At 46.0% G+C, this 276,576-nt stretch overlaps 3 protein-coding genes, 2 non-coding genes and 2 pseudogenes across 8 annotated transcripts; 4 read left to right on the top strand and 3 right to left on the bottom strand.

Annotated features, from left to right (window-relative positions):
* The first annotated feature begins 31,499 nt into the window (after nucleotides 1-31,499).
* Nucleotides 31,500-33,798, top strand: LOC132435610 (BTB/POZ domain-containing protein 9-like; annotated as a pseudogene).
* A 45,317-nt stretch (nucleotides 33,799-79,115) lies between these two features.
* LOC132435665 (U6 spliceosomal RNA) lies at nucleotides 79,116-79,222 on the top strand. Its single transcript, XR_009521608.1, has one exon. It is a non-coding gene; the product is annotated as a U6 spliceosomal RNA (small nuclear RNA).
* A 19,546-nt stretch (nucleotides 79,223-98,768) lies between these two features.
* LOC132435609 (small ribosomal subunit protein eS19-like) lies at nucleotides 98,769-99,216 on the bottom strand (annotated as a pseudogene).
* Nucleotides 99,217-104,302: 5,086 nt separating this feature from the next.
* Nucleotides 104,303-181,219, bottom strand: POLR1A (RNA polymerase I subunit A). Its single transcript, XM_060027416.1, has 34 exons — nucleotides 181,068-181,219; nucleotides 173,881-174,085; nucleotides 172,387-172,536; nucleotides 170,856-170,963; nucleotides 169,210-169,295; nucleotides 168,714-168,817; nucleotides 163,438-163,524; nucleotides 162,037-162,142; nucleotides 161,590-161,752; nucleotides 158,620-158,790; nucleotides 158,357-158,479; nucleotides 155,456-155,686; nucleotides 148,658-148,912; nucleotides 143,832-144,023; nucleotides 131,684-131,833; nucleotides 130,481-130,664; nucleotides 127,837-127,919; nucleotides 127,574-127,732; nucleotides 125,659-125,757; nucleotides 124,493-124,645; nucleotides 122,907-122,989; nucleotides 120,925-121,090; nucleotides 119,861-120,082; nucleotides 118,763-118,977; nucleotides 117,547-117,714; nucleotides 116,545-116,680; nucleotides 115,875-116,032; nucleotides 110,927-111,053; nucleotides 109,512-109,622; nucleotides 108,645-108,938; nucleotides 107,696-107,896; nucleotides 106,355-106,472; nucleotides 105,703-105,867; nucleotides 104,303-105,319 (listed from the first exon to the last, which is right to left on the bottom strand). Exons 1-34 carry the CDS (start codon nucleotides 181,142-181,144, stop codon nucleotides 105,219-105,221), a joined length of 5,151 nt encoding a protein of 1,716 aa, XP_059883399.1. The 5' UTR covers nucleotides 181,145-181,219; the 3' UTR covers nucleotides 104,303-105,218.
* A 371-nt stretch (nucleotides 181,220-181,590) lies between these two features.
* PTCD3 (pentatricopeptide repeat domain 3) lies at nucleotides 181,591-213,066 on the top strand. Of its 2 annotated transcripts, XM_060027413.1 has the most exons (24): nucleotides 181,591-181,717; nucleotides 183,527-183,579; nucleotides 183,689-183,725; nucleotides 187,475-187,520; nucleotides 192,671-192,739; nucleotides 193,237-193,341; nucleotides 194,899-195,022; nucleotides 196,857-196,972; nucleotides 197,501-197,571; nucleotides 198,682-198,769; nucleotides 199,378-199,438; nucleotides 199,685-199,770; nucleotides 200,800-200,944; nucleotides 201,601-201,651; nucleotides 203,769-203,858; nucleotides 204,121-204,149; nucleotides 205,079-205,185; nucleotides 206,105-206,183; nucleotides 206,282-206,372; nucleotides 207,957-208,042; nucleotides 208,511-208,659; nucleotides 210,159-210,200; nucleotides 210,624-210,782; nucleotides 211,075-213,066. In XM_060027413.1, the coding sequence occupies exons 1-24, from the start codon at nucleotides 181,614-181,616 to the stop codon at nucleotides 211,163-211,165; spliced, it is 2,079 nt and encodes a 692-aa protein (XP_059883396.1). In that variant the 5' UTR covers nucleotides 181,591-181,613; the 3' UTR covers nucleotides 211,166-213,066. The 2 variants fall into 2 exon arrangements, with proteins under 2 accessions (XP_059883396.1, XP_059883397.1); XM_060027414.1 differs by lacking the exon at nucleotides 183,527-183,579.
* Nucleotides 209,582-209,717, top strand: LOC132435657 (small nucleolar RNA SNORD94). The gene has a single exon (XR_009521600.1). It is a non-coding gene; the product is annotated as a small nucleolar RNA SNORD94 (small nucleolar RNA).
* A 3,463-nt stretch (nucleotides 213,067-216,529) lies between the features above and the next one.
* IMMT (inner membrane mitochondrial protein) lies at nucleotides 216,530-264,985 on the bottom strand. 3 transcript variants are annotated; one of them, XM_060027408.1, is made up of 14 exons: nucleotides 264,813-264,976; nucleotides 250,323-250,396; nucleotides 249,280-249,469; nucleotides 244,103-244,214; nucleotides 242,069-242,206; nucleotides 240,968-241,075; nucleotides 236,392-236,528; nucleotides 232,149-232,252; nucleotides 229,109-229,244; nucleotides 228,446-228,575; nucleotides 222,461-222,684; nucleotides 219,610-219,741; nucleotides 218,503-218,632; nucleotides 216,530-217,471 (listed from the first exon to the last, which is right to left on the bottom strand). In XM_060027408.1, the coding sequence occupies exons 1-14, from the start codon at nucleotides 264,855-264,857 to the stop codon at nucleotides 216,858-216,860; spliced, it is 2,274 nt and encodes a 757-aa protein (XP_059883391.1). In that variant the 5' UTR covers nucleotides 264,858-264,976; the 3' UTR covers nucleotides 216,530-216,857. The 3 variants fall into 3 exon arrangements, with proteins under 3 accessions (XP_059883391.1, XP_059883393.1, XP_059883395.1); XM_060027410.1 differs by lacking the exons at nucleotides 216,530-217,471; nucleotides 218,503-218,632; nucleotides 219,610-219,741; nucleotides 222,461-222,684 and having other exon boundaries at nucleotides 228,417-228,575; nucleotides 242,069-242,170; nucleotides 264,813-264,981; XM_060027412.1 differs by lacking the exons at nucleotides 216,530-217,471; nucleotides 218,503-218,632; nucleotides 219,610-219,741; ... (3 more) ...; nucleotides 232,149-232,252; nucleotides 236,392-236,528 and having other exon boundaries at nucleotides 240,960-241,075; nucleotides 242,069-242,170; nucleotides 264,813-264,985.
* Nucleotides 264,986-276,576: the final 11,591 nt, after the last annotated feature.

Raw genomic sequence — 276,576 nt, 5'->3', positions numbered from 1 at the left:
CCTCCTTCTTGGGCTGCCTCACCTCCGATCCAGCAGTGAGAGGAAATTGGCACTTTCTTAAGGAGGAAACCTTCCAGTGAAAACATAAGTCCTTTAACTTTGTGGCGACCTATTAAAACGAGTTTACTGGCAAAGTTCACACGTTAAAAATCGTGTTGGGTAATATAGTTGTGCCTTGTATAATTCTGCGGGTTTCTGGTAACAAAGTCAAGTCATGTTCCTTCCAAGAAAACAACTCTGCTTGTCCTGTTGGGGCATCAAGGAGATAACCACATGGGCAGGGTGGCTGTCAAAATATGTAAGAATTGGGCTTCCCTGGTGGCGCAGTGGTTGAGAGTCCGCCTGCCGATGCAGGGGACACGGGTTCGTGCCCCGGTCTGGGAAGATCCCACATGCCGCGGAGCGGCTGGGCCCGTGAGCCATGGCCGCTGAGCCTGTGCGTCCGGAGCCTGTGCTCCGCAACGGGAGAGGCCACAGCAGTGAGAGGCCCGCGTACCGCAAAAAAAAAAAAAAAGTAAGAATTTGTAGGGTATCGGTATGTATTGGTGAGGATGCACTGAGTCATGCTGCAGTAACAATCAACCTTCCATTAGTATCTTTAAAACAGACTTATTTCTTGCTCATGCTCCCTGCTCCTCCTGCATTGGTGGGGAGGGGGTAAGCGGAGAAGTGTTCTGTCAACTACAATTCATCAGAAGGATGCTGGCCGTGCAACTGGGCGAGGTCCTGGTGGCCCCATCTGTGCCAGGATCAGCCCTTTCCTTAGATTGTGAGCAGGTGTGGAGGGGTCCTGGGCAGGGCTGGCTTCGTGGCTGTGTGACTTGGGCAGGTGTATAGATCCCCATGTGCTCAGAGGGTCTTGTGCTTGGTTTAATGCTCAGCTGACACTGTCTTGAAATTCTCAACAATTTTTTTTTTAACATCTTTATTGGGGTATAATTGCTTTACAATGGTGTGTTAGTTTCTGCTTTATAACAAAGTGAATCAGTTATACATATACATATGTTCCCATTCTCAACAATTTTTAAACAAGGAGTCTTGCCTTTTTATTTTGCACAGGGCTCTAAAAATTATTGTAGGTAGCCATCCTGGTCCCAGCGGAGGGTGGGTAGAAGTGCATTCTACCCACATGAATGGGGTAGAAAGTCAGAATGGTAGAAGTGCATTCCAGAAATAGGGAGCAGCAGTTTTTTTTAACCAACCTGCGTGAAGCGTTTCGATTAACTTAACAGCTGGTACGGCAACTAGTGCATATCGGCCCAGATGTGAGTTTACGTGATAGTCCCTAAAAGGACCCACATTCACTAGGACAGTCATTTGGGGTAGAAGTGATTCCTTAGCTTGGAAATCAGAATTCAGAGGCCAGGTGAGGCACTCCCATCTCTTTCTGAGTCTTCCTTTCATGAGTCTAGATTTTAAGGAGGAGAAATAAAAAGATATGACCTCCTGGCTGATGAGGGTTAAACATGGTACTTGCTACGTGGCATTAGGATGGGAACTAAAGTGGGATGGGTCTTACATGTTCTAATGAGCAGTCTTTGCAAACAGTATTATCATTTTTATTACTCTGAGGTTATTTCTTTTTTTAAATGTTTTAAAAAATTATTTTTGGCTACGTTGGGTCTTCATTGCTGCGCGCAGGCTTTCTCTAGTTGTGGTGGGCGGGGGCAACTCTTCATTGCAGTGCGTGGACTTCTCATTGTGGTGGCCTCTCTTGTTGTGGAGCACGGGCTCTAGGCGCGTGGGCTTCAGTACTTGTGGCACGTGGGCTCAGTAGTTGTGGCACACGGGCTTAGTTGCTCCACAGCATGTGGGATCTTCCCAGACCAGAGCTTGAACCCGTGTCCCTTGCATTGGCAGGTGGATTCTTAACCACTGTGCCACCAGGAAAGCCCTCCTTTTTTTCTTTTAATACATCTTTACTGGAGTATAATTGCTTCACAATGCTGTGTAGTTTCTGTTGTACAACAAAGTGAATCAGCCATATGCATATGTATATCCCTATGTCCCCTCCCTCTTGAGCCTCCCTCCCACCCTCCCTATCCCACCCCTCTAGGTCATCGCAAAACACTGAGCTGATCTCCCTGTGCTACGCTGCTGCTTCCCACTAGCTATCTACTTTACATTTTGTAGTGTATATATGTCGATGCTTCTCTCACTTCACCCCAGCTTCCCCCTCCTCCCACCGCGTCCTCAAGTCCATTCTCTACATCTGCATCTTTATTCCTGCCCTGCCACTATGTTCATCAGTACCATTTTTTTTTTAGATTCCATATATATGTGTTAGCATATGGTATTTGTTTTTCTCTTTCTGACTTACTTCACTCTGTATGACAGACTCTAGATCCATCCACCTCACTACAAATAACTCAGCTTCGTTTCTTTTTATGGCCGAGTAATATCCCATTGTATATACGTGCCACATCTTTATCCATTCGTCTGTCGATGGACATTTAGGTTGCTTCCGTGTCCTGGCTATGGTAAATAGTGCTGCAATGAACATTGAGGTACATGTCTCTTTTTAAATTATGGTTTTCTCAGGGTATATGCCCAGTAGTGGGATTGCTGGGTCATATGATAGTTATTCCTTTTTTAAAAACTTTATCCCTTAGCACAGGGTTAGTAAGTACCAAACATGCATGCTCTCACCCTCCCCTTCTAATCCTCTTCTACGCTAAGTCTGTCATGCCTGGTTAATCATATCACTCTTTCCAGTTGATCCTGGCTGTGGTCTCAGAATCTGCCCTCCCTCCACACCCAGCACTGTAGGCAGTCACTAAACTCATTGTAGGTTGGGACCCAAGGAAAATCCTAGCCATTCCAGTGTTCGCCCTTAGTCAGGTCCAACTTAAATATTTCAGCCTATGACAGCCATGTTATGGGATATTGTTGTATAATAATTTATTCAGTCTTTGTCCTGGATTCCCGGGATGGGTCTTCTAAACTCTTGGAATTTCCTGAATGTTAGGAGTGTCTTTATTATCCACAGTGGGCCCTGGGACCACACCTGAGCTCAGGTTAACGAGGTGACTCCTGGTGGGCCCTGGAATTTCAGGATGAGGGCTCGCCAAGCCAAAAAGACCAACCATGTGACTACAAAGTTGGGGTTTTGAGTCAGGTGATATTGGTCTGGAGGGGTGGGGGGGGCTGAAGATTGAGTTTAATCACACTTCTAGTGATTCAATGAATCAAGCCTGTATAATGAAACCCCAAGAAAATCTCTGGACCCTGAGGCTCGGGTGAACTTCCTGGCTAGTGAACCCATAAAAGTGCTGGGTGGATGATGCTCTAGGTTCCACATGGAGAGGACATGGAATCTCCGAGTTCACGACCCTCTCAGACGTTTCCCTATGAGCCTCTTCACTTGTCTGGTCCTGATTTGTATCCTTTATAATAAAATTGAAATTGTAAGTCTAGCACTTTGCTGAGTTCTGAGAGTCATTCTAGTGAATTACCAACCTGCGGGGGTAGTGGAAACCCCCAAGTTTGTAGCCAGTTGTAGAAGTCTGGGTGGCTCAGGGACCCCTGAACTTGTGGCTGGCATGTGGCCTTAGCCTGTGGAGTCTGCACTTGGCCTGAGTAGTTAGGTTCAGAATTGCATTGCAGGAATGCAGATGTGAAAGGCAAAGAGGAAGCCACGCTCCCCTGAGGCTGCCGTGGTAGCAAGTGCTGGAGATCAGGAGATCTCCAGGGGCAAAATGGACCTTTGCAGACCTAACCTGCCCTTGCAACTGGGGCATGTTCCTCCATTGACAACGTCAGAGGAGCTGGACTTCAGTAATGAAGTATGCAAATTTCCCCAGGCCCCATAGGTACAAATGAGGTCACATTCATGGCCTTGTTTCTCAAGTTCTTCCCTACATCCACCCCTGCGAAGTGCCTATGCCCCATGAGAATTTCTGGAGTACCTGGGGGTATTCTCATGAACACGCAGAGTCAGCTGTTTCTGAGGTCTGCTGCACACTGCTGCTTCCACTGGACCACACTGTGGTGGATATCTTCTACTCGCCCCTCCAGACTCCCTCCCCACGCTCCCTGCCATGCTCAGTGTCCTGCAAAGCTGACCTTTATGAATTGCCTCATCCAAGGCTACTTTGTCTTGGCCTCTGGTTAGGTTCAGCCAGTGGAAGGCACTGAGAGCAGGGTGCTCATTGCCTGTTCCTCCCTGCGGTGAGTTGACTGATTCCCTTAACAAAGGCTGCAGCTCTGACCAGGTGGCCACTTCCTTGCTTGTGCCCTCAGGTCTAGGAGAGGTAAAGCCTTCCTGCTGTTGTTAGCCCTGGGATGCTTTCCAACCCCTTATAGGTTTCCCTTCACTGCTCACATCTCTGTAAATGGTCTTCTTCAAACTCTCCTTAGTTTGAGGTGCCATTTGCTTCCCTTTAGGACCCTGATCACATAGACACCGCTGCTGTTTCCACTGTATATACATCCTTGGGGCCATCCCACCTCCCCTTGAGCATCACCGATATTTCTACTCTGTCCTATTAACGTAGAGCTGACACAGTGCCTATGGCAGTGTGGGAGGGAGCATCTCTCCCTGCTCTGTGTCACTCTGTTAGAGGGGTCTCAGCAATGTACTGTTTGTGCTCCAATGTCTTCTAGAATTTTAGAAATAGCTCTTTTTTGACCGGCATGAGGCTGAAGGAGCCTGAGAGGTCTGGGTCTGGGAGCTCGCTATGCCACTAAATGGCTGTGTGCCCTTGGACAAGTCATTCTCATTTTCAGGCCTCAGTTTCCTCACCTGTAGCACAGGGGTTGGACTTAGTGTTCTTCGTGTGTGTGTGTGTGTGTGTCGGTCATTTTCATTATCGTTTTTTCTTAAATTGAAATATAGTTGATTTATAATGTTATGTTAGCTTCAGGTGTACAGCAAAGTGATTCAGTTATATACATATTTTTTTTCATATTCTTTTTCATTATAGCTTATTACAAGATATTGAATATAGTTTCCTGTGCTCTACGGTAGGACCTGTTGCTTATCTGTTTTATATATAGTAGTTTGTATCTGCTGATCCCAAACTCCTAATTTATCCCTCCCACCTTTTTCCCCTTTGGTAACCATAAGTCTGTTTTCTATGTCTGTGTGGACTCAGTGATTCTTAAACTGCCCTGGGCCCCCAGTCTCACTTTAGCCAGAGTAGCTCCTGTTTGATCTGTTTTTAGAATTTGGGCTTTCGTGAAGATTTTCTTTAAAGCATGGATTCCATGGCTTTAAAAATGCTTGACAACAATTGGACTAGGTAATTCTAAAGTCCCTTCCAGTCTCAACATTTTTTTTTTTTTTTTTTTTTTTGGCTGTACCACACGGCTTGCAGGAACTTAATTCCCCAACCAGGGATTGAACCTGGGCCTTTGGTAGTGAAAGCACAGAGTCCTAACCACTGAACTACCAGTCCCAACATTTTTGAGCATAAAATCAACCTTGCCTTCCTAACCACTGTGCCAGGGAGGGTCTGGTTCCAAGAATTAATGGAAAACTGATGGTTGAAGCCTGTCTCCTGTCAGGCTCTGTCATGGCAAATCTACCATGACCCAGTAAATCACTTTGCTCCACCCCATCCATCTTCGGCATCTTCTCACTTATTTCTCATTTGCTTCTGCCACTCTTCCTAGGCAAGGAGAAAGAAGGAACTGATTTTAAACCAGTTGCATAAAATGCAAACCACCCCAGCAAACAAAACTGTGGAAAAGATGGCAGCTTTAAATGAACTGACTCCCGAGGTTTGCAAAGGCTTCGTCCACAATAATGGAAGCTGGCAGCCCCTCGGTGGTTTGTCCCAGACACTTGGTGCTGGAGAGAATTATAGAACGGTGATTAATAGTTTGTGTAGCATCTGAGCCTGCTTCCTGATTGTGGGGAATCTGCCCTTGCGTGAGCCCTGTCTGGGTCTGAAGGCTGAAAACTCCCCTTGATCTCTGGCAGCAAAAGCACAGACACATGAACTAAGTATAGCCAATCAGATTCTCACCTGAGAGTTTCAATACAGACTGAACAATATAATTGGAATTTCTTTTGACGGGGTTGATGGCTAAGGCATCCAGTGTCTGGTGGCATCCGTGGTACCCGGGCCAGCAGTGGCCACAGTGCAAGCACAGAGCCCAGCATCCAGCTACCTGCAATCCATTTTGAAAGAGGCAAGGTATCACAGATGACGTTACAGGATGTTAGTTTTGCCAGAGAGTCTCTGCGTCTTGCCAGCCTGTGCCTTTTCTAACATTCCCTTTCTTTCTGTAGTCGCCGAGTTTCCCTGACATCAATCTCCTTAAGCCTCTCCCAAGGGATTCCTCTCTCAGGCTGCCTACCCTCTATCTCCTCAGCAGATGTTTAGGCAGCGCTGGTTGCCTCTCAAAAGAGGAAGCCATACCTCTCCTGCCTTTCTCCCCACCCCCATCCTCCTTCTGCCCATTTTATGCCCCAAATGTGCCAATGCAGAGCAGTTGGTACTCTTCTCCTTTTGGAAATGAAAACCCCAGGGTGAGTCTTCCTGACACACGTGCGTGTGTGCTGGGGGTGAGGACTGATTCATAAATCTTGCTTGAAGAAGAAAGGCCTTTGAGCAACCTGGTAAAGGTTGGCTTTCATTCACTTCCTTGTCACCCCCTTTCTGAACACCTCTTCTGCTCCAGGCCTGCAGTAGACCCCATGGGGATACTGAGGAACAAATGCTTATATAAAATAAGGAAAAAGATGTGGGACTTCGAATTGGGAGACCTGGGTTGGGACCCTGCTTTGGTCACTCACTCTCTGCGAGAATTGGGTAGGTTCCCTAACCTCTCTGAGCGTCAGTTTCCTTATCTGTAAAATGGGCTCATGAACGCACATACTCTATGGATTGTGCGGAAATTCAAGTCAGAATGTATTTAAGCATTCATCCAAATCGCCGGTTCATAGGAGACCTCCCGTCAAGGTGTGTTGCTGTCAACTGAAAGCCCCGCAGATGACAGAGCCCCAAAGGAAAAGGTGCCCCCCCATCTACCCTGAGTGGTGGGGTAGGGGCACTTGGGAGTTGAGGTACCTGGCAAGGTGGGAAAAATTACTTGCAATTATGTCGTATGTTGATTGCTATCAGTCAAGTATCTTCTTACATTTCTTGACAAGAATGCTTGTAAAATAGAGCGGGCAGGGATGTTGAATCCCTAGGGCCATTGACATAAGAGAGGGTGGCTGGAGGGAAGAGGGTGCCAGAGGAGAAAGTGCTAAAAGGAAGAGCGGAAAATGAGCTTTATTCACAATTCAAGGTTGTCTAAATTGCCCCTGAGTTCGGTTTCCCTGTAGCCCTAAGGTGGGGGTGGGAACCACACCGGGGGGATTGAGGTGGGAGCTGCATGGGCGCTGGTGTCGGGAGACCTAAGTTCCAGTCTGGTCTCTGACATGTATGAGGTAGACGAACTGAGAGTCACTTCAGCTCTCTGAGACTTTGTTTCAGGTACCGAGACGTACGGGAAAATGATAGCACCTGCTTCACGAGGGTGCAAACAGTGAACAAGTGAGCGATTTTTTTTTTTAACAGATTATTGAGCTATAATTCACAGAGTGTAAAATTCACCCTTTGAAAGGATACATTTTCATTGTTTTTCATGTATTCAGAGTTGTGCAGCCATCATCACTATCTCATATTAGAACAATTTTATCACCCCTGAAGGGACCCACATCCATTATCAGTCACTCCCCATTCTCCCTCCCAAGAGACTTATTTTTAGACTGTTTAACGTTGTACCCATTTTGATTTCTAACAAACAGTTGGTTAGTAGGAACAGTTGTTGCTGCACAATAGTCTGCTTCTAAGTCATATCACAAGTATTTATCAGATTTAGTAAAAACTGTCTTGAGAACTGTGTCAGGAGTAAGCTCAGCAGGGGAATTTTAAAGAGAAAAAAGCTTAAAGACCACAGTTTATTTCTGTCTCATAGAATAGCCCAGGTAACTCCAGGAAGCTCACTGTCCATCTTCTCTAGGATACGGCCTTCTTCCTCAGGATCTGAAATGTCAGCTGGAGCTCCAGCCACCATATCCTTGTTCCAGATAGCAGGATGCAGAAAGGGATGAACATTGCATGCCGTTGGCCTTGAAGGAAGAGTCTCAGAAGTTCCACACAGCACTTCTACTAACATCTCATTGACCAGAACTCAGTTATATGGCCACACAGAGCTGCAAGGAAGGCTGGGGTATTTAGCCTTATTCCGAAGAGCCAATGAAAACTGGGATTTGCATTATTATGAAAGAAGAGGAGAACAGTATTGGTGTATGTATCAGTCAGCAAATGCTGTAATTATTGTGCATAACAAGTCACATAAAACTCAACGGCATACAACGAGTATAGACCTTTCTTGCTCTCAGGTCTGTAGTTGGGCTGGGAAAGCTCTGCTTGAGGCTACAAATCTCCTGGGTTAGGATGAAGGCTTCAAATTGGCTCTCATCTACATTCCTCCATATTTCCCTATGACCAGCCCTACTAGGGCATGTTCCTTTCATGGCAAATGGCAAGAGCCCAGGAAGTTGAGCAGAGACACATGATGCTTCCTGAGCCCTCTTTTTTTTTTTTTTTTTTTTTTTTTTGCAGTACGTGGGCCTCTCACTGTTGTGGCCTCTCCCGTTGCGGAGCACAGGCTCCGGACGCGCAGGCTCAGCGGCCATGGCTCACGGGCCCAGCCGCTCCGCGGCATATGGGATCTTCCCGGACCGGGGCACGAACCCGCGTCCCCTGCATTGGCAGGCGGACTCTCAACCACTGCACCACCAGGGAAGCCCCTGAGTCCTCTTGAGTCCCTCTTGTCCACACTCCATTGATTAAAGCAGGTCACGTGGCCATGCCAACATCAAAGGCAGAGGTATAGTCCATTCACACTAATGCGTACCACTGCAAAGTCACATGTCAAAGACTGTGAGAGTAAAATTCTAATTCAGGAAGGGTCTGAAAAATGGTAAACAATGATTCATCCTATGACAGAGACCAACCAACTTTGCCAGGAAATGCAGTATCCGTGATTCTGGTCCCCTAAGACTTCCCAGGAGCCTACCTATGCTGCTGTTTCTTTAACTGCAGTCTCCAGCTCTAGCTTCCCACTTCTGATGGCCCCATTTTCCAGGTGGGAGAACAAGGCTAGCCCAGCCTCCCATATAAGCTTTCTAGGCCACAATTCCTAGTGTCCGGACTCACCAGCCACCCTGTCACCATTTCCTCAGAGGTCTTGCCGAGAGAAGCAGGGTCTCCACGAGATTCAGGACTTCTCCATGTGGGACCAGCCTGTCATTTTCCATTACCGCAGTTCCCAGGGGTCCAGCCAAGGTAAGATCCGTTTCTCCTGTTCAGTCCCCCAAACACGAAAGCTTTCTCATGCTGCTTTCTCATAGAATAAGGGTTGCTGATACATCTGGCTGACAGTGAAGGCCCAGTTAGCCAGGTCCTCTAATCACAGAAAAGCCTGTTTATCTTTCCCGGGGTAAGACAGAGTCTACGGAAGTGAAAACTCAGAACTCAGATTAGCTTTTCAAAGGGTGACCTTTCCATAGTTTACATTCTCAATAAATCAACCTGCTAAATTGTAATTGGTTGAGGCAAAATTCCGAAAGGTTTGGTCAAACTTTTGGCATAAATAACCTTCTGTGTATTTCAGTATTGCCACTCTGCTTAGTCCATTTCCATTAGTAATGCAAACAGCATTTTCTGGTGTACAGCCCAAAGTTAGCATGTACTCAGAAGTTGATTAAAACAGCCATTTTCAATAAAGGCTGTGACCTCTCTGCTACCACCTTCTTCCTGTGGAGATTTTTTTGGTGTGGTCTTTGCAAGCTGATTTATAAACGTCCTTTCAGAAAGGTAATCTAAAAAACAAGCCACATGTTTCTTGTAAACTTAAATATCCACCTATTTTATGGCCCAGGAGTTCTACTCCTAGACACTTTTACCTTAGACAAATGAAACCGATATCCAACCCACACAAAGAAATCTACATAAAGGTTTATAGCAGCTTTATTCTTAGTAGCCAAGTGCTGGAAAAACCTAATGGTCCATCAGCAGATGAATGGATACACAAATTGTGGACTACACATACAACGGAAAACTCTTCTGCAATAAAAAGTAAAGGATTACCAATATGCAAAACAACACAGATGAATCTCACAGACATGCTGAGTGAAGGAAACCAGACACAGAAGACTACATACTGTATGATTCCATTTATATGACACAATCTTAGTTCATCTGGGCTGCTATCACAGAATACCATAGACTGCGTGACTTATAAACGACAGAAATTTATTTCTTACAGTTTGGAGGCTGGGCAGTCCAAGGTCAAGACACCAGCAGTTTTGGTGTCTGGTGAGGGCTTTCTTCTTGGTTCATAGAGTTCCCATCGTCTCGCTGTGTCTCACATAGTAGAAGGGGTGAGGGATCTCTCCAGGATTCCTTTTATAAGGGAACTTATAAGGGCTCCAGGCCTCCTCCTAATACCATCAGCATATGAATTTTGGAGGGACACAAACATTCAGCCCATAACAGACACTCGAGAAAAGACAACACCAGTCTACGTTGAAAGAAGAGTTGGGATTGATTGGAAAAGAACAAGAAGGAACTTTCCAGGTGATAGAAATGTTTTATGTCTTGATTGGAGTAGTGGTCCCACCTAGTAAATATTTGTCAAAACTCATCAAACTCTGTAGGTTAGAGCTGAGCATTTCACTGTGTGTAAATTATACCTCAATAAAAAATATTTTTTAAAAATCAGGCTATTTCCTCAAATGGTCTAAGAGCAAACTTAGGAGATCTGTGTCCTGAACATTAATGGAAACATCGATGACCTTCCAGCTGGAGAGGCAGTTGGGGGAACTTGTGGTCGGCAGCCAACTGGAAACAGTTTCATTTTGTATCATCAGTTAATCATTTATGAAAGCGTTTCTGAAAATGGAGAATGAGGTCCATTCAATTAGGTTCTTTTTTTAAAAAAAAAAAAAATTATTTATTTATTTGGTTGCTCCTGGTGTTAGTTGTGGCAGGTAGGCTCCTTAGTTGCTCCTTAGTTGTGGCATGCAAACTCTTAGTTGCAGCATGTATGTAGGGTCTAGTTCCCTGACCAGGGATTGAACCCGGGCCCTCTGCACTAGGAGTGCAGAATCTTATCCACTTTGCCACCAGGGAAGTCCCCCCAGTTAGGTTCTTAAAATAATTTTACAAGTGGCTCTCAGGTTCTGCTCAGTAAACTCAAAATGTCATTACTGGTGACTTTTATGTCAGGGTCCCATTATGCTCCCTTGCTGAGGAGCAGGGCTTGTCCAATCCCTCAGACCTGGGGACTGGAGAGATGGTGACATTTTGGTCACAGCCCCACGTGAATCATGAGAGTCTGAAGGTGCCACAGAATTGAAGCATCCTGTTAGCTGGGGGTCAGGGTGCCTGGAGTGAGATTTTGTTCTTCCAATAACCTACACTGACCAATAAGTCTGTCCCCAAAAGAATCTGAAAAAGAATAGATACATGTATACGTATAACGGAATCCCTTTGCTGTACATCTGAAACTAACAAGACATTGTTAATCAGCTATACTCCAATATAAAATAAAAAGTAAAGCACAAAACAAAACAAAGCAAAAAAATGAAAAATCCATCCCCAGCCATGCTGACACCCAGCCGGAAAGAAACAGTGCGGTGACCTTGGACAAGGAGTTTGTTACCTCTGCTCCAATCTACCCAGGGCCTCAGGTTCCTAGAACAGTTCGTTCATTATGACATTCCCTTGACGATAATCCTTTATAATCCCTATGCTACTGTCACTGCCAGGAAAGGCGGAAATCTCCCCTGGGCTGAAGGCTTTGCTTTGTTTGATGTGACCTGAGACTGACTCAGGCTGTAAATTTTCCCCAACAGGCTCGATAGGACAAGTTCTTCTGGCAAAGAGCTATACCGAAAAAAACAACATACCAACCAAAAACAGTGTAGAAGCTGCAAAGGAAGCTGGAAGGTCCTTTCTTTCCTTTTTTGTTAAATTGTCTTTGGAATGCGGTTCGCTTCCCACCCTGCAGAGGTGAGAAGAACCTCCCCATCAGGGGAGACCATTGCTGAGTGCTGCCGTTGCTGGTTGGTCCCAGCCAGTCTCCTGTTCTCCCTGCCTCCTGGGATGATGGCGTACAATGTACTTCAAGGGCTTGGCTAAGGGAGGGCCCCCTCCATTCTTTTTTCTCCCAGCCACCATCTTCTTGGTCTCATTCAGAACGCAGAGGCATGGACACACAACCACACCTCCACACCACATCCATGGTACACAACGCAGAAACACACACACCACACACCATTCTTATGCTACCCCCCACCCCACACACACATACAGACCACACATAAACACACATCACACACATATAGTGCACATCTAGACACCACACACACACGTTCACTCACTTGACTCTTGTCAACTCTTGTTCTGGGCAGGAACGGAGTTGGTACCAGCTTTTGTCCTTCCACAGCCTCCAGTGTGTTTCTCAATCCCCAGGTCACAGGGAAATGTCGCCAGGGGCGGATTGTCTGTCTCCCCATCTTGACCATGAATAATTTGCTGATATGCACTGATGATGCTATTTCAGGCAACGGCAGACAAGTTGCCTTTCCAGTCATTCAGCCCAATCACTCCAATTCCGTATCATAAACAACGCTAGAACACACCAAGGTGCTATTATCAGTTGTTAGGTATTGAAATAATTCTGTATCAGTTTGTACACACCTGCTGTCCCTAGGCCCCTGAAGCCCACACTCCCCAGATTCCGTAATAAAGGGTTACTGCTTTACATATCAAGGACCAGACCAGATTCTGGTCCCTTGGTTGTGATCAGCTGGGGTCCATGATATACCTGTTAACTGTATTTTGACTGTCATTCCTGTCCTCAGGGAATGGGTGAAAGGTAGCTTTGCCTGCTTTGAGGTCTTTTATGATGGTCAAACTTATGTTTTCTAAATATGGATTAAGCCTTCCCTGGTGGCGCAGTGGTTGAGAGTCCACCTGCCGATGCAGGGGACATGGGTTCGTGCCCCGGTCCAGGAAGATCCCCTATGCCGCAGAGCGGCTGGGCCCGTGAGCCATGGCCGCTGAGCCTGCGTGTCCGGAGCCTGTGCTCCGCAATGGGAGAGGCCACAGCAGTGAGGGGCCCGCGTACCGCAAAAAAATAATAATAAAAAATAACTATGGATTAAGCCCATCTCTGTGAATGGAGCCGTAGGTGGATACTCAGCAGGATATGGCCCAGTGGGTAGCAGTGGAAAGAGAGTCCCAGGAGAGACCTAGACCAGCCAGACCTGTTCTCCAGGTGGGGCAGACGTGGGGCACCACGAGGGCATCCAGTCCAGCAGACAAACAAGGGGTCTGGAGGGCGGGCTCTGGGCCAGCAGTCAGCACCGTGCAAGACAGGGCCCCACTGCCAGGCGAGCACATGCTGAGAAGGGCTCCCGGGAGCCCAGAGAGCGCGCACACGGTCCAAGGTGGAGACAGTGAGGGAAGCGGGGCCGAGCAGTCATTAGTTAATCGCTTCTCCATCAAGTATGTATGGGTGCCTATGTGCCAGGCACTCAGGATACTCAGGGAACAAGCTCAACCCTGGCGGGTGGGGGGAAACGAATGCAGCCCTTATGCTAACAGCTGCGTAGACAGAGACGTAAAAAGGCAATTCCAATCCAAAGCGATGAGCCCTACTATAGGGGAAGTTCTGTAGGAGCCCAGAGTTGGGCACTAATTCAGACCCAGGGCGCTCAGGAAGTGCTTTCCCCGAGGGCATGTGGTCTAAGCTGAGACCCTAACAACACGGAAAATTGTTCAAGTAAAGAAGGATGGAGAGGAATGAGCAGTAGGTGCAAAGACCCCGAGGCAAGAGAGAAATGGGTTTATTCAAAGAGTGGAAAGGAATTTCTCACATCTGGATGCTTGGAGCACACAGGGGAAGGGGTGGCCCACGGTGCTGGCATTGATCAGGAGGAAAGCACCCCGGTCAGGCAGGTTTCCAAGGGCAACAGAGTGAGTCAAGAGCAAGGGCTCCGGGATAAGCCTGCCTGGATTGAATCTTGACTCTGCCGCTTCCTAGCTGTGTGACCTTGGGAAGGTCCTTTGGCTTCCTCGACCTCAGTAGAATCGTTGTAATGCTCACTTCTGGAGGATGGAGACAGGTAATGTGTGTAACGCACCTAGAACTACGTGGCATGCGATGCGTCCATTCACATCAGCCATAACTGGGCCCCTAAACCCCAAGTCAGGAGTGGGTCCAGAAAAGGGGGCAGGCTGGGCCTGCAGGCGTGGACTTACATCTAATCAACTGGCTACTACCTTAAAACAAATGCTCAATGTCAAAAAAAAAAAAAAAAAAACATTCAGTGTTATAATCACCAGGGTAGCCACAGTTCTCTTCCAAATAGCATTTTAAATGTTGCAATGTAATTTCCACACATTGGCTTCTTGAAGTCTTCAAACTTATCCTGGGAAGGAAGCAAAGTGTCCTTCTTTTTAGAGAAAATGAGATGGAGGCTTTTCACCTGGAGAGTCCAGGGTCTGGAGTGGACCAGGTCCTCTGACCCCTCCATCCCACCCGGGCTGGTAAGCTCGATGCCTTCTCCCACTCCCCCTGCCTCTGTGCAAAGCCCAAAACAAGGACAACAATTCACCCCTTTCAAAGGACAGCTTGTAGGGCAACGCTACTGTGGGCACACCTACTGGCCCTTAGGGCTGTTCTCCAGAGGGCATATCAGCCTCCTGGGAGGTCCCCAGTTTGCCGGGACATGGCTGTGTGGTGGCTGGACGCACGAAGGATAGTCCCTCCAACTACAGCCTGACGTCTCCTCTTTAGAGCTGCCCCTCGTGCCTTCCAGCTGTGTCTGGTACATGTCAATCTGATCTCAGCAGTCTTCTCAAGGAAAGACATTCTTGGCCCAGCCCTTAGGATAAATGGGGGTGTAATTCTTTCATATATTAGTTTTATCTCCCACCTTAACTCCTTGGAGTGAGGAATTATGTCCTCTACTTTTCTGGTGTGTACATGGCCCCCAGCATAGCGCCAGACACACGAGGTTACTCAGTAACCCCTTTGTAATTACTCATTTATAATGGGCAAACATACACGGACAGGTGCGTTTTCCTATATCGTGTTGTCAAGGGCAGTTCTCAGAAGGTTGTTTGGGAACTGTGAAAAATGAGCAAACAGAGTTGGACTTATGCAATAATTTCATAGCCTTGGTCAAGGATCGGTTAGTAAAAGGAGAATTTATTGTAAGGATACAAGGTAACCTCAGGGAACACACCTGCAGAAGCCAGGACTCACAGGATCTGGTGGCTTTTTTCTCCACCCTCTCTCTCTCTCTCTCAATCCCTCCCTCCCTGAGTTCCTTCATCTCTTCTTCTCTTAACTTTTGCTTCAGGCTTTGAATATCTCCTGCTTTGTAATAATAATTCATTGTTTTGAGTTACCATTCTACCCCAAACAGCTTCAGCTCTCCATGACCTTACAACTCCAGTGGCCCACAATACAACACAATAGATTGGTTTCTGTGTCTCTTACTTTGAATGCCCGAGAATCTAATTGGCTCAGCTTGGGTCAGTTCTTCCCTGTGGTCCAATCGGTTATGACCAAGGGTGAGTCTCCCAAGAAAATATGGCCACTCAGGCTGCCCCCTTTTCTGGAGGGGTGCAGAGCACTTCCCAAGTGAAGGGTCTTTGGGAGATGTGCATCCCAAATCTGCTGACCACACCCAATTCCCAACCATTCAGGAGCCAACATTCCACTCTTCCTCTACGTGGACATTGGCCTAAATCCACTCATTTCAGCAAGCATTTTTGGGGCTATCCTGTACCCTCCCAAAATACTTAAGGCCCTGGAAAAGGAAATCAAATTTTGAGATATAAGAATCCTGACCTCCAAGATCTGTTTCTAGTGGTAGAGACCCAACCACTGGGCCCAAGGGCTAGGTAAAAGTTAGACTATGGAGTAATTACAGTAATTTTAGGGGCAGAAATGTAAGAACACAAGATTGAAAGGTGAGCCAACAAGAGTGGATCAAAATCAGCAGCTATCTTCAACTGTCAGATTGGCAAATATTGAGAAGAATGATGACACCCAAATTTGGCAGGATGTGAGGAAACAGGCACTATCATCTACTGCTGATGGGAACAAAAAAAATGGAGCGATACTGCTGTAGGGTAGCTGGCAATCTCTACCAAGACAGTAAATGTGCATCCGCTGTAACCCACCAATTCTAGGTCCAGGAAAGATGAGAGCCAGAAATTGTTATAAGACAAGGGGGAAGCTTGGGTGAATTTGATGACATGAGCCTACACTCAGCTGGATTTGTACCCTGTCTACCGTGCATGCTAATAAGGGTGGGATGACCCTGCTCCTAACCCCAGATAAATGGCATAATTGAGACAGCCCATAACTTTTCCTGATGGATCATGCTTTTCTCAAACGAAAGCAGGACATTAGAGCAGACATTGCAAATATGGCATAAACCCATTATCATGAGTTGATGACTGTGCTCTTTCCCATTGCATTTGGACACTGCCTCAGGCTCACTCTCAGCACCCTACACTGTCCTTCCTAATCAAGAGAAAACCTTTATTCCATTTTTTATTTATAGCTGCTTGGTCCATCCCTGTCCATTGCCCCGATCCCTGGACAATCCTGTGGGATTTTGCAAGTCAAATGGCACTATATTTGTGAGAATATTTGTTACCTTTTTTTTTCTTTCTAACCAGTCAAGTGGGCTTGATGCTGCTGATCAAGTTTTCAAGTCATTAATCAGTTCCCCCTTCCCTGAAAGGGAGGCCCTGCAAGGAAGACCACACAGGCTGATACAGGTAGGGTCATGGAGGCCAGGGAAGTGATTCTAGGAGCGTTTCTTACCTGCAGACTGACTCCCAGTGCTGCTAAGTCAGGCTTGTTTCTGTGTCTCTAACTTTTCCAAAAGTCAGAGGAAAGTTATTGTGGTCACATCAATCACACTATGATACGTTGACCTAAGAAAATTTCACTTCAAAATGCCACATGTTTTTATACCTAGAAACTCAACTGAAATTGTTTCTGCTTTGAATTGCATAATTTACTTGAAAATTGCAGACTACCTATCATTTGCTCTGAAAGCTTTATATCAACCTTTGACCCAAAGCACCAAAGTTCTGGAGAAAATGATGAAATGAATGGTACCATCTTCATTAACACAGCACCATGCCTGAAGCAGAAAAGGTGCTCCATCGATGGTAGCAATGTTCGCCCTCCTTCATCTATTTTTGACAAGTAAATATTTTCAACTTTTATATCTAAGCCAAAGGAGTTAGAAGAGACAGTTAACAGTCACACTTGCACTCAAGATTCCTGTAGGAAGATTTTTAAAAGATTTTGATTACTGTCCAAAGTTTCTCAATCATGGAACTTTTGACATTTGGGGGGAGATCATCTTTGTTACAGGGGAGCTATCCTGTGTATTGTAGGTTGTTTAGCAACATCCTGGCCTCTACCCACTAGATGCCAGTAGCACCCCCTTCTCAATTGTGACAACCAAAAAGGTCTTCAGATACTGCAAAATGTCTCCTGTGGGGAAGGAAGGTGCAAAATTGCCCCCAGTTGAGAGCAACTGATCATTTCCAAATCATCTGTATGAACTGTAACAGAAAGGAACAAATTCTATGATCAACTACAACTGCCTTATATAGAAGAAAATCTGTTATGCAATAGGCCTTTTGTTTCAGCTCCGGTTGCCTGATAGGTTTGGACATGCTCAGGTCAACCTGGAGCTGAATTTGTCAGCAGGCAGCCATCCAGACTTGATCATTCCCAGCAAAGGTGCCAGAGAAACCCTGCCAATGTAGACTACTCAGAAATGCTGGATACTATGTGTATATATATATATATATATATATATATTTTTTTTTTTTTTTTTGTGGTACGCGGGCCTCTCACTGCTGTGGCCTCTCCTGTTGCAGAGCACAGGCTCCGGATGCACAGGCTCAGCGGCCATGGCTCATGGGACCAGCTGCTCCGTGGCATGTGGGATCTTCCCAGACTGGGGCACGAACCCATGTCCCCTGCATCGGCAGGCGGACTCCCAACCACTGCGCCACCAGGGAAGGCCTGGATACAGTATTTTTTAAAATATCTTTTAAAATATAGGGTTAAAGTAGAGGGAAAGTAAGAGAACTCTGTAGAGGTCCAAGATGAGCAAACCCAAATACAGAGGCAAGCAAATGCTGAAGTTAGAACTCACCCAGAAGATACTTGCCAATCCCTGGGGGCCTAGAGCTTGTGTACTGTGCTAGGTCTTGTGTACTGGCAACAGGAACAAACTCTGGGATGTATGTGGGCTGGGAAGTAGGATTAGAGGCTCTTTCATCAAGCCAGTACCTCTGAAAGGTAACAGTCTCGGTTGGTGAACTAGAAAAAAAGCCTCAACCCTCAAAGTGTTGTCTAGGCCTTGGCTCTGAGTGAAATGGAAAAACGATCTCTTCTAATAATCCCTAATCATAAGCCTATTTACATTTGTTTTAGGAGCTGGAATTCATAATCCTTATGTAACACCAAACTTAAAACTCCAGCACAGGGCTTCCCTGGTGGCGCAGTGGTTGAGAATCTGCCTGCCAATGCAGGGGACACGGGTTCGAGCCCGGGTCTGGGAAGATTCCACATGCCATGGAGCAACTGGGCCCGTGAGCCACAACTACTGAGCCTGCACATCTGGATCCTGTGCTCCGCCACAAGAGAGGCCGTGACAGTAAGAGGCCCGTGCACCGCGATGAAGAGTGGCCCCCGCTCGCCAAAACTAGAGAAAGCCCTCGCACAGAAACGAAGACCCAACACAGCCAAAAATAAATTAATTAATTAATTTTTTAAAAAAACAACAAAAAAAAAACCCTCCAGCACATTGGCACCAACCCCAAGCCCCATGGGGCTGTGCGACCAGCATGCAGGGACCTGGCCCTGCCCTGCAGCAGGTTGTCATCAGCCCCTCGACCCCCTGGGCACAGTCAACTGGGTGAGAGGCCTACCCCCCCCTCACCTTCAGTAGGACTGCAGCCACTGCTCGAGGCAGGGCCTCACAGCCAGTTGGGCTGGGGCCAGCCCCGCCTACCAGCACACCCACAGTACTAAGCCCTGTCACAAGAGAAGGGCTCATGCACGCCACATAAGAGGCATCCCTAGAGCATATATCTCAGGTCACCAGAGGGTAGCATGCTTCTGGGCCCCATACAACATCTCCTACATAAGGTCAATTCTCCAAGACTGGGAAACATAACCAAATTACCTAATACATAGAAATAAACACAGAGAATTGGGCACAATGAGGAGACAGAGGAATATATTCCAAACAAAGGAAAAATATATGACCTCAGAGAAGAAGAACTAAATGACATGGAGATAAGCAATCTACCCAATAAAGAGTTCAAGGTAACAATCATAAAGATGCTCACTGAACTTGGGAGAAGAATGGATGAACAGAGGGAGTATTTCAACAAAGAGTTAGAAAATATAAAGAAGAACCAAACAGAGCTGAAGAATACAATAACTGAAATGAAACATACATCAGAAGTAATGAAGAGTCGATTAAATGATACAGAGGAACAGATCAGTGATTTGGAAGATAGAGTGGTGGAAATCACTCAAGCCAAACAGAAAAAAAAGAAGTTTTAAAAAGTGAGGATAGTTTAAGAGACCTCTGAAACAACATCAAGCCTACTAACACTCACATTACAGGGGTCCCAGAAGGAGATGAGAGAGAGAGAGAGACAGAGAGAGAGAGAGACAGAGAGAGGCAGATTACTTATTTCAAGAAATAATAGTTGAAAACTTTCCTATCCTGGGGAAAGAAACAGACCTCACATCCAAGAATTACAGAGAGTCCCAAACAACAAACATCATGAACCCAAAGAGGTCCATACCAAGATACATTATAATTAAAATGGCAAAAAATAAAGACAAAGAGGGAATCCTAAAAGCAGCAGGAGAAAAGCAACTAGTTACATACAAGGGAACTCCCATAAGACTCAGCTGACTTTTCAGCAGAAACTCTGCAGGCCAGAAGGGAGTGGCATGATGTATTCAAAGTGATAAAAGGAGAAAACCTACAGGTAAGAACATTTTGCCCAGCAAGGTTATCATTCAGATTTGAAGGAGAGATAGTCTTACAGACAAGCAAAAGCTAAAAGAGTTCAGCACCACTAAACCAGCTTTATAAGAAATGTTAAAGAGACTTCTCTACATGGAAAAGAAAAGGCCACAACTAGAAATATGAAAATTATGAAGGGAAAAATTATCACTGGTAAAGGAAAATATACAGTAAAGGTAGTAGATCAATTGCTTATAAAGCTAGTAGGAAGGTTAAAAGACAAAGGTAGTAAAATCACCTATATTCACAATAAGTAGTTAAGGGGTACACGGAACAAAAAGGTGTAAAATATGACGTCAGAAACATTAAACAGGGCTTCCCTGGTGGCGCAGTGGTTGAGAGTCCACCTGCCAATGCAGGGGACACGGGTTTGTGCCTCAGTTTGGGAAGATCCCACATGCTGCAGAGCAGCTGGGCCCATGAGCCATGGCCGCTGAGCCTGCGCGTCCGGAGCCTGTGCTCCGCGACAGGAGAGGTCACGACAGTGAGAGGCCCGCGTACCGCAAAAAAAAAAAAAAAAAAAAAAAAAATTTAGAGGATATATGCTGAGTGCGGCAGGAAATTGCTACAAACAAATAGATAAATAAAGGTTGATCTCAGAAGCATTAGAGTAAACATTGAAACATATATATGGAACCTAAGGGAAAAAAAAAGGTCATGAAGAACCTAGGGGTAAGATGGGAATAAAGACAAAAACATACTAGAGAATGGACTTGAGGATATGGGGAGGGGGAAGGATAAGCTGTGACAAAGTGAGAGAGTGGCATGGACATATATACACTACCAAACGTAAAATAGCTAGCTAGTGGGAAGCAGCCGCATAGCACAGGGAGATCAGCCTGTTGCTTTGCGACCACCTAGAGGGGTGGGATAGGGATGGTGGGAGGGAGGGAGACGAAAGAGGGAAGAGATATGGGAACATATGTATATGTATAACTGATTCACTTTGTTATAAAGCAGAAACTAACACACCATTGTAAAGCAATTATACCCCAAAAAAGATGTTAAAAAAAAAATAATAAACTTAAGAGATCATTAACTTGGACTTCCCCAGTGGCACAGTGGTTAAGAATCCACCTGCCAATTCAGGGGACATGGGTTTGAGCCCTGGTCTGGGAAGATCGCACATGCCGTGGAGCAACTAAGCCCGTGCGCCACAACTACTGAGCCTGCGCTCTAAAGCCCATGAGCTACAACTACTGAGCCTGAGTGCCACAACTACTAAAGCCTGCACACTGAGAGCCCATGCTCCGCAACAAGAGAAGCCACTGCAATGAGAAACCTGCACACCACAACGAAGAGTAGCTCCTCTCGCGGCAACTAGAGAAAGCCCGTGTGCAGTAACGAAGACCCAATGCAGCCAAAAAAAATTAAAATATAAATAAATAAATAAATAAATTTATTAAAAAAAGAGATCATCAACTTAAAATAATAACATATATATGATTTTATATATATATATATATATATACACACACATATACACACATGTTGTTATTTATAAAGCTCATTGTAACCACGAACCAAAAACCTATAATAGATACACACACGACAAAGTGAAAGGTATCCAAACATAACACTAAAGATGCAGGGGACACGGGTTCATGCCCCGTTCCGGGAAGATCCCACATACCGTGGAGCGGCTGGGCCTGTGAGCCATGGCCGCTGACCCTGCGCGTCCGGAGCCTGTGCTCTGCAGCGGGAGAGGCCACAGCAGGGAGAGGCCCATGTACTGCAAAAAAAAAAAAATATATATATATATATATATATATGTATATATATATATATATATATATATATATATACATATATATATATATATATAAATGGACCAAACACTCCAATCACATACAGTGGCTGAATGGATACAAAAACAAGACCCATATATATGCTGCCTACAAGAGACTCACTTCAGATCTAAAGACACACACAGACTGAAAGGGGATGAAAAAAGGTATTTCATGCAAACAGAAACAAAAAGAAACCTGGTAAGGAGTTCTCTAATGACCTAGAGATTAGGATCCTGGGCTTTCACTGCCAGGGCCAGGTTCAGTCCCTGGTCAGGGCACTGAGATCCTGCAAGCTGGTTGGCACAACCAAAAAAAGAAAAATAAAGCTGAGGGAACAATACTTATATCAGAGAAAATAGAGTTTAAAACAAACACTGTAACAAGAGACAAAGAAAAACATTACATAATGATAAAGGGATTAATCCGACAAGAAGATATAATGATTAGAAATAAACATGGACCCCAAATAGGATCACTTAAATACATAAAGCAAATTTAACAAACATAAAGGGAGAAATTGAAAGTAATGCAATAATGGTAGGGGACTTAACACCTCACATCAATGGATATCCAGACAGAAAACCAATAAGGAAACACTAGCTTTAATGACAAATTAGACCCATGGAAATTAATATATATATAGAACATTCCATCAAAACCAGCAGAATACACATTCTTTTCAAGTGTGCATGGAACATTCTCCAGGATAGCTCACATGCTAGGCCACAAAACAAGTCTCATATTTTAAAAGATTGAAATGATATCAAGCGTATTCTCTGACCACAACTGTATGAGACTAGAGATCAACTACAAGATAAAAACTGCAAAAAAAACACAAGCGTGTGGAATCTAATATGCTACTAAACAACCAATGCGTCATTGAAAAAATCAAAAAGAAAAACATTTAAATACCTGGAGACAAATGAAAATAGAGACAGACAATCCAAAATCTATGGGATACAGCAAAAGTGTTTCTAAGAGGGAGGTTTATAACGATACAAGCCTACCTCCGGAAACAAGAAAAACCTCAAATAGCAACCTAATCTTACAGCTTAAGGAATTAGGAAAAGAAGAACAAACAAAACACAAAGTTAGTAGAAGAAAAGAAATAATAGAGTGGAAATAAATAAAATAGAGACTGAAAAACAATAGAAAACATCAATGAAACTAAGAGCTGCTTCTTTGAAAAAAAAAAAAGATAAACCTTTAGCCAGACTCATCAAGAAAAAAGAGAGGGTCCAAATAAATAAAATCAGAAATGAGAGCAAAGACTGTCGCTGTGTCCTGTCCACTGTCTGCTGCACATGGTGGGGTTTTGCTCCAGGACCTTGCTTCAGATGTGTAAGCTCCCCCATCCATTAAACCACTGATGTCTCTGAAAAAAAAAAAAAAAAAAGAAAGAAAGAAATGAAAGAGGAGAAGTTACAACTGACACCATAGAAATACAAAATATAATAAGAGATGACTATGAACCATTATATGCCAATAAAATGGACAAACTAGAAGAAATGGATAAATTCTTATAAATGTACAATCTCCCAAGACTGAATCTGGAAGAAATAAAAAATATGAACAGACAGATTACCAGTAATTAAATTGAATCAGTAATTTAAAAATCTCCAAGTGGGCTTCCCTGGTGGTGCAGTGGTTAAGAATCTGCCTGCCAATGCAGGGAACATGGGTTCGAGCCCTGGTCTGGGAAGATCTCACATGCCATGGAGCAACTAAGCTTGTGCGCCACAACTACTGATCCTGCGCTCTAGAGCCCGTGAGCCACAACTACTGAGTCTGCATGCCACAACTACTGAAGCCTGTGTGCCTAGAGCCCATGCTCCGCAACAAGAGAAGCCACCGCAATGAGAAGTCTGCACACTGCAACGAAGAGTAGCCCCCACTCGCTGCAATTAGAGAAAGCCTGCACACAGCAACAAAGACCCAACACAGCCTTAATTAATTAATTAATTAATTAATTAAATTAAAAAATCTCAAGCAAACAAAAGTCCAGGACCAGATGACCTCACGGGTGAATTCAACAAAACATTCAAAGAAGAATTAACCCCTATGCTTCTCAAATTATTTCAGAAAATTGTACAGGAAAGAATGCTTCTGAACTCATTCTATGAGGCCAGCACCACCCTGATACCAAGACCAGAAAAAACAGCACAAAAAGAAAATTACAAACCAATGTCACTGATGAACATAGATGCAAAAATCCTCAACAAAATAATGGAAAACTGAATTGAACAATACGTTAAAAGGTTCATACACCATGATCAAGTGGGATTTATCCTGGGGATGCAAGGATGGTTTAATATCCACAAATCAGTCATTGTGATACATCATATTAACAAACTGAAGAATAAAAATTAAATGATCATCTCAATAAATGCAGAAAAGGCTTTTGACAAAGTCAACGTTTATTTATGATAAAAACTCTCGACAAAGTGGGTATAGAGGGAACATACCTGAACAAAATAAAGGCCATATATGACAAATCCACAGCCAACATCATGTTCAATGATGAAAAGTTGAAAGCATTTCCTTTAAGATCAGGAATAAGACGAAGATACCCACTAGCACTACTTTTATTGAACATAATATCAGAAGTCCTAGCGACAGCAATCAGACAAGAAAAAGAAATAAAAGGAATCCAAATTGGAAAGGAAGAAGTAAAACTGCCACTGTCTGCAGATGACATGATACTATATATAGAAAATTCTAAAGATGCTACCAGAAAACTACTAGATATCATCAATGAATTTAGTAAAGTTTCAGGATACAAAATTAATATGCAGAAATCTATTGCATTTCTATACACTAACGACAAACTATCAGAAAGAGAAATTGAGAAAACAATTCTATTTATAATTGCATCAAAAAGAATAAAATACCTAGGAATAAATCTAACCAAATAGGTAAAAGGCTTGTACTCTGAAAACTATAAGGCATTGATGACTTTCTTCAGTTGAAAATGACACAAACAAATGGAAAAATATACCAAGCTCATGGATTAGAATAATTAATATTGTTAAAATGACCATACTACCTAAAGCAATCTACAGATTCAACTCAATCCCTATCAAAATAACAAAGGTATTTTTCACAGAACTAGAACAAGTAATTCTAAAAGACCCCAAATAGCCAAAGTAGTCTTGAGAAAGAAGAACAAAGCTGGAGGTATTATGCTGCCTGATTTCAAACTATACTACAAAGCTATGGGAATCAAAACAGTACGATACCAGCATAAAAACAGACACATAGATCAATGGAACAGAATAGAGAGCTTAGAAATAAACACACACTTATATAATCAATTAATCTATGACAAAAGAAGCAAGAATAGGGATTTCCCTGGCAGTCCAGCAGTTAAGACTCCATGCTTCCACTGCAGGGCATGTGGGTTTCATCCCTGGTTGAGCCCATGCCACATGGTGCAGCCCCTCCTCAAAAAAGAAGCAAGAATATAAAATGTGGAAAAGAGAGTCTCTTCACTAAATGGTGTCTTTTCAAAAAATGGGAAAATTGGACATCTACATGCAAAAGAATCAAACTGGACTACTTTCTCACACTATATACACAATAACTCAAAATGGATTAAAGACTTAAATGTAAGACATGAAACCATAAAACTTTTAGAAGAAAATATAGACAATATGCTCTTTGACATCAGTCTTAGCAACATTTTTTTGGATCTGTCTCCTCACTGAAGGGAAATAAAAGCAAAATTAAACAAATGGGACTACATCAAACTAAAAACCTTTTGCACAGTGAAGGAAGCTATCAACAAAGTGAAAAGGCAACCTATTGAATGAGAGAAGATATTTGCAAATGATATACTAAATAAGGGGCTAATACCCAAAATATACAAAGAACTCATACAACTCAACATCAAAAAAACAAACAACCCAATTTAAAAATGGGCAGAGGACCTGAATAGACATTTTTCTAAAGAAGACATACAGATGGCCAACAGACACATGAAAAGATGCTCAACATTACTAATCATTAGGAAAATGCAAATAACAACCGGAATGATATACCATCTCACACTTGTCAGAATGGCTATCATCCAAAAGACAACAAGTAACAAGTGTTGGCAAGGATGTGGGGAATCCTTATGCACTGTTGGTGGGAGTGTAAATTGGTGCAGCCACTATGGAAAATAGTATGGAGGTTCCTCAAAAACTTCAAAATAGAACCACCATATGATCCAGCAATTTCACTTTTGTGTATTTACCCAAAGAAAACAAAAACACTAATTTGAGAAGGTATATGTACACCAAAGTTCATTGCAGCATTATTTACAAAGCCAAGATATGAAAGCAACTTAAGTGTCTATCAATAGATGAATGGATAAAGAAGATATGGTGTATATATACAGTGAAATATCACTCAGCCATGAAAAAAATAAATCTTGTTATTTATGGCAACATCGGTGGACCTAGAGGATATTACACTAGGTGAAATAAGTCATATAGAGAAAGAGAAATACCATATGATCTCCTTTATTTCTGGAATCTAAAAAACAAAACAAAACGAACAAACAATACAAACTGAAACAGACTCATAGATACAGAAAACGAATGAGTGGTTGCTGGGGGTGGGGGGGTGACATAGGTGAAGGGGGTTAAGAAATACAAACCTCCAGTTATAAACTAAATAATCCACTGGATGTAATATACAGCATAAAGAATATGGTCAATAACATTGTAATAACTTTATGTGGGGACCAATGGTTACTCGAATTATCATGGTGATCCTTTCATAATGTATACAAATGTCAAGTCACTATACAGTACACCTGAAACTAACATAATATTGTACATCAACTATATTTCAATTTTAAAAATCTTACTACAAAGCTAAAGTAATCAAGGCTGTGTGGTACTGGCATAAGGACAGACATATATATCAATGGAATAGAATTTAAAGCCTAGAAATAAACTCTCACATTTAGAGTCAATTGATTTTCAACCAGAGTGCCAAAGCAGTTCAATGGGGAATAGAAAAATCTTTTCAGCAAATGGTGTTGGGACAACTGGATATTCACATACAAAAGAATCAGTCTAGACCCCTATCTCACACCATATACAAAACATAACTCAAAATTCTCAAAGACTGAAATATTAGAGCCTAAACTATAAAGCTCTTAGAAGAAAAGATAGGTGTAAATCTTCCTGATCTTGAATTAGATATGACACTAAAAACACAGGTACAAAAAAAGAGAGAAAAATTAGACTTTATCAAAATTTAAAACTTTTGTACCTCAAAGGACATGATCAAGAAAGTAAGAAGACAATGACACAATGGGAGAAAATTTTTACCAAGAATATATTTGGTAAATGACTTGTGTCTAGAATATATAAAGAGATCCTACAAACCCAATAATAATATGATAAAAAACCCAATTTTTTAAATGGGCAAAGAACCTGAATAGACATTTCTCCAAAGAAGATATACAAATGGTCAATAAGCACATGAAAAGATGCTCAACATCATTAGTCATAAGGGAAATGCAAATCAACATATATGTTCACCTGATTGATGACAAAGGCAACACCTGCAATAGTACAGTGGGGAAAAGGGGAAAAGATGTTCTTTTCTAAGGCAATTGAATAGCCCAAGAGACAAAATAAATCTTGACTCCCTACCTCACATTCATGAAAATCAGTTCTAGGTAAATTATAGGTCTAAATGTGAAAGGTTAAAAAACTAATCTTTTAGGATAAAACTTGAGGTAGGCAAATGTTTCTCACCATGACACAAAATAACGAGTTATAAAGGAAAAAAAAAGATACATTGGACTACGTTCAGATCAAAGACTTCTGTTCATCAAAGGACACCATTAAAAGTGTGAAAAGGCAAGCACAGAGTGGGAGAAGATATTTACAATAAAGGACTCACATGGCAGGCTGGGATGCACAATTCAGATACCTCTTCAAGAGAGGACTCACTGCAGACCTGTGAGGAGTGTGGTTAACTCACAACCTCCTGCTGTTAGCTCCTTCAGGTCCACATCAGCTTTTGGGCCCAGGTCATGTTCTTGTGGTGGCTCTTGACCAAAGATTGAGAAAGGCACTGATAACCAACCATGTTCTTTGCAGGGTGTTCCTCAACCAGAGATAAACAAGGCATTCGTACAAGGTCCTAGCTGTTTCCATCCCACCATGGGACTCCTCTAATGGGCAGCCTTTGCTCCAGAGCTCCCTGTTGGGCTGTCAGAGAGCTTCAGGTCTACACTGTAGTCTGATGGCCCCCTCCCAATCCTGCTTTCTCTCCTTTTCTTTCATTGGTGCTACTCCACCATAAGCTTTTCATACTACTTACTCCACCTCGGTCTCTGCTTCCCAGAGAACTCAAATCAGTTCAATTTATATCCAGAATACATTAAAAGAACCACTTCACATCAATAAATAAAATGTCAGACAACCCCCCAAAAAACAGGCAACATATATGAATAGGCACTTCATAAAAGAGAATATCCTAATGGCCAATAAATAAATGAAAATGTTCTTATATTAGTTTCCTGGGATTGCTGTAACAAGTTCCCATAACCTTGGTGGTTTAAAACTACAGACATTTATTTTCTTACAATTCTGGGGGCTAAAAGTCTGAAATCAAGATACTGGCACGGTCACACTCCTTCTGGAAGCTCTGAGGGAAAATCCATCCCTTGCCTTTTCTGGTCTCTGGTGGTTGCTGGCATTCCTTGGCTTCAGGCTGCATCATTCCAATCTCTACCTCCACCTCCCCCTCTGTGCCTCTCTCTTATGAAGATACCTGTTATAGCACTTAGGGCCCACTAGATAATCCAAGATAATCTCTTCATCTCATCCTTAATTTAATCACATCTGCAAACACTTTACTATATAAGATAATATTTACAGCTTCCAGGAATTAGGACCTGATGTCTTTTGAGTGCACCATTCAGCCCACTCAATCTTGCATCATTAGTTGTCAGGCAAATGCAAATTAAGATCACAACGTGCTGTTACTTTACAACCACCAGAGTAGCTAAAATGAAAAAGGTGACATCAAGCGTTGGCAGAAGTGTGGAGCAACCAGAACTCTCATACATTGCTCATGTAATAAATTGACACACCTATGCCACATAACTGGGTGGCAGTACTAAAAGCTAAGCATAGGCGTATCCTAAGACCCCAAAATTCTAGTCCGAGGTATGTGGCTGTTTTAAAACACAGCTGCAAACTCTTTGACACTCCTTTTATCAAAAAACAGATGTCTATATCCACTGCCTTTGAATCACGGAGGGTTTATGACTGTTTTGACCAATAAAGTGTGGTGTTGGTGACACTGTGACTTTTTAAAAAAATATTTATTTATTTAGGCTGCACCGGATCTTAGTTGCGGCAAGTGGGATTTTTGTTGTGGCGTGCGGGATCTTTAGTTGCGTCACTTGGACTTCTTAGTTGCGGCATGCATGTGAGATCTAGTTCCCCAACCAGGGATCGAACCCGGGCTCCCTGCATTGGGAGCACAGAGTCTTACCCACTGGACCACCAGGGAAGTCCTGACACTGTGTGACTTTTGAAGCCAGATCATAAAAGGTCTTACAGCTTCCATTTCAATTGCTGGAATACTTTCTCTTAGAGCTCCCAGTCTCCAGGTAAGAAGTCTGACTACATGAGGCCCCCATGCTGTAAGGAAGCCTCAGCCACATGGAAAGACTGTGGACAAGTACCCTGAAGTCTAGTTCCAGTTTAGCCCAGTCTTTGAGTTATCCCAGCCCAGACACCAGATAAGTGAGGGAAGAAGTCCCCACAAGATTCCAGCCCCTGGCCATTGAATCACCCCCAGCCATTTGTGTTTTCCTAGCTGAGGCCCCAGACAAGGTAGATTAGAGTACAAATTGTACCTTCTGTATCTTATCCAAATTCCTTACCCACAGAATCAATGAGTATACTAAAATGAGACTGTCATGCAGCCATAGGTAACTGAGACAATACCTAACAGACACATGTATATAAATTCACTGAAATATAAATACAAGGATATTCATAGCAGCACTATTTGTACTAGCTCCAAACTGGTGACTACCTCAAAATGCCTATCAGTAGTGGAATAGATTAATAACCTGGTATATTCATACAGTGGAATACTACACAACAATAAGAATAAACAAATTATGGCCACACAAAATAATATGGTTGATACCCACATTTAGGGCTTTGAACAACACAATCCAGACACAAAATCATATATTGATTATTTCATTTATATATAATTTTTATAAATTTAAAAGTAGGCAAAACAAAGCAAATCTATGATGTTAGAAGTCAGGATAGTGGTTACCCTTGAGGCAAGTAGTAGCTAGAAGGTTTATACTCCGGGTAGTGTTCTGTTTTTTGAGCTGAGTGTCGGTCACATAGGGTTGATCAGTTTGTGAAAATTTGTCAAGCTGTATACTGTAAATTGCACCCTTTTATGTAAATATGTTACATTTCAATAAAACTGAAAAGAAAGAAATTTGTGCCTTGGAAGCCATGAAATAGAGTATTTCAAAGGGAGAAGGATGGACAGCACAGAGACAGTAACTGAAAGATGATGGTCTTCAGGCTTAAAAGAAACAATCTTGGTTCCAAGTGAAAGCAAAAAAGTCTGGAAGCCTACTAAGTTTTCAATGGAACTTTACTGCCAAAAAAATCCCAAGACTGGCCTGATATAACCTGTGAGAGTTAATTCAACCCACTCCAAAGTACACTGTGAACCCCAAGCCTGCACCAGCAGAAGCAGACTGAAGACAGTGAGGCTCCGAGAAGCAGACCTTCCAGTGCCCACAGAGATGCAGCCATGGAGGATGAGAGACAGGGAAGAAACTGAGCCACAGCCACAAAGGACCTTTATGTCCTATAGCGTCTCTCCCTTCCTTGTACCATCCAACTGACTGGTACATAGGTGTGAGGGCTGGAGCTCCAGAAGCCACCTTGGACCTTGAGAAAGGAAACCATGGGCTATAAAGCAGTGGGGTGATGAGATAAAAGACCCAGAGAACTTGGCAGTGAACCAGGCAGCGGACCCTACTGCCAGGGCTGGAGGTCTCCGCTATCCTACTCAACTGCACTTGGTGATTGCTACAGACAAGTGACGGCTGCATGCTGCCCATTCCCCCCTTTTTTTGAATGAGAGTTTTAACCACTAAAACCTATTCTCAATCGTTGTTTAGCAGATGGGTTGTCATTTAGTTTATAGGTCACTGGAACATGAAGAGTCACATCTGAGCCTGAAAAGAAGGACTTCGAGCTAGATGTCAGAGGGTGAGACATCTGAGGTTTCTCTTTTGGAAGATGAGTGTGTTCTAGATGTGGGAAGGGAGTATAAAACGGATGTTTAACAGCCAAAAGACAGACTGTGATAGAGATTTGCTACTTGCCTATGCCAGGAGCCGTTGTCCTCCTTTTCCTTATGTCAGAACCACAAATTTAAATGGGAAGGTAGGCAGGGGCGGCGAGGACGGTGGAGGAGGGGGCCGTGGCTACGATGGGGGTGCGGAATGGGTGGAAGAGGCGTCTGTGAGGGCGGTGAGGTCTCAGAGGAACATTGTGGGGATCCACGACTATCAACTGTTCTACAAGATGAGTAACAGCCACCCTCTTTGCCGCTTTGCTGAAGTGGGGGAAATTGACCATGTGCACATATTTCTGAAAATATTTGTGCCCTGTTGATTGGGGAAGAATATGGCCATGTCACATTTGTTGTGGAAAAGAAATGTTTTCTTGCCCACAGGGTAATTTTAGCAGTCAGGTGCCAATATTTTGGAGCATTACTATATGGTGGAATGTGACAATCTCAGCCTGAAGTCAAAATCCCTCTCCAGGACACCACTGCAGAAGTCGCAATGCTACTTCCACATATCTATTCAATACACTAGGCAGGCGAGGCTGACAGATAAGAAGGAAGAGGTGGGCTTCCCTGGTGGCGCAGTGGTTGAGAGTCCGCCTGCCGATGCAGGGGACACGGGTTCGTGCCCCGGTCTGGGAAGATCCCACATGCCGCGGAGCGGCTGGGCCCGTGAGCCATGGCTGCTGAGCCTGTGCATCCGGAGCCTGTGCTCCGCAACGGGAAAGGCCACAACAGTGAGAGGCCCGCGTACAGCAAAAAAAAAAAAAAAAAAAAAAGAAGGAGGAGGTGCTGCTAGACTTTTTGAGCCTGGCTATAATATGGATTTCCAGAGCTGGAGGACTCTACCTCTGAGTACCTCTGCACCATACTTAACATGCAGAATGTCTGTATGACTTTTGATGTTTCCAGTCTCTACTCACTTCCCAAGTTAACTTGCATGTGCAGCATATTTGTGGACAGAAATGTTCAGGAGGTGTTCTCAAGCCAAGCCTTCCTCTCCCTTTCTAAAACAGCACTTTTAAACGTCGTATTAAAAGATTCATTTGGGGCTTCCCTGGTGGCACAGTGGTTGAGAGTCCGCCTGCCGATGCAGGGGACACGGGTTCGTGCCCCGGTCCGGGAGGATCCCACATGCCGCAGAGAGGCTGGGCCCGTGAGCCATGGCCGCTGGGCCTGCGCGTCCGGAGCCTGTGCTCCGCAACGGGAGAGGCCACAACAGCGAGGGGCACGCGTATCGCAAAAAAAAAAAAAAAAAAAAAAAAAAAAAAAGATTCATTTGCAGCTCCCGAAAAAGATATTTTCCTAGCCTTGTTAAACTTGTGTAAGCATAATTCAAAGGAGAATCATGCTGAAATCATGCAGGCTGTGTGTTTGCCTTTGATGAGCCTCACTGAACTTCTGAATGATGTGAGGCCTTTGGGACTGTTGTCCCCTGATGCCGTTCCAGATACTATTAAAGTTCAATCAGAGAGCCGGGACATGGACCTCAATTATAGAGGCATGCTCATACCAGAAGAGGACATTGCAACTATGAAGTATGCAGCCCAGATGGAAAAAGGGCAGATGAAGTCTGTCTTATCAGATGGTGACACCCAAGATTATGATTTGGATCATGGATTTTCTAGGCATCTGACTGATAATGACGGCCGTTCTGGCTTCGAGATTAAGCCGTGTCAGCCATCCATTAGCAATCATATTCGGATATTCCTGTTGGACCGAGATAGCCGGTCTCATTCATATTCCATTGAAGTGTCAATGGATGAACTTGATTGGATCAGGGTAATTGATCGTTCACAATATCTGGGTCGTTCTTGGCAAAAGTTATATCTTCCAGCCCACGTCAACAGGTATATTCAGATAGTTGGGACTCACAACACAGTGAATAAGAGTTTTCACATTGTGGCTCTTGAACGTATGTTTACAAACAAAACCTTCACTCTGGAGGAGGGGCTAATAGTGCCCATGGAGAACGTTGCAACAATTGCTGATTGTGCCAGTGTGATTGAAGGGGTCAGTAGGGGCCAAAATACCTTGCTGAACGAGGACACCAAGAGCTCTGATTGGGATTCTGGCTATACATGTCATCAGCTGGGAAGTGGTACAATCGGGGTTCAACTGTCACAGCCATACATGATCGGGTCAATGTGGTTATTACTGTGGGACTGTGAAGATCAGAGCTACAGCTATTATGTTGAGGTTTCCACCAACCAGCAGCAGTGGACCACGGTAGCCGAAAGAACTAAAGTCACCTGCAAATCCTGGCAATCAGTAACTTTTGAAAGACAGCCAACTTCCTTCATCCGAATCGTTGGAACACACAACACCGCAAACAAGGTGTTCCGCTATGTCCACTTTGAGTGTCCTGAGCAGCAGAGCAGCCAGAAGGAGGAAAACAGTGAGGAATTGGGGACAGGGGACACCAGCCTGGCCAGTCAACAGCTCAACCTGCACGTCCTGTAGGCCCCCAGCGGCAACTCACTGCCTTCCAGCCCAGGCTCCAACTCCTACTCAGCCATCCAGCAGCACCGATGAAGGTGGTGCACGTGTGGAGTGACTCGGGTGGGCCCAGATGGCGCAGGAACCGTGTCCTCCCCGAGCCGGGATCCCTGTGGACGACCCCCCATCCCTCCCTGGGAGGAGCAGACCTGGCTGCAGAAACGGACACAGAACAGGTTTCCTTCCAAGGACACAGAAGGGCTGCTTTGTTCTCCTCGATTTGTTCAAATCAGGCTGGTCTCCAGGGGGAGAAAGTGGGTCTTCAATCTTCATCAAGTCCCCTATTAACACCCTACCTCTCTAATCTAACCCCACAAAGGGCATGGAAAGAAGTAGTAGACAGGCCCGAGTCGGAATATAAAAATGGCATATGAACACGGGAATGGAAGAGCATATATTAAACCTTCATTACCTGGAGGTACCCTTTAGGAAATGGGTTTCCATAGAGTGTTTCCTTTTATGGAGCACATTGCCCTGGCAACTAAATGATTTTTTATTTCTTAAAGTTATTCTCCATTTGCTGAATCATAGGTGTTCCAGATCTTTTTGAAAGGCTCCAACAGCAAATCGCTTGTTTTAATCCCTTTTGATGCTGTAATTTTCCTTCCTTAGTTCTGAACGGTTGAGCGTGGGGTAGAGCTGAGAAATATGGTGCGCGTCTCCTAAATGAGGCACAGATGCCGTTAATCATGGCACCTGGTCTGACAAGGAAAATCCTTTGAGGAAGTTCAACAAAATACACAATAAGCGGGCTTCCCTGGTGGCGCAGTGGTTGAGAGTCCGCCTGCCGAGGCGGGGGACGCGGGTTCGTGCCCCGGTCTGGGAGGGTCCCGCATGCTGCGGAGCGGCTGGGCCCGTGAGCCATGGCCGCTGAGCCTGCGCGTCCGGAGCCTCTGCTCCGCAACGGGAGAGGCCACAAAACAAAACAAAACAAAACACAATAAGCAAATCAATCTGTGGACACTGGAGTTAATAATCACTTGAACTGCCAAGTTATTAACCTGTCATTCCTGAAATGTATCCAGCCTTTAAATTTGGGAGGTTGACAGGAAATAGTGATTATTCCACCAGCTAATTTAATGTTCAGAAGTACAGATAGATGAATGTATACCAAATTCTGGTTGGGCTGGACTTGTCCTTGACTTGCCACAGGTTAGTGGAGCCCTGTGGAGTCAGCCTTCCTGCCAGTTGGTGTCAGGAATGCAAAAGTGGGCCTTTCCCACACGCACGGTGGTGATCAGTGGTTGCTGTTTTCTCCCCAGACCATAATACTCAGCCAGGGATTGGAAAAAAAAAATCAGTTCTAAGAAGCTTACCTCTTAATCCTCACTGAAACGATCTCATCTGACAGTTGTCACTTGATCTGGCTCTGTGTGTCTGAGTAATTTCCAACCCAGTGCTAACCACCCTGTGTTAACTTGATGAGATTGTGTCCGGTTTTTGCTAATTCCCAGAGTTCTCCCCTTGGCTGGCTGTTGTGATCAGGTCCTCTGCACACACTGCTTGGAGGAGGGGGTGGGGCCGACTGGGGGTCCTTTCTGTCTTAAAGACACATTCATCTTGGGTGTACAAAGAGCCAGTGGGTCAGCTGTTTCCTCCTAGTGTGACATAGCTGTGAGTGATTTATCAGTATTGGAATAGTAGGATATCTTCAAACTGCATGATTAAACAGGAAGGTTGTCTTTCTGCTAGTCAAACAAACAAACAAACAAAAAAGCAAATAAATAAATAAATGGGAAGGTAATTCAACCTACTAAAGTTCTGTAATTCCCAGCCTCACTTATAGCTAGGTGTGGTCATGTGACTAAATTCAAGAATGACAAACTGAATTGGGAATTCAGTTCTCTTCTCAATACACAAACAGAGGCCAATAAACAGTTCAATGATATCTTCAAAACATGAAGAGAAAATAACTGTCAGTGTAGAATTTTATATCCGGGGAAATTCTCATTTGAAAACAAGAGCAAAATAAAGACATTTCAGACAGGACTTATACCCACAGACCCTTGACTGATAGAAGTTCAGAAGATATACTTCAGGAAAAATAAAAACGACCTCAGAAGAACAATCAAAGGTGTTAGAAATGAAAAATGAGCAATAAAAATTATAACCATATGGAGAAATCTAAATACACACTCGACCATGTAAAATCATCATCATCGTCATCTCTAATTTGTGTGGTTAAAAAGAACTAAAATTCTGGACAGCGATAGCATATAATTTGGGAGAGAGTAGTTTGAGTTAAAGCATTCTAAGGCCTTTGTATTTTGGGAAGGAAGGTAAAGATAGTAACTGTGCAGGTGCTATCAATGTCTTGCCTGTATAGCCTTGGGCTTTACCATTTCTGGACTCTAGCTTAACTTATAACTGGAAACATTTAAACCTTTTCCTGAGGGCTTCTTCTGGACATTACAGCTCCCCTGTACATGGGCAGGACAAGCTGGAAGTGCTGAGGAATTAATGTCTCCAAAAGAAGCCCTCAACTAGGAACTGATAGGAGTTAGCTGATAAATACTCCAGCTCCTGCATTCCTTGGCACACATTCTACACTGTCTCCTTGAGCTTCCTATTGGGGTTTAGCTCTAGTTGGCCACGTTGGTAACAAAAATAGAGACCCTTGATTAGTGTCCTTCCCTTCCCTGTCTCATCTCCCTTTTCCTTTATCAGTGTTTACTCAAGCCATCTCCCCAATAAACTATTTTACCCAAATTCTTACCTCAAGTTCTGCTTCTGAGGCAACCCAAACTAGCATGCATACTAACTTTGGACTTTGTTAAATATTTGTGTTAAAATTTCTCAAATAGCCATTTAAAAAATAGTAAGAAAAACAAATGGAAAGAGAGGGAAAAATCCAATCAGTTAAAGTGGAGTCAAGAAAGGATGGAGAGATATACCATGTTCTTGGATTGGAAGAATCAACATTGTGAAAATGACTCTACTACCCAAAGCAATCTACAGATTCAATGCAATCCCTATCAAACTACCACTGGCATTTTTCACAGAACTAGAACAAAATATTTCACAATTTGTATGGAAACACAAAAGACCCCAAATAGCCAAAGCAATCTTGAGAACGAAAAACAGAGCTGGAGGAATCAGACTCCCTGACTTCAGACTATACTACAAAGCTACAGTAATCAAGACAGTATGGTACTGGCACAAAAACAGAAAGATAGATCAATGGAACAGGATAGAAAGCCCAGAGATAAACCCACGCACATATGGTCACCTTATCTTTGATAAAGGAGGCAGGAATGTACAGTGGAGAAAGGACAGCCTCTTCAATAAGTGGTGCTGGGAAAACTGGACTGGTACATGTAAAAGTATGAGATTAGATCACTCCCTAACACCATACACAAAAATAAGCTCAAAATGGATTAAAGACCTAAATGTAAGGCAAGACACTATCAAACTCCTAGAGGAAAACATAGGCAGAACACTCTATGACATAAATCACAGCAAGATCCTTTTTGACCCACCTCCTAGAGAAATAGAAATTAAAAACAAAAATAAACAAATGGGACCTAATGAAACTTCAAAGCTTTTGCACAGCAAAGGAAACCATAAACAAGACCAAAAGACAACTCTCAGAATGGGAGAAAATACTTGCAAATGAAGCAACTGACAAAGGATTAATCTCCAAAATTTATAAGCAGCTCATGCAGCTCAATATCAAAAAAACAAACAACCCAGTCCAAAAATGGGCAGAAGACCTAAATAGACATTTCTCCAAAGAAGATATACGGACTGCCAACAAACACATGAAAGAATGCTCAACATCATTAATCATTAGAGAAATGCAAATCAAAACTACAATGAGATATCATCTCACACCAGTCAGAATGGCCATCTTCAAAAAATCTAGAAACAGGGGCTTCCCTGGTGGTGCAGTGGTTGAGAGTCCGCCTGCCGATGCAGGAGACATGGGTTCGTGACCCGGTCCGGGAAGATCCCACATGTTGTGGAGCGGCTGGGTCCGTGAGCCATCGCTGAGCCTGTGCGTCCGGAGCCTGTGCTCCGCAACGGAAGAGGCCGCAGCAGTGAGAGGCCCGTGTACCGCAAAAAAGAAAAAAAAAAAATCTAGAAACAATAAATGCTGGAGAGGGTGTGGAGAAAAGGGAACACTCTTGCACTGCTGGTGGGAATGTGAATTGGTACAGCCACTATGGAGAACAGTATGGAGGTTCCTTAAAAAACTACAAATAGAACTACCAGATGACCCAGCAATCCCACTACTGGGCATATACCCTGAGAAAACCATAATTCAAAAAGAGTCATGTACCAAAATGTTCATTGCAGCTCTATTTACAATAGCCAGGACATGGAAACAACCTAAGTGTCCATCATCGGATGAATGGATAAAGAAGATGTGGCACATATATACAATGGAATATTACCCAGCCATAAAAAGAAACAAAATTGAGCTATTTGTAATGAGGTGGATGGACCTAGAGTCTGTCATACAGAGTGAAGTAAGTCAGAAAGAGAAAGACAAATACCGTATGCTAACACATATATATGGAATTTAAGAAAAAAAATGTCATGAAGAACCTAGGGGTAAGACAGGAATAAAGACAGAGACCTACTAGAGAATGGACTTGAGGATATGGGGAGGGGGAAGAGTAAGCTGTGACAAAGCGAGAGAGAGGCATGGACATATATACACTACCAAATGTAAGGTAGATAGCTAGTGGGAAGCAGCTGCATAGTACAGGGAGATCAGCTCATTGCTTTCTGACCACCTAGAGGGGTGGGATAGGGAGGGTGGGAGGGAGGGAGACACAAGAGGGAAGAGATATGGGAACATATGTATATGTATAACTGATTCACTTTGTTATAAAGCAGAAACTAACACACCATTGTAAAGCAATTATAATCCAATAAAGATGTAAAAAAGAAAAGGATGGAAAATAAGAAAAAATAAAAGTAACATAAATAGCATAAAAGGAGAAAAGAAAATTCATTCAAATATATCTGTAATAAGGACTTCCCTGGCAGTCCAGTGGTTAAGACTCCACACTTCCACTGCAGGGAGTGCTGGTTCGATCCCTGGTTGGGAACTAAGATCCCACATGCCATGCAAGATGGCCAAAAAAAAATTTTTTTAATCTGTAATAAATGTAAATGGGCAAAAATCTCCAGTTGAAAGACAAAGATTAACAGCTTGATTCTTTTTATATTACAGCTATATGTTGTCTTTAAGCTCAAGGGTAAAACATAAGAATAATAAAGGTTGAAATTAAAAGCATGGAAAATGATATATCAGGCAAATTCTATTGAAAGAAAGCTGGGGCAGCTAGACTGATCATAAATGAAATAGACTTTAAGGTTTAAAATATTACTAGTTATGAAGAGTTACACATATTGATACAAAATTTATTTCACAGGAAGATTTAATAATTCCAGACTTGCAAATATCTACTAACACATCTTCCAAATATAGAGAGCGATTTCCAGTTTCTGCATATAAGGAGCTTGGAAGTCACCACTCCATCCTAACAGCAAGTAAAAAGCTGGACAAACTGAAAAATTAACAATTCTTTTTAGATCTGTGAGAGAAGTAAGGTCACAGGAGAAACTTCTGGTCCCCAAGTTGGAGAAACAGATAAGTGGTTAAAGAGAATCACAACATACCAGAGCAGAAGTCTATGCAGGAAGCAGCGTGGGACAGGGCAAACTTATAATTGATGAATTGCTGGACAAATTTGAGAGTTAAAAATTATGGGTGGAGGGGCAAGAGTGTGCTTTGTGAGTTTTATCTCTAGGAGCCCTACCCTGTTCTCACAGTAAATATCAAGAAAAAAAAATCCCCTTGTGCTCTGAGCAGGGTGTGGGACGGGGGAGGAACTACTTTTAAATATACAAGACACTCTGTTCTTCTTAACAAGGTCTGCCCTTAGAAGAAACTAGTTAACCAAAGCCTAACCTGCTGGGTTTTATCAGAAATCTAACTGACCTGGAGGAAGGGAAATACCCAATTCCAGCCCACTCTACTCTTCCTGTCCCACCTAAGGGGCAGAAAAAAACTGAAAACACTGTGAAGTTCATAGTCCAGAGACGTAGGCTCACCAAAAGACTGAGATCTAATCATAGGACTATATAGAATGCTGCCCCTTTCCTTATACTTGTCAGCACATCACTAAAGTCCTGTTTACAACTGATCCATTTACCCATTACATCATGCCCAGCTATCAAGAAAAAATTACAAGGAGGGCTTCCCTGGTGGCACAGTGGTTGAGGATCTGCCTGCCAATGCAGGGGACATGGGTTCGAGCCCTGGTCTGGAAAGATCCCACATGCCACGGAGCAACTAGGCCCGTGAGCCACAACTACTGAGCCTGCGCGTCTGGAGCCTGTGCTCCGCAACAAGAGAGGCCGCGACAGTGAGAGGCGCGCGCACCGCGATGAAGAGTGGCCCCCGCTCGCCGCAACTAGAGAAAGCCCTCGCAGAGAAACGAAGACCCAACACAGCTAAAAATAAGTAAATAAATAATTAAATAATTTCTTTAAAAAAAGAAAAAATTGCAAGGAAAAAGAAACAGTTTGAAGAGATAGATCAAGCATTCGAACCAGACTTTGGATGTTGGAATTATCAGACAGGGAACTTAAAATAACTATGATTAATATGCTAAGGTCTCTAAGGATAAAATATCCTGCATGCAAGAACAGATGAGCACTGTAAGAAGAGAGATGAAAACACATCATTACAGATCCTTTGGACGTTAAAAAGATAATAAAGGAATCCTATGAACAACTCTATGCCCACAAATTTGATAACACAGATGAACCGGACCAGTTCCTTGAAAGACACAATATGCTCATTTAAAATAACAAAAGGCAGAAGAAGAAATAGACAATCTAAATAGGCCTATATTTATAAAGAAATTGAATTGATAATTAGTAACCTTCCAAAACAGAAGGCACCAGACCCAGAGGGTTCACTGGTGAATTCCATCAAACATTTAAGGAAGAAATTTTTATCAATTCTATATACAATCTCTTTCAGAAGATACAAACAGAGGGAATACTTCCTAACTCATTCTGTAAGGCCAGTATCACCCTAATACCAAAGTCAGACAAAAACATTACAAGAAAAGTAAACTATAGACTAATATCTCTCATGAATACAGATGCAAAAATCTTCAACAAAACATTAGCAAATTGAATCCAACAATGTATAAAAACAATTATACACTATAACCAAGTGAGATTTATCCCAGCTATGCAAGGCTGGTTCAGCATTTGAAAATCAATTAATGTAACCCATCACATCAACAGGCTAAAGAAGAAAAATCATATCAATAGATGCAGAAAAAGCATTTGACAAAATCCAACACGCACTCATGATAAAAACTCTGAGTGAACTAGAAATACAGGCAAATTCCTCACCCTGAGAAAAAAATATCATGTCTTACTTAATGGTGAGAAATTAGAATCTTTCCCCCTAGAATCAGAAACAAGGTAGGATGTCCTCTTTCACTGCCCTTTTTCAGCATCATGCTAGAAATTCTAGCTAATGCAATAAGATAATAAAAGGAAATGAAAGGTATACTGTTTGAGAGGAAGAAATAAAACTGTTTTTGTTCAAAGATGACATGATTATCTATGTAGAATATTCAAAAGCATAAAAAAAAAAAACCTCCTGGAACTATAGGAGATTACAGCAAGTTTGCAAGATACAAGGTTAATATACAAAAGTTAATTGCTTTCCCATATACCAAAAATGAACAAGTAAAATGTGAAATTAAAAATATAATACCATTTACATTATCATTTTCCGAAATGAAATACTTAGGTATAAATTTAACAAAATATGTACAAGAACATATGTACAAGGAAAACTACAAAACTCTGTTGAAAGAAATCACAGAAGAACTAAAGAAGAGGTTATTCCATGTTCGTGGATAGGAAGACTCAAGATTGTCAAGATGTTAGTCCTTCCCAATTTAATCTACAGTTTCAGTGCAATCTCGGTCAAAATCCCAGAAAGTTATTTTGTAGATATTGACAAGTTGATTCTAACGTTTTTACGGAAAGGCAAAAGAATAGCCAACATAATATTGAAAGAGAACAAAGTTGGAGAACTGATACTACCCAACTTTGAGTCTTACTATGAAGCTACAATAATCAAGACAATGTTGTATTGGCCAAAGAACAGACAAATAGATCAACGGAACAGAATAGAGAGCCCAAAAATAGACCACATAAATATAGTCAACTGGTCTTCGACAAGGAGCAAAGGCAATACAGTGGAGAAAAAAACAGTCTCTTCATCAAATGGTGCTGGAACAATTGGACATGCACATGCAAAAAAAAAAAAAAAATGAATGTAGACATAGCCCTTACACTTTTTACAAAAATTAACCCAAAATTATATCATAGACCTAAATGTTAAATGCAAAACTATGAAACTTCTAGAAAATACCATAGGAGAAAATCTAGATGACCCTGGATTTGGTGGTGACGTTTTAGATATGACAGCAAAGGCATGACACACATGAAAGAAAAAATTGTTAAGCTGGACTTCATTAAAGGTAAAACTTTCTGCTCTTGGAAAGTCACTGTCAAGAGAATGAAAAGACAACTCACAGACTGAAAGTACCTATTTGCAAAAGACACATCTGATAAGGGACTATTATTCAAAATATACAAAGAGCTCTTAAAACTCAACAGTAAGAAAATAACCTGATTTTAAAATGGGTCAGAGAGTACAGCAGAAACTAACACAACATTGTAAAGTAACTATACTCCAATAAAAATTAATTTAAAAAAATGGGTCAAAGACCTTAACAGACACCTCACCAAAGAAGAAATACAGATGTCAAATAAAAATATGAAAAGATGCTTCACATCATAAGTCATCAGGGAAATGCAAATTAAAACAACAACGAGATACTCCTAGACATACATTAAAATGTTCAAAATCCAGAACACTGACAACACTAAATGCTGGCAAGGTTGTTGGGCAACAGAAACTCTTCATACACTGCTGGTGAGAATTCCAAATACAGCTGCCACTTTGGAAAAGAGCTAGGTGGTTTCTTACAAAATGTAAACATAGTTTTACCACGGGATCCAGCAGTTGTGTTCCTTGGTACTTACCCAAAGGAGTGGAAGATTTACGTTCACACATGGAGCAACCTTAAGTGTACATTACTAAGTGAAAGAAGCCAATCTGAAAAGGTTACATACTGTATGATTCCAAATTTATGACATTCTGGAAAAGGCAAAACTATGGAGCCAGTAAGAAGATCAGTGGCTGGACTTTGCTGGTGGTTAAGAATCCGCCTGCCAGTGCAGGGGACATGGGTTTGAGCCCTGGTCCAGGAAGATCCCACATGCTGCGGAGCAACTAAGCCTGTGCACCACAGCTACTGAGCCTGAGCGCTAGAGCCCGTGAGCCACAACTACTGAGGCCTGCACACCCTACAGCCCATGCTCCGCAACGAGAGAAGCCACCACAGTGAGAAGTCCGCGCACCACAACAAAGAGTAGCCCCCGCTCGCCGCAACTAGAGAAAGCCCACGCACATCAACGAAGACCCAATGCAGCCAATAATTAATTAATTAATAAAAAATCAGTGGTTGCCAGGGATTAGCATTGATGGAGGTATGAACAGGTAGAGAACAGAGGATTTTCAGGGCAGTGAAACAATCCTGTATGATACTATAACGGTGGGTACATATCATTATACATTTGTCCAAACCCATAGAACATACAACACCAAGTGTGCACTAATGTAAACTATGGACCTTGAGTGATGATGTGTCAATGTAAATTCATCAGTTGTAACAAATGTACTACTCTGGTGGGGGATATTGATAGTGGAGGAGGCTATGCATGTATGGGGACAGTGGGTAGACAGGAAATCTCTGTACCTTCTGCTCAATTTATCTGTGAACTTAAAACTGCTCTAAAAAAGTTGTTGTTTTTAAAAAAAAATAGCAAACAAAAATTAGAATAACAAGGAGAAATTGACTTCTCTGTCATCATAATAGGAGATTTTAATACACCTCTTTGTAATTTACAGACTAAGTAGATAAAAATACCAAATAAAAATCAGTAGGAATATTGATGATTTGCACAACACAAAAATCCTTGACTTACATAGAACTCTGCACTAATCAATTTAGGAAAACGTTTTTTCCAAGCACCCAAGATATGTTTTACAAAACTTGACCACACACTAGTACATAAAGCAAGTCTAAATAAAGTTCAAAGAACTGAACACACTTATCACATACAGATTCATACAGATCTCATTCTCTAACAAAAACAATGAATTCAGTCAGTAGCAACAAAAAATCTATAGATTTGTAAATTAAAACATATCAACTAAATAACTCATGTCATGGGTCAAAGAAAAACTGATGGTCTGTGGTTCCAAACTTTTACAAGGTGAAACTGCTAGGGAAAAACCTCTGATGGTAGAATGACTGGAGAACCTTTCAGAAAATGCTGACTTTGAAGCTGCTTTTACTTCCTCAGCTTTCTCTGGGTAAAGAGGACCTCTCTTATCTAATGCTCATCTGTCAATCATGATTGGCCTTGCTTAGGTCATGTGTCCATAATTGAACCAATCGCTATAGATAGACAGATGGGGTTCTCTGATTGACCAGCCTGGGCTAGGTTCCGTCTTTGTGGAGATGGAAATAGGGATGGGAGTGTCTTGACTCCTAGACCCTTCAAGACCATGTGGGGTCAGAAAAATGGCCCTTCCTGGGAAGGCAGCTTGACAAACAAAATCATCCTTCTTCCCATAAATACCCCTCTATAAACAAACACTAAAAACCAAGATCAGGTTTAGTTGCCACATTCAGTCTCAAGACCAGAATTTCTGGTTGATGGGTTTTCCTCTCCCATCAGGTTCCAAAGCGGCCTTTCATGGATTAGCCTATAGCTAAAAGATAAGTGTAACCACCATCACCACCACCTCCAATATGCCCAGCACCCAGTGACAAAGAGACAACGGAAACACTGCAATAAGTCTCCCATTTGGTAACAGAGAGAAGGAAAAACCATGCAGAGCCCTCCTAGGGTGCTCCACGCTCTGCAGGGCAGAAAGAGGGACAGCCCAGGCAACGCAGTCAGTGTCTGGTCCAGCCAAACCAACTGCTCCCTTTCCTACTAATTGCAAGGACCCCCTTGTCTAGGGGTTTCTAAGGCCACTGCTCAGTAGGGTGTAGGGGAAGACTCCCCATAGGGAGCTATGATTGGCAGCTTTGAAGGGACTATATGGAAGGGAGTGAAATGCTTCAAAGGAAGGGATGCAGGGTAGACAAAGACAAGAAAGGTTCACCATAGAGGGGCAAGAGAAAATGAAGGCCAAGTAGTAGGATACGCCTTGGAGAGTGACTCTGTATAAGTTCCCGAACATTTCTTATAAGGGACCTCCAATATGACTCTGAGTTTCCTGACGATGAAAGCCGAGAAGGAAACATGATCAGTGATACAAATCAGATGCTAGCTGAGGTCTCCAGGCCCCGGGGAGGTCCAAAGAATGTCCCAAGTTTCCTTCTGTTTCCCTGGAGGCTTCCTTTCTCACAGTTCTTGATCCCACAAGGGGTACCTCTCTTCCACACCACATGGCTCCCAGATGTGAGGCTTACCTTTACTTTGACCTCTACAAAAGATTCCGCTCACACAAAGCAGCTAGTGAAGATTTACACAGGAGGACATGGTTGGGAGGATGGGGGGTGGTCTTCAAATGTCCTTTGGCTCCTATTATAGGTTGAATTTTGCTCCCCCGCAAAACTTATATGTTGAAGTCCTAACCCCCAGTCCCTCAGAATGTGACTGTTTAGAGATAGGGTATTTATTTATTTAGGCTGCTTCAGGTCTTAGTTGCGGCATGCGGAATCTAATTCCCGGACCAGGGATCGAACCAAGACCCCCTGCATTGGGAGCGTGAAGTCTTAACCACTGGACTGCCAGGGAAGTCCCTAGAGATAGGGTCATTAAAGATGAAGTTAGGGCTTCCCTGGTGGCGCAGTGGTTGAGAGTCCGCCTGACGATGCAGGGGACACGGGTTCGTGCCCCGGTCCGGGAAGATCCCACATACCACAGAGCGGCTGGGCCCGTGAGCCATGGCCACTGAGCCTGCGTGTCTGGAGCCTGTGCTCCGCAACGGGAGAGGCCACAACAGTGAGAGGCCCGCGTACCGTCCCCCACCCCCCCACCAAAAAAAAAAAAGATGAAGTTAAAAATGATGTCATTAGGATGGGCCCTAATCCAATATGACTGGTGTCCTTATGAGAAGAGGAGATTAGGACACAGACATGTACAGAGGCAAGACCATGTGAGGACACAGGGAGAAGGCAGCCACCCACAGGACAAGGAAATCAACCCTGCTGACAGCTTGATCTCAGACTTCTAGCCTCCAGAACTGTGAAAAAATTAAATTTCTGTTGTTTAAGCCACCCAGCCTGCAGTACTTTATTGTGGCAGCCCTAGAAATTAATATAGCACCTCTGCCACTGGCCTTCACCACACCCACCATCTCACAGGGGTCCCTTCCCACTTCTCACCTGGCTTCCCTGAATTTCCTCTCCTCCTTCTCAGGGGTCAACTTCCTCTCCTTATCTCAGGTAGAGCAGTCTGTGACTCATCTTGAGTTGCTTGACTTAAGGGAACACACAGATCTTGGGTCCCTACTCCCATGCCTCGCAGCTTATCAAAATCTTTTCCCAAACAAGCACTATTTCCTGCCTAAGAAATAACAGCAATTAAAGATCAAAACAGTTCCCCTCCTTTTAGCATTGTGCCTGTGATGAAGACAATACGTGTGTTAGAGGAGTGTCCCTATGACCCTCATGTAAGGGACACTGAATCACATTCAGGGTGTCCACCACCAACGCTCACAAGAAACCCAATCATCTCAGGTACACAGTGAGGGCCCCACACCCAAGGGCAATGATCATGGAAGCAAGTAGGATAGTTTGAGGGAAAGTCAGTGTCCAAGAAAAGGAGTTCAAGTGCACAGCCTTTGATAATCTGGCTCCACCAAAGCTAAAGGAGATACCCTACATATTCTCCAGGAAATTCTCTGTGAGCGTTGAGATTATCGAGTTGGCGGCAGTAATTCAAATCTAAAAGCCTCACAAGGCCACCACGCTCCTGCAGTGCAGTTGTAGATTATAGCAGATATGTATAGTTTTAAAATCAACCCAACAGTAGATAGGGCAAAATACTATTCTTGTGCTCATTTTACATTTGAGGAAATTGAGGTTCAGCCTGGTTGAGCAAGGTCAAGGTCAGAGCCAAAGTCTGTATCCTGGTCCATTTGATGCTCTAAACTTCTAAAACTGAGTTCTTGACCATTCTTACTTAGTTTGAAAAGCATTACAAGTTAGTGGTTAAGAGTGGAAACTGTGGGTTCAAATCCTGGCTTTATTATTTAGTAGCTGAGAGATTTTGTGTACGTTACTTAACCATTCTTTGCTTCTTTAACGGTAAAGTAAGGACTGTCATAGTACTTGTCCCATAGGGTTGTTGTGAGTATTAACTGAGCTTAAATAATGTCTGGCACGTAGTACGTACTCAATGCACTTTTATTCCTCTCCAATTAGAGCTTCTGGCATCTGTCTTATCTGCAGCAGTAGATAAGTAATAAGCACCTATCAAATGCTAAGCTCAGCCCCTGCCTTCAAGCTGCCCTGGTAGAGGGGGTGGGGGCAGATGCTAAACAGCTGAGGTACCATTATCCCATGTGGGTGGCACAGCCAGCTTCTGAGAACAGAATGACAGCATGCCTGTGGGAGGAGAAGGTGCACAGTGCAGCCATGTCTGCTCTGGACGTAGGAGAATGGGGACTGATTTTCCGGGAGAGGCATGTGTGCGCACACAGAGCGTTATCAGGAGCTGGTGGTGAGCGGTGGGTACTGGCAGGAGTCGGGGGTAGAGTCGTTCTGAGCAGTTTATTGGGGCAGAATAAAGGGCGGCGATTGGGCTGCAGATGTAATGATGAAGACCAGAGATGCTTTTCACCTGGCACCTGGAGGGATGGCTCAGACTGGCATTTTAAATAATTCTGGCCAGCCTGGGGGTGGTCTGGGGGATAAGGGAGACTGTTAGGCAACTGTCATCTAGAAAGATTCCATTCAGATCTCAACATGCTGGGGCATGTGTTCCACGGAAACTAGATGGCCTGAGTGTGCCCGTGGTGGAAAGAGGGAAGGTTCCACCCGGGGCGGCCAAGCACAAGCTCTAGGCATGTTCCATCCACTTCAGTTCACCCTGTGAGGGTGTGATGGCCCAAGAAAGAGCCTACATGCTAAGAGAGGCCCAAGGCCTGAATACGTGCGGGAAGGATCAATCCACGTGGCCCTGAGCTTCAGAGCAACACTCCAGAGAGTTGGATAAAGTATGTGACCTTCTGAGGAAATGATCCACCTGAGAGATGGCTGTGTATTGCTGATGAGACAAGGGGTTTCCTGCAGCAGAATGTGTTCTCCCAGAGTTTCACCAGACCCTGGGCTAGAAGTTAACTGACAAAACATCTACATAAGGGACTTCCCTGGTGGTGCAGCGGTTAAGAATCCGCCTGCCAATACTAGGGGAAACGGGTTCAATCCCTGGTCAGAGAACTAGATCCCACATGTCACAGAGCAACTAAGCCAGTGTACCACAACTACTGAGCCTGCGCTCTAGAACCTGAGAGCCGCAACTACTGAGCCTGAGTGCCACAACTACTGAAGCCCGCGTGCCTAGAGCCCGTGCTGGGCAACGAGAAGCCACTGCAATGAGAAGCCCCTGCACCGCAACGAAGAGCAGCCCCCGCTCGCAGCAACTAGAGAAAGCCCGCACGCAGCAACGAAGACCCAACACAGCCATAAATAAATACATAAATTTATTTTTTGAAAAATCTGCATAAGCCTGGCAGGTGCAGCTACTCCTTCCCCTCAGAAGAAATGTTTTTGGACAACTAAGGAATACTGAAGGGCTGGAACCATCAGGGCAGCTTTCAGATTCTCAGTGGCCGTGAGAGCAGTAAAATCTCCAAGACTTCCAGCTGTTTGGGAAAGAATCAAGTCAAAAGCTGCTGAATCAAAGGAAAGAAGGAAAAGGGGGAGGAGAAGGGCGGGGGGAGGGAAAGAAGAGGGCTGCGTCCTCACGAGCAGGGCCCCGCCCCTCATCACCTAAGCACACCTGGCCTGTCTGCCGCTCGTGTTCCTGAAAGAGCTTCTGCCACACCCTTTGACAGTGCAACCTTCCTTCTGCTGGATTTGCCCTGCCCTGATCTGGTGTGTTCTCTCAAGCCAAGTAACCTGACCTAACCTCCAGGGGGGCCCTTCCATGTTGGCCGGGGGCCATATGACACTCCAGCGAACCCCACCCTCTTGTCCCTCAGGCCGTCCCTCTGGACACCGGACACCAGTGACCAGTGATGTGCCTGAAGGTGAGCCTACTGGCACCTATGTTACTTGGTGGCCTAGGGAAGTCCCTCTTCAGGGATGATTGCACAAAAACAGCTGTTTGTTGTGAGCATCTTGTGGCAGCAGGTCCTTTCGTGTCTTTGGTTTCTTCCCAAAGCGCCAAGCGGAGGACGGGCGTGTAGGAATTGTCTCACGCGTGCTGTTTGGAATGCCATGTTTGCCTCAGAGCGCTACCATCTGTTTTGGTGGCGCCCCTACCTCACCTCTAGGGAGAGCCCACCGCTTGGTGGTGGGATGAGGCCATTTGGCGGTGGCTGGGCTCTGATGCCAGGGCTGGTTAAGCCCCGGGACGTGTGATGAGGTGCCCAGGAAGGGAGAGAAAGTTCGCTTCTGCTTCCTTCCTTGTTTCCTGTTCTGTTCCCTGCTCCTCGCCACGGGCACACACTTCTGTGTGTGCAACGGAGTTGCTTCCGTCCTGATCCACAAACAGCTCTGAGAGCTCCTGGCCACCACATCGGTTCTCCCTCTGGACACAGGCAAGGAACTCCCGGTGTCCATGGCAACAGCACTGCTTTGGATCCCACACAAAAACCCAAGACAGGCTCTCAGAAGTGACTGCTGATTTTTGGCTTTGATTTTGTGCCTGGTAATCTGACCCAGATGGACCACCCACTTCTCACCCTGGGACGTAGACCACAGCTCCGACGCCCTGTAAACCCCGTGAGACGTGGAAGGGTGATAATAACAGGCACCTGCTCAGGGCCCCGCTGTTCACGAGGCTCTGTCATCGCAGGGTTTCTCCCATACCCCACGGCTGTCCTCTGAGTTGGCGTTGCCACCATTTTAAGGGTGAAGAAAGGGGTTTGGAGGGGTGGGATGAATCGGGAGATTGGGACTGACATATATACACCCTTGATATTGTGTATAAAATAGATAACTAATGAGAACCTACTGTAGAGCACAGGGAGCCCTACTCAGTGCTCTGTGGTGACCTAAATGGAAGGAAATCCAAAGAAGAGGGGCTATATGTATACGTATAGCTGATTCACTTTGCTGTACAGTAGAAACCAACACAACATTGTAAAGCAAGTAGACTCCAATTAAAACATTTTTTTAAATAAAATAAAATATTTCCTGGAGGGGAAGAAAAAAAGAAAGGGTCTTGGAGAGGCCGGGCCTTGTCCAGTACCACACAGAGTGGCCTCTGGGCTCCAGGTTCAAGGCTCTTTGCACGCAGACGGGACCACTTTGGAGTCAGGAGTGGTGGGAGCGTCTGGGCTCTCTCCCCACTCACTCCTTCCCAGGGGCGTGCCCTCTCCTTCCTTCCTGGACAGGGCAACACACACTCACCACCCTGTTGGCACAAGACTCACTGGTTCTGAGCTTGAGGTAAAGGATATTCAAGGCAGCCTCTGTATGAGTGAGTGGTCCATCCTCCATCCTGAGAAGAGGCACGTGAGGCAGAAGCAAAGCCCGAGGTACCCTGGGCACAGGGCAAAGTGGAGGAACAGGGTGGTGGGGCTTGGGTGCCTCGGGGAGTTTAAGTAGCTCCTGTTCTCAAGTGTTTCCTCAGCCTGCAAAAGTACACATGAAAAGTAAAAACGTAAAAATAAACAGTTGTTGCATTTGTACACGGTTAAGAGCTTGCAGAAGGGCAAGTTCTGGTTTTTCAACATAGTTTCGGGTTACAAGTAGAACTGTAACCCTCATTACTGTCCCCAAGTTAAACTCCAGGGCTCCCTTTGCCTTAGAACAAAGCTCTGGCTTTCAGACTGCCTGGGGCCACCGTAATTAACACCTTCCATGCAAAGTGTTTTCTTTTTGTTTAAATTTGAGGGTTCCTTCTGGCCTGCCCTGCTCCTTAGATTCAACTCACATTGTGGTAGGGGTTTTCACCTACACAGTCTCATGAAATTCTCCCAGGCAGCCCATGAGGTTGGTTTCTTCTTTCAGTTTTAGAGGTAAGGAAACCGAGGTTTCGAGTGATTAAGCCATCTGTCCAATGTCCCCAGACAGTTCTGGCCAATGTTACCCTGACATATGTGGACATGACATGGACCCATCCAGGGTCAGAACCTTTCCTGATCCCGCTCATAGCATTCTCAACTGTCCTGTTTATGTTTTGCTTAAAACTTCCCCCTCCCCCAGTCTCAATCACATCTTTCAAGTTATTCAGTTATTCATGTGTCTGGATTTACCAATCTGGCTCTCCTTCCAAAGGGCTGACCTTCCCCAATGTCCCTTCTCATCCTCTCAGGACAAGGAGCCTCATCACAGGCTATAAAGGCTCCCTGAGGATCTGTTAAGAATAATCTATTCTCTGTGCATGAAACATCCCTCCCTCTGCCCCAGCTACTCCTGCTATAGTGGATGGAAGCAGGTATAGATTTTGTTTACTCAATAGTCATTCTCATCCTCAGTCTACCGGTAACAGTGCTCTTCTTTTTTTCCCTTTGGGCAACTTCCCTTCCCCTGGACCTAATCCTTGCCTGTCCATCATGGTTCCCCTCCATACCCTGGCAACACAGGAGAGATGCATGACTAAATTTCAGCCAATCAGAGGACCTGATCCCTCTGGCCATTGTGATTCGTTCAAGGATGAGCATGTGACCCAATCCAATGCCTACAATTTTCCCCTCTTCAAGTAATGACGCAATGAATATGCTATACTGACAGTGACATCTTTTTTCATTTGTCCATTCATTTGTCCAGGATAAATGCCTGTTTGGAATAGCTGAGTCATATGTCGGTGCGATTTAAACATGGACACATTTTGTGAGGTTGCCCTGCAGAAAGGTTGACCCAAATTTACACCATCCCAGCAATATGTGTGAGTCGGCTCTGCACACCCCAGCAGCACCTGGTGTTGTCAATCTTTCAGTGTTTGCCAGTCTGAAAAGCAAAGACAGCTGTTGAAATCTGTTCCATTCTGGGCCTCTTTCTGGGTCATGTTCCCACATGCCTGCCCCTAAAGTTACCTACCCCCAACCTTGCTTCTAAATTGCTTGCCTGGTCCTTTGTCCAACTTTATTGGTCTGCTCTGTCCTGGTCTCACTCTACTAGACTGGAAAAGGAGTCTTTATCTCCCTTTTCTCTTTAAGCTCCTTGCTGGTGCTACGAACAGTTTAGAACCCTGTAATTATCTGTTGAATGAAAGAACGAATGGAGTGAATGAAAGCCCTTCTATGATCCACCCTTCCTCTGTTCAGTTCTGAGCAGTGCCATGGAGCAGTGCTAACCTGCGTCGATAAATGCCCAAGAACATCACATTTCAAGGATCCAGAGAACCTAACCGTTATATTGTGGGTTTAGGATCGGAACACAACTATCCCATTCCAGTAATGCCACTCCCCACGGAATGTCCTTGATTAACACATTTTTACTGATATCTGCTTTATTTTTTTTTATTTTTTTTTATTTTTTGGTGCGGTACGCGGACCTCCCACTGTTGTGGCCTCTCCCGTTGCAGAGCACAGGCTCTGGACGCGCAGGCTCAGCGGCCATGGCTCACGGGCCCAGCCACTCCGCGGCATGTGGGATCTTCCTGGACCGGGGCACGAACCCTTGTCCCCTGCATCAGCAGGCTTACTCTCAACCACTGCGCCACCAGGGAAGCCCCTATCTGCATATCTTTGGTGTGGAATCAAAAGACACAGTCCCTGATCTCCAGTAACTTAATCTGTGTGAGAGGCAAAACTAACAAGGGAAGGATTTGAATTGAAGTGGGAGCTCTGTCATGTGGCATTTAGGAAATGCAATCCCTTGGGGGAAAGTGGAGCCTAATTTGAGCTGGTAACATTTGAGAATGTTTTATAACAGAGGTGGTTGTTAAGGGGACATTAATGAGGATTAGAGAGCCGCCCTGGGCTCCCCACTTACATTTGGGGGAATCTGAAGTCATAGCTCTTCTAATATGAAGCATGAATAAGACTCTAGCCTCTTTTCTGTGTCTCTTATGCTGAGTTATTCACCTTCTTGGTGGTTGGATTTGGCTACTCACTGGCCAAGAATCCACAGTGCTTTGAGGAGGAATGTCACAAATTGCTAAAAGCTCACCAGGAGAGGAAACAAACAATTCTGAATTAGGAGTAAGTGCTGCGTGGTCAGAATTGCCCTCAGGTTTCCCAGGTAATAAAAATTCCCAAACTACTTCAAAGCAATCTGTTTTTTGTCTTCCGTTCAGTGGTGCCAGGACCCCAAAGGGCTACAGTTGCTAGAATAGGGGACTCTGGAAGTCTTCACAAGGAATTAGACCCAGCCTCTGAATGGGGGATAGAAACTAAATAAAGGCAGGGGACGGCAGCGCGTTCCAGGTAGGTGAGTGAAGAGCATTTCCAGGGGGCTTTGTCATTTATTAGGGCCTTTAACAAACAACCTTCTGTATAATTCCAAATAACCCTGAAGGGGTTGTTATTATCATCACTGTTTTAGATTAAAGAAAACTGAGGTTCAGAGAGGTTAAAAATCTTGTTGAAAGTCTCTCAGTTCCGATTTAAGCCGAGCCTCAGATCCACGTCCTCTGACCGGGGTCGCCATCCGAAATAGTTAACCACGAAGGTGGCACAGGTACAGTGGCCGAGACTGCTTAGCTGCTTACCTAACGAGTTTCCTTTTCTCCTTGGGTCGGCAGCTAGACCAGCTTCCCCAGCCTCCTTGTAATTAGAAGCGATGTGTGCCATTTCCCGGCCCAGCCCCCACATCTTTCAGGAACAGTGACTCTGGAAGACATGCGCTCAGAGGGCAAAGTGCAGAGAGAAGGAGCCTGGGCCCCAGATGCCCACTTAGAGGAGACCCACCCAGAAATCAAGAACACCCATTTTAGACGTTATCTGAAAGATAAGCTGTGTTCATCCTTGAGTCACTCTACATTTTGTGTTACAGAAGCTCAATTTACCCTGATGAATTCAGGCCCCCAACCTATTAGAACAGAGGTCAGCTGTAGCCCCCTATTAATTGTTGGGGGAAAGTAAATTCCCAGGCGGTCCCTCTCTCTGTAGCCTCAGGGTAGCCCTTTGAGAATGAGCGGCAGGTGCCGGCTGTTGGGTTTGGGGCTGGGGTGGGGAGTTTGGGGATAAGGGAGCCCCACTGTCTCATGATCTGGTCACCACAAGTAAGACAGCTCTCCCCACCCCCAAACACAAACACTGAGTGAGTCAGGTCTGTGAACTATGATTCATCTTCCTAGGAGCTCTTGTATCCAGTCAGGTCCCCTCATCTCAGGGGCATATTTTGTTCAAAGAAACGTCACGCTCCTTCCTGAGCATTTCTACCATCCCAGCCAATCCGCCAACACCACTGAATCAAGTTCAGTTTTCCATTTCTGTGATCCTGAGTTCTAGCTGTACATGGAATCTGGAAAAATAATTAACATTTGTAGAATGCTCACTCTTCACCAGACTTTGTGCCAGGCGTTTAATATGGTTCATAAATCACATTCTTCATGGTCCCTGTGATGTCCAGAGGCACTTCTGAAAAGAACTTCCCCCCAGCCATTCCTGCATGGGGGGCTGGGGCACAGGAAATGCTTTATACCAGTTTGTTTCCAGCAGTAAAAAATTGTATTGTTTTTAAATTTAAGTCTTCCACATTTCTTATTAGGTCTATTCTTAGCTTTGTGTATAGTCAATAGGATTCTTTTTCTGTCATGTTTTGAAATTGTCTACGGTTTGTTTATTAGAACATGATTTTTGTATGTTGACTGTACTTGGTCACCTTTCTAAACTCTCAGTTTTACTAGTTTTTAAGTGTGTTCTCTTTCATTTTCTAAATAGACAAGTAGCTTCTAAATAGTAAAATCTTGTAATAGAGAAGATAATGATTTTTCTAACAGCCTTTGGAGGTATAATTTAGATACCATACCATTTTCCTATTTAAAGGGTACAATTCAACGTTTCTTTAGTATATTCACAGAATGTGCAGTCACCTCCAAAATCGACTTCAAAACAATGAATGGCAATTTAAAAAAAATTTTTTTTTCCCTTATTGAATGGGTTAGTGTCACCAGTAGACTGTTACGTAGTGCTGGTGGTTATGGTCACTCTTGTCTACTTCCTGATTTTTCTGGAATGTCTGATTTTTCACCATTGAATAGGATATTTACTAACGGTTTTTGGTAGTTAGACTTCATCAGGGTAAGAAAGATTCCTTCCACCTCAGCTTGCCAAGAATTTTATGTTCTTATTTAGAAATAAGCATCTGTTGATAAGTTATCGAATTCATTCATCCAAGCATTTATTGTGGGCTTCCCTGGTGGCGCAGTGGTTGACAGTCCGCCTGACGATGCAGGGGACATGGGTTCGTGCCCCAGTCCGGGAAGATCCCACATGCCACAGAGCGGCTGGGCCCGTGAGCCATGGCCGCTGAGCCCGCGCGTCCGGAGCCTGTGCTCCGCAACGGGAGAGGCCACAACAGTGAGAGGCCCGTGTACCGCAAAAAAAAAAAAAAAAAAAAAAAAAAAAAAAAGCATTTATCGTAATGGGAATATCTTCTCTCCCTTTTAATCTAGTCCTGTAGCAAATTAATAGATTCTCTGCTGAAAACCATCTTTGGATTCTTTACATATAATCCTTTTTCTTTAACATTTATTTATTTATTTTGGTTGCACCGGGTCTTCCTTGCGGCATGCGGGATCTTTAGTTGCGGCATGCATGTGGGATCTAGTTCCCTGACCAGGGATCGAACCCGGGCCCGCTGCATTGGGAGCTCAGAGTCTTACTGATTGAACCACCAGGGAAGTCCCTACATATAATCCTTTTAAAATACCATTGGATTTCATTTGCTAATAGTCTATTTAGAACTTTTGCCTTTAAGTTTTTAGTGCAGTTAACCTATAGTTTCCTTCCTCCCTCCCTTCCTTCCTTCCTCCCTTCCATCCTTCTTTCTTTCCTTCTATCCTTCCTTAATGAGATATGGTGAGCCAAGGTCACGCCTTTCTCAGGAGGCTTCCAGGTAATGACTAAAAGACTAGAAAGAAGGTACAAGTGCCTGCCCATTTCTGTAGGATCCTGTAATGCAGTCTTCGCTCTGGAGCTTCTTGTTGGGCTGGCAAAGACTTGGTCAGACCCGCATCCTGGTCTGACAGCTTTCCCTGCCCAGTCTGGATCCTGCCCTTTCCCTTTCACGGTTTTACTCCACAATAAACTGTCTGTATGCCCAACTCCAACCAGCATGTGCTTCCCAGAGCCCGCAGTTGACACACATGCTACCCTTTCCAGCTTGATATAAAGCTTTGTTCATTTCCTACACTCTGGAAGAATTTATGTATCCTAGAAACGATCAGGTCCTTGAAAATTAGATGTAGTTCACCAATAAGACCATCTGAGCCTGTGGTTTGGTTTTGTTTTGTTTTAAGGGAAAGGACTTTGACAATAGTTCTAATTTCTTCTGTGCTTATTGGTGTATTCAGGTTTTCTATGTCCTCTTGTATAAATTTTGGTAATTTGTATTTTCCTAGAAAATTCTGTATTTTGATCTAGATTTAAAATTTTTTAATTAACTTAGAGGCCCCTTCTCTAACAAGCTGGGGAGAATTACAGGCATCTAAGTTGTCTCCTGGGGCCTGGTTTATTGCTGGAAACCTGGAGGTTCCAGGGCAACGTGAGAAAGTTCTGGAACCCAACTTGGTTCCCAAGCCCTAACAAAAAAGTAGTAGAGTGCAGACATGTTAGCACTGGAAGGGGCCTTAGACACTACCTTACAGGTAAGGAAACAGATCCAGACAGGGGAAGTGACTTGCCCATGCCCACACAGCTCTCTGATAGCAGAGTCAGTACTGTGCCCCAAGTCTCCCCGCTCCCAGCCCTGTTTGGGCTGCAACCAATCTGATAGTTTATTGAGAGGCACGGATGGGAAGATTCCTGGGATTCGTGAGGTGGTAACAGCCTCATTGTGGGTGGGTCCTGGGTTCCAGCCCTCGCTCTGTGACTGTGGGCAAGTTACGTCATCTCTCAGCTTGGGCTTCCTCAGGGGTACGGTAAGAATAATAATATCTTGCTCCTTGGGGCACTGTGGGACTTAAATGGAAAATTGTCTATGGAGCAATTCGTACATTGCCTGCACCCTACTGAGCACTCGCTCCATGGGAACCACTAATACCGTTGTTACTGATACGTGCACTCTTCTGAGAAACCAGATTTTGGCTCTGGTGCAACAGTTATTTTTTGTGACTTTAATCATAACAATCCCCAAGGTAGTAGTATTTTCTGTATTTTACAAATAAGGAAACTGATATGCATGTCCAACCTCAAGTCTCCAGATCTGGATCAAACACAGCTATGTTTTCTAATAAACGTCTTCGCAGGTATGGTCTCAGCAAAATGACCACCCAGCAAAGTTTACTTTACCACCTGCTCCACTTCTTTCCAAGACTCTCCCCACCAAGCTGGTGTGAGGAAGAGAAAGTTGGGCACAGTCTGATATTCCTGGGTAAGAGTAACACCCTAAGGAACCACATTTCCCAGGAGCCTTCAGGGCAATCTAGAAAGTTCTCCATTCTCCCAGCACTGGCAGACAAATCCAGCCAGGACATGAGAAGATCCACTTGTGTCATCCTTGAAGCAGTGCCACTCAGTGCATTTGCTGACTAAGAGCCTATGTGCAGGGGAGGAAAAAGTTCTCCTCAACCCTCTTAGGGTCCCAGGCTGGATCTGAAAATTAAACTGACAAAGACAGAGTAACAGGAGAAAAGCCTACACGTTTTATTGAATTTTTACATGTACGTGGAGATCTCACAAAAGCATGAAGAGCCAAAGAAGTGACCAGAACAGGAAGCTTTTATAACTTTAGACAAAGAAAGAATCCATTTTTGAAGGGTTGTCAAAACAAAGGGGTTGGGACTAAGGGCAAGTGGTGAAGAATTAACTAGGAAGAAAAGGGTTAGTTTAACAATGTTTGTTTGTACAGATTTCTTGGCCCCACTTCCCTGTCTCTGGTGATGAGAATGTATTCCTTCTTCCTGGTACAGGGAGGGCACCTTTCACATGGGAATTTCATGACTTGTTTCAGGGAAGAAACAGGCAGTGATCAGAATGACCTTCCTGCTTCTGCCATTTTCTCAAACTCCTTCAGCTCAAGACATTTGATATGTTAAAGTGCCGTATTTTGGGGTATCATCTACAACATCTGGGAGCTCATCAGAAATGATGATTGTGGGGATTCCCTGGTGGTCCAGTGGTTAGGACTCCGCGCATCCAACACAGAGAGCATGGGTTCGATCCTTGGTCGGCGAATTAAAACCCCGCATGCCGTGCAGTGCGGCCAAAAGAAAAAAAGAAGAAAAAAAAGAAATGATGATTCTGTCCCAGCCCCACCCAGACCTACTGAAACGTCAGTCTCTGGAGGTGGGGGGCGGCAATGTGTTTAAGCAATCTCTGCAAGTGCTACTTCAGCACAACAAGGTTTGAGAACGTCTATGCTAGGGGACCAATAAGAAGACATAGGCGTGGACAGTCTCTGTAATCTTGCCTTTCCCCAAGACGGGAGCGCTGACCTGTGCCGAGCGCCTTTCCCAAGGAGGAAATAGGACTGAAAAGAAGAAATTGCATCAAGAACGTGGTTCCTCCTTTTTGTTACTCTCCCAGCTTTCGTCCAACACATTTTTTTTCACCTTCAACAAAATACCAAAATGAACGTGATGGGTGTGGTATGTTGGGCAGCCTGGGACAAGTCAGAGAAGGATGTGAAATGGGTTCACACCAGATAGGACCGAACCAGGCAGGATAGCAGCTCAACTGGAGGACCTTGGCAGGTGTGACGGGGTTTCGGACTGGAGGTGGGCCTCAGTGTGTGCTTTAAAAAGAAAAAAAAAAGGGAAGTCCTTGGTAGTCCGGTGGTTAGGATTCCGAGCCCTCACTGCTGAGGGCCCAGGTTCAATCCCTGGCGGGGGAACCAACTAAAATCCCACAAGCTACGCAGAACAGCGCCCCCCCCCTCAAAAAAAAAAAAGAGAGAGAGAAAGAAAGAAGAAAAAGCCTGCTCATTTGTGATGCACATATCAGCCTTCAGCTCTACCCTATTCTCACTCACTCGGGAGTGTGGGACCTTGCACAGGGGACGTGGCTTCTCTCAGCTGAGGGCACTATGTGTGTTAAAGTAACAGGTACATAGGAGGCGCTCAGCACAGGTCACAGTAACCACGCCTCAAGCCCTTGCTGTGATAGAGGGGCAGTACAGGACTCGAGACAAGCCATCTTTCCAGCCCTCCAGCACACGGGGGGGCGCCCAGGGTCCCCTGCTTCAGGTCTCTCCCAGGGAAGCCACAGAGTCGGGGTTTGTTGACTCCTCCAAACCACTGAATGGATCTCTATGGCTGTGGCCCAGCATGGAAACCTCAGGGCACTTGACGTGACCGCCATCTTGATGAGCAAAGACCACCCGTCCTGCCCCTGGAGCCTCTCCTTCTTGCTCTCCCCGCCTCTCTAGCCCCTTGGTGTTTTTTATGTGCTACCCCTGCGCCTGCCCTCCAGTATGGATGGCAGGTCCTTCTCAGCTTTGTTTGTTTCCATGGCTGGTGAACGGGCAGGGGGAGGTAAGAGGTGGAATGGGGGGTTTGATTAGAACTGTGATGATCAGCTTTGGGGCACTGCATCTATAGCGTTAGAAGAATAAACCTCCTGCTAGTGTTTCTGCTCTACCTTTTTATGTTAAAATTATATTTGTGTCCTTCCTAGCCTTGAGTTGCATGGTGACGGTCTCAGAAATTTCCGGCCTCCAGGATGCAGAGGTGGGAAGAACACGTGCTCTCCATGCCATTACGAGTGACTGACGTTTCACCTGGAGCATCCTCAAAGGTATGTGCAGAGCCTCACTCTGGAAGCCTTTCCTTTTCATCTCACTGGAGCGCATGAGGACTTGGGTCATCAAATGAGGACTCTGTCTTGAGGACTCAAGAGCTAAGTGGATGGTTTGTGAGGACTCTTCCCCGAACCACGGCCCTGTGCTCTTGTGGCTGAAATAGTGCTTGGTGGAACGAAACAAAGCTACCTGACCCCACAAGAGACTGCGAAATGAACTATGCATTTCCTCGAAGACATCTCCATAGGCTTTGGTCTAGAAACTCACCATGTGTTATCAAAATGTCCACTCTCAGAACTCTCAAAGCCAACTCTGGTCCAGACAATGACTTGATGAAATAAAACTGATACTTTAAGGCAAACCAAGAAAAAATTAAACATAAAATTCTGTGTGTGTGTGTTTGCTTGGGCCTCCTTCCTCCCTAATGTGCAGTGTGCAACTGCATTACCCATTAACCGGAGCTCCTCAAAGATGGGAACGCCTGCTCGACCATAAAGATCAATTTTTCCTTTCTTGTGATGTTAGCAATGCAACTTCTTGAAAGAATAGTATTCTTTTTTTAAAAAAATATGTATTTATTTATTTGGTTGCACTGGGTCTTAGTTGTGGCAGGAGGGCTCCTTAGTTGCAGCATGTGAGCTCCTTAGTTGTGGCATGCATGTGGGATCTAGTTCCCTGACCGGGGATCGAACCTAGGCCCCCTGCACTAGGAGTGTGGAGTCCTAACCACTGCGCCACCAGGGAAGTCCCCAGAAGAATAGTGTTCTTTCCCAGTTCTGCAGAGGGTCATGAGCAGCAAGGTGATTTGCTGCTCGCTTTGTAAGTGCTTACTTGGACTAGGTATCCCGGATGCACTTTATGTAAAATATCAATATGTCACTTTGATGTATGATCCTTTGTCCCAAAAACGTGTATGACCGTGGCTTTGAATTCTAACAGGCGGAACATCTCTCAGACCTTTCTGAGAATCTGCTTTCTGGGTGATAATCCTCAGTTTGGCTCAAATAAAATTCCCTTTTTTTCTTCTTAACGTGATAGTTAATTTAATTTTCATCGACAGGTTACCTGGACAGAGATGGGGTTAGGGGTGTCAAAGATTGGAGAGGCTCATAGCAACATAGTTTATTTTCTCCTTCAGGCCAGACCCAGCTCCCCCTACTGCCCTCACCTCTGTTTTATTGACATCTTTCTGTTATAGCTCCTGCCTCACAACACTCGCAGTTCAGAGTACCTCTAAACTCCGTCACCAGAGTCCTCAGTGCAGATGGAAAAACATTCTGGAGTTTTTGCATCTGGCAGTGAATATCCCACCTCTTAACCAAACTTGATCACTGGCGGGGAGAACTTTGTTCCAAATCTGGCCCCCTACCCGGCCGGGTCCAGTGCCAGGGTGTGGCTGGCACAAGATTATGTTCTGTAATATATTAGCAGTACAGTTGCATTTAATAAAAGCCAAGAGCTTCTGAACACACATGTTGGAGGAGAAAAGAAGCAAGTTAGAGCTCAGTAGCTGAGCAAACCTAGAGCATGGGGTGGGCGTAGGAGGGGAAGATGTTTTTCTTAAGACCACAGGCCCACGGTCCTAAAGGCCAAGAAGGAATCCTTGCTAGGACTAGGAGGCAATAGCGATCAGTTAATTCATTCCACAAATATTTCTTGGCCCTGCTTTTCTCTGAAAATGATCCCCCAGAAAAGACTAACTCCAAGTAGTCTTACATGGGAGTCCTTGCTTTCTTGCTTCCTTCCTCCCCACCCCTTTCTTCATTCCCTCTTCCCTCCCTCCCTCCCTCCCTCCCTCCCTTCCTTCCTTCCTTCCTCTTAAGTTATGACAACTGTCTGGGGAGGATGCTTTAGCCTGAAATGACCTCAACCAGTGCTTGTTTGTATGTTTATAAAGGTCATCTGATGACACTGGTGAAAAACATAGGCAAAAAACTTTAAATACAAATTTAGTAAGTCTCCCTGGAGATAAGACCTCACAACGAAAAGAGTTGCATGTTTTCGTAAACAGGGATTTTAAAGGTCATTTAAAAATACCTTGGGCTTCCCTGGTGGCGCAGTGGTTGAGAGTCCGCCTGCCGATGCAGGGGACACGGGTTCGTGCCCCGGTCCGGGAAGATCCCACATGCCGCGGAGCGGCTGCGCCCATGAGCCATGGCCGCTGAGCCTGCGCGTCCGGAGCCTGTGCTCCGAAACGGGAGAGGCCACAACAGCGAGAGGCCCGCGTACCACAAAAAAAAAAAAAAAATACCTTTAAAAAGCTCTGAAGATGACAGATATATATACCTACAGAGTACATGGAGGAGAAAAACTGTCCTAATGTTAAGTGAATGGGTAATTGTGGTTTGGGTTAAAATTTCCAGTGTCAGCATCACGTGTGGGTTCAGAAAGTCCTGTCTTTCAAGCACTTTAGGTGATGTGAAAATGATATGTAGAGCCTTTCAGCGGCTCAGAAAGTGCTCCTATGAAGCTGTTACTTTCCTGCAGCCAATAGTGGGGCTGCTGGCCTTCCGGCTCTCAGATCTCAGGTCCCAGGGGAGGGAGGGTCAGTATCATCTTTGCTCCTCGGTGCTGCTGCCAAACCCTTCTCCCTCCTCCTTCCTTCCTAAAAAACCACCCGGTTGAATCTCCCTTTGAATCTCATCAAACTATACAGCTGACCCCTTGCTTGTTGCCAGCATCCGCTCACCCCGGGCTCCTTGAGGATTTGGGGTTCACACTCACTCTCTCCAGCACTACTTTTGTTTTATCTCATGGGGATTTCAATATCCACATAGAAGATCCTCCCCATGTCTCAGTGTCTTAGTCCATTTGGGCTGCTGTAACAGAGGATCACAGACAGGGTGGCTTATGAACGACAGAAATTTATTTCTCACAGTTCTGGAGACTGGGAAGTCCAAGATCACCAAGGCATCCATAGACCGGGTGTCTGGTAAGAACCAACTTCCTGGTTCTTAAATGACAATCTTTTTGCTGTGTCCTCACCTGGTGGAAGGGGCAAGGGAATGCTATGGGGTCTCTTTTATATGGACGCTAATCTCATTCATGAGGGCTCCACCCTCATGACCTAATCACCTCCCAAAGGCTCCACCTCCTAATACCATCACATTGGGGATTAAGTTTCACATAAGAATTTGAGGGGGACACAAGCATTCTGTCTATAGCACCCAGCCTTGCAGTTCATGACCTACTCTCCACTCATGACCTTGACACCTCCACCCCGACCACTCCCTCCCATGGTCATACCCTGGGACCTGTCACCATCACCGACTACAGTTGTTCGTTATCTCCGTTTCTAGTGGTCCACTCTCCAGCCACTCTGCTCTGTCTCTCCAGCTCACTCCTTCTCAGACTGCAATAATTCTTCTTCCAGTCGGGACTTACAATCTATGACTCAACCACGTTTTCACTGATAATTAGCCCCTTCATTGCCTCATTCCCTTCCTGACCCAACATAGAGTTCACAGCTTATCGTTAGGGGACTTCTTGCGCACACCCACATCCTCCGTTGTATTTGCCTGGCAGAACCTCAGCACAGTTGGCCTGATCAATGACAAGACGGAGAAGCAAAGTGACAACAGATGTCTCCCCCTTTACCTCTCATCCCACTTCAGACATTGTTTCCCCTCTCTGCTCCCCTTGGACAGAACTCCTTATGAGTTGTCCAATTCCTATCACAAATTCCTCTTCTTCCCTTCTTTCTGGTTCCACCCTCACTGGCCCTGTCACCTCACTCCACTGAAACAGTTTGTGTCAAGACCTCTGAGGACCTTTTGTTGCCAAATCTAACGGGCGATTCTTTGACCTCATCTTGTTTGACCCTTTGACGGAGCAGCTCACTCCACCTTCCTGACACATTCCTGGTGTGAACATGCACTCCCCTTGGATCTCCTTTGACTTCATTGTCTACTTGTTCACATCTCTCTGACCCTAAATGTTGGGGGGCACCAGGATTCAGACCTTGGACCTTCCCTCTACCACTCCTCACTGACCTCATCCAGTCTCAAGGACTGAATGACTCCCGGAGTTAGATCTCCAGCCCAGATCTTTCCCCCAAACTCCAAGCTTCTATCTGCAACTTACAACTTGAGCTCTCTACTTGGACGTCTAAGGACATCCCAAACTTACCATCTCCTATCCCTCCAAAGTGTTGCTCCTGGTCTTATTCATCCCAGAAAATGACAATTCCAGTTGCTCAGGCAAAAAAATAAATCTTGGAAGTCATCCTTGATTCCTTTCTTCCTCTCATGCCCTACATGCAATAATTAGTAAATCATGTTGGTTTACCTTCAAAATATAACACATCAGAACCCAGTGCTTCTTTCCACTGCTTCTAACATGGTCCAAGCCACCATCATCTCTCGCCGGAATTATTGCTGTAACCTCCTAAGTGGTCTCCCTGCCTCTGCCTTCATCCTTACTTCTACATAAGCAACTGGAGTAAACCTTTTAAAACTCAAGTCAGATCAAATTGCTCCTTTGCTCAAAACTGTTCTGTGACTTCTCATCTCATACAGAGCAAAAACCCAAGTCCTTACAATGGCCCAAACACCTTATATTATCTGTTTTCCGCCATCCCACTCACCTGATCTCCTACTTCCTCCCCACGTCACTCTGCTTCAGCTTCACTGGCCCCTGTTGGATGCACTGAGCACATTCTTACCTTAGGACTTTTGCACTTTCCTGCTCCTTCTTCCTGGGACAATTTCCCCTGGATAGTCACATGCTCATTTACTTTTTTAAAAAATCAATTCATTTATTTGGCTGCGCCGGGTCTTAGTTGCGGCACGCGGGTCTCCGTTAACACGTGCGGGATCATCTTTGTGGCATGCGGGATCTTTAGTTGTGGCATGCGGGCTCTTAGTTGTGGCACGCAGGATCTAGTCCCCTGACCAGGTATTGAACCCAGGCCCCCTGCATTGGAAGCATGGAGTCTTAACCACTGGGCCAGCAGGGAAGTCCCACATGCTCCTTTATTTTGATGTCATCTTATCAAAGAGGACTTCTCTGATCACCCTGTATCAAGTGTCAAACCTACCCCCACCCCCGTCTCCCTGTCCCCTTCAAGTCCTTCCTTATTCTTTCTTCTCAGAGAGGCAACTCCCAGACACTAGACAGAGAGAGGACAGGGAATGGCAGGGACTTTGATGTTCTATCAGTGATGCTGGAACAAAAGCCAAACCCTGGCCCCTTTCCAGCCTCACCTTTTGTCTTATGTTCCAAGCCACCCAGCTTCCCCACACCTCTCCAGATGACTTCCCACTCAGGTATCCTTGTCACTCTCTTCCCCACGCCCGGAATCCCTACTCCCCCTCCTCTGCCTGACAAGCTCAGGCCCATCACTCCAGTGCCAGGGTCTCCTCGGGACGCTCCCCCAGCTCCCGGCAGATCAGACACGCTCCCTCAGCTGTGCCTCCGCTCTGCTCTATGCACCGTCTCCTAACATTTGTCGATGGCGGGGACCAGTCTGTCTTCCTCCTCTGGTCTGTGTGCAAGCTCCTGAAAGACGCCATGGTGTCTCATCTCTCACCTCCATGTCTGATCCCCAGTGCTTGGCACTGGGTTAGTGCTAGGTATCCATTGGTTTTCCTAAGAATGGTTGACTCAGAAATCTCATCGCTCACATAGTTCCGGGGTTAGGTGGGACAACAGAGGCTTCATGAGCAATTGTCAGCAATGGGGAACTAATTACCGCCGCTTATTGGGTGGGAGTTTCTACATGGAATATTTCATTTCCATGTCACAAGAATCCCTTGTGAGTGAAATGTAACCATCACCATTTACAGATATGGACACTGAGGCAGTAAACACGTACCCCCTCCGGGGTACCCACTCATCTCAGGGCAGGCCTCACGGTGAGAGCTCTCCCAGGCTCTCTCTCACATTTCATTTAATCCCACATCTACTCTAGGAGGAAGAGGGTGGTGTTCTCACTTTATAGAAGAGGTAAAACCAAGACTTCCCTAAAGGTAAAGCCAGGACTTTAAACACCATCATCTCGGACTAGGAGTCAGATGGAAGACCAGATGGGAGGGAGCTGGGGGGACATTACCTAGAGGAACTGGTGCAGCCCAGATGAGAAGGAACTTGGTTTTTCTGGGAGCCTAGGGCCTTCCTGTCCCTCAGCCCTCGGGGACACCCAGCTTGAGCCTTCTGTCACCCTTCCAGGAGGTGTTGAAATAATGTGTCTTAAATGGGGCATGCAGGGAAAGATTTCTTGTCCTTAAAAAGGCAAAAGCTGGGTCTGCCCAGAGCTGGGTTGTTGGGACGGATCAGCCGCGGGGCAGGAGGGGACCCTGAGCAAAAGCTTCCAGGGTAAACTTCTGGCTTCTGGAGAATGCCAGCAGCTTCTCCCAGGAGTCTCGCCCACCCAAGTGCATATCCCAAGCACAGGAAATTACAAGAGAAACAGGGCGTCTTACAACCTGTGCTGAATGCAAATAAATTCAAATTGTATGGAAATGCAGAAGCCTGACACCTTAGTTTAAGAAATAGTTTTAAAAGAAAAAAAAAAGTTGTAGCAGTTCCCAGAAATGTTAAAGATGCAGAGAAAAAGCATGCAAATGTGCTGGGTGTTTCAATAACACACTCCAGAGAGGAAGCAGTGCTCTGTTCCCAAGGCCTAGATATTGCCACCTTCCAAAGAAGGAAGCCCGACTCAAAGACCTAACTGAGGCCCATGGCTCAGAAATGACACCCCCTTGACGCTGCCCTTCTCTGGCACCCCAGTCTCGCTGGAGGTTTGGCCCAGACACAACAACAATCAGGGTCTCCAAATTAAAATAACCAGGGCACGTAGTCTGACAAATGATTTCAGATTTGCAATTGTATTTACATACATATTATAATATATCGGTAATCTGTATTATATAGAAGTGTGGCAAAGGCTGGCTCTACCCTTCCTGGCTTGAACGCTGGAATGAAAAGAGTAAAGGGCTGTGAGAGCCAGACCGCCTTGGACAAACTGGGATGTCCGTTCGCCACGTGCATGATGGCGAATAATAACGAGCTGCTCGATTGGGGGCTGAATTGGGAGGCCCTGTGCTGTGTGCGGGGCGGCACAGGGTGGGAAGAACACAGATCTTACCAGCAACAGGCCCTGCACTTGCACCTGCTGCCTAGTGAGGCCTGGGTCGCAGATGAAGGTTAGCAGTGAGGTTATAAAGGGTGCAGGTACTTGATAAATGGCACTAGCTTTACCTCTGACTGTATTCTCCGTTCCTATGCTTGCTGGGACTTGTCACCAAAGCTGTATGGGGAGGGGTGCTCTGTGGTAGGGGAGAAGCCCCCTCTCTCCACTTCACCCCCTCCCTTCTGCTCACCTGGTGGTGGGTTTTCTTTGCACTAAGGACTGGAAGCAAAGGGGTATATTCCCCTGTGGTGACCCCCACTCAGGCTCCGTCTCTGGCAAGCAGATTCCAACTCACTCGTCAATTCCAACCGATTGTTAATAGTGTCCTGAGATGCCCCGTGGAGAGATCTGGGCTTATAGAGAGGAAGGGCATGATTGATTGGTGATGTCTGCCAAGGCCTAGGCATAGGAAATGGGACAGGCAAGTTATATCCCCTGAGACAAGGCTCCTTCCCGATGGGCCTGCTGAGATTGGCTTCCTCAGAAGCAGACTCCAGACAAGGACTCTTGTGCAAGCAGTTTGTTCAAGAATCGATACCAGGGGACTTCCCTGACGGTCCAGTCAGTGATAAAGACTCCGTGCTGCCACTGCAGGGGGCACAGGTTCGATAACTGGTTGGGGAATTAAGATCCCACATGCCGTGTGGCTCGGTGCAAAAAAAAAAAAAAAAAAAGAAAGGAAGAAAGGAAAGGAAAGAAATGATACCAGGAACAGGGATTGAAACAGGGAAGGGATGGAAGGGAAGGGGAGGGAGCCCAAGCAGGGTGCCTTACTAGGTAGGTCGCCTCTAAGAGCATCTGAGGCACGGCTGGGGCTCCTCTGGGAGAGAGTGGGGACCACCCCTCAGAGTTGTCCCACCTGAGAGGAGACGGAGGGGGGAGATTTCCTCCAATGCCCCTCAGCTTCCAGTGTACCTCAGGACACAACCCTGGGATGGGGATCCCAGCCTGCAGGTGGACGCCCTTGGCAAGTGTGGGCAGGGTGCTGGCAGGGCCTTCTGCAGTGGCCTTCCCCTTCCAACAACCAGCCCTGCTCTGGCGATGGAGCAAAACCCAACAGCTTACTCCTCCCCAGAAACACAGACCCGACCCGAAGTTGACCAGAGGAGGTGGTGCAGCCCAGTGGGGCAGACACGGGCTCCGGAGTCAGCCAAACCTGGCTCTGAATCCTGGCCACGCTGTGTGACTAGTAACCTAGAGGCAACAGTTTCTGCCCAGGGGGTGCTATGAGGATCCCCCGAGGCTTCTCCGCCCAGGAATTTCCCAGACACTCGGCGGCATCTGCTGCCCCAATGCCCGACTCTTCTGCGCAACTCTGTACACAACTCTCTCCACACACATGTACGATGCAAACTGCCCAGAAGCCCAGCCGCCTTTTACTTGACAAGATCTGGGAGGACAGTCTTGAACTGCCACTGGGGACACAGAACCGGGCAAGAGGCCTCCAGGCAAAATACCAGGCTCCAGAGCTCCAGCGCGGACAAGATGGCAGCCCCCTGCGGGGTGAAAGAGGACATCAGGACGTCTTTTTATCCTCATTTTTAGTTATCCTTTTATTTTATTTTATTTTTGGTCGCACCTCGTGGCTTTCAGGATCTTAGTTCCCCGACCGGGGATCAAACCTGGATCCCCGGCAGTGAAAGCCCGGAATCCTAACCACTGGACCGCCAGGGAATTCCCTAGTTATCCTTTTAAAAGTTGGTTTTGCTTTTGTTTCATAACAACCATAATAGAATTGTGCACGTGCATAATTTATGCATAAATAAGATATATATCTTAGGGTGTGTGCTCAAAAAAATACCTTATGGGTGTGTGAGCCAAAAAGTTTGGAGACACTTGCGATAGATCTTTTCTTCTTGGCCTGGATAACACACATCTAGCCTCTTTCCTCTCTGGACTCTCCCCATGCCCCACCCTGACTTTAGTCTCATTCTCTCCTCACAGAGTTACCTCTTGCTGCAATTCAGCTCCTCACCTCTCAAGGTTTATAAAGAAAAGGGTGGGGGCTTCCCTGGTAGCGCAGTGGTTGAGAATCTGCCTGCCAATGCAGGGGACGCGTGTTCGAGCCCTGGTCTGGGAAGATCCCACATGCCGCGGAGCAACTGGGCCCGTGAGCCACAACTACTGAGCCTGCGCATCTGGAGCCTGTGCTCCGCAACAAGAGAGGCCACGACAGTGAGAGGCCCGCGCACCACGATGAAGAGTGGGCCCCGCTTGCCACAACTAGAGAAAGCCCTCACACAGAAACGAAGACCCAACACAGCCAAAAATAAATAAATAAAATAAAAATTTAAAAAAAAAAAAGAAAAGGGTGACTTGCTACTTGTATAATCACCTCAAGGGGCCCAATCTCACCCCTTTCCCAGACTTGGATTTCCTTTCCTAGGCCTTTTGCCATCACCACTATCATAGTCTCACAGCTGTTGCTTCCCTGATTAGCAGCTATCAGGGTCGTCCTGTCTGTGGTCCCGGACTACAACCAGTTTCCTGCATCAGTTGACCTGAGTCAACCCACTTTCTGAGTCATTTCCCACAGTTCCTGTTCCCTGACCTGTGCTCACCTTTGCAGTCCCCCGGGCAGACCCTGAGTTCCCACCTCTGTTCCTTTTCTCGAAGTGTGCCTTGCCTCAGCCCTGCAGGTCCAAATCCCATCTGACTCCCAAAGCAGGGGCTCCATCTACCGCGGCGCTTCCCTAGAGCCTCCGGCCACCAGGAAACGTCCTCCAGTGCCCCCTGGAAACTACCTGCACAGCCCCAGCGAGACTTCCCACGTGCTGCTTTGGGTCAGGAGTGGCTACTTCCTTCGTGCTGCTTTGGGTCAGGAGCGGCTGCTTCCTTCGTGAGCTCAGTACAAAAGGAAAATACAGGGGCCTCTGTTCGAAAAACAAGAAAAGGTACCATTAAAGGTACTAAAATATAAAGCTTTTTCCTTTCTTCCGAAAGCTCTCTCTTGACCTGTCATGGTGTTTTTGTTTTCTGTTTAGTGTTGGTGGTCCCTCAGGCATGGCGATACTGATGGCAGACTCTCACAGGCATCCAGCCACCTCTGGTCTCCGCAACTGGGCGCTCACCCGTCACTGGTTGACTGATTCCCCTCCCACCACAGCTGCTGGATCAGCGCAGAGCCAGGCATCTCCCTTCCCGTGGGCCTGTGCCCCAACCCATGGCAGACGGGCAATCCCCAAGGGGGATGCACTAGGTACCTGGATCAGGGGAGACCAAGAGGTCTGCCCCTGCTGAGTACCAGCCCAGGGCAGAGACGGCTGCCACCATACCCTGTCCCAAGACACAGCAGGGCCCGTGTGCCCAGGCCCCTCCAGCCAGGGCTAAGAGGGGCAGTGGTTTCTGGGCAGCAGCAAGGAGGGGAGCTGGGAGACCTTGGGACACTGTGGGTCAGGGGAGTGGGCAGCCAAGACCACATCCCAGGGAAGTGAAGGAAGACAGCATGGTGTGTGAACCAAGGCTCCAAGCCACCAGGACATGCTTCACTGTCCCATCGGACTTCACTTACGAAATACAAACTCAAAGGGATTTCCCTGGCCGTCCAGCGGTTAAGACTCTGTGAGCTTCAAGAGCAGGGGACTGGGCTTCCCTGGTGGTGCTGTGGTTGAGAGTCCGCCTGCCGATGCAGGGGACACGGGTTCGTGCCCCGGTCCAGGAAGATCCCACATGCCGCAGAGCAGCTGGGCCCGTGAGCCATGGCCGCCGAGCCTGCGCGTCCGGAGCCTGTGCTCCGCAGCGGGAGAGGCCACGACAGTGAGAGGCCTGCGTACCGTACCGCAAAATAAAAAAAAAGAAAAAAAAAGCAGGGGGTTCAGACCCAACGCCTGGTCAGGGAACTAAGATCCCATTTTTAAAAATTAAAAATGAAAAAAATAAAAGAAAATACGAACTCAAAGATAAGATTATTAAAAGCTTCATGCACCCTCATGTTCATTGCAGCATTATTCACAATAGCCAAGAAATGAAAACAAGCTAAGTGTCCATCAACAGATGAATAGATAAAGAAAATATGGTATCTATCTATCTATCCATCTATCCAACCAGATATATACACAATGGAATATTATTAAGCCATAAAATAGAATGAAATCTTGCCATTTACAACAACATGGATGGACCTTGAGGGCATTTGGCCAAGTGAAATGAGTCGGATAGAGAAAGACAAACACTATATGATCTTACTTACATGTGGCATCTAAACCAAAAACAAAAACCCGACAAAACTGAGTTCATAGATACAGAGAACAGACTAGAAGTAGCCAGAGGTAGGGTGGTGAAGGGGTGGATTGGGGATGTGGATGGGAGGAATGGGTAAAGGTGGTCAAAAGTTATAAACTTCCAGTTATAAAATAAATATGTCATGGGGAGGTAATATACAGCACAGTGACTATAGTTAATAATACTGTATTGCATATTTGAAAGTTGTTAAGTGAGTAGATCTTAAGATTCTCATCGCAAGAAAAAAAACTTTGTAACTATGAATGGTGACTGATGTTAACTAGACCTATTGTGGTGATCATTCTGCAATATATACAAATATAGAATCATTATGAAACTAACGTGAATCACCTGAAACTAATATAATGTTATATGTCAACTATATCTCAATTTAAAAAGTAATCAAAAACTTGATGACAGGGCTTCCCTGGTGGTGCAGTGGTTAAGAATCCACCTGCCAATGCAGGGGACATGGATTCAAGCCCTGTTCCGGGAAGATCCCACATGCCGTGGAGCAACTAAGTCTGCGTGCTACAGCAACTGAGCCTGCGAGCCACAACTACTGAAGCCCATGCACCTAGAGCCCGTGCTCTGCAACAAGAGAAGCCACCACAATGAGAAGCCCACGCACCACAATGAAGACCCAACGCAGCCAAAAGTAAATAAATAAAATAAATTTATTTAAAAAAAAACAACAAAACTTCAAGACAATGCCCACAGAGCGTTAAACCCCCAATGCAGGGCCTTTCTGACCATGGGGCCTGTGTGACTGCCCTGGTCTCACACCCATGAATTGGGCCCTGTTTTAGGTTATGATTATTAATGCCTATTGTGTATGTCCAATCTCCTCTACAAAGTCAATGTTTCCCTGACTGCTGCTCACTCTGTGGGTGATAATCAAGATGTCTTTAGGTGATATGTGAGCAGGTATTTAAAACATTTTAGGGACTTCCCTGGTGGTCTAGTGGCTAAGACTCTGCAGTTCCACTGCAAGGGGTGTAGGTTCAGTCCCTTGTTGAGGAACTAAGATCCCACATGCCATCCTGCCATTTTAATAGTTTATATTTATTTTAATGTACATTAGAAAAATTATGACTATCACATTCAATCTATATTTCACAGTGGTACTCTCTTAGTTCAGGCTGCTATAACAAAACACCATAAACTGGGTGGCTTACCAACAGCAGAAATTTATTACTCACAGTTCTGGAAGCTGGAAGTATGAGATCAGGGTTCTGGTGAGAGCCCTCTTCCAGGTTGCCAATGGCCACCTTCTCAGTATATCCTCACTTGGTGAGAAAGAGAGTTCTCTGGGGTCCCTTTTATGAGGGCACTAATCCCATCCATGAGGGCTCCACCCTCATGACCTAGTTATCTCCCAAAAGTCCCACCTCCTAATACCATCACATGGGGGTTAGGTTTTTAACATAAGAATTTTGGAGGGACACAAAGAGTCCATAATAGATACATAGACTCCCTTAGAAACAAATTTACTAAAGGAAAAAATATCAGTTGCTCTAAAGAAAAATCTTAAGTAAACGATAGTACACGTGGTACTCAGATACAGCAAAAAATGCAACCATGGTGCTCAGAGTTTGGGAAATACCAGACTGTGAGTTCTTTACCATCATATATGGCTTGTCTACATGTTCACTCTACTTGCTGCATCAGCCTCCCTCAGCCCTTCCTTTAGGGGCAGCCAACGCTGAATGAATGAATAAGCAAATCAACCAATGGAAACTTGGACACCCAGAGCTGGAGCCTCTCCTTTGAAATTTTCATTTGCAGGACTAATTCTGATTAGTCAACTTGCACAGTATTCATTTCTACACATTTTAGAAAAAATTGCTAAAGAAATTAATTCCTTTAAAATATACAGAGTTTGTTTTGGGATAACCTGCCTGCCTTCCTTTTTTGGGTCTTCTCCATGACCACCAAGTTCAGAAACTTGGCAACATTCACAGCATGACGCAAAGTGCCATGGGCTCCCAGTTACCCTGGAAGCTGTGTCCTGTGTGTGATCTGAGATGACACTTTGTGACATGTATTTCCCCGAGAGTTTACCTTGTAGGGATATCAGGACAGAAAATGTCAGCTGATACCCTTGGGAGATCCTCGATGAACAAGTGGCGAAAACGTTATCACCAAAAAGTTGTCAGCCCTTAGAGAAATGGTCTCCAGCTTCACCTTGCAACCAAATTTCACCTTATCAAACAGCTACACAATTTTTTAAAGGACAAAGACTGAAACGTCGCTCACAGCAAACATTTTGGAAGCAAGGTTTTCAAAAACAGAGAAAAAGGAGAAACACATTCTTAATGGTTATAGGCCAAAGCCACCACCGGCAGCTTCACTGCTGCAGGTGCCCTCTTTGGCAGGTGGCCTTTTTTTTTCTTGAATAATCATTAATATATGTTTATTTGGGTAATCTTCTGCCTATGTTTAATGAATGACAAGAAACGACACTCCTGGCATGCTGCTTTCAACCTACTGGAATATATCACTAGTGTTCTTGATTTCTTTATTTTGAAGCTTTGAGGTAAGCATCTTGAATGAACTGACATATTTCAGGACTTATCACATAAATCAAGAGACGGATTTACATGTTCATCGTGAAAATTCAAACATCACAGATATGGGTGACTTAGAAAGTGAAAGTTCCCCATAATTATGCTTTCTAGATATAATCAGTGTTTCTAGTCCCTGGTGCATTCTTCCAGATTTGTCTGTGCTTGTGTGTACACACACACACACACACACACACACACACACACACTGCAGGATGCTACTACTCACTGTGCTAAGATTTGCCTCTTCCACTTGACTTGCCTTGGACATCTTTTCACATCAGCTCATAAAGATCTACCATGCGAGAGGACTTATTTTAATGATTCATCAGGGGACTTCCCTGGTGGTCCAGTGGTTGGGACTCTGCACTTCCACAGCAGGGGGCGAGGGTTCGATCCCTGGTCAGGGAACTAGGACCCCGCATGCCGCAAGCCTCGGTTATATAAATAAATAAATAAATAAATAAAATGATTCATCAGACTCATATTTCTGGTCAGACTCAATAGAACGCCATGATTCCGAGGATCTGCTAAGTTTGGCTTTCTCACCATCACCACAGGACAGAAAAGACGACTTTCACCAACTCTTGGGAAATGGCCGACTCTTCTCTGAGACCATCCCATGCTCACTGCCCACAACCCACAACCTGTCTGCCCACCCCAGCTGTGGGGTCTGCTGTTGATCTCCATGCGCCTGACCAGGTCCACCCAGCTGGCCCAAAAGGTAAGCCCAGGCAGACCCAGTTTATCCACTGACGGCTATCCACACAGGAAAAGTTTGAGTTCCAGGGAAAAAATTAATTTGCTCCAAAATGTACAAAGAAAAACTGCATAATCAAAATGAATACATGTTTAATTTAATGTCTACAAAGTGGACCATTATGTCAGCTACATTAATTGGTAAATTTAGTATTTATAATAATTTTGTTACATTTGAAAAATGAATTGAAAGTAACATTTTCTCTGCAAGAGTGCGTGGAGATCGCCTAGAAATAACATGTTGTTTGTTCATATCCTATTATTTTTAAAAAGCAAAATTATTAAAGCCAGTTAAAAATACTTGGCAATAAAAAAAATATACACACACATGTATGTGATTATGTTATATGTATATATACATACATCTATCATAGTGCAGGTTGTGTTTAACGTGTTTGATATGTTGTTGGAATAGAGTCTTTAAAAGTAAGCAGAGGGCCCAGGGGCCGCCCAGTTTTTCAGGAGGCCCAGACCACCCCAAGGAGCCCTGCACTCAGCCAGCATCCCCTTCTGCAGGCATGAGATAGGAGTCGTGCTGAGTCCAGAGGAAGTTTTTCTTCAATCATCTCTAAAAATAGTCCCTATCATGTGGGGCAGGATATTAGTGGCCTGGGAACCAGGAGATTCTGAGGCAGAATTTAGAGAGCTGACGAAAATGGAATCCCACAGCCTAGAAGGTATCTTCAAGGTTCCATTGGCCCTCCAGAAAAACGTAACGTTCTATCATTAGAGCCAATGTCTTTTTTGGCCTAGATCCCCACTGAACTTCAGTGCAAATAACTTCATGAGAAAATTGCTCTTTTTTATTTATTTTATTTTTATTTTTTTAAATTTTTATTGGAGTATAGTTGCTTTACAATGTTATGTTAGTTTCTACGGTACAGCAAAGTGATTCAGTTATATATATACATATATGTACTCTTCTTTAGATTTCCTTTCCCTTTAGGTCACCACAAATCATTGAGTAGGGTTCCCTGGGCTAAACAGTAGGTTCTCATTAGTTATCCATTTTATGCACAGTAGTTTATACAAGTCAATCCCAATCACCCAGTTCATCCCACCCTCCCTTCCCCCCTTGGTAGCCCTAAGTCTGTTCTCTACATCTGTGACTCTATTTCTGCTTTGCCAATAAGTTCATCTGTACCATTTTTCTAGATTCCACATATGTGATATTATACGATATTTGTTTTTCTCTTTCTGACTTACTTCACTCTGTTTGACAGTCTCTAGGTCCATCCACGTCTCTGCAAATGGCACTATTTTGTTTCTTTTTATGGCTGAGTAGAAAATTGCTCTTTTATTGTTTTTTCAAAAAGTTCCAACGTAACGTGTGCAATAAAGATCACACATCTTAAGAGTATGGCCTAATGACTTATTACATAGATAGATGATGTTAGATAGATAGATAGATAGATAGACAGATCTCCCAGGTTAACACCGTCCAGATCACCACAGACTACTTCTGTCTCCCCAGAAGTCTCCCTCTGTTCCCTCCCAGGTCAAATCCTCCCCTCCAAGGTAAGCGCCATTCTGCTTTCCGTCACCATAGATTAGTTTTGCCTGCTTTTGAATTTCATAGCAATGGAATCATGCCGGATGTACTCTCTGGGCATCTCTTACTCAACATAGCATCTGCAGGATTCCTCTCTCTGGCTGAGACTGAGCATAGGGCTTTTGGGTGTTCGCAGTCATAGGTTTGCATGTGGCCGTGCAAGCCTGTTCCAGCTTGTCCCTTCCTAGATCGTGCAGTTATCTCACCTTCCTCCCTCACAGCACACAGCTGTATAAATGCACAAATAAAAGTCCTTTTTTTTTTTTTTTTTTTTTTTTGTGGTACGCGGGCCTCTCACTGTTGTGGCCTCTCTCCCGTTGCGGAGCACAGGCTCCGGACGCGCAGGCTCAGCGGGCCCAGCCGCTCCGCGGCATGGGGGATCTTCCCGGACCGGGGCACGAACCCGCGTCCCCCGCATCGGCAGGCGGACTCTCAACCACTGCACCACCAGGGAAGCCCCCCAAAAGTCCATTTTTTACAATGTAAATGTATTTTTTTTCCTGACTACAAAACTTACACATACTCATTTCTTTTTAACAGATCTTTATTGGAGTATAATTGCTTCACAATACTGTGTTAGTTCCTGTTGTACATACTTGTTTTTAAAAAAAGAAAGAAAGGAATTCTAGTTTTGAGAAGCTTGCATGGCTTACCCAAACACAGCCAGTCCATGGGCTGGTCAGTGGCCTTTGACCTGTGTATCCTGGCTCCGAAAAACAAACTGGGTCAGTCACATTCTCTGTCTCAGGAATGTGACCTCTCGAACTCAGAGGGAAGTTGCATTTGCTGGAGACATTGGTCCCACTTGGACTGTGTGTAGTGCTCCTCAGACCTTCCTCCAGGACCAAGGGGGCTATTTCCCCAGCTGCCAGCCTTCTTGTTCCAACTCAGGACAGCTCTCAGAGGCCATCCCAGCTCCAGAGCGCCTTGTGGCTTGGGCTGAGGCCCTTGCTGAGACCTCTTGGCTGCCCAGTTTCTCCTATTGCTTGCTTCTGCTTCTCCCCACCATGCCTCCACCTCCCCATCCCAGGGGCATTAACCCCAGGGAACAGCACAATAAACTTCCTGCCCACTAATCTCCACCTCAGAGTCTGTTTCCTGGGGGACCACTCTGCCACCGGTGGAAAGAAAGGATGATGCAGAAGAATCAAGTGTGCCCCCCAGGTCTTTCCCTTCTGACCTGGTGAGCCCTGTATCTTCTTCCGTGGGGTTGGGGTGGGGGGAAAAGAAGCTCGCCCACCTCTCATACATGCCCCCCACCGCCATGCTCCTGCACATCTGTCCTCCTGGAGAATTGCTCACCTGACACTCAGGGTCTCCAAAGGAAAAAGACAAGTTTTGCAGACAGGCAAGGCCAGATCTAGGATTACCTATCTGAGCTTTAGTTTCTTCGTTTGTAAAATAGGCCTTTGCCAAGGTCACTGCACCCCCTGTGTCTTTCCTATCACCCTCCATTTCCTTCCACGGTTCCTACTTCCACCGTCCCTTATTTGGTCTCCCCTCCCCAATCTGTTACCGAGTCCAAGCTCACTCTGCTCGCCACACGACAGGACAATAAATCAGATGAGGTGTTGAGACAAGGAATAGTGACTTTATTCAGAAAGCCAGCAGACCGAGAATATGGCGGACTAAGGTCCCCAAATAACTGTCTTATGGGGTCTAGATGCCAGATTCTTTTATAGAACCGGGGGAGGGGGAGGGGAGGAAGTAAAGTAAAACGGCCATCAGTCTTACAAAGCATCTCGCATGGCCTGCATGGGGGAGGGGATGTGTTAATTTCTTCTTTCCTGCAGCCATTCACACGTGGGCAGGGTCAGAATGCCTCCCTGTGAGCTGAACAAAGGCCCTTTAGTTTAACATTCAGGCAGAGGGGCAGGGTTCTCTGTGGCAGGCCATTATGTATGATTATAATAAGAAAAGCAACGAAAAGCAAATGTTAACCTATAAGAAACAGATCCAATATGGGGTCAGATTTGTCTCTTCCCTGTTACAAATCCACCCTCTACACTTCACCCAACAGCACTCACCAGTGCTGTGGAGGTGGTACAGCAGGGCACGGGTTCATATGGGATGGACATTTTACTGGGGAAAATGGGATTGATGACCGCTTTCACAATTAGCCATTTCATGGCAGTTATGTGAGAGCATTGTTCCTGATCAGAGCTCTTTAGCAGAGTGGGCTTTCAGAAGCCCCATTAAAAAAATTTTTTTAAATTTTATATTGGAGCATAGTTGATTAGAAATGTTGGGTTAGGGGACTTCCCTGACAGTCAGTCCAGTGGTTAAGACTCCATGCTTCCCCTGCAGGGGACGTGGTTTCAATCCCTGGTCAGGAAACTAAGATCCTGCATGCCACGTAGCCAAAAAAGATAAAAAAGAAATGTGTTAGTTTCAGGTGTACAGCAAAGTGATTCAGTTATACATATACAGATATCTATTCTTTTTCAAACTCTTTTCCCATTTAGGTTATTACAGAGTATTGAGTAGAGTTCCCTGTGCTATACAGTAGGTCCTTGTTGGTTCCCTATTTTAAATATAGCCGTGTGTACATGTCAATGCCAAACTCCCAATCTATCCCTCCCCGCCACACACACCCTTCCCCGCCCTGGTAATCATAAGTTTGTAACCAAGCTGGACCTTATGGGGCCTTCCAGTGACAGGCCTTCCCCCATATCCTCTGCTTTAGCTCCTCTCTGAAGAACATAGATAACAGTATTTGATGCACATTTCCTGAGTTGTTTTACAGATGTGGAAACCCCTTACCAAATGGAAGATGTAACTACTTGTTGGCCATGAGCTCGGAGCCCCAGGCCTCCTGGAGCCTATAGGTTGATAATGTTAACCCCTGTGACACCACCCTGTTACCTCACCATCAGCCAATCAGAGAATTGTGCACGAGCTGATCACATACCCTGCAACCTGCCGCCCCAAACCTGGCTTTTAAAAATGCTTTGCCAGTGCTCACTTCGGCAGCACATATACTAAAATCGGAACGATACAGAGAAGGTTAGCATGGCCCCTGCACAAGGATGACACGCAAATTTGTGAAGCGTTCCATATTTTTTGAAAAAAAAAAAAAAGAATATCAATGCTTATACAATCAGAATAAAAGTAAATATCAAGTACAAAAAAATAAATAAATAAATGCTTTGCCAAAACCCTTCAGGGAGCTTGGGGATTTCAGAGCATGAGCCACCCATCTCCTTGCATGGCCCTGCAATAAACCTTTCTCTGTTCCAGACTCCGATGTTTTGGCTTGTTTGGCCTCACTGTGTATCAGGCATGTGAATTTGTGCTAACAAGTTCATTCTCTAAGTTTGTGAGTCTGTTTCTGTTTTGTAAATAAGTTAATTTATATCATTTTTTTAGATTCCACATATAAGCGATATCATATGATATTTGTCATTCTCTGTCTGACTTACTTCACTTAGTATGCTGATCTCCAGGTCCATCCATGTTGCTGCAAATGGCATTATTTCATTCTTTTTAATGGCTGAGTAATATTCCATTGTAAATATGTACCACGTGTTCTTTATCCATTCATCTGTCAATGGACATTTAGGTTGCTTCTAGGTCTTGGCTATTGTAAACAGTGCTGCAATGAACATTTGATTGCACGTATCCTTTCAAACCATGGTTTTCTCCCGATACATGACCAGGAGGGGGATTGCTGGATCATATGATAGCTCTATTTTTAGTTTTTGGTTTTTTTAAATATTTATTTACTTATTATTTATTTTGGCTGAGCTGGGTCTTAGTTGTGGCATGCAGGATCTTCATTGCGGCATGCGGACTTCTGAGCTGCGCACGTGGACTCTTAGTTGTGGCGTGCATGTGCAATCTAGTTCCCCGACCAGGGATAGAACCTGGGTCCCGTGAATTGGGAGTGTGAAGTATTACCCACCAACAGGGAAGTCCCTCTGTTTTTAGATTTTAACGAACCTCCATACCGTTCTCCATAGTGGCTGCACCAATTTACATTCCCACCAACAGTGCAAGAGGGTTCCCTTTTCTCCACATCCTCTCCAGCACTTATTGTTTGTAGATTTTTTGATGATGGCCTTTCTGACCAGTGTGAGGTGATACCTCATTGTAGTTTTAATTTGTATTTCTCTAGTAATTAGTGATGTTGAGAATCCTTTCATGTGCCTCTTGGCCATCTGTATGTCTTCTTTGGAGAAATGTCTGTTTAGGTCTTCTGCCCATTTTTTGATTGGGTTGTTTGGGGTTTTTTTGATATTGAGCCGCATGAGCTGTTTGTAAATTTTGGAGACTAATCTCTTGTCAGTCACATCGTTTGCAAATATTTTCTCCCATTCTGTGGGCTGTCTTTTCATTTTGTTGCTGGTTTCCTTTGCTGTGCAAAAGCTTTTGAGTTTAATTAGGTCCCATTTGTTTATTTTTGTTTTTATTTCCATTACGCTAGGAGACAGCTCAAAAAAGATATTGCTGCAATTTATGTCAAAGTGTGCTCTGCCTATGATTTCCTCTAAGAGTTTTATAGTATCTGGTCTGACAGTTAGGTCTTTAATCCATTTTGAGTTTATTTTTATGTATGATATTAAAAATGTTCTAATTTCATTTTTTTACATGTAGCTGTCCAGTTTTCCCAGCACCATTTATTGAAGAGACTGTCTTTCCTCCATTGTATAGTCTTGCCTCCTTTGTCGTAGATTAATTGACCACAGGTGCATGGGTTTATTTCTGTGAAGACCCATTTTAATTAAATAGTGTCTCCCCAACCTGCCCAATAAAGTCTAGATTGTGAGCCCAATCCAGGGTCATGTGATCTGTGGGAACCTTATCTCCCATTACCTGGTACCATGTGCCTGTCGACTAAAAAAATATATGCACAACCTAAAAGTTGAGAGTTATGTTTTATTTGGTGGGAATTTTTAGGACTTCAAGCCCAGGAGGCAGTATCTCAAGTAACCCTGAGAGAACTGCTCCGAGGAGACTAGGTGGGGAGCTAGGATATATAGCAGTTTTGCAACAAAGGGCAGGTAGTAGGAAGAAAAGATTACTGTTAAGAAAACTAAATATCTCGGTTAAGGAATTTCGTGCTTTTCTATGTATGGAAAGATGCAAGAATCTGGGCTCACCTAAATCATTCTTTTGATTTGCACCTCAGCTATCTGTGGCCAGTATCCTGTGTTTTCGCACCCTGAGTTTCCTCAGGGCTCACAGTGGGGAGTGGCTGCAGTCTGATGGCTGCTACATGGCAGGTACTCTCTTCTTTCCTGAGTTCCCTCAGGGCTCACCAGCTCACCAGTGGTGGCTGCAATGGCTGATGACTGTGACATCCTTTGTTGACTGAAATGGCAGGCCATATTCCATTATTCACTCCCATGCCCCGAGATTCCCTAAACGTTCCCACCTCTTCACCTTTGCTCCTACTGACTGTACCTGCTGAGGCCCAGCTCCTATACCAGCTCTTCTACAAACCCCTCCTGGAACCCCCAGGCCACTGTTGCAGCATTTTGTTTGTACATTAATGATAGCATTTGCCATTAGCTGCCTTGTACTAAGGCTTAACTAGGTTAACTAGCTACAATGCTTCTTTCTTTAAAAAAAAAAAAAAGTGAGTGGCATGTCCTCATGGCTTGGTAATTTGTAAAATGCCTCCCGTTTTGCCAAACTTGGCACCAAAATTTATCATTCCTACAGATGAGTCAGTAGAAGGGAGAGTTCATTTATTAGCTTAGGTTTGGGAAAAATGCACAAGAAGGATAAGTGTCACCTGGCTGCCCCCCTCCCGGGATGAGCAGGCCTCAATGGAGACCTCACACAGGCCCCTCCCAGGAAAACCCCCAACATCTTCCCCGTTTTCCTGGGTGGGAGAGACTGTCCCTCCGCATGGAGCTAGGGGCCATTTGCAGGCCTAGGGTGGGTTTTCCCCACCATTCCCACCCCCCAGAGAGGGACTGGGAGTCAAGGACTCCCACACAATGTCTCCATTGACACTTGTGTCCAAGTCCGGTCTGGGTGCCATGGAAACCTCTCTTGGGAGCAGAGAGGGAAAGCAACAGCCCAGGCCTCCCACACTAAGCCCATTGTCCCCTGAGCCGGCCGCCCTCAGAAGGCTCTTATCACTGTCCGCCTGCCAGGCCTCAGCTCCAGGCTCCCCACCCCACCAGAGGCACCCGCTTTCCCCCTGCTGGCCCTGCCTAGCTGCAGGAATCTGTTTGCCTGGCAAACAGAGGCCCGAGACATCTGAGCCCCGTGCCCATCCCCCTCTCCATCCCCAATTACCATTTTACAGAGAGGAAGCTGAGGCTGGAGAGAGGCCGGGCCCTGCCCATGCTCGTTTCACCGCGTGGGCCTCTTAGCCCTGCTGGGAGCCAGGGGTTCAACAGATCCCGGAAGCAGCAAAACCCCCAGGGGCTGGAAGACCCCAAGCCAACCCAATCCAAAGTGAGGGTGTCAAAACCAGAAGGCGGGGCTTGTGATGACAGCACCGCCTCTCACCAGCTGTCACGCAGATGTCCCCAGGGCACTCCCTTCACAACAATATAACCAACAAGGACACCGCCCCCCAGGCTGGGGGAGGGGTGGGATGACCAGATGGGCAGTAAGAGGAACCTGGGCTTCGGACCAGCGCTGGGGGGGGGGGGGCTTCAGTCCCAGCTGGGTGACCTGGGAGAAGTTAGGTAACCTCCCCGAGCCTCAGCTTTACCATCTGTAAAATGGGAGCAGTAAACACTTTCGACACACCTTCCTGGGATGTGGTTAAGGACTGGACAGTTCAGTAAACGACGCCTTTAGCAGGGCACGGAGAGAGCAGTGGATGAACGGATCAGGTGCTCCTATTACCCATTTGACGACCTCTCCCCACAGCTCTGGGCACCAAGTCAGGCTCTCGGGGATAAAGGAGCCACAGGGAGCAAAGGGAGAGCCCTCAAGTGACCCCCAGAGAGGCCCGACCCCGCCTGAGGGAGAACGAGGCAGCAAATGCTTGAGTTGCAAGGGGCCCCCCTAACATTCCTGTTGGGGTTTTACACGGGGTGGCCAGTTAGTTCCTGGAATGTCCAAGAAAAACAAACTGGTTATTCTGAGTGGAATTGCAGCCTGGCTAAGGCAGGTGGGTCTGCTTTAAATTTAACACAGTGTTTCTGAGATTCTTTTCATCTCCTGGCCACCGCTGGTCTGTGGAGACATTACCTCACTTCACCTTCCTGCTCTGAGGCAGGGCAGCTGACAGGGAGTGGGCCTGGGGGTGGGATGAGAGGGGGTGCTGAGAGAGCCCCACCCCGGGCTCCTGGGGGCCGGAGCGAGCAGGCCGCCTTCCTCCAACAGCTCGGTCTACCTCTGGGGCTGGGGGGTCTGGAATTGGGGGATGCGGGGATGTTCCCACACGCAGTCAACCCCATCCTTGGTATTTAGCTGAGGAATCACGGCATTTGCAAATACGCTGCTTTCCCAGGAGCACTTGAAAAAGAACTTGGCGGCAGTTTCCCAAGTCCAAGGTTGGTCCCTTTCAAACATTTAGGAGCTGGGTGGCCGTGCCTGCTGGCTCCTCCCAGCATTCCAGTTGCTTTAGCTGGCAAACTGACAGGAGAGGCCAGCGTCCCCACGGGGTGCCTTAGGCAAAGGCGGAGTTCCCTTCTGGTTTTGGAAATTGCTTTTGGCCCGGCTTGCCAGCTTGCGGAGTCCTTGAAAATTCCAGAGCGTTGGAGGCAGACCCGAGTGTGTGAGTCCCAGACACCTAGACAAAGATTGCCTGATCTGACTCAGACCTTGAATGGCCTCATCTTTAAAATGGGGATAAGGGAGGACTTCCCTGGCGGTCCAGTGGTTAGGACTCCGCGCTTTCACTGCCGGGGCCCGGGTTCAGTCCCTGGTCTGGGAACTAAGATCCCGCAAGCCGCGTGGCCAAAAAAGTAGTAATAATAAAAATAAAATAAAATAGAATGGAGATAAGGGGACCTACCTCCCATCAGGGCTGTTACATGGATTAAATGAAGTCGTGTGCTCAAGGTTCCTTTGTTTCAGATGAAGCGGACCTCAAGTTCTTTGGTTGTAACACACAGAAACTTCCTCAAGCTGTTCTTTGTAAAAGGGGAATTTTTTCTATGGAATTAAGGGACTTTCATGAAAACAGGCCAGCAGTCCTCTCAGAAAACTGAAACCAGGACCCTGAAAAGGGATTAGCAGTGTCCCTCATCCCGTCCTGTCTCCACGTGCTCTTGGGTGCCTGCTTCTTGGGGCCTCAGCTCATCTCCTCTCCCTGCAGACCAGCTTCCAAAGAGAAAGACTCCTTCACTCACCAAGTAAAGCCTTGGCTTTCCATCATTTCCTCAAGCTGGGTCCATAGTTTGTGCTCCGTGAAAGATAGGCCAGTTTCTACTGTGTTGCTTTGTTGTGTATGTCAGTATTAACTTGCTGAATATTCCGTTCGTCCCTCCAGATCTGCACCCCTTTCTCCTCCACCTTGCTCTGTCCCCAGGCGCCGACCTGTGTGAACTGTTCCTGGAGCTCCCTCCCCTTCTGGGTTCTGGCTGACTTCAGCCCATAATAGACACCAGCAGGAAATAGGAGGGCAGGAGGAAAGAGCCTGCAGGGCGTTGATTGTTCTAGCGCCTTGCCAGTGGGGTTGGGCTGGCAGCTGTGTGTCTGGTTCCTACACTGAAGGCCACAGCAGCTTTCCAGCGACCCCATCCTTCAGCTACAGGCCTCTCTGGGTTCTCGTAACCACTTCCTCTCCCGGTCCCTTCAAACTGGCCGTGCTGATGGCTCTCCACGTTACTATCCTGGAGGTGCTCTACCATCTTGGTTGGTTTCCTTTCATCTTGTCCACATCTCTGTAAAAGTCTCTACACATCGTGCATTTATTATGTTCTCTCTGGGAATGAGGCTGTAACTTTGTTGCCATCTCTCTCCTGCTGGGACTCTGGTGATTCAATGAGATCAAGGGAGAAGTTTGTCTCTCTGCTCCACGTCCCACTCTGGCTCCCGCAGGAAGTGGATAAAGAGCTAGAAGGCCTTTGAGATAAATTATAAATAAGATACCCAGAACCAAGAAGATAGCCGGGATTCTTTTGGCAGGAAAAAATAATACATGTGCACTGGTGGGGGGGAGTTACTTCTTTTGAAAGAAACTCTCCATTTTCCTGGGAGAGTGTGACCCACATAAAAGAGTTGGAAATAGGAATATGCCACCAATTCAGTTAGGGTCCTCGCTCTTTCCTAGGACACAGCTGTCTAGAAACGAGCATAATACAGGTTTTGAACAGAGGGTATTTTTAAATTGTCAACTTCTCTGTATTTTTCACTCCCAAGTTCATTGGCTTTGTCACCAGAATCTCTGTCTTTTCCTTTCCTTTTCCAGTTTGGCCCATGCACATCTCACTTGGGGCTTTGACTATGACCGTAGCCTAGGTCAGACCTTCCTGTCTCCAGTCTCTCTTGCCCAGTCTGTTCCACAGCTCACTGTCAGCTTTGTCTTGGCTTCACACGGGCCTGTGCATGTCGAGTCCCACATCAGAAGCATTCCACGGCTTCCTGGTGAAACATCTGAAAGCTTCAGCCCGACGACATTCAAGACCTCTGCCGTTGGTCCCCAACTCAACTTTCTGGCCTAACTCCCCTTCCAGGAACTTCCCTCTCCTGATGAATCAGGTTCCACACTGACCTGCCAATCCTCGTTCCCCACCCGCTCCATCTTTTCATCAGTGTGCAGTCCAGGGACTTCCCTGCTGGTCCGGTGGTAAAGAATCCACCTTACAGTGCAGGGGACGCCAATTGGATCCCTGGTCGGGGAACTAAGATCCCACATGCCGCGGGGCAACTAAGCCCGTGCGTGCCACTACAGAGCCCACGCACTCTGGAGACTGCGCGCCACAACTAGAGAGAGAATAAAAAAAAAACCTGCACGCCACAACGAGAGAGACGCCCGTGCTCCACAAAGAAGGGCCCACGTGCCGCAACTAAAGACCCGATGCAGCCAAAGATGATAATAATAATGATAAACGTGCAGTCCAATTCCCACTTCCAGGTAAGGCCTGCCCTGCCCTCTCAGCCACAGGGGGCCGCTCACGTTAAACTCCTACGTTCCGAAGAGGACTGCTGAGAGTCCAGGAGGAAGGGTTGGGGGAAGGATAGCTGAGTTCGGGCCAGTTAAAGAGTCCGTGCTTGCCCCCCTGGATATCACTCGTGGTCACTCAGGGGACCTTGTGCATGCCTCCCCTTGAGCTAACTCCATCCCAGAGGAGCTGAGGGGACGACCCTTTGGTGTCATCTCCTCTTCAGGCCTCCCCATGCTCTGATTTCACTCTGGTTTCATCACATGGTGGTGCTAGTTGCCTCTCTCTTCACAGACAGGCCTGGGACCCCTGGTTGTCTCATTTAAATGCTTGGGTCAAAGGTTACATCAGAGTCTTGTGGACTCCTGGACACTGGGCTGCTCTTAGCTCACTGGGACTCTTAAGCAAGTACCAGGAAGGGCTTCCCCGGGAGGTGCATTCACGGTACATTCTACTTATCTTCAGATGGGGTGTCCCAACCTGGCCTGTCAACGCCAGGACACCCCATGTCTTCTTAGAAAACCCAAGTCTTCTGTTGCATTTGAGGTTAAGCCTCGGTTGGTTTCAACCATCTTTGGTTACACACACACAGAGCTTCGAGTATCCATAATACTTTTGATCATTCATTCCAGACTTTGTAATTGCCTTGACTATATAAAAAAAGGCCTTTACAACACTGTAACAATGAATATCATGCAATTACTTTTTCGGCAATTGATTATGCATGACTTAAGAAACCATAGATTTGTAAGTTTCGTTTATCCCTGAGTGAATGCCAGAACAATTAGCTACACATTAGATTGTCATCACTTAGAACAGGGTCTGCAGCCTGTTCGGAACTGGGCTGCACGGCAGGAGGTGAGTGGCGGGAGAGCGAGCGAAGCTTCATCTGCCGCTCCCCGTGGCTCCCCGTCGCTCGCATTACTGCCTGAACCTACTTCCACCACCCCATCCGTGGAAATATTGTCTTCCACGCAACCAGTCCCTGGTGCCAGAAAAGCTGGGGATGGCTGACTTAGAATGTAGATTGGAAACAAAAAGAATTTAAGTATCACCACTACTCGCCTATTAGAATGGCCAAAATACAGAACAAGACATTGCCAAATGCTGGTGAGGATGTGGAGCAGCAGCAGTTCTCATTCATCACTGGGGGGAATGCAAAACGTACAACACTTTGGAAGACAAGTTGACAGTTTCTGGATTTTCGTTACAGGGAATTGCTCCACGTGTAGCTGTATATTCGGCATGTCCATGAGAGCAGGGAAATTCAGGAGCCGCCTATGTCCTTATCCTGGTGACATTGTGCATTAGCTTTTTTTAAGAGCATTATGCTCATTCATTAGTGGTCTCGTGTCATCACCAGGCATTACCAATCCTAGATCTGTGATCTTCAAAACAACATATTCAGGATAAAGATGAAAATTAAGCAGGAATAAATAATTTATATCATCCAAAAAAAAAAGAATTTAAATTGGAATTTTTTTTTTTTAATTTTTTTTTTTTTTTTGCGGTACGCGGGCCTCTCACTGTTGTGGCCTCTCCCGTTGCAGAGCACAGGCTCCGGACGCGCAGGCTCAGCGGCCATGGCTCACGGGCCTAGCTGCTCCACGGCACGCGGGATCCTCCCGGACCGGGGCACGAACCCGTGTCCCCTGCATTGGCAGGTGGACTCTCAACCACTGCGCCACCAGGGAAGCCCCAAAATTGGAATATTTTTTAAGTTTAAAAAAAAAAGGTAGAGAAAATACTGGTCCTTGGAGCCAGTGTGAGCTTTTCTTCTTTTTTTTTTTCGCCACGCACCATGTGGGATCTTTGTTCCCCAACCGGGGTTTGAACCTGCACCCCCTGCATTGGAAGCACGGCATCTTAACTACTGGACCACCAGGGAAGTCCCATAAGCCAGTGTAAATTTACTAGGAATAAGTCGTGCCAAACTAATTTCATATTCTTTCTTTGTAGAGTCACTAGACTGATAGGTGAGAGAACTCCTAAAGAGATGAGTCAAAGAAGGCTAGGTGAACTGCATTGGTTTCCACGGGCAAATAATGAAGCCCCTCATAGCAGCTGGGATAGTCATTAGCGCTGTGCACAAAGATTCTATGTCTCCTCCTCTCACTCACATAGTGGAGCCGAATCCGGCCTCTGTATCCCGACACCGAATTAAATCTTGGAGACAGAGTTTTGGGTGAAGTAGAAAAGAATAGTTTTATTGCTTTGCCAGGCAAAGGGGGCCACAGAGGGCTAGGGCCCCATTCTTTTGATTGGTTGGTGGTGAGGTAAGTGGGAGTCAGCATCATCAACCTTCTGGTTCCAACTGGTCTGGTGTCTAGTGCTTGTGGGCAGCGTAATATCATTAACCTTTAACTTCTCCCACCTGGTGAGGTTCAGTATCTGCAAAACAGCTCAAAGATATTGTTGTCTGTATCCCTTGATGGGGAACCAGGACGTTGCCCCAAGGCTGCACTATTGTTCCTCCCCTGTCTCTGCATCCCCTCCCTTCCCTAATTAGCAACTATTTGAACCTGCTCAAGAAACTCAGGGAGGGTATGGAGGCTGAATGAAGCCTATTTCCTGTAATCAAGAAATGGTGAGGGGGGCGGGCTTCCCTGGTGGCACAGTGGTTGAGAGTCCGCCTGCCAATGCAGGGGACATGGGTTCGTGCACCGGTCCGGGAGGATCCCACATGCTGCGGAGCAGCTAGGCCCGTGAGCCATGGCCACTGAGCCTGCGCGTCCAGAGCCTGTGCTCCACAACAGGAGAAGCCACAACAGTGAGAGGCCCGCGTACCACAAAAAAAAAAAAAGAAAGAAAAAGAAAATATTTAAATACCTATTACCATACAATGTAAGTTAAAACTATACTTTTTTGGTATAGTTTCATCATAAAATTCAGTTTCTGCCTATTCACTTCTTAATAAAAAGGACAAAGAGTTTTCCTGAAATAGTGAAAGTTTGCTATCGTAGTTCTAAGAGTCATTGATTTACAAAACCTTGAGACCAGGGACTTCCCTGGTGGTCCAGTGGTTAAGAATCCGCCTTCCAACACAGGGGACGCAGGTTCAATCCCTGGTAGGGGAACTAAGATCCCACATGCCGCGGGGCAGCTATGCCCATGTGCTGCAACTACTGAGCCCGCTCGGGCCACAGGTTGAGAGCCCACGCTCCGCAACAAAAGCTCCCGTGTGCTGCAACTAAGACCCGACCAGGCAAATTAATTAATTAAAATTAAAAAACAAAAAAACCTTGAGACCAGAATATGTCTGTTCCAGTAACATTTACCAGGATGTTTGTTGTAGAAAACTGAGTTTGTTCACATATAGTTGCAAATTCTATTTGAATAGGCCTTTGATCTTATCCACTGGTCCAGGTGACAGTGAACTTCCCTTGACCTCATTGATCTCATTCTCATTTACTCAACTTACATAGGAAGACTGTTCAGATTTTCTTAAAATTAGGAAAACAGTGAAAGGCATGGTCCTCTTTGTAAAATGTAAGACTGATGACAATAGATGAAATTTAAAATACAATGCAGAATTGAAATTGGTCACAGTGTTACTGAACCAAACTTGGGTCCACTCGCCCTCATGTAGTAAAGTCAATCTACTGACACCAGGTTGTGGTGAAGGAAAGTGTAGCGTTTATTGTAAGGTGTCAAGCAAGGAGAATGGGTGGCTCATGCTCAAAAACCCTAAACTCCCTGAAGGGTTTCAGCAAAGCATTTGTAAAGGCCAGGTGAGGGAGGGGCCTCCCAGGGTCTGTGATCAGCTCGTGCACAACTCTCTGATTGGTTGATGGTGAGGTAACAGGGTGGTGTCACAGGGGTTGACATTATCAAACCTTAGGCACCAGTAGGTCCGGGCCTACGTGCTCATGGTCATCAATTAGTTAATTTCTTCCATTTGATTGGGGTTTTAGTATCTGTAAAGCAACTCTGAAAATGTGCATCAGATACTATTATCTAGGAACTTCAGAGAGGAGCTACAGTAGAGGATATGGGGGAGGGGTCTGTCCCAGGAAGGCCCAATAGGGTCCTGCTTGGTCACGACAACAGACTCTGCCACGTCAGCCGGAAGTGGCCCTCTGGCCACTTCCCAGGGGTTCCCTGGTCTTCCCAGTGGCAGCAGAACATCTGCCTCAGCTCTGCACCCTGGCAGGACCGTGCACAGCAGGAAGGGAAGGACGAGGACAGCCCTCCTCCGTCTATGGAAAACATGGATCTTCCCAGAAGCCACTTACTTGTCATTGTCGGCCAGGGTCAAGAGCAAAGGGAGTGGGGTTACTCTTGGCTTAGACTAATCAGAGGCTGGGTGTACTGCAGCCTGGTCGAAAGTGGGGCTCTCTTAGTAAGGGAAGCAGGGGCCGAGGGTACACAGCCCTGGCCCCCTTCTGGGGGTCCACAGTAGAAGACACAAAACGCGCAGAAAATGGCTGTGAAAAGATTCCATTTTTACGATGCAATAGACATCAGACAACTTTGCTGGGGAGTCAGGAGCCTCGTAGAGAGTGAACCACCCGGGATTCTTGTCATGAGACGGGTTTGTCCACAGGCGGGCTTCGAACAGAGACCTTCTCAAAGCGCTTCTGAGGGCGCCGAGCACTTAGCAGGGAGGTCGCTCCCCCAGAGCACAGAGGCCTCACCTTCTCCCTGTGACTCCACCCCCAGGGACTCAACTGCCTTCTTGGCTGGACTCGTGGGACCTCCAGGAAGATGCTGAGGAAGTGGAAAGGCCAGTGCCCTCTGGGTGGGTCTCCTGGGAAGGCCTGTGAGGGGCCTGGGAAATGATCACAGTCTTTATCCAGCCTTGGGAAACTCACTGGAGGCCAGGTCCTGGTTGAGAGCTGGGTCCTGGGCCCCCCTTGGGCTCTAAGAAGAGCTGGGCTCGGCTTCCTTCTCTCCCAGCAGTAACTACATGAGACAGTGGCCACGGTGAGGAGACAGAACCCAGAGTGAACCAGCTGCAGGAAGTCCTGGCTTTGTTCTCGAGGCTGTGAGGCCCAGAGAGCAGGCACTGGTGCTAGCTCTTTGCTGTCTGGTGTGGCTCCAGCAGTCCCTCCTGATGTGGTCTCTTCTCCTCAGCCCCGTGCCCCCCCCCAATTCGACTGCAGGCAAACAGGGGGATGCACTGGCCTAAACACGCCCACCCCGCCCTACGCCGGCTCACCTGCCTTCCCCAGCCAATGAGATCGGGGCACGGCCTCTGGCCTTCCCAACACATGGCCCAGGGTGGTCCTGCCGCTGACGCAGGCCACGAGCTCCTCATGGGCTGGAGCACGTTTCACAGGGCTAAGCACGGTGCTAGCTGAGAACTAATGCTCAGTGGGGAGAGGCCACAGCGGACAGAGCAGGAGCAGGGCCAGGGCAGTGGGTCCATCTGCAGCCCTCAAGGGGCTCAAGCACGTGGCACATGGGACAGCACAGCTGAGCCTGGGAACAGGGGTGACAGGCAGGGGAGAGGCAGCCCACCAACACACACACACTGACACACGCTCACAATTACATGAGCTGCGTTCTAACAGGTATACTGGAGACTTGAATCCATTTCCCCTTTAACCGTGGCACCCTCTCCCCATCACATACACCCTTACCTGCTCTCGATTTCCTGTGTCACAGCAATGTGGCTAACATTGCTAACATGCTAACACATGCCCCTTGTCTCCCATCAGAAGACAAATCAATCCCTCCCTTGCTCTGCCGGGCTTGGAGGCCACAGAATGTATTTGCCTCTCATTGATAGTGACGTCAGCCAGAGGATGGGGTTGGCAGTGCTGGGATAAGTAGAGGTGCAGGGGTGGTGGGGCAGCAGGAAGGGCAAAGGCCTCAGCAGCTCCAGGAGCCACCTTGGCAGCAAGAGCCACCTTGTGATCTGGACAGACCCTGGTCCAGGCATCCAAGTAGCCTCTGGGAAAAATGCAGCATCTCCAGTAGAGATGTAGCGTCTCCAGTACGGGGTAAGAGAGAGAAGGGTGAACACTTTCAAGGAGATTCCCAAGCATCTTTGATCGTTCCGACCCCCCCTCACAGTTGGCTGTGAAACTTCAATGAGATCATGGATGTGAAATGCGCTTTGAGACAACTACTCACTCGTTGACTCATTCATCGAAAATGTGTTGAGAGCCTAGAATGTGTCAGGCATTGTGCTTGAGCCAAGAGAGAGCGTAGAAAAGATAAACACATAAAACAGAGAAAGAAAATAAACAGTACATGAGCCACCACAATCCCTCCTTGCTAAGCCGCAGGCAGACATGACTAATCAAGCATAGCTCTCTTTATCACAGCACCTGGAAAGGACCTCAGAATTCTTCTCAATACAGTTCTCTAGGCAGCTACTCCTAATTGAATGTTATGGATTGAATATTTGTTTCCCTCCCAAATTCATATGTTGAAGCCCTAACCTCCAAGGTGGCTGTATTTAGAGATTAGGCCCCTACGGAACAATTATGATTCAATGCAGTCTTAAAGGTGGGGTCCTGATCTTATAGGATTAGTGTCCTTATAGGAAGAGATGCCAGAGAGCTCACTCCCTCTCTCCCTGTCCTCACACATCATGTGAGCACATAGCAAGATGGCAGCTGCCTGCAAGCCAAGAAAGGAAGCCTCAGGATGAAACCTACCTTGCAGGCACCTTGATCTTGGACTTCCAGCCTCCAGAACTGTGAAAATGAATTTCTGTTGTTCAAACTACCCAGTCTGTGTTATTCTGTTATAGCCTGAGCAGACCAAGACACTGAGTCAACATGAAGGATGATGTTTGTCATTCCTGGGGCAAAGACATGGAGGTACTGATAGGCGAAGTTGGTATCAGAAACAGGGAGCAGCATGGTATGTCCAGGGCCCATGATGTTTAGAGAGGGGAGTGGACAGAGATGGGACTGGAGAGCGAGGCAGCCACCGTAGTACATGTGGATGTGTAGGCCATGCCAGGGCCTTGGGACTTACTCTAAAAGCATTGGGGAAGGATCTTCAGGTCCACATTTAGAAAGATCAATCTGGGACTTCCCTGGTGGCGCAGTGGTTGGGAATCCGCCTGCCAATGCAGGGGACACGAGTTCGTTCCCTAGTCTGGGGGGGGTTCCACGTGCCACGGAGTAGCTAAGCCTGCGAGCCACAACTACTGAGCCTGCATGCTGCAACTACTGAAACCCGTGTGCCTAGAGCCCGTGCTCTGCAACAAGAGAAGCGACCGCAATGAGAAGCCTGTGCACCGCAACAAAGAGTAGCCCCTGCTCGCCGCAACTAGAGAAAGCCCGCACGTAGCAACGAAGACCCAACACAGCCAAAAATTAATTAATTAATTTAAAAAAAAAAGAAATCAATGTGACAACAACCCGTTTATGTTCAGGCTTGACAGCAGGCAGGCGGGGATAGAGGCAGGAGGTCAGTAGGTAGCTGCCCCGCGGATCAAGCCTGGGATGGACCTGAGCCACGTGAGAGGACAGGCTTGGTGACCAACTGGCTGCAGATTAAGAGGAAGAGGTGAGGTGAGTCCTGGGTTTCAGGTTTGGACAATGGGTTGGATGGATGTCCCTCCCTTTGACAGGAATGTGATCTCCTGTGGGGAGATCTCCTGTAGGCAGGCCGCAGGTTGAGAGCAGAAGTCACTGCAGCCACATGCTATTGGTCAGAGTCAGGCTCAGGCCAACCCACATTCAATGTGGGTGGGGATTGCCCAAGAGTGTGAATACAGGGAGGTGTGATCCCTCAGAGCCACTGGGTAACAATCTTCTACCACATCCAAGTAACAGGCAGGAAGGAAGGGGAAGGACAAGGCCCAAAGCCAGAGGCACCTGCCACCTGGGCCTGTGGCCTTTGACAAGCTCTCCCTGAAGTCCTGCTCTGACTTCCTCTGGGCCAGAAAAGAACCAGGTCACGTAAACACCCTTAGCTGCAAGGGAGTCTGGGAAACTGAATGTTCTCACCTGCGCACATTGTCATCCCCTCAAAAACCTGAATTCTCAGGTAGGGAGAAGGGGAGCACGGCTTTGAGTAGGCCACTAGCAGAGTCTTCTGTGGAAGTCTCAGGGGGGTGGGGATGGGGGGAATAACAACCACTGAACACCTTTATGGGAGAGAAGCCATGCTTAGTGCTTTACACAGAATTTGGTTCAGTAGGTCGAGGGTGGGGCCCAAGAATTTGCATCTCTAACCAGCGCCCAGGGGATGCCAAGGCTGCGGATGCGAAACCACGCTTTGAGTGGCCCTGAGCTGGGTTACACTGAGGAAACAGGCAACTCCCAAATCTCAGAAGCTTAAGTGACAAAGTCTTGTTTCTTACTCACGTGACCTGTCCACTGTGAGTTGCTGGGGCTTTGCTCCCAGGAACCAGGTGGCCAGAGCAGAGGGAGAGAAGTCACCGCAAACACCTTCTGGCTCCTTTGAGTTGCATGGCTGTGCCCGATATCAGATGTCAGACAGGGAGGAAGAGCTGTTTTGGTGAATGATCCTTTGGGCTACCCCAGGCTTCATAGAAGCAGTGGGATTTGAGCTGGCTGGGCTTTGAAGGATGAACAGGAGCTGACCCTGCAGAGAAGGGGGAGAACATTCCAAGCTGAGGAAACACCATCAATTAACTACCATTGATGGAGCACTGATTACGTGCTAGAAGCTTTCAGATCGCTTCCTTCTGAGTCCTCACAAGACCACCGAGATAGTATTGGTCCCTTTCATGAAAGAGGAGACTGCGAGTTTGAGATCAGGTCACAGCGCCAGAACATGGGAGCCCGGGAACTTGAACCCAATGTCCAGGGCTTTCTTACCCTTGTCACTGTGGTGTCAGGGAGGTTGTATGGCCGTGTGGGAGATTTGCAGAATGATCTGCGTGCTGCTGTTTCCTGGAAATTGGTTCCAACCTCCAGAGGATTTGGGGAGTGGGGGCAGTGGGACTCATTAACGGATAGCAATTTTTATTGTGGTTAAATATACATGACATGAAATTTACCACTTTTAAGTGTACAGTTCAGTGGCCTTAAGTACGTTCACATTGTTGGGCACCATCACCACCGTCCATCTCCAGAGATTTCTCATCTTGCAAAACCGAAACTCTGTACCCATTCAACAGAAACTCCCCAATACCCCTCCCACCAGCCTCTGGCAACCACCGTGCTACTTTCTGTCTCTCTGACGCTGACGACTCTATTCCATATAAGTGGAATCATACGGTATTTGTCCTTGTGTGTCTGGCTTATTTCACTTAGCCTAATGTCTTCACTGTTCATCCATGTTGTACCATGTATTGAAACATCATTCCTTTTTATAGCTCAATAAAATTCCATTGCATGCACGGACCCCATTTTGTTTATTCATTCATCCATTGATGGAACTTTGGGTTGTCTCCACCTTTTGGCTATTGTGACTAATGCTGCTATGAACATGGGTATGCAAATATCTCTTGGAATCCCTGCTCTGAATTCTTTTGTGTATATACCCAGAAGTGGGACTGCTGTGTCCGGAGGAATTTTTAACATAAAGGACTTTATGTGGGTCAGAGGTGCTGGTGGGCTTCGTTGGGGTCCAGGGGAAAATGCTGCCCACCAGCACTGTAGGAGGAGGCCCAAGACCCCCCAGGTTCCTCACTGCTCCCCGCTCCCCCCCCAGGATGTCCTGGTTAGGCACCCCTCACCTGCTGCGGGGGGAGGTGGGGCTGCGGGAGCCCGGACCCACCACCCAGGTGCAGCAAGTCTCTCTGCCCGGTTATTTAACTGTTTATCAGGCATAGATCTTGCCCCCCTGGAGTTGGGAATTTCTCCAGGGAGAACAGCCCTTCTCCTCTCTAAGCCTCTCTTTTCCTGGCTATAAAACTGAGGTGCTGGTATTGGCCCGCCTACCTCACAGATTGTCGGGAGGTTCAAATAAACTAATGGACGTGAGGGACACGGAGATGCTGCTTCCTGCTGGAGACCCACCCCCCGCTCCCGGGCTGCCTTCCACGCACCCCTCTTGGTGGGTCACACAGGCGCACTGCTGGGGTGACGGTCTGCAAAGGCTGAGGCTGCTTCCACAAGGCCGGAAGAGCCCCCGGGGCTGAAATAGCTAAAAAGAGGACAGCTCAGTAAGATCACTTCCTCAAGACAGTTCTGGGGCAGTGGTTTGCAAATTAGAACAGGACTGAGAATCCCCCAGAGGGCTTGTTAACACAGAGAACGGACCCACCCCAGAGCTTCTGACTCGGGGAGGCTAGGGTGGGCCCCAGGAATCTGCTCTCCTCCAAGTTCTGAGGCAGCTGATCTGGGGACCGCATTCCGAGAATCACGGCTCTAGAAAATGGAGGAAAAAAGATGCTTATTTTGAAGACCACGGACACATGAGTTCCCTCCATCCCTCCTTTCCTCTCCCCTCCCTTTCTTGTTTCTTTCCTTCCTCTTTTGTCCAACATTTATTATTAGAGCACAGAGTCTGGCCTGGGTTGACCAGATGGTCCTTGGCTGCCCAGGGCCCGAGGCCTGTGCTTGTGACCGGATGCAGAGGAGTCTGCGTAAGTCAGGCTGCTGGGGGGAGGGAAAATACCATGTTCTGGGCGAGGGGCCAGGCAGCCTTCCAGGCCCTGCAAGAGCCCAGGGCACTGTGCAAGGCCGGGGCAGCCTTCCTCCGGGGTCAGGTGGTACCCACACAGCAGGACACTGGGTGGGGAGCTGGTCTTGGGAGAGGCACCTGATATGGTGCCGTGCCAGGCCCCACAGCCCAGCCCTAAGGCGCTTGCCAGGCTAGGCCTTCCGAGGCAGAGCTGGAGGAATTCCCTGGCGGTCCAGTGGTTAGGAGTCCATGCTTCCACTGCAGGGGCACAGGTTCAATCCCTGGTTGGGGAACTAAGATCCCGCAGATTGAGGGCTGGCAGGCAGGCTGAGAGGTTCAGTGAGTAGGGGCAGAGCTCCACGGGCACTGGGGCAGCCAGGCCTTGGCCCTTAGATGGCCAGCTTGTGACATTTTTCTTTGAAGGCTCCAGCGTCCTTGTGTCCCACCCCGTGACCCATGGTGGACCCTGCAGTCCACCTTCCCAGAGACTCATCCATCAGGCTTCCCTGGACCTTCCCTCTCCTCCCTCACGGACCAGGGTCCCATTCCTCAGGGCCCCCTTTTCTATTTTCAAATGAGATCACAAACCAATCCGATCAATGGAACCTAATATGGTCCCCTGTGTCCATCATCAGAACCCAACAAAAGCGCCAGGAGATGAACTGCAGAGGCTCAGCTCCAAAAGGGACACCAAACCTGGGCGTCTTCCCTGGAATTTGATCTGACCCCAGGGCATTGCTTTCACCTTCTCCAGACCTATTCCTTCAATCCAGAAATGGGGCCAATAGGACGAGTGCCGAAGGGCTGTGGGGATCGTACCAGCTAGTATCACGGGAATCCTGGGTAACTGGTACCTCTCTCCTCTGCAGCCAAAGGCTGGCCCCCAGGTTCTGAGGTTCCTTCTGGTAACACACATGACATATTTCTCAAACTCTTCAAAATTTACCTCCGCTTTGATTGGGGCCATAGGTTGGGGTTCTTAGTTCCTTAAGGTGTCTGCTTGCTGTTCATTTGTTCCAGTTTCATCTCGTGAGCTGCCAACTCCCCAGCCAGGCAAAGCACAGGACCCCCTCCCCGCACTTGGCTGTCCCATCTGTACCTCTGCAAGGCGCACTCAGAAGGGGTGCTCTCCGGCCGGGGGAGGCATCTGATACCCTCCTGTCTGCCAGCCACACTCCATGTAGACAGCTTCTGATGCGAAAACCCCTTCCTTGGGGTCTGAGCGGAGGGGGTGGGCACAGTGCGGAGACTGGGAGCCCAGGCTCTGGAGCCCACAGTCGGGCTGCAGATCCTCAGTGGCCCCACATGTTGACTGTGTCCACGTGTTCCCAGGGAAGGAGGAGCGTAACCGTATCCCTCACTGCCCTGGGTGAGCGGCAGGGGAGGGTGGGTGTCCGCACCTGGGACCCGGCTAAGAACAGCCATGCAGGAGCGGAGGACTCCTCTCCGTGCTCTGCTCCTGACTTCGGGAACTTTCTGCTGTTAGCACGGTCCCTCCATCACTGTGGAGATGCTGTGTGCAGACCTCCTGTTGGTCCCTCACAGGGGGGAGCTTGCTTTGTCAATCAATCTCCGTACCTCTGAAGATGCCCAGTGTGAGCTCTGCACTGAATTTTTGGCCTGTATTATCTCATTTGATTTGAGAAGGGGTGGAAGTATTTAATGCAGATGACAAAAGGTTATCTATATCTGTAAGAAATAAGAGTTCTTCGAAATTGACAGTAAAGGTCAATAGAAACCAACCAATAGAAAATGGGTAAAGGATACAAGTAGACAATTCTCGTTTAAGTGCAAATCAGACCAGCCAATACATGTCTGAAAAGAGGCTCAGAATTATGAATAGGGAATTGCAAATTAAAGTAACAATGAGAGGCGTTGTTTATCTCTCAGAGTGGCTAAAATTTCAATGATTCCATTTTGTAAAAGAGACAATGTTCCTCCCCCCTCCCCACCCCCACCCCCCACCCCCCCACCCCGGCCCCCATAGATGTGTATGTGGCAGGGTTTTCTCAACTCCGGCGCAACTGACATTTCGGGCCAGATGATTCTTTTTTTTTTTTTCTTAATGAATAAGGCAGCTTATTAACCCAGCGTCATTTGTTGTAATGCTTCTTGTTGGCAGCCGCCACCTGTCCAGCGATTCTGTCCAGATCTCTCTGTCCCGAACATGTGAGTTTGCAGCCCCCATCTTGGTCCTTTCCCACCACCTTCAGCCCCTCTGGGGCTCAGCGGACCCGGCGGGCCCCGCTTTTGGAGCCTGTGCTGAAATGGCTGGGCAGGACACTTTCTCTGCCGTCCCCCCCAGAGATCTCGGTCCTGGAGCTGTCCCAGCGCCACACCGGAGGTACAGGTGCAGTGCTGTGGGAGCAGCTCGCGTGTAGGATCACAGGGCGTGAGCTCTTTGTGTTTGGCCAGCTTGACAGCGTCCACCCATTCAGGGCCTTTCAAGCTTCCCGGACTTGCTGAGGAAGGCTGCCAGGGCTCTGACGAACTCCCGCTGGTTCACGTCTTTTACAGTAACTCCAGGCATCGTGGGGCCTCCGCACTGCCAGCCAGGGGAAAGGAGGGGGCAATTCTTGATCGCAGGGGCTGTCCTTGTATTGTAGGGTCTGTAGCAGCATCTCTGGCCTCTACCCACTAGATGACAGTAGCACACCCCCCGCTCCCCAGTGTGATGACCAAGGATGACACTGCCAAATGTTCAGGGGGCAAAACTGTCCCCCACCTCTGCTTGAAAACCACTCGGTATATAGCTAAACATTGACAGCTGCGTATGCTGTAATGAACACTTACTTAATTTTAATCACTATTTTACAGATAAGGAAACTGAGGCACACAGAGGCCAAGTAGCTGTCAGCTGAGGACCCGAGATTCCAAGAGGAGTCTGATTTCATAGCTCAGTTTCTTAGCTGAAATGCAGCCACACTGCTCAATTACATTTTTGAGGTTTGACTGGTTGAATGTACCGGGACTTCAGATTCACGTTTCCAGGCAAGAACCACGGGCCAGGGAAGGGGAGCCCAGGCCTGTGGTGTCTGAAACTGTCACGTATGAGGCCACAGCCCCAGGGCTGGCTTGGCTCCCTGAGATGACAGTGCTGGGCGGCCAGTCCAAAAAGCATCAGCCAGCAGGGCCGCCTGACCTCTGAGCAGGGCTGATCACCATTTGCAAAGAAAGGCCTAGAGGCTGAACCACGGGGTGGGGGCGGGGGGGGGGGGGAGGTGGAGGCGCTTGGATGGGGGCAGGTGCATGAGGAGGGTGGTGATGACTGGACTCCTGATTCTTTCTCATTTCCCTCCCTCCTGGCCTCTGGGCCCCCAAGTGCCTCCCTCCCCACTCACTGTCGCACTCACTGTCCCCACACTGCCCTCTCCCCAAAGCCCCGCTACAGCCAGCTGGGTGGGTAACAGCCCTACCCGGAACGGCAGGGGAGGTGGGCGGGCGTATGTTCACGTGATGCCTGGTGGCTTCCTCAACCTTTGGCCAGGTCACAATGGGCTGAATTTCCTGTTGGCTCATCTGTTTGGGGTCCTAGACCGTGAGCTCTGTGAAGGCAGAGCCTGGTGGGCATCAAGATTGGGTGGGTGCAGGATGAGGGAAGGAGGTGGGAGAGGGGCAGTTGCTCAAGGGCTGAGCAGCTCCAGTGACACCCAAGCCCAGCCCTGGTGAGCTGAGGTGCTCAGCTCTGTCCCCTGGGACTAGGTTCTGGCCTTTCGCTGGATCTGTGAACAAAGCATGGCTGTGAGTTTTCAACTGAACAGAGCTCCTGATTACCTCTCCTGGGAGGAGAGAAGAGCTGCTTAAAGAACTTGAGGCATGATCCTCATTCAATAATTCAAGCTTAGCTTTTTAAACGGAAACTTCTCTTGGAGCTGCTTCTAGAAACACTTGCTGGTTGTGTCCCCTCCTCCTGTCCCTGCAGGTCCCCTGCTGGTAGGAACGTGTAAGTTGAAAAAGCAGTTGCCCTGATGTGCTGGGCTGGGAAGCAGCATCACCACCTCTTTCTTTGCTGAGCCCCCAGGTAGAGCTGATCAAGGCATCCTTTGAACCCCACTGTATTCTTGGCACCATGAGAACTTTATCACACACATGCACTCCTGCTTTCTGAAGACAGGGATCAGACCTTAAGAGCTTTGTGGAGAAACCTGGTGTCCATGACTCACTTGTCGAGAAGTCAACACACTAATAGGAGGGGACGGTGGGTGGCTGTGACTCGGCACAGCTTATTCTAAGGGCTTATTCTAAGTCGGCGATTCTCAACCCTGCTCACATTAGACTCACGCCGCAGGCTCATTAAATCAGAATCTCTGGGACAGTGGCCCTGTAATCACAGGTTTTATAAGCTCTCCAGGTGTTTCCAATGCACAGAGTTGAGGACCTCTGTTCTAAGTGGACTTTGGCAAAAGGGGGCTTGACGGTGTAGAAATATTGAAAATTTAGACTGTAGCTATTTCGGCGCTTGTGACCGAACTAAGAGCCCTATGTAAGCGAGGCAGGAGAAGGAAAATCACACCAGGTTTGGGATACCTGCAGAGTCCAGCAAATCCATCACCTGAACTGCACGGCCCCGAACACGAGCGGCAGCTGGTTCGCTCATGCTGCGGTCCAGTGCCACCCACTCACGAGTGGGTGAAGTCACAGAGAAGTCGCTGATGGATGACTTGTCACCTAGCCAGCTTTTGAGGACCGGTCTTTCCTATTTCAAGAGCATTCTTTGGACTCCTACAGCCCCCAAATCAATCGTAAACTCAAAATTTTAGGGTTGGCAAGCAACAAAGAGACACTTCTTAAGTGGTTCCTAACTCTCTGTAGGTGCAGACCCCCTAAGGGCCCCAGCATCTGATTGGGTCCCACAACCCAAATCAAATCCACGATGAAATGCCACCTCACACCCATCGGGATGGCCAATATATATATATATATATATATATATACACGGTATTTCATCATGGATTTTATTATGTATATAAGACATATAAAACAACAGGAAATAACAAGTATTGGCAAGGGTGTGGAGAACCCTTGTGCACTGTTGGTAGGAATGTGAAATGGTTCAGTCACTGTGGAAAATAGTATGGCAGCTCTCAAAACATTAGAATAGAATTGCTGTGTGATTCAGCAATTCTACTTCTGGGTCTAAACCCAAAATAATTGAAAGCAGGTACTTTAACAGATATTTGTACACCTATGTTCATAGCAGCATCGTTCATAAGAGCCAAAAGGTGGAGGCAACCCCAAAGTCCACCGACAGGTAAATGGATAAACAAAATATGGTACATACACACAATGGAGTATTAGTCAGCCTTAAAAAGAGGGAAATTCTGACACATGCTACAACGTAGATGAACATTGTGGCTATTATGTTAAGTAAGCCAATCACAGAAGGACAAATACTCTTATCATGCCACCTATAGCAGGCAGTAGTCAAATTCAGAGACAGAAAGTAGGATGGCGGTTATCAAGGGCTGGTGGGAGGAAGGAATGGGGAGTTATCACTGAATGGGTACAGTTTTAGTTTTGCGATGAAGGTAACTGTGATGATTACGCAACAATGAAACTACTTAATGTCACTGCACTGCACACTTAAAAATGGTTAAGATGGTAAATTTTATGTTATTTTTTACCAAAGTTAAAACACAAAAACAAAACCCCACAGCCTAGTTCTGGGGTGGGCACACATGAAGGAACCCACATTTTCACCAGAAGTGGTTTATCAGAGTAATGGCCTGTAACAGCCCTGAAAGGACCAGGGAGGCCCAGGGGAACCTACATATGTTGTGTCTCCTGTATTTTGGGGGAAGGGGACAGACTGGGAATGGGACAGGGCGCTTTATCCATTCCTTGGTTTTCTTCTCGATTCAGGTAGAAAATGTCTCAAAGACTCACTGGGGTACCTGTGGGAATGCTGGTAGTGTTTTTGATGAGAACCTAGAGAGGGGAGATTTTTTAAAAATTTAAGTGTTGTTAGAAGCAAGCAAGTAGGTAGGAACTGATACGCGAAGGGACAGGGTGGGGGGAGTGTACATCCAGGAGCAGTGTCTGGTCCAGCACCTTGGGGTTCTGCGAGAACTCGTAGCTTCTGTGAAGTTTGGGAACCCCACCAATCACAATCCATTCCACTTTGATTAAAAAAAAAAAAAGATCATTCAGGGGAATTCCTTGGCAGGCCAGTGGTTAGGACTCTGTGCTTTCACCGCTGAAGGTGTGGGTGCAATCCCTGGGCGTGAAACTAAGATCCCATAAGACGCGTGGCACAGTCAAAATAATAAAAAAAATTAAAAAAATAATAAAAATAAAGAAATGAAGTTGGTAAATATTAAAAAAAAAAAAATCATGCAGCTTGACCTATTCTCTTCATCAGATTTGACTTGGACTTACTTGTGGCTCTCTCCAAAAATCAACTTTGCCCTCAGAGAGGAGCTTTTACAATACTGAGAATATTCCAAAGGACATGCCATCTTAAGCGGCAAAGGAGGCACCCCCCGCCCCCAGAGGCTGCTGAACAAAGAGTGGCGCTGAAGGGAGCGTGTAAATCCCATAGGGGAGACAGGGAGTCCTGGTCGGCCAAGATGTGCAAGCCTGGAACGTCTGCTTACAAACCAGGAGTAGGTCTCCAGGAGAGAAACACGCATAGAATGGAGCTGCCCAGGACACGCATGGATGGTCGGGCAGGAAGGGCAGGGGGCCATCACCCCCCTCCCAACGCAGGTCAGGGGTCTGATTTCAGCAAGCACGTCGGCCCTGCCCACGTCTGGGGCTCGCTTCTTCACCTCCGCACCCTCAGTTCCCAGGTGGGGCTGAGCCATGACACTCAAGTGCTTACGCCGAGCCCTAGGGCCAGGTAACCACATGCTTATTTGTCCAATGGGCACCTTGTGACCTCCTCTGAAGACCCTCTCCCACAGTCCAGTAGGAGTGGAGATTATCAGGTTATAAATTGGTCCTTTAACACCCAGAGAGCACATCTTCACCTGCGGTGTGGATTCCATCCTGACCCTTCTTCCTGCGCCCCTCAGAACTGTCCATAATCCTCTGTACCCAAGTCCTGGTTGAACCCTATTTCTTCTTTTTGTTTTGTTTTTTTTTTGGCCGCGCTGTGCAGCATTCAGACTCTTAGTTCTCCAACCAGGGAGCGAACCTGCGCCCCCTGCAGTGGAAGCGCGGAGTCCTAACCACTGGCCCGCTAGGGAAGTCCCAGGTGAACCCTGTTTCTGCCAGGTTTTCTCCAGTGTGGGCACAGGACACACAGGCTGGGTTCTGTCATCACGTACCTTGGAGGGAGCAGCATGGTGACTCTCCCCAGGCGAGGCCTCCCTTTCCAGCCCAGACACACATAGCTACCTCCTTCCCACTGGCTTCTGCTCTCCTGGCCTCAGGGCCAGAAGCTGGCTGTGGAAGGGGGACACCACAGGGCCAGGCAGGGGTCAGAGTGGGAGGCTGCCAGGGCTGAGCTCTCCCTCCACGTCCTCTGCCAAAAAAACAGGAAGAGGAATCCGAGATGTGACTGCGCTGAGTAATTCCAGTCCCAGGCTCTCAAGTCACAGATGTAGAAACCACAAACCAAAGAGCAAAGAACAAAATCAAAAAGCCCGCAGTCTTTTAGACTTCTTTCCTCCCAACAGCTAGTTCCAGTGATGTTTATTACTCAGCCTGAGTTGGAATAACATTAGACAAAAATAGAAACAGCGTCTGGTTTTACAAAGCCTCGGCACAAGTCCTCTGATTTCTCTGTCCATGTCAGGGCCGCCTGCTGCTGGTACCAAAGGTCAAGGGAGCCCGGATGACCCCGGATGGAGCAGAGCCTGCACAGGGACGCAGGCCTCAGTGCTGGCTTGAGAGCAGAGCTAGGGAAAGACAGCCGGGCAACTTGCTCAAGCGGTACAGCCTGGCTGGGGATCCAGGGTTTTATGTCTGGGGGTGAGCTGCTGGGGCCCCGAAGAGACCAGCCCCGGACTCAGGGCTGATCTGGTTCAGAAGGACACGTAACCACATGCCAGCAGGGCCAGGGCTCTGCCCCAGGCACGGAAGCTGGCTGGGTAGAGGTCTCCACCATCCTGTGCTTGTTCCAGAGAAAGAGCCTTAGCGGGGGCCTCTTTGGGAACTCTGTCCCCAGGGGCTGGCGCGGCCAGAAGGGGCAGGCCACGCAGCAGCAGGGCCCCCGCTCGTCGTGAGCCCGCAGGAAGCCTGCCTGCAGTCACTGGCTGCTCACAGCACTGAGACCTCGCGCCCCTACCCTGGGGGCGGCCAGGGGTTCCACCTCCAAGGCCTCCTGCAGCACAGGGGGAGGTCCGGCCGCTTCGGAGGGGTTCGGGGGACTCGGTGGACCTCGTGTGCATCGTGAGATGGGGAGGGGCAGGGATGAGCAATGTAGCCACTTTCCAGGTGAAGCCAGTCCAGCCCAGAGGCCGGCTGCTTTTTGGACCCCCCGAAGTCACTGCCGGGCTCTGCACCGTCACCATGAACTGCCCGGGACTCCGGTCTCCCGGTCCTCTCCTGTGACGGGCAGGCCAGGCGGCCAGTGCGCAGGGGCTGCTATCTCAGGGGCTGCTTGAGCTCGAAGAGGCCTGTCCCGCCCTTGACGACCTTCCCAACCACGAGGCAGGCTGACGGCGACCTCAGCTCATCGTGGGATCCTGGGAGAGACACAAGAGTGCTCGTTAGTTGGCTGAGGGAGAAGTCAGGGGTGGTGGAAGGCGATGGGGGGCGGCACTCAGCACTGAGGCTGGGCGGGTGGGGCACCTCCGAGGCCACGAGGGGTGGTGCTGAGGCTCAGGGTCTGACGGGAACGAGGCCGCACTGCTCCTGCGTTTCAAAGAGAGGAAGACCCTCTCCCTCTTCTCCAAAAGGCAGAAGCAGCTCTCCCATCTGCTGCCCGCCCCTGCCAGCTGCTTCCCGCAGTGAGATGCCAAGATGTCCCCTGCATGTGAGGCGTGTGGAGAGGTGCCCGAGGGACGAGCCCATCTGCCCAGAGCAGACTCAGGAGAGGGGAGGCCAAGGGCCCCTGCCCACGACTGACCCATCATGGTGGCCTGCTTCAGAAACTGGAAGCTGGTCTCAAACGTCATCTGCTGCAGTGGGGAGGAGTTCGACCGGATCCCAAAGCGGTTCAGCGGCTTGTAGACACCCTCGAAGCACATGTAGTCAGCGACCAGGGAGAGGTGGCGGGGGTCAACGGCGATGCCTGTCACACGGGCGGCAACCGAAGGGAGGGTTAAGCAGTGATGAGGAGGCGATGGCAGCCGCATCAGCTGACACGAGGGCGCCCCCCTCCAGCTCCGTCACCTACTCACTCAGCTCCCTAACCCCCGACCTCGGCAGGCAGCCCTCCCTCCCCAGTCGCCATTACTACATCTCTCTCCACTTCCATCCAGCAGCACGGGAAGCAGCCGTGCAGGACACAAGACCCTAAATCACTGTTTGCACTTGGGAACTGAAACCCTGAAGGCAGGATGAGGAAGCAGACTCTCCCTCAGAGGCCAGCAGACGAGAAACACGCTAGGAGGCCTCGGGGACGGGACTGACAGGACTGACCCACAAGGGACTCCCTCTCCACGGTGGTTCTGAGGATCCCCTACGGGCTCCATGCTCACCGTGCCCCTATTTCGGTTCCCTGCGGAGCTGGATTGACACCCCAGGACCTCCCGAGCGCCGCCCGCAGCCCCTCTTACCGTACACGGCGAACACATCCTTGATCTCCTTCTCGATCACCCGCAGAGCGGCCTCGATGCCGTACGTGCTGGCCATGGCATGGATGTCATTGGAATAGAGGCGACGCAAATCCAGAACCTGGGGGAGGAGGGAGGGATTGGTTTGGAGGGCCTGGCCTTCTGCCCCTTCCTGCGGACACACCCCACCCAGGCCGACCCCCCCGCTTGGCTGGCACTCAAGCACAGCTGATGACAACGTGGTTGCGAGGTGGCCCAGGACTAGCGAAAGGAAACAGTGTAGGCAGAGCTGCCAACAGCACGCTGGCCGGGCCCCAAGGTCTGTCTCATCATCACCAGGGCTAGAGGATGACTTGGTACCTGCTTTACAGTCAACAGGAAGAAAGGTGTTTGTCTCTTTAATGGAGAGACCTGTTTCCTAGGACAGAGGCTTCCCCTGGTAGGCGAGGCAAGTTCCTCAGCAGAGACCCAAACGCCTCCCCCAGGCATGGGGAGCAGGGCTGGGCCGGCTGCATGGGGGTCAGCCGGGCCCTATCAGGGGCCTGGGGCTCCAGGTCGGCTGCCCCAGGGGGCCCACGGTGGCTCTGCACTGTGGCAGGTCACCCCCAGAGGCAACAGCAGAGACCCTGGTGGCCTGCCGGGCCTCGTCTGGACAAATCCCACGAGCACGACGCGGAGCTTGGCCTGTCAGTGGCCGGCTCTCAGGAGGCATGAGCTCTGCCTGCTGCGTCCTCCGGGAAAGCAGCCTGTGAGAGGCTCCGGGGCAGAAGGGGCCTTAGTGGGGCAGTGCTGTGCGGGGCGGGGGGGTGCATGTGAGGCCGGAGAGCCTCGCCAGCTTGGTGCGCACGGACCAGGGAAGAGTGAGCTGGTCCCAGCAACTCAGAATTCTGTGGGGAAAACTCGCGCCCGCGGGTCGAGAGCACCTCGGAAGGTTCTGGGAGGCTCCGTGAAGCTGGGGGGAAGCAGGAGAGAGCCCAGAGGAAAGGGTGGGGGAGCAGGCGGAACAGGGCGCACAGGCCTCTGCCGGGCGTGGGGGGCGGGGCGGGGCCCCTCTGCACCCAGGGCCTCCTTCACCCGGTAAAGTGAGCAGCCCCCAGGCCAGCGACTCAGAAAACTACTTCTTACGAGTGTACTTCAGGAAGGTTTTAATTTCAAGGAGAAGAAACTGTACTCAAAGCGATTTGGGAAACTCAGTTCCGTAAAGTTAAGCCGGTTCCGTACTGCAAGCCTTACCAGGCTCATGTGCATCAGGGATCCCCGGGAGGTGGGCCGGGAGGTGCAGACTCGGTTCGGGGACCCTGGGCTGGGAGCGCGAACAGCCCAGGAGGGAGTGGGGCCACGCACCTCGGCGTACTTGAACAGCTCCGGGAGGTTGATGCCTTCTGTGTTTAAGACGAGCTCCTTCTCGTTCTTACTGTTGGTGGTTTCGTTCAGGAGGCACCTCGTGATGCCCTTGGTTGCGTAGACGACAGCGCCTTGGGCCAGGGACACTACCAGGGAGCTCATGTCAAAGTTGACCTTGATGAGAGGGAGTTTCACCATCACCTGCAAGAGGAGGGAGAGCTGGGGCCGGGGAGAGGGCCGCCCCAGACCCACTGCCCGGGCTCCCCAGGAGACGCCTCCGGAGCCCCACTAGGGAACACCGCGGCCCTGCTGGGGTGAGCGGGTGGCGGGCCGGGCCTGTGAATGCTAGGTGCTTTTGCGGCCACACGGCAGTCACCTCCAGTCCGCTGAGGAGGATACAGCAGAGCAATGTTTTCACAGATGTCGGTGAGAACGGTGAAAATCACATCCACTCACACCACCCTTGATATCCTTTCAATCACCACAAAGCACAACACGCGTCCTTTCACGGGTGCAATCCCGGTCAAGGCTCCGTACCCACGCTACCACTTAGGAACCAATGAATCGGATCGAAGGAAAGGACTAGAACGCCAGTCTGCGTGTAGAGACATCCAGGCATCCAAGCCACCGAGTCTCTCAGGCAACACTGCAGTGCTGAAGCTGGGGACCAGGAACAAAGGCGGTGTGAGGAGTGAAGTGTCTCTGCCCGTCTCTATGACAACCGATACACGTCAACACACGTGTTGTGCTGAGGCCTGAAGTACAACGTGAAAGCACCCGTAGAGTCTGGTGGCTCAGATCCCCGTGCAGAGAGAGGACTGGCCCACGAGGGTGTGAAAGTCGAACGTGCGAGGCCATGACCGGGGGTAGCAGGTGCACAGCTGTCACCAGCCTCTTTAAGGGACCCGGGGTGGAGACGAGAGCAGCCGGTGGCCGCCCCGGCACTGACCTGGCACCACAGGCCGTCCTGGGTGTCGTACTGGTAGTCCTCGATGAACGGGTGGCACTCGCGCACGGCCCGCACCCGGCGCTCCACCGCCTCGGCGTCCTGGGGCTCCCGGCTGCGGGTGGGCTTCCACGGCTGCACCAGTGGGGCAGCGGGGAGCGAGTCCTCCTCGGGGCCTGAGCCCCCCTCCTCCTCCTGCGCCTGGGCCTGGGGAGTGCCTTCCCCGAGGACGGTCCCTTCCTCCTGCAGGTCCTCGCTGTCCTCGCCATCCTCCTCGTCCTCACTCTCGTAGTCGACCTGGCGGGGAGCGGAGCACAGGCCGCGTCACTAGGGCCCCACCAGCCGTTTGGACTTGGCCTGCCCAACAGGTGCCCCTGCAGAAGCCTCAGCTGCTGGCTGACCCCGGCCCTGCCTGCTCCGTCGGCCCGGCCGCTGTCCTCCTTGCTTCCCCTGGGGATGCCAGCCCCTCAGCCCCTGGGCCCCCTCCTCTGAGCTGAACCCCGCCCCGCGCCTCTAGCTCTCGCACCCGTGGAGCCGCTCAGCCCTGCCACACCGCCCTCTGTCCTGGCAGCAACCATGGCAGTGGAGGACCAGTAACGGGCAGGAGAAGGAAGAATTTTCATGGCAAAGACAGGAGGCGGCCCGACTTCCTCCCCCTCCCAAAGGCCTCTGGGTCCTCGAATCTGATTCAGACGCAGGGACGGCCAGCCCTTGCCCACCCGCCACCCCATGAGCACCGCCTTCTCAGTCCACTGGTGCGCTGGGCAGCCCGCCTTGCTGCAAGGCTCCTGATGGTTCCAGCATGACGCACAGGCGTGGCCTCATGCACCAGGGGGCGAGCCCTCATCTGTGACAAAGGGGTCCCCTCACCTCCTCCTCTTGTTTCTCCTTGCGTTTGGCGTCCGAGGCATCAGCGTCTCCCTCCTCAGCTTCGGCGTCCACGATGTGCCCCTCCTCTTCCTCGTCGCCTTCCTGCTCTCCCTGGGGTGTGGGGACAAGAAAGAGAATGATGAGCTCTAATACCCTGGTGAATCCATCTCTCCACCCACCACACTCACCCAGCCACCCACCCGCCCACCCACCCATCCGCTCATCATCGTTCAGCCACCTATCACCTTGCCAACTATCCATCTACCTACCTTCCACCCCCCTACCCACCCCTGGACCCCACGCTTCCTTCTCCACACCCTACATCTCTACACGCACCACTCGCAAAATCCTGCATTTACAAAAAAGAAACCAAAGAAAGGAAGTGCCAAGGCTTTTCAAGTCATGAAAAGAAGGTGTTACTCCAAGTATTTTTGTTATGGGTGGAGATGAAGGGAAAGAGTTGTCTTGGTATTTTAAAAGCCAAATATTTATACCTTTCTCCTGGCCTTGGTTCCTAGTTCCCTGTAGTCTCCTTCTGGGTGATCTGAGGATTAAGACCGGGCAGCCTTTCAAAGACATCCCATGCCCATCTGTGCTTGAGCTAGCCAACTGGTAGACCCCGGGGCAGGAGACCTGGCACTCTCTCTCTCTAGGTAGGCCACGCCCTCATTTTAGGGATGACGAGACAGGCCCAGAGAGAGGAGGTGACATAGCTGAGGTCACCGAGCCGGGAAGGGACAGGACCGGTCTTCATTGTGGCCCTGTCCAAGCACAGCACAGCCCTACCGACCGCCGGCTCAGATGACACCCAGGGACCTGCCCCACGCCGCTCCTGGGCCTCTTGGCGGATGAGGTACCATCAGTCCTGGACTGTTTTGCCTCCACGGGCTTTTCCCTGGCTCTATCCTTTTTCGTCACTGTAGCCCAACTTCCCGGCTTCAAAATGCCTCTCTGGTCCTTGCCTAGTACTCCGTGGGCCTCAATTCATCTGCCCTAGGTAAGGCAAAGGCAGAGTGAACGAAACCAGAAAAAGAACTTCCAAGACCTCAGTGGGTACCATTACTTTGAGTCTAACCTCAGGAGGAAAAAAACCACTGACAGAGGGGTCCCTGAGAGCAGAGAGATGGATGACCTGGGGCCCTCACCCAGGGCCCTCACCCAGGGCCAGGCAGACTATGCTGCCCGACGTGACCCGCCACACTCAAGAAGAAAGTGTTGCTTTCCGGCTCTCTCAGAACAGTGGATAAACGCCAAGGTAAGTGGAGAGATGGGCCGACAGCAGGAAGGGGCTCAAGGGGTACCGAGGATGGTCACAGAGCCGTCCTAGGAGAACTGACTCCGTGAGCCGCCATCCGATGTGCTTCCCAGCCCTGGACCCTCCCCCTCCCCAAGGGGCCCTCAGGGGACTCGCTCACCCGACTCCTCTCCGACTCGCCTTCGTTGTCTAGATCCCGCTGGGTAGCTCTCCGCGTGTTTACGCTTCTGAAAGCCGATGCTTTACTATTCTTCTTTCTGATGGATTCCATCAGAATTTTAAAGAATCTGAAACGAGAAGAAAGCCACGCAGCCCCGTTCAGTACCAGCACCTCCATTCTCCCCTCACTGTGGGGACAGGACGCTCTAAGGATCTCACACCCGCCTAAGGTGGACTTCTACAGGAGACGGAGACCCTGCCTCTCCCTTCAGCTCACTTCTCCCCCTCCTGCTGTTTCTGGGTGGTATATGGCGCATCGGAAGGAACACTGCTCCACACCCAACAGGCCTGGACTGAATACGTGCCCTGCCACTCCCAGGGTGCGTGGCCTCGATCACCACAGATGGCCTCCTGAGCTTTACCTCTCTCGTCTGGAAAACGCGGGTATTAATAGATACCATGCAGTCTTGCTTTAGGGATTAGAAACAACCCCACATCCGATACCTGTCATGGGGCCTGGCAGGCTGGCTGCTCAGCAAGTGACAGTTCTTGGTGCTGTGTGGTGGCCGTCTAACTAGGGTGGCAGGGCCTGCAGCGGGAGAGGGGCGTCCAGGCCGGGACGAGGGCCGCCCCCAGCCCGCCGCCTACCGCATCGCCAGGAAGTGGCACTGCTCAGGGCTGGCAACTCCCGTCTCCTTGGTGTGGGACCCCCGACAATTTGATGAGAGAACTAAGATGTGGAAGAGCTTATCGGGATCTCCAAGGCGGTGATAACTTACTTTGTGGCAGTAAATCATGTCGACAGGTTAGAAAGAAACCAATTTAAAAGGACCAACTTGAGGCACAGCCCAGAGGACCTTTCCTGGCCCCTGGGTCCTTCCCTCCTGAGTTATCTATTTCTTGCTTCCTCTGGGCCTCACCCTGTCTCCCGCCCCCTGCTCCTTTCCTCATATAACCTCTTGCCCGTCTTCTGCATCAGGCCATAGCAGCACATCAAACAGCCTTCTTTTAATTATATAAAGTATCAGTTCCTCATCTGCCCAGCCAGCCTTCCTGTGTTCTCCGAGCGCCTATGATGGGCCCACCATGTACCAGCCCTGAGGGCAAAGGAAGGATGAAAAGACAGGCACTTAGAGCTTTAACTGGAGAAGCAGGCAGGTCAGATGTTTACTATTTTGTTCATTAAAAACAAAAGACTGGGTCTTCCCTGGTGGCGCAGTGGTTGAGAGTCCGTCTGCCGATGCAGGGGACACGGGTTCGTGCCCCGGTCCGGGAAGATCCCACATGCCACGGAGCGGCTGGGCCCGTGAGCCATGGCTGCTGGGCCTGCACATCGGAGCCTGTGCTCCGCAACGGGAGAGGCCACAACAGTGAGAGGCCTGCATACCGCTAAAAAAAAAAAAAAAAAAAAAATCCCCAACGTTTTAAAGCTGTACAGGGTTTTGGCTGAGCTTCTACCCTTGGCAGAAAAAAGCCTCCTCACCACCGATCCAAGGAAGAGCCTGGTCACCAGGTGCTGTGGACAGAGACCAGAGGGCCAGACAGGGGAGAAGCCCGGCTTGACTTTAGAAAGATACGGGCCACCCGGGAGGAAGGGGCGGAAGAGATGTTTCCGGAAGGACAGGCTCTGGTTCAAGTCTCTGTTCTGCCAGAGCCTGGAGACAGAGACAGACGAGGGCCTTGACCCCATCTTTAAGTGTTGGGACCGCCCCTGCCCCACGCCTGAGCCTGCAGCGCAGACTGCAGGGCGTGAAATGACACGGACGGGGTGTGAAGCTGGGCTGCCTCCGCACACAGAAGCTGCTTGTCGCCTCCCTCTGCTGTGGGGCTGCCGCCCTGGCCTGTCCCTTCAGGTGACATCACCCCTCTGAGGCTCCCTTGCCAGCACTTCAATCCCCGCAACTGGCCTCAACCCCAATCCCCCACCTGCTCCCACCCCCTGCACGTGCATCGTTGGGCTTCTGTGCGGGCCATGTGCGCCGCCATCAATTTCCCCAGCCTCCCATCGACCTGCTGGAGCCGCGCCCAGGCCCACGGTGGGGTCTAAGCACAGATGGAGCCCCCCAAGAGACCTTCCCTAACCCCCCCCGGTGCAAATCCTCTCTACCCTGCCTGCCTCTTCTGGTGAACAGGACCAGTGCAGAACGTGACAGAAGGTGAGAAAGGAGAATAACCCCCTGAACGGTAAGTGGCAGGCATGTCACCTGTGTGCCAGAAGTTCTCCCGGGGGTACAGAGAGTCTGCCCTTCTGTGATTCTGCCCAGAGCCGGGAAACCGGAGGCCCACAGTGACTGCTCTGTGAAGGTCGTGCTGTTTGTCAGAATGTGGCAACCGAGGGGGAACCGGAGGGGGGCAGCTGCACAGAAACCTCCGTCCCACATAAATAATTACCAGCAGGGAACATGACCCTCGGCTGTTTCCGAAAGTGCCTGCCAACAGCTCCACCACCTGCTGTTTGCAGAGTCAGACCCACAGAAGCTCTCGCCGCAGACTGCCGGCTCTGTGTTACACGGCTGGGGACCGCAGGCCGTGGAACTCACACACCCCTGCCACCTAGCTCGGTACTCCTGCCACCTCACCACCCCGGCCCACCTTCCAGATCATTTACACACGTCCAAAGGGGTGGGCGCCAGGACAGATACTGAGGGGAGCTTCACGGCTTCTATACCTCCATCTAGGGAAGCGCCTCTGTGTCTCTATTTTTTTTTCTCCAATCTGTGTCAAAAGAGTCTCAAGATCCCACAGCTGGGACAGAAGGAGGGAAGAGAGAGAAGAGGAAGGGAGAAAGGAAAAAGAAAATGCTCCCGGCGGGGGGGGGGGGGGGGGGGGGGCTTTTCTGAAGGCACACCCCCATCCCCGTGTGGTCTCCAGGGGGCCTGCATGAGGCTGCTTCACTGCCCAGGCCTGGCAAAGGCAGCCCAACCACAGCCCCTTCCACGTGCTGCTCCCTCTGGCTCCCCTGCCCAAGTCACAGGGCAGCTCCACCAGGCGACTGCACATGGCTTTGTTCATCACAGCCTTGCAAGCGCACGGGCCCAATACAAAGAAGGAGCTGACTGAGTCTGTCACCACTGGGAAGAAGCCAGGGCTCCTCCTCACCAAGAAGAACTTTTAAAAAAGCGATGAATTTTCAATTCCCCAAGGCAACGTAAAGAGAAAGAACTCTGAGCACAGCCTGGGGCACGCCTCCTGTGACCTACCTGCTTGGCAGGTCCACACCTGAGATGCAGAGAAATGGGGCAGATCGCAGACTCCGCCTGCTCCTGGTAATTCTCAGGAGGCCACGTGATCCGAATTCCGATTTCTCAGGGAAGGGCCGCCTGGCCGGCACAGACAGCGGCACGCCTGGGAGTGGTGTTCCTCCCAGTTAATTAATGAGCCGGCAGCTGGGGCACAGACAGGTCTCCTGCGCCGTGACCCAGCACCCCGAGAGCACTGGGCCTGCCTGATAAGATGAGCCTCCTCCACCCAGGCGAAGAGCGACATAGGTGCTTCCGAGGCCCAGCAAGCTCCCCCGTAAAAAGGGCGGAGTTCACATCCAAGCTCATCTACCACAACACCCGCCATCCTACGTGCCACCTGCTTCGGGGGCCAGGCTGCAGCCAGTCCACATCTTCAGGTGAGGGCAGAACAGGGCCCATGGCAGGACAGTCACTCCCTCCCAGCCACACTGCCCTGGGGCCTAGCCTGTGAGCGGGCATCACTCAGTAAATATTTGTGGGATGACTGAGTGCACAGACGTCCTGCCTCAAGTCTGCCATCAGTTCTCTACTTCCAAGCAGCTCCGGAAAACCTGAGGGCTGTTCTAGACTCAAGACAGTGGTTAGTGGTCCGTGGCCAAATCCTGCTGACATATGGGATCTATTTCAGCCTCACCAGGCTTTTTTTTTTTTTTTAATTAATTAATTTAGTTAGTTAGTTAGTTTTTTGGCTGTGCTGCGTGGCATGTGGGATCTTAGTTCCCTGACCAGGGATCGAACCTGTGTCCCCTGCATTGGAAGCGGAGAGTCTTAACCACTGGACCACCAGGAAGTCCCCTCACCAGGCTTTTAAAAAGATATGAATTAGTTGCCAATGCTTACAAATTAGAGAAGATTTATCTAGAAAAAGTAAAAGCAAGCAAACAGCCAAAGAAAGAAAAAGGAGAGGCGGTTTTCTTCTTATTTTTCTGCATCAGAAGGTCTGGCCACCCTGGCCCACATCCCTGCCCGCTTGAGGCCGGTGACGCGCTCTCCAGCCGGACGGAGGCCCCCAACCTGCCTCACCGGCCTTCTCACCTGCCGGCCCCGCAGCCATCTGAGTCTGCACACTGCAATCCAGGGTCAGGTGGCCAGTCGGAAGTGCTTCGCTGGCTCTTCCTGGCTCCCCCAGCCCCAGTATGACCCCCATCCTACTCCTGCGCACTCAGCACTGTGGCCCGTGCTTTCCAATGGCCAACAGTGACTTGAACCGGACAGAAAATGGATGTTCCTTCTCCCCACCAGAAGGGAACCAGAATTGCTCTAAGAAGCTGAAGGTAACCCCAGTTATAGACCTGCGTTCAAGAGCAGCATGCCGTCAGCACACTGCTCCTTCCTAGCAGAATATAAGTGTATCAGGAACCGCATCATGACAGAAATTAACACCACGTGCTGGTCTGACGTCACAGCAGCACCACTGCGACGGGGCTCTGCTCTCTTTATGGTACATGACCTCCTCCATCTTAAAGCCTACAAAACCCGAGTACCCGAGACTCATGGGCCAGAGAGAAAAACAGGGGGCAGAGATGGGAATGCGGTTAATGCAGTCATACCCACAAGCCACATGAGGCTGCAGGACCTGTTCCTTTTCTAAACACCTCCTTTGAAGGAATCATTTGCGCAAAAGCACCCGGTCTCTGGGAGTCCTGTGGCCAGAAGCCCTCAAGGTCCATGACAAAGTCAAGCAATAAGCACGGCCTGAGTCCTGACCTTGTTTCCATGAAATGCAGGATGTCCCCGGGTCTCAGGCACTTTTCCTGCTGGTAGTACGCGTGTGGCAGGAACTGAAACCGCAGCTCGTACACCCGGAACTTGTTCTGTTTCTCCCCCATAGAGAAGGACTCCTGGACATCAATTTTCTCCAACACCTAGAACCAGATTGACAGACAGAAACCAATTTGCTCAAAGCCTGGGACTGAGCATTACAAGTGGGTTATGGGAAAACTGAGAGTTTGCAGGGACAGGGGCTGGGACCACAGGCCAAAATCCCAGAGAAACTCCAACAAGCTCTGCTGGTGTAGATCCCTCGGGGGGTGGGGAGAGAGACCCCCCCACACCCTGTAGGCACACCTCCAGAGAACGGCCTGGCTGGAGGGGGCAGGCTCCAGCGGGGCTGGTGAGCTGACCCAGAAGATGTCCTGATTCTTAAGGCACGAAGAATGCTGCAGACCAGTGATTACCTTTAAAGCTTCCTGATCCATCCCTGCTTAGCACCTGGCAGAGAAAGCCTCCCTCTCACTGGGTGGAGTCTAAGCCAGCGTCTGAACAGCTGGCAAAGGCTGTTCTGCCCGGATGGGAGAAGAGTTGGGAGGACGGATGGGAGGATGCAGGAAAACGCCTGCAGCCAGCCTGCAGCCCTGGGTCCCAGGGAGACAATTACCTCCCCGAGGCACACCCTGGTGAGCTGCTTCTTCAGGCTTTTCACTTTCTTCAGCGCTTTCTTGGTGTTGAACACAGGCACGCGCATCATGGGCGTCTTGATGTTGGCGCTGGCCACCATGAGAATCTCCCTCAACCTGTCACAGAACAAGGGCACATCTGGCCGTAAGAGGTACCCCGATTCTTTACTTTTGCGAGGCCTTTCTCATAAAGATGTCACAGTTCTTTGAGGATCTGCGAGAGACCACAGGATCTCGTGGGGGAGATATGCTGATCAGGGAGTCCCAGCTCTGGCCCCGCGTGTGACAGCAAGGGACTCTTCTGTCAGCTTCCTCCGCTGGAGCACGAGCTCCTCAAGGACAGGGCTGTGTCTTCTTCCTGTTTCCTATCACCTGTGCCTCGCAATACAGCATGGGTGCTTACTGAACGAATAAGAGATGCAGGGAAGGGAAGCAGCGTCTGCAGCGCTCCCACTGGGCACAGGGACCACGGCTAGACCTCGGCCATGGCTCAGTCAGCCTGCACGGCCCGACTGCATGGTGCACCCCGCCCTCCTCCCTCCCACAGGAAGCCGGGGAGCCTGTGTCACTCTGCTAAAAAGTAGCCGGGCCAGGCAGGCGAGCCTGATCTCTTTTCTTTCCTCTCACCCAGCGGCCACCAGCCTGCCAGGTGTGTACTTTTACCTGAAGGGCCAGGGCCCCTTTGGGTCATGTTCTAGGTGAGTGGCGCCCCCGAAGTTGGGCAACCAGACGGCCTGACCCCGGGAGTATGTAGTTTCACAAGCATCTCAGGTAACTTGGATACAGGAGTTGGTGGAGAGATAAATGGAGATGCTAAGAGGCCTGGGCATGGATCCAACCACACAAGCCCATTGGGCTCTGGAAATTCCAACCCTGACCCCTGCTTTGATGACACCCTCTCTCTCTCTCTCTCTAATGAAATGACTTCCTCCCCAGGAGTGGGCTAGGACAGACCCAGCCCCTGCACCCTCGCAGTCCCCCACCTGGGAATGCCCAGGGTGACATTCATCTCGCCTCTGCCGGCAAAGTGGAAGGTGTTCAGGGTCATCTGCGTGGAGGGCTCCCCGATGCTCTGTGCGGCCAACAGGCCCACGGCCTCTCCCGGGTCACACAGCGAGCGCTGCCACTTCAGCTGCAGAAGAGTCCTCAACCTGGAGGTGGGGCAGGGGACAGCAGGAGTCAGGGGCACAGACACTACCTGCCTGTCAGGAGCTGTCAATGCCACCCACAAGCAGGGCACATGGACCTGTTACCTCTCCCTCTTTCTGGGCTTGTTTTTTCCTAAGCAAATGGTCCTTCTAAGCCTTAAATTCCGGCCAGTGACCCTGAAATGTCCTAAATGACACAGCACAGAGCCCAGCTGGGTAGCTGAAGCTCTAGATGTCCAGGCTCGGACTGTTCACGTTCACCCTGAGAACGTCCCGGAACTAGTGAGCTCACTATTCACGTGTCCCTTTGTTAATTCTTTTTTTGCCCAGTAGTTGTGATGGCTTGGAGAGGGCTTAAACCTCCCTCTGTACAAACCAGGAAGAGGTTCACTGAGCAATTATGGGGATACGGGGGGGAGGCGGGAAGGGGGTGCTTATTTTCTTAATTAGTGCAAATGGCTACAGGCCACATCGGAAGTGTGCGCGCTCCACAATTTTGTAATTCACTAACCCTTCTTCCTACGGATGCCGGCCCTTTTAGAACAGCCAAGGAACACTGTATTACCCCGGAACGTAGGACAAGGAAGCGGCTCAACAAACAGCGACTAAACGGGACATTACGTCTGAACACAGAGGAAGGTAACAGAACTACGTTTCTACGCAAGTTCTTTTCAAAAGTCCGACTTTCTGCTGACCTGATGTGTCTTCTCTCCCTGCTACTTCAAACCAGTGAAGGGTTGGCAGCTTCTGACCAGATTCCCTGATTCTCACATAACCGTGCCCACCACACGACACTCAAGAGAGGGGCCACCTGTGCAGGGCTCTGTCCCCAAAGAGCGCTCTTCTCCGTCGTGGCCCAGATGGGGGGTGCACTCCTGCCTACCTGCTCTCATCCGTCCCACAGGCCTCAGGGCCTGCAAGGCGCCCTCTGTTTCACTTCCCTCCTTCTTGCTGGGGCCTTGAACCCAGGAGGCCGCCAGAGTGGGCGGGGAAGGGCCTGAGAAGCAGATTCTCCCTGTGTGTGTGCTGTGCGATAAATCAATGTCATTACCGGTCCAGAGAGAGCTCCGATTTCTCGTAACTCCTCTCTGCTTGAGCTGCCCACTCGCGACTGTAGTCATCCACCTTCTTTTCAAATGTTTCCGACACTGACGCAAAGTAGATGTCTGGGCGCCAGACAGACAGACTGGGGTCAGGACAAGGAGACGCCTTCTTCTGGTATTTCCTCCGGCTTTGCTCATCTAACTCAGCCCACATCCTCAACATCTGAAAGGAAGGATGGGCCTCAGCTATGCTGGAGGGCACCAGGAATAGGCTTCTCTTCCTGGGACGCCCAGTAAGATAAGGCGTATCAGAGGCACTGGCTTCAAATGAGAACAGGGGAAAGAGACAGAAACCTGACGGCAATGAGAAGGCCATCTTGACATCTGAAACGCGGAGAAACCGAATCCATCCCAGGGCGCACTGCTTTACCACGACTCTACAAGCGATTCGTCCTGGCCCTTCAAGCACAGGCAGGGTGACCACGTTAAGTTACTGTCCAAACTGAGTGTCTTGTAGCGTAAAACGGGGCACTATTAATAATAATACTGGGATGAGAGGCAAAGCCAGGGCTGTCTCAGGTCAACAAGGACACAGTCACCACAAGCCAGGTGACTGTGCTGGATCCCTGTCTGTCCCCCACCCAGGCTTTCCCACGCTCGGTGCCCCAAAGCGCTCCCCTGCCTCCTGGCTCCCAGCTGTGCTTGGCTGACGGGAGGTCCCAGAAGCAGAAAGGCATGTGGGAGGAGAGCGAGGCTGGGCATTCATCCCCCGCCCTCTCTAATGGATCTCGGAGCCCAGAACTCTACTGAGGGCTCCTGTCAGGTGGCCTCTGCCCACGGCCACCCTCTCCACTCCTGGTGACTGTTCCTGCCTGTGGGGGGCGGGTGGGAACCCAACTTACCAGCCCTAGTTTCCTGGAACCCTGTCCACACCTCTGTAAAGATTCCCTTCCTTAAATCCCTATTTGAGTGCCATGTTTCCTGACCAGCACTGAATGAAGCCAGATTTCATGACTGTACCTTCCACCGGGAAAACAACTCCTTCCTCATCCCCTCAACCCCTGACTGATCGCCCACCCCCGCCCCCCACCGAACCCCAGCATTACCTGGTGAGTCTCGGGGCTGCGGCCGTTCTGGTTTGCGCCCTCGAGGTTCAAGGCTTTCACAGCTGCTTGAATTTTCTGGGAATAATTCAAGAAGGCGCCTTTTCTCAGCAGGGTGTTGGAATGCTTGCTTTGCCATTTTTTGATGGCTTTGAAGTGGCGGAGAGCTTTCTGGGGATCTGCTCTGGATAAAACTTCATGGAGGTGCTTCGATTTCATTATCACCTAAACAAACAGACCACACAGACAAAACCAAAGAGATGAGGGCGTAACACAAGGGCCACGTCACACAACTTCACAGGACGGAGGTGGCCCGTGTGGAGCCCTCACGATGCCCCTGGGGGGGTCTGAGCACCCACTGCTAACCAGGGCCCTCACTCTGTGCCAGTCAGACTTGGGAGCTGGCGGTCTCAGGAGCTGAGGTCACGGGGGAGAGACCGTGACACTCAGAGTCCCTCCAGAACATGGCGCCAGGATGGGAAGGAGCCAACCCCGGAGTACAACCTTCAATTCGACCACCTGCTTCATGACCTTGGACAGGCCATGTCAGTTTCAGTTTCCCAAACTGTAAAACAGGGTGACTGCTGGGCCAACGGTGACGATCGCTCTCGGGGCGGTAAGGTGTGGTAGGAAAACCGCGGGCTTGTGCGTCAGAGGGCCTGGGTGCAGACACAAGCCCTGCCACTCACCAGCTCGTCCCTGAAACCCTGCCACTCAGCTACCTTGGCTGTAAAATGGGCAGAGGGCCACCTGCGTCCCCAGGCCGCAGGGAGGAGGAAGGGAGACAGCAGCCACGGTGCGCTCTAGTTTAGGGCCTGGCACAAGGCAAATGCCCCACACGGTGCAGTTTTTCTAGACGTGTGCGTGCCTCTCTGCCGTCTCACGGGATGAGGCACGCAGAGGGAGGGGCTCTGACAAGGCCAGGCGTTCCAAGGCATCGCCTGGTGCTTTTGAACTCTTCCCACCCTAGTTTTCAGCGGCCACTCTGAGTGGCAAGGCTCAGGGCGGGAGGCCCACCGCACGGCCCCCGCCCCACGACCCACAGGCGCGGGGGACCGGCACACTACCTCACAGTTGCTGGCGAGGAAGGGGAACTGCTTGGGCTGCAGGAACTGTGTCTTGGGGATGTCCAGGCCGTCCTCCCCATACAGGAACTGCACCACGCTGCCGTCGCTGTCGCGGACTGTCAGGTCGTACTGGACGACCAGCCCCTCCAGGTGCTTGATGATGCACCTGTACAGGGACCACTGGCTCAGCGCCCACCGGGCCACCTCCCAGGGCAGCCTCTGATGGAGCGGATGGAGGGCAGAAAAGGGGACTGCTGTCCTGCAGCCAGGCAAGCCCCCAGGACAGGCTGGCTCCCGTGCCCCAGGCTCTGAGCTACAGCACCTCGCGGCCAGGGGCTGCAGCCACGTGTCCTGAGGAGGTTGGCTGCCCCGCTCGACCCCGACTCCCAGCTCCAGCCCCAGCTGCTGGGACCACTGCCTGCTCCGTCGCTCCCTGACATGGCAGGGCTCCCCAGGGACCAGTGTCCTTAGACCCAGGAGGCAGGCAAAGCAGCGGGGCTGTCGCCCCATCCAATGCTTCTCTCACGCCATTAGTCCAGAGACTGTCAGGGACAAAGGGGACCTTAGGAACTAAATGCTGACGTGACAGCCCTAACCCGGTGCCTTTTTTCCTCAGTGCTCCCAGCGGTCAGCTGCCGCCCTCAACCTGCCCCCCTCTGCTGCCCTGGTGCTGGCCTTAGCTTACTTCTCTGGCCACCCTGCCTTGGTTTCTCCTCCTGCCACCTTCAGAGGGGGTCTCCTAGGAGCCACTGTTCCCCTGAGCTCCAAGGCACTGTCTTCTCGGCACTGTCTTCTCGGCACCCGGCCCGGGGCCTGGCAAGGTTGGAGCTGAGCATCCGTGTCCCCTTTGCTGCAGATGCTGAGGTACCAGGCACCTCGCAGGGCTGCAGCTCTCGGCAGCAGCCACAGCCCTGGAGGCTGCATCTCCAGGCCTCTCCCGAGCTTCAGCGCCCCCCCGGAACGTGTCCCCTTGCTTATCCTGCCGCTGCCCCCTCACGCCAGCCACAACTTTCTCTCTCCCCTCTGCAGCGTCTTGCTTTCTGTCCACCGTGCCACTGTGCTGCCACTCAGGCCTGACGCCTCCTGCCTCTTGTTCATTTCAGCCGGTTGCCCCACGTCTTCGCCGCGTCGGATTCTCCCTTTCCATCGCCACCCACAAGAGGCAGCCTTCCAACCTACGGCCCCTCCTGTCTGAAGGAAGGCACTCGCCCTTCCTGCCGTGACCCTCCACCGGCAGAGGGGTCCTGCGGACCGCTGTGCCCTTTGCCCCAGTGGCTGCCGCTCTTCATGCCAGCCCGGATCCCCAACACCCTCCTCTTCCCTGCTCTGCATTCAGATGGCCCCCGACACAGATCCCCCACCCCCAGACTCAGGCGATCACTCGATTCCTAGCTTTTTCTACACTCCACAGGTATCCCTGAATGATTTAAGAGGATGGAGGTGGGGCGTAACCCCTGCTCACAGGTGGATCTGGCCCTGTAATCCACACCGGATGCAGGAACTCAGGGCGCACCAGCCCAGACCTGCTTGTTTAACCTCCTCTCTGGGAGGAAAGGGAACACGGAGCTTCTCTGGCTGGCCTGTTTGGGCAGGTGGGAGGTTGAAGCTTAAAACTGAGACCGGCCTGGCTCCGAGTGCCGGACCCAAGGGGCCTGGAATCCTCTCTGCCCCAACCGCACAGCCCTCCCGGGGGGCAGGACCAGTGCATCACCACCCAGGACCTTCCTCCCAGGGAAAGGCGCACACGCTGACGCACGGGCCCTTCCTATAAACCTCTGAGCTCACACTTTACCGATCCTCTAGGAGGGGAAGGATATCGGCTATTTTCTGTCTTGGGCCACCCGTGGACATTTTTTTCTAGAAGTTTTTTCATCCAAAGGGATCTTAAGTGAATTGTCAATGAAAATGTGAAAAAAATGACAGAGGTGAATGGACCTGCGACGCTGATGCCACCTAAAGGTGGCAGAGCAGGTGCTCTTTACCTTTGGAGGTAGCCGGAGCGGCTGGTCTTCACAGCCGTGTCCACCAGACCCTCTCGCCCGGCCATGCAGTGGAAGAAGAACTCCTGTGGGAGAAGCGGGGACCCAGGTCCCAGGGGTGGCAGTGAGGACGGTGTGCTTCCTAAGGGTGGCTCAAGCCAGTGCCCCTGGCAGCTCTGACGTCTCCCACGGCCCCAGGGACTCCTGCCCTCCCCTGGGGTTGCCTCTGTCTCATTCTGCCCGAGCACAGAGGGACAAATGTTCCAGCTCCCGTTCCCAGGAGTCCGTCCTCAGTGCCATGTCCCACACCCCACACGCACCCCATTTTCCAAACAGAAACGGCACTGGTGCCTCATCATGCAGGGTTTTCCAAAATTCCACAACGAGACATGGGTTTATAACAGTAATCAGCAAACACGTACATACATACACACACACACATGCCGATAAAAGATAACATGACTCGAGCTAAAACTCTATGAAATGACCCCATTCCCCACTCTGATGCTGCCTTTACCACTCTACTCTGTTTCATTCCATGAAGTCAATCGTTTCATGATGCACGAAGGGGTCGCAACCAGAGTTCAGAACTCTCTGGTCTGCGTCAGCTCTCCACCACCCTTCGCCAGGGGCCACGGATGGCCACTGGAGAGTCCGTGTGGGACTGAGGGAGGAGCCCTGGGAGCAGCTGGTGGCCCTGACACAAAGGGTCGGTCCCGTTCACAACCTGCACTTAGCTGTCTGACAAGAGGCGTCCTTGCAGAGACACGCTAGACCAGGGAACAGAAGGTACTCACAGTCGAAAAGCCATTTCTGCCAAGTGTGAGGAGAAAACCTTTCTCTTAAGGGAGAGTTTTGTTGCTGACTGAGGAAAAACTAGACATTTGCTACCGCTGGTCAATTTTCCCAAGGTCAAGGAGGAGCCAGGGAGGTTCTCTTAGGGAAGCTTTGTGAAATAAGTCTCTGTGATGCTCCTTTTGGCCACAGAGAGCACCCTGGTGAGGGGCCTCGCCGTCCCCAGCTGCCCTCAGATGCAGGGAAGAACCGGTGGAGAAAGGGCGCAGAGCAGGAAGAGGCAGAGCTGGGATTGGTCTTATTCATCTTCCCATTCATCAGCAATCCCTCCCGAGCACCCACGATGCGCTAGGCACCGTGCTGGGCTCTGGCATTATGATGGTGAACACGACAGGGCTGCGTCCTCTTGGTCCTTGCAGGCCCCAGGGTCTAGTGGGTAAGCAGGGATAGCCTGGCACTTATTACTTGGCTGTCTTTTTTTTTTTTTTTTTTTTTTTTGCGGTACGTGGGCCTCTCACTGCTGTGGCCTCTCCCTTTGCGGAGCACAGGCTCCGGACGCGCAGGCTCAGCGGCCATGGCTCACGGGCCCAGCCGCTCCGCGGCATGTGGGATCTTCCCGGACCGGGGCACGAACCCGTGTCCCCTGCATCGACAGATGGACGCTCAACCACTGCGCCACCAGGGAAGCCCACTTGGCTGTCTTTGCTTAAAGCTGCTGGTGAAAGTCACAGGCCTCTTACTGTTGAGCTTAAGAGATGAGGAGAACAGCCCAAAGGAAAACCCAAACTACATACAGGAGGCTTGATGCCAGTGAGGAATCTGCCAGTGACGAAGCCGCCAGCCCTGGGGGTGAACTCATACGGCTCGAAGCAGGGCAGTGACTTGCCAGATGCCATCAGCGGGGGTCTCCGGCCTTCCAGTTCGATCTGGCCCAGCAGGCACGAGATCTGGGAGAAAGGAAACCCAAAGGCAGCTGAAGACCCACATGCTCGTTAAATGATGCTCCGTCCCAGCAGGGGATGGGGGGGGGGGGCTGCTCTTCCAGAAACACTGCATGGGATCCAAGCTCCTGAAGGCCAGCCTAGATTGCTAAACGAGCCCAGAAAGCTGACCTTCCAGGAAGATAACTATGTCTTCCTTTCCATGACGGCAATTTTCGCATTTGGACTCAGTTGAAACGGACGGTGTTTGTAAAGGCAGCCATGTTTCAGAAGCATCGCGTGTTATACTTGGACAGGACCCCCAGGTCCTAACGGGGAAACTGAGACTAGCAGAAAGAGTAGTTTAACTGTGATCTTTAACATTCTCAGGTCAAAAGAGAATAAAACTGCCTATTCATGTTCTTGGGGGGGAGAAGAGCAGCAGGTCTGGATTTTATTTAGTCGAAAGGGCTTCCCGATGGCCTCCAGCCTTTTAAGCCCATTCCTATTGCTCTCTACTCACCAGATGATGAGATGGTCCTTGAGACCCTCTCAAGGTCATCAAGGTATTTTTTAAAAGTTGCTAAAATGTGTGAAAATGCTGTGGTAGCACTGCAGTAATTGGTCCTCCACAACGAGCCAAAAATTAAAGGTTAAGAAACCTCTCGGACAATGCCTATAATGTAACACTGAATGAAGAACGCAGATCGTGCAACGTTTCAGGATCTCAGCTAAGATTATAAATACACACACGCCGTGTTTATATATAACGTGACTATGTATAATAATACAGTGTGTAAGTTTACAACATGGATCTGTTTGGTACACGTCAGTATCTGGATATTTGTGTCGGTATCTGTCTATGACACTTAACAGTGGTTAGCGCCTGCACTGATTTTGACATACTTTTGTATTTTTCAGTACTTGCCACATTTCGAACGGAATGTGGATCCTTTTAAAAATAGAAACAAATCTGAAAAGGGCCTCCTGCAACTACCCCACCCTTCTGCAAACCAGCCAGCACCCGCCTCGGCTCACACCTGCATGGTATTCACAGTTGAACCTTTGGCTCCAGACTGCACCATCATCTGCAAGTTGTTCTCTGGGAACTGTCTGTGCAGGCCGAAAGGCATGCATGCCTGCAGATGGAACACACGCACTGGTCAGTGACTCACCCTCTTGGGAATCCCAGGTTCAGAAGGTAAATCCAGGATGCAGAAGCCAACACAGACTACTTATCTAAGAGAGAAGCGCCAGGTCCCACCCGAGGTAAGAAGTCTCACCCGGCATCAACCCTTTGGCTAGAAGCCCTGGAGAGAAGTCTACAGGATGGCCCAGCACAGCAGAAACTTACACAGCATTTTAAATCAACTATACTCCAATAACAACTAAAAAAAAGAAAAAAAAAAGAGGATGGCCCAGGGTGCTGCGTTCTCTTGACACCTCTGCCAGGAAGCCCGAAAGGAGATGCAGAGGGGCCAGCATCTCCAGTTCATGATTCTGAAAAGCAGCTGGTTAAAAATAAAACCTAAGGTGGTGCCCTTGGGAACCTGTCCAGCAGAGCATGGCCTGGCCCTGGACAGTAGCAATGATGACCAATGTCTGTGTCACACTCACGTTTCCCAACATGCTGCCCAAATACCAAGCAGGAGGCTCACCTTGGCTCCTGGGCCAGCGGAAGCTAGCAAAGCCCCCAGGGGGACCAGGGAGATGCTGAGGTGGGGGGAGCTCTGAGTCTATCTAAGCTTCTGCCTAGGGTTGCAGAGACCCAGCCCCACACAGGAGAGGCAGAGTGGATGGAAAGAGATGGAGGAACAAGAAATAATCCTAAGATGCTTCTGAGACAACGCCCCACCTGCAGCGTCCCCAGTCAGCCCTGGAAGCTGAGCCTCCTGGTTTTCACGCGGTACTGGAGGGCTCCTCTGAACCACGACTCTCAAGGACGGAACTGTACCAAAAGGTCTGCATTCTTGGCCGCTGAGGGGATGCTGACAGCCAGTCAGAGGACTCCACGGGCAAACACTGACTTCTGCTGGGCACTGGCCACGCCTCCCTCCCTCCTCCTCAGGTGGGGCCTCAAGGCCCAGGAGGCAGGGTGAGGGCCAGGTGGGCTCCTTCAAGCCGCAGGACTGGGAGCCCCAGCTCTGGGCTGAGAAGGCGAGAGAACGGGGTCTGCCATCCTGGCCTGTGCGGGGACGTCCCTCTCCTTTCTCAGCTGCGCAGGAAGGGGCTCTGGAGGACTGGCAGGGCGCTCACCTCACCCAGGGCACCGTGCAGATTAGCTCCTAAATCCTCCCTGCAAGCCCACGAGGCAGGTGCTCTTCCCATCCCCAACCCCCTGGGGGAGGACACCTGGCTCAGACCGCTCACATCACACAAGGCCCGAGATCTCACAGCAAGTCCGCGGCAGAGCCAGGATTCGAACCCAGGCCTTCACTCCTGGGTCCCCCATATAAGCAGCACTGGTGGTTTTGATCCTTCATTCTGCCCCTCCACCCTGCAGTGGCCCCTGGGAAAGATTTCCTTCCGTCCCCTTTAATGCAGTTACCCTAAAATACAAACATTTAAAATGAAAAATAGTGGGGAATTCCCTGGTGGTCCAGTAGTTAGGACTCGGTGTTTTCACTGCCAAGGACCTGGGTTCAATCCCTGGTCGGGTAACGAAGATCCTACAAGCTGTGCGTGGTCAAAAAAAAAAAAGGAAAAAAGAAAAACAGTGCAATGTCTTCTTTCTCAGCATTCATCAAAGACCTTTCCAGACCCCAACGGGGTGAGGGAATGAAGCCCTTGGCTTTTCAAAACGATCAATTCTACTCGCCCCACCTCACGTCTCACCTCGTCAGCTATTAAACAGCCAAGTTGCTCCAAAGAGCCCAGAGCGAGAATCAAAATGTAATTTTTTAAAACACCAGCATTCAAAATGGTGGTGGTAAGTGCACACATTGCTGGACTAACCTTGTTAATTTCATTGCTGTAATGATTCACTTCCTCCTTGAACTTCAGATCAATCATGTTAAAATCCCTCTGGTCTTTGCCCAGATGGGCATCCTGCCACTTCCCTCGGACCTCATCGCACGATGCCACTTCTGGAAGGTTTAACGCAGCCCTGACAGCCTAGAATGAGAAAAGGACAACGTCGAAGGCTGCAGCCAGGTGAGGAGGGTGTGGAGCCCAGCCAACCCTCTGCGGCAGGCAGTAGCCACCCAGGCCCTCCTCACCCGGGGCCCACAGTGGGTGGACTCCTCAATGATCCTGTGTCTCCTGACATCTGCCTTCGGCTTGACCAGAATGTCTTCCACGCCTGTGAAGTGAAACAGACAAGCTTGGATGAGACCGGGCCTGACTTCTCACCAGGCTGTGAACTTGGTGAGGTCAGGGCACGGAGCATGGTGCCACGCATGCAGGGAACACTTGGACAATGATGGTGACATTCATATCACCATTAAGAGACTGCTACCGTCTCTTACGGGCTTACCATTTTACAAAGGACAAAACCTAAGGCTCGAACTTGAGCCCAGAGTTACAGTGGCAGAGAGTAAATCCAAGCCCACGTCCCAAACTTGTGCCTTAGCCACCAGCTATACTCCCTCCATTCAATAAAAACATGTTGGATGGATGGGCTAGAAGTGAAGATGACGTTTTGGGTGAAAAACTGAATTTGAGGAAAGAAGAGAGGGAGGGAGAGGACATCCTAGTTTTGACTCCCAGGAGTCACACTGCGTAGGGCCCAGCCTACGTGGTTGTGAGAACGCGTGTGCAGGCACACACACAGACATGCTCGAGCCTGGGGGACAGGGACCACCACCGCAGGGTCCCCGTCATTGCACTGGAAGGAGGAAAGCCTGGGTCACTTCAGTTAAGCCTGTCCTTCTGGCTTAAAAGGGCTGAGGAATTCCTCACCTTGGGCAAGAAGTCTTCCCACTTTCTCTTTCAATGAACTACTTTCTGTCTACATCTGAGAGCTACTGGACTCCAAAGTCCCTCGGCCAAGGTCTGAGTGGGAAGGGAGACAAAGGCTGCACTGTTCCAAAGCGGGGCTAAGGTGGCTGGGACTTCCACATGCAAAGTCCTGGAAGCTTGAGAGCCTTTAAAGAACTTGTGTGAGCAGGAGGGGAAAGAAACTGTCCCTCTGCGAGGAAGCCACAACCATGAAAGTGGGCCCTTCCATGGGGTCAGCTCCAGACCGCCTTGCCGTCCCTCCAGCGGCCTCCGGCTGCGAGGGCTAGAAGGCACCACGGCTAGCCTGGCCTCCCCTCCGAGCTCGACGCCCAGCTTGGCCCTGCGCCCTCCCAGTCTCTCGGCACCAGATGGTCTTTGCACCTTGGCCAACTTCTCCTCGTACCATGTGCTGAGCAGAGCTGCCTGTTAGGTTTGATCCTCGTCACTGTCTGGGTGTGGGATCTTCCTCTACTTTTCGCTTTGAAAGATATTTGCTCAAGGGTGTTCATCCCAGCAATATCGTGACAACCAGGAAAGAGCTTAAACGTCTAATAACAGGAACTGGTTAAATAAGCTACGGTACATCTACACAAGTAGAAGAGTCTGTAGCCGCAGACCTGAGGATGTCGGTTTATATTTGCTCACCCAAGAGGACATTTATAAAACACATCTGCGGGCTTCCCTGGTGGCACAGTGGTTGAGAGTCTGCCTGCCGATGCAGGGGACGCGGGTTCGTGCCCTGGTCCGGGAAGATTCCACATGCGGTGGAGCAGCTGGGCCCGAGAGCCATGGCCGCTGAGCCTGCGCGTCCGGAGCCTGTGCTCCGCAACGGGAGAGGCCACAACAGTGAGAAGCCCGCATACCGCAAAAAAAAAAAAAAAAAAAAACACATCTGCACCTGGAGGGAGGGGAGCAGATTACAAAACACTAGGTCGTGTAGGATCCCCTTTTTTCTGAATGTGTTTGCACTTGGCAAGTCTAGAAAGACACACATCAAATCGACATTGGTGGTTATCCCTGGCAGTTGAATGCTGGGTGATTTTAAATTATTTTCACACCTGTACTACATTATTTTGACTTGTCCACGATTAATATAAATTATACAATTACGCAGGCCCCGCTGCAGGCCGACGAGCCAACTCCAGCTGCGGCAGGCCCACCGGCCCCACGTCTACACGGACACGGGGTCTCAGTCCCACCGCTGCTGGTCTTGTCGGCTGGACGATTCCCACGCTCACTGGGGCTCCTGTTCAGCATGCAGCCCGTCACCCACTCCTCACAGGAAACTGCCGGAGGGCTCGGACTCCGCTCTGCGCACCTGGAGACACGCTGCCCTGAATGAGCTCGGGGCACAGAAGGTATCTGCACACGTGTTTTCTTTACAAAGCCAACTTCCTGAACAGCGGGCTCTCATTTCCAGGGAGGAAACCAGAGAGTTCCTCTTCCTATCTTAGGATCACCTGACAGGTCTGCCCCAACGTGGTGTTTCCAACCTCACCTGCTGCGTCGGGAGGTGTAGGCAGCTCTGACAACAGGGAGGGCCCTAGATGGAGTGCGGAGGATTCTGCACTGGAGGATTCTGGAAGGGCACTTGCAAGAGAGAATGGAGGTGAGTGTGAGTGAAAACATCGGTCTCAGGGACCGAAAACCAGAAAGGGTGGGGTTGAGAAAGGGACAGAATGGAAATAGAGATGAGGGTACAGGGGCGTGTCATTCTGTGCTATGTGAAGAAACATGGGATTGGGGGGCAGGGGAAGCACTGAGAAGGAGCAAGGCTGTGAAGTGTGGCTGGTGGCCAAGTGAGGATGCCTTTGTCGAAGGAGCCCGGCTGTTCCCCTGGAGGCTGCCAGGAGAGCCGGGGAGACATGCTGGTGTGCGTGCTGGCCAGGGGAGGGGGCCCCAGGGCCACCTGCCCACACTCACCCAAAGTGAAGCCTCTGTAGAGCTGCAGGTAGGCGGTGAAGAGGCGGGCCAGGCAGGTGAGAACCTTGCCGCTGGTCTCCCCGCCATAGATCTCGTAGCAGCAGTGGACCAGGCCGTAGGCGGAGCTCCCGTAATGTGCCTTGTCCAACACCCCGCAGAGCAGCTCCCCTTCCCTGATGATCACCTGCAGAGGGACGGCCACCAACGCTGGGTTGGAGGCAGCGCCTCCTGTGTGAGGTCCCCAACCCCACCCCATCTCGTGTCTTGTTAACCTTATTGTAACCTGCCTCAAGCCCTTGATGCAAAGAAGACTACACACACACACACACACACACACAGATATTTCAGTGTGTTCTTATGCCCCGTGCTCCCTCCACCCATCCGTACTGACTTAAAGTCAAGGATCCTTGACAAAAACCTTGTGACTGGAAATGAGAACACCTAGCGTCTAAACTTCATAACCGTGACCTTGGCCTAGGTACTTCCTTCCTTGTACCCTGGTAATAAGAAAAACACAACCTTTTTGATATCATTTAAGACCTGAGTTTGTACTTCCATAAAGTTGGTTTCAAGCATTAGCAGCTAATTCAAGGAAGGACTTCTAGTTGCACGGTGCCACACACATTAAGTATATAATCTAGGAAGGGAAAGAAGAGGGGCAGCTTGGGTTCCAAATGCGATGTGTGTTAGACCCTGTGACAAAGCACTTGTGAGCTGGGGCCGTGGGGATACTCCCCCACCAAGAGCACACAGAGGCCTTGGCAGTCTTTAGTGTGTCGCTCTCCTGCAGCAGCACCGTGCCCCCGGGTTTGGCTGCCCTGGGGCTGCCCCCAACGCCTGGTTCCTGAGCACAGAGCTGGGAGGTGTGAAACCTCACAGCAGCGTAATGATCTTCAGCCTCTCAGGGGTCTCAGGGGAAAACACAGGGTCTGCATTTCCAAGCTTTGCTGAGTCAAGTTCAGAGGCCTTCTGCCAGAGAAGCCTTTCCGTGCTGGTTATGAGTTTTATACTGAGAGTCAAATGCTAATGGTCAACTCTTACTCTTTCCAAAACCGAAGTCGACACAGTTTGGGTACAACTTCTTCCCTTCAGGCACGACTCCTCTTTCTATGCACGTGCCTCCATTTCTCTGTCTTGATTTTAAATCAAGCTGCCTAAACCCAGGACTGGAAGTCTCCAACCCACACAGCTGGGCAGCCATACCTGGGACTCGCACATGGAGTCGGGGTTAAAGCCAGGAACGGGCCGAGGAGACTCCTTCACCCAGGCCTTCCCGCCAATCTTCGCCTTTCCTGACAAGTTCAGTGGGACGTGATCCTCTGGGATTATGTTGATGAGCAGCGTGGACACAACCTGGAAAGAAAAAGAAGACAAAGCTGATGGAGGGAAGAAAAGCTGAGACATTCCCTTTTAGGGCCCCCTGTCCCTCTTCATCCTGAAAGGCAGACAGCTCCATTCTGATGAGCTGCAGGTGAAGCAGAAAACAACAAACAAAAAAACACCACCAACAAAAAAGGGACAGTTTCTTGTCTGTGGGACAAGATCTCAGTTTTTACTTTCCTGCTTACATGACTTAGGAGGGAGGGAGTTTAGGATTGGAAACAAACACATACCACTAAGAACTTCACTTCTTCTTAGAGTGAAGAATCCCCTAGACTTGAAATCAACTTCTTGAATAGACCAAAGGAAGAAAAGGAAAATAAACTGCTGTGGGATCACAGTAGAGAAAGATTTAAATTTGTATGTGGTTAAAAACAAAAACAAAAAAAAGGAAAACAGACAGCAGGGTTGAGAGAGATGGTGGGGCTCGTAACACCGCCCTCTGCCAGGGAAAGGCAGCTCTGACACGTGAGCCCCAGGACTGAGGCAGAGGTCCAAGAACCCCGTCAGAGGCATCCTTCTCTCATTTTCAGGCCACATCAAAAGAGATGACAATTATCACATACAGTTAGTAATGTCCTCCCACAGAACAGTGCTGACTTTCTGGGGGGCACCAAGGAGGAAAGGATATACAGACTAAGAATCCAGAGTCTTCCCTCTGAAGAGCTTCACAGAGGAGGCCCGAGGTATGTGACTGAGAAGCAGGCTGCGGTGGAGCTTCGGGGATAACGGGGTGTCCCAGGGTCCACTCCATCACTGACTGGTCGTGGGCTGGGGGGCAAAGGGTTACGTTCTCTTAGCCTTAGCATTGCTCATGTGTAGCATAGAGATGAGATCCGTTGATTCATTCAGCAATTATACATCGAGTGCTTACTCTGAGCCAGGCGCTGGGGGAGTCATGAATAAAACAGTCTGCCTTCAGTGGAGCCTCCAATCCCGAGGGGATCCACGCTTCGGAGGAAAATAAAGTGGGGAAGGAGGACTCAGAGTAGGGCAGGCGGAGAGAGTACCTGGGATTTTCCACAAGACAGGCAGGGAAAGCCTCACCACGAAGGAGAAGGGAGCCCTGCAGAGGTCAGAGCATGCGTTCTGGGCAGAAGGCTTTTCGTTTGAGTGAGAAGGAAAGGTAATCGGAAAGTTGTGATCAAAGGAGCGACGTGCTCGGATTTAACTTTGAGCAGGATCACCTGTTCCACATACATTCCTGGTCTGGACTTTGAAGCTAAATAAATGCTGCAAAGAATAAGCCTCCCAAGTGACACTGACAAGAAGGACTGGCACTTTGGAAGCAGTTATTGAGGCGTCCTGAGTGGGGAGCACGTGGGACGCTGTCTCTGTGTGAGGTCTGTCACAGGGCGCGCTGGTGATGTGACTGCTGGGCCACCCCATGGCTCCCACACAATTCACTTCTACGTAGCTAATACCAGAAATAAATTTATTTGACCGGGATTAATCATGGCTACTGAAAGGCCGGGGAGTCCTTCCTCTGCCCAATTGGGCCCATCGGTATGGCCATCCACTCAATACACGACTGCCAGCAGGAGGCCAAGAGAGGCGATTTCACAAACAGCTGCTCCACAGAGAAGCCACATGGGGGCAGCCGTTCCTGGGGATGACCACGGGTCAGCTCCACAGAGGCCAAGGGCACGCATTCCCAAAGACACAGCAGGCTGGGGGCAGGCAGACCGGTCAGACAGGCCCAGGGCTGCGGAGGGGCTGGGAGCCGCCGGCTGGCATCAACGGCTCTCTGTGTGCCTGTGCCCTACAAGGAAGTATCTATATGTGCACAATGGGGTCGCGGCAGCTACGGGAGCAGCTGTCTTTTCACGCATGGGCTCCGGGAACCAGCGACAGCTGGCAACAGCATCGTGAAAGAAAGCAGACAACAGCCCTTGTTATCCCTCAGAAAATGACCAGGAAGTTCATGGCCCCCGTGCTTCACAAGGCTGGCACCGCCAGGAGAGGGGGTGAGGAGTAAAGGCAGGAGGGTGACTTCCCTGGGATGCTGACCACAAGCTGCACTTCAACCGCAGTGTCACATGCCCAGTTGGGACCGCCAGCTGGGCACAGTCAGGATGGAAAGTCTGAGAGAAAGGTAACATATGTATCCAACCATCTAAGGACAGGGAGATGTGACCTGCCACCTCATCTGTAAAATCAAGGGGGCAGTAAAAGCATTTCACAATCTCAACACCCTTTCATGATAAAAACACTCAACAGACTAGGAATAGGAAGGAGCATCATCGACCTAATAAAGGGGAGGCGTCAATGAAAACCCTACAGCTACCATTCTCAGCGAGCAAAGACGACGCTTTCTGCCTAAGATCAGGAACAAGAAAAGAACGTGTGCTCCCGCCACTCTATTCAACAGAGGTTCTAGCCAGGGCAATCAGGCATGGAAAGAATAAAGCTGCTTTCAGATTGGAGAGTAAGAATGAAAACTACCTCTACTTGCAGATGACATAACCTTATGTAGAGAGAACCCAAAGGAATCCACAAAAAATTATTAGAGCTACTAAATGACTCAGCAAAGCTAAAGGATTTAAGATCAACATTCAAAAATCAACCGTAGGGCTTCTCTGGCGGTGCAGTGGTTAAGAATCCGCCTGCCAATGCAGGGGACATGGGTTCGAGCCCTGGTCTGGGAAGATCCCACATGCCACAGAGCATCTAAGCCCGTGTGCCACAACTACTGAGCCTGTGCTCTAGAACCCGCGAGCCACAACTACTGAGCCTGCGTGCCACAACTACTGAAGCCTGCATGCCTAGAGCCCATGCTCTGCAACAAGAGAAGCCACTGCAATGTGAAGCCCGCGCACCGCAACGAAGAGTAGCCCCCGCTCGCTGCAACTAGAGGAAGCCTGTGCGCAGCAACAAAGACCCAACTCAGCCATAAATAAATAAACAAATAAATTTGTTTTTAAAAAAATCAACCATATTTCTACACACTAACAATGAACAATATGAAAATGAAATTAGGAAAAGAATTCCATGTACAATAACCTCACGAAGAATAAAATACTCAGGAATAAATTTAACCAAAGAAATCCAAAACTTGTAAGTGGAAAACAATATTTTTTAAATTATTTAAAGAAATTATTTAAAGAAATTATTAAAAGAAAAAAATTATTAAAAATTATAAAAAAAATTATTAAAAAAATTATAAAAAAAATTATTTAAAGAAATTAAAGAAGATCTAAGTAAATGGAAACATCATGGATTGGAAGACTTCATATTGTTAAGATGGCAACACTCCCCAAATTGATCTACAGATCAATGCAATCCCTATTAAAATTCCAACTGCCAGTTTTACACAAGTGACAAGCTGACCCTACAATTCATATGGAAATGCAAGGCACCCCAAATAGCTAAAACAATCTCGAAAAAGAACAAAGCTGGAGGACTCACATTTCCAGATTTTAAAACTTATTTCAAAGCTACAGTCATCAGGACATGATATTGGCATAAAAATAGACATATTGATTAATAGACTAGAATTGAGAGTCTAAAAATAAACCCATACACCTGTGGTTAACTGATTTTTAACAAGGGTGCTAAGAACATTCAATGGAGAAAGAATAGTCTTGTCAACAAATGGTGCCGAGACAACTGTGTTACCTACTGGCAAAAGAATGAAGCTGGACCCCTGCCTCACACCACATAGAAAAATTAACGCAAAATGGATCAAAGACCTACATGTAAGGGCTAAAACCATAAAACTCTTAGATGGAAACACAGCTGTAAATCTGTGTACCCTTGGATCAGGCAACAGATTCTCAGATGTGACACCAAAAGCACAGGCAACAAAAGAAAAAGTCAATAAATAGGACTTCATCAAAATTAGTATTTGTGTGTTGAAGGGCACTATCAAGAAAGTGAAAAAACAACCCATATAATGGTACAAAATATTTGTGTCACATATGTGATACAGATCTAAGAGCCACAATATATAAAGAACTGTTAGAACTCAACAATTAAAAAGACGAACAACCCAATTAATAAATGGGCAGAGAGCTTGAATAGACATGTCTCCAAAGAAGATATTATAAATGGCCAGTAAGCATATGAAAAGATGCTCAATATTTTTAATCATTAGGGAAAGGTAAATGAAAACCACAACGAAACACCACTTTGCACCCACTAAGATGGCCATTGAAAAAACAAAAGACAAATAAGTGCTAGTGTGGATGTGGAGAAATTGGAACCTTCATATATTGCTGGTGGAAATGTAAAATTGTATAGCTGCTTTGGAAAAACGTTTGGTAGTTCCTCAAAAATGTTAAACATAGAATTACCATATGACCCAGAAATTTCACTCATAGCTATATATTCAAGAGAATTGAAAGTACACATTCATAAAAAACTGGTGCACGAATACTCAATGCAGCCTTATTTATAACAGCCGAAAAGTGGAAACGAGCCAAATATTCCATTTATCAACTGACAAATGAATAAACAAAATGTGGTATAACCATACAATGGAATACTATTCAGCCATGAAAAGGAATGAGGTACTGTTCATGCTATGACATGGATGAATCTTGAAGACATTATGTTAAGTAAAAGTAACAAGCCACAAAAGCATACGTAACTTGTATGATACCATGTATATGAAATGTCCAAAACAGGCAAATCAACAGAGACAGAAAGTGATTACCAGGGAATGGGGGAAGGAGGAATCAGGGCTGACTGCCAATAGGTACTGAGTTTCTTTTGGGGGTTATGGAATTGTTCTGGAATTAGTGGTGATGATTGTACAACATAAAGAATACACTGAAAAAAAAATCACTGAATTATATTATATATACTGAATTATATACCCAAAATGGTAACTTTTCTGGTAAGTATGAATTACATTTCAATAAAACAAACAAGGATTCCGGACAAGATGATTCGAGGTCCTTACCTACACTAATATTCTAGAAGTGCATAATTTACTTTCTGGTCATAAACTATGCTAGGGAGGAAAGATCATACCTGCAACATTCTTTTAAACTGTGAAGGGAGGCAAAATCTACAAGAATTATAATTATTTATTATTTAAATTATTTATATGAAGCCTCTATTGAACTTTAAAAAATGTTCTAAAAATTAAATGGACTTCTTTTTAAAAAATGTTTTGAAATGTGTATACCCTTTAAGCCAGCAATCACAATTCTAGGAATTCATTTAAAATATATACCAACGAAAAGTACACTAGTATAGCTATAAGTGGGTGTCCACCACAGCACTGTTCAGAATAGTAAAAAACCAGGCGACGATCTACATGTCTGCCAATAGGAAATTCCCTGGCGGTCCAGAGGTTAGGACTCAGCACTTTCACTGCCAGGGCCCTGGATTCGATCCCTGGTCAGGGAACTAAGATCCCACAAGCCACTCAGCGTGGCCAAAAACAAAACAAAACAAAAAAACCACCACAACAAAAAAACTGGACACTCATTAAATGTCTGCCAATAGAGAGACAGTTAAATCAATTATATATATCCATATTGTTGGGTACAACACAGAATGGGTTAAGAAGAATGAAGTCAGTCTACACGTACAGACATAGAATGAACCCCATGATACATCATTAAGTGAACTAAATATGTCACAAAGCAATTACAAGAAAGGTTCTGTCAACCTAGCACATGAAAACAGTTAAATAAACTTCATGCTATATTTGGAGTGTGTTAGGGTGGTTCAAATTAAAAATACAAACTGCCTGAAATAATGAGATTCCCTTTGGAGGACCTGGTGGCTCAATTAAAGTAAGCTCTCTTACAGACCAGTTAAAATTGAGGTCGACGTGCCTGAGGATGAGGTAAGTGCATGCCTCAGGCACCAGAATATCATGGATAAAGAAGTGGTCTTAAATACAAGCTCAAAATTGAATGTCAGATTTAATCATGGTTCATGGTTCTCCTGAGTAGGTATAACATGATTCCATTTTTATTTCTTTTCTATGAGAGTATGCACATACATGAAGAATGGGATTGGACAAAGAGGAAATTTTTCCTTTTTCCTTTCATATTACTGTCTCTTTATTTATTTTTATAAATTTATTTATTTTATTTATTTATTATTTTTGGTTACATTGGGTCTTCGTTGCTGCCGCGGGCTTTCTCTGGTTGTGGAGAGCGGGGGCTACCCTTTGTTGTGGCGTGCGGGCTTCTCATTGCAGTGGCTTCTCTTGCTGTGGAGCACGGGCTCTAGGCGCGTGGGCTTCAGTAGCTATGGCTCGCCGGCTCTAGAGCACAGGCTCAGTAGTTGTGGCGCACGGGCTTAGTTGCTCCATGGCATGTGGGATCTTCCCGGACCAGGGCTCGAAGCCGTGTCCCCTGCATTGGCAGGTGGATTCTTAACCACTGCTCCACCAAGCAAGCCCTACTGTCTCTTTATTTAACGAAAAACTTACGTTACTTCTATAGTTAAAAAGAATTTAAAGGGCAGAGATCTAATAAATGAAATCAGCAAGGTTGCTGAATCAAGGACAATATACAAAAATTAACTGTATTTCTATACACCAACCATAAACAATTAGGAAATTTAAAACATAATATTGGGCTTCCCTGGTGGCGCGGTGGTTAAGAGTCCACCTGCCGATGCAGGAAACACGGGTTCGTGCCTCGGTCCAGGAAGATCCCACATGCTGCAGAGCGGCCTAGGCCCATGAGCCATGGCCACTGAGCCTGTGCGTCCAGAGCCTGTGCTCCGCAACCGGAGAGGCCACAACAGTGAGAGGCCCGCGTACCGCAAAAAAAAAAACCCCACAAAAAACCCCACAAAAAACCCCCCATAATATCATCTACAATAGCAAAACCTAGGAATGAATCTAATGAAAGATGAACAAGACTTTTATGTCACTGAAATACATACTGTGTTCATAATTTGGAAGATTCAACACTGGAATGTAATCTCAAAAGAACTCCTGGCAGGTACTTTTTTGCAGAAATATACAAGATGACTTTGAAATTTATATGGAAATTCACAGGGCCAAGAATATTCAAGATAGTCATGAAGAAGAACAAAGCTGGAAACTTTTACTATCGAAAATCAAAACTTACTATAAAGCTACAATAATTAAGACAGTGTGGTATTGGTGCAATGGGATCAAACTAATCGATGGAACTGAAATGAGTCCAGGAGTAGACCTACACATATACAATTAGTTGATTTACAACACAGGAGATACTAAAGAGCAGAGGAAAAACAATGGTCTTTTCATCAACGATGTTGTATCAACTGGATAGTCCTATGGGAAGGAAATGAATCCTGACCCCTTACTCACATCAACAACATCCACAAAATTCAACTCCAGGCAGACAGTAGACATAAGCATGAATGGGCAAACAATAGAGCTGCTTACCAATGATACAAGGAAATACCTTAATGACCCTGGGGCAGCCAAGTAGTTTTTATACAGGACTAGCCATAAAAGGCAAAGCCTGGTGAATTATATTACATAAAGAACTTCTGATCATTAGAAAACAGCATTAAGTGAAAGGGCAAAAAGGCCAGCCATCAAGCAGAAGGAATACACATATCTGGCAATGGACTTACACTAGAATATATTTCTAAAACTCTTACCTAGTAATAAGAGAATGGCATAGACTAAAAAAAAGGCAAAAGACTTGAACAGGCACTTCACAAAAGATGAGATCCCAGTGGCCATAAGCATATGAAGAGGTGCTCAACCTCACTTGTCATTAAGGAAATGTAAATTAAAAGCACAATAAGACACCACTACACACCCATTTCAAGGGCTAAATTTACAGATGGGGGAAAAAACAAAAAATAAAAGACACCCAAACGAAATGGGACAATAATATGACGTTCTGCTGAGAATAAGGAGTAACTGGAACTCTCATGCCCTGCTGGTAGAGGTGTAAATTGCTACAAGCACTTTGGAAACCTGTTTATTAAACTCTTTATTAAAGTTGAAGGTAGATCTTATGACTCAGCAATTTGATTCCTTGGCATTTAGTCATCAGAATGCATATATATGCTCAGCAAAAGACATGTACAAGAATGTCATTGTAGCCCTATTTGTAATAGCCAAATGAAGACGATCGAAGACAACCCAAATGTCCATCAACGGTAAAATGGACAAATGTATAATGGTATATTCATATAATATAATACCACACATCAACAAAAGTGAATAAACTACCACCATATGTGACGACATGAGTGACTCACACAAAGAAATGATTTACTCTATGATCCCATTTTTGTAAAGTTCAAGAAAAGACAAAACTTACCTATAGTGTTAGAAGTCAGGTGAGTGGCTACCTTTGGGGAGGGGCAGAAATTGAGAGGGGCCTGGAAGGGTCTTCTGGGGGTGTTGGTGCTATTCTACTTTCTGATCTAGGTGACGACTTATGTATTCACTTTGGGAACACTCATTGAGCTATATATGCTCGAGATCTGCAGTGACGGGCAAATCTTCTTCCTTTACATGCTCTCTCATTTTCAACACATGGTGAGAGACCTCCGGTTCTTAGGTGGAAAGAAAACCACTCGAGAGGCTGTATAAAATGCCCTGGAGAAATAGCCTAACACTTAATTTGCTAGGGCAGTACAAATAAACTTCCCAAGCTAAGTTGCTTATTTCCTGATTCAAAACATGGCTTTTCTCTGTAGAATCAGACTGAGTCACTAACAAATTCTTGTGCAGTGCCGTCACTCTTCCCCTTTTCATCTCTTTGCAAAGAAATAACAGCCTGTACCAACCTCTCAAAAAACACTGAAAAATCTCAACTGCAACAGAAATAAAACCTGGGCCTATTTTCCAATTCGATTTCATTATAAAATAAGCATAGGCCAGACATGGTAAACAGTGAAAAAGAAATTATTCCTAACACAAACCAAATTACTCTATCACTTTGATCTTTTTTATGTCAAAGGTTTTGCTCATATACATTTTTAACACGTTCCAACTGTGATTACACATAGAACTGTGTAGTCTATTTCTTCTTTCAACATTATGTCAGAGAATTTTCCAGACGGTTACATAACTTTTTAAAACCACTATTTTAAACAACTACATAATATCTTAACAAATGGATGTCCCACAATTTACTTAGCCCCAGTGCTGGGTATCTAGGTTTTTCTAATTTCCACCACTATAAACCACAATGTCATGGACTGCATTTTTCAAGTTATTTTACTATACTTCAGATGATTTCCTTAGGCTGGATTCTCAGATTGAAGGGAATGAACATATTCGTAGCTCTAGATATACAGTCTTTGTCAACTATTTGGTTCTATTTTGAACTCACTGCTTATGTTTAAACAAAATCCTAATAAATTCTGGACACTTACTTAAGAATTAAAATCCCTTTAGGTCCAAGATAACTTGAGATGACTTACAAAATAAAGACACCTAAAAAAGAAATAATAAAAAGAATATAAGTGGACAAATACATATAACCAGCTGAACTGGGGGCTAGCAAACTACAGCCTATAGGCCAAATCTGGCCCACCATCTGTTTTTGTAAATAAAGTTATATTGAATCGCAGTCATGCTCATTCATTTAAGCCTTGTCTATGTCTGCTTTCACGTGACAATGGCAGAGCTGAGTAGTTGTAACTCAGAGACTGGATGACCAACAAAGCCTAAAATATTTTCTCTCTGGATTTTACAGAAAAAGCTCACCAATCCCTGAACTAAACTTAACTGCAAAATTCCCCATCTATTCTGTTAAATCAACTTCTGTTTCTGGCCAGGATAGAACAATGGTGACCTGATTTCACATCCACTAGAAACAAAAACAGTAACAACAAAAGCAGACATGAACATGAAACATGAATATAAAACAAAGGTTTTCGATACAGTGACCTTAGGAAGTGAAGGACAGGGATCAGCAAGGATATAGTACACTTGAACTATCTATCACCTGAACCTGACTGACATTTGCAGAGCACGCCATCCAACAACAGCGGAATACATATTATTTTTAAGGACACACGGATCATTTACCAAGACAGACTGTATTTGAAGTCATAAAACAAATCTCAATAAATTGAAAAGGATTCAAGTTATCCAAGGTATGTTCTCTGGCCACAGTGGAATTAAATTTGCAATCAGTAATACAGACATCTGGAAAAACCCCTAAATATTTGGAAACTAAATCATATACTTCTAAATAACTCAGGGGTCAAAAAAAGAGAAATTAGCAAGTATTCTGAAGTGAATGTAAATGAAAATACAACATGCTTAGGGGAAATTTTATATATAAAATGCCAATATTAAAAAAAGGAAAAAAGTTTCAAATCAGTGACTTCTGTTTCAACCTTAAGTAACTAAAAAAGAAAAGCAAATCAAACCCAAAGTAAACAGAAGAAAGGAAATAAAGATCAAAGTGAAATCAATGAAACAGAAAAATAGAGAAAGTCAATAATAGCTGGTTCTCTGTGAACAATAAAACTGACAGACCTCTAAGCAAACTGAGCAGGAAAAAGAGAGAAGACACAAATTACCACTATCAGAAATGAGACAGGAGACCCACCTTCAGACTCTACAAATAGAAAACGAAAGTAAAGGAATATGATGAGTAACTTTACGCCTATAAATTCAATAACTTAGATGAAATTCCTTGAAAAAACAAAGCAGTAAAGTTCCTCCAAGAAGAAAGAGATAAACTAAATAGCCCTATATGTATTAGAGAAATAGAAATTTTAGTTAAACAAATCTTCCTAAAGAGAAAACTCCAGGTCCACATGGCTCCACTGGTGAATTCCACCAAACATTTAACAAAAAAATAATATCAATACTACACAAACTCTGGGGACTTCCCTGGTGGCGCAGTAGTTAAGAATCCGCCTGCCAATGTAGGGCACACGGGTTCGAGCCCTGGTCCGGGAAGGTCCCACATGCCGTGAAGCAACTAAGCCCGCAAGCCACAACTACTGGGCCTGCACTCTAGAGCCCGCGAGCCACAACTACTGAGCCTACGTGCCACAGCTACCGAAGCCCACGTGCCTAGAGCCTGTGCTCCGCAGCAAGAGAAGCCACTGCAATGAGAAGCCCACTCACCGCAACGAAGAGTAGCCCTCAATAGCCGCAACTAGAGAAAGCCCATGCGCAGCAGTGAAGACCCAACGCGGTCAAAAATAAATAAATAAATTTATTTTTAAAAAAAATACTATACAAACTCTTACAGAAAACGGAAGAAGAGTAAATACTTCCCAACTCATCCTATGAAGCCAATGTTACCCTGATACCAAAACCAGGCAAACATATGACAAGAAAACCACCTATCAAAATCCCTCATGTACACAGAGGCAGAAAATTCTACACGAAAGTTTAGCAAACACTACCTCATAACCAAGTAAGGTTTATCTCAGGAATACAAGTTGGCTCAGTAACTAAAAAGCAGTCAAGTCCCAGGTCCACAGATTTAAAGAACTGCAGAGCTAGGAGAGACCTTAGGGCTCGTCAACCTGAACCCTTTTGTTTTATAAATGAAGAGCTGAGGCTGACAGAGCCAAGGTCACGTAACTGATTAAGTATAGTATGATGGCCTGGGTGTTAGAAAGTCCTGGGTTTGAATCCCAACTCTGGCTCCTATGGACTTGGGCATGTAACAGCTTCTCCAAACTTCGTTATCCTCATCTGCTAAATGGTGATAATGATGGCTTCTGCATCGCAGGTTGGTTGTGAGGGTTAAGTAAGATAACATATTTGAAGCACTCCCAACAAACCTCAACTACTGCTACCATCAGCACCACTGCCTATTACCACCATATCTGGATTCTGAGGACACGGAGTTTAAGTTAGAGGCAAAGGACAGAGACTATGCAGCTTACGCTTAGCAGACACTCCCTTGAAACCATCTACACCCAAAAACCCCATCAAAGAGAGAGTCAGACTATTGTTTGATTTGTCATTTCTGTTTCTGGCCTGGGCTCTCCTGGGAACCAAAACCTCTTTACCGACTGGCCTGTTTCCTTGTTTTATAGCCACCGTTTGTTTTCTCCCAATTACCTGCTTTCCTGTCCACAGCGGACAGGGCTTCAGGATGGCAGGAGGAAAGAGCTTCACACGCCCCACTCTGTCTGTGAGTCCTCGGTACACCAGCTCCATATACTGCTCCCGGCTGAAAAAGCAGCCTCGAATGGTCATGTTTGCACCCGAAACCATGTGATCTTGGATCAGCCCTGCCAATGGTTGGCCATCCTATAAACCAAAACAGATAAGAGGAGAACAAAGAAAAAACTGAAGTCGCATTCTAATGCCTAATCCTGTGCTTGGGAGTTGCCCGCTAGCAACAGCCCTCCTTCACATCCCCGTACTGTCCCGTCTCTGAGCCGCACCAGGCCGGTGCTTGGGCTTCCCATCTTGAGAGCAAACTGCCTACCATAAGCACATGACCAGGGCTTCCTGACCAGCTCCCACCTTTGCCTTTTGCCCACTGTTCTGTATCAAAACTGCTGCAAATTCATCCAGGCCCCCAGCCTTCTCTCCATAATCCTATCTGTTTCTAGTTACTCCAGCATATTTCTGGCATTTATGCATACATTTGGTCTGGCTGCTGTTAGCTGTGTCCTTGTTTTTATATTTTGGTTTTACGCTTTGGTATTTTTCACACATTTCTGGCCTGGTTCTCCTCTAAATCAGTCATCCATTCAACAAATATTTACTGAGAGCCTACTGTATGCCTAGGCACTGGGTCAGACCTTTAATCTACTCCAGTGGCCCAAGCAGACACGATCCTTCCTGATGAGAAAGAGCTAGACAGTAAACAAATGACTGGACAGATACGTTATCACAAAGAGTTTTAAATATGGGAGGAAAATAACAGGATGGGTCATCACATAGATTTGGGGTGAGGAGGCTGGTCAGGAATGGTCTCTCTGAGGGGCAGTATTGCAGCTTGGCCTGAGGAGTGACTTGGAGTGGGCCAGCGCAGGGAGGGTGGGGTTCGGGCAGAGGTTCCTCAAGAGGGTTGTGGAGAGCTTTGACGTGTGTGACTACAGAAGGAAAGAATGCCTGCTGTCAGCGTCTCTTCATACTGCAGCACGTATTCATGGCAGGCTGTTATTTACCAGATGTCAAAACAAGGGCCTTTATAAAAGCCCCAGTTGGGTGGGTACGTTCATCTTTGCACAGCCTTTCTGATCCCCAGCCTCCTGCACCCTATCTGCAGGTGTGCATTCATGGCAACATAAGGCACACTAAAGTAAACATAGCTGTGCCCACTGACATGCTCTAAGAAGCAGTTTCTGCAACCTTTTCAATGTTTATGGGAACTTGAGAAATATCTGTGCCTTGGATCTACAGATTGTTATCATTTGCTTATTGGTTAAATACTGTCCAATATTATGTCCATGTTTCATAACTAAGGAACTCACAAGTGCAGCCATGGAGAAGCGCCAGGAATTTAACCACATGCACTAATTCAAAGGCTAAAAAGGATGCTTGTTAAACAGTCTCAATACTGTGGCAACGGGCTTTACGTAAACTCAAAGATAATTATTACAGATGAGCTGAATAGGTGGTGCAGACGGAAGGCAAGATCAGACGGGGCACGTGGCCCTTCTTACGAAGGCTCTGAGTCATGAACATGAATAAAAAACTACACTCTGTGTCTTGTTCCAAAGACAAGGTCTTATTTTGCTTGGAGGAAAAACCCAAGACAGTATTAGGCATTTGACTCATCCCACAGTCTTTGGGGGCAGATATAGATTTTCCCTTTTGCTTTTTTCCTTTAAAGAACATAATTATAAGTTATGGGATCTAGTCAGTGCCTTCTCTCTCCATCCAGACTTTTCCATGACTAAAAAATTACCTTAATGGCTAAATTGCTTTCAATGCAATAATCATGAATTCTAGGGAGGAATACTGATTAAAGCAATTTACTAAGGGTCTACTTATAATTCTGAATTTCCTAAATCTGCTTAGGATCAGAAAGACCATCTCTGAATCAAAAACCCAGGTAATTGTCAGCTATCCTATTCCACCTAATATCACAGGAAAATGAGATGTCTTTGGTCAGGATGCTTTGAGAATTAGGGTATTCTGTGACTTGAATTTCGTAGCTAAGTGAAAGTCTGGAAACTATGTCTCAAGCCTTGTTAAAAAAACTTCCATGAAGCATTGGCCCTCAATAGAGACAACAAACAGAAGAAAAAAACAGAATCCACACAGAAACATGTAAATGAAAAGTGTAACTGTTTTCTTGAACAGAAACAGCTAAAGTTCCATTCCTCTCCTATTTTAAGTAAGAAGACAAACTCCAACCCTGTTAAACACATATAACCAACAATAAAATGAACTTAAATCGGGGACTATGGTTAGTCAAGGAAGAGAACCTAGAAATAGAGAAGAAACAGAATAATGAACAAAGAGAAACAGAAACAAAGGGAAATAAAGACACGCCAAGAAAAATTACCCAAAAATGGCTTAGGAAAACCAGCTCTTGTCCTTTTAGGACTTTGCCAACAAAGTACATGTTTCATTTTTATAACCATTAGCAAAAAAATAACAATTCCACCTCGGCATTCACACTGAGGACTAAACAAAATTTATCAAGAATCAAAAGCTCTTTACCTCTGACAAAAGAAATTGTCTGAGGGAATTCCCTGGCGGTCCAGTGGTTAGGACTCTGCATTTTCACTGCTGAGGACACGGGTTCAATCCCTGGTTGGGGAACTAAGATCCCAGCACACCGCACAGAATGGCCAAAAAAAAAAAATTTATCTGAAAGTAAAGTGAACCCTCAGGTCATCCCCTAGAAGTGTTGTTTTTTGTTTTTACTCTTTAAGAATTTAGTTTACTGATGTAAGCGTATTGATCTGTGTTCTCCCTGTCTCCTGACCTAAAACTCATAGGCAGGTGAGCATATGAGGAGGCACATCTGGATTTTACATAGTCCAGCCCTGCGCAGGACATGCCGTGAGCAATGAGGTCGCCTATTCTACCTTATTCAATCAAAATCAAGTATAGCACATCCAAATTCATTGGCCTGAGAACTTCGGAGCACCCCAACTCCCCATGCGGCTAAAGTCCAGAGGTCACTCTGCCGGCAAAAAAATGAACCATCTGCTGCTCGCTGGTAGTATCCCCTGTGGTGAAATGTGACACTCCCTTTAGAGAGCCAGACAGCCGGTTCAGTCCTGGGAACCACTCACGGCCACGTGCCCTCAGCCAGGCCCAGCCTCGCCTGTCAGCGGGGCTAATCACACACGAGGCTGAGCACACAGGCTTGGGAGGTCAACGGTGCTGGGTTCAAGTCCCAGCTTCGTCACTGGCTGGCAAGCCACTCACCGGTGTTTCCTCATCTGAAAATTGCACCCACCTCCTAAGGCTGTCGTGAGGACTAAGTGAGAATGTTTGCCAACTGCTCAGAGCAGTGCCTGAGGCACAGGGAGCGCTCAGCGGACGGTGGCAAAGCCACCACCGTCATAGCTACCATGGATATGATTTACATAAAAAGACAAAAAGCCAATTTTCAAATTACTCAAATTATTTCCTTCTAATTATTTCTTCTTTTTCTTCTAATTATTAGTAAAATCATTACTAATTGCTAGTAAAATTATTAGTAAAAATTAACCAAATTATTTCTTCTAATTTCTGGGGGACCTGAGTGGGCCCCTAAACCCCTCCTGCCTATTGTCAGCCCCTTCACTCACCAACAGCCAGCTAAGGTGGGTGGAGAAGGGAAAGAAAGTTATATTCAAATAACTGAGTCCAGGATGAAGCCACAGTGGTGTGTCTGGTAGGCAGCGAGGCTGGGACGCTCGGACCCTGGCCACCTGCCTGATTCCCCAGGTGGGACTTGACGGGGGAAGAGAAGTTCCCAGGAGGAGAGGTTACTAATCGATGAGGGACATCTCCGAGCAGCCTCTGGTGCCTCCTGGGTGCAGAGGTCTCCCTCTCTTCTGTGGAAGGGCAGCAGGGCCCACACAGCCAAAAAGAACAAGCCACAAGGATCTGGGAGTTCCTGGCCCTTCCTCCTCCTCAGCTCTGTGCCCTTCGGTAAGTTATACCATTTTTTTTTTTTTTTTTTTGCTGCGCCGCGCTGCATGTGGGATCTTAGTTCCCCGACCAGAGATGCAAGCTGCGCCTCTTGCAATGCAAGCAAGGAGTCTTAACCACTGGACCAACAGGGAAGTCCCTACACCGTTTCTTCATGTGTAAATGTGGACGTTAGCAGTACCTACCCCAAGGAGTGCGGGGAGGAAGAAAGGAGAGGCCTCCAACGTGCTTTGTAGTGTCTGACACTGAAAAAGTGTTTGGCAAACGGTAGCCATAGTTCTTGATTATTATTACTACTCCACACTGCAGCCCAAATGAACGATGTATCATTGTGAATCACTGTGACGCAAACGGCTCATAAAGGAAGGGATTCACAGAGGAGATTCCTCATGGGCTGGAGGGGAATTTCATCTGGACCCTTGTGGTTACATTGTCTCTTAAAACTCCTGCTTGTCCAGACTCAAAGGATCAGAGTCATCTGTGGACCTCGGGGACCCTCACAGCTGGGATGCTAATGCTTGCCAGAGGCTAATAAGTTGTCGAATCCAAACAGACTGGAAGACAAGACCTATTATGCAGCTACTAACCTCAGCGTTCTGGGATGACTGTTACAACTTCTTTCCTGCCACCTTAAGGGGCAGCAAGAGAGAACCCTTCCCCTGCCTCTAGCCACTAGAGAGCTGAAGACCCCACCCGGAAGAAGCCAAGACCTTCTGTTCCACATGCCCCTGCCCTAGAGCCACCCACTGACTCCAGGAGCTGGCAAGGGCCCAGACCTGGACTGCCAAGTTGTGCTGGCGATGACCATGGAACCGCCTCAAGGTCAGACCTACCTTGGGAACGAGGTACTGCTGATCCGTGCAGGCCAGGACGTAGGCCTCGGCCCGGCCCAGTTCACTCTGAGGGAAGTGGGCGTTCATCTCGTCTCCATCAAAGTCGGCGTTGTAGGCCTTGCAGTTGGCATAGTGGAGCCGCAGGACTTTCTCCTCGGGCAGGATGCGGGCGCGATGCGCCTGGATGGAGGGCCTGTGCAGGGTGGGCTGTCGGTTCAGGAGGAGAATGTCCCCATTCTTCACGTGCCGGCATACCTGGGGGCACAGGAGAGAACAGGGTGAGCAGCAGTGACTTCGGCAACATCGCCACTATTCCAAGGGCTCACCTTGGCCTGGGCTGAGTGTGCCTTCTGTCTGTCTCAGGTTTTATTCAACTAAATAAAAGGAGAACTTTTAGTCTGGACTGAAACCCTAGAAATCTTTGAGAAATAGCTACTAAGCCCCATCTGGTACTATGAGAAATAGCTGCTAGCCCAGCAGAGTCCTGTCCTGGCTCTGGGCACAGAGGCATATGCCAATGAGGCTACAGGCTCCTGTCCAGTAATCTCTGTCTTCTTCAGAGATGCATAACCTTTCCGGAGTTTGAATTCCTCTGCGAATTAATCTGAAGAAAGAAAGAGACACATCTGAAGACAGCATATCTACATATAACCATAAAACTCCTGGTCTGCCAGATCTAGAAGGATCTGGCAGACCTCTAGAATCCCCGCCAGGGCCACATCTGAGTACGTTATTCGAAACGTGAATTCCACGTTTTAGAAATACTTGCCCAACAGAGCAAGTCCAGCAGAGCCAGGACTGAAACACAGGGTTCCTGATCCCCAGTTCAATGCTCTCTGCAAATGTTTTATTGCACTTAAAAATTAATAAGAAGTTTAAATTGCATGGTCTTCTGGGAAAGCAATTTCACAATAGATTTTAAAACATTTAAAACTTATTTCCTTTTGTCAACGCAAGGTTCTAAGAATGTGCATGTTTATGCAGCAGTGTTAACAGTGGCAAGAACTGGGAAAAACCTGGCTGCCCCACAGAATGGGCATTGGTGGCTAAATCATGGTATGTACTATGGAATATTATATAATGATGAAAAAGGATGACTTAACCCTATAATAGTCCTAAAGCGATGGCAATAATGTATTCCGGTAAAAGAAAAACAATCCAGGTGCCATCTAAGGTGATAGGATGAGGCAATTTAAAACTCAACCCAGGGGTCTCCCCTGGCAGTCCAGTGGTTAAAAGACTCCAGGCTTTCGGCGCAGGGTGCGTGGGTTCTTAGCGAACTAAGATCCCACATGCCACGTAGCACGGCGAAAAAATAAATACATAAAACCCAACCCAACTCTACGGGTTTATATACACGAGGGAAAAGGGCACTTAGATCCTCACTGAGCTGTTGCTATGCTCTCCTTGAGGCAGGGACACACGGGAGGAAGAGTAAGGCACAGATGATCACCTTTACCTTTATACGTCTTAGTGATGTTCGTGTTACAACGAGCGTGTACTACTTCTATGCAATTTCTTTAAAAGATCTTCAACTATTTCTAAAGAAAGCAAGAAAAACTGCACAAGTGATGCTTACTGTGGGGGAAAGCACAGAAAATACAGACAAACTTAAAGAAGAGAATGAAAACCACAAGTAACTTTACTCCTTAAAGACAACCAACGCTCACGCTTTTTTGTTCCTTACCAATATCAATATGCCACTGGTCACGTCCTCCTGACAGAACACCTCCTCCCACAAAGCTGACTTTAGTATAAGGCCCTTAATCTTACGCTATATTAATTACTGGGCTTCCCAAATGATGAACAGAGACGCCACTTTAAAAAACAAATGCAGGGTTCCCTGGTGGCACAGTGGCTGAGAGTCCGCCTGCCGATGCAGGAGACACGGGTTCGTGCCCCGGTCCGGGAAAATCCCACATGCCGCAGAGCAGCTGGGCCCGTGAGCCATGGCCGCTGAGCCTGCGTGTCCGGAGTCTGTGCTCCGCAACGGGAGAGGCCACAACAGTGAGAGGCCCGCATACCGCAAAAAAAAACCCCAAAAAACAAACAAAAAAACAAATGCATTGGAATTCCCTGGCGGTCCAGTGGTTAGGACTCCACGCTCTCACTGCGGGGGTCTGGGTTCAAGCCCTGGTTGGGGAACTAAGACCCCACAAGCCTTGCGGCACGGCCAAAAAATTTTTTTAAATAATAAAATAAAAATAAAAAAACAAATGCATGAGGCAACTGCTACCCCAATCATTCTGCAGGCTGCCCTTAGCAGCCCAGAGGAATTGTGGAGACTCAGTGAGGCCTCCCCCCATCCCAAGTCTCCCCTAAATTATCCAGCAGATAACCGGTTGGGGGGAAACAAATTACTCCAAGTCTGGTTTCTTCTTATGTCATCCACATTATGAAGTTGTATCAGAAAGCTGGCTGCAGAAAGAGGCTAGAGGTCAACAAGAGATGCTCCCCACCCACCTCCCCGCATCCGTTTGGCTGGGCTGACAGTGTCCCCCAACTCAGGGAAGCAGGGAGCACACCCCTCAAATTCTAAAAGGCAGTCCTAAAAGCAGCTAGCGGGGAGGCAGTCTCTCTGCTCCCAAGGAATTCAAACCCGTCCTCCCCCCACCCCCATGTCCGTGTTTCCAAGGAGACCTGGATTCTGAGGATTCCCAGAAGTGGCTGCCTAGGGCACGTCAGGGAGCCTGAACTGACTTTCAAGGTCTATTTCTTTAGCTTCTCAAGGAAGAAACTGCCGGGACCTGTGGCTTGCGTCCCAAACCCCGGGCTCGCCTCGGATCTGAGTCTCTAAAATTCGAGACATCCTCCAGCGTAAGCAAACCCCACAGCTGGGAAGGCTCGCAGGCCCGGCCAGCAGGCACCAGCCAATCCAAACAGAAGCCCTGGAGCACAGGGTGCTCCCCTCGCCAACCCAAACCTGAGGCCCTTCCTTTCTCTTGTCTCTAAATAAATACCGCAGCGAAAATTAGTGTGCCCCAGTGCCCGGGTCAGAGTTCCCAGGGGCAGAGCCGGAGCCAAAGAGCTGCTCCTGGCTGACTGCTGGGCCGGGAAATGAGGCTTGGCCGCCCTGGCCACTTTCTACTCCATTTACCAGGCCCAGGAGAAGGGGCAGAGACTTCACCCCTCCCAGGGGAAATGGCTTCTTCCACTCCCCCCTCCCCCTTCTCATCTAACCTGCAGTTTGTCCTTTCCTGGACCTGGGTCTGTCCCCCCCAGTCACGTCACCTGGCCATTTGGCCCAGGTCCTGATCTAATGTGTTCCACAGGAACACAGTAACCAAAAAATTACTTTACAAATGACAAATGAATTGTAAATGCACACATATCTGACTACATATATAAACCTTACATGTGACATCATTGAGATTCTTGGAAACTAAAGATAATCACCTTTAGACCCCAGGTCCCAATATAAGGACCACTTTTGTTTCCTAAGTTCCCTTCCTGTCTTTGCCCCAGGGCCACATCCTCAGGTCAAATGTGGCCCTCACACCTCAGAGCCTCCTGCATCTCATCCTGGACCCGTCCAGTCCACAGGGGTTTCCCAAGTGCCTCCTACATGCTGGGTGCTGGGGACAGTGGAGGGCCGAACACCCTGCCCTGTCCTCACGGGGTTTAGGAACTCGAGGTCAGTCAGATGGGGGTACCTGGAGTGACAACATAACGCAATGAGGGTTGGGGGGGGTGAGGTGGGACACACCGTGGGGGGGGGACCCCATTCATGTTGTAAAAGTGGCAAACTGCAGGCCACCTGCTTTTGCAACTAGAGTTTTTTGGAACACAGCCGTACCCACTGACTTTGTACTGCCGTGGCGGCTTTCACGCTACATAGGCGGGGCTGAGCAGCTGCAACAGAGACCGTGTGGCCCGCAAAGCCTAAGATATTTACTATCTGGCCCTTGGTTGAAAAAGGCTGTGGACCCCTGCCCTAGAGGAACGAAGGCTTTGCAGAAGGACGAGTGGGCCACGGCTGGGGAGTGTCGGGGAGGACAGAGTATTCCTGGCAGGGACAGCAAGTTCAAGGCCTGAAGGGGAGAAAGAGGTCCACATCGATGGGACGCCGAGAGGTGGGGCTGGGAGACAAGGCAGGGACAGTGTGCTTGGGATGTGAACTTAGGCTGGGGGACAGGCCACTGGGCCAACCTCACTCAATCTCCCGGCTGCTGAGAACTCGCTTCCCACGAGCTGACCTGAGTGTGCAGTGAGGCCAACCTGCCCTCTCCTAAGCCCACCCCCAGCCCCACAGACGTAACAAGGCCACGGGAAGGAAGCTCCCCTGCGCGTCTGCCCATCCTCACTCCCCACTAATGTCAGAAACCCCCGTATCCTTTTGCTTTTGCTCCAGTCATAGATGAAGCTACTGCTTCGCTGCCTCATCACAAAGGCCCTGAAGCCCAGCTCCCCCCACTTTGTTCCAACGGCTCTCCTGGGTCACACGTGACCTTCATGTGGACAAATCTGCATCTTCCTTCCGTTTCCTCACTCTTCTTAAACTTCATATTTAACTCCACAAACACCTAGTAAGTGCCTCTGGGAGATGCAAACATACTCTGGGGCTGGTCTTGACCGGGAAGAACCCCCCCAGCGCAGGTGGGAGACAGATGCAGATACCGAGAGCGAGCCCTCTCTCCCTCGGCGTCCTCCCCTACCTTCCTCCTGCTTCCACAGGTGCCCCCACTGCATTTTCTCTCTGTTGTACTTTGTGCTCAAAGAGTTTAACTCGGATAATTTCATTTTTTTTTTTTTTGACTGCCCCACGTGACTTGCGGGATCTTAGTTTCCCGACTAGGGATGGAACCCGTGTCCCCCTGCAGTAGAAGCTCGGAGTCCTAACCCCTGGACTGGCAGGGAATTCCTGATGATTTCATTTCTTAACTCTATGCCCCCCTAACCTAAGTGCCACATTTCTACCTTTTACGGGAGACTAGCTGGCCCTTAAGATTCTCCACCATGGCCTCAGTTCAGAAGGACCCAGACACACCTCCTTCCAGGGCACTGGAAACCACGCTTCCTTCTCACCTTCTCTCTTTTACAGCCCTGACATCCAGCCTACAGCTAAGCCCCCCTACTTCAAGGTCCCCTTGAAACACACCCTGCTTTCACCCTCGGTTCCCCTGCAGCCCCCGGGCTGGCCCTCAACTGCCCCCTGGTGACTCCAAACTCGCCCTGCATGCCCACCCTGCCCACAGCCCTCTTTGCTTCTCCAGCTTCATGCGGGTAAAGTCACCGTCCCCCGTCGCTGTTCCCTTGTGTCCACCATGCCACTCAGTAGCGGTGACACATTTATGGTCTCATTCCCTGGGGGTGCCCCTACCAGGCCGTCCACCCCGAGAGAGCAGGATCTCATCCACGGTGCCTGGCAGAGTACCTGACCCCACTCTGCTCTCTTCTCTCAATTTTTTTCTCAAAATGTCCTACTGAGAGACTGTTTCACATGCTCGACTTGAATTAGTAGGAAGATTACCAGTGTTTGCCTTGCTTCACCATGAATTATGAAAAACACACCTTGATTTCTCCTGCATCTTTCTCACAGCTCCTAGCAAAACAGTAGGCACTTAAAAATGGCAGAATAGTCCCGTGAGCCTGAACACAAACCTCACTTAATGCACGAGAAAAAAACCAAAACAGGTGATTAGATTTGCGTCTGCATGTGCCCCCTGCCACCAAACCAGAAAACGCATGGTCTGTTCCTGCTTGACCGCAGGACAGCGGTGAGATGGAGAGGAAGCAAGAGGACAGGACGCGGTGAAGAGCAGCGGGGACCAATGGTCACCGTGACGAGGCTTCCTCTCCCCCTCTGTCCTCCAACCAAAGTTCCTTCAAGGACCAGTGGTCCTCTGTAGAGCTCAAACCCACTAAAGAGAAGACCTAGTCGGCCACTGGGTCTGGATGTGTCAGAAGGCAAGAGGAGGTCTAACAAGCGTGCAAGTGGGTGTGGGAGACACACTCAGTCATCCCCTGATTCTGGGCAGTCACCATAAATTAATCCCAAATCCAGTCCATTTCACTCTAGCAACTTCCACCACTGTTGCCTGGTTAGCCGTTATTTGCTATACCCCTCCCAGCAGGAATGGTTATTATTTGACACAGACACAAGTGATGTCACCCACCCATCTGTCCTCAGCAGACATTGCTAATCCATCATATACTCTTTCCGGTGAAGCCCAGATAAAGCCTCAGGATCCCTTAACCCAGTACTACAGGCAAGAACTAGCAGTCCCCCGGAAGTGAAGTATCAGATGAAACCTGTCAGTTTTCAGTTATCAGACACAGAACGTTCCCTTCCTTTAGGGCAGTTCTCAAACTTTAGCATGCAGAGGAACCCTCTGCAGAGCTGCTTAATATACAGATTCCTAGGTTCCATTCCCAGAGAGACTAATTCAGGGGTGGGGGGGAGGGAGAGGGGAAGGAACGAATGTGCAGTTCCTACCAGCCCCGGGGATGCTACGGCTCTGAGGACCACCCTTTGAGCAGCCCTGTTCAAGGGCAGCAAATCACAACAGAGTTATAATTCAAGAGCGTTTTTCAAGCCCCGACATGTACCCAGAATTGCGCTGCATGCATGGGATGGCCAAATGGAGTTTTATTCATGGTGTTCAGGCCCTAGGGAACACCCACGTCTGGGGGCAGCTTCCCCTGGGGGTGGGGGGGCGGGGAGAGGGAAGGGGAGGCAGGAACTGCTCTCACAGCATTCCTGTATCTGCAGTCATTGAGGCCACAGCTGACAGCCAGCAGTCATGGGGAGCCAACAGCAGGTGGCCGAGCCCCTGACCAAATCTGCCCATTACTCACAATTTTTGTCCCCTGGGGCTTAGGTGCCCCCATGGCTGGTGTCAGGAGCTGTTTGGCCACGGCCTCCCGCTGCGTTAGGTTCGAGGCGCTCAGGGCCGTGCGGCTGCCATCCTCGTTGATGACCATGGAGGCTCCTGGGTGCACACTGGGGCCGTTGATGACCGCCTGCCTCAGTTCCTGAACGTTCCAGGGGGTGACTGGCTGAGGGTAGGTCAGCTTTGTGGCAAACACCTGGAAACAAGGAGTGGATGTGAAAATTCAGGGTGGGCAGGAAGGTTACATGGACCCCCAGATCCAACTCAACAGGCTGTGTTACTTTTTCCCTAAGATGCAAAGGTACTCTCTGAGCCAAGAAGGTTGTCCTTCAGCAAGTAAAGCAGCATCCTCCCTGTCTTTTCCACATCTTTCCAGACCCGCTCCCTTAAGGAAAGAGATTGGGTCTCCTTTTCTAGCAGAGTCTGCTCGAAGACAGTAATCTGAGTGTTGCAGTTTACGCAGAATTTTTTTTAACCCATTTAAAAATTTCACCATTTCCTGGTCTGCCAATAACACTCATTTAGTCCCAAAAGAGAGAAAAGAGCATGGAACGCTAGCTTGAGAGAGACAGCAGATACCCACCCTCAAGTACCATTTTCTCCCGCCAACACTTCCCCCACGCCTCCAGCAGCCATCTCTAACTGAAGGTGGCCCATGCCCGGAGCCCAGACATGCCATTCAAATCTCTTTACTTGCCCTGAGATGAAACTGATTTGGTCTCCTGATACATGAGAAAACTCAGTGCTCCATTTGACACACCGGACCTGCACCACACTCCAAGAAAAATGAATTCCCTGGTTAAGCGAGTTCTGAGCTACTGAATATTAAAACCCTTCGGTGCTTCAAAAGGCACGTATAAGTACATGGGCAACTCTGAGAAGTCCCAGGTAAAGGAACTTGCTAAATGCTGGCCAGGTCTCGAGGTGAGTGGCTCTGTGTGAGAGGCCCTCCCCGCCCCGTGGCCCACTCCACTTCTGCCAATGCACTGACCACTGCCTGACAGAGCGTACATGTACAGACTGTGCCCGACTTAGGATTCTGGGGGCTTTGCAATGGTGCAAAAGCAACACGCGTTCAGTGGAAATTGTACTCCCCATTTTGAACTTAGGTCTCTTCCTGGGCTACTGACACGTTGTATGATACTCTCCTGAAGCAGGGCGGGGCAGCAGGCGGCAGCTGGCAGTCAGCCCCGTGATCACGAGGGTGAATAACCCACACACTCAGAGCCGTCCTGCTGTTCACTTTCAGGACGGTATTCAATAACTTAACGAGGGACATTCAACACTTTATTGAACATTATAAAATAGGCTTTGCATTAGATGATTTTGCCCAACTGTAGGCTAACATAAGTGTTCTGAGCACATTTAAGGTAGGTTAGACCTAAGCTATGCTGTTCAGTAGGTTAGGTCCGTTAAATGCATTTTCGACCCATGGCATTTTCAACTTACGATGGGGTTTACAGGGATATAACCCCATCATAAGTTGAGGAAGATCTATACTTGTGTATCTGTTGATGCGTCTCCACTGCTGTAATGTAAGCCTCACGGGGGACATGCTAAGTCTGCCTGGTTCCCTGCTGGGTCTCTAGCTTACTTCCCAGACTTTGCCTCCTCTGCTTCTGTTAACACCTGTCCACAATGCTAGATGAGAAGGGCGTGCCACAAGGAACCAAGAGGCAGTTCACACACTCTGCTCCTCGCGGCTATCCTGCGAGTAATACCCCAGGCCACCATGGCCCTGAGGCTTGGGGCAGGCTGGAGATAGGCAGAGGGGGAAATTCAGAGTCCCTCCATTACCAAATGAACCCGGATCCAAGAAAGAGAGGACCTTTGAAGGTGGAAAATGGAGCAACACTAAAGGTCCCTCCCACAGCCGGGGACCCTGAAGGCACCATGAGGCCAAAGCCAAAAGGGGCAGCCCCTGCCCTCTGTCCAAAGAGAGCAGCGAACAGGTCTCCTCCCAGGGCCTCGGACTCAGGAACTTCCCAATGCCTCTCCCTGCCACCTGACCCAGCTTCCAGATGCAAAGACCCCTGGGTTCCCAGGAGGCCATGGGCACCAGACTGGGCGTTCTCTGACTCTTGTCCCCCCCCACAAGAACCCTTGCCCCGTCCCACAAGAGCCCTTGCCCAGGAAGCCCATGTGTGCCCGAGGGAGGAGGCGGCAGCAGGTGGGAGTCCATCGGAACACTTGAGCTCTGCTCTCTGCTGCTCACCAGTCCTCCCAGGAGAGCGGCAGGGGGACCATGCACAAGGAAGTGAGCCTCTCCGTGGAGGGAATTAAACCATCTTCTATTACTGACATCAAGGCCCATTAAGGAGGAAGCCGATTAAGGGGCCGCTGCTAACGAGCACCACAGCTTGTCGTGGTGGGGGAGTGAGAAAAGGAGGCTGGCTCCTTGAGGAAACACTAATGGGTGGATGGGGCAAACCGCCTACCCCTGCGGATCTGGGAGGATGGGCGATGCCTGCTCTCTGGGGCTCCTCCGCTTCCTGACTCCTGATGCCGGCAAGTACACGGGACGGAGACACCCCTCCCTTCCCCCCCCTCATCTCTGTCATGTATTCAATCTCACTAGGAAGGCTTAAAGATTAGGCCAAGACAGGCAGGAAGAAGCTAGGCGGGAGGGATGTGCACCCTGCCGTCTGCTTCCTGGTGGCCCGGGAGGTGGGTCTTCCTCGTGGGTAGAGGGTATTTGGAGACCAGGCAGGGATTGAGAGCAACGCTACCCCATGGCCTCAGGGTCCCCTCCGAACAGCTCGTCGGGGAAGAGGCAGAGGCTGTCCCCACCCAAGCCACTGCAGTCGGCCACGTGCCTTCTCCCCAGCCCTCCTCGCCACTCCCATCGCCACCTAACAGCACATACCATGGGAATTCCAATTTCATTGGTGTTGATGTACATGTCCGGGCAGATGACTGAGCGGGCTGCATAGTCTACTCGCTTTCCCATCATGTGCTTCCGGAATAAACCATCTTTCTTCTCCAGGATCTTTATGGGGGAAAAAGTCCACAGAAAGCATTAAAAAAAAAAAAAAAAATCAAATATGTTTATCATTTTCTTCCTTCAAGACAAACATGTTTACTATTTAGCCCCTTTGGCTAGCAATGGGGATCCAACTCACGGCTCACCTGTCTAATGCCAGGGTACTTTTCCATCATTAATTTGTCCATCTCACTATCAAACACGATATTGACGTGGCTCTGAAGGCGAATCCAAATGTTGTAAAGCTTGTCTGTGAGGGACTGGCCTGGAAGTAGACTCAGAAAGGACCGGTCCATAGCGATCGAAGAGTCTTTTTCCTGGCCAAGACACAACCAAGAAAACAGGCGTGATGGAAGAACCTCAAAAAGGCCAGGCCTGGTTCCATTTTTCTTTCTTACTAGAGCTCTGACAAATGATGAGCTCTGGAGTTTGCCTTTATGTCTTTTGAACTTGACAGATCAGTGGCAAAAGTAGTCCTAAATCTCTCTTGTCCACATGCATCAACAAAACATCAGCCCCACTACCTATTTACCAGCCTGTCTCTTTCTGGGAGTAAAATGAACTCAAATTTCTAAGAAGTCCTTCCTTTCCTTTTAAATTGACACAAAATTATTATCTCACAGTTTCTGAGAGTCAGAAATCTGGGCACAGTTTAACTGGGTTCTCTGCTTCAGAGTCTCCCCCAGGCCACAATAAAGGAGTCAGCCAGGGCTAGGGTCTCATCTGAAGGTTCAACTGGGGGAGGACCCACTTCTAAGCTGACACGGCTGTTAGCAGCATTCAGTTCCTTGAGGACTACTGGACCAAGGGCCTCAGTTTCTAGTTGGTTGTTGGCCAGAAGCCACCTTCAATTATTTGCTGCATGGGCTTCTCCAACATGGTAGCTTATTCCCTCAAAGTGTGCAGGCCAAGAAGATAATGGATGTATCTGCTAGCAGCAGCTGAAGTCCCTTGGTATCTCATTCTTAAGGCAACGCTAGAAATTCTTCCCATGTCAATACTCTTCTTATGTAGCTCTGTTATCCTGCGAGATAACTGATTCTCGTATAGAGCTTCAGCTTTATTTATGGTTTTGGAAAAACTTAATCCAAAGCACTCATGAAGATGCAGGTGAAGTAATTTCTTAAAAGGAAAAGTGCTTGCCTTATGATTTCCTGCGCCATCAACTGAGATAAAGGCTATGTCAAGTTACTGGCTGATCTCCAGGCCTCAGTGAAGTATTTAACCAATCCTTTCAATATTTCTGTCCCTGGCTCTGCCTCTTCCTCTTCTCCCACACCCGCCCAGGTGACAGGCCTCAAGGCAGTAAGCGGCCCTAGAGCACCACCTACTGACACTGTCTGGTCTCATGGGGCTGGGTACGGCACAGGAGAGAGACACATGGTCCTTTGTCCCAGGGTGGGTCAGATGAGAGAAGAAAGGTGCCAGCACTGAGGAGGGAAAGCGGAGGGTGGGGAAGACCCAGTAAATGAGGATGTCTTGGAACCCATTAGTGATAAAATGGGCTTGTCCTCAATCCTGAGGAACAGCAGGGTCTTCTCAGTTACAGGGAGGACAGGCCTATTTTCTGTTCTGGCAGAAGGAGCCTCACAGGGAGAGATGGTCACCTACGTGATGACAGAGGCCCTGTCAGACTAACTCACTTCTTATGACGTCACCTGACTCAGGGCCATGTGACTAATTGGGAAATGAGTGAGACCCTGTCTCACCTTGTATATTCTCGGTGCCTGGAGCGGCGCTAGCCCACCCACACAAGGCATTCACGATTCGTGAGAGGGCCGCCATGGGAATGGGATGTTGGGCGCAAGCGTGGGAAGAAACAACACACCCTGTTAATCAGATGGCAGGAGGGCACTGGGACTTCAGGTAGCAAAAGGACCTCAGGAATCACAGAGGACACGGTTCATTTCTGCAGAGATTTAGCTTTTTCTCGTGGACAAAAGGCTGCCCTAGTTTCAAGGGATGTCAACGCAAAATCCTTAGCCCTAGTCACTGGAGCCGGCCATCCTAAGGCCTTCCCTCTGAAACTGAACTAGGACCTGCAGATGGCAGATTTCTCTAATACTGAGGATTTTTAAAAGCACATTTGCCCCAGCAGATCAGAAAACTTAAGCAAAACCAAAGAAACCCCAAGCAGAAGGGCTGAGTAACCCAGAGCATGGGCGTCCGGGACAGACAGTGGCGCCACCTGGCGACAGGCCTGTCCCAGCAGGGGAAGGGAGCCTGGAAGCCCTGACTATCTACTCAAGGCTGAGATGGTCCTTCCCATTTGCATCCAGAGAGCATCTTAGAGATGAGAAGGATGTCAGTGATCTCAGCAAACTTCCTGAGCACCTGACTCATCTTTTTTTTTTTTTTTTTTGCGGTATGCGGGCCTCTCACTGTTGTGGCCTCTCCCGTTGCGGAGCACAGGCTCCAGACGCGCAGGCTCAGCGGCCATGGCTCACGGGCCCAGCCACTCCGCAGCATGTGGGATCTTCCCGGACCGGGGCACGAACCCATGTCCCCTGCATCGGCAGGCGGACTCTCAACCACTGCGCAACCAGGGAAGCCCCTGACTCATCTTTATACCCACCGAGGACCTGGCCCACTGAAGGGGCTTGGGAAATGTCTGCTGAAACAGGAATTCAGCTCCACCGTTTACTGGAGAGGAAGCTGAGGCCCCAAATCTGACAGTCCTATTCTGGGAAATTCCTACAAATGACAACACTGCCTTCCTGACCCCAGTGCTGGAGACCTGCCTGAGCCAAAACCGGAGCTGGGTGGCATGGGCTCTGGTACCATAATGCAGGAGGGACGTTCTTGGAGCTGAGGGCAGCAGACTGGTCTTTCTAGAGCTGCCAGGGAGAGCAGGCGGCCCAGAACACACCACATATAAAATCCCACCCCAGACCACACGCGTTTTATAGTGGAGACAAGACCAAGAAGTTAAAGCAACTCAACCAAGGTCACCCCGGGCGTGATCGCTGGGGCCACGCTCAGACCCATGCTTTCCCCCAGACCTCGCCTGGTCCTCCCAAACCCACGGCTCACACACAGCTGTACAGAACTGCTAACAGGCATCTCCCAGGACCCAGAGCGTAGGGAGTCAGAACTACGACATCAGCTCCCCTGACCTCATCTGCGGCGGGTGCTGCCACCTCTCTTGGCAGCTCCTGTTCTTGGGCCATCAAGGCCAGAAGCTTTCGGATCAGAACCACATCCTTCATGACAGCCTGCAGGTTCACCGTCTGGCCGTTGGTGAACATCTGGTCCCCGAGGCGGCTGACAGGGCGATACCTGTAGGAGGACGCATGGCATCGGTGGGTGCTCAGCATGAAGGGCGTGTTCCTCAGCCTCTCACCCACCCCTACTTCACCACCACACTCAGAAAGACACCCACATTCTTCCTGCACTCAGGAAGAATGGAAAGGAAAATGCTCCTACCACCTGCCACCTGGGAGTGGAACAGATGCGCTAGTTCTCAGTGCCCGTGACCCTTCCATCATCCTCTCCCAGAGGTCATTATTCAATTGTCCCAGAAGCCTTTGTCAGGTGAAATAAAGCCAACGAAAGGGCATTACCTTGAGGGTGGCACCACCAAGAAATCCAGAAAGAACATACTGGGATTGAATCCGGACTCCATGCCAACATCTTCCAGTCCCAGAAAAAGGTAATTCAGAAAGAATCCTGTGTTTGAAATAAACCAAAAGGATCATTTAAATCTATATGTAAGAGCATGGAAGGATGACCACGGAAATTTTACTGAGTGGAAAAAAAAAAAATCCCAGAATGTAGGACAATATGTAGAGTAAGATCACACTTGTCTTTATAAAAACTAATGAGCAAAAAAACAGTCTCTGGGTGCTGTGAGCCTACACACAGGGGAGATGATGGGTTTAAAGACGGGTGCTACAGGGATGACAGTGCTTAGCCCAGGGGCTGCGATGGACAAGGATGGGAAACAAAAACTTTCACGTCCTTCGGGTTACGTTCCTGGATCATTAGACTCACGCGCACGCGTGCACACGACACGCTTATTACTTTGCTATTTATAAGAAAATGTATTTGAAATAAACAAACAAAAATCAAATCAAAAAATAGTTAGTCTTCTTAAGATGGGTGGGATGGGGGGGTAGGTCCAAGAGGGAGGGGATATATGTACACATATAGCTGTTTCAATTCATTGTACAGCAGAAACTAACACAACATTGTAAAGCAACTATACCCCAATTAAAAAAATAATAACAACAAAAAGAAACAAAATAAAAAACCCTCCACGTAGATACTACCAAGATCGTCTATGGATCAAAGCTGTGTTTCAGGTGTCTGGTAACCCAAAAAAAAGCTACAGAGAGAATGAATAGGACATGTCAGGGCCAACAACACTCATACTAACTTGAGTGCTATCTTTTTTCTGACATCACTTATCCCCTTAGCAAGATTTTCATTTTTAAGTGCTTGTCATTACACAGCAGCTACATTCAGTGTTCCAGAACACACTCTCAGAGGGTGGGGGATATGTGGGCTTTGCTTATAAATTCAAAGACTAATGGAAGACTTTCCTACTTGTAGGGAATTAAAATGTATGAGAATCCTAATTTAATAAAAACAGAGTTCATTTTTTTGATTCACAGAAGGAATTCCCATAGAAACCTTAAAAAAAAAAAAACCAACTTTTATTTATGGGCATTTAAAATAAAGTGAGTCACACTGAACCTTCGAGACACATGTCAAACTGTATTAGGCGACGCCCACCTGCAGCTGTCATTTAATGACCAGGCTCAGTTACAGTCACTGTCAAGTTCATGCCTTCCCCACACTATAAGGCATCAACAACAATGTACCCTGAAGCCTGCCCCAAATCTACTGTTCGATTTCAGGAGAGAGCCACAAGAATCACAATTGTGAAAGCATAAAAATAGAAAGGCAGGGTAAATGAGTCCAGGAAAGCAAAGGGCTATTTCTTTAGGCTGGTAGAGCACCTTCATTATTCCAAAGAGCCGTGAGATGTTCTTGAGCGCTGGTGGGTGTCAAGTATCCTCGTTTTCCCATCTGAGCTTCCTCAATTCCTGGAGCCGAAGAGGGGAATCAGAGCACAGTAAGTTAATTACAGGCACTCCCTCCTTAATGGGATTTATCAAGTCTTTTCCCCACCCTGCCAAGCCTGCAATCTAACCACAAAAATCAATCTCTAGGACAGCATACTCTCTGCTCTGAATTTTTTCCCCTTTAATCTAATTTCTAAAGTAATGAAAACCATATAACTAGTGTATGAAATCTAAAAAAGTAGAGCCAAAGGGGAAAAAAAAATCACCCACGATTTCATCATGTTAACACGATTACCACTTTTATATATTCTTTTCTGGTCCTTTGGTTTATACAGTTTTAGATCATTATAATCTCAGGTGTGGATTTATTTTGCACTACTTTGTTCATTTACTGTCATCTTGTGAGCATTTCTGCATGTTGCCCTATAGCTTTTGCCCTATAGTCTCACCATTTTTTTTTTTTTAACCCAGACTGAAACCTAGTCCTTTGTCTCTATTTTGTCTATTTTCCCAAGAGATGTCACTGTTCCAGAAAATAACTTAAATATCCTTGGAGTGGAGGTAGTCTCTCTCTTCCTACTGGGATGTCTTCTTGGCTCCTTTCCCAAACTTGGCATTGAGACCGAGACCCAAGAACACGAGCACAGTGCCCACCCACGGCATGGGGCTGATGGGGTTGGCGAAGAGGATAACAGAGGCCAAAATGGTGAAGAACTTTCGAGTTGTGGTGATCATGGAGCAGGTCAGGGGACCAAAATACACAACTGTCATGAAGATGAAGCTCTGGCCCAGGGCACTAGTCAGGCCAATCACCATCATCTTTAATGGCTGCATGATATCCCTCGGAAAGGATGTTTCCCGAGTGACTGAACCACACTGCGATAGTTGGATATCTGAGTTGATCCCAATCTTTTTACTACTATAAGTTACACTGTGATAAATAGCTTTATGCACATGGCTTTTACCAGAAAGCTTCACAGCAGAATTATGGATAAATGAGGATGAATATTTTTATGGGTAAACGTATACTCAATTTCTTCTTACAAATATCTTGCTGGTGCGTAAGAAGTAGTTTCATTTTGGTCTCTCAGATTAAGCAAGATCACTCTGGGATAATGTTTATCAGCTATACCCAGAGTAAGACAGAAAAATCACACTTGGGGCTGCCATTCAGGAGGTGTGGCCCCAAGCACTGAGATGATTAACAAAGATAAGTAAGTAATGTGACAGTCTAGGTTCAAAACTATCAACTTCTTTTGGAATACATTCACTGAAATTAAATATTGCTTGGGAATTCCCTGGAGGTCCAGTGGTTAGGACTCCGCACTCTCACTGCTGAGGGCCCAGGTTTGATCCCTGGTCAGGGAACTAAGATCCCACAACCTGCACAGGGTGGCCAAAAAAATTTTTTTTAATTGCTCAGTATTCTTTTTTTATGTACTTATCAGGGCAGGAACTGTGACTTGTCTGTGTTCCTAACACCTAACAGTATCTAGGACCCAGCAGATACTAAATTTTCACTGGCTTGAATACACATGTTCGAAATATCGTAAGATAAACTATATTTAAAAAACCCTACTCTTCTGCTTTTTTCCACGTTTGTAAAATCCAGCTTCATTCCACCTCCAATTCTCTACTTGGTTTCTTTACCAACTGCAGAAGACACGTCACTGAAAGTTTTTAGAGAAATCTGTAACTTGGAGAACAATTAATAGATGTACCATAATTTAATTACTCTCCATTAAGAGGCACTGAAGTCATTTCCAATTTTAAACGACTTAATACTGTGGGCATGCCTAATTCTTAGGATAAAATCATTAAAGTGGAATTGCTAGGTCAAGAGTTTACACGTCTAAAATTTTGATTCCTATAAAAGCAAAACACTTCAACTCATTAATGCAACTGAAGGAAATGTGGGGAATGCAATGAAGAGAGGCTCTGACCTTCAGGGATAAACCACAGACTTAGAAAGCTATGTGCGTTCAGTGGAGAGAAAAGACCCCATTAACCTAAAGAACCATTTTGCAGGCACTTTTTTTTTTTTTTTAAGATTATGAATGTTTATTTTTTTATTTTATTTTTTTGCTGTACGCGGGCCTCTCACTGTTGTGGCCTCTCCCGTTGGCGGAGCACAGGCTCCGGACGCGCAGGCTCAGTGGCCATGGCTCACGGGCCCAGCCTTTGCACAGCATGTGGGATCTTCCCGGACCGGGGCGCGAACCCGTGTCCCCCGCATCGGTAGGCGGACTCTCAACCACTGCGCCACCAGGGAAGCCCTTGCGGGCACTTCTGGAAAGAACCCCGCTCTTACTAAACTGGCTTGATGAGCTGAGGAAGATGAGCTGCATCTGGCAGTGCTCTCCAGCTCCTGACCCAGAGCTGCCAGTGCAGGAAGTGACCCCACCAGTTCAGTCACAGACTAGAGCAGACTGGCGTTTTTCCCTCATTGGGTTGGAGTCAGAAGAGACCTGTGGGATGCCACCTCCTCACACGGACCGCACCCTTCCTAACGGGACACTTTTGCAGCCTGCAAAACATGAAATCTGCCTCGATGGGACCTCAGAACGCCCTAATGTGTGTTTCGTTTAGCTCTAAGAGCTGCCATGTCAAAAACAAATGTCGGGAAGTCAAATAACTTGGGGAAGACAAGATCACAGTGGGTGGAGTACCTGGCTTTAAGAATTCTCATTTGAAAATGCTATCATCTTGGGGCTTGAGGAACACTCTGGAGTGAACGTGAATTTCACAAGCTTATGGCGCCCCTCATGGGATCACCAGTGCGTGGAGATCACTGAGGCACAGGCCTCGCTGCTTGGCCCCCTTCGATACCAGGAACGTGGCCAGACCCCTGTCCTAATGCTCACCTGCCTCCACATCACCTCCCCCTGGGGTTACTGACCTGCGTCACCCACAGCCTCCCCCAAGAGCACAGGCCACAAGGTCAGGTCTCCACTTTGGCACTGGACTCGGCCAGAGGCTGGGTCCTGGGCACGAGGCTGAGCGCCCAACAGGTAAATGTCTGCTAAATACTAAAAACCCAATCCAAAAACTATCGAAGACTAGGGCTGACTTGTTTCTAATGCACAGAATTTTGGGTGGCACGATCATATTCTCATAGCTGCAGTGAAGATTACTTCAAAGAATGGATTTGCCAAAGGCTACCTAACTTTTAGATATTTGCCCCAAAGAAACAGGTATCCTCTAGATTTCTGACCATCTTTGTCCTCAATCTGTGAACATTTTCTAAGGTGCCCTAAGGGCTAGAGCAGCAGTTTCCAACCTTAAAAATTAGTTTAAGGGCTATATATAGTGTAGAAAAATCCACCCTCGTGGTTTACGGTTAACCATTGAACAGGCTTTCTAAATGCATTGTGGTATACTGGATTGGATCCTGGAACATAAAAAGGGCATTACTGGATAAACTGGTGAAATTCAGATAAAGTCTGTAGTTCAGTTAATAGTGACCAATGTTAATTTCTTAGTTTTGGCAAATGCACCATGGTCATCTAAGATGTTACATTAGGGCAAACTGAGTAAAGAGTACACAGTAACTCTCTGTACCATGTCTGCAACCCTTCTATATGTCTAAAATTAGTCTAAAGTAGAAGGTTTATTTAAAAAGTAATAATAGGGCTTCCCTGGTGGCGCAGTGGTTTAGAGTCCGCCTGCTGATGCAGGGGACACGGGTTTGTGCCCCGGTCCGGGAGGATCCCACATGCTGCGGAGCGGCTGGGCCCGTGAGCCATGGCCGCTGAGCCTGCGCGTCCGGAGCCTGTGCTCCGCGACGGGAGAGGCCACAACAGTGAGAGGCCCACGTACCGCAAAAAAAAGAAAAAGTAATAATAAACACATTTGCTATTGCTATGGTCTCAATGTTTGTATTCCCTCAAGTTTCCTCAAGTTTGAAATCCTAACCCCCCAAATGGTGGTGTGTTAGGAGGTCGGACCTTTGGGAGGTGATTAGGTCATGAAGGTGGAACTCTCGTGACTGGGACTGGTGCCCTTATGAAAAGACCCCAGCAGAGCTCCCCTTCCTCTCTCCACCATGTGAGGTTACAGGGAGTAGTTGGCTGTCATTGAGGAAGTGGGCCCTCACCAGACACCGAATGTGCCAGCACCACAACCCTGGACTTCCCAGCCTCCAGAACTGTGAGAAATACACGTCTGTTGTTTATAAACACCACTCGGTTTATGGTACTTTTGTTACAGCGGCCCAAATGGGTAAGGCAGTTACTTACTCCAGGCCTTGCCACAGTCCTCAATGCAAAAGACAGATCATGCAACTCCAGGAAGAGAACTTACTTCCTTGCCTACTCTGTGTTCTTGAACTCTGGAATAAGGTTTAGAAACAATATGCTACAGACTTTCGCACATGAAATTTCCTCAACTCTGGGCAAGAAGTTCTGTCGCTGCCACTACATAAGAGTTGGAAACCCAAGGTCCAAGAAGAGACCTTCTCTAAGCCCCTCAGAATAAGCAGCAGAGTGAGGTGTCCATCACAGGTGATGCTTTTCCTGCCCTGGCACATTGACTGTATAACAAAAAACAAACGGTCAATATCTACAGAGCACGTAAGACATAGCAGGCACTGGTCTCAGTACTTCAAACGGAACACCTTATTTAACCTTCACTTCAAGAGAAAAGCATCTTTAAACAAACTTACAACTACAAAAATGAAAAAGCAGGAGTACCAAGTCTCTCAAGTTTCTTCCCAGGTACCCCCAAGGGCAGAGCAGAGCTACTCCAGCGATCTGACAGGACAGTCAGAAGCAGCCTGCAGGAGGCGCTAACATTCTTTGGCTGCTCACAGCTTTTCTTTAAAATTCACCAACACTTTACTTCAAAATAAATCCACACTTGTTTGACAACAAAATGGCGTGAAATATTTGCCAGGTAAATATCTTAAACTTCTTCCTCAAAAATCTTTCAAAAAACCAACCACCTGTGGCAAGAGGTGCGTCATTCAGCCTGTGAGGAGCTGCCTCGCCCTGCAGCCCAGCCGTCAGTTCTGCGCGAGAGGCCAGGGCTGGGAGCTCGCCAGGATGCCCACTGGCCCTAGGGCCTGGACACCTACCATCTGCTGGCCCACCACAAACGCGCAGCTGAGAAACACGTGGTGCGGAGGACCAGGGATCCCCAAGGCTCGGGACACGTCTGATGGTCACATGTGAAAGACATGCCGAGGGCCTCCTGGGGCCCGGCCTGCTTACCCGGGGGCTCAGTGTCCTTCTGGTCAGCTTTCCTGTGCACCATGGCCGGATACGTGATTGTCAGTTTGCTGTTGTGCTCCTTTCGGACAACTGACCGCCCGGTTCTGGACATGAGGACAGTTTTGAGGAGAGAAAAAAAACCAAACAATGTGAAATTTAAAATACGACACAAATGAACGTATCTGTGAAACAGAAGCAGACTCACAGATATAGAGAACAGGCTGGTGGTTGCCAAGGGGAATGGCAGGTGGGGGAAGGAAGGATTGGGAGTTTGGGATTAGCAGATGCAAACTATTATGTATAGGACGGGTAAACAGCACAGGGAACTATATTCAATAACCTGTGATAAACCAAAATGGACAAAATATGAAAAGGAATATATATATATATATGTATACATATATATATATAACTGAATCACTTTGCTCTATAGCAGAAGTTTATACAACTATACTTTAATAAAATTTAAAAAAACAACAGAGGGGAAGGTACTCACTTGCAGTGGGGACATCGCTTAGCAGTCATATGTGCCTTCCAGAAGAAAGCAATAAGTTTGCTTCTGCTCTCACAGACATTTTTTACCTATTAAAAAAAAGCAAGGAAACTCAGAGTGCCATTCTGAAGACAATCCAGTAGGTATTCATTTTGTGGTTTTCACCTTTTTTTGAAAAACCAGAGGAAGCCACCCCTTTCTTAAAATTTCCCACAGAACCCTAATATAGACAAACGCTACCAATCACTGAGCGACTTCTTTCCTTAAGTTTCCTCATTCATAATATGGGAATGAGAATAATAACCACCTTACCAAGCTGTTACTAAGATAAAGACATCATGAATGCAGTGGCGGGGGGGGGGGGCTTGGAATACAGCAAGGATCAATAAATGCTACTTTAATTTAAAACAAGCCTGGACTTCCCTGGTGAGACAGTGGTTGGGAATCTGCCTGCCAGTGCAGGGGACACAGGTTTGAGCCCTGGTCCGGGAGGATCCCACATGCTGCGGAGCAACTAAGCCCGTGCGCCACAACTGCTGAGCCTGCGCTCTAGAGCCCGCGTGCCTGGAGCCCCTGCTCCACAGCAGGAGAAGCCACCGCAATGAGAAGCCCACGCACCGCAACGAAGAGTGGCCCTCACTCGCCGCAACTGGAGGGGGCCCACGTGCAGCAACGAAGACCCAACACAGCCAAAAGTAAAAAATAAATAAATTAAAAATAAATAAATAAATAAAACAAACCTCTCTGGGGACTTCCCTGGTGGTCCAGTGGCTAAGGTTCCGTGCTCCCAATGCAGGGGGCCCGGGTTCGATTCCTGGCCAGGGATCTAGATCCCACGTGCCGCGACTAAGAGTTTGCATGCCACAACTAAGACTCTGCATGCCGCAACTAAAGATAATGCATGCCACAACTAAAGATCCCACATGCCACTACGATGATCCCGCATGCCTCAACTAAGACCCGGCACAGCCAAATAAATACATAAATGTTAAAAAGAAAAAAAGAAACCCCTCTGGATGCAGCTGCTGCCTCCCTTGAATGGACCTCAAAGTTCCGAGGGAAGGCACATCCACAGCTAAGCTACACTAGTGGTTCTGAACTGGCTGCAAATGAGACCCACCCGGGGGGCTTTTGTACCCTCCCCTGGGGCCGTACCCTAGACCAATTAAATCAGAATCTCTGGTGTGAAATTTGGGCATGAGGTGAATCAGATCTCAAGATGAGCCCTGCAGGTTGATTACCTAGACAACTCATTCCCTGAACAAATTAACACTTACACAGGTGTGATGGGGGGACAGGGAGGCAGCAGTCATTTAGCAGTGTTGGAAGGAGAAAGCAGCACAGGGCGTGGGCCTTATTCTCCAGGTGAGACCGTAAGCCAGAGCATAAGCCTCACTGGATGCTGTACCCAAGCCACTAATTCCACCTAACCTTCTCCTGCAGGCAGGCATCAAAGATGAGGACCCAGTGGCTCAGGGACGGTTATGTAACTTACAAGGTCAGAGGCCTCACGAGAGGCAGAGCTCGGATTCAAACTTTCAAACTTTGGGAAGCTAAAGGATATGCAAAAGACAGTGCAGTGCGGAGGCAACTGGGATAATTATGCTAAAAACCGAGTGTTTGGGAAACAGAGAGATAGGATAACTCACACGTGCGCCGTGGGCTCCCAGGAGGTTGTTCTGTAGGATTTTGGTTGTATATCGTTCTAACTCTTCCTGAATTTCGAAGGCAGTAGGATCAGCATTTTCTTCCAGAAACTGGAAAACAAAGAAAAAAACTGTACGATCAAAGTAAAGCAACTGTATGATGAGCAGCAGCAGGGGGCAGCCTCTCCACGGACGGGAGAGTTTCGTTTGAGGGGAGAGAAAGAAACCTCATGGCTGCTGTGGTGCATTTTCAAAAGTTTGGCCACACTGCTGTTAAAAAAATAAAATAAAAATTTAGACTATTCTGCTTCCAGTAGTGCTCGGCTAGATTATTCAGACCAAACCGAAAAGAACCAAGACAGGATAAAATATTTAAAAGAATGTAAAGCTCCGAAGAACTGACAGGACAGTGAGGGATAACCAAGGCCAAACTGAAGGGAAAATGGGAATCCAGGTCAAAGAGCAGAGGGGCCGTGGCTGCTCTGAGGCAGGGATGCCGCACTGCACAGCTCTGGGGCAACCTTCAGGGTAGTTGTGTCCCTCCGGGGAAGATGCTGACAGACTTGTGATGCTCCCTGGAGCTGCACAACACGTTAGCCTGGCCTTGGAAACATTCTACAATCCAAAAATTTTGAACTTTTCATTTTGAAAGTCTTAAATGATAAAGCGGAGAGAAATGAAAGCTTACAGTTAGTGCAAGGACAGGAATCTAACAGGATATTTTCCTGCCATATCGCACCCCACAAACACAGGAGGCTGGGGACCCTAAGGGCTATGTCCTTGGGAACTAGGCCAGCCCTGGAACAGAACCACCTGGCTTCCTATAGCCTGCAGTGCAGTCCAGCCTTGAACATGGACGACGATGGTCCCAGGCCACCAAGCATATGGCAAAAGCAATAAGAACCCTCTCTGGAGGAAGGCAGCCAGCATCCCAGACCTCAAATTATTCCTACAAAGAATTTGCTAAGTACAATGACAAACTGTTGAAAATAAGCACACAAGGAGGATAAAGAGAGGGAGTTCCTGGAGACTAGGACAATATCTTCTTTAAAAAATTTATTTATTTATGGCTGTGTTGGGTCTTCACTGCTGCGTGCGGGCTTTCTCTAGTTGCGGCCAGTGGGGGCTACTCTTCACTGTGGTGTGTGGGCTTCTCATTGCGGTGGCTTCTCTTGTTGCAGAGCACAGGCTCTAGGCATGAGGGCTTCAGTACTGGTGGCACACGGGCTCTAGAGCGCAGACGCAGTAGTTGTGGCACCCGGGCTTAGTTGCTCCGCGGCATGTGGGATCTTCCCGGACCAGGGCTCGAACCCGTGTCTCCTGCATTGGCAGGCAGATTCGTAACCACTCTGCCATCAGGGAAGTCCTTTAATTATTCTTATGGCTTCATGTTTTCACACCTAGCTATTTGTACCCAGTCACAAGACTTAAAGCTCAAGCATTCTGCTGACTATTCTTAGGGGCCACACACAAATAGCTCTTGCACCCACCACTCTGGCTTGTCTGATTGCCACGACAGCCACTACCCACTTACCCTGTACTGAATTCTCTCCAGCTCGTACACTGATTGTAGGGCCCCGACTTCCAGAACTCTCAGCTGGCAGAGCAGCAGGTGAATCACAGCCCGGGGGCAAGTCAGCATGTGACAGTTTAAACAGGAACCCCGGAGCAGCAGGTAGAGTTTCTGAAGAGAGGGAATAAGAGAGACGGGATATTAGAACGTGACATAGCAGTCAAAGTGATTTTCAACGTAATAAATACTTACGACTTTTGTTTCTATGTTGTCAGTTTACTCCTTTAAGAATTCTACTTCACCCTATGTACCTGGAAAGTCCTTCTTCACCTTAAGAACTCGATAAATATTCCTCTATATGTTCTCTTACGGTTTCATTTTAATCCATTAACACTAGAAATTTACTTTGGGTCTGAGGTCGGGAACTACCTTTATTTTATTTAAACACCAAATTTAGTACTCATTTAAATACTGAAAACTTTTTTTAAAATATTTATTTATTTAGGCTACACCAGGTCTTAGTGGCAGGTGGGATCTTCACTGCTTCATGTTTAGTTGCAGCATGTGTGATCTAGTTCCTCGACCAGGGTTCAAACCGGGGCCCCCTGCATTGGGAATGTGGAGTCTTACCCACTGGACCACCGGGGAAGTCCTAAATATTGAAAACGTTTAATGAAAATGTTTCATTTAGGGCTTCCCTGGTGGTGCAGCGGTTGAGAGTCCGCCTGCCGATGCAGGGGACACGGGTTTGTGCTCCGGTCCGGGAAGGTCCCACATGCCGCGGAACAGCTGGGCCCGTGAGCCATGGCCGCTGAGTCTGCGCGTCCGGAGCCTGTGCTCCTCAACGGGAGAGGCCACAGCAGTGCGAGGCCCGCGTACCGCAAAAAAAAAAAAAGTTTCATTTAAAATAATGTTTCAAATGTTTAGTATTTAACTAAGACAATTCTCTTCCCCTAATACGATTAACAGACAAAAATCATGTCCATGTACAAATCCCGGAGGCTGGGTTAACTGATGTAAGAAGCCAAAAGTGTTCAAAGTAGGACTGAACAGTAACTTCATTCTCAGCTCAGTGCTGGGCCTTCTGGAGCTCTGCTCTTCCTGCCACTAAGCAAGAGCCAACAAATCCACCTGAAGGGCTCAGGGAGGCCTGGAGAATTCCAAAGTCCTCTATTGCCAGGGAAGCCCCACCCACATTTCAGAAAGACATAAAGCCCTTAGAACAAAAGGTCTAGGGACGGATCTGAACACTTTCCCCCCTTTGTAAACAGAATCCAGCTGTGGCTCTTCTCAATGGGAATCAAACTGAAGTTCCTTTAGGTAGGGCTCGAGGCCAAGCTGAATGTACTGAATTTCGCTCCTCAAGGTTTTAAATTGCCAAGTAAAGAGCACTTTCACTCCAAGTGTCAGGAGCTGACCTCCTGAGACACCTGCCCCAGGCAGAGGGGTGGCACTCACAAATCCCACCCGCACCCTGAGACCCACGCGGCCAGGGTGGCCCAGGCCAGAACGTACCTCGAAGAGGAGAGGGTTGTACACAGTGAGCGGGAGCTCGATGTGGCCCAGGTGCCCGGAGCAGTTGCTGAAGTCCTGCACGCAGGTGGAGCACACCTCTTTGGAGTCTGCGGGGCCCAGAGCTAGATCGTACAGGCCGTTCACCGACGGGTTCCCCAGGCTATCTAGGTACCGAGGGTTTGTAATGGACTTAACGCTTAACTTCCTAGGGAGATTAAAAAAGACCAGGTGAGACAAGGTTACCCAACTTCTAGGACATTTCCTCTTCGGCACTTACAAAGGGATGGTTTAATGTCTGTGTCTTCAGACGTGCAGACGGCTCCAGAGGGCAGACTCGGTGTCTGCCTTGCTCCCCACTGCAGCTCAGCACTTAGCCCAGAGCCTGCGCTCAACAGGTGCTCAATGAATATGTGCTGAACGAAGAGCAGTGAGTGGTAACATCTTTAAAACCCAGATTTAGTGCAAATCTTGCGCTACCCGAACATACTGGCTGACTTTATACAAAGAAGTACCGGCTTACACGCCAAACGCGTCATAAGCAGCATTTAGTCTCACTTGAACCCTCTGAGATGGGCATCACTATATGCGTTTTTCAGAAGAGGAAACAGGCTCAGAGTGGTTAGTGATTTAATTCAGGTGACAAAGCCCAGAATGGTGGGGGTGTGGTGAGATATGGACCAGACCTAACCCCAAACCCACAGAGTTCAAGAAAGGGAATAATCCCAATATGCAGGAATAGTGAATTGAGAAAAGTTAAACATAAATATGCAAACCTTTGAGAAGTATAACCTGCTTTACTAAAGGTTTCATTGCAGTATTTTATGTTTGGTTGAAAGCAGGCTCCCATAGGACACCTAACTACTTTTACCCAAATTACGTTCATGCCAAGTTTGCTTCTAAACTTCCTTTTTTTTGTAAATTAGAAAATAAAGATAATGAAATCCAAATCTCACAATGTAGAGAAAACCGCTAACAGACTTCTTTCTATGGATACATTTTTAAAAACTGTAACTGGGATCATTTGCCATTTCTAGCATTGCCTTTGCCATTTTCATTGAGCATTAAGTGTTTTCAGGTCACTAAAAATTCTTTGGAAAGATTCTGTAATTAAGAACTACCAGGGACTTCCCTGGTGGCGGAGTGGTTAAGAATCCACCTGCTAATGCAGGGGACACGGGTTCGAGCCCTGGTCCGGAAAGATCCCACATGCCGCGGGGCAACTAAGCCCATGTGCCACAACTACTGAGCCTGCACTCTAGAGCCCGTGAGCCACAACTACTGAAGCCCGCGTGCCTACAGCCCGAGCTCCGTAGCAAGAGAAGCCAACGCAATGAGAAGCCTGCACGCCACAACGAAGACCCAACACAGCCAAAAATAATCACCAAATCTTTCATTATATGTCAATTAATATAATTCATTTAGCCAAACTCCACTATAAGTAAGCTCATGCCACCTATCTGTATACAGATTTTTGTATAGCATAATTCAAACTTTTAACTATTTCCTAAAAAATATAATTAGTTCCTTGGTGAAGGGAAATCCTTGAATCAAAGGGGGCGAACTGTTCTGTTTTCTGGCCTCCTGCGTGGCTTGCAGGATCTTAGTTCCCCGACCAGGAATTGAACCCAGGGCCCCTGCAGTGGAAGCTTGGAGTCCTAACCACTGGACTGCCAGGGAAGTCCCAGGGTGAACTGTTTTGAAGCTCTTGATATATTCTGCCATAGTGCATTCCAGAAAACATGGGCTAACAATAGATTGTCTGTCCTAACCAGCACTGAGTCTTAGCACTTAAAAACTTTCCAAATTTAAGGTGAAAAAATGCTACCCACTGTGACGTTAAATTTTTTTAACAGAAATTAGAATATAACTTTTTTTTTAATTTTAAAATTTTTTTTTTTTTTTTTTTGGTGGTACGCAGGCCTCTCACTGTTGTGGCCTCTCCCGTTGCAGAGCACAGGCTCCAGATGTGCAGGCCCAGCGGCTATGGCTCACGGGCCCAGCCGCTCCGCGGCATGTGGGATTTTCCCGGACCAGGGCACGAACCCATGTCCCCTGCATCGGCAGGCAGACTCTCAACCACTGCGCCACCAGGGAAGCCCTAAAATTTTTTATTGGAGTATAGTTGCTTTACAATGTTGCATTACTTTCTGCTGTATGGTGAAGTGAATCAGCATCCCACCCACCCCCTTCCCTGTCACGTTAATTAATCGTTTTATTATGTTTTGTTTTAAAGGCCATTTTGGTCCTTTACTTAATTAAAAAAATAAAATTTAACTCATTTTTAAGTTAAAATCTTAACTTTTTTTATTATTGTCTACGTGAGCTCCTTACATATGAGGACATTAACCTTTTTTGGTGGCAAATACTTTCCTAGCTTGTGATGTCTTTTGTCATTTTTTCACAGGTGAAAGTTTATAAATTCTTCAAACAGCTTTGTTGAGCTGTAACTCATGTACTATACAATTCGTTCATTTGAAGTATACACTCAGTGTTTTTTAGTATATCCACAGAGCTGTGCAACCATCACCACAATATCATTTTCGTCCCCAGTAAAGGAAACCCTAGCAGTCACTCTCCATCCGTCTCTACCTCCCTCACCGTCCTATGCAATGACTAATCTACTTTTTGCCTCCAGAGACTTGTCCATCCGGGCATTTCACATAAATGAAATCATATGCTATGTGGTCTCTTATAGCAGGCTTCTTTTACCTCGCATGTTTTCAAGGTTCATCCATGTTGCAGCCTGTATCTGTATTTCATTTTTTTATAGCCAAAAAATATTCCATTGCATGGATACACCATATTTTATTGGGTTAGTTTTATACTTTGGCTACTATAAATAATGCTGACAGGAACATTTGCATGCAAGTTTTTTTTTTTTTAAATTACAAATGCACTGGAAATTTCCTGGGTGCTCTTCTTTTTTTAAAAAAATTAATTAATTTTTATTTTTGTCTGCATTGGGTCTTCGTTTCTGCGTGCATGCTTCCTCTAGTTGCAGTGAGCAGGGGCTACTCTTTGTTGCAGTGTGCGGGCTTACTGCGGTGGCTTCTCTTGTTGCAGAGCACAGGCTCTAGGCACGCAGGCTTCAGTAGATGTGGCGTGTAGGCTTAGCAGTTGCGGCACGCCGGCTCTAGAACACAGGCTCAGTAGTTGTGGCGCATGGGCTCTAGAGCGCAGGCTCAGTAGTTGTGGCGCACGGGCTCTAGAGCGCAGGCTCAGTGGTTGTGGCACATGGGCTTAGTTGCTCCGTGGCGTGTGGGATCTTCCCAGACCAGGGCTTGAACCTGTGTTCCCTGCGCTGGCAGGCGGATTCTTAACCACTGCGCCACCAGGGAAGTCCTGTACACAAGTTTTTGTGTGAATATATTTTTTTCATTTCTCATGGATATACACCTAGGAATGAAAGTGCTGAGTCATATGGTAACTCTACGTTTAACTTTCTGAGGAACTGCCAGACTGTTTTCCAAAGCGGCTGCACCATTTTACAGTCCCACCAGCAATACACCAAGGCTCTAACTTCTCCACATTCTTGCCAACACATTTTATGACCTGACTTTTTGACTCTAGCCATCCTAGTGGGTGTGACATAGTATCTCACTGTGGTTTTGATAACTAATGAGGTTGAGCACATCTTTGTGTACCTATTGGCCATCTATATATCCTCTTTGGAGAGATGTCTATTCAAATCCTTCACCTGTTTTGTAATTGGGTTGTTTGCTGTTTTATTATTGAGTTGTAAGAGTGCTTTGTATATTCAGTATACAAGTCCTTTGTCAGATACATGATTTGCAGATATTTCTTCCGACTCATCTTTTCACTTTCTTCATGATATTATTTGCATAATTTAAAATTTTTTAATGAGTTAAACTCACTGCTGCTTTCTTCCACTACCTTTGGGCTTTCTCCTTCGAAGTTGGATAAATATTCATCTACATTTCCTTCTCATTCATTTTACACTAAGCTCTAAAACTTAATTGGGGGCTTCCCTGGTGGCGCAGTGGTTGAGTCCACCTGCCGACGCAGGGGACACGGGTTCGTGCCCCGATCTGGGAAGATCCCACAGCCCGTGAGCCACGGCCGCTGAGCCTGCGCGTCCGGAGCCTGTGCTCCACAATGGGAGAGGCCACAGCAGTGAGAGGCCCGCGTACCGCAAAAAAAAAAAAAAAAAAACTTAACTGGAATTAAAAACAAGGAAAACATTTATTGCATAAGGCAAACACAAATTAATTAGGCTGGGTGCAAAGACTTGTACCACTAGATCCTCTTTCTATCATGTTCTGTAAGTTGGTACTTCACTTCCCTTGCCTGGAGCCTACAGTGATGGAAAAAGAGTACGCAGGTGGGGCCGGCACACACCTGTGTCAACTGGCAGAAGAACTGTCCTGTGCTTGTCAAGGCAACACAAATAGCTCACATCCAAAACTGAATGTATTTTTTTTTTTTTTTTATCTTCATCCTAAGTCTTTCTGTGTAGTAAGGAGCAAAGTTCCTCTCTCTAGCTGGGGAGGAGGAGAAAACTCCTCTGATCATTGCAGGAATGGGATGCAATGGGAAGAGCAAGGAGTCCACTGGAGAGAAAAGAGTTTAAGACTAGCAAACTTGGGTTTGAGGATGACCTTTGCTGCCTCCTAGAGAGTCATTTTATTTGCTGGACAGTAATTTCCTCTCCTGTAACTGCAGACAGCAACACGAATGGTTGCAGTAAGGACTGGTAGTACCAAGCGCTGAACAGATAGCTCCCCCATCCACCCGTGAGTGCACTTAACAAATATCTACTGAGTGCTTATTATGTGCCAGACATACCTTTAGATGCTAGAAAAACAGATCAGAATCCCTGTGCTCATGGGCCTTACATCCTATTGAAGGCAGGCAGACAAAAGCCAAGATAAATAAGCACACAGTCTATTGGATGGCAGAACATTCTATGAAGAAAAGTAAAGCAGAAAAGGGGAAGGACAATAGAGTGGGCCAGTGGCTGGGGGAACCCCTATTGAGAAGGTTATACTGAACAAAAGCCTGAAGGAGATGGGGAGTGAGCCATGTGGTCACCTTTACAGGAGGAAGAAGCAGAGAGTGCAAAGGCCCTGAGGTGGATGTGTGACTATGGTGCTCCGGGAACAGCAAGGAGGCCAGGGTGAGGACAGAGGTAAGTTCAGAGAAGTAGCAAGGGCCAGAATGACCTTTCCAAGGCATTTTAAGGACTTGGCTTTTACTCCAAGTGACCTAGGAAGCTACCAGAACTTAACACAATAAAAGGTAGCATAATGATTGATATTTGCCAACCCCAGACTCAAATAGGTCTACAATGCTAGTAATGGGTATAAACTTGCTTATGCACTTCCCTGTCTAAAAACTCCACAATTAACCTGTAAAAATTCAATTCTTTTGCTTTTGGATGAAATACGATGTATGGCTAGTGATGATATAATTGACATTTCTGGGCCAGCATACCGTTGTAGCTCAGTTTATTCATCCAGTCATTCGACCAGAGTTGAGGATAAAAGAAAGGAATGAGGAAGCTCAAGGCTAGTGGAGAGAGGCGGAAATATAAACAAAAAAGGAACTGAGGCACCATAATAGACAGCTGTACTGGGTGTGGAAAGACCTCAGAAAATGAGGGAGGTTGAGCTGAGCCTTAAGAGGGGGAGAGATGCTCTCCGGGTGTCTGCTGGGGGTTGGGGGCAAGAGCAGAGAAGCAGATCCCTCTGGCAGAGAGGACAATGCACGCAGAGGAAATAGCTTGAGGTAAGGCCCAGACGTTGAAACCTCATGGCACTTTATGGAATGTGCAAGTGGTTTAGTAGGGCTGGCGAAGGGATGATGCTTTAGCAAAAATCAGCATTGGCCTGCTTATGGGTAAACTTGTAGGCCAAGCTAAGAAACTATCATTTACCTGAGGGAAATGGAAAGCCTGTGGAGGGTTTTAAGGGTGAGAGTAGCATGATCACATCTGCACTTTGGAAGAATAACTTTAACAGCAATGTAGAGCATGCACTGGACTGGTGTAAGGGCGGGGGAGGCGGAAGAAAAAGACAATTCAAACAAGAGATAAGGGTATGATCTAAGATAGTAACAGTAGTGTTGAAAAGGAGGTTATAGAACGAATAGACATGTAGGTGACACACAGTAAGAGCCCAATAAGTAAATGAGATGTCAGGAGAAATAGACCTAGAATATTTGTCCTGTCACAAAATATTGACCATCTTGCACTAGACTAGGTACACCACTTTGGAGGGGCAAGTTCCCTCTCCCTTTAGGGGAAGTAGTTGTTGAGTTTTTGGTGTAGGAGTTTAAGAACTCAGTGTGAAATTCAAAGAGATGTCCAAAAAACAGCTGAAAAAAATGAGTCTGAAGAATCAGGAAACGAAAATTGGTCTGGAGATTTAAATTTTGAGAGTATCACTCAGGAAAGTGGTGAAATTGTCTAGGGAGGACATTTAGGACAAGAAAAGCAGCATGTATGACCAGAATAGAATCTCAAGGAACAGCAAGATTTAAGTAAAAGAGGAATCAGCTAAGGAGCCTGAGACGAATTCGAATATAAACCACGAATGCAAGGACCTTGTTCACCAATGTGTCCTGAATGCTTAGCTTAGTGCCTGGCAAAAACTGGATGATGGATAAATGTTTGTGGGTTGATAAAGGGAAGAAAGAAGTAGTACTTGTCACAGAAATAAAAGAACCTGAAAACAATAAATAAGGTGCTGGAAAAGAGAAAGACTGTCAAATGCTACGGTGATCAAAATGAGGACTGAAGAGGGCCGCTTTGATTTAGTAATTAGGCAGAGAATATAAGCGGTCCTAGCAAGGAGAAGTTGTCGCATGAATTGAGTCTCGAACGATCATCATTTCATAGACAAGAAGAGACTAACCATGAGCTTAATAAACCACGTCAGAGACATTATAGTAACTACACAAACGCAGGCTAATTAACGAGGAGACTGGCGGATGATAACGCCGCAATCTGGGTATCCCCACCTTCCCAAGGGCAAACTCTTCCGTAGCCCCACTGGGTTCTAGGCAGTGCTCACTAGCCAGGGACGTTCCCGGAACTACGGGTCCCAGCAGGCCATGCGCCAGACAGCCATGGACTCTGAGGAGAAATTGGGCGCCAGACCTTCTGGGAACGGTAGTTTGTGGCCCCGACCCCAAGAAGCTCTGCACGCTTCCCACCAACTCCTTACTTGAGCTCTTCGGCCGAATACATCCCGAAAGAAATGCCCTGCAGCCGCCGCCAGGGCATGTTCTTTGAGCCCAACATCCTCCAGGTCAATTCCGAGCTCTGACACCCGGAGAGAAATTCCAGTCACCACGGGTATATTTCTAACGCTACCTCCGGCCCGCAGCCACCATGTGATTTAAACTGCGCTTGCGCGCGCTAGAAAGGCTCGCGGGAAGATTTACGTGGACGATAACATTTCCGATCTAGGGGGGGAAGGAAATAATTTCACGACTCTCACTCGCCCTTTTATTTTGAAAATAATCGAATACATATAAGACATTAAAATAATATTTTAGGAAATATCTTTGAGGCAAATGAGGTGTACTGAGCCTTTAACTTCCGAAGCAAAATCTTTCAAACCATGGGACTGTAACCTCCTATGTTATGATTGCTTTCGTCTTGTTCCGTCTCAGCCAATAGCCGAGCTATTCCACGCCCCCCTCCCCCCTCCCCCACAGCCTTAGGTGGAGGGCATGCTTTCCCCGTATGCTGTGCGAAGACGCCAAAGATGGCGGCCGTACATTCGGCTCGCTGGTTGAGGGTCAGCCGCGGGCTTTGCCTACCGCTGACGGGTCGACGGGCAGGTGTCTGCGGACGGGCCCCCAGTAGCAGGTAAGAGAAGCTTGGAGAATCCATGAGAAAGACCCCAGGATCACCTGGGCCATATGTATCCCCTTTACCCCCGGAGAGCTGGGGAACTAGGTACGGTGGAGTGGAAGGCGCGTGCGTGCGCTCGCGGCTGCGTGCCCCGAGAAGCTGGCACGCGGAGTCCGCGTACTTGAAGAAGGGCTCCAAACGCGCTGGTTAGCGGGATATTTATTGCTGGGGCTCGCCTACCCCGGGGTTAGAACTCTTGGCAAGATTCAGGATCCTGCTGTTGTGGATCTTGCGTTCTAGTAAGTGTGGGTATTGGCAACGCCTCCCCAAGTTTTAAAAAAAAGAAAAATTGTATCAGCTCTTACCCGTTTTCACCCACCGGGAGGAAGGGGGGAAAATCAGGTTTTCCCAAGTTAAAGGCAGTTTACGAGTTCCACCGTATGCTGGGTGTTGTGGGGATGTTTGGCCAAAGAAATTATACAGGTGTTTATAAAAACAAGAAAGTCTAAAAGATCTGAACACAATCTGAATAGGATTGCTGTGATTGTTAAAACTTGGCGCGTGTATCATTTGTGTAGTTTTTTTCACTAGGTACAAACTGGCGTTGTGGAAGTATGAGGTGGGAATTTGTTGTGAAAATTTGGGAATAGCCTAATTTTGGATTCGATGTTTGCTATTTCCTTTGTGAAGTGATAGTAGACAAATTCCCTTATGTGTAAACTGGAGCTAGTAGTAGCCATCAGAAAATTGTGAGTAATAAGTGAGGTGTGTAATTTACAATATACATTTTATATGTAACATCTTCCCTCCTCAATCCTCACAAAAGAGCAGACGCTCCACCTGGTAGTGCAGGAGCCTTAATGCTGCTGTTCAATCCCAGTCCTTTTCCCGGTGGTGCCCAGTGTTGTTGTTTTTCTACCCATTTCCTTTGATTTGGCAGCAGCATCTCTCCCTCAGTCTTCACCCACAAGACAAGAGTGGTGTATGTGACATACATGTCACGAGAAACAGCATGATTTGAAAGAATTGATCCCTTTCTGAAGTTGATCCGTAGCAGAGAGGTATTGTTTTAAGATGATGCCCGAGACCAGATACTATTAGAGGAAGTAATTCTTCATTTAATCACATTTTGACAATTTTCTGAATGGTACCAATGCTATTTAGGAAGGAAATACTTACAAGGTAGTGTACATTATCTGTGGTATATTGACTCTATTTTTTAGCATGATCAGAACGTTTTAAAACTCATTCATGGGTCAGTGATTCTATATTTTGGGTTAAAAAAATAATATAAATTGTTCCAAGTTTAAATTAGGACACGTACATTTGGTACATTCCTGATTGTTGAAGGAAGTGCAGTGAAAGGCTGTGGTGATCTTAGTTTCATAATTTGTCAAAATTGCTTTAAGTGGGATAATCTTTTATTGTCATCAGGGCATCATCCATGTAAAATCAGGAGCTCATTACATCATCCCTTTTAGCCTCAGTGTTTTGGGTTCTCAAAGGTGAAAGTTCCTTATATTTCAGATAAGCTGCTCAAATGTTCAAGTGCTACTAAATTTTTCCTTTTTTCCCCTGATTTTATTTAATGAGATGGCCTGATTTAAAAATTTTTTGGCAATATGATGTCTATATCTGGTACATATTTTGTAATCATTTTGAACTTGCCATTGAGACCACGTCTTCTCAGCATACGTTGACATGAATTATCCAGTTGGTTTGATCTGTGATAATTGGAAAATTTTGGCTGAGTTGCACATAAGTGGAGGTGAGGTGGGAAGTTCATTAATGAGTATTAGCTTTAGGGCTTTTATTTTTTTGTAGATTTTATTCTGGAAGTGCAGCCGTCCCAGAGGTTGAAGGAGCTGGTGCAACAGGTATATGAAAATATATTGAAGTAACTCAATTTTTATATTAATGCATTATACTTCTTTATAGTAGTAGTATTAGGAAACTGATTCACTTTGTTTTATTTTTCACATTAAGGGACTGAAGAAGTGGTCATTCCAAAAAAGAAAACTTGGTGAGTATTCCATCAGTGTTCATTCAGCAAGTGGTTAAGTGCTTATTATGAGCGAAACATTGTTAGGTAAGAAGCTAGTGGCGGGAATAGCAATGGGAGAGCATTCTTGGGGAGGGAACCATTGAGGAGAGAAAAGCTTAGGGGTCTGAAAGAACATAGAAGAGGAAGGTAGAGAGTAGTGTGTGAATGGGGAATGAGATTTACTTAAGAGTTAAAAGACCTTGTGAACTAAATTTGGGTTAGTGTTTACGTAGTGATGGTCAATTATGAGCATCATTATTAGAGTAATTTTTTTTTTAAAGGAAGTTTTCACGTTATTGGGAGATTAAAAAAAATATTATCTTTATGGGGGGCTTCCCTGGTGGCGCAGTGGTTGAGAGTCCGCCTGCCGATGCAGGGGACACAGGTTCGTGCCCCGGTCCGGGAAGATCCCACATGCCACGGAGCGGCTGGGCCTGTGCGTCCGGAGCCTGTGCTCCGCAACGGGAGAGGCCACAACAGTGAGAGGCCCGCATACCGCAAAAAAAAAAAAAAAAAGATCCTTCAAAAAGCCAGGTGTTTTTTGAGTATGACCTGAAGATTCAGGCTCATTTAAAAAAAACTTTCTTAAATTACTAAAGTAATTAATGGTTATTGCCATTAATTAGCAAGGTAACTAATGGTTATTGTTCAGTGGGATAAATTGAACATGCAGAAAGGAAATAAAATTACCAACAATCACTGTATTCAGAGGCAAGTTACCTAATCTGTCTGTGCCATAGTAGAATGTGGGTAATACAGTACCTGCCTTAGGATTAAATGAGCATTTGAACAGTTGCTGCCACAGAATCAGATCTCAATAGGTGATACCTATTATTTTAAAGTTCTGGGATATAACATTTGAAGTTGTACGTATACATTTAGTTTAGCAGAGTTGATTGGTTAGATGTACCATTCTATACTCTGTTTTAAATTTTGAATGATTACGTAGTATTTTATTATATGGTTATATTCAGGGTCATTTTTGTCTTCCCTGGACTGAGAATCAGAACCAAGATAAGAGTAGGAATATACATATCGTGAATGAGGCATTTCTTGAATGACATTCCAGCCCAGTGCACTTTACCAACTCATTGTGCCTCTATCCCTGACAAAGGTACCACAGGGAATACAAGAGAGGGAGTGTATTGAGGATGTGTTCAGGTGGACTAAAGTCTAGTTGAGTTGTGTGCATATTTTATACTTTATGTCTTACACCCACTTTACATGTGTACATAACTGTTTACACATGACTAGGGGCTACACAGGATATGATGGAACGAAGAGTGGTTGTATTGCAGTAATCAAGGTGAGTTTTACTGAAAACATAGTTTAGCTGTACCTTAAAATGGGTCAGATGATTTTGTTGGCATCAGAATCACCAGGGAATTTTGTTTAAAATACATATTCCTGCAGGTAATTCTTATAAACCCTAAACTATAAGCCCCACAGATATAGAAACAGTAAGGTAGGGTGGGACATGATCATGATCTGTCTGATGGTAGTAGGAGACCATGCAGGCAGGCCTGTGAAAAATGCTCTATTAGAATAGGAGAAATAAGGTAGTTGGTAGAGAGCAAACTGAGGCCTATTTATTTACAGCCCATGAGGTAAGAATGGTTTTTACATTTTTTATAGTTGAAAGAAGACGATTTCATGACACGTGAAAATTATGTGAAATTCAGATTTCAGTGTCAGTTAAATTTTTTTTTGGAACACAGCCTCACTCATTTGTTAACTTACTATCTGTGCCTACTTTTATGCTCCAAAGGCAGAGCTGGGTAGTTGCAACAGTCCTCACGGCCCATAAAGCCGAAAATACTTACTGTCTGTCCCTTTACAGACAAAGCGATTGATAGAGGCTCTCTGATAGCCTCTGCTTTCCAGGCTCAGGAATTTGTGCTTTTAGACCTAGAAGAAGCCATAAAGACTACAAATTCCTGTTGCCTTATTTGAGAGATGAAGCATCTTTTAAGGCTGTTAAGATGCTTTTAAGGTATCTTTCCCAGATCACAGATGCCGTAGAAGACTAACAAATTGTAGAGAGTCACTGTGAGTTTTCATATAGGAATGTGACAGGATAGAGTATTCTGAGCATGCTAATCTGGATGGTGTAGTTACTGTAGAGAGGGCAGGGAGCCCAATTATGATCGGTGCATAGGTAACTGGGCTCATTAAAGGAATGGATGTTAAAACTTACCAGATTGGCCAGAAGAGGATGTGGAGAAATGGTTGCTCAGATACGGTTGTTGCTTGGGCAGTCAGTTGGAACAACACTTTGAAGGGAAAGTGGGCACGACCTAAAATGTGCACACCTTATCGGTTAACCATTCTGGAGGAACCCCTGCAAATATGCCCAGAGAGACATGGATGACAGTGTTCTTTACAACTTGGGAATAATAAGAAATTGAAATAGCCCAAATGCCCATATGTAAGGGGATAATAAAAAGCAGTTATCATACTATATAACATTTAAGGAATTAAGTAGATTTACACATCGAAGCATGGATAATACAGTCAAACTTATGGAAGCACGTATCCAGAATGACGGTATATGTTTTCGATTTAGTTTTATGGTGGTATGTGTGTAAAAGTACCCTTTAAAGTTCTGGAATTATAAACACCAAACTTACAGTAGAGGAGGAGGGGGTCGCAAAATGACACCGGATATAATAGTCTAGTTTTTTTTTTTTTAAGTATAATGTATTCATTGAGGTTATTTTTAGTGAGTGATCTGAATGTTCATAATTTTTTCACTTACATTTGTTCAATATGTTGTAAAGATGTACTCACTTGATACGACTTAAATATGCTAACGTAGCATTTAGTTAGGGAATACTGAGAGATGAAAGAATATCTTTCTCTCACTGAAATTACGTAAGTGTGATTTTAGAAAATCCAGTAGATGTTGTGTATGTCAGGGAATTAGTCTTGACATAGTATAAAATTTCCTACGTGTTTTCTTTTTTTTCAAATGACTTAAATTATGAGTGTATGTTTAAACTTTATTTAAAAAATACATTTGGTTTATTAAGTTTATTCTTATTTCCCTTTTTGAAATGAAACACAAAATCTAACACAAGTAAAAATACATTTGAAACCAAATTATTTTGTTTGTCAATTATTCCAGTGAAACCTCTTTTCAGTAGTTAGTGAATGTCTCTACCCATAGTCATAGTGGGTGGCTGGCCTGAACTTCTTATAAAGGTTATATAGTTGAGAGGTTCCAAACTTGAATCATCTGGGAATTCAGTAAGAATGAATGTGACAGTTCTCCATAGAACCTGGGGGTCCTGATTCAACAGTCCAGAGCGCGGCTTGTGATTTATTCTTATATACAGCTGAATTAAGAGCCACCAGTTTGGATAATAAAGGCAAGAATATTACAGAAAGCTACAGTAAGAATGCATAGGAAAATGGGTAGGAGGAGGAAAGATTCAGGTTAGACAGTTTGATGAGATGAGGGTGAAAATTGCTAGCCCTGGGTGATGGTTATAGGGACCAGGCCAGAGAGTGTAGCATGGAACGTGTACTAACCACCTTTGGGCAAGAGAACTAAACAGTTTTCTCATTTTCTAACTTATTATTCTAGTGATCTTGAGAGATCAGAACTGGCTTTACTTGAGACCTGAACTTTGTTGTTGGCCAGTCCATTCTGAGAGTAGGATCACTTGTTCGCTTTGTGAGTGTGAAAAGCCCTCAGAGGGTTAACTTGTGATTCTCATTCTTAGGGATAAAGTGGCTGTTCTTCAGGCACTTGCATCCACGGTACACAGGGTAAGTAGGAATTTTAGGTTTTTGTATCTAACTCAGCTAATAATAACTGTTATGTTCATATCTCTGCATGATTCACAATTAAACTGTTGTAGATCTAGAGAGTTTCTTATTAGAAATATCTAGTTCAGTCCCTTCATGTGACAAATGAGAAAACTAAAGCTTTTAAAGCGATTGGCCCAGGGCTACTTAGGATATTAAAACCCTGACTTAGTACCATGTCTTTTTTCTCCAAATTCAGTGTTTTTATACTATGCCAGTGATTTTTAAACTTAACCTCCTGAAGAGCTTGTTGAAATGCATGTTCCTGGGGAATGGTTTGGGTGTGATACTCTAATGCAAGTGATCTGTAGACCAACTTTGAGAACAGTGTAGCCACCATGCTGGAAGTAATTCAGTGATTAAGAATCTGGGTCCTGGAGCCAAATGTTTTGTTTCATCGTTATCACAAAGTGACCTTTTCTCTTGATGCTTCTGTTTCCTTATCTATAAAATGGGGATTTAATTATAGCACCAAACCTTGAGGTTTGGGTGAGAATTAAATAAGTTAGTACATGTGAAAGGGTTTTGGACAGTGCCTAACACAAAGGACATGCTCGGTAAGTGCTAGCTATTTCCTTATTGCTCCAGCTATCTTGGTGATTTATTTGTGAATAATTTGCTCTCTTGACAGTTCAAGAATAGAGTCTGTAGTCTTGATAGATAAACTGAAACCCTGGTTAATGCCTTAGAAATGGAACTTTCTGATTGATTGTATTTTTCATTAGCTGCAAACTGTACTTTCAGTTTCAGCTGTGGGGGAAATGTCTAAAGTAATTAAGTCCTTTCTTTTTGCTGCAATGTCTGTGTGGATTCTGACCCTCCCTGAGACCGTTATCACAGATTTCCAGAATTTTTCTTCTATTGTAGATGCTAAACTTACAGGCTGTCAGGCCAAATATGCACTGATAGACCCTAGCAGTATCTGAGGACGGGTTTTTAAATACTGCATCTCCACACTAGCAAGACATTGAGATTTCCAGCTCACTAATCCATAAATAGGCACCTGAAATGTAAACTCTTGAAATAGGCCTCTGAGACTGTTCTCAGTTTTTTAATGAGAATGGCCCAGGGCCCTTTCAGGTCAAAGAAGTTACAGAATTATGTGTGGAGTTGTCTGACTTGTCTGTTTGGGCACTTAAGATCCAAGGGATAGTCATTCATTCATTCAGTAACCACACATTCTGCCCTTAACTGTGCTTACCAGGCGCTGTGCTGGTTGTGGAATTAAGACAGAGTCCTTGCATGGTTTCTAGAGAGGGAGGCTGAAGGAGCCCTGAGGAGAGGGTGCATAACCCAGACTGGGAAAGGACTTCAGAAGAGCTGGTATCGGATCGATGCTTGGAGGATGAGAAGCCAGGATAGTGGGAAGAGCATTCCTAGCAGAGGCAGCACCAGGAGCAGAGGCACAAAGGCATAGAATGAGTGGGTTGTATGGGGGAAGCAAGAATTTGTGGGGTAGAGCAATGAGAGGTGAGGCAAGAGCATGAATGCTATGCTAGGGTCTTCTGATTTTTATTCAAGTCCACTGAAAGACTTTAAGCAGTGGTGTGACATAATCATTCAAATTTTAGGGGGATTCCCTGGTGGCACAGTGGTTGAGAGTCCACCTGCCGATGCAGGGGACACAGGTTCGTGCCCCAGTCCGGGAAGATCCCACATGCCGCGGAGCGGCTGCGCCCGTGAGCCGTGGCCACTGAGCCTGCGCGTCCAGAGCCTGTGCTCTGCAACAGGAGTGGCCACAGCGGTGAGAGGCCCGCGTACCGCAAAAAGGAAAAAAAAAAAATTTAGGAAAGACAGCAATGTGGATACGAGAAACCTTTTCTCTCAAATGTATAATAATGATCTTAACATGTCCAAAGCCCAGCCCCTTTCTCTCTAAAACTCACACATTCTTCGCCATCTCATTAATGGCAGCTCCATGCTTCTAGTTGCTCCTCTTTTTCATGTGCTGCACTTCAGTAAATCCTGTTTCTTCCATCAAAATATTTGTGTACGGAGTCCCAAAGACCACGCCAAGGTTCAGTGGTTTGCTAGGAGGATTCACAGGACTCAGCATATGGTCCTACAGCTATGTTTTATTACAACGAAAGGACACAAAGCAAAATCAGTAAAGGAAGAAGGCACGTGGGGTAAAGTCCAAAGGAGACCAGGAGAAAGCTTCCAAGAGTTTTCCCAGTGCAGTCACAAAGGACTCACGTAATTCCTCCAGCAGAGTTGACAACACGTGGGAAAGTCTACCAGGAAAGCTCTTTACAGACTCAGTGCCCAGAGTCTATGTCTGGCACATACCAGAATTCCACACTCCCAGAAGGAAAGCAGGAGTTTAGCATAAACCACATAGTACAGTTTAGATCAGTACTGGGAATGGTGGGAACCCTCCAAAATCCAAGTTCCCAGATGCCCACCAGGCCTTGTAAGCAGGCCTTTCTAAGAATAGCAGTTTCAAGCCTGGTAACTTTTCTTCCTGCACAGCATCCAAATCCTGAGCGCTTGTCATCACCGTGATCACCTTGGTCATCCAGGCCACCATCATCTCTTACCATCTTGGATTAATCACAACAGTCTCTGTCCTCTTCACCTCCTCTGCCCCCTACAGACTGTTCTCAGTTAAGCAGCCGTAGTGACCTGCTACAATGTTGAATCACATCCCTCTTCTACTCAGAATTCATTTGTCTTCTCATTTATCATAAAATGGCTTCTCATTTGTCATAATTCAGATAAAAGCTGAAGCCCATCCGAGGGCATCTGAGGCCTTGCGTGTCCATCCACCACCCCCGCTGCCACATCTCCTACCGTCTTCCTTGATGGCTCTGCTCTGCGTGGCCTCCTGGCTAATTCTCAGTTTCTTAGTAGGCCTGGGTCTGCCTCAGGGCTTTAATGTTTGCTGTTTATTCTGCCTGGAGTATTTTCCCCTGAGATATCCACATAATTTCCTCCTTCATCTCTTTAAGCCTTTTCATTGAGGCCTTCCTCAACCACACCATTTAAAATTGTATGTTTCGGGGACTTCCCTGGTGGCACAGTGGTTAAGAATCCACCTGACAATGCAGGGGACATGGGTTCGAGCCCTGGTCCGGGAAGATCCCACATGCCGTAGAGCAGGTAAGCCCGTGTGCCACAGCTACTGAGCCTGCACTCTAGAGCCTGCAAGCCACAACTACTGAGCCCGTGTGCCACAACTACTGAAGCCCATGCGCCTAGAGTCTGTGCTCCACAGCAAGAGAAGCCACAGCAATGAGAGGCCCGTGCACCACAACTAAGAGTAGCCCCTGCTCGCCACAACTAGAGAAAAGCCTGTGCGCAGCAACGAAGACCCAGCACAGCCAAAAATAAATAAATTAATTAATTTAAAAAAAGAATTAGGGCTTTCTTGGTGGCGCAGTGGTTGAGAGTCCGCCTGCCGATGCAGGGGACGCGGGTTCATGCCGCGGAGCGGCTGGACCCGTGAGCCATGGCCGCTGAGCCTGCGCGTCCGGAGCCTGTGCTCCGCAATGGAAGAGGCCGCAACAGTGAGAGGCCCGCGTACCACAAAAAAAAAAAAAAAAAAAAAAAAAGAATTAATAAATAAATGTATGGTTCTTTTCTCTGATAGTTCGTTTTCCCTGCCTCCCTCCCTTCCTTTCTTTCTTTCTCATAGCAGTTATTGCCTTTAAAATTACTATATGTTTTATTTATTTTTGTTGTCTGGAGATTTTTTTTTCCCTACTAAATTGTGAGCTCTATGGGGGATAAGATTTTATTGTCTCCTTGGTAGCTAGAATAATGCCTGGCACATTCGAGGTGCTCAGTAAATATGGAATGAATGAATAAGGAAGGTACTGAACTAAGGCAGTGGCAGTGGGGATAAGGGACGGTGGAGTAGGTAGGGGATGTTAAGGAGCTCGAGTTGACCACAGCTGGTGACAGGTTAGTTGAGTGGAAGTAGTAGGAGAGGATCTTTGGCTTGGCTTGCAGAGTGCTTGGTACCATTCACTGAGACAGAGAAGATAGGAGGGAGAAGGAGCTCTGTCAGGGAAGTTCAGTTGAGGATAAATTTAGTGTGAGGCATCTGAGCTACAGGCCCAGAGTAGAGAAGTTGTTTGTCAGAAACCATGAAGGGCTTGGAAATCATTGAGGGAGGAAAATGTAGGAAACAAATAGGAAGAGTAAGTCTAGTAAGGGAAGTCCAGCATGTCACAGAACTAGGGGCCCCAAACAGGTATTTGATGAGGATGGTGGACAGGACAGAGCCAAGCAACAGTTGGTAATCGGGGAGTAATAGTCCAGGGCAACTGCCCTAGAACTGCTTCCTCTGCGTTGCCATTACATACCCACCACATGTTGGTAGAGAGTGGTATAACCAGATGAAAGGAGGCTCAAATGAGTATAAAGGGAATACAGCATCAGGCATCAGGAAGCGAGGACCCCAAAGAGTACTGCCTCCGCGCCCTAGGTATGAGCGTCCTTCCTGTGGAGCCGCAGGGAGGCTCTCGCCTGGAGAATCCAGGTCAGTAAGACAAGGCACCAAGGGGACAGAAGAGATTCAGGATGCAAGCTGAGTTTTTCCTGTGGAACAAAGTTGCCAGAAGGCCCAGGGAAGGGGGCTCCAAGGGATAGGAGAAGGCCAGAAGAAGTAACTTGAGGGCTGTTCTAAGTGAGCCTCTAGTGGTGACAGAGAGTTCATTTTGCTCAGGGTTCTACCTGGAAGTATAGAACCTTGGGCAACAGGACGCGGGAGAAGCTGCTGTTCCTGCCTCCAGAGAGGGCCCAGTAACTACTCTCCTCCATTTGCAGGAAACCTTAGTGCAGGAAGCTGGTGCCCAGGCTAGTTAATTCAGAAGCTCTTGACCTTCTGTTTAAAACAGCAATTGTCCCTGGTGATAGCAGCCTTCAATTAAAAAACAGTCATGGGGGTTTGAGCCATTGTTTGCTTTAAGTTGTGCATAATTACAAACAACTCTACAGAGCCACGGGTGCAGTGTAGGTATTAGTGTCTGCAAACATACATATTTCTGCTTCTGTGATACATGTATAGTTTAAACTTACTTTACAGAGTTTGTAGTCATCACCAAAACCCGCAAGGTCCTCTTAATAAAAATCTAGCTAAAGAGACTTCTGTGTCTTCTCCACAGGATGCTACAGCTGCCCCTTACGCATTTCAAGATGATCCTTATCTCATACCAACATCCTCTATGGAATCTGTGAGTATTGTTATGAAACTTTTCTAGTATTACGTTTTATCTTGTTGGTTTGGGTACAAGAGTACATGTATAACTTAGCTTAGTTGTAAAAACTTTTGAAAAGTTTACAGATGCTGATAGATAAATTGGTAGATTTTCTGAATCTTTTACTACTTTTATTAAAAAGTTTTAGAGGTTGCCTGTGGAGAGGGTATTTGGTTTGGGTTTTTAGTACTTAGGGCTCTTTCCCACTATAGAGCAATCCACTCGGTTTAAGCACATTGCTTTTATATACCTCAAGCTGTATATAAGATGTGACCTGAAATTATGTCACACTCAGCAGAGGTAGATAAGTAATAATTATGTAGTTTAACTTCTAATTGGGATTCTGTGTATCACTGTATTCTCTTTTTTTTTTTAGGGGGGCAGAATAATTTTTGCTGAGGGTGTGACTTTGATCTCTTGAGTTTAAATTACAGGTTATATCAATTTATATCTAAATCTTTTTCTTTATACAGCATTCATTTTTGTTGGCAAAGAAGTCCGGGGAGAATGCAGCAAAGTTTATTATTAATTCGTATCCCAAATATTTTCAGAAAGACATAGCTGAACCTCATATACCGGTAAGGAGAGGCAATTGGACTTTTCAGATAATACTATGTAATTGTACCTTAAACTAAGTTTTTATGGCTCATATTTAAGTAGCTATTTGAATGCCTACAGTATTTGGGTGAAAAGTCTTTTAATGTTTATGGTTATCTTTGCTTACAATACTAACTTTTATTAAACTATATGTATTTGCTCTCCATTTTATTTTCCCCATTTGGTTTCTGTGACACCAGACTCTTAGATCTTTACCTCTGTGACTGTTCGTTTTTCGTTTCCCTCATTAGCTTTTCTATCTACTCCTTAAGCCTTGGTGTCTTTTTCTTAGGGTTCCATGCTCAGTCACTTTCTCTTTTTTCTGTCCAGAATCTTCCTGCTTCAGTGACCCTTATACTCCATTTGGCATTCTTGTATATCTGGCCTAGGTATCTCTACTTTGAACTCCAGATTGTATTTCCAGCTACCTCTGTTCTGTAGTCATGAGGAGTGTGCAGGGCCTGCTGTGTGTTAGGCCTTGTGCTTAGCGTGTCATACAGTGGTGAGCGAAACATGGGCTCTGCCCTCCTGAGTTTATTAGTGGAAATAGTAACTCAGACTCTTTATGTCTAAAACTGCTCCCTCTCACATCTCCCTACTTTCCGAAGCACGCACACACACACACACAGACACACCCTCTTTTGCTTCTCAAGCAGCGACTCTTGGGGACAAATTAGGTAGTCAGTGTGATTGTGTCCATAAAAATATTAGAATCCTGAACTAAGACAGTGGCAGCAGTGGAATGATCATTTGTTGGCTATCCTTTCCCCGTTAAGTTTCTGACTTAACAGTTACTCTTCTATGTTTAGCTCACTTCTGCTTAAAGCTGTCCGTGGATCCCCTGCCCCCATGGCGGGCAGCATTCGCATACCTCTGAGACCTCTTACATCATTTATCATTCACGCTGTATCATAATTATTCCTTATTTGCTTTCTCTGTTAGATTGTGAGCATCTTGAGGGTAGAGAATGACTTCCGTCTGTTTATCCCCAGTGTCTAGCTTAGTGCCTGGCATCGAGTAGTAGGCCTTCAATAAATATTTGGATAAATTGGTGAGTGAGGTAGAATCAACATACCTTGGTGGTACTAAACGTTTAGAGTAAAAGAAGTATCAAGGATGAAAGGTTTCTGTCTTTGCAAACTGGGTGTACTGTGGCACTTTTAACCAAGATTGGGAGGAAAGTAGGAAGGATGGTTTTAGCAAGGGAAAAATAAGTTCACCTTGAAATTGGGAAGTTTGGTTGGAAATTAGATTCTTCAGATATGGATTAAATATTTATGTTTGGGTGCTTTTAAATTCTCCGCCCCAAGCTAGGAGATCGCTAAGTAATCTTGTTTTGGAGACTGGAGAGGTTTTTTGAAATAAGTTATATTCCCTACAGAGGTATTCTTGTTAAAAAAAAATAGTATCTGGCGCATGAAGCATGAATCGGAGCAGTGAAGTTTTATTTTGGTGTGTTGGTGATCAAAATTTTGTCCTACCCAGTTACCTTTGACGTTGCCCTGTTTGCAGTAACTTTAGCCATCTTGTTTTCCTAGTGTTTTATGCCTGAGTACTTTGAACCTCAGATTGAAGATATAAGTGAGGCTGCTCTGCAGGAACGAATCAAGCTCAGAAAAGTCAAAGCTTCTGTGGACATGTTTGATCAGCTCTTACAAGCAGGTGACGAATTCATTTGAAGCCTCTCTGGGAACATGGGCTTGGAAGTGGGCCACAGTTACATATGTGATCCAGATAAGTTATGAGTATAAGTTACAAGTGCTGTGCTACTTCCTCTGCTCAGTGGCTGTGTTTGTGTTTTTTATAGTTTAATGAGTCATATTTCATGTTCTGCTTGAGCATCATTTTAAAACCGTGGGTGGGGTAGAGTTGCAACTTTGTTAGTATCTTGTCCTCTTGTGCTGTATCAGAGGCAGACAAATTATACAGCCGTTCTTCCTTAGCTTCTGTTTTTAACATCAGGTGTGTACATACTCTATTCACATTTCCTATATTCTTTAAGTATGTTTGGAAGGCATAAAGCAGACAAAAAAATATTTAAAAAGGAAAGAGCGCTAAGCTGCGGGATCAGAGGTTTGGATAGGTTCTGGCACCAGTTAGCACTGTGGCCTCGGAAAAGTCACTTCTGTCAAGTCCTGCGGCTCTGAATTCGATCTGGATGAGCCTCCAGGGGTGTAGATCCAGGTGCCAGGGCTTGTAAGCTGTCATGAGAATGTACCTATGGTAACATGGAAGGCAGCAGCATTAAGTTTTAGAATCCCGAGTGCTGTTCAGTGATTTAGGAGAAAAATCAGCCAAACGTGCAAGAGATAGAAACTGGACTGAGTCACTCAATACAGCCTTAAACACAACAAGAAACATTTGCAGAAAGCTGTGTTTGATTTGAGAATTTTGGTGTGTAGCCTGTTAAAGCTTCGGGTGTACAAATGAATTGCTGATGCAGGTTATCATTTAGGGAGGCTTTTCCCCCTGCTGGTTGAGTACGATAAACATCTTAGTGCTAAGACTTGTCTTCCTTTGTTTTACACGCTGTGTGGTGTAGGCACATGCAGATGTTCAGTAAGCATTACTACAGACAGTGTGTCGAACCCGTAACACTCGACTCATTCAGAGTAATGGAATGAGGCAGCATACTGGGAGAGGAAACAAAATTTTATTATCAGGCCCCTAATAAGTGCCATGCACTTTGCTAGGCATTGAATTATACACCTTATGAGTTGGTGTGCTTCTTGCCATTTTATAAAGGAAACTGACTACAGGTAATCTTTAGGGTTACACAGCTTTGAGATGGTAAGACCCAGTCAAGTTACACTCCATCACCGGTGTCACGTCCACTCTGCCATGCTGTCTTTTCTGGGCTTTTAAGTTTCCTGATGGGCATTTGTATTATCAGTATATTTTCTTTAGACAAATGCAGTTAGTTTTCTTTTAAAGCACTAAATTATGTTTCATACTTCTTCCTGTTCCCTTTTCTCCCCCTTCATAAGAGTCAAGATGGGAACATAATGTTTTGAGCAATAATTTTTTAAAGGCTACTATAATTAGGCATTTATGCTAGTATTTCTAGGCAGGTATTTCAGTGAGGGCCTGGGTCCAAGTGGAATAGTTCTGCTTGCATTTGTAAAAATGGAACTGGCCCCGGGGGATGACGTGGCAATCATTTGCAGAGGGTTCAGTTTGAAGATGATAGTTAGAACCGTGAGATAATTCCTCTGGGGATATTAGTCCATAAAATAAATGAGCACAGGGTCAAACTTGACCTTGTGTTTTATCTTTTCTGTCACACGGCACTGTTAGGGATTGTGTCCTGTCTGCATCGCTCCGCGTGTTTAAGGTGATGTGGAGTGCACACGCATCCCTCAAGAAGGTGATGGCTGAGACTGAATAGGTGGCCAGGAAGGCCACAGCTCATAGGAAAAGTGAAGAATTTTCATCTAGTAGGCTCTAGTTTTGGATGCTTCAAGGTTTCTTTCCCTTTTTTTCTCACTACCCACAGGAACCACCGTATCTCTGGAAACAACTAACAGTCTCTTGGATTTATTATGTTACTATGGTAACCAAGAGCCCTCAACTAATTATAATTTTCAACAACGTGAACAAGCAGAAGAGTTGGTAATGGCTTTGGCAGTGATTTTTAAAGTTTCTTTTGGTAGTTATACCTCCTCAGAGTAAGGCAGGTTCTTGTGCCATGTGTTAGGGTCGAAGAGATTTGTTCTGAGGTGTGGTGGGGCATGGTACATAGCCTGGACAAAAATGTGGAGAAGGAGACGGATTTTAACAATTGTTTTGCCCTGGTTCCCTCCTTAAAAATATTTTGACCTTGCCTGCCACATGCAGCAAACCTTTGACCAGAAACGTTTGGACAGGCCCCTTTGTTTTTGTTACTTAAAGTGATAGTATGATGTGTCAGGGACGAGGGCAAAAACCCCTGGTTCCAGCCTCCTCAAAAATTCATACGTAGGTGGGCAGAGAGGAGTGAGCATACTCTACACTTCAGAAATTAATATTTCTTAATAAACACTGGGTTTCCTTTTTGCCTTCTATTGGATCTGTATTTCCTTTGCTTTTCTGAAGTTTCCTCAGAGAATGCATTCCATTGTCATATTTTGTTTTATATCTGTTGGTGATGGTTCATTTCAGGAAGAGGCCACAGAGGGAAGTAACGAGAAACCTAAGAAGAAGGCTGGTCATCAGCTTGGAGTTACTTGGAGGTGTGTTACAGCATGATTAGAACTTTGTGTTATGGCTCCGTACAGTGCGTGGAATGTTCCCCATCAGCCCCTGAAGAAGATACGATCCTGGAATATTCTAAAATGCAGTTTGTTTTCAGTGTGCAGTATAAATGTCTCAGTTGGTTTTCATATGTTTTTGGACCGTTTTTCATTAGATCTTTGCCTCCAACCAGCAGCACAAGGTTGACACCTGACTTCTTTTTTCCATCTAACTCCATGCAGCCTTCATGGTATGGTTCTTTTGGTAGTTTCATCAGTAGTCCTATCTTGCAATATATACCTCTAATTCTAAAAGATTCACAGTTTTTTATTATGTTAGAATACACATGCTAGAGCATAGTTCTAAGTTCAGACTAGTGGCCAGCAAACAGAAGTATTCACTTCCGAACAAAAGGTGAATATCATTTAACATTTCAGAATTAAAACTGAGTAGAAGCTCTAAATAAAAGAAAGGTATTTCATATGGATGTCTGAAAAAGGGAAGCTACCATTAGTATCTAAAGTCTTTTTTGAAGTGATAAAATGAATAGAATCAAAAATTAATTTTTTTCAGTAGATAGTAATAATTTCTCATAGTGGTTAAGAGCATTGACTGTGGAGCACCATTTTGGCCCAAATCCTGGTTCTGTCTGATTTCCAAGACATACTGGTAACAGGGAGAATCAAGGTACAGCGTGATTTGTATAACATGGCACATTGATAGGCTAGAATAGGACAAAGGATTCCAGAGACACCGCTTGTCTGTGGTTGCCTCTGGGGAATTGTATCCAATTGAAAGAGGGTGGGGAAACGTCACTATGTACCCTGCTGTGCAGTTTGCTTTTTGTTTAATACCTTGAGTATATATTACACCTTTTCAGTCCTGGTTCTGCCACTTAGCCTGTAAAGCCTTGGACAACTTGAGGTCTTTGAGCCTCAGTTTTTCCTGTTTTCAAAATGATGATAACCATGTCTTCCACTCTGGGTGGCAAGAATTACTTGGAATTATACACATAAAATGCTTAGCACGGTGCCTGGAACATGGTAAGTTGGTGGCTATTACTGGTTTTTCCTGTTTCCTCTGGTTCACATTTACTTTCTTGTGTCTAGAGCAAAAAACAATGCTGAGAGAATCTTTGCTCTAATGCCAGAGAAAAATGCACATTCCTACTGCACAATGATCCGAGGAATGGTGAAGGTAACGTTTGTTTTATATATCTTTTTTTTTTTTTTTTGCGGTATGCGGGACTCTCACTGTTGCGGCCTCTCCTGTTGCGGAGCACAGGCTCCGGACGCGCAGGCTTAGCGGCCATGGCTCACGGGCCCAGCCGCTCCGCGGCATGTGGGATCTTCCCGGACTGGGGCACGAACCTGCGTCCCCTGCCTCGGCAGGTGGACTCTCAACCACTGCGCCACCAGGGAAACTCTGTTTTATATATCTTTATCTTCCCCTAAATCAGCACTTCTCAACCTCAGAACTGTTCACCGTTGGGCCAGATAATCTGCTCTTGTGGAGCTGTCCAGCGCCTTGAAGGGCGTTGAGGAGCCGCTCCTGTCCACTGCATGCCGGTGGTGCATCCTTCCCGCCCCAGCTGTGACAGCCAAAATGTCTCCAAGCATTATTCAGTGTCTCCTGGGAAGCAGCGTTGCCCCAGTAGAGAACCACTGCACGGAGGATACGTTTCTTGAGAATGAGACCATATCTGTTTACTACTGTGTTCCCAAACCCTAGAGCAGTCGATACGCACATATTTCTTAAATGAACAAATTTTATGATCCTTAATTTTCATACTTTCCCTTTTCCAGCACCGAGCTCCTACGCAGGCATTAAACTTGTACACTGAATTATTAAACAACAGACTTCGTGGTAAGTGTGTTTGGAGAATTCCCCTCTGTCCTTCCTCTTCTTTCCTTCTCTCAGGCATCTATAAAATCTCAGGATTTTACCTCAGTCATTTGTTCATTCTTAATCTTTTCCTGTGGTATTGGTGATTGAAGCAGGAGTCCAGAGCCAGAGAAAAGAATAGTTTTCTAGTTTTGTAGACATGTGCGCGTGTCTTTGCCTTTAATCTTCAACCCCAGATTTTGTTAAAGTAGTTTTCTTCTTTTATAGCTGATGTGCACACCTTCAATTCATTGATAGAAGCAACAGCATTCGTGGCGAATGAGAAATCAGAAGAAAAATGGAATAATATACTGGTAAGGAGGAACTCTCACTTTGTCTTCTAATAGGCCTAAAATATTCTTTGCTAGGAGTACGTGGGTTGGAGACAGCATTCACTGAGCATCTTCATGGCAGTCACTGTGCTGGGCGCTCAGCTCATGGTGACCTGTTCACACCCTTCCAGCAACCCTGTAGTTTACGTAGGTGTATCTGACATGTGACCCAAGCATACAGCTCGAATCCAGGAAGACCTGGGTTGCTCTATTCACTTATTTCTCATAATGGTTTTTTCATTAAAATGAGACACATTTATTGAAAAAATTTATTAGCTAAGATTTAAAAAATTGAGGGGCTTCCCTGGTGGCACAATGGTTAAGAATCTGCCTGCCAATGCAGGGGACACAGGTTCGAGCCCTGGTCCAGGAAGATCCCACATGCCGCAGAGCAACTAAGCCCGTGCGCCACAACTACTGAGCCTGTGCTCTAGAACCCTTGAGCCACAACTACTGAGTCCACGTGCCACAACTACTGAAGCCTGCGTGCCTAGAGCCTGTGCTCCACAACAAGAGATGCCACTGCAATGAGAAGCCCGTGCACCGCAACGAAGAGTAGACCCTGCTTTCCAAAACTAAAGAAAGCCCACAGCAGCAACAAAGACCCAATACAGCGAAAAATAAAATAAATTAATTTTTTAAAAAGATTGAAATCACTGGATTGAAGTGACAGGAATAGAAACCGTGTTATACCATACTGCGCATGTAAAAAAGGAAAAAACGCAATCCATTCTAGTCTGCTCTCTTGCTTCAGTCTCAAACTCACTGGGCCGCTAAAGACAGTTGGACACCTTGATCACATGCTGTCAGGGTAACTGATGGAGGGGCTTCTCTAAGGGGCAGAGTTACTCGTCCTGCTAGTTACTAGATAGTTCTGAAATTGGGGATGTATTTATAAATCTACTTTAAACGTAGGCAGAGACCCCAAGTCTTTTTTAGTATGTTACATTAGTTTATTGGATAAATTACCTACCAGCCATAAAAAATACTTCCTGCTTTTGATTCAACTAGGACCTGTTGAAACAAATGGTTGCACAGAACGTGAAACCCAACCTACAGACTTTTAATACTATTCTGAAATGTCTCCGACGATTTCATGCAATTGGAAAATTGCCAGCCTTACAGACCTTACGGGAAATGAAAGCCATTGGAATTGGTGAGGATGTGTCCTAGTGTCCCTCACTGAAGACAGTGCTGACCAGAGGTTTCAGGTCCAGACAAGCAAAAAAGAGACTGTAAACTCTTTTGCTGTTTACATAGTATGTTGGGAATTTCCTTTCTAGCACATTTTAATTACGTGTATTTATTATGATGGGAACTCTTTTATCATCTATAGGAAGTTACATTCTTTTAGTATTTTAGGTACTTTTTTATGGATTTCTTAATTCTAGGGAGAATTGTTCTCCTACAGTTGGCTGGTTTTAAACTCGTGACATTTTCTAGCATAATTAAGTATTTGAACCCAGTTGTGTGCTAGTGTGTTGTATATTTTTCAGTAATTACTTTATTGAAGGATGTTTTGGGAATCAATTCACTTTGGTATGCTTTAGTTTTCTTAAATGAAACTCATTGTGCATTGGCTGTAATAGGTGTCTGGACTTTCTAAGAGGGATTCAATCTCTGACACCTTTCCATCTTTACATTGATCATATGAGCTAGCAAATGTCTTTGTTCAGAGCAACAGAAATGTATCTTTTACTTAAATACCAACATTAATATGTTTTTAGATCAGTGTGCCTCAGTGAGCTGTATTTTGTATAGCTGTGTTTGACTTATTTTATTTTTTTCCTCTATGTACCTGGTAATAATAAGAACCCTCGCTTGCAACGTATCACTATATCATTCAGCTGTTTTATCAACATGGTATGTATGTCATTATGCTACTAATTTATGTAGAAATTAGGCTAACTTCACTGCTTATGAATTAAGACTAGACAGTTCACAAAATAACATTGTCTACAGCCTGAGCAAACCGTTATTCTTGAGGAGAGTAACATCTTATTTGTGATGTAAAACTTGAGCTGGAGGGGAGGGAGGTCATTAAATGTACTAACAAGGATGGTGGGGCTTCCCTGGTGGCACAGTGGTTAACAACCCGCCTGCCAATGCAGGGGACACGGGTTCAAGCCCTGGTCCAGGAAGGTCCCACATGCCACGGGGCAACTAGACCCATGCACCACAACTACTGAGCCTGCGCTCTAGAGCCCGTGAGCTACAACTACTGAACACATGCGCCTAGAGCCCATGCTCCGCAACAAGAAAAGCCACCGCAATGAGAAGCCCACGCACCGCAACGAAGAGTAGCACCCGCTCGCCGCAAGTAGAGAAAGCCTTTGCTCAGCAACGAAGACCCAATGCAGCCAGAAATAATTAATTATTTTTTTTAAAAAAAGAAAGGATGGTGGACAGTTTTGGTCAGGAGAAACTAGTCTGGAGTTCCTTTTGCTCTCCAGAGCTGTGCTGTCCAATACAATAGCCACTTAGCCACACATGGCTATTGAATTAAAATGAAATAAAATTAAAAATTCCTTCATGGTATTAGTGCTCAGTAGCCGCTCGTAGCTGCTGGCTACATGTTCAGCGATGCAGGTGCAGAGCATTCCCATCCTTGCAGGAAGCTGCTGGACGGTGCTGCCCCACAGTAACCTTAACTTTCTTTTGAAACCTCATGGGAGAACCTTGAGGCTCTGTTTGTCACCTAGTTTTAGGTCAGCTGTGCTCTATTGAATGGGCTTTGGAGCAAGGCACACCTGAGTTGAAATTTCACCTCTACCATTTACCACCTGTGTCAGCAGGCACTGGATACTTTACCTGAGTGATGCCATCACGGTGTAATGATGAAATGAATTATGCACAGTGTCCTGTCCTGTGCTTGGAAGGCAGGTAGTAGGCACTCACAGTCTGTTGGTTCCTATCCATTTGCCCCAACCTGAGAAAGAACCTCTGGGTTCAGAAATGACAATTCTAGTCCTTCTGTCCTGTGGTAGACTTTATGTGTGAAAACAACAGAAAACCTCGATTATCTGTTTTGGAGGGCTAGTTTTACAAAATTCACATTCTCACCTGTCGGGAAGTAAGGGCAGTTAACTGACTTTATCTTGAAGACAGGTAAACAGTTTCCATGGTAATTCTGTCTTCCAAAATTTTACTCAACTTTGGTGTCATTTTGCTGAAGCTATTATTTCTGACCCCAAAGCCTATTCCATTTCTCCTCAACGTCGCATATCACTTTGGTTCCATTGCTAACTAAAGTCATTGGTACTTGTGCTTCCTAAGTAATACCCAGGGCCGTGGGGGGAGGAGTGTTGGTGTGTCTGAGGGATATAAATTGGCTGCCTGTAATAATAATTTCTAGGAATTTACCCAAAGGAGAAAGCCTAAAATAATGAAGAAATGATACATATGAAATAGGTTATTATAAAACTAACAGAATAATTAGGATTGCTAACAAATGAAAACATGCTTGAGGAACTTCAAAAGTACATCTGTGCTGTCATGGAAAGTATATTATCACTTGCATATGGATAAGGTGGGGAAGGGATGTGGATTAATAATGTGAAATGTTTAACTGGAAATGTCATAGGTGCATGTTAATTCTACAGTTTTCTTTTTCTTGGCTCTCATCCTGGTTATATTTAAAAGGAGCGCAAATGTTTATTAGCAAAAACATGTTTGTTTTCTAAGTATGCAGGCTTAGTGAGGGTCTGTCTGTCTCCCGTTTCAATGCAAGTCGACCTTGTGAGGAGCCTAAGAAGGAAGGGTGGAGTCTTTGTTGGGAGCACCTGTAACTGTCCCAGGTCTTGGGGAGAGCTGCACTCTGTGCAGAGGGTGCACTCGTTGCTCGAGCAGGGATGTGCCCGGCCAGCTCCGTGCCTTGGGTGGAGGAAGGAGAAATGCGGCCTTAGGACTAGTTCTGCACACCCGGTGGTTGTACAGGAAGTGAACTCATGAGAAAACCCAGTTGCCTTCTTGTTCTGCAGAAAACCCTTCAAAAGGATCGTCCCTCATCATCTATGACATCATGAATGAATTAATGGGAAAGAAATTTTCTCCAAAGGACCCAGATGACGGTATGTACAGAAATTGCTTGTATAAGACAGAGAGCCCTGTTTTCCTGACTGCCGGGTATTAGAGCCTTGATGAGGACAGGGTTTAATTTAGCTTAGTGATTCTTGGAAGCTGTATGCTTCCTGTGCTTCCCCTCCTGAGTTTTTACGCCGTTAGGTTTGTCTTACACGTTACCAGTTTTGTTGCCAGGATTTTTATTAATGTTACTGACTTGAAAACGTTTTATCCATAGTAACCAACGCTCTTGTGAACTTTGATTTTCAGATATGTTTTTTCAGTCAGCCATGAGGGTTGTAAGTACAATTTCTTGCTTAACTTTTGTTTTCCTTTTTTCTTTTATCCATCTCCTAAATTCATCATTGGGGAGGTGGGGGGATTCTCCCTGATTCTTTCACTTCCTGACTCTTACTTATATTCATGTCTTTAGTTGTAATTTTTATTCCTCTTAAATCTCTACAAAATCACAACATTCCTGCCCTGTGTTTATTGTATACATTTTCTTTTTTCATACCTTTCTTCAGAAAGTAAGGTTTGAAAGTAAGGTTTCAGAGTATTTCATATTTGCCTATTGGTAACTTTTTAAATTGATGGTTTTTAAGTTTGGTTTTTCATCTTATCATACTAATCATAGGAAAATTTTCAAGCAGTTTCAGAATGAATTAGCATATCCTATTATTCCCTAAGGAAATATATTATTATATATATATTATTCCCTAAGGACAATTGCTGTACATTTTAGTGAGTGTCCTTCCAGGTTTTCTCCTTTGGTTATTCAGACATGCACGTCCAGACTCATTTCCATGTTATCTTGTTTGTTGACAGCAGTACGGTTATTTCACAGGAGGGAAGGACTTCTCCTGTGGGTGGGTTTTGGAGTTATTTCATGGGTTTTTTGCCAGTATAGTGATGCTGGAGTGAGCGCTCCAGCTGTCTTGTGCATGGCAACCAGGTGTTTTCATATAGTTACTAAATATAGGTATAATTACTAGATTAAGGTTATTTTGTTTTAAATTTCACAGAACTTGGTGATTTGTTTTGATTCCTCCCTCCCCCCCATTTTCTTGTAATTCATTTGCTGTCAACCAATAATAATGTTAAATCAGCATAGATGTTTCCGCAGGTAACTGTACTTCTTTATATAATGAGCTCTTTATGTAATGAGCCACTGTTGGGCTGATAAGGATCGCAGAATGATGCTTATTTACTACTTGTAAATTTTCAGTGCTCATCTCTCAGAGATCTAGAACTTGCTTACCAGGTCCATGACCTTTTAAACACTGGAGACAACCGGAAATTCATTGGACCGGATCATCGGCGTTATTTCTACTAGTAAGTGTATTGGAAATGTATCCTTCTGCATTAACGGAGCACCTGTATGCAACCAGTAGTCAGTTCTGCCAGTGGGAGGCTATTGGCGGCCTAATTTTAGGCAGCTTGACCCTGACTTAACAGTGTAAGTTAATTGAACACTTGAAGAGTCAAGCAGTGGTAAAACTGATTTGTCAGACTGAGATGTCTGCTGTGTATCTTTTAAGCTGTTTTTATTTGTGACACTTTGGGGGTTTTTGTTGTTGTTTTTGTTTGTTTGTTGTTTTTTTCACCGCACAGCGTGCAGGATGTTAGTTCCATGACCAGGGATCTATCCCGCAACCCCTGCAGTGGAAGCGTGGAGTCTTAACCACTGGACTGCCAGGGATGTCCCTGTAACACTTTAAATCCGTATATCTTTTCCCTGTAAACCCTCCTATTTTATGTTTTTGAATTCATAGGAGGGTGGGTCCCTAAAGATTTCATTGCAGCCTCATTTGTTTTTGAAGAGGAACATGTTGGAGCCCAAAGAGACTCCTTAAATGGGTTTGCTTTTAAACAGAGAAAAACCAGAACTTAAGGAGGCAGACTGTTTATAGGTGTGTGATGGTTCTCTTCTATGTGGTCCAAATCCTTGCTTTACGTTGAACGCTTTTAAAATGAATAGGAGATCTGCTCTCTCCTCACCATGAGCTGAGAGTATAACCAGGAGGTGGCATCAGTGACTGGTTGAGGATTAGAAGGTGCTAACTGGGAAGTCCAGAAAGCACAGTTAGCAGCACCTCCTGTGTCAAGCATTGGCCTGTGTAACTTGAAATTGTGTGTAACTTACTATCTTTAAATTCTGTGTAACGCGTCATCATATGACTGTGCTGTAATTTAGTCATTCCCCTATTAAGCACGGATTTTAAGCTAAACATGCTTCCTTTCTCCATTACAGTTCCAAGTTCTTTGGTTTGCTTTGTCTAATGGAACAAATTGATGTCACCTTGAAGTGGTATAAGGACCTGATACCTTCAGTAAGATGATTCATTACTTACCATTTATCATTGTAGATGTTTGTGGTTGTCTTTGCTGAGTAACACTTAAAAAATGTATTTGTATTTTTCTGAATCAGGTATTCTTTCCACATTCCCAAACACTGATAGATCTTCTCCAAGCATTAGATGTGGCCAATCGGCTAGAATTGATTCCTCAGATCTGGAAAGGTCAGTTTCAGCTTATGTGTCCCGACCCATCTCATTTTGTCTTATGTTTTGATTAACAAGCATGTTAACACTGTTAGGGAAGAAAACTTCCTTTTTTTTTTTTTAAAATTTATTACTACTCTTTATTTATGTTTTGGCTTTGTTTGGGTCTTCCTTGCTGTGCGCGGGCTTTCTCTAGTTGCAGCAAGGGGGGCTGCTCTTCGTTGCGATGTGCGGTCTTCTCATTGCAGTGGCTTCTCTTGTTGCGGAGCATGGGCTCTAGGCATGCGGGCTTCAGTAGTTGTGGTACGTGGGCTCAGTAGTTGTGGCTCGCAGGCTCTAGAGCACAGGCTCAGTAGTTGTGGCGCATGGGCTTAGTTGCTCCGCGGCATGTGAGATCTTCCCGGACTAGGGCTCAAACCCGTGTCGCCTATGTTGGCAGGCGGATTCTTAACCACTGTGCCACCAGGGAAGTCCCCAAAACTTCCATTTTTGACTAAATTGAATGCAGTAGTTGAGGTCTATTTCAGGGTCATTTGCTCATGTTACATATTGGATTGCGTGAGTGACAGTGTAGTGGAAAAGACCTAAATTGGTTCCTTTGTGACAAGAAAAGGCTGGGCTTTGTGCAGTTGTGTGACATCAGTGTTAATTACCTGGGACACCCAAAATATCAACCCCCGAAGCCTGTGCCATTCGTTCCTCTATACCATGTTGCATCACTGTGCTTCAGTAGCTAACCAGGGGCTTCTCTGGTGGCGCAGTGGTTAAGAATCCACCTGCCAGTGCAGGGGACGTGGGTTCAATCCCTGGTCCGGGAAGAGCCCATATGCCGCAGAGCAAGTAAGCCTGTGCGCCACAACTGTTGAGCCTGCGCTCTAGAGCCCGCGTGCCACAACTGCTGACACCCGAGCACCTAGAGCCCGTGCTCCGCGACAAGAGAAGCCACCGCAATGAGAAGCCCACGCACCGCAAGGAAGAGTAGACCCCACTCGCCGCAGCTAGAGAAAGCCCGCGTGCAGCAACGAAGACCCAACGCAGCCAAAAATTTAAAAATAAGTTAAATAAATAAATTAAAAAAAAAAAGTTAACAGTCAGTGATACTCAGGTTTCTAAGAAACAGCCATGACTGTGGGTTTGTGTGTGTGGTTGTGTGTAAATTGGCTGCAGAAGATGCTGTATGTCATCCACTAGGTGACTGATCATAAAATCAGTTTCTGTCTGCCTCAGGTTGCCTTGAGACAGAGACTATAGCCCCGCCCTCCTACCTTACAAGGCTGCTCTAATGATAGTGTACGAGGACTACTGACGACTCCCACGTGCTGTAGAACTGCGTGGAGCTGGTGGCTGCTGGAGTGTGGTGCACGTGCCGTGCTAACACTTGCCTGGGAGCACGTCACTGGTGCTGGCTTTCACTGCTCATCTGTCCTTTCCTACCATGAATCATCCTGCTAGTTTTCTGGAATCCTGGAATACATGTCAGCAATGTATGTTCACCCCTCCAAACAAATATGGGTGACTGCTGACAGTGGACAAAGGTCAGCCAAAGAGTCTTGGTTTTACATGCCAGTGACCACTTCTCACTCTGTTCTTTTTTGTTTCTAGATAGTAAAGAATATGGTCATACTTTTCGCCGTGACCTAAAAGAAGAGATTCTGACGCTTATGGCAAGGGATCGGCACCCACCAGAGGTAGGCTTGTGTCGACACTCAGGTTTTGCTGTCGTTATTAGATGTATACTAACCAGTGTATCCTCTAATACTGACAGCCGGTGAGGGTCATTTCCATGGTTTTACCTATCATTGTGGAGAATTCTGCCATCTAAAGTCACTCTGATTCCTCTAGTCCAAAGCAAGCAGCATGAAAATGGATCCTCTCGATCCTGACAGTTAATAGCAGCTTGCCTTCTTGTAAATTTCTCTCTAAAAAGAAAACCCGTAGTTGGATTTGAAATATGTGGCTGATCCCATTATTACACCAGGGCAAAGTGCTTTGCTTTTTTTTTTTCCTTAAGTACTGTATTACTGTGTGCTGTACATGTGATGTGTTCCAACGGTAAAATGCATTGCTTACAAATTCTAATGGTCCTATGGAGTCTCCCGAACTTAAATTCTCATAAAACCAGTTGGGCATTTCTGCTGACTCTCAGAGCGTCTCAGCTGCAGGTGGCGTTTGCTGACTGTGCTGCAGATATCAAATCGACTTATGAAAGCCAGGATGCCAGACAGACGGCTCCCAGTTGGCTGGCCAGCTCTCTGAACCACATAGCCGTCCTCTTCTTAAGGGCCGGGAGAACCCAGGAAGCCTGGTGAGTACAGCACATGCCGCACACGTCACTGGAAGCATCTGTACTTGGATCTCAGAGAACTTTTACCCGGTCGTTAGAGTTTCTCTAATTTGGCTGCACACTGTGTAGTTTATCAGGAGACAAACGAGTTTTCTACGTACTGTGTTTTCTATAGGAATTTCCAAATACCAACTAAAAAAGCAAACTTGGGGAAGAGGAACCAGTATACGTGATGTGTTTAAGAGAAGGTGTGGTTCAGCGGGCTCATTCTCTTTCCGTTTTTGTTTTCTGTATTTGTGGGCGAGTCACTTCTCCGTTCACTTGAGTAGAACAAAGTGATTAGAGAATCTTAATTTTGAAAATGTTTTGGTCATTTGGTTTATTCAAGTCATCTCATGGATGCTTCCCTGCCCCCCCCCCCCGCCCCCCAGCTTAAAATGTGGGCTCTGAACTGGGACTTCCGGAACCTGGCATTTTACCAGTTTACTAAACCTGGCCTTGACTAGAACCTGTCTTTGGTTTGTGCCACTGTATTCTAGTTCTGTGTGTTCACCAGCACTTCACTCACATACTAATTTCTGGTGTTTAACTGTGAATAGAGACGTTATGCATAGTCGTTTTTCCAAAAGTGGAGAAGTCAGTGAGAGTCCTTGCTAGGGGTGGTTCCGATGTGTATTGTTTTGGATATAACCGTGTGTTGGTGTTAAGAGCCAGTGACAGGGCTTGTTGTGCCTGGCTGTTCACTAGAGAGGACCGTAATTTGAACATGATGGTCAGTCCACAGTGTGGATGTTTGCTCTCTCCACGAAAGGCTGCTAAAGGTTTTGCTGCCTCCTCTGATCATAACTGGTGGCACATCACACAGCCGGCTACACAGCTGCTGACAAACATTTGATGCTTGGACTTGTCGACTAGGGCAGGTTGACACACGCTTGTTATGTATCAGGCTGTGATGATTGGCGCAGGGGTACGGACCTCAGCTGATCATGGGAGCTGAGTGTATGTGTTTGTCCTTTGTCCTGCGTGTGGCAGGATGACGGCAAGCACTTACACGAGACTGATGCCTTAATCTGAGCCTGCTCTTCATAACGTCGTTTTAGGACACACTGAGCTCACACTGGATTGTAAGAGGAAAGAGATCAAATTGTATTTGCGTCCCTCTCTTCCCACTGCCCACATAATATCATACATTCCCTCCCTGGGGGGACAGAAGTGATCCTCTGGAGGAGGATATGCCCCAGCAATTCTCAACGCTGGCAACAAAGCAGATTTGCCTTTGAAATTTGTAATGCTATGTGCATATATGAAGTTTGGGAAGAGGGGGCTGAGGCACCTGGGGTGATTCTGATGGGAAGATAGGGCTGGGAGCTGGTGGAGCTCACAGACGTGTCTCCAGGAGCTTCCCCTCTGCTTGTCAGGAAGGACACTTGGTCTCTGAGTCTAGGAGAAAAGCTATGGTCATTCGGTTGCCTTCTGTTCTATTAGTATTCATAATCTTTTTCCTATCTCATCTTGAACAGGAAAATGCTGGGGCTTTTCAGGAAACATAATAAGATCCCTGGGTAAGTTCAAGTTAACAGGGCTGCCTGGGGACATCCTGGATTAGCCACATGCGTTTAACTCTTATTGGGGGAAGGGGGTTGGAATTTCCTCACATACCTCAGCCATGGCGATTGGGCACTTTTCTGTTAGGCAGGTAGGTGATCAGTCACTCCTACCATCTAAGGCACCCTGAGGCAAGCGCTGTTTTTTTCAATCTGTGCTCAGTGATCACAGCACGCTGGGGATACATTGGCTGGATCCTCAGTGAAGGCATAATGAACCAGTGTTCATTATTTATTTGGCCCTTTAAAGTTAGACTCCATGTAACTGTCTGCAAAGCTACTGTTGAGGATTTTACGACTGATCTTTGTAAGGTACTAGATTTTGTATGTGAATCTTTGAGGGGTTTAGTTGGGGAATGTTGACATTTTTGCCTTTCACAGGAATGAGCTGCTGAATGAGTTTATGGACAGTGCAAAAGCATCCGGCAGCCCTGCCCAGGCCATTGAGATAGTGAAGCTGGCAGGTGCCTTCAGCTTACCTATTTGTGAGAGCCTCACCCAGAGACTAATGGCTGACTTCACCCTCAGCCAGGAGCAGAAGTAAGTGGGTCCTGTATCATCACCATCAAGGAAAGTTATGAAAATGGAGCAGACCATTTGTCTGTCTGCCCATTCAGATGTTTGTAGCTTTCTACCCCCTGAACTTCCTTTCCTTGCAGAAAGTCAGGATGTATTGGTTTAACGATATTTTTCGTTTGTCATAAAAGTCAGGGAGGCCTATAGGTTTATTTGCTGGTTGGAACCTTTTCCTTTGTTGCTTTAGTGCAGCTGCAGAGTCCCCCAGCCCCGAGCCTGAGTTGCAGTGTAACCCTCCCATTTATTTTTCTTACAGGGAAGCCCTGGGAGATCTAACTGCATTGACCAGTGACAGCGACAGTGACAGCAGCAGTGACAGTGACAATGACGGCGGCGAAAGCAAATAAAAGTGGTCGAATCAGGAGCTACTGTGGCCTAGCGTGGCTGTTGTGATTACACTTGAGAACTGAGATGTTAGTATTGAATTGTAATGTGAAGAAAACAAGAGAATACAGATTATTGAATCTTGATAACAACGCTCACTTGTTTACGTTTAATTCCTGAACTAAACCATCCATGCCAGGGTTACCACATGAACAGAAGGGGCACTGCCATTTTCATTTCTTTGGACACACGTTGTGATGTTAAGCTCCGCACAACTGCAGTGTTTGTCAGCTGATGTCGGTGTGGTTTGCCCCTCCCCCATTGGGTTGGCTGATGCTATGACCTGACACTTCCTCCAACTCAGAAAGCGTCTAAAGGAAGTTTTTGTACAATTACATCACAGTTGATACTGGGTCAGTAGTAGCCAAATTCAGGGATATTTATATGTGGGAAATTATTAATCTTAGAACTGATTAAACAACGTCAGGAGTTTAGGCTGCACAGCTGGGAAGATGAAGACTGGAAATAAATACTGTAACTGAGGTACGTATGTATGCATTTCCATTATTTTTATAGAATAGCCCACAGCCTCCCACTAGGCTTGGGGCTTGCACGAGAGTTTCATCTCCCCCTTTCTCTCTGTGTGAGTGCTGGCACCTTCAGTTGTGCTGTACTTAAAGTGGCCTAAATGTATGTGATGACAAGAGGATTGAAGTGTCTTCTTGACATAATTGTGTATTGCTGGTAATCGAGTAGGTCGAGAACCTCTACTCCAGCCTCTCTCATGACTTGCAAGTGGTCTGGGAAGCAAACAGGAACTTGTGAGGCTTGCAGGAGCTTCACAAGGGTTTCTAGCGCGGGCTGCTTAGCTCATAATCTGATTGCCAGATTCACCCAGGCATCCCAGGAGTTCTCGGATGAGCAACTTCATCCTTACCCTGCCGGGGTTGCCATTTATGGGCTACTGTGTTGTACATGTGTCTGTAACATGTGCCTGTCCCCATCTCCATTTGGCTATCCTCTGGCCAGGACCCAGTCAGTCATACATCCTCAGAAACCTAAGTATTGACTCATGTTTTCTCCTAGATCACCAGAATTTAAGACATCTAAGTGAGAGACGGAGGGCAGGGGAAATGACAGCAACTAGCTACTTACGTATTCATGTGCATCGCCCCAGTAGCCCCTTGACGTAGCAAATGAGCAAAAGGGATAGGTAGGGCAGATTAGCCTGTGATCTTTCCTTAAAACCTGCAAAGAGAACTTGGCTGCCTGGAAGCTTCTGTAAACTTGCCCCCTCCCTTTCCCTCTGGTTCATCAGCACCTGGAAATGGCTGATTCTTCTGGGCCGAGTATGCATTCAGCGCAATCCTTACAGATGCAGAACACTTACATTGCCGGGGAATCCTGCCAGAGAACAGTCCTCAGCATCGTGCTTTGCAGCTATGGCGTTGATGGGGGAAAGGTCCATCTGGGCTGATGGCACGTGAATTTGTAGTGGACTTTCCAAGTGGGTGATGTTGTGGCCATGTGGTCTTAACTCTGTGCTACAGACATTCCAGATTCCTATTCTGGGCAAAATAACTGCTTCCAGCTTTTCAGAAAAAAATTAAGGAAGGCCTGTAGGATTGGCCTCCATTCTCTCTCTACCCTCTAATAGTATAAGGTGTTCTGTTTTTCTATGCCAAAGTTAATAACCTATCAATTTTGGTTTTGGTTCAATAGAACATTTGAGTACTCTTAATAAAATGGATTGTCTGACATCCTTCAAACTGCAGGGTTTGAAATCAGTTTTTGCAGAAGATGACTAGAATATTTTAATGAAATGGATTAGAAAATTAAGTACATTGTATATGTTCAAGTTGTGTGACATTCTTACAGCACCACAGATATATGCATATTGATAAACACGTATAAGTGTACCTGATGGCGATGTAAATTATTTTACTGCTGGTAAAAGGACGTGCTGTAAGATGGCAGTCACCAGGAGTGTGGATGGGCAGGGCAAGGTTTACAGAATCACTTAGATTAGATCTCAGTGGTAGAGTGGCAGTTTACCCGAGAAATGGGCATACTTTATTCGGTTGATTAAGGCGGTGTGCTAGGACATGGAGTGAGCAAATGTAAGGTACACAAAGTGGGGGTGAAGGAGTCTCCAGCCTGGCCCAGGAAGGAGCCTAACCTGTAAAAGAATGTTGTCTGGGGCCTTTCCTGGACAAAGTAACCATCACCCATATGATCACCTTCAACATCAAGATACTGTCCTTGGACTTCCCTGGTGGCACAGTGGTTAAGAATCCGCCTGCCAATACAGGGGACATGGGTTCGAGCCCTGGTCCGGGAAGCTCCTACATGCTTCGGAGCAACTCGGCCCGTGTGCCACAAGTACTGAGCCCCGCGAGCCACAACTACTGAAGCCCACGCGCCTAGAGCCCATGTTCCACAACAAGACGACACCGCAATAAGAAGCCCGTGCACCACAAGGAAGAGTAGCCCCCGCTCGCTGCAACTAGAGAAAGCCCGCGCGCAGCAACAAAGACCCAACGCAGCCAAAAATCAATAAGTAAAATAAATTTATTAAAAAAAAAAAAAGTTGTCTAGCCGACCTGCATAGCTGTGGACTTTATAGAAGATTTTAGAAGGAACACTGGAGATCAAACCCAAGTTTACAGAGCTCAGCAAGACTTTACTCTTGAAAACTGAGAACGTCCAAGAGAAGTGAAGGTCACAATAGAATTCATCCCCAGGAAAACCTAAGCTTTGCCAATGCCAGCGCCATCTTTTCCCACAACAGCAGCGCCTTTGCTGGCTTGTGCCCCACAGTCCCTCCAGAGCCCCTCCTCTTTCTTCCTGAGACCCCAGGGCAGCGTCCGTACAGCTAACCTGGACCAACCAGTGAAACCGTGGCACCACCCCCTGTGGAAAAGGGTGGCGTGCCCAGGCAAAGCCCCTCCTCCTCAATGCTCCCTCTGCTTTCTCAGATCCCCCAGCCCCTGAATGCATCCGCGGGGAGGAAACCAGGGGAGCTGAGCCGAGCCCTGCTTCAGGTACATGGTGCCCACTGGACCTGATGAGTGATTTGCCTGAAATGTAATCACTTCTTATTTCCTGTTTATGTTAAATTATCGTTTCTTCTGCACTGAGTTCAAATTACTTTAAAAGTCGTGGGACAACTAATTTGGGACTTGGAGACTGCTTTTATGCAGAACCTGTTAAGAAAGCAGAGGGTTTAAGTCAATACTAAGGAACACAGAAGTACCGTGCCTTAAAAAAGACTGCCTAATTTACATTTTACTTACTTTGCTGATTTAGAAACTTCAAACAACATTAAGGCAAATATCAGAGTTTTAATGATTCCACCTCCTTGAAGGTAGAACTGAGAACCCACATAAAGGCTCTTTAGGCCCAAGTGAAGGCCCTTTTCACCTAAGGGGTTGCTGAGTGACAGCTCAGGAAGATGTGAATCTTACTGGGCATGAGGAAGAAAAATCAGGGTCTGGACAAGCAGAGTCCCCTTTCAACATCATCTTGTTTCTCAATATGCAGTGAGGGTTGGGGAGGTTTGCTAAAGGAATACTAAAATTGAAAGCCAGTGGCTTTTGTTATTTGATTTAGAGAGCTGAAATAAACCGCTCAGTATTGCTTGCTTCCTGTGAGCTCAGATAATCACATCCGAAGGAAGTTATTCCTGGGCTCCTAGAGAAATTTACTTCCTTCTAATCTGTAATGTTTTACACATTTCCTGAGTAAAATAAAAATTATGAACACTTCTAACATGACAAATAAGTTAGTCAGCTTTGCAAGTTAATGTATTCTACAATTTCATGCTATTCCAAAGGGAAGAAAGGCTTAATTTAGAACAGCCTCATTATCTTCTAGTCAAAGCTTAATGGCCCACAGGTGCCGAGAGTACCTCTACCTGCAGAGATTAAGGACATCACACAAAGTGTGTGTTCCAGTCAGAAACTAGATGTGCTGAATTAAGAATCCACTTAGGAGGAACGTAAGGACCGTTAATAACACCAAACGAACCACTGGGTCCCCAAATCAAAGGACAACGTCAGGCGCCATGCAGACCTGAATGTAACCATCAGGAGCCGGGACAGGCCTGCAGAAATACATAGACAACCCTTTTTCATGATTTCCAGATAAGCTGCTCAGATAAAAATGCCTCTCAATAATCTGTTTATGAACACATAAACCTCAACAAAAAGGACTTCCCTGGTGGCGCAGTGGTTAAGAATCCGCCTGCCAGTGCAGGGGACATGGGTTCGAGCCCTGGTCCGGGAAGATCCCACCTGCCGTGGAGCAACTAAGCCCGTGCGCCACAGCTACTGAGCCTGCGCTCTAGAGCCCGTGAGCCACAACTACTGAGCCTGCGCTCTAGAGCCTGTGTGCCACAACTACTGAAGCCCACGCGCCTAGAGCCCATGCTCCGCAACAAGAGAAGCCACTGCAATGAGAAGCCTGCACACTGCAACAAAGAGTAGCCCCCGTTCGCCCCAACTGGAGAAAAGCCCACGTGCAGCAACAAAGACCCAACGCAGCCAAAAATAAAATACGATAAATAAATTTATATTAAAAAAAACCTCAACAAAAAATCATGATTTTGAAAAAATATGTTGATGGTAACTTCATGAAGTAAAAAATGGAAGGTGAAACACTGGTTAATGTTTACCCAATATGGCAACTGTTCTAATCTTCAGAGAAGTGAACTATGTAAGCAAGTTCTCTGGGTTTTACAGCAATCCAGTTCAAATATACCACAAAATTATTGAACCCCTTTAAGATTCCAGGCTCACCACCCCCACTTCAGTGGAGAGATTCACAGTCCACATACCAGAAAGGAGCAAGGTCAACTACCAGTGTTCCAGAACTGGGAGCCATGAACTTTTCTGAGGGCTGTGGAATTAATTTGTGGGTAGAGAAGACACCAACATTTTTCTAATGCCACAGACCAGAACACAGTACATCACAAGTAGAAAGGAGAAGCAATGGTTCCAGAAACCGTTTCATGTATACATTCATATAAGGGTGCGTGCGGGTGTACTGGATCCCAATATAAAATATTATTTTTCCCTGTGGTAGCAATCGAAGTTTGGGATACAGACTGTTTCTTGTGCCTTTGAATCACTGGAATGACATATCTCCAATTATAAACATATTGGCATTTTGGCTTATATTTACATCACTCTTGAGTTTGACCAGCAGGAATCAGTTCACTAGGACCTTCAAAGCCAAGAACAGGCCTAGGGCTTCTGAAACCCGGTTCACAGCCTGGCAACTCTGAGCGCCCAGGAGTTGCTACTTCTGCTACTTCTGCTTCTCAAGGAAATTTTCCGTATACACAACAAACTAGAAATGATACTTTTTGAAAAGGGATAAGCTGCTCAGTTTTCAATTTCTGTTTTATTCAGTTTGCTCCAAGGGCAAAACCAACAGTACAGTGACCACAAACATTATTTTGACTGGCTCACAAGCCTGATCAGTAAAACCTGAAAAACAAAATGTTACCCAAGTTGCAAATAAAGTGCTCCTGGAGTTGACTGACATGACAGCAAGAAGGAATAATATAAATGCAACAGGTGTTAACATTTAGAACAGTACCTGTCACCTGCTCATTTCCAGGCAGTGCTGAGACCTTGTTGCAAACCCTTCATATATTACTGCCAATTTCCTTTGACATGAGATGTGACTTTACAAGACTCTTCCTAGACCTTACTCTTGCTGCACTTGAGTGGTTCCTATTCCTACGGCGCTGGCGTATGCTGTCAGGATCTCCACTATCTGCTTAGTTTCTAGGGTCATTCGGGCTTCCTTCAGCCAGTCCTGTGCCACTCGTCTGGACTCCCCTTTCAGCTGATTGACAAACTTTGCCGCCAGCTCCAGGTCACCATGCTCAATGCAATAGGAGGCATATGACAGTAACTTAAATGTGTTTGTATCCTCGGGGCAGAGCTCTGCTGGTGGCTTCAGCTGCTTAGGTGGGAACAGCAGCAGGGACTGTAAGTAGGAGAGGAAGTACTGGTATAAGCTATTCCTGGTCTCATCGATCATGGCTACCCTGTGGGCCAGTTTTTGGATGGCATAGAAACGGACTCTAAGGGTCTCTTCACTGTACACCCCACGGGTCAGGGACTCTGGAGGGAGGGCTGCGCTTAGAGCCTGGGCAAATTCACTATCGGAACAGCTGACTCTGATGGCCTCCACTGCGCTACCCAGGGGAACAGTGGGCAGGTCTGCAGATGCCGTCTTCATACGGTACTTTAACGCCTCCACAGACAGCCAGAGCTGGTGGGCTTTTCTGGCCTCCTCTTCAGCAACTGCGTGACCTATTTAAAAAAAAAAAAAAAAAAAAAAGGCAAAGACAGACTTTTTTCTCCACCTGACTATGTCCTCATACACAGAGAGAACTGGTACACCTTCCACAGCAGTGGAAGTCGGGGCTGGAGAGAGCCTCTTCCAAGCCCATCCCACCACTTATTTATGGTGCGTTCTTTCCTAGCTGGCCTCTTCACATGAGGCAACAAGGCACGACATAATCTGCTGAGGACTTGTTTTTACTGTAGCCGTGGAGAAAGCTGAGAGGGTGGATGTGCACAGATGAGGCTCCCTTCTTTCTTCCTGTGACATCTAGGAGAATGCAGGGTATCTAATTCAGATACATTTATCTTTAGAAATGTTTGAGAAAGAAACGTGATATTTAAATTAAGCCGAGACTTACATTAAGGCCATCAGAAACTTTACTTTCTACAAAGGAGCGGACTACTGGATCTTGAAACTTCACGAGTACTTAGCTTATTGCTATGCTTATCTGACAAAAAAGATTCCATCACATCCCACAGAAACCCATTTTCTTAATAAAATCCTCACTGTCAGGACATTTCCCTTCCAGTGTGGCACATGGAGGCCTCAGCATAACTACCATCCATTTGGTGGGTGGAACAAGCAAGTCACCATCTCCAGGTAACCCTCCAGGTTACCTCCAGGTAACGGCAGAGCCTGGAGGGCGAACATGCAGCACACTGACCTTTTTCTCCACTCAGGGCACATGAGACACCACCAAAATGTGTTGGGTAAACTGCCTTGTAAATGGTGATCTCATGCCGGTCACATAAGGAGTAAAACTTCAAGTTACTTAGGTTTAATTTTTAGATCCTTTTAAATTTCTTCTCACAACCCTCTATACTACAAACTTACCAAATCCGGGGCTAATTTTCTAAGAAATGAATAAAATTTATTAGAGGGACTTTGGCATCTTTATTCCCTAATGTCAATGCATGTATACCATTATCCTCACAGCAAGAATTTACCCTGAGAAGTAGGGCTGATGAAATTAGCTGTAAGAGGTCCATGTGCTTACTCTGAACAGCCTGCTCGATTCCTCTCAGTCTGGCATAGGCAGTGTTTATATCCAGAGTATAGTTGTCAACTTGCTCTTGACTGAGCCGACGGAACTGTAATTCTTGTTCAGCGAGTTTCTCAGACAGGTCCTGAAATGGTAAACAGTGCACAGAGAGAGTGATGCTACCTCAGTGCATGTCACTTACCGGCCACCAAGTCTTCCAGTAACTGCTGCCTCCCAAAGTAAAGAGGGCCTTTAACTAATCTCAAAACAGGTGTCATGAAACTCCTACATTATGTGTAAGGTTTCAAAAATTTCCTAAAGCACATGTGATGTTTCATCTTCTACAGATTTACTGGTGGAACCTAATATTAGAGGAAGAGGACCAGGAGGGGAAGAAAGAAGTCTATTAAAATGAGAAAATGACAACTTTAGAAAATACAGTAACTGTATGGCCACCCAGACATTAAATTGTATTCAATATCTTCCACTTTAAGAGTTCATTTTTCTCAAAATACTCATCAAAGAGAATTCAAAGTAATATACCTTTTCATATTGGTATAAATTTCAATTTTCTGGAAGATTTCTTTACTTGGAAAACTTCATTCCCTTCTTGTGAGACAAAATAATAAGTTAATATATTATAAATGACTTGCTGAGTAGAAACTAAGTATGATTAAAGGTATCCTGATGGTTTGCTGTGGTTTCCAAACTTAACCTCTCCGGGATGTTTCCTCAAATATAAAAATCTCAGAACTACCACATAATCCACAAGGGTTTGTGGAGATAAAGCAGGCATACATGTGTCAAGTATTATTACCTGCTTTCCTGAAACCCCCTGTACCAACCCTCCTTCAAGCTTAAAGGCTCCAAATGACTAGGACATAAATACAAAACACATCTGATCAGTAACACATAGGTACACCTTTATGTAAAAAGGAGCAGATGTGAAATATACAAAAGTCCCCCTCCAGCAAGGATAGGCACCACTAGAAATCTCTCCCCATTCTTCCACACTCTCAGACTGAATGACATGGAGCACATTAGAAGGAAAGCAGAGACTGTTTATAGTGTAAAGGGGAAAAGGAGGTTGAAGGGAGACGATGCTTTACGACAGGTCCTCACCTGCTCAAACTCGTATTTCAGTTCCTGTTCTTGGACCCTAAGGACATCTCGTAAGTGATCGGTGTGGGCAGCAGCCTGGCGGCGAAGCTGGGTCCTCATTTCATTCTCCATGGCATCCCTGACTTCCTCCACCTGTGAAGCCAAGCACAGTGATGAGGAATTCTCAATTCTCCACATACGCTTTTAGCAAAAGAGAAAGACCAGTAACCACGATGATGGCAGCCTCCACGTCCAGAACCCCTTACGATGAGCCGTGCACGGGAACACATTCTTATTTCAAATTCTCGTAGGAATCAGAAAGTTGAATGTTGGAAGGTGACTCAAACAATGTCGCATGGCTGTGGCGAAATCAGATTTCAAACAGGGGTCTCTCTAACCCCCAGACTTGAGTTTCTTCCATATCACCAGGCTGCCTCCTGTACAAAGCAAACACTGTCATTTCCTGCATCACATACTCCCCTGAGAATCAAGAAATCCGAGACCACAGAAATAACTACAAAGACTTGGGATCAAACACAGCTTCACCGCAACCATCTGTGTGGCCTTAGGGAGATTATTCATCTTCGAAGTCTCCATTTTCTTGTCTGTGAATAATAATGCCTACCATGCAGAACTGTTAAGAAAAGTAACAAATGTCTGACAGTTACCGAACACAGTTTCTCTCAACAAAGAAAGCTCCTCTGAAACTGCTTATTTTAGTATGAATTCAGACTCAACACAGGCCAAATCAAGCCCAAACTATGAAAAGCCTACAATGTCTGGCCTAACAATTAGCCGTGGGTCATATTACAAATTATTTAATACTAATTACCTGGAAATCATAACTTCCTTTTTCTCAGAAACAATACAGTTAATAAATGAATCCATTCGGTCAGTGCATAAATATTTATGCAGTGCCAGCCCTGTGCCAGGCAGTGCCTACTGTAAGCTTGGATGCGATGGTGCTCAAGGCAGACAGACTCCTTGCTCTTTTGCAGTATACATTTCAAGAGAGGAATCAGTGACAGGCAAAACGGACATCTCAGACTGTGGTACTTGTTTTTAAGAAAATAAATAGGGCAATATGAGGGAAAGTAATACAGAGACTCTACTTTAGATTGAAGGGAACAGGACGGGGCTACCCCAGGGCAAAAGACGTAGTCAAGGCACCAACACAACAGCAAGAAAGCCCAAGGTACCTGGTACACTAGGGAAATAGGGAAGTAAGGGAAGCCTGGCTCACAGCAACAGGAATGAGATCAAGGGGCTTCTCTGGTATAAGTTAAGAATTTGGATTTTATCTTAAATACAGTCGGCAGTCAGTGGAGGCTTTTCAGCAGCATAGTGTCTGATGAGAACACATTTTCTAAGGACCACTTGCCTGTGTAAACAGACATAGAAAGATGGGTATGCAAACAGGGACACTGTTAAGACGACACTCTGAACTAAGGTGGTGGTGACTGAAGGAGAGAAAAGTGGAGCGTTTAGGGATTTATTCTGAATGCAGAGCTGGTAGACTCTGTCAATGGTCTGGATGCAAAAACTGACGGAGGAACAACTGAGCATGATTTCTAGTTTGATCAATGAGTGGATGGAGGTTTATTTAGAGAGAAGCAGCTGAGGGGCTGGGAGACAGTTTGGAGAGAATCAAGAAATTTGTTTTGAACATGTTGAGTTTGAAATGACTACTGAAAATCCAGCTGAAGACATCAAGTCAGCTGCTGGACAGCCCTTGAAGCCAAGGCCGAGGTCAGAGCCAGCAATGTAAGTGTCAGTAATAGACGGTATTTGAACTTCAAGGCCACAGGACTAGCAAAGAGCACCTGGAGGCAGCTTAGATGGATAAAGGGTTTCAGAACTATGCCAGTGCACGCCGCTATTTGAAGGCTGAGCAAAGGAAGCCAAGGAGCGTCAGCAAGGCAGGGGGAAAGGCCAGCAAGTGTGGGGTCTGGCAGCCTAGGGAAGAAAGAGCTTCAAGGAGGAGGAAGTAGACTTCCCTGGTGGCGCAGTGGTTAGGAATCTGCCTGCCAGTGCAGGGGACATGGGTTCAATCCCCGGTCTGGGAAGATCCCACATGTCGCAGAGAACTACGCCCGTGTGCCACAACTACTGAGCCCGCGTGCCTAGAGCCCGTGCTCCGCAACAAGAGAAGCTGCCGCAATGAGAAGCCCGCGCACCGCAACAAAGACCCAACGCAACCAAAAATAAATAAATTAATTAATTTTTTTAAAAAAGGAGGAGGGAATGGTCAACTGTGCAACTGAGAAAATGCGAAGGTAGGATGAGTAGTCAGGTTCCCAAATCAGCCTGTAGACATCTATTTAATACATGATGTGCTCAGACAGAAGACTACAGTTATTTCACCCATGCTTCACCACTAGCTACTTAGAAACGCTTGCAGAGAGGGGTCCAGCGGTTGGGGCTCAGCACTTCCACTGTAGGCGGCACGGGTTCAATTCCTGGTCAGGGAACTAGATCCTGCAGGCCATGTGTTGCAGCCAAAGAAACCCCAAATAAACAAACAAAGAAACAAAAAACAACCCTTGAGGAGAAAAATATACTCGGAATCCAACAGACTCGGCACTGCTTAAGGGGACAGAGGCTCCACTGGGAAAAGGCAAGCTAGATAATCCTGGATGACAGCAGCTCGTTACTTTCTGACACTCCTGCATCAGCTCAACGTAAAGGCTCTCTGCTAGACCAATCCTTCCCTAGAAGTTCTGACTAGAACAAGGGCCAAAGTTCCATTCAAGAGGGGGGTTGGCCTGACTTAACAGCTAGTTTTTTAAAGTCAGTGACTGCTGATATTACCTCTAGAAGCATACAAGTTAGATTCACTTTAAACATTAGGCAGTTTTGCTCATTTCTTTACCTTTCTGTCCTGTTCAGCCTGTATCTCACTTCTATGATGTTCTAATGCTTTTGCCACTGCAGAGTCAAACGCCCGCTTTTCCTCCAGCTTCTGTTTCTCCAAGGCTAAGGCAATGTGCTGCTTCTCCGTGGCTTTCTGTTCGGCCAGCGCTCTGTTCAGCTGGTCGATGCGGCGATGCGCGTGAGCAATCAGGGAGTTGAGGTCGTCGGGGGACAGCCTGTCAGCTAAACAAAACCACATGAAAATGTTAATGATTTCACCAAAATCATACATCTACAAGGTAACTTGCCTCAACTGATTGTAACTTAAACAGCTAGGAAGAAAAGCCAAGAGGAAGGAGCTGACATTTCCAAAGAGATGTAGAGGCTGCCGTGTAATCAGAAATTCACAGCTCATGGCCAGCAACTAAGCATTTTCAATCCCAAGCAAAATAATTCAGGGAGGCCTCCAAGTATAGAATCAGTTTTTTTCCAGGAACCCAAATGAGCAGTACTTCCAGTGTGAACTGATTATACATTGGCTTTATAACTCACCATAATTCTGCCTCTAAGGACAAAGCTTACAATTAAATACAAAGCTTACAAACGTACTCACTTCTACATTTTCTGCTAAAACATGAATCAAATCCAAGTTCTCTCAGACTTTTCCCTAATAAGAGTTTTCTACTTTTTCTTACACAGATAATATGATCCAGGACAGGGATCTGCAGCCAGAGCTGTCCATCAGAATCACTGGTAGAGCTTTTAAAAATAATCATACCCAAGGATTCTGATTCTGATTTTTTTTTTTCTTTCCCCAATCTCACGCTCCAGAAGTGTTCTGATATATTACCACAGGTTAGGAATTATGGCTCTAACAGCAAAATAAAGAATATGAGAAATACTATGATAAACAACTCAATTCCACGATACGTAGATTGAAAAGCAAAAAACGAAGTGAGGATGAGAGATTTATTGACCAAATTCACCATGTGTAGCTCCTCTGGATACTGATTTGAACAAAACAACTAAAAACACTCATTCTATAAAGTGATTAGGGATATTTGAACACTTAAGAGATATCTTTGATGACATTAAGGAATTATTGTTGACTGGGACAATGGTATGGTCATCACATTTTTTTAAAAACATACTGAAAGTTTTTACAAGCTGAAGAATATAATGTTTGGGATCTGCTTCAACATAAGTTGGGGGAATAAAGGAGACAAAACCAGCCATGTGTTGGTAACAGCTAAAGTTGGGTGATGGGTAAAGAGGAGTTCATTATAGTTTTCTTACTTTTTAATGTTTCAAATTTTACAAAATAAAAACTTAAATATATATATATATTTATATAGATATATATATATACCTTTATAAAAGATATATATCTTATATATATCTTTTATAAAGATATATATAAATATATCATATCTACAGGTTTCCAATCACATAGTGAAAACATTTTTGTTCCTGAGAGCACATGGATGACAAAAATATACAAATCAGATTTATCACATGCAACATAATTCTACTTTAGATTAATTTAGACGGTTTAGTATAAGAATCATAGGCAAAACGAAAAGACTTGAGTCTTTTAACACTCAAAACAGAAGCCTTTAAACATAAAATACACATAATTACTCACCTAGGTCAGAAATACCTACAAAGAAAAAGAATAAGTTTGAAAAAAAGTAAGTACATGTTTCAGTTATTAATCATTAAATAGGAATATCCAAAAGAAAGCAAGAAGGAACCAGAAGCTAGTAGTAGAAAAAGCATATTTTGGTACAGGAAAGTAAAATGATGAGTTTATTTCCTAAAAATTTTTTAAAGGATCAGAAGACATTATATAAATCAAGGTAAATTCTAACATTTCAGAAAATAAGAGAGTCAATGATATTAAAGTAGTCTTGGTTTCTGGGACTCAGATGAGTAGTTAGACTCATCTCTAACTACTGTTGTAAAGCAATCAACTTGGTTAGTTTTTACATGGAAACTACAATTCTTGTTTATCCTATTTGCATTAGTTCGTAGACTATTTCACGAAGGCACAGTCCTGACTGTGTTCTCAATACCACGCCTCTCCTAACATTGCAAATACTTATAAAATTAATTTTTCTTCTTTGGAAATTTGAAAACAGTGAACTCACATTAAATTTGTGCTTAATGGGTGCAAATTAAACTAAGAACTATGACTGCCTGACGTGGCGGAAAGGAAAAAAAAATAACATTCTGAAGAGTTCGGATGATGCTCCCCGCCACAATCACAAGTGCCACTGCGTGAAGCCCTGACAGGAGAGGACCCGCAGCCAGTCTCCTGCCTCTCAGAATAAGCTTCTTAATATCCTGGGTATGACCCTTGGATTCAACAAGTTCAAAGACAAGTATTTTTCATCCAAAATGGCTCTAAAAGTTCAACTACTTAATCTGGTATACAACCAGAGACACAGGGATCTGTCCCAATGCTGCAGGAAAAACTGGCAAAAGATGGACAAGGTTAAGAGATAATAGGTCAGTGTCAACGTGGCACGCAAGTATGGCTACATATACTAGTCTACTAGCAATAAAGGAAATGTCCCTTGGGAATACTGACAACCTACAAATTGCACCTCATTCTCTCATCCTGGCAACACCCATGCGCACACCTCCTAGTGGCTCCTCCTCCCTCCTCCCACAGTGGTATCCGCTATCTGAATATAGTGTTTCTCACTCATTTTGTTATACTTCACATACGCATGCAACCTTAAACAATATAGAGTTTCATTTTACATGTTCTTAAGCTTCATGTAAGCGGTATCCTATTTTACATATTCTTCTGCAACTTTTTGCTTTTCCTTAACATTTATGTTCAAGAGAAATGGTCTGGGTCATTCATCTGCACTGCCATATGTGTGGTATTTAACTGTCTTTGATTTTTCTGCTCTTACAAACAGTGCTGCTATAAACATTTTAATGAATCTTCCTGAGCACCTGTGTGAGTCTTCCTGAGCTCATACCTAGGAACTGAACTGTTGGATCGGGAGTATATACACTGTCAACTTCACTAGATACAAGTTATGGTTCAACAGACCAGTTGCTGGGAATTCCCTGGCAGTCCAGTGGTTAGGACTCAGCGCTTTCACTGACAGGGGCCTGGATTCGATCCCTGGTTGGGGAGCTAAGCTCCCACAAGACGCACCGGTGCAGCCAAAAACAAAACAAAACAATTGGTGAATGACCACTTCTAAGTCTCTTTCCTATTCCTCATTTTCAGTGCCCTTGGCATACACACTGGGTGACCCATATCACTTCGCCCTCAGATTACTCCAGCAGCTTTGAATAGCTTCCTTACCCTGAAGCATCCCTCCCTACGTCAAACTCACCCTCAAGCTCATAAAAATGAATCTTCCTACTTATGATAATCACATCATCCCTCTTCTCAAAAGCTCAAAAGGGGGTCCTGTGCTGCCAATACGAGTCAATCAGCCAGAGAACAGGGAGGCTAGTAGGTAAGAATGAGATCCTGGCACTAGCCCCAAACGTGGACAAACTACTTAAGCCCTCTGTGTCTCAGTTTTCTCATCTATAAAACGGGCATAATGATAAAACTCACCTCAAAGGATTGTTATGAACTTTAAAAAAGTTAACTACATGTGAAGCACTCAGAACACAGTGCTAGAAATAAAATAATGCTCAACAATGTTAGCTAAATATTGTTATGTTTGCCACTGTGCTCAGCTATGGAGAACACAGAAAAAGTACTAGACAGATAAGTATCATCAGGATACTTATAACTTAGGGAAATAAGACTAATAAGAGAAAAATAACTGGTAACACAAATCAGTACTAATGAGCTTAGTATAGGTCTTAAAAGAGTTCAGATTTCAGAAGCAAGAACATATATTGAGGGCTGAGGGAATCATGGAATAAGTCACTATCCCCAGAGGGACACAAGCAATCAGCAGCACTGGCAGGAAAACTCTGCAGCTGTAGGCATGGCTGGAAGGGAAAAACTTCAGCAGGTGCCATTTGTACCTTTCAATCTATTTAAAAAATAAGAAATTAAATGGAGGTTGCCTTCCTCCCTCTAAAAAATAATCCAAAGATTACACTGCAGAAGATTTTCCCTTTCTATACGATACGTTTCTTTCATGCTGGGTCTTTCAACCTTGGTACTACTGACTTTCTGGGCCAGACAGTTAGTTGGAGGGGCTGTTCTGTGCACTGGAGGGTGCTGAGCAGCACCTCTGTCCTCTATCCTACATGACAGCAGAACCCCCCAATGTGACAAGTCTGTCTCCAGACATTGCCAAATATTCTCTGGGGGCAAAAATGCTGAGCTGAGAATGCCTGCTTTAATGTTTTCATGCTTTACAATGGGCAATTTTCTAATCAGCCAAAAAAAAAATGTTTATTTTATTTATTTTTATCTTGGCCGCACCACACAGCTTGCAGGATCTTAGTTCCCTGACTAGGGATGGAACCTGCACCCTCGGCAGTGAAAACACTGAGTCCTAACCACAGGACCACCAACGAATTCCCCCCGACCCAGGTCCCCAAATTTTTTAAGCTAAAAACTTCACAGGCTGGCATGGAAAAATTAGTAGGATTTAGCCTACTGGGAAGACCAAAGACAAGTATTTTAGATGAGAGAATGCAAATTTCTAGGGATGGCACTCATAACTAACTCTCTATAGGCAAAGCCTGACCTGCCCTTTCAACCTTATTTAATTTACTGCAGCCAACCTAGACTCCCTACTGTCTACCAACGTCAGGTTTAAGCCAAGGAGCTTACATCCAACGGACAGAGATACACACACAACAAACAAAAACCAGTGAGTAAGTATTTCAGAAGGATTAAAAAAAGGTAACGTGGTAGAGTGACTAGTGGAGGAGGATGTCTCTGGGATAATCACATCTGTCTCAGTTGTAACCTCAGTGAAGCCCAGCCCTTGAAAGATTCTGGTGAGGGAAACGGTACAGATGTGGCTGAAGCAGGCCTGCTCAAGGACACACTGTCCACACTGTCCCCTCTGCTGCTAGTCAGTTCAAACAAGTTTAACCAACAATGTTCAAATAAGACTGACTCACTGTTCCCACACTAAACTTTGTGTGATTCTCCATTTAATTCTCTCTTACAAATCCTGCTTTTATTTTTTGCTTTGACAAGAATCTGGTATCTATCTCCCTCTTAAGTGAGTCAACTACATTAAAAAAAACTAACTACATATCTGAGTTAGTATCAGCCTTGACTCCACTTCTTGCCATGACATCTCCTTGGTTGGCTATGATGCTGTGAAAATTCCTGCACTGTCTTTATTACCTGAGCTCCTTAGACCAGCCACGGTTCTGTGATGCAACCTTGCCACCTTCACCCCAGAGAGGTCTATAATGCCAGTTCTTCAGGTGCTACCTGATGTTCAGTTTCTAACAGACGCTGGCATTTAAGAAGTACTGTTTTGATTTTGTTGAGCCTGGTAATCTCCGTGATTCTTATTACTCTCACAGAGCTTCAAGGAAATGTGACTATTCCCTGCAGTTACAACGTGTAATTGTTGAGCCATCCAAGTTCCACGCAGTCTGAGCTATTTGCAAGTTGAAGGCCGCACAGCAGATTTCCTTTCCACCCAGCACCCCTGGGTGAGTTCTCAACCACAGTGTTGTCACAAAGCAGTCATAAGGTGTGCCTTAAGTAATTCATTATGAATATTTTTAAAGTCACAAAGGTTTTGAATAATTTTACATATATATAATATGCTAACAGAGTCAAGGTTATGTCACTTCACTCACTTAGATTCCAGATTACACTGGCTGGAACTTGTGTCCACCACGGCTAAACCAGGTGTGTCACCTGTCACAGGTGTGACTGAAATAAAATGTGGAAAACACGATACTGCATATCAGATGAGATGTGCATGCCAGAGGGGTTTAGACTAGAGAATGGAGCTGAAGCAAGTTTAGATCAGTTGATCAGTTGTTAAAAAAAAAAAAAAAGGGAAGGTACCAACACTTCAGTTGTACTTACTCATCCCTTTCCACCCTGGCAAGACTTCCGGAGTAATACTGTCCAGTTCTCGTTTAAAGTCATCCCGGGCTTGGACTACCAGCTCATGATACTGAGACACAACCTTAGCCTCAGACTGAGCCGCCTTAACCTGAACAGATACAAGGGGTATGTGGTTAAAGTGAACAAAAAGTACCATGAACATTCCAAAATACTCTAAGTCACAGTCATTTATTTATTTACATTTGGTTGTGAATATATAAGCAATATACAGAAAGAAATCTCAAGCTCAGAAAAAGGAACGTAAGTCTTGTCTTTGTTTCCTTCTAATTCTATTCAAATGCCATGGACAGGCCCTGTCCCATCTCACTGTGCCCCTGTCCCTCTTTCTCTGGGTCACGGGAAATTACCCATACACATCACAAATGCAGACTTGTGAAATTTCCATAAATGGTAATGACCATGAGCAAATGTTTACCTATTATAAAAAGTATCAACAATACTGAAGAATCCACTTTGTGTCCAAAGCAAGTTTTTAAAATTAGTTACAACTAATATTCTTTTCAAGGGAAAAGAGAGAAAGATGATAGGAATCTTACTACATTCCGGAATTCTTAAAAATCCTCTGACAAAACAATTACATTTAAAAATAAAAAATACTTGTACAAGATCTAAGAAACACACCTTTTGGACCACATTATCCAGATCAACTATCATGTTGTGAAGTTTCCCCTCTGCAGCAGTTATATAAGATTTGGCCCCAGCAACCTCTTCTTTCTTTGCATTTTCAATTACACTTTTCATCTTCTCTAACTCTTCTCTGGAAACCAATAAAACAAAACAAAGGTTTAGTATTAGTCCTTATCAACTTTATTAAAGAATATGACAAACAATTTGTTAAGTCTATGAAAAATTTAATTTGGAAAAAACTACTCAATGCTTTTTCAGTCAACAGGCAGAGAACCTTTCCTCACCAACAACTGAAAACACCTTGGTGAGAAGCTAGATTTATAGAGTGAACCAGACGAGTAGCATGGTGTACAGGAGAACACACAGGCTTCAGAACCAGAGAGACTTGGATTCAGCTCCCAGACCGGCCTCTCCTTTGCTGCTCACCCTTATACAGGGAGTAGAGGTAATTCATGCTAAGTAACTTGCACAGTGCCTGCTACATCAGGAGCACTCAATAAATGGCAGTTTTTGCAAGGATTAGGTTGACTCCCCTGCCAATGACAGCTTGAGGAAAGCAAAGGCAAGGGAGGAGGCCTAAGAGCTCACTAAGCAAATAGCTGGGTCTTCAGGAGCCCTCACGATTCAGGCTGGATGGACTATGGTCTACCCAACCACAAAACACAGAACTCAGAGCCCTGACTCATGGTCTACTGATGTGAGCATAATGCCTTCAATCTCCTAAAAGATATGCTGGCTTTATTAGAAGGCTTCTCTTTCTCTAAATATTTTGTTAAGACAGCAAAATTTTGAATGACAAATATTGATTAGGTGGGCCAAAAGGTTTGTTCAGTTTTTTCCATAAGGTGGCTTTAGTAGCACTTAAACAATTTTGTTAGATTGTATGTGACAGCTGTCGTATCAGCACGCATTAAAAAAAAGAATTATCAGGGCTTCCCTGGTGGCGCAGTGGTTGGGAGTCCGCCTGCCGATGCAGGGGATGCGGGTTCGTGCCCCGGTCCGGGAGGATCCCACATGCCACGGAGCAGCTGGGCCCGTGAGCCATGGCTGCTGGGCCTGCGCGTCCGGAGCCTGTGCTCCGCAACGAGAGAGGCCACAACAGTGAGAGGCCCGCGCAAAAAAAGAGAATTATCAAAATTGGTGAAATTTTTGTGTGGTCATTTTAATATTGAAGGTGGAAGAAAAAAAGCAACATTTTCGGCATATTACACTTTATTTCAAGAAAGGTAAAAAAGCAACTGAAACGCACAAAAAGATTTGTGCAGTGTATGGAGAAGGCGCTGTGACTGATCGAACGTGTCAAAAGTGGTTTGCGAAGTTTCGTGCTGGAGATTTCTTCCTGGACGATGCTCCATGGTCAGGTAGACCAGCTGAAGTCGATAGCGATCAAATCGAAACGATAACTGAGAACAATCTATGTTACACCACACGGGAGATAGCCGACATACTCAAAATATCCAAATCAAGCACTGAAAACCATTTGCCCCAGCCTGGTCATGTGAATCGCTTTGATGTTTGTGTTCCACGTAAGTAAAGCGGAAAAAAACCTTCGTGACCATATTTCCGCCTGCGATTCTCTACTTAAATGTAATGAAAACGTTCCATTTTTAAAACACATTTGTAATGGGCAATGAAAAGTGGATACTGTACAATAATGTGGAACGGAAGAGATCATGGGGCAAGAGAAATACACCACCACCAACCACACCAAAGGCTGGTCTTCATCCAAAGAAGGTATGTGTTTATGGTGGGACTGGAAGGGACTCCTCTATTATGAGCTCCTTCCAGAAAACCAAACGATTAATTCCAACAAGTATTGCTGCAAATCAGACCAACTGAAAGCGGCACTCGACGAAAAGCATCCAAAATTAGTCAAAAGAAAACGCGTAATCTTCCATCAGGATAACCCAAGACTGCATGTTTGATGCCAGGCAAAAACTGTTACAGCTTGGCTGGGAAGTTCTGATTCATCCACCGTATACACCACACATTGACTGCACCTTCGGATTTTCATTTATTTTGGTCTTTACATAATTCTTTTTTTTTTTTTTTTTTTTTTTTGCGGTATGCGGGCTTCTCACTGTTGTGGTCTCTCCCGTTGCGGAGCACAGGCTCCGGACGCACAGGCTCAGCGGCCATGGCTCACGGGCCCAGCCGCTCCGCGGCATCTGGGATCTTCCCGGACGGGGGCACGAACCCGCGTCCCCTGCATCGACAGGTGGACTCTCAACCACTGCGCCACCAGGGAAGCCCTACGTAATTCTTTTAATGGAAAAAATTTCAATTCCCGGGAAGACTGTAAAAGGCACCTGGAACAGCTCTTTGCTCAAGAAGATAAAAAGTTTTGGGAAGATGGAATTATGAAGTTGCCTGAGAAATGGCAGAAGGCAGTGGAACAAAAGGGTGAAAACACTGTTCAATAAAGTTCTTGGAGACAATGAAAAATATGTTTTTCATTTTTACTTGAAAAACCGAAGGCACTTCTTGGCCCCCCCAATAATAATTCCATCATGTTGATGAGAGCCCTTTATTCAAATGTAGGTTCCCATTGTCAGAGGTTGATCTTGTACCTGGTTTGCTTGCTTGATCCTAGTTTTAGCCAACTTCCAGGAAAGGTCAAGGTGGCATAAAACTAGACTCATTATACGCTAACTACTTTGGTAGTTAAGGCAAAGAGACTGTGACATACTCTTTAATCTCTGATAAAACTGCTCAAGCCATCCCAGAAAAATCTTGAAATGATGGCAGAGCCTCGGTAAGTCTGTAGAACACATATCACCTAAATAATAACCCAAAGAAAAACTTGATTTTTATACAAGATCTTTTATATAGGCTTCTGCCAAGTTTATTTTGGCTGGGTTATATATCAATATTTTATTCCCTCTCTCCCTTTTAAGCTTCCGTGCTCCTATCACCAATACAGTACAGGCGGAGAGGGGAGGGAAGGGTTTCTCTGCCTCCTCTTTCTATGCAGACAGTACAAAGAAAGCCACCAGGAGGCCCTAATTACTTGTTAAAGTCCATGAGTAATTACTTGGCTTTGAGAAGGGCATCGGCAGCCTCATCTACTGCCTTTCTGCGTTCCTTCAATGCACCCTCCACTGTGCGCCACTGAGCTGACTTCTTGTCACCTGCAATCTAAACAAAAAGTTTTAATTATGTAAACAAGAATAACTGCTATTATTGCCACAATAACATGACTAAATGCATAAAGTAGTGACATGAAAGTCAAAGGTAAAAAGTTATATACACTATTTCTCCGGAAGAGGAACTCTTAATCTAATGTTCACGGACAGGCTCAAAGAAATCCATGAACCGTCTCCCGTCAACCACCCGCACCAAAACTGTAAAAGACCGTGCTCCAGTGCACATGATATTTTTTATCAGAGTCTCAAAAGGAGATATGAAGCAGAAAAGATCAGTAAGAACAATAACTTGTCATGAATTGTTTGTTGATTAAATCATTCTTCAATGAAGCACCGGTGCTTAAAATTTTCTTATTTGCAGGTCTACTGAAATCACAGTAAGAATAAGTAGAAAGTTTACCCATTTGTAGGGTCCTTACTCCTCCAAAAACATTACCCTAAAGAATGACCCTCCATAATTTTTAAGGAGAAAATCAACTACTGTCAAGAACCCCACTCCACTCTGACCTGACTTCTACAGAATGTGTATTTTTTATATATATATATATCTCCCTTGCAAATTCCTTAGGCAGGTCTAACATGTTTTGCTCCAGCACTGGACCCGACTGCCACTTCTTCAACTGAGCAGAGTTGGCTAATACTTAGGCGATCCATCATACCAAAACCAAAACCACCTCTAACACTATAATCACACTCAGTGCAGCAAGATGCTTACACAAGAGAGGTGTAAGAAAGCCAATCACTGAAGGCGTGGCATAGGCAAGTCCAGCTTGCATCCCCCTCTCACTTTGCATCATATAAACAATGAGCAGAATGTTATTTGGAACTGTTTCAACTCTTTAAAACTATTTTTAAAATTAGTTATTAACTATTTTAAACGACATTTTCCCCTCCCTTTTCTTTTGCCAAGTACATACAGTTTAAAGTAGTATATTATGTGTAGATATGAAGCAAAAACCACCTTATGGCTTCTCTTCAAAGTACAGTTGACCTTTTAACAACACAGGTTTAAACTGCATGGGTCCGCGTATACAAAGATTCCTTTCAACACAGTACTACACAGTCTGCAGTTGGCTGAATCCACAGATGCAGGAGGGCCAACTACGGGACTTGAGCATCTGTGAATTTTGGTATCCGTGGCGGGTCCTGAAACCAATCCCCTGCAGATACTGAGGGGTAACTATATACTATGCTAGGACCTTAGAGAGGAATAGGAACATGCTAAATTACCAAAGAATGAAATATTTTTTATCAAAGAAAAAAACGACTGAATTGGTTCAATAATTATATTTCAAGTTGCCCAAAGAGGGCCACTACAGGGGCTGCTGCACACTTAAAACATGAGTGCAATCTCAGTGCGGTGTCCTGGGCCTTGGATGCCCAACCCGTATCTTCCCTTGTTAGAAACAGAAGTGGTTTTGCCTCTGCAGCCCTAAGCCTGCTACTTTAAGGGGAATAGGGCTCAGCAAAAGTAATGCCTCTGGTCTGGGTCATTCACAAGCAATTCTCCACATTATGTTCCTACTGACATCTAGTGTGATCTCAATTTTAAAGGTACATCCATTATCAATGGAAAGTTTAAACAACCAAGTTCCTTAAGGCAGGATTAACCCTGCCACCGGACCACTGTGGCAGTCTGAGGAAGCCTCTCGGGGTAACATTTTTAAATGCTTACAATGAAACTATTAGATTGCAGAGAAGCCCAATTACATTGAAATATGGTCACAAAATATACATTTTTTTAATTTTATGAAATAGAAACCAAGATCTAGTAGTAGAACTAATAAACACCCTAATCCAGAAGTAGTGATGGGCATAAATGATATTTCAAGAGATCTGCAAGTACCATAACGTAATATGAAAATACCTATGCTTTCTCTTGGTAATAAAGTTATGGATACTACTATACTAACACTACTGCTTTTGTTGTCACTATTCGTAATTGAAGAAAAGCTTTTGAGGCCAGGGAAAATAAAGATGTTTTCCATCCAAGCTCAGCGAGCCTCTGAATTCTATCCACAGACCCAACTCTAGATTAAGAACCCCTGCTTTTAGAAGAAATACTTGGTACTTCTTTTCTATCTTTGTATCTCACTTTTCTAATTTTTATGTTCTACATAGATTGTTGCAAAGTGACAAAACCAATTAATTTCATGGTGTGGATAATCAAGTTGAAGATTCAGTGAACTGCCACTTTAGCCATCTTGCAAAATAAAATACATCAAAAAAGTTGCTGGTTTGGGCCATATCAGTATCCTGTATAAAAAATTTTCCAAGACTTTATCATATGCTGTTACAAGACCCTGGTATTGTATTAAGATAACTCTTCATAACGAACCCAAACAGACTCATGAATCAGGTAAATGTCAATGACATATCTGGGGGCCAAAATGTGTCTCCCTCTGTTAAAGGTATTCCTGTTTACAGAGGTCCAAGGATAAGCTGTCCTGTGAAACAGACAGCGGATTCCCCCACGATCAAGCCTGGTCCAACTGTTTACAAACAATGCTTTGAGAAATTAACTCAGTATATATTATAGAACAGCCCATGTGCACCTACAGCTTCTTTTACTACAAGAAACAGGGTTGGGATCAATTTTTAACACTTCAAAACTTGTGTTCAATACGTTTTTCTGATTATTTTGTTAACACCAGCTAGTATTCCCTAATCTGGTTAACTGTGCTACTATAAAGTATCCTTTAGTTGTAACATCTTTATTGTAAACGATCTCATACTGGCTAATCCACATGCACTACGTTATGTGTTCAGTGGGAAGAGGAAATACCCTCTTATGCAGCCTTCCACCAAAGCAGTACCATGGACATCTAAAGCTTCTAATCACTGTCCTTCTGAAAGAACCTACTTGGGTTTGAACTCAACTTCCTGATATCATGCAACTTCCAGCCTTCTCTATACATGTGTCTAACCAGCATAGTAAATATTTCCTGTGTGGTTTCTACTTTCCTGACTGAACTCTGACTAAGATTTAAATTTTTCTCGTGGATTTTGAACAAAACAGAATTTTCTTTTAATTTTTCAAAGGCTGTAGCTTCTTGACTGTTTGCATCAGAGGTCTAATTTAACTCCTTTGTGATGCACGTACATACAACTAAAGCAATCTGAAGTGTATTTAAATTTTTTAAAAACCACAGTCATGGTGGCAAAGTAACTTTACGGATCATGCATGATCCTGATTCCTGAGATCTATAGGTTCTCTATTTCATTTTATTCTTTAAATGACTTGGTGTCAAGATACATTTTTATATACTGAATAACTGAATGTAATTATAAAGGAAATTTATTGAGTCCCAGTATTACATTTTTTAAAATATATTTATCTATTTATTTTTGGCTGTACTGGGCCCTCGCTGCTGTGCACAGTCTTTCTCTAGTTGCGGCGAGTGGGGGCTACTCTTTGTTGTGGTGTGCAGGCTTCTCGCTGTGGTGGATTCTTTCGTTGGGAGCACGGGCTCTAGGTGGACGGGTTTCAGTAGTTGTGGCACACGGGCTCAGTAGTTGTGGCTCACGGGCTCTAGAGTGCAGGCTCAGTAGTTGTTGCGCATGGGCTTAGTTGCTCCATGGCATGTGGGATCTTCCCGGACCAGGGCTCGAACCCGGGTCTCCTGAACTAGCAGGCAGGTTCTTAACCACTGCGCCACCAGGGAAGCCCTAAGTCCCAGTATTAGATTTTAATTAGTGTAATTACTTTATTCTGTGAAGTGTCCAATGTAAGTTAAATAATCAACATATAAGCATTTAAAGTAGCTGGTGTTTTGGGGTACCTGGGATCTCTGTATTATTCTTTTAACTGTGTGTCAATCTAAAAGTATCTCACACAAAAAAGTTTATTTTAAAAAATGGCTGGCGATTTTAAAGCAACAGAAAACAGGCAAACAACAAATACATTCAAGCACTATTAAGATATGAAAGCAAATCTGAACTAATTCTTATATCATATCACCGTTGTGAGATAAAGCACCATTTATAAAATTCATTAAAAAGAACACCTGAAATTTTTTTTTTCATTTTTGTTTGTTTTTCTAAAAAGACAATCATTCTAGTTCGTTTTCGCTTAGTGAGAGAAAGCCCAACTTAGAAGGAAGAAATCGTGTCTAACATTCTTTGGCCCACCTCAGAATCGTCCATGGCTGTTTTCAGTATGTTGGCGTGGGCAGTGACAGCCTGGACCGCAGCATTCTGAGCCACAATAGCCTGCTGAGTAATGTAAGCAGTCTGGCTCAGAGCATCTTCTAAGCTCTTGGCTAGTGCTGAAGTTAAAAAAAAAAAAAAAAAGTTAAAAACTAGATCCCTCCTGCCAAATGACTTTAATCTTTCCCTCTTCACCTGTTGAGTCTTACACTGCATTTCCCCCTCAAAACAAACAAAATACAGATTTAGCGAATCAAAATTTCACTTAAAAGTATGATAAAATATTAATAATTACTGAATCCAGATGGTGAATCTATGTGGGTTCATTACACTATTTTTACTTTTATGTATATCTGAATTTTTTCAAAATAAGACATGTTTTGGGTTTTCTATATGAAAGGGAAAAATCGCAATAGGAAAGGCAAATATATAAAAAGATTGAAGATCACTTAAATAAGCCAGCATATAGTTTAAGAAACAATCAGAAAAATTTTGTGAAAGCGATTATAACTACAGTGAACAGCAAAAGGATAAACATGAAGATATAAAATAGGACATCAAAATCACAAAATGTGGAGGAGGGGAATAAGAAAATGTAGATCTTTTACAATGTGTCTGAGCTTATATGACTACCAGTCTAAAGCAAGCAGATATAGCAACGGGTTAACACACTTGAAAACAAGGGTAACCACAAATCAAAACACGCTACAGATTCACAAAAACCGAAAAGAAAGGAATTCAAACATAATACAAATGAAAACCATCAAACCCCAAAAGGAAGAACAAAAAGAAGAAGAAAGGAACAAAGAAGACATTCACTGGATAACAAGACTTTAAATGGCAAAAAATACATACCTATCAATAATTACCTTAAATGCCAATAGACTAAATGCTCCAATCAAAAGACACAGAGTGGCAGATTAGATAATAAAACAAGAACCTACAATATGCTGCCTACAAAAGACCCACATTAGGGCGAAAGACACACACAGACTGAAAGTGAGGGGATGGAAAAAGATATTTCATGCAAATGGAAGCAATAAAAAAGCAGGGGCAGCAATACTCAGACCAGAAAAAATACATTTTAAAATAAAGGCCATGGAGAAAGACAAAGAAGAAAGACAAAGATGGACACTATATAATGATAAAAGGATCAATACAAGAAGAGGATATTATACTCATTAACTTATGTGCACTCAATATAGGAGCACCTAAACACATAAAACAAATACTAACAGACATAAAGGGAGAAACTGATAGGAATACATTAATAGTAGGAGACTAACATCCCACTGACATCAACAGACAGATCTTTCAGACAAAACATCAACAAGGCAAAAGAGATCCCAAATGGCACAATAAAACAGTTAGACTTAATTGCTATCTACAGCGACACTACATCCAAAAAACCAGAATACACATTCTTTTCAAGCGTGCATGGAACATTCTCTAGGACAGACCACATACTAGGACACAAAACAAGCCCGAGAAATTGAGGATAAGTAATTAAAGATAGTAATTATTTCAAGCATCTTTTCTGACCATAAAGGCATGAAACTAGAAATCAAACACAGAAAGAAAAATGAGGAAAAACCTATTACATAGGGACTAAACAACATGCTACTAAAAATCCAATAATAGGTCAACAAGGAAATCAAAGAGAAATCAAAAAATACCTCGAGACAAACAACAATGAAAACACAACCATACAAAAATCTATGGGAGGCAACAAAAGCAGTCCTAAGAGGGACATTCATAGCAATAAAGGCCTTCCTCAAAAACAAACAAATAAAACTCAAATAAATAACCTAACCTACCACCTAAAAGAATTAGAAAAAGAAGAACAAAACCTAAATTCAGCAGGAGGAAGGATATAATAAAGATTAGAGATGAAATAAATAACACAGAGATTAAAAAAATAGAAAAAAAACACAAAGCAGGAGCTGGTTTTTTGAAAGGGTAAACAAAATCGACAAACCTCTATCCAGGCTCACCAAGAAGAAGAGAGGACCCAAATAAACAAAATAAGAAAGAGGAGAAATAACATCTAATACCACAGAAATACAAAAGAAATCATTAAGAAGAAAATACTATGAACAGTTATATGCCAACAAAGTGGACAACCTTGAAGAAATGGACAACTTTCTAGAAACATACATCCTGCCAAAACTGAATCAAGAAGAAACATAATTTGTACAGACTAATCACTAGAAATGAAATAGAATCTATAATTTTAAAAAATTCCCTGCAAACAAAAATCCAGGATCAGATGGCTTCAATGGGGAATTCTACAACAATATACAAAGAACTTATACCTATCCTTCTCAAATTCTTCCAAAAGACTGAAGAGGAGGGAACACTCCCAAGGTCAATCTATAAGCCAATATCACCCTGATACCAAAACCAGACAAATACACTACAAAAAAACCCCGAAAATTACAGGCCAATATCTTTGATGAATGGATACGTCAAAATCATCAACAAAATATTAGCAAACTGAATACAACAACATATAAAAAGGATCATATACCATGATCAAGTTGGATTCATTCCAGGGTCACAAGGATGGTTTAACATATGCAAATCTATCCCTGTGATACACCACAGCGACAAAAACCACATGATCATCTCAATAGATGCAGAAAAAGCATTTGATAAAATTCGACACTGCTTCATGATAAAAACTCTCACCAATGTGGGAGAACATAATAAAAGCCATTTATGGCAAACCCACAGCCAATATAATACTCAACAGTGAAAAGCTGAAAGCCTTCCCACTAAATTGTGGAACAAGACAAGGATGCCCACTCTCACCACTTCTATTCAACATAATACTGGATAGTCCTAGCCACAGGAATCAGACATGAAAAAGAAATAAAAAGGATCCAAATTGGAAGGGAAGAGGTAAAATTGTCATTATATGCAGATGACATGACATTCTATATAGAAAACCCTAAAGATTCCACACAAAAACTAGTAGAACTGATAAATGAATTCAACAAGGTGACAGGATACAAGATTAATATAAAGAAATCTGTTGCATTTCTTTACACTAACAATGAAACATCAGAGAGAAAGTAAAGAAACAATTCCCATTTAAAGTCACACTAAAAAATAAAATAAAATACCTACAAATAAACCTAACCAAGGAGGTGAAAGACCGATACACTGATAAAGGAAACTGAAGATGATTCTAAGAAATAGAAAGATATCCCATGTTCTTAAACTGGAAGAATTAACATTGTTAAAATGTGCACAGTACTCAAAGCAATCTACAGATTTAATGCAATCCCTACCAAAATACCCATGACATTATACACAGAACTACAACAAATAATCCTAAAATTTATATGGAACCAGAAAAGACCCAGAATTGCCAAAACAATCCTGAGGAAAAAGAACAAAGTTGGAAAGATATCCCTCCCAGACTTCAGGCAACACTACAAAGCTCAGTAATCAAAACAGTGTGGTACTGAAAGAAAAAGAGACATATGGATCAATGGAACAGAATAAAGAGCCCCAAAATAAACCCACACAGCTAAGACCAAAAACCAAATGCAAGTAATCAAACGAATGCCCTACATCTGCGCTCAGTCTGGCCCTTCTACTCTGTACACAATTCTAACAAACTTGCCTCCTAGGAGTAGGACAGAGCCAGCAAGTTGAAGGAAAACAAGAACCACTCAAGACAAAAAAAAAAAAAAAAAAACAGAAAAACGTGATGGAGACAAAAAACAAAAAAACCGAAAAACTATAAACAGCTGTCCTAAGAATTTAAAACTAACATCTCTTGGTCCAGCAAAAAGCTACATGCACACTACCTCCAGGGACATCAATATATTGTAGCACAGTACAATAAATTATGTTCCAGGTACCTCGTTTAAGACAGGAAAATACATTTTTAGGTAACTTATATCCGTGTTTTATTTGGCCCTGTGGCAGGCGGGCTCTTAGTTCCCCGACCAGGGATCACACCTGGGCCCTTGGCGCAGAGTCCTAACCACTGGACCGCCAGGAAGTCCCACTAACATCTTTCTTTAAGCCATCAAAAAACCTAATGTAAAACTGAAACTTAAAAAGGAATATGCTTCGGTTAGGTGGAAACTAGCAATGTGTGGAACATTCCATCCCCCAATGATGTCAGATAAGGGGGCGGCCAGACTGAGCCCAGAGGCCAGGTAATAAACCAGAGTAGGAGCCATTCCAACCTGCACAAATAAATGTATGAGTGTAACAGTTAGAAGACTCTTAAGCAAGTGGCCAAAACATAAATAATTTGTGTTCCGCAGAGTATAAGGAATCTTCAGCACTAACCATGATAAAAACAAAAGGACAAAGTACGTGAATCACTTGAATTTATGCGTATTAGAATAGCCCTTGTCACCTGGGTAAAAGTTTAGATGGAAAGAACACAAATGATGAAATAAAGATGGTGAACAGAGCAACACCACTGAAGGAACCACAAAGAGCTGACGGATGAGAAACTTGTGTGACAGCTAAAGAAGAGAGCAACCGAGAGAGATGACCCAAGTACTTAAGAAGCGTCAGGTTTACATACACTCAATCTTAACTTGTTCTTGCTTCTCCTGTTGCGCAAGCCGAGCTGCAACTTCTTCAGGTGGCCGCTCCCTTACAGAAGTTGAGGATGCTTCCTCTTGCAGTAAAACTAAATGAAAGGCAATCAAATTTCAGCACAGAATTTCAACAGCTAATGGGGACATAAAAACACCATCATTTGTGCTTGCCAGATATATCAACTTGAGGGCATTTTTGTGATAAAGATTCTAAAACCACATCATCACTCAACGATTCCAACATGAAGAAATAAAGGGTCAGCTCTCAGCAATCCCATTATTGGGCATATACCCTGAGAAAACCATAATTCAAAAAGCGTCATGTACCAAAATGTTCATTGCAGCTCTATTTACGATAGCCCAGAAATGGAGACGACATAAGTGCCCATCATCGGATGAATGGATAAAGAAGATGTGGCACATATATACAACGGAATATTACTCAGCCATAAAAAGAAACGAAATTGAGCTATTTGTAATGAGGTGGATAGACCCAGAGTCTGTCATACAGAGTGAAGTAAGTGAGAAAGAGAAAGACAAATACCGTATGCTAACACATATATATGGAATTTAAGAAAAAAAAATGTCATGAAGAACCTAGGGGTAAGACAGAAATAGAGACACAGACCTACTGGAGAACGGACTTGAGGATATGGGGAGGGGGAAGGGTGAGCTGTGACAAAGCGAGAGAGAGGCATGGACATATATACACTACCAAACGTAACATAGATAGCTAGTGGGAAGCAGCCGCCTAGCACAGGGATATCAGCTCGGTGCTTTGTGACCGCCCGGAGGGGTGGGATAGAGAGGGTGGGAGGGAGGGAGACGCAAGAGGGAAGAGATATGGGAACATATGTATATGTATAACTGATTCACTTTGTTATAAAGCAGAAACTAACACACCATTGTAAAGCAATTATACCCCAATAAAGATATTTAAAAAAATAAATAAATAAAGGGTCAGCTCTTAAACCCCTTGTTTTCAAGGATTTATTCAGACTTTGAAATTTAGGGAATGCCTAGACATTGCATAGTTCTGATGAGCATATCATTTACATAACCACAAATACAGATAATTTAACTACCTGAAGTTGCAGGCTTGGGTTTTCCTTCACCAGTTTCAGGGTGATCAGTTTCTGTAGATTCCTCATGCTGAACCAAAGGCGCTGGGACGGACAGTGTGTCACCTGCCGCAGAAATAATTTGAGCTGCCTCTGTAGGTGCTATAAATATATGTTACACATGGTATTTACAGTTTCCTGGGTTAACAGAGAAACACACAGGAATCCACTGCTACTACCTCCCACTTCACATCTGACTCCTTAAAGACACAAACACATGTGCTGCCACTACTCAAACACACAGTCGGGGCGCTGTCCACTGCACAAACCCACACACAATGAGCAATGGCTGGGAAAGCACAAGAGAAGAGTCTGGTCAGCATCCACCTGCATTTCAACCATTATTCTCAGGCAAGCCTTCTAATAACAGTACTAAATGGTACTAAATCTTGACATGAGAAGGGGACGTAAGATTTACATAACATGGAAAAATAATAACAAATGAGAAAAGAGCCTGTAATGAAGAAGGTAGATAAAAGAAAGTAACCAAAAACTATTTTTTAATTGCTCTGAAGAGTGGCAGAGGTGAAAGAGGTGTGGGCAAGAACAGCACGGCAATTTTAAACACAAAGAAGACAAGTTCACAGTTTAGATGGTGAGTGAGTAAAGGACAGGACTCGGTTAAAGAAATTACTTCACAGACATATTTTTAAAGAAAAGAAGGTTGAAAAATCAAGAGCTTATAAATTATAAATAAAAGTGTTGATGGAAGAGAAATGAGTAATTCTGAAGGTGGAATAGATGGTGGGGTGGGGAGCAACTAAATGGAGAAAAAAAAATTTAAATAAACTGAAGGTCCCATTTAAGAGTTAAAGTTGGATTATCACAAGGCCCATTAACTGGTCTCCTTGCTGCGTCCGTGGTTCCTTTATCTATTCTCCACAATAGCCAGTAATCTTATTAAAAGTCAGCTATCAAAAAAAAAAAAAATGTCAGCTATCAACCCCGGCTCATAATCCTCCCAACAACTTCCCATCCTACTCAGACTAGAAAACAAAACTCTTATGATGGCCTCCAACGACTGCCACTATAGGCTTTCTGCTCCCTCTCTATTATTGCTATTATTCTCCTCTTACTCTACCCCGGTTTCATTTGCTCCTTGCTAGAATACGCCAAGCCTTTGCACTAGCTAATCCTGCCTGGATGCTCTTCCCCACCAGCCCTTTACATGACTGACTCCCTCATCTCTTTCTAGTCTCTGCCCAAATGACACCTTCCAGAGGAAACTTTTCTTACCCACTCCATTTAAAATTGCAATATTCCCTCCCACACTTATCACTGTATGACATCCTAGACATAATTTACTTGTATATTTATATGTGACTTCCCTCCCCTCATCCCACTAAGGAATCTTCACAGCATTTGTGTGTTTGTTTTTACTGTTTTGTTCACTGCTATAACCCCAGTGCCTAAAAGACACCCAGCACTTGGCACACAGTAGATACTCAGTATTTACTGAGTGAAAGTCAGGTGATTTAATCAAGGACAGAAGTGAAAGGAGAAACATAATAAATTCAAATGCATGCAGACCAGGTTAGGACTAGGCACTGCTATAAATTAGTGTGGGATTACAATCATCAAGGGGAAAAAATCTGCAGATCAAAACTAGATGAAGACACTTCATCACTAAGAAAGAAGAGAGAAGAAAGAGCTGGTGAACAGGCAGAAAAAAGAGGTGTGGAAAGAGAACAAATCTTAAAATCTAAAGAGAGGGAAAGCTAGGAGTCAGAGAAAAGGAAAAAGAAACAGAAAAATAAGTGTGTTGCAGGCAAGACAATTCTTGTTACCACTACTTAGTAGCTGTTCACAATAAAGCCCAATTTCATATCCCACTCAACCCTTAAAAGGAGAGCCAAGATGACAGGTGAGAATACTCCCTCCCCAAGGTGAGGGAAGAGTCCTTCATGGGGACGGGCCCCCCTCTTGACCATGGGTACAAATACATTAAAACAATTCATTTACCTATAATTTTAAAAGAATGATTCTAAATATAGGTACCTGTTGTTGAAGCTGAAGCGTCTCCCTTTTGTTTCTGGAGCTGTGAAGCAGGCTGTTTAGATTCTTTCATTGCCTCAGATACACTAGAGGTTTTTAGTGGACCAGACTGAATCTTGGAAATGAAAAACATTTAACATTTCAGATATGACAGTGTTCTTAAAAACAGGCAGCACAAAGTATCTTGTATTATTTTAAAAGTCAAGTTTTTCAGGCTTTTAACATAAAGGTATCAACAATTTACAACAATGTATTTTATTTTTTTAAGCTTCTTTATTGGAGTATAATTGCTTTACAACGGTGTGTTAGTTTTCGCTGTATGACAAAGTGAATCAGCTACATATATACATATATCCCCATATCCCCTCCCCCTTGCGTCTCCCTCCCACCCTCCCTATCCCACCTCTCTAGATGGTCACAAAGCACCAAGCTGATCTCCCTGTGCTATGCGGCTGCTTCCCACTAGCTATCTATTTTACATTTGGTAGTGTATATATGTCCATGCCGCTCTCTCACTTCGTCCCAGCTTACCCTTCCCCCTCCCCGGGTTCTCAAGTCCATTCTCTACGTCTGCGTCTTTATTGCTGTCCTGCCCCTAGGTTGATCAGAACCATTTTTTTTTTAAGATTCCATGTATATGTGTTAGCATACGGTATTTGTTTCTCTCTTTCTGACTTACTTCACCATGTATGACAGACTCTAGGTCCATCCACTTCACTACAAATAACTCAATTTCGTTTCTTTTTATGGCTGAGTAATATTCCATTGTATATATGTGCCAAAACAATGTATTTTATTAACCATAGTAAGAGAAGCCATCGTACTAGAAAAACGCAGTCCAAAAATGTCATTCCAAATGACTAGTCTATATTTTAATAGTAACAAAGACTTCTCTTAGGGCAACTAATAAAGTACATGATATATGACCTTCCCTTTAAACACCATTCCTTTTATATATACAACACTGAGAAGGCTATTTCCATTCGCATTCTAAATCCAGTTATGGTGTCTTCGAAATAAATTCAGTTAAAAACAAATGTTTTTTTAGAAGGCTCTGAGTAAAAATGAAAATTCATCTTTTTTCTCTCTAATCTCCAAGATTCCCATACCTGCACACTAAGATATATGATCTAATTGTGAGTAATGCCTGTTTTTCTCTTTCTCAATAACCACCTGCCTTAAGTTTAAGGCACCACTCATTAACAGGACTGCCAGGTGATGTGCCACAGAAAATTACTGAGTAACAGAAGTATTTTCATTCACCACCTATGCTGTCCCCTTTTTTGCCAGAACTTGGCAGTGGGACTCAGATATCCCTAAGATGTCTACTCAAACATAATAGAAATGGTTCTGAATTTTGTCACTACCAGAAATCAGAAATATACCCATTTTCGGGCTTCCCTGGTGGCGCAGTGGTTAAGAGTCCGCCTGCCGATGCAGGGGACACGGGTTCATGCCCCGGTCCAGGAAGATCCCACATGCTGCAGAGCGGCTGGGCCCATGAGCCATGGCTGCTAAGCCTGCGCGTCCAGAGCCTATGCTCCGCAACGGGAGAGGCCACAACAGTGAGAGGCCCGCATACCGCAAAAAAAAAAAAAAAAAAAAAAAAAGAAATATATCCATTTTCTTATTATTAAAATTTTGTTATTTTTTTAACTCATGAAATGCATGCTCACTATATAACAAGCAAAATAACATACATCAAGATACATCATTGTTTTAGTTTGCCCCTTCATTGCTCCTTCCAGCACTCTCAGGGAGCCACTGCTAATGCCCTGAAATCTATCCTTCCACCCATGAGCTCAGGTATATATACATATACAATTTTTCATTTCTTTAAACAAACTAAAATAGTTAATTTTATATTATACAAATTATCATGTAACCCTTTTTTCATTTAACAACATATTATGGACATTTGCTTCTGGTCAAGAAATTCTTTTTAGTTGAATAATATTCTAATTTAATTGTATATCCTAATGGAGTGGCAAATCCCATAATTTGGTCAATTACTCCCCTACTTATGGACATTCAAGTTGTTTCCTGATTTTTGTTAAGCATTCTTGTCCACAGACAACTGAAAAGCACTAGAGTGTGCTGTCTGCAGGATAGTTGCCAGAAGAGGGAGTGCTGGGTCAGAGGGCTTGTATATTTTTAAGACATTACCACTTTCACATAAGGTTCTGGCAACTCACACTTCTCACAACAAATGTGTGTGTATGTGTTTGTGTATAAATACGGCCTATTTCCAGACTCCGTTGTTCTGTTCCTCTAATTTCTATTCCTATGTCAAAACCTTATTGTTTGATGAAAGTAGGATTGTAACAGTCAGTATCTGGAAAAGCAAGTGACCTCTGACCCCCTACCCCAACATTTAAAAATGTCCTTGACTAGTCTTATACATTACTTATTCCTCCACATGAACTTTAAAATCATCTTGTCTGGTTCTTCACCCTCTGGAAAAATCAATTAGAATTCATATCAGATGTCTGTGTGTGTACTTATGTACATATACACACATATTTAAGAGAGATTTGAGAGAAATGCATATATTTAAGAGAAATGACATTTTTATATTACATCCCATCCAGGAACATAACATTTGTCACCATTTAGACAGGTCTTATTCTATGTCCATCAAAAAGATTTTAGGTTTATCTTCTCTCAGTATTTACTGTCTATGCATAAATAACCATGTTGACACTAAAAGGGTTACCATGAAATAAAATGCATAGTTTCTAAAAGAAACAAGTTTGTAAGAAAGCACAACAGTATAGAGTGCTGAATAAATGGTACAAATTAAAAAATAAAAACAATAATTGCTATTGGAATTCAGCTGCGTAGTGAAAGATGCAGGCCTTGAAGAGAACACTGAAAGACAAAAGAAAGGAAGTCACTCTGAGTAGAAGACAAACATGAGAAGAGTTGTACATATGGAAAGGATCACTCTTTAGTTCTCTAGTTTACCAAGGACCTTGGAAGAATGCCTGGTACATAATAAGCACTTGAATGACATTTGAGTAAATGAATGAATGAAAAGCACAAGGCATATTTGTAAGGTAAACAAGTATGAAACTAAGTATTTATGAGCAGGACCATACAGAGATAAGACTGGAAATGTAAATGAGAGCCAGAATGCCAAGGGTACTAAATGTCAACCTAAGAACCAGCAAAAGTCATAAACTACAGAAATAAAGGAACCAACAGCCAGCTCCTAGGTTAACATTTAACCTCCTGGCTTCACTTTCCTTATTCAGAACATGAGACAATCTCTATTCTGTCTTTAAAACAATAGGAATCAAAGTTCTTGATTAAGTGATATGATGAAAATATCATGAAAACATCACAGCACTTATTCTAGAAGATTCTCTGATACTGATATAAGGATGGCCTAGATCATGTTAGGAAGAGAGACTGGGGGGTTGGAGACTGGGAGGAAGTGGGAAAGGCTGTGTGTCAGGGGAGAGGAACAGGGCTAATTTAAATACAAAGTGATAAAGGTCAGAAATGAGATAAAGATGGTGGAAAGAAAACAATAAACATTAGAGATCTAACAAGATAGGATAGCTAGGACTTCCCTGGTGGCCCACTGGTTGAGAACCCGCCTGCCAACGCAGGGGACACAGGTTTGAGCCCTGGTCCAGGAAGATCCCACATGCCGCGGAGCAACTAAGCCCGTGTGCCACAACTACTGAGCCTGCGCTCTACAGCCCGCGAGCCACAACTACTGAAGCCCACGCACCTACAGCCCGTGCTCCACAACAAGAGAAGCCACTGCAATAAGAAGCCCGCACCACAACGAAGAGTAGCCTCCACCTGCCGCAAGCAGAGAAAGCCCACGCGCAGCTACGAAGACCCAATGCAGCCAAAAATAAATTAAATAAATAAATGAATGAATTAAAAAAAAAAGAAATGAATGACATTAAAAAAAAAAAGATAGGATAGCTACAAAATATGGGCAGCTGTGAGGATGAATCCAAGAATTCTAACTGAGCTACTTGACAGCGTGGTACAATCTTTAATACATAAAAAGCAAATCAGGAAGAGCGCAAGTTTTGAGGTGGTGGAGTACAGACATGCAAAGTTCACAAGTGGCAATGTTCAGCAGGGTAGGGAAAGTGGGGCAAGAAGAGGCCAAGGCTATTGAGAATGACACCTGAAGTCATGTCAAGGGCAAAAAGAACACTACTCTGAACTGTTCAGCCTGACTGTATGCTCCTGAAATTGCTTCCAGCTCTTTCTCCCAGGTCATGGAGCTTAAAATAGGCCCAGGACTTTAGAATGAAGCCATAGGATTCTGCTCCTCGACTACTGAAGCTGCAACACTACCTCCCTCAGCCCACGTGGACATTTTAAAGTTCAGATGGAAGAATAAATGCTGTAGAAGACCAAGAACATGTTGAGTCATTTGGGGTGGAGGTGAGAGAAGTCAGAGGACACCTGCTTTTCCACATAGTAACTCTGTCATAGGATTGGTCTCGAGACCATGTTAGATACTGCAGAACAGACGTCTACCCAGTTTCTAATAAAGAACTGGTCAGCCATGTCCAGCCTCACAGCATAAAGAAATATCCAATACCAAAGCAGCAAAAATTCATACTCTCTTTTATACATTTTTTTCAAGCACCCGTTTGAAAGAGGAAATACGTTAACATGTTTAAAAAAAATTTGTAAGCCTAATGGGGGAAAAAGAAGAATATGAAGAATATGCACAAAGTTCCAGGAATACTAGAAGGTATTCCCGTCACAGAATCGGTACGTAGCTGAAAATTCTGTGGCTGTTTTGAGGTCTAAAAGGAGCCATTACTAACTATGACACGTGGGTCCTGTGTCATGGCCATTCTACGTTTATGTTTTTAGTCTTCTAAGTCAGAGTTTGAGGGCTGCAATGCTGTAGGCTGACACAGAACCCCCTCCATCCACAGGGCAGCTGGGGTTACTTCTGCCCGAGCTGCCCCTTCCATTTAGCCTTGTGTGCCACATAATTATTTTCTATACGATGTGGACTAAAGGAGAGCACTTATGGGACTCCAAAGGGATAAAAATCCAGCTCCACGTAATATTACTTCAATTTTTTAAAAAATGAAAACATATACCCGGCAAAATATTTTCAAGATGAAAACAACCTGCTTTTCAAAGTATTCTCTAGGATAAGCTGAAATTGTGCTTAAAACTCTTACCGGCTTCTTTGGCAATGGAACAGTATACGGTGGGGAACCAAGAACCATCTCAAAGAGCTTGTCTGAGTAAGGTATGGTTTTCTCTACATTTTTCCGGAAATGGGAATCCCATTTGGCATACAGGATAGTGCCACCGATACCGCCACCAACAAACAAGATGCCAGCTCCAGCAACTTTGCTAGGAGACAACCTAAGTGAAAGAAACAGGAAATACATTTTTATTTTTTGGCTCTCCTAAACCTACTTCCCTAGACTAATGTAGGAGTCTCAAAGACCTCAAGCCTCTATTTCTCTACCACTGATTCAGATCACAGCAGCCCAGTTTATCACCACAGCTGCACATCACCTTTCCCTGATTTGTTTTTTAATATGTTCACAACAAAAAATAATATTTCTTTATGGATAATTTTTTAACACAGTAATATCTAGGATGGGAAGAATGAAGCAATCTTCCCTTTAACACTTAACACTTAGCATGTTCAGGGACTTCCCTGGTGGTCCAGTGGTTAAGAATCCGCCTTCCAATGCAGGGGGTGCAGGTTTGATCCCTGGTCAGGGAGCTAAGATCCCACATGCCTCCTAGACTTTAAAAATGGTCCACATCAAAAAAAAAAAAAAAAAACCTTGGCATGTTCACAATCACGAGGTTTCCTTTGAACCCAAAAAACAAGTATCACTAATTTGCAACAGTCCTCTCCCTTAAACATTTCCATAAATACAATAAAACAAATGTCAAGTAGAACAAATACTTCTAAAGTTCCAACGTGCTGAGTTCTGGATGTATATCTATTTGCCATAAAGGGGTGGGGGGGTCTACCTTGGATGCCATCCAGTCACCAAAGAACCAAAAGGAGCACCCTGACAAATTTTCGCCTACAAATAAATAATGCTCCAAAGATATTATGGCAAAGCTCCAGTGTTTGTACCCCTTAAAAAAAAAAGATTTTATGCAGATATTCTCATATCCAAAGAACGAACACACACACACGCCCCTCAGCACACAGTTAAAAGCCTGTTTATTTACAGGGAGACATGCTACATACCGAGAACTGCCTGGAGTGGAGTATCTACGGCATGGTCGCAATGGACGGAGTACAAACTTCCCACAAAGACAACTCTAGAGAAGAAGGAAAAAACACCACAACCAATAGAGTTATAAGAATCTGGGAGGACTTTAGGGTTGGGAACTCAGTAGCAGTACTTTTATTACCAATACAAACGTCTTCATTAAACAAAAATTTATTTTACTTTCAGAAACCAACTTACCTTACCATGAAACATATTTACAAACCCTTAAAAACAGTGATGCTTCCTACGCCCCAAAGGCTCATATAAAACGACTTTTAAGATTTCAAAAAACAGGGACTATGAGACCATGATCAATTAGCATTTTTTTATACTGAGGTACAGTTGATGTATGGTATAAGTTTCAGGTGCACAACATAGTGATTCACAATTTTTAAAGGTTATATTCTATTTATAGTTATTATAAAATACTGGCTATACTTCCTGTGTTGTACAATATAGCCTTGTAGCTTATTTATTTTACAAATGGCAGCTTGTATCTCTTAATCCCCTACCCCTGTCTTGCCTCTCCCCACTTCCCTCTCCCCACTGATAAGCACTGATTTGTTCTCTATATCTGTGAGTCTGTTTCTGTTATATTCACTAGTTTGTTGTATTTTTTAGATTCCACGTATAAGTGATATCATACAGTACTTGTCTTTGTCTAATTTATTTCACTTACCATAATGTCCTGAGTCCATCCATGTGGCTCAAATGGCAAAATTTCATTCCTGTTTATGGCTGAGTAGTATTCCATTTTATACACTCACACACACAGACACACACACACCTTCTTCATCTGCTGATGGACACTTAGGTTGCTTCCATCTCTTGGCTATTGAAATACTGCTGCTATAACACTGGGGTGCCAATTAGCACTTTTAATGTTATATATGCTAATTATTTCTTAGAGACGATTTGCCATGTTTTCTTTTTTATAAATTTATTTATTCATCTAAATCTAAAAGTTCATTTTGGTTTCTCCTAATATATAATTAGACTAAAAGTCAATAGTTTTAAGAAAAAAAACTAAGTTTACTAATGTCATAAATGTTCATGTAAATACTTATCTTCATATAAGTTGTCTATCTTTACACAAAAGCAAATGATCAAGACAATGCTGTGTGATTTGTTTTAATCAAAGTAAAGCACATAACATCAAACGTTTCTTAACAAAATGTAGATCCCTTAAATAAAACAAATAAATGGGCATCTAAATACTATTTGGGGAGGGTTTTGATAAACCTAAGGCCATGTATAGCTATCAATTAGAAATTTCAAACTTATTGTGTCCAGAAATAAAATCTTTCTTTATACCAAGTAGGAAATCAAACAGCAGCAAGGGGAAAAAAAATGCTTTCTCTAGGTTCCTTGATGAAACTGCATCTAAGGAGTAACAGAAAAACACAAACTTCCTTTTAAAAGTATCTTAAATTTTAAGAAAAAATATCACATGATCAGACAGCACATGAAATTACTCTAGAATTATAGTTGCATTTACATTCTATTTGCCAAAGCCTAGAGGTAAACATCAAATTAACATATTAATACATTTGGGGGAGGAAAAACTGTATGTTTTACAATGTGTAAAGCAGCTATAATTGGTATTTTAAAAGTATTTCAATTATTACCTTTAGTGTAGAATTCTCAACTGAAATTACAAGAAAAGGGTGTTTTCCTACTGTTCTATAAAGCAGGTAGCATGAAATTTCAAACAGAATTGCATCTACTTTCATATATCAACAACTCCATTTTGTTCACTTAGGGATGAAATATTAGGAAACCATTAAAGTTGTGTTTTGTTTAAGAAAGCATTTTTTTTTACCTCAATGGGTATAAAAAGGTATTTGAGTCAAAAATTAAGGCACCGTTAACGGCGGACAATTAGCTAATTGGAACGTCAAGCAGCAAACATAATAATGGATCCTTGATTCTGTGTAATACAGAGCCAGATTCAACACTAGAGTCTGAGAACACCCTAATTCACAGCAATGTATACTTTTTAACCTGCTCCTTTATCCATCTTCTACTTTTACCCTGCCCCTCTTCCCTCCCTTTGACAGATATATTTGATGTGATTGTAAGTTTACAGTTCCTAGCATTAAGTAAATTTAAAATCTGAAATTCAAAATCAAAATGTTTAGTTACATACAGAGTGAAGTCTCCCTCATGCTTCTGTCTTCCAGCCACTTAGATTCCCTCTCCATAGGCAACCAATGCTATCTGTTTCTTATATATTCAGATAGTTTGTGACGGAGAATCCCGGCACGCCCCCTTTACACAAATGATACCATAACATACACCCAGTCCTGTACTAAAGTTCACTCAACAATATACACCTGAGCTCATTCTATATCAGCACATGAAAATCTTCCTACTGGATTTGAGTGATTCAGTACTCCACTGTATGGTTGGGTGTACGGCTGTTAGCATAACTGATGCCATCTTAGGCCCATACAGTTCCTCCTGTCCTTCCACAGACCCTGCCCAGGATGGTACTGTGTGGTAAATCGCTTCTCTGTCATCAAAGGCTTTGTAGTTAATAGATATTGTTTAATAATCATTAGGACCAGGGGGCCTCTACGCTCTGTTAGTCCCCAAACATTGAAGACCTTTGCTGACGTATTCCCCTACCCATGAGACCCGTTACCCACTCAATCATCTTGACTTAGGAATGCACGTCCTGTTCGCAAGCACGTACCCCTGTACTCTAGGTTAACTATAAAATCGTCCCAACAGCCCCTCAGACATGCAGAGTGCAGTTGTGAATGCTTCTGGATCATTGCCTGCCGGATCCCACCCTGAAAGTTACCCTATAATAAACTGATCTGTTGATTATGTGGAGCTGCCTGCCTTGTGTTTTGGTCTCAAGACGCTCTCAGTTTGGTGGGTACATTTCATTCTCTCTGGCCTCCAACAGTTGTCACTTAATATATTTAACCAGCCTCTTTTTGATGGTGACTGAGGTTTTGTTTAAATTTTTATTATAATAAACAATGAGAAACATACATCATTTGGGGTCAATTCCTAAAAGTAAAATCTGAAATGTTGGTAAATATTGCTGTATTAGGGGCGTCCCTAGTGGCACAGTGGTTAAGAGTCCGCCTGCCAGTGCAGGGGATGGGGGTTCCCACAGCCTCTCCAACAGCCTTGCAGTGCAGTTTTAATCACAGTTTCCTTTGTTATGACTGTGCATCTTCTAATATATTTATTATCTATTTTAGTTCCTTTTCTATGAACTGTCAGTGTATCCTTTGACCACTTTTAAATAAGATTGATCATCTTCATGTTCTAAGTGTTCTTTACATACAAAGAAAAATTAGCCATGTCCCTGCTACTTGCAAATGGTTTTATCCAGTTTGTGATACTTTTATAGCCAAAAGTGTCCATCTTTTATGATTTCCGGGTTTTCTCCTATTCTTCGAAAGTCACCCTCTGATGATAAAATAAGTCTTCCATGGTATTACTCTCATGGTTTCATCTTTTTTATAATTAAATCTTTGAATCCAGTGTAAAGTATATGGCATGGATTCAACTTTATTTTTTCTTAAATGTCTATTCAGTTGTCCCTAAATCGTAGACTGAATAATCCATTTTTTCCCCAACAATTTGAAATGCCACCTTAAAATATACTCAATTCCTTGATGCACTTAGATTTCCTAATTTGTTCCACTGTTCCACCTATTCACACACTTCTATTCATAGACTAACCCCACAATGTTTTAACTACTGCATCTTAGAATTAGTTTTTAACCTGGTAGAGCTAGTCCTCTCTTCTAGTACTATTCTTTTTCAAAATTTTTCTGGATATTCTTGCTTTTGCTTTTGTTTTTGAAAGCTGAGCTTTGAATTAAACAATTGTAAAAATGCACCAACTGTAATATGCACCCTGATTTAAGAAGGGATAAAACGTGAAAAAATTTATCTTTTATGACCAAAACATAGTAGCAATAAAAGGTTTCACACTTGGGACTTCCCTGGTGGCGCAGTGGTTAAGAATCCGCCTGCCAATGCAAGGGACATGGGTCTGATCCCTGGTCCAGAAAGATCCCACATGCAGCGGAGCAACTAAGCCCATGTGCCACAACTACTGAGCCTGTGCTCTAGAGCCCGTGAGCCACAACTACTGAGCCCACGCGCTGCAACTACTGAAGCCCGCACACCTAGAGCCCACGCTCCGCAACAAGAGAAGGCACCACAATGAGAAGCCTGTGCACCACAACAAAGAGTAGCCTCCGCTCGCCGCAACTAGAGAAAGCCCACGCACAGCAATGAAGACCCGACGTAGCCGAAAAATTAATTTAAAAAAAGTTTCATACTTCTGTACAAAAAAAAGAAAATTGATTGTATCCTGAGGCAAATAAACAGGTTTTTTATCTGAAATAGTGGCTCCTGGTTTAAAAAATTTAAGTATCCTATTCATTAGGCTACCATCATAGTCTATGTTGCATTTCATATTCCAAACAGAGCTTTAAGAGTCAAAATACTTAAGTTTTTCATGGTTTTATCACCCAAGTATGAATCCCTAGATACAAAGTTTAGTCTTGCCTATTAAAAAAATATGGATATCTTCTAAGTCTATTAATCCATAGGTCTTTTACTCTATAGGTGTTCCCTCCAGTAATTATTCTGTTGAAGAAATCTGCTTGTTCAACCTGCAGAATTTTCCACAGACTGGATTTTGTTCAAGGTGCAATTTAACACGTTCCTGTCCTCTGTATTTCCTGCAAGCTGGAGCTGGAACCAGACACTTGATCAGACTCAGGTTTACTCTCTTTGGCAAGACTTTAGGGGGTGGTGTTTTCTTTCATCGGGAGGTACACAACATCTGCTTGCCTCTCTTTTTGTGCTGTTATCAATTGTGCTAATGTACAATGTCTAGATCCATTAATTTATTGGAAGTTGCAAAAAGTGGTCTCTAATTCTATTTTTCATTTATAATTTGACGTATTTTATAGAGATGCTTCCCCTCATCTACAATTTGATTACTCAGTAGTACAGTTCACAGAGGAAAGGAGGATAAATGGTTGATTCTTTTTATCCTTTTATCCAGTTATCCTCTGATGATGAACAATTGTGCGGTTTTTTGGTTTTCATTTATTAATTGTGACAGATTGTATTTTCCAAAAACTGCTATAGTTCACAGCTCACATGCTTTTCTAGAACCTTGCCACTTCCCCAGAACCTTGCAAGCTCATGAGACCCCAAGAACCTCCTAATGGAACCTCCTTAGAAATGAAAGATATTTACTTATATGTTATTTCCTTATAAGTATATACAATACAATATAATTTTTATCTGTATAATAATAAATATTATTTACCATAAAAGAATAAATAAAGACTAGGTTTGGGGTGATCTGTTTTACAGCTATAACCAAACAGATGCTTGTACCTGGAAATAGGGTGCTACTATAAAACATAAAGCACGTGTTAATGACTTTGGGACTGGGGGGTGGGGAGTGAAAGTTGGAAGGGCCTTGAGGAGACTGTTAGCAGAAGCCTAATGGCCTTCACAGAAGCTGTCTTGGTGAGGGTTTAAGAAAAGTGAGAAAAATATTTTTGGAACCTGGAGGAAAAAGGGATCTTTGTATGTAGTGGCAGAAGTTTATCAAAATTGTCACCCATGGTAAGACGTGGAAAATAGAAAATTAGGTATAGCTATACCTAATGAACTGATGGATTTAGCTAAAGACAGTACTAAGCAGAACGTTCACAAGTGCCAACTGCTTCCTTTTAGCAGAGTATGATAAGGATAGCGCCAAGCTTCTGAAAGACAAACAAACCGAAAAAAACTGTTTAGCTTTCAAGCAAAATTTGAAGGAAATATAAAGGAGCTAGTAAAAAAAAAAAAAAAAGGAGCTAGTACTTGGTGGGTTAAAAAATAAGACTGTTTCTCATTCTCAGCCTCTCCAGTTAGCAACGATCCTTTAAGACCTCAGAAAGATCTCAGGAGGTGCTCCTCACAGAACTTTTTATACTGAGAAAAGGCCCACTAAGGACCTTAAGAGTATGCATTCCACATTCTTTTTATTAAACAACAGGGCAACTGAGAATCTTAGGGGTTTGAGACCACAGCAGCCTCACAGGGAGCCCAAAATTGGAGAAGAGCTTATTCTGATCAGATTTGTGGGTGTGGCTCTTGTCTAATGGAGAACACCCCAGTAAGACCCACAAGAAACCCACAGAGTCATTAAGATGAAAAACAGGCTGGCCTGGATTTAAAAGTGAAGAGTATAAAACAAATAGAGGTTTTGGGCCTCTAGAACCTCTACAGACAGAAAGCAGTCTGAGAAAACGATTCAGCTGCCAACAGGCGACACATCTGGAAAAGGAAGGATGGGGCTTCCCTGGTAGCGCAGTGGTTAAGAATCCACCTGCCAATGCAGGAGACATGGGCTCGAGCCCTGGTCTGGGAAGATCCCACATGCCGTGGAGCAACTAAGCCCGTGCACCACAACTACTGAGCCTGCGCTCTAGAGCCCGCGAGCCACAACTACTGAGCCCACGTGCTGCAACTACTGAGCCCACGCGCCTAGAGCCCGTGCTCCGCAACAAGAGAAGCCACCACAATGAGAAGCCCGCGCACAGCAACCAAGATCCAGCGCAGCCAAAAATAAATAAATTAATTAATAAACAGAAAAGGAAGGATGATTCAAAGGGTGAAACCTGAAGCCCAGAGGGTAGAACCAAGAGCTATGGAGAGGGACTTCCCTGGCGGAGCAGTGGTTAATACTAAGCGCTTCCACGGCAGGGGGCTCGGGTTTGGGGAACTAAGATCCTACATGCTGCGCAGTGCAGCCAAAAAAAAAAAAGAGCTATGGAGAAACATTCCCAAGCAAGAAGACTAAGTCCTAATTAAGCAAGCAGCAACATGTGTCAGTTGGATTTGACATTTGTTATGAACAGTGACTGCTGTGTGCCTCTTTGGATGGGAGTGTCACACTATATTGTGTGTAGGGTATATGGGGAACAGATAACTTGTCTCTTTAGTTCACAGGTCTTTAGACTGAAAGGAAAAGCACTTAAGGAACTGTACCCAACAGACCACATTCAAGATGTCTTACCTGCAAAGGGATCTGACTTGATGGCAAGATCCTGGTCCGTTAGTCTAAGCCTGATGCTGTGATGGGATGAGGTTTTGGAGGGTTATGAGGAAGGCTGTGAATGTATTTACATGTGGGAGGAATGCAAGTTGTCATGGCTACAAGGCAGACTGTATTGTCCAAAACTGACTACAACAATATTTCCTGTAACACATGCTCTTCCAGAAACTTGCTACTCCTCCAGCAAACTGAGCCCTTCCCTGGAACAAGGGCATGCCTTAGTTACTAATTTACTAATAGAGGGCAGTGAAAGTGAGGCTCTGTGACTTCTGAGACCAAGACATAAAGGGGATACAGTTTCTGCCTGGCTCTGCCCCTCATCACACTTGCTCTTGGAACACAGCCGCCAAACTGGGAGGAAACCCAGACACACATGTAGGTGTTCCAGCCAACAGACCCACTGAGGTCTCAGCTGCAGCCAGTATCAGCTGTCAGACACGGGAGTGAGGAAGCCTTTGAGATGACTCTAGCCCCAGCCACGGCCTGACTACAACCTCACGAGGGACACAAAATGCCCAGCTGAGGCCAGAAACCCCCAGAACTGAGGGAGGCAGTCAATAAATCTTTTACCCCAAGCTCAAGGTGCCTTAGCAAACCAAAACAGGTTCTTTATCAACTCATGGATTTAAACACTTCTGATGAACTTAAACGAGTTGCAACTGTTATCCTTTTGAAAACTCAAATTGTCCCATTTCTGGCTAATGGATGCTACTTCAAGTTTATTATATATTATTTTATATTACTTTAATTATATATATATATTTAAGTCTAGCTCTGTATATATCAGGCCATCTGCAACTGCCTGGTGTTGAGTGTTTTGTTTTGTTTTTTTCTCTGTGTGGTAAAAATCGCTTATAAAATTCACCATTTTAAAGTGTACGTTTCAGAGGCATTTAGTACATCCACAATGCTGTACAACCATCAGCGTTACCTAGCTCTGGAACAGTTTCATCACTCCAAAAGTAAACTCCTGTACCAACTAGGCAGTCTCCCCATTTTCCCTTCTCCCCAGCTCCTGTCAGCCACTATCTACTTTCTGGCTCTACATTGGCAGGTGGATTCTTAACCACTGCACCACCAGGGAAGCCCCAAAACATTTTTTAATTTTGTGAAATCCAATTTATCTTGTGTCTTTTGGTGTCACGTATAAGAAACCACTTCCAAATCCAAAGTCTACCTTCAGAACCCTCTTTCTTAAGCACCAAACTAAACTCTCTTTATTTATATAAACTAAACGTCCTAACTTTAACACACAAAATACTGGACACTTCTTAGTTCTGGAATACCTTTTTATTAATAATAACCAACAATGTAGAAAAGACAATACTGTTTCAAAACAATTTGCCTTGACATATAGCCTTGTAATAAATGTTATAAGGTTAGCATTGCTGCTTCCAACCTATAGAAACATGATTTTAACAAACAAAACCCAAAAAAGCAAGTTAAAACACACAATTCCCATGTAATGTTCTTGCAAAGACCACTTATTCCTTAGCTCTTCCAAATTAAAGTGAACATATAAAAAGAAACCACAATCCTGGAAACAGAGACTATAATACAAGTCCCCTCATGTGAACCCTATCTGGAGGTTGCAGGTTTCCCTTCTAGATGTGGCCGTTTGCTGTAACTGACATTTCAGTTTTGAGATTTGTAATAAGGATTCCTCCCACACAAACAAAAGGTATCCCGAAGTTAATGGCAAGTTCTACATTTAAATTACAGATTAATATCCAACAACTCTTTCTATAGTTGACTAAAAATATTTTATAGGAATCATGCATTAAGGTTAAAAATATATCACATACACAAATCCAATTAAGTTTGTCATGAAAGCAGTATTATTTCCCAGTAAAAACATATTCTATAGGAGAAAAAGTGCTTTTCAGTTATGACAAGGAAATAGCAGACATTCATCAGTATGGCAAAAGCAGGAAGGTGATATTTCTCTAGTTTTCTCTGCATATATGTGTGAAAATATATATTACCTATATACTCTCAATCTTCTGTTCTAAGTTATGATGTAAAATGTATTTCAAAATGGTTTGAAAGCAATTGGTCCAGAGAAATGAAAATGAAGAATAATAAAAAAGGATTCTAGACTTCCCTGGTGGCGCAGTGGTTAAGAATCTGCCTGCCAATTCAAGAGATATGGGTTCCAGCCCTGGCTGGGAAGATCCCACATGCCGCAGAGTAATTAAGCCCCCGAGCCACAACTACTGAGCCCGCATGCCACAAATACTGAAGCCCAAGCACCTAGAGCCTGTGCTCTGTAACAAGAGAAGCCACTGTAATGACAAGCCCACGCACCACAACGAAGAGTAGCCCCCGCTCGCTGCAACTAGAGAAAAGCCTGTGCGCAGCAATGAAGACCCAACACAGCCAAAAATTAAAACAATAAATTTATTTTAAAAAAAAAGGATTCTAATATGCATAGAAGCAAACAAGCTGCATCATATACTAAACTACTTTCTACCACGTGTGCCTCACTACCTACATCTATTATTGAGTAACAGTGTTTTATAACCCTAATGAAAAGAAAGAATTCCAGAAGATGACAGCTAAAAATGTCCACACACAAGTTCAGTCCTAAATTAGCCCTGATATCAAACTTGGTCTTAGTTAAATAAGCTAGCTTAGTCAACCCTCAAAAATAATGTTTCTTTCGCTTTTTCAAAATTATAAGCAGATAAGATCAATGCACGTGCAGATGACCACTCCCAAATTTGTAGTCTGGGAGAGGGCCAGGCTAGGCTGAAAGCCCAGGTCCTCCAAACCCAAGGCCCACCTCAAAAAAGGCTGGGCCTGGCCATGCAGTCCTGGGACTAAAAGAAGACAGATGGTGTTAGGTCTGGGAAGTAAAGTGAGGAAGAATCAGAGCTCTGAAGCTCATTTCTGGGAAAGAAAGAAAGAGCAATTCATTTCTGCTGAATACACACATGTAAGGAATTTAAGGATGATTAAGTCCACACATTGAGGATAAGCTAGATGCCAGCCGTGACGGTAAATTTTTTATGTCAACTTGGAGGGTGTTTTTGGATGAAATTAACATTTGAATCAATGAACTATGAATAAAACAGGTTGCCTTCCATAATATGGGTGGGCCTCAGACAGTCAATGGAAGACCTGAATAGAACAAAAAGACCAGTCTCCCCAAGCCAAGAGGGAATTCTCCGGCAGAATGCCTTCAGACTGGAACTGCACCATCGGCTCTCCTGGGTCTCCAGTTTGCCAGCCTTCAGACTGAAAATGCACCACAAGCTCCTCTGGGACTGTGCATATCAAGCCTGCCAGCCTCCACAACTGCATGGGCCAATTCCTTATAGTAAATCTTTCTATCTACATGCACATCCTATCGGTTCTGTTTCTCTGGAGAGCTTCTAAAACCTATGGAGGTTTAAGTTTAAGGGAGGTCACATCCACTTGCAGAAATTAAGAAAAATTCACAGAACACATTTATTCTTTCATTCAAACATGTCATTCTTTCATTCAAACAGGTCACAAATGACACATCTTTATTTACTGAGCACCTATTAGGAGCTGGGACTGGATACAGTCCCTTTGAGGAGCTTCCATTTTAATGTGGAAAATACACAATAAATACACAGTATGTCAGGTGGTGGTAGGGGCTACAAAGTAAAACCAAGTAGGGTAAGGGTAAGTTCAGTGTGATGCAAAGGAGAGAGTGGTCAGAGGTCTGTTTTAGATAGGGAAGGCCTCTCTGAAGGGAAGGTGATAGCTGAGAAAATATCTGAAGGGAGTGAGAGCTAAGCAAAGATGTGTGGGAGAACTTCAGGGTAAACAGCAAATGAAAAGGCAGTGAGAAGAAGAGAATGAGGCCGAGTAGAAAAATAAGACATGCAAAGAGCCAGATCATGAAGGGCCCAGGGGTCACGGTAAAGACTTTAGATTTTACTCTGATGAGACGGGCTGTCACGGGAGGGCATGACATGGTCTGTATGCTTTTTTAAAGCCCTTTGTTAACAACTAGGTGAAGAACTGACTCTAGGAGGGCAACAGTAAAAGCCAGAAGACATTTAAGAAGATGGTGTGTGGTGTGGGGCTTCCCTGGTGGCGCAGTGGTTGGGAGTCCGCCTGCCGATGCAGGGGACACGAGTTCATACCCCGGTCCAGGAAGACCCCACATGCCGCGGAGCGGCTGGGTCCGTGAGCCATGGCTGCTGAACCTGTGTGTCCAGAGCCTGTGCTCCACAACGGGAGAGGCCGCGGCAGTGAGAGAGGCCCGTGTACAGCAAAAAAAAAAAAAGAAGATGGTGTGATGGAGTGGAAAGGATTTTGACAAAATCAAACAAGAATTTAGAAATTTGAGTACAAAGTTCAAAAGCAGAGGCTAGACAATCATCTGCTTAGGGATTAAAATTCTGAGAACTGATGTAATCCCAGTAAGAGAGCATATAAAGAGATGGGACAGTATCATTACATGCCTCTTAGAATGGCCAAAATCCCCAACACTGACCACAACCAAATGCTGGTGAGGCTGTGGAGCAACAAGAACTCTCATTCACTGCTGCTGGGAATGCAAAACGGTACAGCCATTTTGGAAGATAGAGGGGCAGTTTCTTACAAAACAAAGCATATTCTCACCATATGATCCAGCATATGTGCTCCCTGGTATTTACACAAAGGAGCTGAAAATGTATGTCCACGTAAAAACGTGCACTGAAAAGTTTACTGCATCTTTATTCTTAACTGCCGAACCTTGGAGGCAACCAAGATGTCTTTCAGTAGGTGAATGGATAAATAAACTGTGGTACAGCCAGACAATGGAATATTTTTCAGCACTAAAAAAATGATCCATCAAGCCATAAAAAGACATGGAGGAACCTGAAGTATACTAAGTGAAAGAAACCAATCTGAAAAGGCTACATTCTGTATGATTCCATCTATATGACATTCTGAAAAAAGCAAAACTATGGAGACGGTAAAGAGACTGGTGGTTGCCAGGAGGTGGGGCTAGGCAAGTGATTAATTGGTGGAGCACAGAGGATTTCTAGGACAGTGAAAATACTCTATATGATACCATAGTGATGCATACATACCATCATACATGTGTCTTAATCCACAGAACGTACAACATCAAAAGAGAATGCTAGTGTCAACAACGGATTTTGGGTGATTATGATATGTCAATGTAGGTTCATCAATTGTAACAAATGTAACACTCCAGTGGCAGACGTTAATACAGGGGGAGGCTATGCATCCCTCAGGCACAGGGTATATGGGGAATGCCCTCTAGTTTGCTGTGAATCTAAAACTGCTCTGAAATAATGTCTTAAAAGAAAAGAGAAAGAGGGAGAGGGGGAAAGTTCATTGGGGTACCAGAGTTCCTAGAGGGACAAGAAGAAGTCGACTCAACAAAGGAAAATAAAAGAGATGAAGGGTAAAATGGGACCCAAGATACTACATGAGAAGAGCAAAAAGAGTTTCACAACGCAACAGGAGCAAATACTATAGAATGAATGAGGAGATAAGAAGAATAAACCAATGAATTTTTCAAGATAGCAGCTTTAGGAAGGTAAGAAATCTTGGTTGCAGGCTAGAAAAGGGTTCATATTTTAATACTAAGTTTTAACCAGTTTTCTCCTAATTTCCTAATTGGGATCCCATTAAGTGGAAAATATTTTGATAAAGGCAAGGAAGGAAAAAGTAGTTTTGGACTTCAGGGCAGACAGAGACAGATCAGTGACAACCATGATGTAACAAGACTGGGCCTGAAAGGAGAGCTCCGAAAACATACCTCACCAGTTCTGCCCTGAAAGGCAGTTACGCTTCCTCCAGCCTCCTAGCCCCACTTGGGCAGTATGATAGGCCAGATTCTAAGTCGGCTTCCATGATCTCTGCCCCCTGCAGTTAAGCCCATGATTAGAGTAGTATGGCAAAAGGGATTTTGCAGATGTAATTAGGTTTCTAATCAGTTGACTTGAACTAATCAAAAGGGAGTTACCCAGGTGGGCCTGGCCTAATCACATAAGCCGTTTAAATATGGGTCTGGAGATCAGAAACAGGGAAGTTAAGAGAAATTTTGAAGTCTAAGAGACAAGCTCCTGGTAGCCTGCAAGAAAGTAAACATCTGTGTTACAAACTGCCTCGGAGCAGACAGCCCCCAGGAAGGGTGAGGTGACAGCTAGCAAGAAAACAGGGACTTCAGCCCTACAGCTGCAAGGGACTGAATTCTGCCAACAAACTGAAGGAGCTTAGAAGAGAAGCTCCAAATGAGAACCACAGCAGGGAAAACACTTTGCATCCTTGTGTGACAACGAGCAGAGAACCCCGACCATTCATGTCCAGAAACACTAAGATAATAAATGTGTTGTTTTAAGCTACTCAATCTGTGGCACCTGTTATAAAGCAACAGAAAACTAACACTACCCCGCACTTTCCTACAGAAGAGACTACTTCTCCTACCCTGGAAACGAAAGGGGAGATAAGCAAACTTGAAAAAAAAAAAGCTTGACTTTTATTTCTAACTCGCTGTGCCCAGGGAGTTTGCTCAATTGCTTGAGTCACAGTACCTGTTTTGCAAATACCACATTTTGCCAAAATACCAATTTTCTTTACATTGTGAGCAATGGGAATAGGTTTCCTTTTTTAATTTCAGAAAATTACTTTAATAATTATGCAGAAATAAAAATAACTGGGTGTCTGGGCTCCTTGAATGTCTGCCAAAGTCGTCCCAGCACCTGAAGACACAGATCCTCAGGCTAATCTCAGAAATGAGCACAAGGTCATGACGCCTAACCTTCCTCGAGTACCAGGTGTTCGAGCTCCATAAATTACAATCTTTCATTAGCTCAAGAAGTGTTCTCCGCTACGAAAAGAAAGGCAGCCCCTCCTGATTAATTACAATCTTGACACCCCCCCCCCCAAAATGCGGACTCTAGCAGTCCAGGCACCTCCTTATTAAAATGCAACAAGCCAAGGCTATGCATGTCCTGCTGGGAACTGCAGTTTTCCGTCGACCTTCAACCACTGGCTGCGCGAAACCTATCAAGCGCCCAACCGGCGACCCGGGCGCCAGCAGCCTCAATTGGTCCTAGACTGGGGCAGCGCGGGGCTGATTGGATGGCATGTCCCCGAAGCCGTGCCTCCCGTCCTACGCCCGCCTCCCCGCCACCTTCTCTTCTCCACGCCCCATCCCTATTCAGCAATAACCCTCAAGTCATTCCAGTCCATCGAACTGCCGAATTGACTGCCTCGAGGGCTCACCCCGGACTCTCGCGATAAGGGCGGCCCTGAGACACGCCTCTGTCCCCAGGCCTAGGCAGAGCCAAAGCCTCCCTTATTTTCCGCCGGCTGCCGGGAGTCAGTTTCACCACGCGCTCTCTCCCGGCGCCCGCGTCCTCACCTGGGCGGTGGAGGTCACGCCGGATAACTGACAGGCTCGCAGCATCTCTGCGGGGCTGACCGCGCTGCAGGTGTAAGTGGGAGCTAGGGCGGCGGCGCAAGTAGGGGAAACCTTGCGTCCGTGCGTGCTTGCGTCCGTGCCGCCTCTCCGCGCCGGGCGTACCGGAAGGGCAGCCAACGCCACTGCGCACGCGCAGCTCCCTCTCGCCCGTGTCCAGGCCGCTGGGAGAGGGTGGGCCCTGCTTAGACGGAAGGGGCGATTTCTCCTTCCGGGTCGCGCTCGGGGCTCTTGGCTGTTACCCCAAGCTCGGGTTACTGGGTGATTGAGGTGGGTAGCAGTGCGTCTGGACCTCGGGCTCTGGTCCGCGCGGAAACCGGGCAGGTGTGACTCCGGAGAATTCAAACAAGAAAGCATCTCAGCTGTTTCTGTCAGCTGGATATTTCGTAGAAAGGAATGGATTTGCCCAAAGTTACGTAAACAGTGGTGTTGTCTCGGTTTGCGCGTTCTGTTCGTTTGGCAGCCCTTCTTCCGGGAGTCATCCTGCTTGTGGGAGACTGGGTGAAAGAACACTGGGGAGATCTTTGTGCAGAATGTGTCGTTCAGGAATCTAATAAATAGCACAGCAGGAATAGAAACCCTGATTCTTCGGGTTCCACAGCTTCTACTCCTTCATATTAAACCACACCGCTTTCTTCACCAAGTTTTTATTTTAGAAAGATAATTTTGGTCGCAATCTGTGGGATGGATGGGAAGATGAGGTCAGTGCAGAAACACTGTTCAAAGTATTCCACTGAGCCTGTAATCAAGGTAACACACGTTAAATACTGAACACCGTATTCAATGCTATTAGTACTAATTATGATCTTACCGTCAATATATCGTAGAAACTAAATAACTTGTGTGTCTCTTGCGTTTGCAAAGTACTTTTGAGGGGACTGCGTTCTACTTTGGTGGGAATAAGACTGAATTGACGCCCTGCATTCAGTCTGTGCTTTTCCTGGAGTTTCTTTTCTGAGGAGAAGGGCCGAAAAAGGGCCCTTCCAGGGCGCGGCGCTGGGTTGCCACATTTGGGAGCGTCGCCTGGAGTTGGGCGCACAGCCTCCCGCCGCCCTGCCGTTGGGCTGGTGGAGGCCGCAGCGCTGTTAGGGTTGCATCAGTTTTCCTGTTTGCACTATTTCTTTTTGTAACCATGGCCCCGTCTTAAGTATTTCCAACTGAGAAACGAAACCTCAGGAAACCGAAACTTAACCAGCCGTTCTCGCTTCTGTAACTACGCTTGCTGACCCCGTGTAATCATCCAACCAATCAGACGGCGTGTCTTTGTTTAAAGGTTAACCAATCAGTACTCCCCAGCCCTGGAAAGTCCCGAACTTGATTGTACCTATCTGTAAAAGAGCTGAACTAAACTCCATCGGGACCTCTTAGCGCCACCGGCAACGAGTGCGCAGAGGTCCAGGTTCGAACCTGCGATAAATGACCCTTGCCGCTTGGCTTTGACTCTCGACTCTGGTGGTCTTGTGGAGGGGTCTCGCGACCGTGGGCATTTCATTTGGGGGCTCGTCCGGGATGCCCCCGAGCCCACCAGACATCAGGTCAACGGGTCATCGCTGACAACCGATCGGTAAGTAAGCCGGCTCAGGGTACCTTCTGTTTTGGGGACTAGGACAGTCCTGGCGGACGCGCTATAGGACACCTAGTCGGGTGTGGTTGGAGACGGCCACCACGACACATCTGGGGCTGATAGCCCATCTGAAGCGCGCACGCGATAACCTCCCCTTCCTCCTTTTACAGGCTCCGCTACTGGGACGGCTCTTAATCACTTTCGTTTTCAGAGTAACCTTCTCTAACCAGTCTCTTCCAGCACCCAGACATGGGCCAAGCACAGAGTACCCCCCTCTCCCTCCTTCTCGCTGATTTCGGGGATGTAAAGTCCCGAGGACACAACCTCAGTCTGGACATCCGGAGAAAAAAACTAATTACCTTCTGCCGCTCTGAATGGCCAACTTTCGGGGTTGGCTGGCCCACCAAGGGTACCTTTTGTCTTCCTATAATCCTAAAAGTTAAATCTAGAGTTTTCTTTCCAGGAAAAGAAGGCCATCCAGACCAGATCCCCTACATCCTGGTATGGCAGGACCTGACAGAAAAGCCACCTCCCTGGATGACCCCCTTTTTGTCATCAGGGTCATGTAAGATCCTTGCGGCCCGACCAACTAAACCTCCCAAGCCTCAGGCCCCAACTGCACCCATACTCTCTGATAGCCAAGACCTCCTTCTCCTAGACCCCCCCCCATATCAACCTCCTCCTTTGGCCCCACAACCGGTCCCCCTTCCTGCTCCTGGCCCTGCTCCTCTCCCCTTGGTAGAACCTCCTGCGGCCCCTCCCGAGGGGCCACCCAGGTCAGAACCGGAGAACCGAGAGGCAGAAGCACTACCGGTCCTCCTGCCCAATGAAAATAACTCCCATGGGCCGGCTGGACGCACCCGTGGACGCAATCAGCGCGACCCAGGGTTCCGCCATCCGGATTCCACCATAGCCCTACCCCTGCGAGAAATAGGCCCTCCCGATGAGACAGGGAACCCCCGACTCCAGTATTGGCCATTCTCTACCAGTGACTTATATAATTGGAAAACCCAGAATGCCCGCTTCTCTGATAATCCTAAAGACTTGACAGCTCTTCTAGATAGCGTTATGTTCACTCATCAGCCCACCTGGGATGACTGCCAACAGCTCCTCCGGATCCTATTCACTACCGAAGAACGAGAGCGAATCCAGCTGGAGGCGAGAAAACTGGTTCCTGGAGATGATGGTCAACCCACCGCTAACCCTGACCTCATCAATGCAGCCTTTCCCTTAACTCGCCCCCCCGCAGGATGAATGGGACTATAACACCGGAGAAGGTAGGGGACGACTGCTCATTTATCGCCAGACTCTAATGGCGGGTCTCCGGGCTGCCGCGCGCAAGCCCACTAATTTGGCCAAGGTATATTCGATTATACACGGTAAAACAGAAAGTCCCTCCTCTTACTTAGAAAGATTAATGGAAGCCTTTAGGCAGTATACCCCTATGGATCCAGAGGCCCCCGAAAATCAGGCTGCCACTGTAATGTCCTTCGTTAACTAGGCAGCCCCTGATATTAAAAAGAAACGCCAGAAGTTAGAACATCTGGAGGGCAAACAGATACAGTATCTACTCCGTATCGCCCAGTGCGTCTTTAATAACCGAGACGCCCCAGAGGATAAACAACTTAAAGCCACTGAGAAAATGACTAAGGTCCTGGCCGCCATTGTTCAGAAAGATCAAGAGGGCCCCCCAGCCACTCGGCCTCCCAGGCGACCATTGGACAGAGATCAATGTGCCTATTGCAAGGAAAAGGGCCACTGGGCTCGGGAATGCCCCAAGAAAAGGCAGCCGCGCCCCAACCAGAGGCAATGGCAACCGAAGGCCACCCCAGTCCTATTTACACATGATGCAGAGTAGGGGGGACGGGGTTCGGACCCCCTCCCCGAACCCAGGGTAACCCTACAAGTGGAGGGGAAACCAGTCCAATTCCTGGTGGATACGGGGGCACAGCATTCGGTCTTGGTTAAGCCCCACGGGAAAGTTTCTAACAAATCCTCCTGGGTCCAGGGAGCTACGGGAGTCAAACATTACCCCTGGACCACTCAGAGAACTGTGGACTTGGGCACGGGAAGAGTAACCCATTCCTTTCTGGTCATTCCCGATAGCCCGTGCCCCTTACTGGGGAGAGACTTGCTCACTAAAATGGGAGCACAAATTCATTTTCGGCCAGAGGGGCCAATCGTAACAGACCCTCACGACCAACCCATATCTGTGCTCACCCTGAACTTAGAAGATGAGTACCGACTTCACCAGGAACCACCCTCCCAAAATCAAGATATAGAGTCATGGCTTCAGCAGTTCCCCGAAGCATGGGCAGAAACAGGTGGGATGGGACTAGCCAAACATCGCCCAGCCCTATTCATAGAGATCAAACCAGGAGCAGATCCTGCACGTGTCCGACAGTATCCCATGCCCCTAGAGGCCAAGACTGGTATCACTCCTCATATTCGCCGGCTTCTTGACCTGGGGATACTGCGTCCCTGCCAGTCGGCCTGGAATACACCCCTGCTGCCAGTCCGCAAACCTAACAGTAAAGACTACCGCCCAGTGCAGGACCTGAGGGAAGTTAACAGACGGGTCATAGACATCCATCCTACTGTGCCCAACCCATACACTCTTTTGAGCGCCCTTAGTCCAGGAAAACAATGGTATACTGTGCTGGACCTCAAAGATGCCTTTTTTAGTTTACCCTTGGCGCCCAAAAGTCAAGAACTCTTTGCCTTCGAATGGTCGGATCCCTAGAGAGGCATAAACGGACAACTCACCTGGACCAGACTTCCCCAAGGATTCAAAAATTCGCCCACCTTGTTTGATGAGGCCCTACACGAGGATCTCAGTGAGTACCGGAGACAAAACCCCAATGTAACCCTCCTGCAGTATGTTGATGATCTCTTAATAGCTGCTGAGACCGCTGAAGCCTGCCTGCAGGGAACCAGAAACCTCCTACAGACTCTCGGCACCCTGGGATACCGGGCCTCTGCCAAGAAAGCGCAGATCTGCAGGCCTGAGGTAACTTACCTGGGGTACCTATTGAAAGGGGGGCAACGATGGCTCACAGATGCACGGAAGGAAACCGTCCTCCGCATCCCCAGACCCACCACGCCTCGACAGGTGAGGGAATTTTTGGGGTCAGCGGGGTTCTGCCGTTTATGGATACCCAAATTTGCTGAAATGGCCAAACCGCTATACTTAGCCACCAAAGAGCAGACGCCCTTTAAATGGACAGAGGAGGCTGAGCAATCATTTCAGCAGATCAAAACTGCCTTGCTATCCGCACCCGCCCTGGGTCTCCCTGATGTCTCCAAACCCTTCCACCTCTTTGTGGATGAAAGCAAAGGCATAGCTAAGGCCGTGTTGACCCAGCCCCTCGGTCCTTGGCCCAGGCCTGTCGCTTACCTATCAAAGAAATTGGACCCAGTGGCTGCCGGCTGGCTTCCTTGCCTCCAGATGATCGCCACCACGGCCCTAATGGTAAAGGATGCTGACAAACTATGGGACAGGAGTTGCATGTCACCACCCCCCACGCCATCGACGGGGTTCTCAAACAGCCTCCCGACCGATGGATGAGCAATGCTCGACTGGTCCACTACCAGGGTCTACTGTTAAATCCCCTCAGAATCAGCTACACTCCGCCGCGGGCATTAAACCCTGCCTCCCTATTACCTGACCCAGATTTGGACTCCCCACTCCATGACTGTGCAGAGGTACTGGCCCAGATCCATGGGGTTCGGGAAGACCTACGTGACCAGCCCCTACCGGATGCACAAGTCACATGGTTCACTGACGGCAGCAGCTTTGTCCAGCAAGGTCAGAGGTATGCGGGGGCAGCGGTAACATCAGAAACTGAGGTGATATGGGCAGAGACTCTCCCCCCGGGGACCTCAGCCCAAAAAGCTGAATTAATTGCCCTGACCCAAGCTCTCAAGATGAGCAAAGGCCAAAAAGCCACCCTATATACAGACAGCCGGTATGCTTTCGCTACCGCACATATACATGGGGCAATATACCGAGAGCGGGGACTACTCACAGCAGAGGGCAAAGACATCAAGAACAAAGAGGAAATCCTGGCCTTGCTAGCGGCCATATGGGAACCCAAAAAGCTAGCCATTGTACACTGCCCGGGGCATCAAAAACCCACGAATCCAGTCGCCCGAGGCAACAATTTGGCAGACCAGACGGCTCGAAAGGCGGCACACACTCCAATACCATTACTTCCCCTGCAACTGCCGGATCCAGGGCCCCGGGAACTACCGCCCCAACCCGACTACTCGGAGGATGACATCAGATGGATGAGCAAGCTCCCTCTAACCCAGGTTAGAGACAGATGGTGGCGGGACGCTAAGAACAATATCCTCCTTCCTGAGAAACTAGGAACCCTGGTCCTTGAACGGATCCACCGTAGCACCCACTTGGGCGCCCGACGGCTACAGGATCTTATCAGGCAGACTGGACTTAAAATTAAAAATGTCTCCGAGAAGACTGAACGACTGGTTGCTGACTGTGCAGTCTGCCAACTCCATAATGCCAGCACCCACCCGTCAACCACTGGCATCCGGGAAAGAGGAAACCAGCCCGGAGCCTACTGGGAAGTGGACTTCACGGAGGTAAAGCCTGGCAAATATAGGTATAAATATTTACTGGTGTTTATAGATACCTTTTCAGGTTGGGCTGAGGCATTCCCAACCAAGAAAGAGACTGCACAAATAGTAGCTAAGAAACTACTAGAAGAGATCCTGCCCAGGTATGGCTTTCCAGTTATGATAGGGTCCGACAACGGGCCAGCCTTCGTTTCTAAGGTAAGTCAAGATCTGGCTTCCATACTTGGGGCTAATTGGAAATTACATTGTGCATACCGCCCCCAGAGTTCAGGACAGGTAGAAAGAATGAATAGAACTCTAAAAGAGACCTTGACTAAATTGACCATGGAGACTGGCGCTAACTGGGTAGTCCTACTCCCCTACGCTCTGTTTAGGGTGCGAAATTCCCCCTATAAGCTAGGATTTACTCCCTACGAAATAATGCATGGTAGGCCTCCTCCTATCATCCCTAACCTAAAGACTAACCTTATCCAATTGGACCCAGAAAATAATCTCCTGTCTTCCCTCCAAGCCTTACAGTGGACACACGAGACAATCTGGCCCAAACTAAAAGAGCTATATGCAACAGGACCCCCGCCTACTCCACACCAGCTCCGGCCAGGTGACTGGGTCCTTGTCAAACGCCATCGACAAGAGACCCTAGAACCCAGGTGGAAAGGACCTTACCAGATCATCCTGACAACGCCGACGGCCATCAAGGTGGACAGCATAGCTGCCTGGATCCATTACACCCACGTCAAGCCGGTGGACCCATTTTCTGACCTCATCAAGTCCACTAAAGCTGACGTCACCTGGACGGTTGACCGGAATAAGGGCAATCCCTTCAAACTGACCTTGCGCCGTACCCTCCCCCATGATGACCAAGGTACTGCTGATAGCCCTAATGATAGTCCTAACCCTCAACCCTCGGGCCACGAGGGGAGGACTCGGCCCTTCCCCCGATAAGAATACTTTAATACAACAACTATATGGTGCACCGTGCGAGTGCAGGGGAGGTACTATGGAGGCTCCTGTTGTTCCTCGAGGGTATACTCATATGCAGGACTGCGGGGGCATAACTGCATATCTTGTGCAGGAATATAAGGGCACCGGGGCCTCTCAAAGCTGGCAATGCTACCATAAGCCTAAGCCACTCCCCCCTCGAGCCACTTGCCCCTGTTCTACCTTCCAGGAATCAATGCATAGCATGTGCTATACCTCTTACCAGCAATGTATAGGGGCCAATAACAAGACTTATTTCACAGCCATACTACAGAATAATAAAAGCCCCACCATTAGTGAGGGTAATAAATACCTTCAGGCTGGATGCACTGGCACCCCCGGGACCCCGGTATGCTGGAATACCAGGGCCCCCACACATATGTCAGACGGTGGGGGGCCCCAGGATGCAGTGCGCCAGATAGAAACCCGAAGACAAATAGAAGAGGTCTATCGGCATCTGTACCCACAGCTCAACTACCACCCCTAATTCTCCCTAAGGTCAATCCCTCTGAATTGGACCCCCAGACCATGACTATACTAGAAGCTACCTTTACACTTTTGAATGCCACCAACCCCAACTTAGCATAGGATTGCTGGCTCTGCCTTCCTCAAGTACCGCCCCGCCCTATAGCCATCCCCACCTTCGCCAATTTAAACATCAGCGAACGATGTAACCCTACTTTACTCCCCGAGCCGTTCCCCATACAATTTTCAAAATTTTCAACCACTTTTAATACCTCATGCTTTGTTAAGAACGATTCCCTCTCTAACGCCAGTATTGACTTGGGAATCCTTTCATCCCCTGGATGTAGTCAGTATATCCCCGTGAACTCCTCCCTCTGTAGTCCTAACACCACTGTTTTTGTCTGTGGAAATAACCTAGCATACACCTATTTACCCCCGAATTGGACAGGGGTCTGCAACCTAGCCACCCTCCTCCCCAATGTAGACCTAATCTCGGGAGACACCCCATTGCCCATTCCCAGCTTTGACCTTTGGGCAGGGAGAACCAAACGAGCCATTACAGTCATACCCCTCCTGGTAGGATTAGGAATTACAGGAGCTGTGGCCACAGGAAGTACGGGTCTTGGGGTCTCCCTTCACTCCTATAATCAGCTGTCTAGGCAATTGATAGAAGATGTAGAAGCCCTCTCTGGTACCATTCAGGACTTACAGGACCAATTAGATTCATTGGCCAAGGTAGTCCTACAGAATAGGAGGGGCTTAGACTTGCTGACAGCTGAACAGGGTGGGATATGCCTCGCCCTAAAAGAAAAATGTTGTTTCTATGCAAATAAATCAGGCATTGTAAGAACCAAGATCCACCAGCTCCAGGAAGAACTAGCTCGCTGCGGCAGGAATTAGCGGATAATCCCCTTTGGTCAGGATTTTATGGGATGCTTCCCTTCCTCCTCCCCATCCTGGGCCCTCTGCTATGCCTCCTTCTCCTCTTCACTATAGGCCCCTGTATACTCAGTAGAGTCATAGATTTTGTCCGAGAAAAAATAAACGCAGTTCAGCTAATGGTATTAAGAACACAATATCAGCCCTACGAGGCCTTAGAAATTGAAGAAACTGAGCCTTAAGGACCCAAGATTGGCTCCTCTGGTTCATGAGAAAGGGGGGAATGAGGGGACTGCGTTCTACTTTGGTGGGAATAAGACTGAATTGACTCCCTGCATTCAGTCTGTGCTTTTCCTGGAGTTTCTTTTCTGAGGAGAAGGGCCGAGAAAGGGCCCTTCCAGGGCGTGACGCCTGGAGTTGGGCGCACAGCCTCCCGCCGCCCTGCCGTTGGGCTGGTGGAGGCCGCAGCGCTGTTAGGGTTCCATCAGTTTTCCTGTTTGCACTATTTCTTTTTGTAACCATGGCCCCGTCTTAAGTATTTCCAATTGAGAAACGAAACCTCAGGAAACCGAAACTTAACCAGCCGCTCTCGCTTCTGTAACTACGCTTGCTGACCCCCCCTTGTAATCATCCAACCAATCAGACGGCGACTAGTGTCTTTGTTTAAAGGTTAACCAATCAGTACTCCCCACCCCTGGAAAGTCTCAAACTTGATTGTACCTGTCTATAAAAGAGCTGAACTAAACTCCATCGGGACCTCTTAGCGCCACCGGCAACGAGTGCGCAGAGGTCCAGGTTCGAACCTGCAATAAATGACCGTTGCCGTTTGGCTTTGACTCTCGACTCTGGTGGTCTTGTGGAGGGGTCTCGCGACCGTGGGCATTTCACTTTCAAGTCTTAACTAGGTACTCTATTGTAGTATGGTGTTCTCCCTAGAGGTACACAATGCTACTAAATCCCATTTGTAAAGTAGAGATATAGGTTTGAAAATTACCTAAAATGAAATAATGACTTATGTTTATATAGGTTCAGTGCTTTTCAGGGTACTTTTGTAATTACATTACACTCTGTATTTCATATCGCCATCACTTAATAGCCTCCAGAGCAGTCTTCCATCTTTTTTAGTAATTTTAATTATTGAACTGCTGTCCCCCTGCCCCCCATCTCATCCCTGCCCACTGCTGTCATGCTGGGTGATGACTTTTCAAAAACCTTGGCCATAAACCTTTCAAGGCCAGTGAACATTTTCTGTCTCTTCCAGCCATGTATGCCTTGAGCCTGAACATCATTAGCAACTTCTCCAGCTTCAAGATTTCAAACTCCAAAATTAATTTCTGTAGTCTCCTGACCTCTCGTTTAACCAAGTCGTTAATCCTCATCTCCCACGTGCGGTTTAAGATTTTTTTTTTCTTTTGCTTTAAAATGGACTCTCCTAAAGTAACTCAGAAGTTTAAATCACTCCCTTGTTCAAAAACATGCCACATGGCAGTGACTCCCACTGCCAATTCAAAGACCCTTAAGAAATGTCTCAGAGTACTTTTCCAGCCTGTGTGCATGTTCTATGGCTCAAAGTGGCCACCATAGATGGGAGCTCAAGATAGCAACAATAGCGGTTCAAGCTCATCACCCACTTGTCTACCCAAAAACTCGGAGAAACTGAAATATAACCAACTCAGTGGTTCTCAAAGTGTGGTATGGGAGGCCCTGGTCCGTGCGGAAGGCCCTGGTCCCTGGCGAGCCTGAGACCCTTTCAGAGGGTCCATAAAATCAAAACAATATGGGACTTCCCTGGTGGTCCAGTGGTTAAGAATCCTCCTTCCAATGCAAGGGACGTGAATTTGATCCCTGGTTGGGGCACTAAGATCCCACATGACACGGGGCAACTGAACCCATGTGCACTCTAGAGCCCGCACGCCACAACTAGAGAGCCCACGGGCCGCAGCTAAAAGATCCTGCTTGCCACAAAGAACATACCGCATGCTGCAACTAAGACCCGACACAGCCAAATAAATAAATAAATATATTTTAAAAAATCAAAACAGGGCTTCCGTGGTGGCGCAGTGGTTGAGAGTCCGCCTGCCGATGCAGGGGACATGGGTTCGTGCCCCGGTCCGGGAAGATCCCACATGCCGCGGAGCGGCTGGGCCCGTGAGCCATGGCCGCTGAGCCTGCGCGTCCGGAGCCTGTGCTCTGCAACGGGAGAGGCCACAACAGTGAGAGGCCCGCGTACCATAAAAAAGAAAATCAAAACAACCTTTGTAATATTAAGATATTATTTGCTGTTTTTACTCATACATAATTGTAGCGTTTTCCCAGAGACTACATGACAAGTGATACCACAACAAATTGAATGCATAAGCAAATTTCAGAATCCAGCTTTCTATTAAGCCAGACCTTACAGAGATTTGCAAAAAGGTTAAACAATGCCACTCTTCTCGCTAATTTTTTTTAAAATTTTGAAATAGTTATTTTTCATAAAAATATCTGTGTCAATATGTAATAGGTCTTTTGGGGTTTTTTTGCTGCACCACGCCAGCATGCGGGATCTTAGTTCCCCTATCAGGGATCAAACCTGTGCCCCTGCAGTGGAAGCACAGATTCTTAACCACTGGACTGCCAGAGAAGTCCTTATAATTGTTGTTTTTAAATGAATTAATAAGTGCAATGGCAGAATACTTATTGCCCAGTAGGTCCACATTCTCCTAATCCCTGGAACCTGTGACTATGTTACCTTACATGACAAAAAAGAACTTTGCAGGTGTGATTAAGAATCTTGAGATGGGGAGACTATTCTGAATTATCTGTGTGGACCCAACGTAATCACAAGGGTCCTTAGGAGTGACGGGGGAAGCAGGAGGGTCAGAATCAGAAAAGGAGGTGTGACAATGGAAGCAGAAGTCAGAGTGATGTGATTCTTGGCTTTGAAGATGGAAGGAGGCAAGAAGCCTCTAAAAGCTGGAAAACACAATGAAACAAACTCTCCTCTAGAGCCTCCAGAAGGAACACAGCCCTGGATACCTTGATACCTGGATAGCCTTGTGAAACCCATTTTGGACTTCTGACCTACAGAACTGTACAATAATGAACTTGTGTTGTTTTAAGCCACCTAATTTGAGTTAATTTGTTATAGCAGCAATAGGAAACTAGTACAATATGTATTTAAATTTTTTCTCAATTTTACTTTCCAATATAATACATTCTTACAGATATAATCCATAT

Source organism: Delphinus delphis, chromosome 12 (assembly GCF_949987515.2).
Source record: "Delphinus delphis chromosome 12, mDelDel1.2, whole genome shotgun sequence".
Taxonomy (NCBI): domain Eukaryota; kingdom Metazoa; phylum Chordata; class Mammalia; order Artiodactyla; family Delphinidae; genus Delphinus; species Delphinus delphis.
This window is presented reverse-complemented; position numbering and strand designations above follow the sequence as displayed.

Excerpts from the sequence above, each read along its gene's own strand:
- POLR1A (XM_060027416.1), bottom strand. The coding sequence starts at position 181,144 with ATGTTGGGCTCAAAGAACATGCCCTGGCGGCGGCTGCAGGGCATTTCT. Across the intron at positions 144,024-148,657 it reads AGCAGTACCTCGTTCCCAAG|GATGGCCAACCATTGGCAGG; the intron begins GTAGGTCTGACC and ends TTTGGTTTATAG. Across the intron at positions 120,083-120,924 it reads TCCTCGCCAGCAACTGTGAG|GTGATAATGAAATCGAAGCA; the intron begins GTAGTGTGCCGG and ends CTGTTTGTTTAG.
- PTCD3 (XM_060027413.1), top strand. The coding sequence starts at position 181,614 with ATGGCGGCCGTACATTCGGCTCGCTGGTTGAGGGTCAGCCGCGGGCTT. Across the intron at positions 204,150-205,078 it reads TTCAGTCAGCCATGAGGGTT|TGCTCATCTCTCAGAGATCT; the intron begins GTAAGTACAATT and ends GTAAATTTTCAG. Across the intron at positions 205,186-206,104 it reads CATCGGCGTTATTTCTACTA|TTCCAAGTTCTTTGGTTTGC; the intron begins GTAAGTGTATTG and ends TCTCCATTACAG.
- IMMT (XM_060027408.1), bottom strand. The coding sequence starts at position 264,857 with ATGCTGCGAGCCTGTCAGTTATCCGGCGTGACCTCCACCGCCCAG. Across the intron at positions 236,529-240,967 it reads AGAACAAGTTAAGATTGAGT|CACTAGCCAAGAGCTTAGAA; the intron begins GTATGTAAACCT and ends TTTTAACTTCAG. Across the intron at positions 228,576-229,108 it reads TGGATAATGTGGTCCAAAAG|GTTAAGGCGGCTCAGTCTGA; the intron begins GTGTGTTTCTTA and ends GTATCTGTTCAG.